The following is a 288,358-nucleotide window of genomic DNA, read 5'->3' as shown; positions in this document are numbered from 1 at the left end:
ATTGTTTTTGTAAAGTGTGTGCAGAATATTGTTTTGGGTTTTCATGTTTCTTCATGCTCCATTTTATTTGGATTGGTTATATGTGGAATAAGATTTAGTTTCTTAGAGGCTTGCCAAAGGCAGAATATTTTTTTCTAGTTTAAAAACTGGGAATAATCTAAAAATAACTGACACGAAGAAAAGGTTTAGTTTGTTTTCAACAAATATTTACATGCTATAATATTGCCAAGGCGATATCAAATGAAAATTGAAGAGGAAAAGAAATACATCAAAATAATAAAAATATTTAAGATTTAAAAACATGTTAATTATTTTAATAAGCTTAAGAAGAAATATGTTTCTTACCTGCTGTTGCAGAAGTGCCTGGATGGAATTACTTGGTAGAGATGTGTTGCTGTATATCATCAGTATATTGATGATGTTTGTCAGTGTATTAAGAATGTATTAAGCTCACCCAGTGTTTTCATGAAGATGTCAAATAAAAGCAGCAGAGAGGGAGTAGAACCCTGTAGGACCCCAAAGTGCAGTACTTTATGGCCATGCCTCCTTCCCCAGAAATACAGGTGTTAAATGTATCTGTGTTGGAGCTTTCAGAAGCTGCCCTATTGAAAGTCAGATCATAAGGTGAAAACGGGTTCTGTAGATATCTTGACCTAAGCAATGTAAGGTTTTGTACTGTATAGTGAATACTTTAAATTGGGTGTGGTATGTAGCTTGCAACCAGGCTACTGCACAAAATACATTGTCTGAGATACTAAATAAATCTTATATATCTGAGAGCAAGCTATATACACCAATTTATATCAAATTTCTCTCCCAATATTTTCTATTGTTTCAATTTGTATTGATTTAACAATTTGAAAGAACAATACGAAGATTTTGAAAGAGCCAATATAACCTCTGTAAGATCATCTTTTAGTTTCTAATGTCCTCTGCATTGTTCTTATGTCTGATTTGTTACCATATCCAATTCAGTGCCAGTTTTGAAAGCTGAAAAATGTGCAGTTTTGATTCTTTTATCTAATATTTAACTCTTTTTGACAAATTCTTTGATAAGGCAATTATACGCTTTTGGCTGAATTACACTGCTTCAAAATTCATTTTTAATAATTATTTTGAATATGCAAGTTCACCACTCCTGCTAGAAATGAGTGAATGACTAAATTAACTCTGTGCATTTGTGCCTTATTATGTAACATTTCTGTCATCCACTTTTTTACCCAAAAAAGATTTAACTGCTTTCAATCCCAGCAGGTTTTATTCTGTGCACTTTCTTAGTTAAATTTCTGATTTCAACACACATTCAAATAATATGTGAGGAGAATCACTTATATGGTCCTGATTTTCACACAAAAGCCAGAGAAATATACATGTATTGTAGATAGCTAGATAAGATTTGACAGAAATAAATCAGTTGTGTTATATATCGTTATGGAGGCTTGTTTTTAATGCACTTTGTTAAGTGGAAATCTCAAGTTACAAATAAATGAAAAGTTTTCTGACTTCGTAACCCTGAGAGAATAATCCCTAATTATTACAGTTGCCTCAGAAATACTGCATATAGACTTTGGACAGGGTTAGTAAAGGCTAGCTCTGTACATTCTGTTCAGAAGAAGTCAAGTCCAATGCCAGAAGCACTGAAATCAGTGGCAAAGCATTGAACTACAATTTATGGAATTATGTTGTGCCATAAATCTTCTGTTGAATAATACGGAATGTACAAACACTATTTGTTTTTGTGTCTAAAATAAGGTGTAATATTACAAAAACCAAATCCTAAAATGTTAAACTTTAATTCTAATCTACAATTGCATATTAACCATATTTGATTTTGAAAATATGTAAAACAATTTTAAACTGTTATATATAAAATATGTTGTTGCAGTCTACAGAATAACAGTGAGATAAAAAAAATAGTAATATGTAACATTTTACACAGTATGTGGTTTATACTTTAGTAATCCATACAACCAACTAAGAAAGATTGGGTTGATTTTAATTGAAATTATACCATCATAGAGACAAAAAGTAAAAAATATTTCCAACAGTATAGGGAAAATGTATTTTATTTCCAAATTTAAAATATTTACTTATAAATTTCAGAAAAGCAGCTGTGACATAATTGTACAAGAAAAATGTTTGAAGAAGGAAAAATTAATCAGATCATTTTATGGAGAAATTGTGGCAGAGATTTTGGTACTACTCAATTCTCTGTAAATGGTAATAGTATGGCAGTGGTTTGTCATTCCCTTATAGAACTTTAAAAAAGCAACCTGCAGTCTTGCTTAAAGCCCAGCAATTTTCTGGTGGTCTCACATGCAGGCCTTTAGTTTCTGAGCTGATATAAGCTTAAATTTGTGCTATTATCTGCTGAATCCAATTGCATGAGTAACTCTAGTATGTGAGTGTATTAAAAATTATATAGTCTAGTCTAATTAGTCTAGTTTTGTCTAGAATCTATTTTGTTTCTAAAATCCACCATATTTTCTATCACTGTTCAATTCTACCATTGGGTGCCTCAGATTAAAACTCCCACATCTTGATTTCTTTTTCTTCTTGCTGATTATGGAATCAGAATATATAAGCAATACACAGAACTAGTGCCAAAAATTAATGTTTTAGTGTTACTATGTCAAATATACATATTACTTAAAGGGAAATACTGAAAGAAGCAGGTAACAGGAGAACTGGAATTCCAGTCAGAAAATGACATTCTGTTTATAGTTGTGGTCAGCAGAAGTCCATAAGAAATATGCACTAGGAAGGAGCTATTTCTGTTAGAAAAGCTTTATTTTGTTGACATAAAGACTTTGTGCCAGCATACAAAGAAAACATGGAAAGAATCCAAATTCGGTTCAGTTTAGAAATATTTACTTTTTTACAGTTACAACTTGTTCTTAGAACTTGGAAATATTCTTGCAAACATTATAATCTGTCTAATAATTGGCTGATATTGTCGGTTCTTGCTATTAGAAATTATGATCTAGGCAAGGTATTTAATATTTAGAAGCCAGTGTACACCACATGGAACAAATCTCTTCCTTATCTAAGCGTTAAGGGCAAGAATTTTCTCATGCAAGAAAAATAAAGCTCACAAGATTGATCTTTATGCTGCTTCACATTTGGATATGTTTTCTGAAGTGAATAGTTCATAGCAAGGTAGGAATTTTTTGTATTGTGATAGTCATATCATAAAAGGCAGAATACAAAGACATGTGCATGCATAGAAAGATACTTCTAGACAAAATATAAATGAATAGCAAAATCAGTAAAATCATATTTTAACATATGTATTCATATGTTTGTTTTTCATACAGTCTATTTATTTGAGTCCTGGTAAGGAATGCTTGTTCTCACAACTCATGTAATTTTATTTAATATAATTGTGTAATGGAATGGTTATTTAACGTGACTGTTACTTTCTTATGTTAAAGATTCTGTTAGTATACTACTATAAAATAGCCTCCCTGAAGCTTCTGCAGTGTCTGTTTCTTGTATTTGGCCTATCTTGAAGGGCTGAGAAGATGTGCAATTGAATGGAGAGGAAGAAAAGAATGGGGGAAGCAGAGACAAAATGTGTGGGTTTCATGTGTTGACATGTTCGCTGATCTCAGCTTATTATTCACTCCTGACTTTATTTTATTTTTTTAATCATATAAAAAAACTAATTTAGAAATAGAGTTAATATGGAACAAAACATCCTTTTGGCATTTTCCCCAGCTATTACAACATTCATTCTCACAACAACATTAAAAAAAACCTTACAACTTAAACCATTTACAGCAACAAGAAAATAAGACAAAGAAATAGTTGGATATGAGAGATTCTATAGAAGACAGTGAAGTTGTCACATGTGGGAGTTTCTCCACTTTAAGCTGGCCAACCTTGTCTAGGATTGGAAGTTAACAGTGTCAGTTCTAGATGGTACCTAGATGGAGAACTGCTTGAGAATTCCAGAGATATGGACTAGTGAAGGGTGTCAAACTCGATTGTGTCATCACATGATATATTGCAATGTTTTTATACTTTCTGGAGCCGGAGTGGGCGTGGCCTATGCATGATGTGATCCCGGGACTTAGGCCATGACAAAACACTTCTGTACTGTCGCCAAAAACAGATCTATCCACTAGGAGTTAAGCTTGATTCAAAGGAAATCAGCAGTATTACAAAACCTTTTTTTAAAATTTGGTGATTTATAACAGGCCAGAAAACTGCAAATATGCTTTGTCTACTTCCTATTGATATGAAATAGAGTTCTAGACATCATTCGAACATAAATTGACAAGATTTCTTTGTTCTAATGAAAAGAATCCTGCAGGGCAACTGCATATGTAGAATAAGCTCCTTCTTCAGATTAACACCAGTTGTGTATTATCTGTCTGTCTATGTGGCAGACATAACAGGCAGACTTAGTTTTCATTATTAAATGTTTGCTGACATAGTTGGAAGATATCAGGCAAAAAATTGTTACCTTTCAGTGGGAATATCATTTAGAATCTATGCAGTAGACTTTAATGTCCATGTTTTCATCATTTTTTGAAGGCTGCTAAAGAGGTACGGATGCGGTGGCTCAGTGGCTAAGACGCTGAGCTTGTCAATAAGAAATCCGTAGTGCTGTGTAACAGAGTGAGTTCCCCTTATTTGTTCCAGCTTCTGTCAATCTAGCAGTTCAAAAGCACGTTAAAAAAATGCAAGTAGAAAAATAGGGACCACTTTGGTGGGAAGGTAACAGCGTTCCATGTGCCTTTGGCATTTAGTCATGCCGGCACATCACCACAGAGACAACTTTGGACAGCGCTGGCTCTTCAACTTTGAAACAGAGATGAGCACCACCCCTTAGAGTCGGGAACGACTAACACATACTGTATCTGTGAGGTAAACCTTTACCTTTACCTTAAAGAAGTAGGAGTGGGGGTCCATATAAAACTCTATCAGGGTACTCTTCAAGAGGGCTAATTCCACAATAGAGAAAGCCTTCTTCCTGGGGCCCTGTTAGATGGCATTGCTTCATTGACAGGACACAGAGTGAGCTAACTGTATGTAACATATTGTATAGAAATGATAGGAGACAAATGGGCCCTCAAGTACCTAAGCTTAAGATCACGTAGGGTTTTAATGGACAATGAGCAAGTACAGATAGTCCTTAATTTACAACCACAATTGAGCCCAAAATTACTGTTGTTAAGTGAGATATTTGTTAAGTGAGTTTTGCTCCATTTTATGATATTTCTTGACACAGTTGTTAAGTGAATCACTGCAGTGGATAAGTTGCACAGTGGTTAAGTGAGTCTGGCTTCCTCATTGACTTTGCTTGTCAAAAGTTTGCAAAAGCTGATCACATGACCTTGGGACTCAGCAAGGGTCATAAGCATGAACCAGTTGCTAAACATCTGAATTTTGATTACATGATCATGGGGTTGGTACAAAGGTTGAAAGGGTGAAAAAGGTCATAAGTCACTTTTTTCAGTATTGTAAATGAACTGTTGTAAATCGAGGACTACCTATAAAGTAATTGACTGAGGCTATCATCAAGAATTAATCTGTCAAACAGATGGATTCAGCAAAATTTGGTTTACTCTAGAGGGAAGTCTGATAGGTACTCATCTTACTTATAATCCTAAAATATAGGAGATATGTAAAAGCAAGATTTGAGGTACTCCCATCTATAGTGTTACCTGCCTCAGAGCCTTTTTTCGCTGGGGTGTTACTTGGAACCCTGACAGCTAGTTTGTGTTAGCTCCTATGAATCAGGATCAATGAACATTAAGCATATCTTATACTATACCTTTCATAGCAAGTCCCATGCTAAGTATTATTTATACATCTTTCCCTGCAATTCCCAGATCACTTGGAGCAACTCTACACCTTTTTATTCCTGTCAAATGAGAAACATTACACATAATATCGCAATTTTTTCAGTGATCACATGTAAAGGTTGATAGGAGGTAATGTCTAGATTACTTATATGTCTTCTGGTGTCTCCCAGAAGAATATGCATAATTTTTAGCTTGTTTTTATAATGTTCTGAATATATAATGTATCATTGTTGCTAGGCTGTTCATTAATATTTGTCTTCCTGACTCCTGGCTTCAGTAATAAAGTTTTAATTGAACTGAATTAAATTAACACGTTCTAAATTTTAGATTACAGCTTACTTAGGTTTAATTATATATCTTACCATCACAGAAATTTTGTAGAAAACATATTTTATGCATTCTTTAAGGATTTTACTTTGATTTGATTTTATATGCATCTTGTATATAAAAGGAGAGAAGCAACTTAGAACTGAGGAGAAATTTCCTTACAGTTAGAACAATTAATCAGTGGAACAGCTTGCCTCCAGAAATTGTGAAAGCCCCAACACTGGAAGTCTTTAAGAAGATGTTGGATAGCTGTTTCTCTGAAACGGTATAGGGTTCCTGCCTAGGCTGGGAGTTGGACTAGAAGACCTCCAAGGTCCCTTCCAACTCTGCTATTATATTGTATTGTAATTACTATTATTTAGTATTTATAGAATATTTGATACTATATTAATATTTGATATTTTGCAAAAGAACAAAATAAAATTGATGATAGACTACTTTTCATATATAATACCTCTTGACTTTACTTATGCATTTCAGTATATGTTATGTTAAAAAAGGACTGTATATATGTGTTATAGCTATCAGAATATTAACATATAGGAATATAGACTTCTGTTATAGTGCCCCATTTCAAATTCTTCTTCCTCTTATTTTTAATAATCATCATCATATTATGTATTATAGTATAATATAAGTTTCTTGTTACTATTGATAGAGATGATTGGTAAGAAAGGGAGAATTTGAAATTCATAAACCTCTTGAAAATACATATAACTTTGAAGCTGCAGTCCTGTGCATATGTACAAGGGAGTAAGACTTATGCAACACAATATCACTTATATCTAAGTAAATATGCATATAGTATGCATTGTAGAACTCTTGAACTTATTGAATGTTTAACTTTTCCCCCCTTCATTTTCAAGCAATTCTTATGAAAGAGTAAGGAAGTTATTTGCACCTGGGCAGTTCTTTTGGCACCTGGCAAGCAAGCCTTACCTGGTTTTTAAATTTGTTTTCTAGGCTCAATTTTAAAAGAAAATTAGAAGCAGCAAATTGGTGGAAATGTACTTGTAGCCATAATGAATATACAGGTTTATTTACATTCAGTAAATAAACTGCTTGACTAATCATTAATACATCTGATAACACCATATTCCACAATACTGTGGAATTGTATTTGTATTTGTATTTATGTTTATTTGTATGCCGCCCTTTTCCCTGGGGGGACTCAGGGCGGCTCACAATCCAAAGGAGGGGGGAAAACAGACTTTTACATATAAGACAGTACATGATTAAAACGCAACATTCATACCATTCGGGCGGGTTACAATCTTAGCCCCAGGCCTGACGGGATAGCCAGATTCTAAGGGCTGTGCGGAAGGTCTGGAGGGTGGTGAGGGTACGAAGCTCCACGGGGAGATCGTTCCATTGGGTCGGGGCTACCACCGAAAAGGCTCTCCTCCGCGTGGTGGCCAGTCGGCATTGGCCAGCGGATGGAACTCGGAGGAGGCCTAGACGATGAGATCTAATGGGTCGTGTGGAGGTGATCGGCAGTAGGCGGTCTCTCATGAATTTCCTCCATGTAGGCTAAATCCAGTAATATTTTGGGGACAGATGCTAAAACCTCCCCATAGGATTTTGTTTACTGATGTACCAAGTCACACTGGTCCTGTAAATGTAAGGCGTCCTGACCGTGCAGCCATGTAATTATATATATATATAGGCACCCTCTAATGTTCTTCTCAAAATCTTATCTATTTCTCACCTCCAAAGTGATGATTTGGCACCAACGTCTGTATTTAACAGTTGAAAAGAAAATGAGAACAGGTTCATAATATTCTGCAATGAAATAATACAATGCTCTAATGTCAAGTCTTAGCATCCCCATAGAAAAATTAGTATTATAAACTAGATTAATATGACATTCCACTTTCAAGAGACAGCAGGAAATTTCTATATTCAAATGAGGATTTGCCTTCATAATTTTTATATAAGATATTGGAATATGATTTTTAAATACTTGTGGTGTACAATCGTTTTCCTGATTCATTTTTTTTCTGTACAGTCATTACCCACCATCCTCCTAATAATAGTTTTTATTCTTTCTTAGCTGGTCTCATCTATCTATCGTTTCAAGCGGTTGGAAGATGATAGATAGATAGATAGATAGATAGATAGATAGATAGATAGATAGATAGATATGCACACACATACATACATACACATACATACACATACATACATACATACATACATACATACATACTAGAATATTTGTGTTCACTCATTGTAATAAGCTTGTTTAAACCATAGTTTGTAAAATAAACCAAATATACTAAACCAAATAAATCACATTATGGATTGCCATGCATTTAATTACTTAATTTAATTTAAATGCCCCTCTCCCTTGGAAAATCTGACTTTATTTTGTAGGCTTTAGGTTATTGTTACTCAATTCCCCTTTCTGAAATGTAACTGATAACTTGATATGCATTGTAGCGGTAATACAAAACTCAACTTTATGTCTGTTTTCATTCATTCCAGGTTTGTGTGACTCTGTATATTACATACATGAATTTAAACTGGTGAGGGATAAAAGTACAATTTCCACAAGTGGAAAGCCCTGTGGAAGCTATTGGAATATAACTTATAATAAGCAGTAGCCTCTTAACAGTATTAGTGGCCTTTTGCTTTTCCCAAAGTTATTTACAGGAATTCTTATTAAGTCCCTATTCCTGATAGGGGAGAAACCACTCTATTTCTATGTTTCCCCTTTTTCACTTTAGACATATAGATCTGACACTAATAATAGTTATTTCTCCATTTTGTAATATATTGTATCCTGTATGTACCTACAAATTTATATACCACAGGGTTTTTCTGGAAGAGTTTTGATATAATTGATAGTGAGATGGACAGCATATCCTGTCAACAATATGTTGTACTCTTTTATCTCTTTGTTATTTAGTAGAAACATAACTACTCATAGGCAAGATAGTTTAAATTTTTATTTTCATAAATAATATATGAAGAATAATAAGTTATGATATACACTTAGAGAAATTTTGTTTTTCAAAATTCTTAATTCAGTAGGAAATTTATTAATGGTATGTATTCTGTGAGACCATCACACTTTGTCAGTCAACAGCCATGGTCACATGTCATTTAAGCCACAACAGTGGTTGTTATAAACATGTTCTAAATAATCAAATTGTAGTTATCTCCTGCCTCAATCACACAGTTTCAAAATCTTGTGCATCAGGTGTAGTAAGTGTGTTATATGCTAATTATAGAAATAAGACAGGAGTAGGGAAAACCAGTCAATTTAGATCAAGTGTCTTCTAAAGCCTTTAAAGAACTTTTAAACTTTTAAGTTAAAGAACTTTTTGAGTAAGAAAAACAGGAGAAAAAAAATCTAGAATTTAAATAATGGAACATGAACCTATATGTAGAATTTAACTTTAGCTTCACTCTTGTCTAGAGTAAAAAAGACTAATCTTGCTGAGTCATATCCATAAGCCTTCTGATGAGTAAACCAATTCCTGAATAAAGGATTAAGTGTCCAGATAGCCAGGTTTTCCACTATGACTAGTGTGAAGCCATATCTAGCAAAGCAGAATTAGAGGCAGTTGGATGCAAGCAGTGCATTTATGACACATTCACACTTACTGCATGGCTTGGCTTGATATCCAAATGAAGTATTTTGTAGTTCATATAGCTAAAGTAAATACAAGCTTAGTTTATTTTATTTTGGAATTAATTTTTGTTGACTGCCTTGAATACTCACTGTTTGTAACTATTTCAGAAAACTTCAGCATGAATTATAGACAGGGAAATAACAAAGCTAGGCTTTGCACACACAATATTTCAAGTTCAGCATTTAGGACCCCAACTGAAAGGTTAAGAAGTGTTTACAGTGCTATAAAATACTCTGCTGTAAGGTCTACAAATCTCTTGTCTGAGTCACCCTCATCCCTCCAGCTTTGATTCCAGATGATAAACCTACAAATCCCATCCTTGCCTGACAGCAGCTTTGCTTATAAAGTAGCTCATGGTTTGTAGGTGAATGTTCCATGCAGAAGTCATTATTATATGGTATGTACAATTCTGCTTGAGAGAGATTCCCTAAGTTCAATTATGTTCCATAAGAATTTCCTTCAAAATTTATTTTATTTATTTATAACATTTATTGGCTGCCCTTCTTACCACATAACTCTGAGTGGCTTAACAATAGTAAGTTAAGCCACCAAAACTTTAACCTTAGACTGTCTATTGTCGACCCCACCCCATTCCTAAAAAGTCTTTAAGGGGTGTGCATAATCACACCAACGTCCCTACCTCCTCTGTCCTAATATTCCCTTGTATTCGTATTCATTTCAATCATGTCTATACTTATATCTGTTATCTAATTCATGCTTGATGAAATAAATACAATAAAATAAATATACTAAAAACACAAATAAGTTAATACAAGCCAAAGGCTACAATCCAATTAAAGATGGGGAAGGTGGGACCAGGGTGGGAGGGAGGTGGAAAATATTATTAATTAAGTTATTGGGAAATAAGGAAATATCAGAAGGGCAGATTTAGAACTTTATAGAATAATCCTCTTTTTTTCTTCCATTATCACATTTTTCTCAGCTCGACCTTACCAAACGGATAGAAGATCAGGGCCCATTAGATGTGATCATACATAAACTGACAGATGTCCTAATTGAAGCTGACCAAAATGACAGCCAGTCATTGGAGTTGGTTCTTAGGTTCCAGGTAAGTAGTATTTATTATATGCAATTATCAGCTACATTATCTTTCCAATCCATCTTCAAACAATTCTTTTAGGTCACAGTTGAGAATTGCCTAAAAATATTTTATGTAAAGAAAGAATATGGAACGTGTTCTTAACCTTAATGGTGAAGAAGCTATCACAACTGAATCTTCCTCTCCTGAAAAACTTAATGTTGCCATAGATTTAAAAACACCTCTTTCAAAAACAATGAAAAAGTGGGGCATGAATAAATAAAACAAACATGCAAATCACACATTAAAAACTACTGCATTACTGACTGCAATATAATTTTGTATATGGTAGTACCTGGGGTTGGTGCTGCCGGTCTTACTACCAGTTCGCAACACCACCACCTTCCCCCGCGTACGCTGTTCAATGGAAATTGTTCTGAACCCATGCTTAGAACAATTTACAGGGAACTGCGCACGTGCAATCACTAAAATTCAACATGGCAGCAACAGCAGCAGCAGCAAGAGAACTAGTTCAGGGGCGTGTCAGGCCTGGGTCGCTGCCACTTCTGTGACCCAGGCCCGAATTCCACTACCGGTTCAGGTGAACTGGACCGAACTGGCAGCAGCCCACCTTTGGGTAGCACTGTTGTATAGAGGCAATGCCTTGGTCAAACAATTTTGTTCCAAGTTTCAGATGGGGCGAATGTATTCTCTGCAAGCAAAAATAAATATTAAGTTCAACAAAAGCATACTACCAAAAACCACTTACCTCTGTAAGTTATAATATTATGCTATTAATATCCCTGGCTTAATATCTGGCAATATGCATAATCTAAAGGACATCTCAATGTAAGGAAAATGTTGATGTCTGAAGAGGCACAATGTTGGCAGTGGCCAGGAGAGCCTTTTGTCAGTTCTGGTATGTTCATCATCAGCCAAAATTGATCTTAGTTAATCTAGACACTTTAAAGATGTCACTTTAAAGTGACCCGGTTGTCAAACTCGATCATGTCACATGACATATTGTGACTTTTTTTGCCTTTGTGGAGCTGGAGTTGGGGTGACCTGTGCCTGACACATCCAGGCCGTCAGTTTGACACCTATGACCATGTTTAAGGAGTTAGAGACTCTCAATACATTATCAAACACAAATTTACATCAGTTGAATTGGTTATCAATTCAAATTGTTTATGTTAGTCTTAAATCTCTAAAGAGTTTGCAACCTATTACCTTAATAGCCACATTTATTTATATGACATTGCAAATACATTAATTTCTTTTTCAGGATCTGCTAATAAAATCTATTACACAAAGAACAAAATTGTCTTGATCCAATATTTATGGAATTCAATTGCAGTTGATTTAACTCCTTATTTAAGCAACTTTAAAAAGGTCTTCAACATTTCTTACTTCATTGCTGTCTTTTCTTAAGGGTTTATATGACATGTGTTAGTCATAGAATTTTTATCTCATAATTTCTGATATATCCAACATATCTTATCTCATTCTTCTTGCATGGACTTTAGTCCTTGGCTCAGAAATGTTAAAGTGATATTGTGAGAGCTTGGCTGTAAAACTGTCTTGAATAAATAAGATATAAAACGAGTAGTTCTTCCCTTAAGACTAAGAGTAATAATCATGAAATTATACTGTCTAAGCAAAAGAAAAATTAACTAGGCCAGGCAATTAAAAACTTAAGTTACTTATCTTTAAAAGGCAAAATGAACGTATGACTAGTTTCTTGTATTCCTTTTAAGAGGCACAGTTTGTACAAATAATATATGACCTAGATTGAATGTTTTGACAAATTTTGTTCTTTTCTTCTCTTTTTCTTTTTTCTTTTTGGCCCATATTGTAGAGGCACACCTCAAGGTGAAATGTACTTAAATGAAGAACTATTCAAAATAATATCCACAATTGTGTAATATTTTAGGAATAAAGTCAGTAAAATTATTATTCATAGATATTATTCTGCTTAGATTTTCAAAGTAGATTTCTCTGTGGCATTGTGTGACATATTTGGATAGGCCTTGGGCTCATTATTAATAAATCAAATTATATTTTGATTATGTCACACGGATTAATAAAACAGTGGCCTCATCCTATTTTTAAGAGTTAGTACCTTCATTGTTCTAAAGCTTACCACTGGAATTAGGGAGCCCCCCAAAAATGAGGAGCCTGTTAAATGTATGTAGTTAGACTGTAGTCTCCCATCTTTTTATTATAGTATTAATTTTTTTAAATTTGTTTTTAATTATATTAATTGATTTTAATGGTAGAAGGCTATAGCGTTATGGCAGTGATGGGTAAAGGTAAAGGAAAATATGGGAGAAGGAGTTGGCCACTCTTGGGCAACACAGGACTGTTGTCTTGTGACAGTTTTGTATTCCAGTTCCTTGGTCTCAACTCTGGTACCTTTTCAACAGACATTCAATGGCCCTGGCTTTCAGCTGCTGCTTCTAAATTCTAGGTCATTTTGTAATAAGCCTCCTTCATTAGTGATTTAATGGAGAAGGTCAGCTTGTCATGTATCACCATTTCTGAAAAGTGATTGCTCTTTTGGAGATATGCCCAGCTGGGTTTCAGATATGTCATCAGCCAGGTAACATTATCACTGTTGTCATCCAGGAATCTCTTACAGCTTTCTGGAATGCTGCATCACAGGTCCCCAGATGTGAAATCCTGTTCATTAAGTTGGTTTCTAAAGATCAGTTGGAATTTTTGATGTTGTACAATCCTCTCTGCTGCATAACAACTTCTCTTTCTGAACTCCATTTCTCAGTTGGTAGTGAAGTTCCCCAAACTTGGTTCTGGGAGACTTTAATCTTCCTTCTCAGGGAATGGGGTCTGAAATGTTTTGAGAGTTCATGGCCACCATGATCACCATGGGCCTATCCCAGATCATCCAGAGCCCAACATGGGACAGGGAGCTCACAGCAGATCTGTTGTTCCTTCCAGAGCAGTGGCTATGTGATCTGAAGGGGAGTGAGTTCTTGGTGTCTCTCTTGTCATGGTCATATCATGCCCTGATTTCTATGGGATTCTGTAATGCAAGTACCCACTGCATAGAGGCTGGATTCATTAGATAAATCCAGCCCTGGTGACTGATGGACCTGGATGGGTTTCAGAAGGAATTGGAGGTTGTTCTTGCTAATCTGCTGTATGGTTGTAATGGAATGTGTGGATAACCTTGGAGGATGAGGGACGGGATACTGTCTAGGAAACATTCAGATAAGAAGAGGGGAAAGCCTCAAGAAAATCAAATGTTGGAGGAAGAAAGTTAGGAAATATCCATCCTAATTGAATAGGCTGATAAATGTAATGACAGGATGGTTGTCCCAAAGGTGATTTTTTTTTAAAGGCAACTTGGATTTTGTTTTTTCTTGAAGATGTTTTGCTTCTCATCCAAGAAGTTTTTTCAGTTCTGTGAATGGTGTAGGATAGAAGGACTTATATTCTTTGCAGTCATATGTTCGTTAGCATACTTTCTGAGAGTCATTGAGGCCACTTGGAGGTGTATTTGTACCATCAGGGTCACCTGAATAGTGCAAATGGGTGTGAAACCTTCTTGGAACTCCTGAAAGGACTGTGTTGTAAACAGGAGATAGGTGATGTCGTTCCTACTCCTCCTCACTGTCCAGAATGTGGACATTGCTGTCTTCAAAAGAGTGACCTTTGTCTTTCAAATGCAAATAGACTGCAGAATCTTGCTTTAATGGATTTGTTCTCCTATGTTGTACCATTTGATTGTGAAGTGGTTTTTTGTTTCTCCAATGTACAGATCTACACACATCTCACTGCATATATCACATTACTCAGTTTGTGTTTGGGTATTTTATCCGTGGGGTGGACAAGTCTCTGCCTTAGTGTAATTTGGGGTTTAAAGTGCACGTATATAGTCAGTTGATTGAAAATCCTCCTGAGCTTTTCTGATATTCCTGCAAAGTATGAAATGACAAAGTTGCTTCTGTTGTGAAAAAAACTCCTACTGGGTCTTTTTTTGGATTTGATGAAGGCCCAGTTGAGAATAGCCATAAGTTCTGAAGGTTTCCTTGACGTATTTTAGTTCTTTTTCTTTTCCATCTTTGTGATAGGCAATCTTTTAGCCCGGTGGTGTAGGATTCTGATCACTCCCATTTTGTGTTCCAGTGGGTGGTGAGAATCAAAATATAAATATTGATCTGCGGGTGCAGGCTTTCTGTTAATTTCAGTAGTAGGGCTTCTGTCTTCCTTAAAGTATACTGCACAATCCAGAAAGGCCAGACTATTTTTCTTAACGTCTTTCCAAGTAACTTAATCTGTCCACAGAGTTGATGTGTTTGGTGAAGGCTTCCAATTCCTATGTTTTAATCTTGACCCAAGTATCATCCCAGGCTCCACTTTTGGCTGTGACAGCTTCTGCAGCCCTCTGCCAGCAAAAATGAAACTCAGGGAGCCGCACGGGGCCCCTAGAGCTCCATTTTTGTTGGCAGATGGCTGCAGGAGGCAATCATGGCTGAAAACAGGACCCAGGGTACCGTACACAACCCCCCCCCACCTTCATTTTCACTGGCTGCAGAAGGCCATCACAGCCAAAAACAGAGCTCAGGAGCCAATTGTGATGTCAAGCTGGCCATGCGCCCCAAGGTCAAACACAACACTGATGTGGCCTTCAATGAAATTGAGTTGTCTTTTTTCACCCTCCCCAGGCTCCAGAGACTTTCCTGCCCCCCCCCCCCCCGGAGGCCCTCTGGAGGCTTCCTCAGCCTCCCTGCCCTTCCTGGAGGCCCTCTGGAGGCTTCAGGAGCTTCCCTGAAGCCTCTGGAGCGTGAAAAATCGGCAAACCAAAAGTTCAGGAATGGACTTCCAGTTTGCTCATAGGGCCAGTTTTAGCCTCTAGGAGGCTTCCCTGAAGGCAACCTGGAAGTCTATTCTTGAACTTCTGGTTTGCCCGTAGGGCTGGTTTTTCGTGCTCCGGAGGCTTCAGGGAAACTCCTGAAGCCTCCGGAGGGCGGAAAATGGCCTCAAAAGAAGGCTAAAGTGAGCTGCCAGTGCGCGCATGCGCACTGGCCAGCTAATAGGGCAAGCCTCTATGCCCTGACAAATGGCTCTGCGTGCCATAGTTTCGCCATCATGGTTATAGAGGATTCTTTTACAAATTCTGCTTAATTCACATAGAGATTTTTATGAAAGACATACATTTTAAGTAATTTTAATTTACTTTAACTTCTTACTTCTTCATCCTTGTTTCTTCAGTTCATTGGACATTATCCAACAATTTTCAAAAAGCTGTAAAAAAATTAAGATAGGTAATGAATTTCCTTGGATTATTTTTCTTCCAGAATAAAAGGCTTAAGACAAGAAAGATGAGTTCATCAGTGAATGTTCTCTTTAGATCTGCTTTTATCTCCTCTCCATTAGCAAATAGACATTAGTTGCTGTTGTTTTAATTTAGATGCTGCATGTTTGTATGGCAGCCAATCCGTTTCATTACGCAATGTATACCATATTCTTCGATATTCCATAGAATACACTCTGTGTAGTCTGTAGAATGCTTTTAGTTCAATGACCAGTTCTTTAAGCATTATTGATTTTGCCATTGCTTCAAATGTACGTTGCCCGGAGCTACAGCTACCTGTTCACTTGCTGCTCGGATCATATATTTGTGCTCTGTGTTCCTTTTGCTCAAATGCTTTAACATAATTGCTTTGCGTTTAATTTGTTCTGAAGATTATTGATCTTATTGAATGGAAAAGTACTAGAAAGGGCTTGAAAGTAGTTGTAACAACAATGTTATATTTATTTTATTTGAGCAAGTAAAATAAGACTGAGATATACTAATGAGTCTTTTCCTGTGTAAATATTTTAAAAATATACTCATTTGTTTCAAATGCAAAGAATTGGTGTTTTTCTTAGGCTTTCTTTTAAACAAAGTATTGATAATCACTACACTCTGTATGTTATGATAAAAATAATTTAGATATACAATTTTTCCTGAGAGAGTTCATAAATTTGTACAATTAATATTTAGAAGTGAAGTTTTGTGTTGATTATAAAACATTGTGTGAATAAATAGTTCCTGGAGGAGTACATCAATAATTTCTTTGAGCTAGTAGTCTTCCTCTGTGGCACATTACTGCAGGAGAGGTTTGAATACATTCTTGGACATCATCCAACTTATGCAAAGCTTCATCAAATATCACCCCTCTCCCCCAAAACAAGAGGGAATTAAGTATATACCCTAGAGCACCTTATAAAAACTTTTCAAGTATTTAAGGTTTATTTTGAAAAATATAACTTAAAGACCATCTTCTTAGATTGGCACTGAAAGCTGAAAAAGAACTCATGTTGAATGAAGTGTAATTGACTTTTTACATTCACTCCAATATAATTGTCCGCCCTCAAAATTAGTAAAAAATTAGATATTGAAATGTGGACAACGCAGTCCATTGTTAGGTACTGAATCTCTCCATAGATCATCATCTGAGCTTGAGGTCAAATGCACCAACAAAGAGTACATAGTTTGTGAAGATTATGCAGATCAGAAATGGGAAACTGACAGGAGTGCAGATCTAGGAATTGGCTCCTGGAAATAAAAGAAAAAATGTTACAGAAGGGCCTGTTGAGTAAAAAAATGGTAATACTTGGAAGGGAAGATCTAAATCACCAACATATAAATTATGAATATGATAATATCATTCGTGTTTTGATTCTTGCCATTTCTTGTAGTACATGCAGATGATTGCACATATACTTTCACCAATGTGTTGTCAAGCTCCTTATCACAATATACGCCAGGAAGTAAATTGTTAATCAGGCATAATGCAAAAAAGGGGGATTAGATAATACATTGGAAACCAAATATGAAAATTCATTTATTAGAGAATATATTAAAATGGGGTCTATGGGGACTGCTTGACTTTTTCCCTCACCTATTCTGTAACTGGTGGACTGAAGCCTTATTAAGAGATAACATTAAAATACCCATCCATTCCTCATCTGCCATGTTTGGATCAATTCCCTTTTCTTTTTCAGATTTGGAGAATACCATTGCATATCCTTCTGCAAACAGAAGCGCTCTGTGCCCCTTACACAACCTCCAAAGTTAAATTTTGTGGTATTGAGAGCCCTCCCCTGACAACACTATTGAATTTTGGTGACTTGGTTGCTAAAAAAAGGTGCCATTTTGAGGTAGAAAAATAGCACACAACTATATAAGCCCCAAAGTAGACAACATAGTATTTTTTAAAAATGCTCAAAAAATTAGATCAATCCAGTCATGTTTGGATGGAATGAAACATCCCTCTCTTCACCTTCCCCATTGCATCCCTCTGGCCACTTAAATAGTGCTAAGTGCAGCTCCTAGTCACCAAAAAGTAGCTCATTTATACAAAAAAAACAGGAAGAAAATACATATTTCCGGTTATTTTGTCCTGCTGATAACTATAACTATATACTAGTCTAGGGAACCTGCCTAGAATTCTGTTTTTGGAAAACTAATTTGGAAACTCTGAATCTATATTTTCTTTCTACAGTATTGCTTATTCTTTGTAGATGAACTAGTAATTAGTTTCTTGTTCACCAAATGGGATTAGAGTGTGGAATATAGCCTTTGCTATAAATCTTTGCCCTAAAAAATGATCCTCCATCAGGATTAAGATTACTATTCCTCTATAATTTTTTTCCCCATGTGAAAATAACTAAGCTGGTCTCCCAAGAGACATAGCCATTAACAAACTGCCTAAGGTAATAGGTATTCCTCATCAGCTTTACTCTTTGGGCCTAACTAAAATAGAGATACAGATGGAGAAATCCAGGGTCAGGCTAAAAATATGCAATGCCTTAATATAGCCATTTTATTTTGCTGTTGCTCAAGGGGGCATTTTCCTCGCTTGCATTTTAAAAGTTGCATATTTCCGTTGATGACATGGTCACACAACTGTTCATTTATTGCCAAAGCCTGGAAAAATACTGTGTCTAGCTGTATTTCCTTCTCCTTCTCCCGGATATGTAGAAAATTAAAAGCAAGCTTGTTCCTAATAGAACAATGGCATTGAAATTATTTTTGCCTTGTAGTTAAAACAGGATTTGTACAGCCTTATTCTTTGGAATTGACTTTCTGCCCTCTCAGACTCAATATGATAACTCAAAGTGGCAGGCAGGTAATTTTTAACTGTTTCTAAAGTATTACATGTTTCTCCTTAATTTCTTCACATTATCTCTTTCAAATTTAAACGAACGCATTTCTGCAGTTAGGAATTGATCCTGTTTACTTCCAAACTGTTTCAGCCCACTCTTTTAAGGGAAAGAATTACTGAGCAACTCTTCTCAGAATTAAAAGGCATCCAATTTTATGTTATCAATGCTACGTACCAGTTTATGCTCCCATAAACTGAAATGATTAGCCTTCACTCAATTTGAATCTTCCATGTATTTTCAATTCCCATGATTCCAAATTTGGGAAAGATAAACTGGACTAATAATGTCTAGTCAGGAATGTTTTTACATATTAGTTTAAACTAGCAATGAGTAATGTTTTATGGGCAGAAGCCACACCTGAGTTTCTTAACATATTAGAGGGTCACAAGTCTTCTGCTGATACAGTGATACAGTGATTTCCAGCCTCTTTTTTATATATAATTTCTGAGTTTAGAGGGAAGAGAAAGAGTAAGGATGGGAATGTTTCCTCTATAAAAACTCTTGTATTATCTTTCCTATCTTTAGTTCTGTCTTAGGTGGTTATTGAAAATCACCACGCCTAATTTTGGTGGTTAAAAATTTATGTCTATTGGGGAGCTCCATGTAGACTTGAGGCAGCTTACCCCATCATTAAATTATAAGCAGTTCATCTACAGCATATGCATGCAGACTCCTGTTTTGTGGCATGTTTTAATGCAAGCAAAGAGCCTCTTTTTAAAATGGTAACAGTTGCCTTTCCTTGTCTGCGCAGGCAGAGACCATACTTCCATTAGGGCTGTCATCACACACATATTGTACAGTCGGTCACCTGGTGGCCACAAAGTGACCCCACCTGCCTTGCAAAGAATACTTTAACATTTCAGGGACTAATGTTCCACTAACACGTTTTTCAAAGCTCCTCTTTCAAATGTTCTTTATAGTCTTGCTTACATGCATTCATTGTCAGTCCATCACAAAAAGAATTAATGAGTTTAATCAGTAAAAAAAATTGTTGCTTATATGCATATAGGCAATACATCTATACAAATATATGTTATGCTGTTTACTTTCAAAGTAAGAGCAAAGTTATGAAGAATGCAGAAATGAAGGGGGTGGTGGAAATAAGGTGACATAATAAAAGCATGAGATAAACAGAAAAAGAAACATAGCTAAATGTAGCTTATACAATAATCATTCACTATATTTCTTAATGGCTTACTATCTTTATTAATCATTCTTGCTTTTGTTACGTCCTTACTCTGCTTCATACATTACCTTTTGTTCTTTACAATTCTCACTTGCCTCTTTTCTGAGTGTCACATCAGCAACCTGTTGATCTTCCTCTTTCACTCCACCCATTCATTCCTTTATATATTTATTTTGTGATTCGATCCTCATTTGTTCTCCTATGACCAAGCCACCTTGCTGTATTTCTTTCACATTGGTCATTCATTTTTTTTTAATCCAATCCAAATTCATCCAGGGTCTTTTCATTCCTATCCATATCTTTTCTTGCTTTAAAATACACATTTCCTAATTACCCTATATTCCTGCTGCATCCAGATCATTTTTATTCTTTTACTAACATACCCAACTTTAACTTATGTAAAACAAACTGGGAAGACTCTCTGGGAGTCAGACAGCATATACATTTAATAAATTATTATGGATGGTTGCACAGTCAGAGATTTAGACTGAATTTGTCACTTTTGTCCACCTATTGAGTCCTTCCCAAGGACCTGGAATAGACAGATGTTGCTGTTTAAAGATATTAAAAGTATCATCACAAGATGTAAGCTGTTCCAAGCAAAGCTACCTTTTGCAATTGACTGGTGGTGATTTTGTCAATGCTGATGGTGTTCAACGTGCTCAGTTGTTTTGGAATTGCACCTGAGGCATTTATTACTATCAGTACTATCTTTTTGTTTGCCACAATCGTTCTACTTCTTTGTTTGGTCTTTGTGATTCTCAACAGAGAAGGGACAGACCTTCTCTGTCATTTTCCCACTTCTCTGGAACAGCATATCTCTAGAACAGGGGTGTCAAAGTCAAGGCCCGGGGATGGATTCGGCTGCGGGGTGCTTAGATCTGGCCCGTGGGGTGCCCGGGAAACATCAAATGACTGGCCCACAATGCCTCTGCCAGAGAAAAGGCAGCTTGGGTGGGTTGCATGCGGCCCTCGTGAGCTTTGTTTTCGTTGGCAGAGGGTTGCAAGAGGCAGCCGAAAATGGATCTTGCAAGGGCCACGGGCAGCACTCCCAAGCTCCATTTTTGCTGGCAGAGGGTTGCAGGAGGCCATCACAGCCAAAATAGAGCTTGGGAGCCCATTTTGCTGGCAGAGTGCTCGGTCCACCACAGGCGTCCCCAATATGAGTGATGTTGAGTTGGCCACCATGGCCACGCCCTCCCTGACTGCCCAAGGTCAAACACAATCTTAATGCGGCCCTCACTGAAATCGATACCCCTGCTATAGAACATCCCCAATTCTGATATAATTTCAGAATGGAATTACAACTTGGCTCTTTGAGAGGACCTTTTAAAGATATGGACTGGTCAATCCTGAAGAATGCTAGTAGCAATGGTTGTAGGTTTGTTATATCTTTGTTATAATTTGTAATGTTTCATTCTATTTGTTATTGTCATTTTAAAAAATCTTTATAGCAGATATGGAATTACAAGTTATTCAGAGTATTTTTTAATTGGAGCAGCATATATTATTAAATAATGAAGAATCATGAGTCTGGATTCCTACTTTCATACGCACTTACAGTTTAGATGACATCAGAATATTTTTATTAAAAATATTTGTCCTTCAGGTTTTAGTAAGATTTCCACAAAAAAGACTTGAAGATAAACAGTTTGACATATAGGTCACATTTTTAAAAGTAGAGATATAAATTGTTCTTTCCCTTTTGCAGCACATGTTTTAAAAGCAAAATTATGGAAGCCCACCTCTTCACTAAGTTTACTGTCGCTGTTCTTTGGCAAGCAGTTCTGATGATTCACAAATGAAGGAATTACTTGTTGATTTTCTGTGAGCTTTTTAAGATATCTTAATAAATATCTGTCCTGAAATCCAAGCAAAGGTTCATTTTCCCAAATATCTTTATTTCTTGTTGTTTAGATTATATAGTATTAAAAATGTAATAGAAGGAGTACGCACACAGTATTCAGACTAAATTGATCCTACTGCCCTTTAAGTGTTTAACATGGCATTGCATATAAATAGAATCTATATCCTTGCTATTCTGGCATAAATAGCACTAAACAGATTAAAGACAGAAATAAAACAGTTGAAGGTTTGGAATTGATTTGCATTTTGGAGTCAGGAGATTATTAGTGGGCTTTTTAATTATTGAAGAGTTTTTAAAAGATTTTTGAATTTGCTTTTTAGAATATAGATCTAGATTAATCAGATTAAAGATGTGACATATTGGTAACTCTGCTGAATTTGAGATATTGCATAAGTGACTACATTTTACATACAGTCTTAAGTCTTTAGGCATAAGGTTAGCAGAATTACATACATACATACATACATACATACATACATACATACATACATATATTTAAAGTCACAACCCCTGGTATGCCCCAATTATGGGAGGAAGCTAACTGCTTCCATTCTCTGTCAATTGGCTCGTCACAAGAGTCCATCACGACAGAAACCCAATATTTTTACTGTTGCCTTTGTTATATTTGTGTTTTTTATTTGTGCTGATAAATAAATAAAGGGAGACTAGTATAGCTCTATTTCAAGCTATTTAGCTCTCATCAGCTAGCCATACCCTTACTGGGATTCGAGCCTGGCCTATATTACATATTAGGCAGACGTCTTAGCCATTAGGCCACAGGCTCTGATCCATTATCAGCTGAGCCATGGAGAAAGGTATATATTTAAAGTCACAACCCCTGGTATGCCCCAATTATGGGAGGAAGCTAACTGCTTCCATTCTCTGTCAATCGGCTCGTCACAAGAGTCCATCACGACAGAAACCCAATATAACAAAGGCAACAGTAAAAATATTGGGTTTCTGTCGTGATGGACTCTTGTGATGAGCCGATTGACAGATAATGGAAGCTGTTAACTTCCTCCCATAATTGGGGCTTACCAGGGGTTGTGACACTATATATATATATATATATATATATATATATATATATATATATATATATATATATATGTATGTATGTATGTATGTATGTATGTATGTATGTATATGTGTGTGTGTGTGTGTGTGTATATGTGTGTGTGTGTATATATATATATATATATATATATATATATATATATATATTTTTATTTGTGCTGATAAATAAATATGTGACTTTAAGTGTGTGTATATATATATATATATATATATGTATGTATATTTATGTGTGTGTGTGTGTGTGTGTGTGTGTGTGTGTATTTTCAAGCATGTATTTTCAAGCAAGTATTTTCAAGCATGAGTCTAACTTCATCAGCTGTTAATGGTTCCATTGCTATCAAGATTTCATAGTTGTATGAATTGGCAATTTAAGAAGATTTAGATTGTCCAGTATTCTGTTCTCACAGTCATGTACTTATGGGGAACTCACAATCACAATGTAAATCCATCACTTACGGCTCCAATACCTGATATTCAGTATTTGACTGTCTAGCTTGGGAAGTGTTATGGTTATCCATCATGATTAGTAACTATAGAAAAAAAAATTAAACTATTTTAAATTTACAGTAGCTATAACAAATTGTTTTAATTTCTGCTATTACTAGGTTAGTGTTTGTTGCAGTGAAAGTATCATCAATGTTAAAATAAGACTTTTTAGCATATTTATTGTAAATAAAATTTTGTATACAAACATAGGAGGAATGAGAGGAATTATAAATCAACTGTCCTAGCCTGCTGTCTTCCAATTGTTTGGAACTGCAATTGCATACCATTTTTAGTGGGAATTTCAGGAGTTGTCATCCAACATGTTATCAGATACTATATATTCACCATATTCTGTGTTACTTTAATTTTGGGATATGGCTGAGAATCATACCATCTATTACTTAAATGATTGCTACTTGAAATCCAATTATTGTTAATTGAAGATATGCTGTACTGGAAGTATCTTTCTATCATATACAAAGTTTCCAACAGTAATTCTTCTCTGAAGAATATCACATGCCATTTCTTCATTTCCCTAGGAATATATTGATGCTCATCCTGAAACTATAATTCTGGATCCTCTTCCTGCTATCAGGACATTACTGGACCGATCAAAGTCTTACGAACTTATTAGACAGATAGAACTGTATATGAAAGGTAAGCCTCTAAACTTTTTATTGGGAGACTAAAAGCTAGTGGTGGGTTGGTAAAACTTATGTATTTTACATTTTTGTTTGCATATGGAGAAATACATTCCTACTAAAAGGAAATAGTTTATACCTGCAAGAAATACCACAATTGCTAGGACTATAAAATAGATAAAGCATATCCAGTAGTAGATTTTTTTGCATACATACGTTCATACATGTATGCATACATACCAGAAAAAACTTAGTATAATAATATATAAAGATAAATAATAACATAGATAATAACATAAAATAAATTCCATCTAAAATGGCATCACTGCTCAACACTGTCCAAATATAAAGTAAGATATTTGGACTGGACAAACATGGCACCCTTGCTATAAACGGAGGTATAATACTGAAAACTGAAGGAATCAAAATGTTCTGTGGAAATAACATCAAGAGTCTGAATGAAGAAGATAATTACAAATACCTGAGTCTCTTTCAGGTTGGCAACAAAGTCAAGAAGAACATTAGTAGTTAATACAACAGAAGAGTGAAGATCTTAAAATCCAAAGTCAGTGGCAGAAATGTTATTCAATTCCAGTCATTAGATAACAGCTGGAAAGTGGACTGGACTCGAGCAGAACTAAAAGCTCTGGATAACAAGACCAGAAAAATAATGACAATGAATCATGCCTTTCATCCATGCAGAGATGTTGACAGAGACTATTTACCAAGAAGCATAGGCAGATATGGAGTGTTGCAAATACATCCATCAGTTGAAGAAGAAAAAGGGTTAGAAAAAGAATATCTGAAGAAGATACTGAAGAAAACATCCTGAAGCCAGTATACCAGAAGGGGTTACTGAGTAGTGGGAAGACCAAATGCCTACAAGAAATAGCCAAACAGCGATTAGAAATAGCATTTACTTATATACCGCTTCATAGTGCTTTACAGCCATCTCTAAGCGGTTTACAGAGTCAGCCTATTGTCCCCAACAATCTGGCCCCTAATTTTATTGACCTCAGAAGGATGGAAGGCTCAGTCAACCTTGAGCTGGTCAGGATCAAAGGAATTGAACACCTGGCAATGTGAGCAGAGTTAGCCTGCAGTACTGCATTCTAACCACTTTGCCACCACTGCTCTTACAGAATAGGAAAGTGTCATGGCAACAAAAATTATTACATGACTAGTACATAAAAAACTAGCAGACAAAGGCAGATAACAAGACCTGCCAATGGCTAAGAGCGGGAAAGTTTAAGAAAGAGACAGAGAGGCTAATTCTGGATGCGTGAGACCAAGCCTTAAGAATAAATGAGTATAAAGCTAGAATTGAGAAAACAGAAACGGTGGACCACCTGGTTAACTGCTGGAAGAAAATCACATAGACAGATTACAAATAGTAGCATCACAAAGTAGCAACAACTGATGACACCCCAAAATAGCCACAGACAAGTGTCTGTCATATAACACTCCAGACTTTTTTAATCAGAAAGAGTATGGATAGTGGACATTGCAATACCTAGGGACAGCAGGAAAAAAAAATAGAACTGGACAAAATCACAAAATATAAAGGCCTGCAAATAGAAGTAGAACAATTATGGCAAAAGAAAGTAAAGATAGCACCTATAATAATAGGTGCTTTGGGTGCAATTCCAAAACAACTGGAGCACCCTCTGAACACAATCAGCATTGACAAAATCACCATCAGTCAATTGCAAAAGGTAGTTTTATTTGGAACCAGTTACATCCTGTGATGATAATTTTAGTATTATTAAATAATATCTGCCTATCCAAGCAGCATGGTGGCCTAGTGGTGACTGTGAGTTCAATCCTAGGCAGTGGCAGATGTTTCTTCCTCGGAGTGCAGAGAGAAAATATCTGCTGTGAGTGCCACATGTGCATCAGTAAGGGCATCCGGCCAGTAAATGCTCAGCTCCATTCAGTTGCCCTGGCTCCACCCCGATGCAAGGGGTTACAGAGTTGTGTGTACACACACACACACACACACACCTATCCCAGGGCCTTGGAAAGATTCAATTGGTAGATAAAAATGCCAAATCCAGTTTAAATATCTGGCTGACTGTGCGACCAAGAGGATTATTTGTTCAAAGTTGTAAGGTCAGATACAGTAAAATATCCAATAGTAGACCTATTCGGTATATACATACACATAAACACACACACAGAAAACAGAAAAATAATTATTACAAAATAAAGATGAATAATAAAAGTAGTATTATAAAACCCCTAATACAACATTTTCCAACTTGGTCTGTTGAGTTTACAATTCTCAGAGTACCTTTTCAGGATGGTTTTAGACAGCCCTAATATAGTAGATATTTTAAAAAATTGAAAACTTCTGTGATTAAATATATAATTAATTTACTTAATGAATTAATCTTGCATATTTATTTTATGAGTAAATTTACTCAGCTAATTTTAGAAGTATGCTCACAATGTTAATAATTAGAATTAGTTTTTAATTTCTTTAGAAAGAATTAAAGAACAGGTATGCTGGCAGTCTGGTGTTCTGTCCATTCACAAATCAGAGGATGAATGAAATGAAGGGAAAGCAGTACAATGAGTTTATTTAAAAATTTTAAAGTCTTCTAAGATGAGTTTAATAAGAACAGACCGCCGTATCAAATTCCTGTGTATTTCATTACTAGAAGTCAACAGAACAATCTACATCAGTTTTCATATGTGTTCAGTTTCAAGATGTTATCATTCTGTTTTCATTTTAAGAAATAATGAAAAATTATTTTTTGCATACATTTTCCAATCTATGTATTTATTACTGAAAATATGTGTACTATTATGTATTTTTAATGCTAAACTATATTGAAAGATGCCATCTCAAATACACTCTGTCCTCTAGTGTAAGAATGAGGAACATGTGACCCTCATGAGGTTACTGCACTACAGCACAGTATTTCTTACGGTACATAAGTGATCACTATGCTGGCTGGGGCTGATGAAAATTGTAATTCAGTAATCCTCGGAGAAATAAGTTTCCCTTGTCTGCTCTACTGCAATTCTGGATTTCTCAGAACCTAGGTTCTTTGGATGTAATGAAATATTGCTCTAGAACATTTGTGAGTTCCTGAAAGTGTTATGTCTATATTTCATTTAAAATTTAAACTGCAGATAATAGGTGATCTGTGAAGAAGATGAGTGAATGAATCCCTTAAAGTCAACTTAGGGCAGCAGTCCCAAGCATTTTTGGCACCAGGGATCGGTTTCATGGAAGACAATATTTCCTTGGACCGGGACTGGGGGAGGGGGAATGGTTTCAGTTTGGCTTGCTCGCCCACTGCAACCCAGTTCCTAACAGGCCACGGACTGATACTGATTCATGGCCCAATGGGGGACGACCCCTGGCTGAGGATATTGTCTCCTGGTCCTAAGTGATTTTACTTAGTCACTTCGTTAAATCTCTGGAGCATATGCAGAGTTTAATGGATTGAATCAGAATCAGAAAGAATTGATACAGAAGGATCTTGACAAACTTGAACATTGGGCGCGATCTAATAAAATGAAATTCAATGGTGAAAAGAGTAAGGTTCTACATTTAGGCAACCAAAATGAAATGCACAGGTACAGTATAGGTGGTACCTTGCTCAACAGTAGTAACTGGAAAAGGGATCTTGGAGTCCTAGTGGACAACCATTTAAATATGAGCCAGCAGTGTGCAGCAGCTGCCAAAAAAGCCAACACAGTTCTAGGCTGTATAAACATAGGGATAGAATCAAGATCACATGAAGTGTTAATACCACTTTATAATGCCTTGGTAAGGCCACACTTGGAATACTGCATTCAGTTTTGGTCACCATGATGTAGAAAAGATGTGGAGACTCTAGAAAGAGTGCAGAGAAGAGCAACAAAGATGATTAGGGGACTGGAGACTAAAACACATGAAGAACGGTTGCAGGAACTCGGTATGTCTAGTTTAATAGAAAGAAAGACTAGGGGAGACATGATAGCAGTGTTCCAATATCTCAGGGGTTGCCACAAAGAAGAGGGAGTCAAACTATTCTCCAAGGCACCTGAGGATAGAACAAGAAGCAATGGGCGGAAACTAATCAAGGAGAAAAGCAACTTAGAACTGAGGAGAAATTTCCTGACAGTTAGAACAATTAATCAGTGGAACAGCTTGCCTCCAGAAGTTGTGAATGTCCCAACACTGGAAGTCTTTAAGAAGATGTTGAATAGCCATCTGTCTGAAATAGTATAGGGTTTCCTGCCTAGGCAGGGAGTTGGACTAGATGACCTCCAAGGTCCCTTCCAACTCTGCTATTGTATTGTAATTGTATTGTATTGTATTGTATTGTATCAGTTGATGATAGTGTATCATTTTGCCTTTCTTTATTTTTTTAACTATTTTCTGAGATTTTAATATGTAATATGGATACAGCGTGTAAATATGTGCTTTTCTTGACTTTTTATCGGATTTTTTTTTAATGCAAGCTGCTCTCTCTTTAATTTTGTATTTTATGACATATGCTCTTTTTTACTTGCTAATCACTGGCTTTCTGAAACAGTCTTTTAAAAAGTTTCACACTATCTTTCCTATGTCTCTTTCTTAAATATACTGGAAACACATTGAGTATTATCAGCTAGTTCCTATTACTATATACTTCCCCAACTATCAACCTGTTTGTATTTTTTCCAAGCAATTTGAAATCAGAATAAATGTTTGTAGAAAATATGTATTTTTACATAGTTGTTACTTTGCAGGGGAATTTGTGATAAGTTGAGCATTGAAAGCACATGGATGTATATTAAAATATATTTTCCTCCTCAAATTTATAATTGGTGTTTTGCAAATATATGCAAACATCTTCTGTTGCTTAAAATAAGTAACAGATAACTGGGGTGGGGGGGCACCTTAAAAATGTTTGTATTTTATGAAAGCGGAGTATGTTGAAATCTATGCTACAGTCAAAATACTTCTGATTATGTTGAAGATTATATTCTTTGGAATGTGGCTACTGTAGAAACAAGCTGTCACAAGAATTCTTTTCCACCTGCCAAAACACAATCTTAAAAATTGTACTGCATGATTAAAGAGCTAAAGCCTCTAACTGCAGGGTATTATTGGGTTCTTTTATATCATAATCTCTGGTTCAATTCAACATTTTTTCCTGCCATTTCAAAAACACATGCACACACACACATACACACATCCCTTTGCCAAGTAATGATTAAATGCATCCACCAAAAGGTAATTAACTTGTAACAGCTGAATGCAAAGTTAGCATTAGATGTTTTAAGTCTCGACATTGCTAATTTTTGTGGTATGATAGCTGCTTATGGTAGGTTGTTGTCATTGAGTAATTCATGCACATAATACCTAAACTAATCTAAGGCAACAGAAGGCTCTTCAGTCAAGTTATCCAGCCTTACAGAACTGGAAAAGACAAATCACTGCTCAAAGACAGAAAAAGAAATAAGAAAATATGATTGGTTGAAATCATGGGTAGACCCCTTTTTGGTCATTGTGGACCATATTTAATGTCCTCAGGAGACAGACAGACTGGGGAAAAGTAGCAATGAAAAGTGGGTGAGTAAGTATGTGAGTCTCAGGAGGGGGTTGCTGTGTTAGTTTCAAGTTCTAACTTGTTCAGATCTGTTTTTGGTTTTCCATTTTATCTCTAAGGAAGATACTTTCAGTTCCTTCATTGTCTAGGTCTTTGATAAACCAAGGAGCCACTTGCAGAAATACTCTCTTGGCAAGAGCAGATTTTACAAGAGCAATCTTTTCTCTCTCTCTAGCCATCTCTGAATTCCAGAAATGACCTTGGCATGAGACGTACTGTACACCAAATTCTCACGAACATTCTCAAGCATTCGCTAGAACAGGGTTCCTCAACTCCTGGGCTGTGGCCTACTACTGGGCCTTGGCCCATTCGGAATCATGTTACAGATGCAGCAGCAGGCAGGTGCACGCATGTGTGCTGCTCCACTTGCGAAAACAGTGGGTGAGTGCACACCCAGTTCTATTTATGTGAGAGGCAGATGCATATGCCTGCCATTCATGCAAATGGACCTGTGCACACATAACCATTCCCTCTCTCCCCCCTGCTGGTCCGCAAAGCCAGAAAGGTTGGGGAATGCTGCTCTAGAAACTCTCTGGAACTACATGACTGATCATTTTAAAGAGTCCACACAAAGGTCCAGGGTGTCTATGATCCAGTGTCTGATAAGGAAATGGTTTGACTTACGACAAAGAACAAATGTCAGTGTCTGCAGATCCTGTCTCATCTGCTCTGAAATAAAGATCTGGCCCAGTCACCTGTATTGGCATTACAATTATTTGTGATAAACGCTAACATTAATATACCAATTTTATCTGTGATCTTTTACATTCAAATGTTTCTGAGCTATACTCTTCTTTGTCCATTTGTAAAGTATAAAATTAGAATTAACTTGACTATTCAAATGCCAGCATCAGATTTCCAGAGACCAACTCCCCAGTGTTGAGGTATTCTGTCCTCTTGCTTTGATAACCATTTTTAAAATAAATCTATTGTAAATGTGTGTTAATTACAAGTTTGTGTATGTTTGCTATATTATCCTAGTTCCTACATCTTACTACTATTCCTTTTCCACTTCGTGTGCACCATTAATAAAGGCTTCTTATTTGAATGTTAAATTTGAAAATCTATTAACAGAGAATTATTTAATTCAGTCTTTTCATACTGGCTAAGAAATCTTACTAGTCAGCGTTTATGAAAATGCTTGCCTGGCTGTCTAGAGTTCAACCTGATTAGATCTAGAATTAACTCTTAATCTCAGTTTATGATATGGCACTATTCTTTCATTCTTTATCACATAATTTATCCAGTCATTATCTTCTAAGAAGAAATTACACTTTTGTTATACACTTTAAATGGGAGCATAACTATTTTGTGGTTCTCTCTTTAATAACATAGTGTTGAAATGACAGGGCCCAGTTCAGTAATGTTTACATTTCCTATTCTTCCACACTGATTTGGTTAGGAGTTTATGTTTCAGAAGGCTGTTATAATGCTAAACACAGGATGACAAATTTGTGTTTACACATTACCTTCAAAGATACTTAACGGTGGAAAGAACATTTGTAGAAATTTTGTAAATATCTATACAATTGTTCTTTACAATGCAATAGCTGCTGTTAGTTGCTTATTTTGTAGTTGATGCCAGCTAGTTTGCTTCTATGTACTGAACAGCTAAATGCCAGAAGATCATAGGATTTGCATTCAGTTGTATCCTTTTCTTCTGTTGTTGAGTTGTTTCTTTGATCAGGTTATGAATTGAGTACATTCTTAGATAATCCTGTCATTGGTTTGAGTTGTGATTAGATGGCATTCGGATGTTAGGATAAAAAGAAAAAACAGACTGAATGGAATTATCAGAATGCTATATTTTACCTATAACTGTTTCATCAACATTTTAAAGTTTTTGAAAATCTCTGAGAAAGGATTACTGCTTTGTGATGCAGAGGAATAATATAGAAAATAATGGTTGCCTCTGCAATTAATACCTTACTCTAATTTGTATATTTCCCTTATTTATACACACTCTCTTAAATCATATAAATATATTGTAATAATTTTTAAAGCATTATTATTATTTTTTAAAACCCTCCCTAATTATATTAATGTTGGTCCCATTCTTCTTCCTGCTGTGATGAACACATTAATGAATTTGTACACTTTAAGTTAAGTTAGCTTTTATCTTAATACAGGTAATCGTAGACATACAATAGTTCATTTAATGACTGTTAAAGTTACAACAGCATTGAAAAAAGTGACTTATGACCATTTTTCACATTTACTACCATTGCAGCATCTCCATGCTCACTTGATCAAAATTCAGATGTTTGGCAACTGACTCATATTTATGTCAGTTACAGTATCCCAGCGTCATCACCTTTTGTAATCTTCTGGCAAGCAAAGTCAATAGGAAAACTGGATTCATTTAACTACTGTATTACTAACTTAATAACTGCAGCTGCTCCCTTAACAACTGTGGCAAGAAAAGTCATAAAAGGGCAAAACTCACTTAACAAATGTCTCACTTAGCAGCAGAAATTTTGGGCTCAATTGTGGTTGCAAGTCTCTTAACCTCCCACCAGGTTTTTCAGTTCAAGTCATGTTAAAGATACCATCAAATATCGTACCTCTTGATGGCTACACAAGTGCTTTTATATATTTTATCTCAGCAACAGCGGTTTGCATTTGCCTTCCTCTGAGACATTTCTTCATCTTCCCGCTGTATCCTATAATCCTCACATTTCCTTGGGTTCTAAGTATACAAGTAATAACTGGGTCTGACCCTTCTTAGCTATTTTGAGATCAGCCAAATTCAGAGAAGTGCTGCCACCTGCTGCGGCTGACCGAGTTTTCTTTTTTAAAAAAACCCTACTTTTATTCCTTGTTAGCAAGTTCTGATTGCCTATAAATAAGCTATAAAAGCAGTTGTTTTCTGGGCCAGGACTCCATTTTGAACCTTAAGTACTAGCGACTACAGTCCAAAAAGTAGATGTTATTACAGGAAAAATTGATTTCACTTATTTTAACTTAATTATGATGTACAATAATTAATCCCACACATATTCAACATTAATTTCTATCATACTAAAAGTTATGATGTGGAGACAACTTTTGGAAGGGACCTGCAGGCCACATGTCAGTATTCGGGCAGTTGTGTTGAAACCTGGCCTTTAAATTTTACAGCTTTGATAAGAATTATTCCCATCAGAATAATAGAACTGAAAGTAAATTGTGTCACAGGAATATTTTGAGAAATATTGTTCCATGTAGAGAAACATTTTATCCGCGGGTTACAGCTTCCAATGCCACATTTTCTAATAAATATTCAGTATAATTTTGGAAAAACTCCCATATAATATTAACCATTTGATGACGATGCACTTTGAAGGTAAGGGCCAAGTATTCTCTTGAAATGTTTATTGTGATCTGTCTATGTTTCAGATTGGAATAAGATACCTATAACATTGGAATACAGGACATTGCTGTATATAGTTGCATTTTTCTTGAGCTACTATGGCCCTAGAGGCATTTTTAGAGAAAGAGTAGGAGAAATAGCTGAAATACTATTTTGCTTTATGGGTCATTCCTGCCACCAATGCTTTTCCACTAAAATGGGTCCCTGCTGTTGATTGCAGATTAAATGCTTTTCTAAGCTCTTGACTAATAGGAGAAAGAGCTGGTAAGTAGGAGACACTTGGAGGGACAGCTATGTCCCAGAGAAAGATCAGGGGACATTGCAGCATGACCTTGAAAATGCACATGGAGGAGAAGTGCGGGACTACAGAGGAGAGATCTGATGGGAGTGGGATATAAAAGCAAGCAGGTCAGAGACTAGTCCAGAGGGATTATGTGTACTTTCCCTATTTGCAACAAAGAAAAGAAGCATGACATATGTTTGTGGTTGTGTAATGCATGGAAGGAGAGGACCAGTTTAGTATCGTGATTAAGGTATCAAGCTGAGAGAGCAGGAGTCTCCAAGTTGTAGTCCTACCTTAGGCAGAAAGCCACTGGATGACTGGGCCAGTCACTCTCAGCCCAAGCAAGGAGACATTGGCAAACCACTCCCAAAAAACCTTCCTGAGAAAACTGCAGTGCTGCTCCACTCCAGGAGTCAACATTGATTTAAAGGCACTCTTCTCACCTCCCTCCCAAAACAGCATGGAAATCAGGGGAAAACACTTAAATTTGGATAATCCCATTAATATGGAAGAATGAACATGGTAATACAGAAAGGTTTGGGAAGAAATTACTTCAGTTATCTTTTGATGAAAAGGGCAGTCTGCTAAGCAGCAAAGTAAGTGTTATATGTTGAGTAGGGGAAAGCTAAATATAGGCAACAGAAAGGGAGATGTTCGCTTCAGTAATTTCAGCAGATATTAAATTGGTCACTTACAGCAATCACTTTGTGGCTAACTGTCCCTCACTGGTAGTCCTCACTTAACAATCATTAGTTCAGCAACCGTTTGAAATCATGACGGCAATGAACAAAGGGACTTAATGACTCATGCTTGAAGTTATAGCCACTGAAAAAAAACCATGGTTCTGTGATTGTGATCTGGGCGCTTGGCATTCATGTGATTACCATTTGCAATCTTCCTTGCTGGCTTAATGGTGAAGCCAGCAGAGAAGGTCATAAACCTCTGCCACCTGGCAAGAGGACTCCCTCTGGTTTCTGGGGACTGGGTAAAAATATTCATCTTCAAAGATAAGAAGGATTTTGGCATGAAACATTTACAGCACGTGGCATTTGCAGCCAGTCCTCAGAGATAAGAGGACTCCCTCTGGTTTTGGTGGGTTGGCTGCAAAAGCTCATGCTTCAAATGCTTTTGTGCCAAAATCCTGCTTGGATTTCAGGACGAAGTTTTTTTCATACGAGTTTTGATTTAGCCATCCACAAGTGAGTTAGCCTGCAGAAAAGGGCCAGCCAATAAAGATATGCAATGCTATTTGTTTATAGGCATCTGCTTATTGCCTAAGCCTGACACTTTCCTGGGAACACATCTAGAGAGTGACAGTTGAAGAAAGCTGTTTTGTTTATTTTATTTTTTGGCAATCTGAAGCTCAGTGTTCTCAATCAAAGTGTGTGTGAATCGCGGGGGAGGGGGGATTCTATGAGATCTAGTTGTAGTTGTGCTCCTACTTTCATCCCAAAAGTCGTATTTTCTCTCTCTACCAATGCTGATTTTGATTTTCACTACTTTCAAGCAGTAAGTCACTGTATACCTTTGGAAGATGAACAATGATCTAAATGTGTATGTTTTCCCCATAGAAACACCCATATCTAACATACAGATTTGCAGAGTAATCCAAGTCCCCCTTTTGATTTCATGAAATGTTTTTTGGCCTGACTAATATCTGGAAGAGAGTAAAAAGCAAACTATAAATTGTGGCTTTCTGGAATTTGCTTGTCTGTCAACAGTTGGCGTTATAACTCCTGTGCATGGCTGTTTGGGAAACACTGAATATCATAGGGCTGAAACAGATCTTGGAGTTATTGGGTCCCTCCCTTCCTTCCTTCCTTCCTTCCTTCCTTCCTTCCTTCCTTCCTTCCTTCCTTCTTACCTACCTACCTCAGAGTCTGAGACCAGAATTTATCACAAAACATAATTTATTCATCTTTCTTAATTGTAAATCTCTTAATTACTGTATTTCAAAATTTATGGGGCTAGATATTTATTGACTCAACTGTCCCAGAAAGGTCATGCCTGTTTCCAAAACAAGAAGAGTTGTTTTTAGTTTTGCTACTTATTCCTGATTTATTTACTAACTCCAAAAGTTTCCATATGCACACAGTTTTTGTAGATGGATTGACTAGATAATGTCAAGGCAGTTGTTTTCTCTATATTTATGGCCTTTCTTTTTTAAACTTTGTTTCTTTACTTCCTCCCCCTAAGTTATCCTGTAATTATTTATAACACAGAATCCAAAAACATTCTTATCCCAGGTTTTTCAGTAAATTTTCATATGCTCCTGAAATAATACATAGATTAAAAAATGGAAATTTTTTAAAAATGGAATGAGCTACCCCCAGAGATCCGGGCCTTACCCACTCTCATGACCTTCAGGAAAGCTGTTAAGACCTGGCTATTCCGGCAGGCCTGGGGCTGTTGACCTCACTGTTGAGGTCCAGCTCCGATTAGAACGAATGCATGTGTTGTGTTTTTAAATCTGTCTTTTTTTATAATTTCTTTCTTTCTCTTCTTTTTGTAAACCGCCCGGAGTCCTTCGGGATTGGGCGGCATATAAATTCTATTAATAAATAAATAAATAAATAAATAAATAAATAAATAAATATATAAATATATAAATATATAAATATATAAATATATAAATATATAAATATATAAATATATAAATATATAAATATATAAATATATAAATATATAAATATATAAATATATAAATATATAAATATATAAATATATAAATACATAAATAAATAATTGATATAAAGTGTGTGTAGATGTGCTACAACGATTGATGTGCTCATTAAAAACTGTAAAGAGTTTAATTTCTTAAATTGTTCTCTTGGTACCATTGTTATTGTTCAATTACATTTATTATTGTGTAATGCCAATTTTCTTATTTAACTTTAACTAAAAGTGGGATACCATAGTCCTTTTTTTAGTTCTTTTTGAAATACTAAAATTTTGAAGACTACCTCACTCTCCCTTTGATTTTGCAACTTTTCAGTATTCAATTGTTTTGCAATGTCTTTTATTTTCTTTATAAAAATGCAAAATACGGATTTTTGAAGGATTCAAACTATGGTTTAGTTTGACTCAAGGCACTATATGATTGGCCACAATTATGGCAAGTTTTGTCCCATCAATAAAAGAAATGTCTTTTAGATTTCCCAAATGCAGTAATGACACATCAGTGTTCCTGTTTCTTACCCAAATAAAATGCCCTGCAAACAGAAGGTGGAAGGAAAAAAACAGTGCTTATGGCATCGTAAGTTTTATACAGAGATACATGAGAAATAGAACACTCACACCAACAATTTTGCAAAATGTTGAAAGAGCCTCTCCTTTGGTCCAAAATATTATCAATCCGTGCCATTTTGGAGAATGGGCTTTGTTTGTTTGTATTTTGGCTTGTGCTGAGAGTAATGAAATGTATCTTGGAAGTTTGACTAGATCAGTATCAAGATGAAAGCAATGCAAACTGGAAACCAGTTTGTCCTCCTTGGCCATGACCCATAACAAAAAAGATGCAGTTTTCTAGTTCAAACCATTCTTTATCAGCCTGATGTCCTTCTGATTTGCTGGACTACAAATTCTAGAATTCACTATCATGGCCCATGCTCTTATTTCTTTGATGTGACTGGAAATGGCTCCGGTGTCTAATTGCAGAAAATTATCTGCTTTGTTTTTCCATCTAGGTTCAGGGTTTTTAATTGGGTGGTTCTTTATTTAAGAATATCTAAACCGACATGTTATATGGATATCACAAAGTCTAGGCTATATTTGAACTTTCATCATCTATTCAACTTTCTTCTTTGAAAAAGTTTTTTATGACATAAATTGCCACTGAAGTCAAAGAACGACCACTTTTTATTGCAGGTTAGGAGGGAGCTTGCACCATTCATATACATATTTCCATAGCCGTTTCACATTCTAGCTTTTGTGTTTCATATCTATTTAATATTGTTTCTTTGTTTTAGATATATTTTTTATTGTTTACATATAAATATATTGAATACAGTGTAATTGTCCTGGCATTCCACTTACCATAAAACAAAATAAAAACAGAATAACATATATACTATTTTAAACAGTGCTAGTGTTGTACAGTAGTTTCTGACCATCATATTCTAGTATGTCATCTATCATTCTAATACCTACATTCTAATTCATACATAATATCTCTTTCCATGTCCACCACCTAACCTGATTCTTTCGCATTCCAACTTCTACCTTGTGTTTCTAACGATAGAATCTATTCCATGTTGAATAGTATTCTGTATCTCCTTTATCTTTTATTTTTAGCATTACTCTGTCCATTTCCTCAGACTAGTATCTTCCTTATCATCTTCTCTGTAGGGGTATTTTCATTCTTCCACTGCTGTGCACATACAATTCTTGCTGCAGTCAAGATGTGTAATATTAGAACCCATTTAATATTGTTTTAATTAACACCCAGGTAGTTACCAACATTCATTAAGTGACTGAAGTTACAACAGCACTGAAAAAGGTGACTTATGACCATTTTTTCACATGACTGTTGCAGCATCCCCATGATCACATGATCAAAATCTGGGCTTTGCAACTGGTATGTACTTTTGACTTTTGCAGTGTCCTGGGGTCATGACATCACCTTTTGCGACCTTTGACAAGCAAAGTCAATGGGGAAGCCAGATTCACATAACACTTGAGTGATTCACTTAAGAACATGGCAAGAAAGGTCGTAAAATGGGGCAAAACTCACTTAACAAATGTCTCACTTAGTAACAGAAATTTCAATTGTGCTTGAACGTCAAGAAATATACATACATACATACATACATACATACATACATACATACATACATACATACATACATACAGAAATTTATGCAAATAGTCTTTCCTAACTGTGATCCCCTAGGTGGGGGAATTGGGGAGCATTGGTTGAGGAAAGTTGATACAAAGAATGTTATACCTTATTGTCTTGTTTGACATGAGCTGGGGCTGAAATCTTGCACTAAAAACCTTTCCCAATGGTAGGCTTTATGTTTCTTATGCCTTTTTTAATCAATAGGAACCTAAAGGGTTCGAGAAAATTAAACCCAATATTTTTTTTAAAGACTCTCCAGTTCCAAAGATTCTCCCTCCTCATCAAAGAAGACAGGGTAAATCTTGGCAGTTTTACCTGTTCATTGTGTTAGATTACAGTTGTGCTACAAGGGAAAAAGGGAAACATGAGTATAGATTTTTGGAAATGAAAGAAGGTAATGCCGCTTTCATTGGGTATTGGCTGAAAAACTTTGTATATTTTGGTATGAAAGGAATATATTTCTCCATTTTTAAAGAAAATAAAATCAAATGATCATTGTGTTAAAAAGAAGAGAGAGAGAGACATCTATAAGCATGTTTATTGAAAGATGTTCTTTGCAATGAATTAATAGCCATGGTGATCAAGGAAACAGGTGCAGGGAACCGGATATTCTTTCAATGACAACAAAATAATTACTTAGAAATAAATTCATCCTATTATATAAGTGAGGATTAGCAGGGAAGGCAAGGTAGATTCCTTTATTTCCAAAGACATAAGTATATCATTTGCTTAAAACCATATGCTAAATAACCTACAATTTCTGTGAGGATTAAATCTTTATATTTGCATGTTAGTAGATAATTCTGAAGGTTTAAAAAAAAAAAATATTTGTGTTAATAGTGGACTTCCATGTGTTCAGGAGCCATAAATGAGTAACAGCCATACTAGTTCAGTTTCTCTCGAGGTGATACAAGAGCCCTTTGGATGAGATCCTTGGCGAGATGCTGCGTATTATAATAGACAGTACTGGGATAGATAGATTAATTGAACAATATTCCATATTGTGGCTAGATCCATTTTAGAAAAGTATTCTGTCCTACGTATTGAAGTAGACTATTCCACTTTTTTTGTTAGAGGTTCAATAATTCAGTAGGAGTAGAAGGTTTTTCAGTCGTTTCATTGGTTATATCTTTCCAATTGATTGAGCCATTTGGATAGATTTAATATGATCTTCCTCAGTTTATTGCATCCACAGATATTGAATTTTTATCAAGATTATTTTAATAGATACAAGAGTATGGGATTTAATTTAATCCAACCAGTTTAAAATAATCAAGTAAACACTGCAGTTATGATATTAGAACACTTTGTGCAAATCATAGCTGCTGAATAAGAAACAATATCTTAATTATACCTTACTTGAAAATACATAATATTTTCTTTATAACCAGTCCTAAATTGCTGATTTTCTATTGTAGTAATATTCATGTAGTAGTGCTTATGCAATACATCAGTGCATGTTATAATTTTTAATTTGTGCATGGGTTTGCTTATAAATTAGGAACATTTATTTTGCTATTATTTTACTGTTTATAATCCTAATCAGATTATATTATAATTTTACTTTTAAGACAAATATTTTATTGTTAAGTGGCACACACTAGTTAAAAATAAAGGTTTAAAAACTAAGTATACAGGGGAGAAATGAGCAGGGAAGGGAAAAGAGAGAAAAAAGTACCAATATACAATGGTGTTGTAAAGAAACATGCCTATCTAGTGGGGCTAAGCTGATCATTGCTTGCTGGTAGCCTTTCTTTGACAGAGATTTTGCAGTGACCTTTTTTCCTGGCTGGTGGCAGAGGCTGAAGTCCCAGGACAATGGGCGTGAATGGAGCAAAATGTTTGTTCTTGGCAAGGAGAGGTTAAATAGCTCCTTGCAGCTGCTTGTTCTCTGGCCAGTGAATGAAGCCTGGTTAGTTTTCTTATTGCTGTTACTAAAACCCTGGGATTTTACAACTATCAAATGGCGCTCCCTCCCTCTCTCTCTCTCTCTCCCTCCCTCCCTCCCCCTCTCTCTGTCTGAATTTATTTTATGCCTTGTTTATTGGAACAATGGTGAGGGACAAACAGTAAATCGTGATTCAATTAAGATTATCCCAATAACTTTTATTAATTAATTAATGAGTCAATCCCCACATTCAGCATCACACTGCACATGTCAGCTTCTAACAGAATACAGGTAGAGTATCTGATAAATGAATGTTACCTGGTAAGAAATAAATTTAAATCCCATACAAAAAGTATAGCCTATTTTCTGTTTGGCAATATAATTATGGTAGGGTTTTTTTTTCCAATGAGATGTGTGTAGTGAGTGACCTCTTATTTGCAATTCAAAACAGAACAATCTCCAAATATATCGCTCAGTAAGATTTGGTCTTTTCTAAAAGCTGGATGTTTAAAAATATTTCTAGTACTTTGCCAAATCAACCAAACCATCTACAGTTTGACCCAGAAATGCCAAACCTTTGCTGTTACATGATTTAAAATGTGTAATGCGTTTCCTTGGTTTCAGTCCAGTGTTAGATCATAGTATTCATTTATCTTTCATGTTATAATCTAATGACAATATTTTGACTCCTTTATCCCTTATAAATTAAGATTGTTCTGGTATTCTAATTTTAAAAATGCAAGAGATTTTAGTAATGTGTACAGAAATACAGACATTAGCTCATTTGCTCGTCCCCCCCCCCCTGGAATGATTATGTTGAGAGACATCTTTGATTTTATCCAACTATAATTGGAGGGGGAGCAGTAGAGCAGATTTAGCAATAGCAATAGCAGTTAGACTTATATACCGCTTCGTAGGGCTTTCAGCCCTCTCTAAGCGGGTTACAGAGTCAGCATATTGCCCCCAATAACAATCCGGGTCCGCATTTTACCCACCTCGGAAGGCTGGAAGGCTGAGTCAACCCTGAGCCGGTGAGATTTGAATAGCCGAACTGCAGAACTGCAGTCAGCTGAAGTAGCCTGCAGTGCTGCATTTAACCACTGCACCACCTCGGCTCTTATGGAAACAGTTCAAAAGGAAAATAAATTGGAGTGTAGAGAATGATATTAAATAACTCAGACAGAAAGGAGATAGATTGTCTAATAAATCAAATCCTACTTTACACAAACCCATATTGGACCATGGTAAGAAGTATTCTGTTTGTTGAATTTAGCTGTGTTTCTTTGAAAAAGAGCCAGCATTTTCTCTTTTGTTACAAAATAATATATTTCAGATTCTCTGTTAGGCAGCATAAATCTAGATGAAGAAAATTCTTTTGCAGTTTTGTGGTAGATTTCTGGTTACAGCAATACAAAATTTTTCCCACTCAATACCTTGAGGCATCTAAATATGTAAATAGTCAAATTAAACTCCATACATAGAGATTCTCGTGATCATTGAGTTGATGGGATTGTTTATAATGTTTGGTAACAAGATTTTTTGTTTTTACCTATTCACATTGAAGTTTACAAAGAAATATCTATCTTTGTATAAAACACTTCAGATAGCCAAACACATACTGAATCATGGCTAATAGTCATTTGTGATTCAGGGCAATTATTATTGCCTCACTGGTAGCCAAGAACCATTGGGGCACTCACACTAATGATATTCTGGAAGTTGGTAAAAATTTAGCTTTTTCTAAGATCACTTGGAGCTTGGGCAGCTTGGGTTTGTCTTTCTTTGTTTTAGTATTTAATTTCATTGACTGCCCAGTTGTAGTGGACTCTATTTAGTGATTTGTTGGTGATTATTTATTACTGGATTTTATATGTTTTTTAATGTTGGTAATTTCAGCAGTATCAACAACTAATAAGTAAACATCTCACTTGGGGAAAATGTCAAGTTAGGTCAACAGCAATCTCATTGTTACATGGCCTTAATGAAAGATTGGCCCTCAGAATGCTACTCTAAAAGGGCACAAGGGATTTGGAACAGTGGTGGGTTCCAGGAGGTACAACCTGGTATGGGCATACTGGTAGTAGCTGGGAGCAGCGGCCACTTTACTGGAACAGTGACTCGTTTGGCCCGCCCACCCGTCCCCGTTCCTTACCGCTTTTTGATGCAAATGGGCCAATTGCGCACATGCGTACAGCGTGTGGTGCCTGCGTGACCTCTGCCAAGCAGCTGAGTGTCACTGGGCGGTGGCGTGTGCCTGCGTGTGCAGTGTGCATGCCCAACAAGGACGTGACGGCATCCGGAACATACTTCTAGTTTGGAACATTCACTCACCAAGCCATGGGGCCCAGAAGCCTCTTAAAACCTAGTAGTACCATTCTTTAAATGAACTCCGTTAACACTAATTCAGTGGTGGACAATCTGTTTCAGATGTTAAAGGTTTTTCAGTTTCAATTGCTTATCTCATTAAGAATGTGGAGATCTGTCAGTCAGAATTGACAGTATTGGGTTGACGGGCTAATAGTCTGAACTGGTTAAAAGCAACTTCCTATGCTCTTACAATTTTCCAGTCATAAATCAACTCATAAAGCATACAGTGCATTTATCAAGGCTTTATATCAGCCATGGCACTTAAGAGTTTCTTCCTGTTCTGCTTTCCTAAAGCAAACTCAAGAAGGTTACATCAGTAGATTTATTATACAGAATTAAGAAATCATACGTACAAGTTTTCTTCTAACAACATATACTAATCTTACCCTCCATATTAGCCCCAAAGTTTCAATCCCTCCTGCCATTTTAAAACTGTAGCTTTCAGGCTACACATTTCCTGGACTGAAGGTTATTGCCACAGCGCCTTATTTACAAAATGGCTTTCTCTGATGTGCATTGAGAATTGGAGGGTCCTGCCTCACCAGCTTCAATCCCCTTGAACTTAATTGAGTCTCATTAAATGTTAAATAGTTCCAAAAGAAAGGGCCAAAAGATGCTGCTATTCTCCCCCCCTCCCCCCCAAAAAACCCTTTCCATTGCTGGCTCTTCTATGAGCATTTCATTTGAATACTAACAGCTAGCTATGCCACACTAGAAGTAACAATAGCCTTGCTTCAGTTAGTGTGTGTGTGTGTGTGCGCACGCACACCTGCCTGTGCTACAGGTATTGTACATTCCTCAGAGTTCATACCAAAATGAGGTGGTAGTTGAAAAGGGCTTTGTTAACCACTTTTCATGAAAGGATTGTTTGTTTCCTTTCAGTGAACTTGCAACAGCCTGTCTTCCTGGCTGACCTATCTCAACTGCTCTGATCTGATGGGAAATGCTGATTCCCAAAGGCATCATATGCAAAGCAGATATAAAATACACCTACTCTACGAAGATCAGTGTTGCAAAAGCCATTGGTTAATCATAGAGTTGGTTTAATCCCCTTTCCCATAGCTCTGACCATTTTCAAGCTGTCTCAGGTGGAAGCCGCCTACTAGTTCGTTGAAGGTATTGGTACGTTTTAAAATACATTAACTCTCACACAAACCTTTATGAGTATAAGTGACATATATATTTGCAGCATTCTTGATAAAATCTGATCTTTGACATCTACTGTCACCCTCAGCCACTAGAACTCTGCCACCTAACACAGAGTATTAAATATGCCTTTGTGTAAATGGTCATTGTGAAAAGGATTGCCAACATTTAAAGTAAAAGGTGAAGAATAAGTCTGTGAGGTCCCTGGAGGTCATCCATACAAGCCCTGACATATACAATTGTTTCCGTTGAACTCTAATCTGGTCTACAATCTGTCTCCCTGCTTCAGATCTGTCAGAAGGGTCTAATACTAGAGAAAAGCCAAGTTGCTTGGCTGGAGTATTGTGGAAGGAGAAAATGAGTGGGGAAATTCATATTCAGGTTTCCATGATTGGGCATCTGGAAGCTTTTTCTATGAGCCAGGAGTACATATATGATATGAAAACTGAAATGAGAGGAAAAATTGTGCCCATTTGACTTGCCAGGGTGTGAGAGATTGTTTTTTTCTGCAGAACTTCCAAATTCCACAGGTTTCTATAGATAACTGTATAGGGTAGGCCTGTGCTTCGTGCCTCGATAACTGCAAGCATTTTTTTGTTTTAGATTTTTTTTTCATATACAACTCAAATCAGTGAACATAGCAATACTCCTTCCTCCTATTTCCCCCATAACATCCTGTGAGATTTGCTGGTCTGAGAAAGTGACTGTCCCAGCTGGTTTTTCATGCGCAAGGCAGCACTAGAACTCAGTTTCCTGGTTTCTAGACCAACATTTTAACTATTGCACAAAACTAGTTCACTAATGTATTATATAATTATATCAATAGTATCATAGTTCCATATCTTATAGAAGCAGCTTAGGCCTGAAAGTTGCAATTCAATTAGATCTGCAGTTCATTTTTAATTATTTTAATAGATTAAAATAGAAATAAGCAAAGCTTATTATAAGCAAATAAGCAAAGAAATGTTCTGCATCCTTTACATTTCTATGTAGTTATGAACTGTAGTTTTCAGGATCCATTTGAATTCCTTTAGTAGATATTCTATGTTCAAAAGTGTTGGATTGGGGAAGATCAAATGCAGAGTGCAATATTTGACTCAGATATTGAACTCCACAGTAAAACCATAAAATGATCTCTCTTCTTTCTACTTACATTCAGACAATGAATGTAATCTACAGTGACCTTGTCCTTGGATTTCCACCTGTCCCGGCACCCTGATCACAATCTGAGTGATTGGCAACCCGTTCACACTTATGACTGGTTTTCAAGCATTCCATGATCATGTGTTTGCCATTTGCAATCTTCCCTGCTAGCTTCCCCAGAAAGTCATTTGGGAAGTGGGCAAGGAAGGTCATAAGTCACTTAGGTATGTCTCCCCCATTCTTGGCGCTCGTGCCATGCCATTGCACATCCTCAGGCCCCCTCCATGACACTCCCCATGCCTTCTTTACACATCCTCCCCAACATGCGCTGCACCTTCATGCGCACCAACCCCCACAGCACTTCTTGTGCACATCCTCACGCCCTCTCCAGTGTGCATTGCCTCTGGCACACACCTTTATGCATCCTCCTCAATCCATGCGATACTTCTCATGCAGTCCCTTGCCTCCCCAACATCTGCAGTGCCTCTCATGCATTCCCTTTCACCCTTGTGCACCCTATCTTACCCTCACTGATACACTGATGCTGCACCTCTGGTGCATCCTCCATAGCGTAGCCCCGCTGCACCTCTAATGAACCCTCACCAACACTCTGCCGTCTGGATTCACCTGCCTACAGACCTGAAACTTGTAATACATTTAGATCTGCAGTTCATTTTTAATGATTTTAATAGTGTAAAAGCATTGACTTATTCGCTGGCAACTAGGACTGCAGGAATTGCCATCAGTGAGCAATGCAATTGTGCTTCATGACCATATTGCTTAGCAACAGAAATTCTGGTCCCAATTGCCCTTGTAAATTGTGGACTATCTGTATAGGCCAGATCAGGAAACAGACTCCACAGAATGACTGGTACTTTATTTTTACAGGTTAGAATTACCAAATCTTGAAAGCCTTAACAGCATCTTTCCTCCCTCCCTTCTCTTACTCAGGCAGAACTGATCTGAATTTCCTTCTAATATTTTCTTCCTGTCCTGGATTTAAATCATGTTTTTTCAACTGCAGTCACATAGTTTTTCCAAGATTATATCTGTGATTCTCTACAATTTCTGAAGGAAGAATGATACCTAAAACTTCCTGGTCCAATTGGCTGTGCTTGGGTTTATTATTATATTTTAAATATATACAGAGTGTACCAAGGTCCCATAGACCAATCACAATATTTTATTTATTAATATTGTTAGTGCACTAAGAATGTTCAAATGTGATTCATCAAAGCAGTATGCTAGAATAAAGTGGCAAGCAACTCAAATATTTAATGTAATATAGTATATATAATAATTTAATTTCTTTTGGGCCTGGCTTTTAGCATAACCTGTATATATTTAAGCTATTGAATCAGATGATCCAACTACTTTTATAAGTACTTTTTTATTTCCATTCTAATTAATGGATTTGTTGTTTAAACTTATCACTGGTATCCACAAGGAGGCAAATGATAATGTGTGTGATGACATTATACAAATGCTAGGACTTATGTAAATTTGGATGCAAATAAATGTATTGTATGATGATGTCATTGTATATCTGTCATCAGTTTGGCATCAGTTTGCTGTAGATTCTCCTGAAAAAAAATATTGCATTTGGGAAATGATATATTAAGCATTTTTCTTGTATGTAAAATATTTGGAATAAATATTGTTACGAGATAAAATTGATATGACTTAAACATTTGTTTTAGAGATAATTTTGACTAATTTTTGTCACTTTGCTTGGATAGAGTTTTCAGTTAGATTTGTATACACAACCATTGCACTATGTGTGAGCAAGGACATGAGCAACAATGTTTTGTTGGAAGGACTAACAGAATTGAAGCTTTCATGAACCACAGGCACAAAATATCTTTCTCAAATGGAAGTATTATAGAAAATGCTGAAAGAAGCAGAGTAAAATTGAGGAGTATTTAAAGTACAGAAAGCAAGAACTGGGATAAATTGAAAACACCTATAAACTGTTTGGACTGTTTTTTCCATCTCTTTTCTCAGATGACAGAATCTGTTCTCCGCCATTTATGGAATTAACAAATGCATGTGGAGAAGACACCTTGAAGCAAATAGAAAAAAATGGAATTGCATTCCCATTCAGTATGTGAACAGTTTTTATATTTTACTTAATAGTAAAGTTGTAAAGCATTTCCTCCACTACCGCAATTTAGCTAAGTACCCTTGGGTGAGGGAGAGGACTTGCACAGGAAATAGTTTGTGGCTGGAGTATAAAATTATATGCTTTCATTCTATTAAAATTATTAAAAATAATCTGTGGATCTAACTATACCCTGTTTTAGTTCTTTTATCTTTGAATATACAGTATTTTCTCATAGTGACAATGAAAGATATCTTATTCATATGTTAAGAGTCTTGCAAGATTAAGTCAGTGTTTCATCTGATCCATTATCCATCATACCTAGAGGCCAAGCAAACACTTTCCTCAATCTTTAAACAGAAGATGAGGACAATACAGTTTTCTGTAACAATCAGAATTCAAACACTAATGTTTTCTTCTGTGAGTTTGTTTGATCTGTCTTTAAAAATATGTAAAGGCTATGTGTGCATATCGTGCATAAAGTCTTTCTGTAATATAGTATATTATTTTCTCTTCTTTATTTTCTCTGTCTCTGCTATTTTGCAGGTGAATTATCAGAGTTATTTTGGAAGTGTCTGCCTTTATTTCAATATGTATAATGTTGGTTTTGGTTTACTAGAAAAAGGCCCTAATGCCCATTTAAAACTACAGAGAAATGTTTTGGCACATCTTGAATTATTTTTTGCATTTTTAACTATGCTATACTAACATGAATCTTAGATGTACTATTATCTTATGGTTATATTACTTAGTTGTTTTTATGTATACCAAGAGCTTATGCACCGGAGACAAATTCCTTGTGTGTCCAATCACACTTGGCCAATAAACTATTCTATCCTATTCCTATCCCTATCCAATCCTATTATAGTATATCTATTATAGCCGTGATGATGAACCTATGGCACGTGTGCCACAGGTGGCACACGGAACATTTGTCAGGGCACGCAAGGCGTTGCCCTGTCAACACATGCATGCTGAACAGCTGACTTTGGCATTCTTTTGAGGCTGTTTTTCGCCCTTCCCTGAAGCCTCCAAAGCGCAAAAAAACGGCCCTATGGGCAAACCAGAAATTCAAGAACGGACTTCTAGTTTGCTCGTAGGACCAGTTTTTGTCCTCCTGAGCCTTCAGGAGACCCTCCTGAAGTCCCCGGAAGGCTTCAGAGATCAAAAATCAGCCCTACGGGGAACCCAGAAATCACTTCCAGTTTGCTCGTAGGGCCAGTTTTTGCCCTCCAGAGCCTTCAGGGAAGCTGAAAACGCCAGATAAAAGAATGCTTATTTCAAGGGAAGGGCAGCAATAGTGCTAATATCATTCAGTTGGGTGGATTCACTAAATCAATAGTTAGTTAGAAATGGTACTGAAGTGCTCTGTGTATATTCTTTTGTACTGACTCACAATTTATTTATTTTTTATTATTGAAGTTTGTAAGACAAGAGTCGCCCATGGGACCAACTCTCATGAGGTAAGTATTTGCACAGGGTTTCATATACTATGTACTTAGAAAAACTGCTTTGGCTGAGAATTAAGAGAACTAGTCCATCTATGAGTTTGATTCATAAACTTCAAGGAAAAGTAAGGAGGTTTTATTCTTGTTGTCTCTCATGAATACATAAAAGTCATTCTTCATAGTCTTATGGCTTCATTAATATTGCAAATCTGTTTTTCTCTCATTTTGAAGGCCAGGTTATACATACTTATACACATCTGTCCATCATTTGTTTATTTATTTGCAATTTTATAACCCATCCTAATGTACAGGTTTGAGGCAACATTTGTCAAAATAGAACATAAAAGAGAAAGACATAGACTGAATAAATACTCTTAAGATGATTGCCATTAAATAACAATGACTTGGGTAAGAAAAAAGTGGAATAGGATATTGACAGCTTTACAAAATGCCGAGGGGAGAGGGTTACAAAAGCCCATGAAGAGAAGGCATTTGAAAATATGGGAACTATAACAGAAAAGTCCTGTCACTTAGTCTTCTTAAAACAGGTGGAGGGGCGGGGGGGGGAGGTAGTCTCAAGGACCTTCTCACAATGTTTCTACTTCATGAATGGGTTTAAGCCTAGCAAAGAAATGCCTTCTGTAACATAATGCAACACTACATAGGACTTTATAGTTTATGATCAGCACTTTGAGTTGAGACCAAAAGCCTACTGGCAACTAGTGGGAAGACTTTGACAATGGTGCCAACCTGCAATGATGAGTTACCCCGTCATTGGTTCAGCTGTCACTTATGAACTGGCTGCAACTTCTGGGTCATCTTCAAAGGTATCTCATCTCAATTTGGTAGATGATCTCAGTAGTTTCACAGACATGTTAAATAACATATTTAGCACCAAACCCTGTGAGATTTGCATTGGAGAAACCATAGAATTGTCATCTTCCTTGCCCCAGTGATCCAAACTGGATACAGATAGTCCTCGACTTACAACCGTTTGAAGTTACAACAGCACTGAAAAAAGTTACTTATGACCATCTTTCACACATGACCATTGCAGCATCCCCACAATTATGTAATTTACATTTGATGTTTGACAACTGACTCATATTTATGACAATTACAATGTGACGGAATCATGTGATCCTCTTTTGCAACCTTCGGAAAATCTAAGTCAATGGGGAAGCCAGATTCACTTAACAACTATGTTACTAATTTAGCAACTACAGGGATTAACTTAACAACTGTGGCAAAACTCACTTAAACAGATGCCTCATTTACAACATAAATTCTGGGCTCAATTGTGGTTGTAAGTCAAGGACTAACCTGTATTCTCACTGAGAGCACCGAAGTGGAGTACATCCAACTGTAGGTGACCCTACAGATACCAATATTTCTGTACCAATGAACAATGTTTCTAAATGCTGCTAAAAGATCTCGCAAGAACAAGAGAAATATCCTGACCTAATAAAGGATCTATGAAGGTCAGGTAGAATGACTGTTACCATTTTCATCCCATTACATAATTGCTTTACTCTGTATTTTATTGTATATTTTATTGTAAACCATTTTGAAATGATTTGGCATAACGAAGCAGTAGATAAGCATAATTAAATTTGGGGGAAAGTCTAAATAAGAAATCAGATGTAAATTGGAAAGACAGATTGCCAAGTTTTTCCAACTGGATAGCACAGTTCTGCATCTTCTCTCCCCCACCCCAGTTTATTTGAATACTTGGCTTTTTTGCAACTGCACCAAGCCAGTATCTCAAACACTTCAACATTATGTGTTTTACAATGATTAATCAACTGCATTCAAGAAGCTCACAACAAAAAGAAAGGAAGGCAATAATGATCTTCCATTCCTGCTCCCTCTTAGCTTGTATTTAAGTTTTGCTATCTCAAATCAAGAATAATAAACACTAATAACCCAATCTTCCATCAATTTGTCCAATCCCTTTTAAAACCATCTGAATGGATACTAATGCCACCGACAGCAGCAGCTATACGTATGCATGCATGCTATGCATACTGCTATTGGAACCACCAAATCCAATGCTTGTTTATGTGAAACATGTATTTTTCATCTGTACGACTGTAATTGCAAGTCATATCTTTATTTTTCAGATGGCTATCATATTCAACCGGGACGGCCTGAAAGCCATCCAACCTCCATGTGTGATTCAAAGTTTCATCAACCACAATGCTGTCCTGTACAAAGTCTTTGTGGTTGGGGAGTCATATACGGTGGTGAAGAGGCCCTCCGTGAAGAACTTCTCAGCAGGCACTTCTGGTAAGCTTTGGGAGTAGTAATTTAACATGATCTACTAGTGGGAAAATCTGAAGAACACCATTTTCCATTTTGGTGAATCCTAATACAAAACATGTAGAGGACATCAAGTTGAAGAAGACTGAACCCAGTGTTTCCCTGACTGTTTGGATTTTTTTGATATTTTTTTAAAATTTCTCCCTTATCCTCCCAAACCCTTGTAGCACTAATTTCTTTGGGAGATAGCAACTGTTTTTGCCAACAGCTGCCATGTACATTCAGATTTATGTACCAAAGTACTAATCTAAAACTGGAGAAAAAGGGGAGGACATCACAGACGTCTTCCTAAAACAAGCAAGTCAAGATGGAAGCAGAAGAGATTGTTATGACTAGGAACTCCTACATGTTTTTAATTCTGTCTAGCTTCCATGGAGGTTTTGAGATTATGGCATCATAAATCTTTTGCTAGATGCAGTTGGTTTCAAGTTTTATTTGGTATTTGACCCTGACCATCTCCACTAAACTCTTTCTCTTTAAGAAATTTGGAAAACTCTTCCCTGCATGATATGTACATTCTACCTGAACTTTATTGTTAAGAGCCCAGAGTCACATTTTTTGAAAAGGGCAGTTATATAAATGATTGGTTGATTAATTGATTGATTGACCATATTATGAACTTTTGTGAAGGCTTTGATATTTTATTCACCTGCTATTTGCTTGAAATAATACTAATAAAATTCTTACATTAGTTTATAATATCTAGATGGTCTGATTATGATATATCATTCAAGAAAAAATGCACTGAGTTAAAATGTACTGAGATTTCATTTATTTATTTTCTTTACTTCCTATGAACAAAACATTTTTGGAAACTGTTAATAGGTCTGGTTTTTAGTTAACTATTTATATTGAATCACTGTGTTGATTTATAAATATTTTATCCAAAGTCGTATGCAAAATAATAAGGTGAAATATTTTTAAAAAGATATTTGCCAAAGTCACAAACTCTAAAAATCAATACACATGATAACAAACCATAATATAAAAATGATTAAAATTGATACGAAAAGTTTAATTTGGGTTCAGTTCAATTCCTAGTGTACATGCTATTAAGGTATGTCACTGGATTCTTTAGGGTTTTTTTTTAAATGTTATCATATATGCTACAGCTGTGGTCATTCCTAGTAGTCTCTTGTTCAAACAATTAATAAAATTATTCCCACATTCCTTCAGTACCTTCAAAAAGTTCCATTCAAAATAGATATGATTCTAGATTTTAGCAACATGAATATTTATTTTAGATATTTTTTTTCTTTATACAATGCATAGTCAATTTTTTGACTTCTGCTTTCTATATTGTAGCAATACCCATTAATATCAGTGACTTTTAAAGAATCTTACCCAAATTCAGAAATAACAAGGCTGTCAGGTGCCCTGAATTGGGATGTTTTGTATTTCCTATAATTTTGGGAATAATTCCAGAAAATATAATTTAATAAGATTGATACTTTTTTACGTATATGCTGACAATAGCAACAATGACAATACAAGATTGGGGCAGCAATAACAAAACTGACAATATATATTCACAATAAAAATTTAATCAAATTTAAGCAGGAAAGGCTCCCTTATATACAGTGCATTTCCCAGCAAGGCATATTCAGACATTTAGAATATGGCTTTTAGAAAAAGAGTCTAATTTAAAACAAACAAAATTACAAACAGACATAAGCAAAAATCTCAAATGTTTAATATTAAGTAATAAAACCATAGCATAAATATTGAAATTGTGTATAATGATTGGGAAAGAGAATGGAATGGAAGAGTGATTATGCTACCAAAATTACCTTTTACGATGTTGTTACTTATGATCTACTTTTCCTCTTGCCTTTTGTATCTTTATGCTTTGCTTTTTTGTATTCTTTTAGCTTATGCAATGTAATAGAAAACATTGGAAGTAGTTTCATATTGTTAATCAACAAATATCTATTTAGGGTGTTAAAGCCTATAACCTTTGTTAAAGCCTATAACTTTATCCAAGTTTTCAGTTTAGATACATATTCTTGCATAAGTTTTAGTGCCAATGTACACTTTGCTTTAGCCAAAAATTGCATCTTTATTTTTTAATGTTTCATTTGACACCTGAAATGAAAACTTGGGACCATGAATTCAATGGATAGAAAATGATTCATCTTCTGCTTATTTCTAACGAATCAATGAATACGTCTTCATTCTTTTGGGAGTACTTCAGATATGACTAATTATTTACATTGGCAAATAGGCTACAGTATCAGAAACTCTTGATTTCTTGATTTGCCTATGTGATTGATCTACCACTTGAAATCTAACAGACTCTAGATGGCTTACAGGATCTCTTGTATAAACCCCGTGCAAAATTAATATTAAAATCAATTATATAATAAAACTCATAATCTAATTCTCAAAATTAGGGTTCTTACATAATAACTACAAATTAATTTGACAATTGGTTTGGCGTCACTGACTATAATCCCTCGAGGTCTTCTGGAAGAGCTGTGTGGTCACCTGCTTCTGGAAAACCATAAGGATGGGTACACCCTTGTTTCAAGGAGCAATCAATTCCAAAGGAGGTGTTCTGCAGAGAACATCTCTTGTCAGGTCACCTCCCACTGTATTTCATGGTACACAGGGATCCTTAGGTGCTCCCTAGTTCAGATGGAACAGTCTAAAATCATGGGGGGGAATGGTCTCTACAGTATGACCCAGAGGATACAGCTTTACAGTGACTGGCCCTTTGAGTTGCACTCACAAACCACCTAGTAACCAGTGCAGAGCTGTCATATGCCAATATTGTAACTGGCCTCTGGTATATGTGTTGTAATACATACATTCTTGATCATCCAAAATTTCTGGGTGGTTTCCCTATGTAGAATGAATTACAGTAACCTAATTTAGAAATGACTGGGACATGAGTGCACAGCGAAGCAAAACCCCCATCAAGTCAAAGATGGAGAAGTTGGCTTCTGGAGCAACAGCCACTCCATCTGGTTTGGGTTAAGTCTGAGCCTGTTTTTCCCCATCCAGACCCTGACAGCCTCCAGACACCGAGTCATTTCTTCCACCGCATCTCCCAATGGGCTTGGAGTGGAGATATATACCAGGAGAATAGGACAAATTGTAAGTCACAGACCAAGAGATGGAAGTCAAAGAGGGGAGTGTTAATCAGAGTTCTAGGCAAATATATTGGCAAAGTGGCAGCAGAAAGATAGCTTTACCAAAATTAGCCCAAACAGTAGGCTGCTGAATTATCTTACAGACATCCCTGACCAAGTAGATGAACAAGATGTTCTTCGCTGATCACAAACAACCTGTCTACACTGACTGGGCATAAGCAGCACAAACTCTTAAAAGGCAATGCTTCTTCTTATTTCATTGTTGAATTATTATTATTATTATTATTTTGAAGCAAGCAAGCATCGACACAGGTATCTTTTCCCTTCTCCAGCAATTCCTGCCGTTTCCTCCATTTTTTAAATTTGTTATTCTTTCAAATAAATAAATAGAAAACCCGATAAAAGCTCTGCTCCTTTATACAACAAAACTCATTTCCTTGTCAATTATTGAAGCCAGGACATTGCGTTATGGCAATTGATTATAGAGCTCAGTACAAATAGGAATGGTTTAAATATCAAGGATTTTATTTGTTGAAAATATGGATAAAATTGCTGGATTATAGCGCCCTCTAGTGCTTGTAGATTCAAATATTTTTAAGACTTAAGTAGTGATTTTGAATGTAACTTTTAAGAACAATTTTTGGGTACTTGCATGTAATTTTTTTTAGTTCTATAGATTTGTTTGTAACTTATATATTTTTTTTCTTTACTTTCCAATCTACAGATAGAGAGTCAATATTTTTCAACAGCCACAATGTATCAAAACCAGAATCCTCTTCCATCTTAACAGCAGTAAGTATTCCAGACTTCTTTCTCCAAACACTGATTCTACCAATAGACTCCTCACAATTTAACTCTGTTCTTCTCAAGTTTATTTTTAGGAATTATTGCAGGAAAACGGAAGCTCAGAATCATCCAAAATCTTTCACAAACATACAGTATCTGAAAATGTTTTTCTTTCCTTGAAACATAGGAATTATAATACTTGGTTAAGAACCATTCATTCAGCAACCAATGAAAATTACAGTCTCTAGGTGAATGGCCCTTATGCCCGGTCCCCAAAGTTGGATCTCTTGCAGCTCACCTGCACTTATGGCCGCAGGGAGGCCTTCAGCTCTCCCACCAACCCACCCACTTCTCTGCCCCTCTGCATCACTGTCCTTTTGGCTGCCCTGCAGTCCACTGCCTCTGTTAGCCCTGCCACTTTAAAGCTGACATTTTGTCCCCAGAGTTATGGGATGTTGTCCTTCTGGCAAGATTTCAGACATTTTAAAATATTGATCTGTGATACCTGCAGATGTTGTGTTTCATGTCTGGAGGAAATGCAAGGATACCTGCTTTTTTCTTTAGTATCCCTCTACAATTTCATTCTGTCTTTCTTTTGCAGCTTGATAAAATAGAAGGGGTGTTTGAGAGACCAAATGACGACGTTATCCGATCAATCTCGAAGACACTAAGGCAGACTTTGGGAATTTCTCTCTTTGGCATTGACATTATAATTAATAATCAGACTGGTCAGCATGCAGTCATTGATATCAATGCATTTCCAGGTGAGAGCAAACTGTTATATACAATACACCAAAATACAAATATCATACTTCCAAGTTAACATTCATTTCAAGCAAGAGTGGAGAATTTTTGTTCAGACAAAGCACCAGAGTTGTCCTTTCAATGGTATACCAAGAATTCAACTTCGAAAAATCAGTAAGGTCAAGACAAAGTGGCTGAGCCCAGGATAAAAAAATAAATATATAAATTTTATGTAAATTAGATTAAATCAAATCAGATTAAATACAAATAATAGAATTCCTTCCACTTCTATCATAATAAAAAAGTATTTTTGAAATACCCTGAGGATTCCAAACTCTGGCTTCTCCCTTTAAAATTTTTAAAATATGCTCACTCTAAAGGCTTAGATGAAGAAAATAGCAGAGCCATGTTTTTGGATCTAGATTCAGCATCAAAACGTCAGTCAGAATTTTATTCTTGCCTTAGCAAGTTCAAGAGCAGACAGGTAATCTGCATGAGTAAGATCCTCCATTGAGTTAGAAGCTCAAAGTATGCAATGGACCCCTTACAATTCTAAGTATAGATAGTCCTCGACTTACAACAGTTCATTCAGTGACCATTCAAGGTTCTAGCAGCACTGAAAAAAGTGACTTATGACCATTTCCCACACTTATGATCTTTGCAGCATCCTCATGGTCACACGGTTAAAATTTTGATTCGCATGTATGACAATTGCAGTGTGACCTTCTGATAAGCAAAGTAAATGGGGAAGCCAAATTCACTTAAAACTGTGTACCAACCTAACAACTGCAGTGATTCACTTAACAACTGTTGCAAGGAAGGTCATAAAATGGGGCAAAACTCACTTAACAAATGTACCATTTAGCAACAAAAATTTTGGGCTCAATTGTTGTAAGTTGAAGACTACTTGTACATATAAAGTAACACATACACTGCAGGCAAATTGTGTTTTTTTAATGTTTTGGACTGCAATTCTGTGGTGTCTTGTTTTTGATCATGCTAAGGCTAACATTGGAAAGTTAAATAAGGTAATAGTAACTTGGTAAAACACATATTCAGATGTTATCATGAATTGTCTAACTTTCTTCAACATGGGTGCCTAATGGTGTGGATCTCAACTTTCATAATGCTGCACTAGCATGGTTGTCAATAAGGACACCTGTGTCCATCTATGTATTTGAGGCACACTTAAGATGTGGGAAGATTGCATAAAGTGTATTTATGAAACTGTAAATTAATGCAGAAAGCAGACTTTGCTTTTATTCACTGCTTCAGTATATTTTTATTGTCTTCAACTCTGTAGCTGATTTCATTAGTAATGTAATTAACAACAGCCTTTTACCTCTTTTCAGCTGACTGGCTGCCTCTAGATATGATCAATCACCATCCAATTTAGATCCATTTGGTTTCTCTAGTAGCATTAAGTATTTCCAGCCACTTGAGTACTCCCAGATCTTGGGCGACTTCCCATCAGTCAAAAACCAACTACTTTTCTATAGATTTCCTTTGGTCTTCAAATAAGTTGGTACTCTAGGGAATATAGGCTGCAAAGCTATTTATTTATTTAATTAATTAATTTATCACATTTAAAAACTGAATCATACCAAACTATGAATGGAAGCAAAAGAAATGCTAGGTTTTTAAAAACGTATATTTTTAAAAAGTATACATTGAAATTCAAGAACATTTCAGAAGAACTCTGTTGTTAGTCTGTTTAAGATATGAACAAGAATGTTAGATTCTTGAGATGTATTTCACAAAAACAAACCCACCCTATTCTCCCAATTCGGCATGGTTTCAGTTTGATATTAGTGCCAGTAGAAATTAGATGTACTATTTGGTCTTGGGCGTCCAAGCTGTTCTTTCCTATTTTTACTGAGTGTTCTCTCAAAATTCTGCAGAGCAAATTCATTCTAATTTTCTTCAGAAAATTAAATCATAAATTTTCTTATAGGAGACATCTGCTACTACTATAATTTTCCTTGCTTTTAAAAAGGAATGAGGAATAATTCAGCTTCTGAGACCATTAAGTCTAAACCCTGGTGGCCTCTTGCATACAAAAATATTTCTGCCCCAAAGCTAAGTGGTCCTTCCAATGAAAATGGCTTCATAAGACACTTAAAATGACTTCTGTTGCATTGCAGCATCCCAATAAATCCCAAATGATCGCATTGCACTGTGCATAAAGAGATCATGTAAACCTTTACAACAGCAAATGTATTTCTGACAAGCATGATGCAATAAGATTTTCATTACATTAAATGATTTTATAAGGAGCACTTATGTACCACAAATTTCATTTTACATACAATGCACTTACTCCTGAGTGGAGCTGCTCCTGAGAACAAGAGGTGGAATGGGACACTATATAATGCTAAATTGAAGAGCAGCATAATCCTTTGATTGAAAATGGAGAGTTAGTTCTTTGAATTAAACTCTTTAACTAACAAAAGAAAAAGTTCAGGATACTTCTCTCCTGTGTTTAGATTAACATTTATTGCCATTTTGTCTAAAAATGTCCATAGTATGTTTATCCTACTGTGTCAAGAGGAATTATCATTTCTCTGGAAAAAATAAGAATATCTCCTAAAAGTATTGCAGGAATCTGGCAATGTGTTTTATATCACTATATTGTAGCATCACTATTGGAGAAGCAAGGTTTTTAATCCCCCAGTGAATCTTTCCATCTAATCTGAGTCCTATGCCTATCTCAGTAGCAGTCATGCACCAATTAATATCAATGACATTGGTCAGGAGAAAGGAAACAGTCTCTTAGAGTTTCCTTTGTTTAGAGATGCCTGCAAAACTTTTGTACTTTTAAAAAGAGCACTTAACAGTTTTGGGGGCCATAGAAATAAAACATGGGAGATGTTTTAAAGACATTTTTAAAAGGAAAAAAAAGTGATATTTCCAGGAGATAAAGCACACAACTTGATGAATTGTCGCTACGGGTGATGTGCCATCTTCTTGCATGCGAAGGGGGAAGAGAACTTTAACAAGATTTTAAAATCCCAATTTTTAAAAGGATAATATATTGGTAATATTTGCATACAGGTAGCCATAGCTAATGTTTTATCGCCTGACTTCTTCATTACTTTCAGGATATGAAGGTGTCTCAGAGTTTTTCACTGACCTCCTGAACCACATAGCCACCACTCTGCAGGAGCAAACTCCAGAGTTGTCCCAGCTGAACCGTAACAAATTCCTGGCAGAGCAGAGCAGCAGCCTCGTGGGGGAGCGGACATGCTGTGCTAACACTGGCTGCCGGAGCATGGCAAGCCAAGACCCCTGGATTGTGGAGAACGAGACCAACAGCTCAGTCAAGCTGCAGCACCAGAGGCTGGGCTGTAACTCATCCATGTCACCAAGCTTTCAGCAGCATTGTGTGGCCACGTTGGCCACAAAAGCTTCCTCTCAGTGATCTCTATCTCTGCCACAGACTGAAAAAGAAAGCAGTCAGCCCCTGGGCTGTGAATTCAGTGTAATTTTTTGAAAGAAAGTGAAATTAGTGATATGGGTCCACTTTAACAGATTCCTCTTATAGTTCTATAGTGAGTTTATCCATCCATGTATGGGTGCCTGTTGTGTGCATGTATCTTAAACACTATATCTTAATGTGGGAGGATGGATTTGTGTTTTTTCCCCCATGCCTTTTTCTTTTCTTTGTAATCATCGACCAGAGTTGGGTGATGAATCGTCCTGGATTGATAAGAATTTGTGTTGAAAATTTGCACACTTGGATTTAACCCTCTTCCATATTTTTTCCAGCCCATTCCAAAGAGTAAAACATGCATTGATCGGACACCTAAATCCAGAGGAAACTTGCATACCCAGGATCAGCATTTTGCTTCTTTGTGGAAAATTTTGAAGTTAGAAAGTTCTTCAGATAGTTTCCCATTTCCCTAAAGAAGAAGAATGCCTGGGTATTTGCTTGCTATTGTGAAAAACTATATGTTGATGCCCTTAATCTCATTTGGGGGCAGAGGACTTCCTAATTGTTGGAGGATTACCACATCTAGCATAAGAACAAGCTAGGGAGTTTGGCTTTTTCTGCTGCTTTACTGATCCTGAGACTAAAGGACATCTCTTTCACATATTTATTAACTGATAGGGTGGGTTATTTTTAGCTTTGTGTGATGCACAGATCCATTCACTGTGATTTATAAATCAGGTTTCTTTGTTAGGGTGGGCTTGTGCATCATATTAAACAAGAAATTCAAATTGTGGATTAGCATAACATGTGATTTAGGGGCCTGTTTGTAAGCACTACTATGCACAAGACTTTTTCCTTAGTGGTGGGTAGAAATTTGTTGAAGTAAATCAGCAGCAATTTGTCTCCCTTTCTGGTCTATCATTTGTGGGATTGAACATTTGAGATACAGTATAAGGGTAATATTTATCTAACCTGTAATTCAGTCTGGTTATATTTTAAGAACAAGTAACAAAACAACAGTGATTTTAACTCTGTTTCTTTCAACACAACATCATCTTTGTGCAGCTTTGAACTGGTCATGAATTTGAAAAGGTACTGAATGAGTTTTGGGACTCTTAATTTGAGAGAATTTTTAAATTGTCTCAAGAAACATTGTTAAAGTATTTTACACATTTAGATATATTTGGAAAAATTGATCATCATGAATTAGAGATCTATGGACTAATTCACACTCAGGTAGTAGTGTGAATGTATATGACATACATGCTACAAGTTGTACACATGAATCCCAATTTTTAAAAGGATAATATATTGCTAATATTTGTGTTTTTGTTGGATTAAAGAAAGTTTTGAATTCTCTCAGTTCCTATAAAGATGACCCATTTCTTAATATGTATGAACTGATATTAATATATTTTCCTCCGCTGATGGCAGCTTTTTATTTGTTTCTTTGTTTTTAGAGTAAGGGAAAAAATGGAAATATCTGATGAAATATGAAAGGGAGTTTAAAAAGGGAGGACCAGAAATGATTCCAAATTATGGTGTAAGTGCAGGAAACTGTTCAAGAATTAATAGGAAGGAGAATTGCTATGTTCCTTTGTGGTATTGTTTCTAAAGTTATTCATAATTCTGCAATAGGTATAGCTGAAGAGAAGACAATATTTGTAGAACGGTTTCTTATATGAGACCATACAGTCATTTTGTTTATTTCTAATTCAAATTTGAGTCATATGATTATCCTGAATTATTGTCTATCTCAATAACAGTTGCTGCAATTTCCCAATAAATTATTGATATTTGTCCATGCATATTTTAAATGCCTTTGATGGGAGTGAAAAATAGGTCAGACATATTTTCATAAAACTTATTTTCAAAATAGCAACACTATTAAAAGTTATTGATATTTTTAAAAAATGATTGGATTTTAACATTACACACACTCACACAATTCAAGCTAAAATTGAAAGGCACCTTTGAACATACCTGAGTCTGTCCCTCCCCTGTAACTTTAATTAAGGCAAGAGTATTTCATTGCTGGACTGAACATTACCACACTCCTTGACTGCTGCGTGCATGGATCAAGAAACTTAACAATTTGCAACAGGATTCAAACCATTTTATTCTTTTATACAGCTTGTGGGAGAGCCAAGGGAAGAGGCATAATGGGTTAGTTTTTCTGGCATGTCTTCAGGGAACATTATTATCTAATTAAGAGGGTTATTATGATTATTTTTAATTTTAAGGAAAAAAAACCCACATCATCATTTATACAATAAATTTCAGTTCTTAGGTGAGCAAGCTGGAGAAAAGAATGTTCCATCTGGTTTAGTTAGAAGACATTTCAAAATTGTTGATCAGCCTGGACTATTTGATCCAGTTTAAATATATTTCTGCTATTTCCTATTTTTAGTAATGAGGAAGAATTTCTTTTAATGGCTGCCTTCTAAATTTTGGTTAGCCTATTTTGCACTGTTTTATTTCTCCAAAATAAACTACTGATACATAATTGTACATTTTATATTTATTTACAAATGATATATTTCGTAAATTCTCCAAAGTCTTAATACAAAGTATATCTGATAAAAGTGCAGTTCATATCTTGACTTTAACTAGAATCTAATTTAATTCTGTAGCCAAATAGGTTGTCAGCTTCGTTCACCCCTTGATGTAACAGCTGCTTATTTAAACAAAGACAAAGTTGTTCACATCTTGCATTTAGTTTAATAAGATAGCATTGCAAGTGGGCTGGCCAGCCGACAGTTTGTAATCCTTTCTGTGGTTTTTTTTTTCTATCAGACTATTTTGGGTGGAATAAAATATGAATAATATTGTCAGGTTCCAGAGAGAGCACAGTGTGCTATTGCATTGCAGAGCGCTGAGCATATGGTACTAAAAACTGAGTGCAAAATCAATTATTTCATCTCTGTTTTGTTGCAGCAAATTTCTTGAACTCTTTTTCAATCTAGATACACTGCCATGTGTTCCTCCCAAAAGGCAATTTTATGTGAGAACTGAAATGCACTGAACAGCCTCGCGTTTCTCATAGAGATTGAAGAGAAATGTGTCTGTCCTTTTTCTTCTGGAAAGCCCTGGGAGAGGAGGGTTGTAGTTTGGTTGTATGATTCCAATTTTTGTTTCAACTCAAAAGACCAACCTCTACTTTTGAGGGTCTGTTGAGTAATAGCAAAAATGTTGCCAATGCATGTAGGCCAATGCATGTTGTTGAAGGATAATTAAAGTAGACAGACTTAAATGTACACAAATAGCATCCATGTTTAGTTTGTTTAAGGAAGCATAACTATCCATAACTGCATCTCCACTCGTGACAGGAAAATAAGAAGCAACTTTTAAAGCATTTTTTCCACTTTGTTGAAGGAAGCATAACTATCCATAACTGCATCTCCACTCGTGGCAGGAAAATAAGAAGCAACTTTTAAAGCATTTTTTCCACTTTCCAGTATATACATTACAAATAATCTTTTGTGACTCTCATTAGAATGTTTCTTTGTGTAAAATATATTTTCAGTAATATACTTTAAACTTCTACCAGAAATCAGTCCATCTTCCTTATTATAGAAATAAGTGTTTGGATGTAAAAATCTTAATGTGATTAAAAAGAGCTAAAATGTAAAACCTCAGTAGATCTGAGTTAATCACATTCTATTCAAAATCTGAGGAAGATTATATGTTAGAGGTATGTGAGTGAATAATATCTGCTCCATTGCTAGATTATCCAAGCTATAAAATGAGAAATAGTTGGTACTGAAAATGGTTAAACTTACAAATTTTTATTCTGCAACAATTATACTTTTTATATTAAAAATCTAAAGATCATATTAAAAAAGAATCTAAACCTCTTTTCAGGTTAATTTCAAAATATGGTAATTGACATTTTATATATGCTGTTGTTCCTTTGCTTTATATAATCAGTTATAAATCATAATTCATTTAATAAATACTGGAAATCTACTTTTTTAATGAACTTAAGCTAAGAAATGATTAACTAGAATTATTAATTACATGAACAAAACATGTGCTTTGTCTGAGTAACATAATTATTTTTTAGACATGTAGTATAAAATTCTCCACTCTTAGATAACTCTATCTTGGGCTTTTTCTTTCATTTGCACCTGGATAAGCAGATCAAGATTTTTCTAAATCAGCCAGCCTCTTATCATCAGCAAGGGATCTACTAGTTGGCAGCTTCCCTTCCATGCCTGATAACTCAAAAGTGCAGATTACTGTAGGTTGTTCTGAGCATTTTATAAGATCTTTTCGCATAATGTTTTATACCATGCTCAGTTCTACTGCTAGCCTGTTCTCCTTTTACACCATTGTGTGAGCTGGCAAGAGCAGACAGGTACGTGATGTGTCAGACACCTGTGGATTGAGTTTGGTCTCCCAAACATATTAAAGAATAAAAATAATGCTGTTTTCAGAAGCGCCAGGTTGGTGTTTTGACATCAATTAAATCCCTTTTTTTTTCTAGAAAAGTGTCTTGAGCCATTACACTGGGAATATAATGCAGTAACTATTGGTGTCCCAGTGGTATTCAAAGGAAATAGACATTCCTTACTTTTTATTCTCAAAATATGCTATGGTAGCCTGTCTTAAGAAAATTATTCATGGCACTGAGCTATACATAATGAAGAAAGAATGTTGGACATACCTACAATACCAGGATACTGATTTTTTTGTTTTTGCTGACTTCATATAACTGTTTACTCCCTTCTATTCTTAGTTTCTCCCTCGTGTTTCCACCCATATAAATATGAATGAGTTACTTAATTTGTTGTCTACAGACTGTTTTCCTTTTGAACCCATCATATGTAAAGTTGGTGGTGTTCAAGAAGAAATACACTTCCTTTACAAAAGCACTTCTTCTTTTGAGACAGTGTAATCTTCCATTTTTATAAGTACTGGTTTTTTTTAAAGTGTATCAAAATTTAATTTTTCCTGGTGTAATTTGCGAGTAATATTTAAGTCTGTCAGAATATGTAATTGACCATTGATTCAGTTCAATCTTACTACTATAATATAAAAAAATCAAATTTCCTGATAAATGTGGTCCTTATGAGGGCAAGAATTACCTATGATTGTGTTGAAGAAACCGAGTGCTAACTTTTTCAGAGGCTCTTTACATTTCTTTACTAAATATTGTCTTTTTTAATTTTTGAATTATGTTTCAAAATGACAAATCAGTATAAACCAATTCAGTTTTCAATAACAAAGAGAGCACTCCTTCCTCAGTATCTCAATAAAGTTAGCTAACACATCTTATTTAAGAATAGCTTTATAAAAATATTACTCTGTTTGCAGTTGGGACTAAGAATAGACAAGAAGAGGAGGAAGTTGTTTCTGGATTGTGGAATACTAAATTCAGTTTCCATTAAATTCAAATTTTCATAATTATATTGCAGTATAATTATAGTGAAAAATTCAATTAGTACAAACTTACTGCAGTCTGAATTAGTATGGTCAAGGAACATATTTATTTGCTAGATTCAAAGGACCAACCGGTATTTTGTAATACAAGTTTCCTTTAGTCAAACCCAATGTTTTAAATAACATCTATTTTCCTTGTGAGCTATTGTTTTGTTTATTCTTATTTTACCAATACATAATCCAACAATTTGTTTTTAATGAAAAATTGAGACATAAATTCTCAATGCGCTGTTAGATTTTACTTTAGAAGACACTACCAAAATACATGTCGTAATGTTAAGGATATTGGATGTAGAAGGAGACTTGTTTGTGAGTAGTTTATGGCCCATTGGCACTTGTATCTTTCACCATTTGCACAGCAACACCTTAGTGTATTGTTTAGTATGTGAAAGGACTCATATTTATAAAATGCAAATATGTAAGTATAAAAATAGTGACATATATATTTCAGATTGTGTACACTCTTAATTAATAGAGATAATCTTTATCACTTTTATGAAAAAAGTGCAGTAAAAGTATGGGATGTATTTTTTTCCAGTTCTTTAGATTTCTTCCTTGGTGTTTTCATATAGTTCATATGTCTCCTCCTGTGTTCAATTCCAGTCAATGTCCCACTGAATTGGACTCATCTCTATGTTGATATGGATTGTACATCTCTTTCTTTTTATCCCTTCTCTTCTTCCCTTCTCCGTTTTATTTTTTTTTGATGGGACAAAATTTGTGGAATGTTTTACAAAAACTTAAGGTGTGCTTAAGCATTTTATCAGTTCAAAGTTGAAGTTATCTTGGACCATTTCTTTATTATGTCCCATTTGAATTAAGGATATCAGTGCTGTCTTCTGCTATTTTAGATAGTTATAGCAAGTGTGAGTGTTGTGAGTGTTTGGCCCTGTTCACAAAATTACTTTCATAAAATTAATTTTTTTTTGTATTTAGAGAGTCTGTGTGTACACACTGATACACACATGCATATTTATACATGCATATAAATATATATGATTTCATTTTTTTAAAAATAGCCCTATATAAAACCAAAAATATTAGTACCTTGGCTGTTTACTTGTAGTGCATGACTGACGTCCTTCTCAATAATCACATGGTGCTTCTCTTGCTTAAATCATTGATTTCCATAATTTTTTTCTTCATTTCATCCTTATTTGCCAAACACTTGTGACAAATATTTTAGTATTTTAACTATAGAGTTAAAATGCACTTAAATCTCCTCTGTTATTTCAATGTCTGCTTCAGGGAGAAAACTCCATTTTCCAAAAACATGATTAAAATAAATGCCTTATACAAAACCTCATTCTGTGTTCTGGTTAATGACTGAAATATTATATATCTGGATTTGTTGATGCACCTTTGAATACCTAAATTATGTATAGTGTGAGAGATTGTAACATGGTGTGAATTTATTCAACTTCGTCACCAAGCATTTATTTTCATTTCAGAGAGATTTGGCATACCCAGGTCCTGTTGATAAAATGTCAAGCAATGGGACCTTGGAACTCTGTTTTCTCTGGCAAGATGCCACCCTCAAAAAGCTCTCAAAACTTGGTTTTTCTCCCAGGATTTCAATTAGCTTTATGGGTGGGGCCTTCAAGTGTATTCATGTCGTCGTGGAGGTATACCAAGGCATTTTTGATCATTTTCATTTATTTTTAACATGGTTCATTGTCCAGAGCTGATTTGAATTGGGCCTCCCTACAAATCTAATAAATTACATTGTCACGCAAAAAAGTTGGAGGCTGCATTCCTGGTACCCCTGATAAAAATAAACTAGCAGATGAGGAAGACAACTTTTCTGATGTAAGATTTCAGGAGTGCATAAAGTGGGGACTGTAGGGTTAAAAAGCCTGTTCCATCAGATCAGCTGGAAAAGATTAACACTGGGAGCTAATCCTTCAAGTAGTTAAGGGTTTAAAAGTAATAACCAGCTCCTTGAATTATACTTGAAAGCCTTTTGTTAACCCCAGTACATCTCCTAAATCAAAGATGTTAGCTGGATATACTGAAGCATATCAGTGACTGCCCAAATTGCTGCAATCTGAATCAGCTGCAACTTCTGAGGTATTCAAGATCTGAGGTATAAAAGCATGTTACAATAGTCCATATGTGAAGTGACCAAAGCATCTCTGGCCAAACAGAGTACAATCAGGGTAAAGGTAGATCTACGTAAATGCCTTTTCGATCAGAGCTATCACCTGCTTTTCAAGCAGAAGTTGCACATTTAAAAGCCCCTCAAATTGCTCACTAGGCCCTAAGTGAGGTAATACATCCCTCCCTGGGTGTTGGTTATGTTTTTTAATTGTATTTGGAAGTTATGAACTGCTCCAGAAACTATCTGAAGGGGCAACTCCCATTCACCAATTCTAGGAGGCCCAAATATCCATAGCCATTTACTGTTATTACCCCATCCAGACCCTCATGGCCTCCAGGCACTGGGACAGCTGATTGACAGTACTATCAAAATGACCTATCCAGCTGATGAATACTGTTGCTTTATACTCCTTCACTTGGCTGGCAGAGTTGATTTGTGGATGGCAAAAATAGTTCATTAAAAAGAGTTACATTTTAGGAATGAACATTCCTAAATTTTGATCTCTGTCTTTCTGTTTCTTCTTCTCAATTCAGTAGACTGCTAATAAAGCTTCACTTTCTATTTGAAGAGGCTATTTGAAAAGTTATTGATGCTTATTGAAGTTATTAAGCCAATGGCTGCAAATTGTCCATCCTTGTACAACTTTCCTTGTCACCCTGCATACAGGCCAGGTTTATTCACTACTTTTTAAAAACTTATGTTAAAAATATTAAATTTATTCAACAAACCAGGGGAATTGTGTGTGAAGCTATATCTATACACAGAATCCAGAATCGGCACTTTAATCATTGCACTGTCTTGAGCCTTTGCAAAAATGTTACCTAAAAGTACATTAGATTGCAGCTGAATTAGGCAAAGAAGGGAGACCAAGATTGTGTCTTTATTTTTCTCCTTAGTTTTTATATAGAATATATTGCAGTCAAGAGTGCTATCTTTAAATCAGAAGGTTAACAAGTTATTGCAAGTAATTTTATCCAGGAAATCTAATGGGAGAAATAATTCTAGAAAGCTGATAAGGAAAAAGAGGAGGGGGAAAGAAATAACAGGAGAGGAAATTATAAATCAATTTTTTTTTTTTTGCAATAGAGAATACGTGAGTTAAGTGATACTGCTTGTTATGCAGTAATCCAAACATTACAAAATAAAATAATTACTTAAGCAAGCAGAAAGTAAATAAGCAAATTATGACAAAAAGCAAGAAAGCATCACAACTAGAAAAAAAAGAAATTGCTGGGTTTTTTTGTTGCAATACAGGCTTTTGCAAAAAAAAAATCACCTCCTCCATTATTACTTTATTGTTTTAAAATAAAATGCAGTGTTTAAAACAGTGATCCAACATTTCTGGTGTCTTGCTCCCATGTTATGGTGCATTAACCTCTTCTCAGGGCATGGAGCTTGCGAGCAACTTTCTCCAGTTCCGCTTCAATTGCAGCCAAGCTTTCCAGTTCTTGCTCCTAAAAGAAAAAAATAATAATGATGCAAATCATTAAAGCAGAATGTTGTATTCGCTTTAACTGTTGATCTCTATCCATGTACTGACCAATGGATTCAAAACTGCTTAACTTGGGGGAATTTAGCCAATGTTGGCTAGGTGCATTTATAAAGTTGATTTCTATCAAGTTGGAGTAAGGATCTATCTTCCTCCAATCTAGCACTCTTCAGGTGTTTTGGAATATAATTTTCATAACTCAACAGTCAAATTCACTTCCTATATTCATTAGCCTGTATCAAATGCCAGCAGAGACATTATATCTGATACAGGTTCTAGTTTAAGGAAGAGTGGTCTGTACTATTTGGCAATGGTTCTACAAATTCCCATCTATCAGCCTAACCTAAAATAGCCAAGGACTGAACCTCAACTTTCAGTGTCTACTACTGTGATTCTTCTCTGGGTTCATTCTTAGGATATTCTACCATTCTGGATATTGGAAGGGCACAGCCTGCAGCACAAAGTGATTCCATGGAGGCAAGCACAAGAATATTCACAAGATCCTGTCTGCTGAATTCAGTCCATAAGATAAAACTCTTAAGAAAAAGCCAATTTAGATTTTTCTGATGCCAAAAAGAATTTATGGTTGTGAAATACAATGGTTGTAAAATACAATACTTTATGAATAATTACAACTGACAATTACTATCTTTAGTAGCCTAACCATTGTTCTTTCATGAATGGATGTACATGTCTAAATGGATGTGCCCCTGTCATATTTCTTTTTCCTCTCATCCATACAGTCAAGAGTATTCAAAGAAGCATGGAGCAATGAGACAAAAAAAAATCCCCCTCTTCCTTTTTCTCCTTGTACTCAGCTGATGGCAAAGAGTTTTCTTCTCCTACTGGTACCTGAGCAACTGTTGTCAAGGTTATCTTGTTGATTCCCTGATGCATTGTTATTGCAATTCCATGAAAACCTATGCTAGAAAGGTGAAAGCAAGCCAAAATAGTTAGATTAGAAGAAAAGAAATAATCACCTGGTTTTGTGATTCATTAAGTGGGCTTATTTTGTTTTCGGTACAAAGCTTTGCAAATACAGAGCACCAGAGGAGAAAAGGGAGGAGCAATCCTTTATATATTGTCTTCAGCAAAATTGACTCTATTGTGCGGCCAAATGAAATAACTGCCTTGGACTGTCACCTGTTTCCTTCCCACCTCTAAGTAACAGCATGATGGTGATGCTGCTTCATTACTGACTAAAGCAAGCTGGATATCTTACCTAATAATTTTCACTAAATTATATAATAGGTGGAATCACCTGAAGAGTCTCTTGATCAAGAGGTGGAGATAAAAGTAGATAGATAGATAGATAGATAGATAGATAGATAGATAGATAGATAGATAGATAGATAGATAGATAGATAGATAGATAGATAGATGATAGATAGATGATAGATAGATGATAGATAGATAGATAGATAGATAGATAGATAGATAGATAGATAGATAGATAGATAGATAGATAGATAGATGATTGATAGATAGACAGACAGACAGACAGGTTTACACACACATACACACACAAAGCCACTGTTCAGCTCATTCAATGCACATCAGTCCTCCTACACTAGTATTTGTGTCAAGGAACTGGTAGTAAAAGAACTGAATAAAGAGTGGAAGGTACTAGAGAGATAGAACAATCAAAGACGGAGATGCGTATTCTGCTATAAACTACTTAATTGGCCTACTGCTATTAAGTTGGATCCCCACCTCCAGTCCGTGGATCAGCATTGGTCCGTTGTATGCCAGCAACCAGATTGCAGGCAGCATGCAAAACCACGCCCTCTCCAGTTCACAGAAAAACCTGTCTCCACAGAATTGATCCCTGGTGCCAAAAAGGTTGGGGGCCACTGCATTAAGTGACATAATGCCCAGTTTTGCAGTAAGAATCAATTGCTAATTTTGTTGGCTTCTATGTAATAAAAGGGGAAGAACGAGCAAGCATCTCCTGCTTTCTTTTAAAGCAGCAAGCTACTTTGGGTCAATATGCAGAGAATAGTATTTCAGCCGGTGACTTGTCAACAGGGATGAGTAATTCTAGTTCACTCCCTAAAAAGGGGCCATAACAATGTTTCCAAATGTTTAGGATATTATTTATTTCAGTCCTTGGGTTGAAGCTGTAATCAAAATGCGAAGGGCTATCAAGCACTGGGAAAACCAGGAGATTCAGGCAGTTCAAATGAGTATAAAGATTTATTGCAAGCTTAACGCTCTACAAGAATCTGGCCAAGTGACCCTTAAGGGAATGTGCAGGAGTTAAGCAAGGAATTCAAGGCGGGCTGGCTTAGATCTCTTGCAGGTGGACAGGGACTCATGATTTATGATACGTTTGACCCAGTGGTGGGTTTCAAATTTTTTTAGAACCTCTTCTGTAGGTGTGGCCTGCTTTGTGGGAGTGGCTTGCTGGCCATGTGACTAGGTGGGAGTGGCTTGCCAGCCATGTGACCGAGTGGAAGTGTCTTGCCAGTCATGTGACTGTGTGGGCATGGCCAACTTGTAAAATGTGGTGAAACTCACTTAACAACGCTCTTGCTTAGCAACCAAAATGTTGGCTCAGAAACTCTGGCATTTGAAGCATGCAAGTCTTAAAGCTGTCAAGTTACAAGACCCTTCCACCCCAACACTTTAGAAAAAAAAATCCCAGGGGTGTTCAAACTTGACAGCTTTAAGACTTGTGGACTTCAACTCCCAGAATTCCTCCTTTCGCTCTCTATCTTGATGATGTACGGACTGGCGGGGGGAGGGAGCTGGAACCGGATCTAAATGGCACTAGATTTGTGAAACCTCTTCTATAGAAGAGGTTAGAACTGGCAGTAACACACCCCTGGCATGACCAACTCAATGTCACTCACGTTGATAGGCGCTTCGCCTTAGCTGTTACAATGTAAGAAGGGTTAACCGGAGAGGCAGTTTCTGTAAGCAAGGCAATAAATATTAGGCTAGAAATAACACCAGAATGTTTCCTTCCTGCCTTCCTTACAGGATTAGCCTTGTAAAGTGGGAAAAACCAAAAGGAGATTCCTTCCAACAACCGGTTCTCCGAACTGCTTAGAAAGTTAACAACCGGTTCTCCCGACTAGGTGTGAACTGGCTGAATCCCACCACTGGTTTGACCTCTCCCTCAAGCTCAGTCTGGTCATCATCCAGAAGGGTTTTGGAAATATATTTAAAGATTATTCAGATTCAGAGCATTTTAATAGAATGATTTCTAGCTTTTGAATCTGGATCTTTGACCAGAGCAGCTTTTGTAATATCCCATGTAATTACTGAAATTTAGGACATATACGTTACAGTATAAGGACTACATGCTGGGGCAATTTTTATTACAACTTTCCTTGTCTCCTTTATTACAGGCATGTTATTACAGGCTTGAACTATTATAAGAACTGTGAACTTGAATCCAGAGATCATCGAGTCACATTACAGTCACTCTCTAGGCATAATAGAACCCACTTAAAACATTCAGGATATTTCATACAAAAGAATTATATTAGCAATAGCAGTAGACTTATATAGCAATAGCAGTAGACTTATATACCGCTTCATAGGCCTATCAGGCCTCTCTAAGCGGTTTACAGAGAGTCAGCATATTGCCCCCAACAATCTGGGTCCTCATTTTACCCACCTCGGAAGGATGGAAGGCTGAGTCAACCCTGAGCCGGTGAGATTTGAACCGCTGACCTGCTGATCTAGCAGTAGCCTGCAGTGCTGCATTTTAACCACTGCGCCACCTTGGCTCATAGATATCATTTACCTCTAAAGATACAATAAAAAGACTCTCTGCTACATCCATCTCAGCTCACATAATGAGCTGAGTAGCAATCACAAGATGACAATTGTATGCATGTATAAATGGGGTTATCATGGGACAACCACCATCTTTCCTATTTTGCCTATCCGCCTCCAGTGGACATCACTGTAGAAAGTTTATAAAACACAACCTTACAATTTGGAAAAAGACAGAAGAAAAGAGGGAACCCTGAAATAGCTCGAAATAGTGCAGAAAAGTTACCCTGTACTTTCCAGTATCAATTCTCCCTTGATTTGGTTTACAATTTCAGAGGAGAAATAAATTCCTGTGAATTTCTTTGGAAGGGGTAGAGTATTCTTGCCCTAATTTACTTAAGATGTGGTCAAGTGTGGTATGTGGATGGCCAGTCTTTTGCTGTCAGCATTTCTGCAGAAGCCTGCAACCTCTCTGGTTTTCCCATCTTCTATTATCTGACTAGAAAATAAGCTCAAAATTTACACCAAGAGAAATTCTCAAGCATTCTTCTGGCTTTTAACACTTCATTCAAAACATGGTTTCTACAAGAATTTGTCAACCTACCTCTGTCCTCCTGTTTGCACTTCCTTCTTCATCCTTCTTTTCTTCAGGGATGGGAAGAAGTGGAAAACCTTGTTCGCTGTCCTCTTTTGAATGATGCTTCTGCAGCCGCCTTGCTTCATCTTCTGGAGAGCTATGGAGGTCACGTGTGTCGTGGGATTTGACAGCCATTTTCATGGATCTATCTGGATCTTCATCACTTTCATTCTCCTCTGCACGCTTTGTAGTAGTCAGTTGTTTGGCCAGTTCATCCATCTTGTTCCATCTCTTAGCATCTTCTACATCTTGGAAAGGTTTTTTTTCCATCTCTTCACTTTTGGAATTGCTGTCAGGGGGGGAGTCATCATCCTGTCTTGTTCCATCTAGAAAATGATGCCCTGTACTTTTCACACTATGATACTTATCTGTTGTATCTTCTGAGATATTTTTGTCATCATCTTGATTATCTATAAGGAAAATAGAATTAGATATAAATCATCTGTTTTCTTTTCCTTCAGAAGTTAGATTTTGGTGCTATCACTAAGAGGAAGAAAGCTGATTTAAAGCCTTGTCAAATGGCCATCTAAAACAGTGTTTTTCAACCACTGTGCCACGGCACACTAGTGTGCCGTGACATAGTGTAAGGTGTGCCGTGGGAAAATTACTTTATATATAGTCAATATAGGCACAGAGTTAATTTTTTTTAACATTTTCTAATGGTGGTGTGCCTCGTGATTTTTTTCATGAAAAAAGTGTGCCTTTGCACAAAAAGGTTGAAAAACACTGATCTAAAATACAAGGCATTGGAGTGTATTAGGATGTGAAATCACCTTTGCAGGGTACGTGGAATGGTGCTATATCATAAAATTGATCAATCATCTGGTGCTGTGTAAAAAGATAAGCCATTTTTGAGATTTGGTGCACTCACCCCAGTTTACCAAATTAATTCTTTTTCAGTGGGACAGAAAATGATGCTGAATCCTAACCATCTTCTGTGTGACTTGCTTTGTTATACATAGTTGATATAAAATCTATTAGGAGCTCAGAGTATGCACAGGTGGGTATTTCAATTGTCATCATAATAGGAATAGCATTTAGACTTATATATCACTTCACAATGCTAAGTGGTTTACAGAGTCAGTATATTGCCCCCAACAATCCAGGTCCTCATTTTTCCAAGTTCAGGATAGAAGGCTGAATCAAAGTTGAGCCGGTGAAAATTGAACTGCTGGCACTTGGCAGAATTAGCCTGCAATACAGCATTCTAACCATTGCACCATCACAATACTTTATCTAAGGATTGCATAGTTTCCATGTGGCAACTGCCCCCAATCATATATATTTGAATACCCTGGACTACAACTCTCAATCAATGTGAACAATTGCTATAGCTCTGTGAGCCTCCTATCAGCTTTGAATTGTTTCATTTGTTTGCCCAGGATTGCAGATTTAACACTGTAATTTAGACTTTAGGATATTACAGAAACAACTACAGTATTAGAATATCTACTTCATGCTTAGAAATGTAATTGATACAACATATTTTAATACAATTTTACTCCATATGTGATATGTTGCAACCACTGGTTGTCAATTAATTGCCGATACTAACTTTTAAATTCCTAATGAGACCTATTTAACACAAGAAACTATTTCCATTCCTTTGACGCCTGTTCCTGTCATTTACTATTAAGAGCTTACATATAAGAAACAAGATGATCTTGGTTGTCACCCCAGTACTTAGGAAAGCTGTTTGCTGCAGGGCTCAAATATGCATCTCAAATAAGAACATGTGTCTTCTCCAATTTATTTCCTGCAGAAATGCTGGATTGTAATTCTTATAATTTCCCAGTTTTCATATCCATTTGCTGGAAATTGAAATCCTACACAACTGGAGGCACTATGTTATGAAAGGCTGAATTATTATTTGGAGAAGATTGGGGAATATCTAAGGTGACAATCTTATTTGCTGAAGCTAGAAATAAATGTATGTAGGGAGCATGTTTGTTTGTTTTTACAAAATTCACTAAAATTGATGTCCAACATATTCATGCAATCAGTCAAAATTCATTTATGGTCCAAGGCAGTGGTGGGTTCCTACCAGTTCAGTCCGGTTCGGCCAAACTTGTAGTAGTTTGGTGGCCTGGGTCGCTGGAACCGGCAGCGACCCAGGCCTGTCACACCCTCAAAGCGGTTCTCGGGGCGGCACCGTAGGCACCGCCATCTTGGTTTTTGTTTCTGCACATGTGCATCAAGTACACACATGAAATGCCCATGAGTGAACCAGCAGTAGTGACTGCCAGAACCCACCCCTGATCCAAGGCCAAATGCAAGAAAAAAGACTAACAATCTATAAAAAGGAATAAAAATTATGAGATAAATGCTGAAATAATTAACAGTTGCTATAGCATGAGGGAGGAACCAGATGGTTTGCAATAACCAGGGCTATTTATTAAAATGTTGCAATCTTTTCTGAGGTTTCTCAAGACTCATCACCCAGAAGAAAAGTAATGGCTTCCAGGTTGCAACAAAAATTAGAGTTGTGTACACGTATTAAGTCCAATAATCATTGACTGTAAAGTAGACATTTTAATAGCATATGTGAGACAGATTCTAGCTCCAAATTTGCCCAAAAACAAGTTCAGTTTTCATATAGGAGACTTAAATATTTATTTTTATGCATGTTATTTATCAAATTTATACACCATCCATTTCACCTAAGTGGCTCTAGTTGGTTTATAAATAAAAGTCATCCAGCCATATAAAAATATAGATAAAAACAAAGTTAAAAATGGGGCATAACTACTGTACGTTTAAAACTTTAAAAGGCAGAAGGAGCACCCTCAAGCCAACAATCAACCCCAGGGATTTATGTGGTAATAACAATAGCATTTAAGCTTATATACTGCCCCATAGTGCTTTACAGCATTTTCTGGGTAGTTTATAATGCAAAAACATTATTTGGCTATTACCCCCAACAATCTGGGTCCTCATTTTACCAACTTTAGAAAGATGGAAGGTTGAGTCAACCTTAAGCTAGTCAGGATCAAACTCCAGGCTGTGGGTAGAGTTTGTCTGCAATACTACACCAGGGCTCAGATGTTGTCTTAATAGGTAGTGCCTCAATATGGGCCAAAGAAAACAGTTTACCGTGAGGACTGTATAAAAATATACTTAGGAACAGTCCTGGGAGAAGGGGAAATTATGCTGTAAAAGCTATGGGGAACGTTGGCTCTATCATTTTGGATATCTATATCCAGATCCTCTGCTTTAGTTAATCCCAAAGCTACTAGCGCTGACAGGATAAGATTGCAAAATGTGAAGTAATCATTAATCTGTCATCTTAGCAATAAGGAGAAGCTATCTAGCAAGTAAGTTCCCCAATAGACTTGCTTCAGCCAAAATCTAAAAGGTGGCAAATATGGGTCGACCCCACATATTAAAAGTTGAGTTTGAGCCCAAACTAATAGACATACCATCTTCCCTTTGATCATCCACATTATCTGAAGTGGTAGGATGTTCCTCTTCAGAAGCATTCCTCTCTTTCTCTTCTTCTTCATCCTTTTCTTCTTCCTCCTCCTCCTCCTCTTCTTCCTTCTCAATTTGCTCTCTGATCTTGTCAACTTCTTCTTCCTTCCTTTCCTCTTGACTCTCTTTGAAAACATGCTCCTTCTCATCCTCAGATTCCTCTGTCCCTGCAACTTCTTCAACTTCCTGCTGTGTCTGCTTAAGTACATCATCTTCTCTGATGTCACTGATGTGATTGTCCATTGTATCACTCCAAGGCAATCCTTCCATTTCATCAACTTCATTGCCCTCAAATCCTGCTATGTTCTCCTTTTCATCATCAGGATCAACATCTTGACTCCTTGGCTCTCTCTCTTCCAAGCTATTCCTCTCCTCCTCTTTCAAAACATCCTGTTTACTCTGAAAAGACTTTTCTGCTTCCAGCTCGGCCAAAGAGGCCGTTGGCTTCTCATTGTGGGTGTCCTCTGATGGATCTGAAGGTCAAAAATAGGACAAGCAAACCGAAGATGGATTGAAAGCCATATTAAAATAGAATTGCAAACTGAAAGCAAATCAATTTCACATGTCCTTTTGGACAACATTATATATTTCTTACCTGCATTTATTTAACTAGAGAGCAGCACATTTTTTCCCCCCAATCTACTATTTCAAGATTGAATTTCATGCTTTAAAGGTAGATCAGACTATTCTATTTCTAATTCTATTCCACTAACATATGAGTTTATTATCCCTAATATCCTAGCTATAAATTGGAGTAAATTGATACTCGATATCACTGGGCTTTAGCCATAATTTTAAAAAGTATAAGATCTGGATTAAGTTATACTCTTTGTTTTATCTTGGTTAAGGATTCCCAAGAAGATTTTTTTAATGCATACATTAAAAATTATTCCTTGTTCTGATGCAAACAAAAGAATGCCTAGATAGAATTCTTTTTAGAATATGGGATAAGATAAATATAACTGAAATGCATTCTTAAAGTTTTCCAAAAATTTTCACTTTGAGTCTGCCAAAAGGTATCCTGGGACTCTGGATTTTTTGCCATCACAGACTAACTTGGCTCTGCTCCTACATTTTTTAAAAATAAAGTGATTAGTTTGCTACAAATGTAACACTAGATTAATTTCCCACAACCCTAGAAATCTTCATGTACATTGACACATCAGAGAATTTGCTGTTCAGTCGCTAAGTTTTGTCTGACTCTTTGCAACCCCATGGACCATAGCACGCCCAACACCCCCCCTCCATCCTCTGCTAATTCCTGGAGTTTGCCCAAAATTATGTTCATTGAATCGATGACACTATCTAACCAATCAGAGGAAGTACTGTTTGAAATGTAACTCAGGAAGGTAAAAAAGCTCAGGTATTTGTACTTCCTTTTTCTAACAGAATAGAATAACAGAGTTGGAAGAGACCTTGGAAGCCTTCTAGTCCAATCCCCTGCTCAGGAAGCCGATCCTATACCAGTGATGGTGAACCTTTTAAACACCAAATGTCCAAACTGTGTGTTCGTGCAGGCCCAAACTGAAAGGTGCACGCACGAGTGTGCGCATGTGCAAACATGCGTGCAGGGACATGCATGCACAGACATCCTCATGCATGCACAGCAGAGACCCAATAACCAGCTGGCCGGCGGGGCATCCCAACACCGGCAGTGTGGCAAGTGGAAAGATCTTTTTCTTTCGTGAACTTCTGTTTTGTCGTTTGCAGAGAAACAGAAGCTCACAAAAAACTGTCATGGAGATCTGACCTGGGGTGAAAGCGCGCGTGCCAGCAGAGAGGGGTCTGTGTGCCACCTCTAGCACACCTGCCATAGGTTCACCATCATGGCCTTCTACCGTTTCAGACAAGTGGCTGTCCAGTCTGTTCTTAAAAGCTTCCAGTGATGGAGGACCCAGTGCCACATTCTGAAGGCAGCCCGTTCCACTGATTAATTGTTCTCATTGTTAGGAAATTTCTCCTTAATTCTAGGTTGCTTCTCTCTCTGATTAGTTTCCATCCATTGCTTCTTGTCCTGATTTCTGTTGCTTTAGAAAATAGGTTGAGCCCTTCTTTTTGTGGCAGCTCCTCAAATATTGGAACATTGCTAGGTACACCCATGTTACATCTATCCTCCACGAGCTGCACTGGCTTCCCATCAGTCTCCGAATGCGCTTCAAGGTGCTGGTCATTACCTTTAAAGCCCTACATGGCTTGGGACCTGGATACCTACGGGACCGCCTCCTGCCACATACCTCCCAACGACCTATAAGATCGCACAGATTGGGCCTCCTTCAGGTACCATCGATCGGGCAATGCCGGTTGGCGACTACTCGGGGGAGGTTTTTCTCTGTAGCTGCCCCGGCCCTGTGGAATGATCTTCCCGCAGATATCCGGACCGTTCCCACTCTCTCGGCCTTCCGTAAAGCCACTAAAACTTGGCTGTTCTGGCAGGCCTGGGGCTGTTGACCCCAAAATATGGTCCAGCCCCACTCAGAAATGGGGTGCATGGCGTGTTTTTTAAATCTTTCTTTTCTTTTCTTCTCTCTCTTTTTTTTTTTTTTTTTTGATTTATTGTATTGTCAGCCGCCCAGAGTCCTACGGGATTGGGCAGCATATAAATGTTATTAAACTTCTAAACTTCTATCATGTCACCCCTAGTCCTTCTCTGCACTAGACTAGCCATGCCCAGTTCCTATAATCATTCTTGGTATGTTTTAGCCTCCAGCCCCCTAACCATCTTTGTTGCTCTTCTCTGCACTCTTTTCAGAATCTCAACATCTTTTTTTTATACTTTGGTGACCAAAACTGGATCCAGTATTTGAAATGTGGTCTTACTAAAGCATAAAAAAGTGGTACTAAGACTTCACATGATTGTGATTCTATCCTTCTGTTAAGGCAGCCTAGGATTACATTAGCTTGTTTGACTGCTGCACTCCTGGTTATATTTTATCACATTTCTCTGTTTTTGTTGGCATTAACAGTAATTTTTAAATGATTGCTGTATTATATTGAATATGTTGTTGGTTATATATATCCAGTAATGTGGGGAGCTGGCTTATACCACTTTGAAAAAGTCAGTTGTTAAATTTCTTTTTTTTTCTATTTCCCTTTTTTCCTATTTTCCAAAGCATTAGAAGGCAAGACAAGAAACAATGGATGGAAACTAATTAAGGAGAGAATCAACCTGGAATTAAGGAGAAACTTCCTAACAGTGAAAACAATTAAGTAATGGAACAGCTTTGCCTTCAGAGGTTGTGGCTGCTTCATTACTGGAGGTTTTTAAGAAGAGACTGGACAGCCACTTGTCTGAAATGGTATAAAGTCTCCTGCTTGAGCAGAGGGTTGGACTAGAAGACCTCCAAAAATTTTAAGCTATATGGTGTTTGTAGCTGTTTGTAGCTGTTTATAACATAATTTTCCTTATTGGTTAAGATCAGCACTACAGAAGATTAGATGCTATCAAAATTTGTCCTTGCTGTGAACCAAGCAGTGCGGAGATGACCTGGTCACAGTTGTCACAGAAACCAGTTTGGCTGTGAGGCAGGTCTGTGTCCCAAGGCCATTTGAAATAACATCCACATTTACATTGCTTGGAAAGGATTATGTAGAGGTTATGCTGACATCAACCTCTTTCTGTGTTCCCATTGCCTTGGCTTTCAAGGACTTCAGAAAGCTCATCTTCAAAGCCACTGTTTTTCTTCTGCTGCTCTGTTCTTTCACTTGCTCCTGTTTCAGAAATGGAAAAGAAGAATATAAACATGTTTTCAGCACTTCTTTAGTTGTTGTTGTCGTCATCAATATGTGTCCCCTCACCATTACAAATGCATAGTATACCAAAAGTCAAATCTAAGGGTTCCAATATCCAATATTCCAAATTCTAAGAGGCAGCTACAAAGAAGAGGGAGTCAGGCGGTTCTCCAAAACACCTGAAGGCAGAACAAGAAGTAATGAATGAAAACTAATCCTAGAACTAAGGAAAAATGTCCTGACGTTTAGAACAATTAATCAGTGGAACAACTTTCCTCCAGAAGTTGTGGGTGCTTCAAAACTGGAAGTTTTTAAGAAGAGATTGGACAACCATTTGTTTGAAATGGTGTAGGGTTTCCTGCCTGAGCAGAGGACCTCCAAGGTCTCTTCCAACTCTGCAGTTTTCTGTTATTCTGTTAAATCTTTCCTATTTAGTAATAGAGGAGCAGGAGAAAGAATAATTACAACTGGAATAATTATGACTATGATGTATACTACTATAAAAACATGTGCACAGAATGTCACACGGTCAGCTAACTTAACTATGACTTCAACTACAGTTACAATCAATACCAGCTGTGGTGTTAATTCATACTTCTTTCATTAACAATTCTGCTTTCATCATGATGAAGATAGCAGTGCAATTTCTGATCAAGCTTCCTGGGAGTATGTTCCCTTAAAGTCAATGGATATACAGGTTGTCCTCACTTAACATTGATAGTTGGGACTGGAGTTTCTGTTGTTAAATGATTTGGTCATAAAATGCAATGTCATGTGATTGCTTAGCGATGGCAATCCAGATAGTTCCAACTGTTGTTGTTGTTACGCAAGGATCACAGGTTGATAGGGAAGAAGCTACTTGCCAGTTTCTGACAGATTCCAACAGGAACTCAATGGGGAAGTCAACGGGAAGTTGCAAGTCCCAGTCACAGCAAATCTTTTCTTAGATAGCTTGCAAGTAGGGCGGTGGACAGGTAAATGCTATCAAGTGCAGGAGGGCAAGTGGGGAATAGGTGCTGTGGCACAGTGCAAGTGTGGGTGGATTGGAGGTGGGAACTGCAGCCTGACATGAATGCAACTGGGCAGATGAGTGTTACTGAGTGCAGATGGAGGGGTGCTGCATGCAGATGGGTACTATAAAATACAAGATCACCAGAATCTTGTATTGTGTAGCATGGCTTCTCCATACAAAAAGTGGCAGGAATGGGAGAGCATTACAGAGGAACTTGCAACTTCCTGCTGGCTTCCCAAATGACTGGTTTTTGAGGCAGCTGTTATCCATACCCATGACGTCCAGCTCATAGTTATCAGTATTTACTTATTTATTTATGTCGGACAGCATTTCAAAATGTACTATCAAATGTTTTCCTGAAATCAAAGTATATTATGTCTACAGCCTTCCCAACATCCATTAAAGTAGTTCTCTGAGTTCTCTGACCTGAGGTTGGTCTGACAAGATTTATTCTTAACAAATCCATGCTGACCCGTTAATTACTATATTTTCTTGAAGCATTTACAATCTCCTTGTGATCTGCCCTACAATTTTATCAGGCATTGATGCCAACTTGATTGGTCTGTCATTTGCTGCATTTTCTATTTCTCCCTTTTGGAAACCAGGGAAAATATTATGTGGCATTCTCACATTATGTATAGACATAATCCTATCTGTATTACATTTTTAAAAATTCCCATAATAGTAGATAGCTCCCATACACAAAAGGCACAACATTCCAACAGAACTGTACCTTGAAATGCAATCTCTTGAAGCTCCCTTAGTAAGTTTTGATGGCGAAGGATGGAGCGAATTCTTTCATCTGAAAGAACAGAAGGGTTTATTATTTTAGTAGCAACAAATTGAGGTGGCATGCAATGGTTTTGCTCATCATAGTTTTATTGGCAAACCAGTTACTTGAGTTCAACTTTTTTTAAAAAAAAATTAAAAATGGTTTTTGACATACATGTTCTTAAAACTTTAACATTCAATCTTGTTAACTTCTAAATAGTTTAAAAGAAAATTGGAAAGCAAATGTACCTCCTTGGAGAGTTTCTAGGCATTCTTGGCTGATTGAAAGTGGTTTTGGCTTCGCTACTGTATTAGAAATAACCTCGGCAATGCATGTCATCACCTAGAAAAAGACAATATATTTATATGGACTTTAGATTTAAATTTTCCTTCATGGTGTTTTGTTTTATATGTGAAACTCTCCCTGCACCACTCCTGTTCTGTTTTATCCTTGCAACAATCTTGTGAAATAGCACAGATTGGAAGCCACCTGGCTTTGGTTAGCCATAAAGCTTAAAAGCTAAGAAGGTTTTGAACCTGGTATTCCTTTCTGCCATGCTGAATTCTAATCCAACATTAACATAATATTGTCCCATTAGAATGAAAAATCTGTTTGTGATTTCAATTAAATGCAGTGCAAACTTCTCAGCATCATTTTTGCTATTTTCTCATAGTTGGAATTACTATCCTTGGCACTAAAATTGTGTTTTGTTTCTTTTTCCATTATGCTCAGGGGTGGGTTCCTGCCAGTTCTAACCTTTTCTATAGAAGAGGTTCCACAAATCTACAGCACCATTCATAACCGGTTCCAGCTCTCCCCCCCGCCCGTCCACATATCATCAAGACGAAGAGCGAGAGGAGGAATTCTGGGAGTTGAAGTCCACAAGTCATAAAGCTGTCAAGTTTGAACACCCCTGGGGTTTTTTTCTAAAGGATTAGGGGTGCAAGGGTCTTGTAATTTGACAGCTTTAAGACTTGCGTGCTTCAAATGCCAGAGTTTCTGAGCCAACATTTTAGTTGCTAAGCAAGAGTGTTGTTAAGTGAGTTTCACCACATTTTACAAGTTGACCATGCCCACCCAGTCACATGGCTGGCAAGCCACTCCCACCCAGTCACATGGCTGGAAAGCCACTCCCACCCAGTCACATGGCTGGAAAGCCACTCCCACAAAGCAGGCCACACCTACAGAAGAGGTTCTAAAAAATTTGAAACCCACCACTGATTATGCTGTTCTTTTTCATGTTCCTTTTTGCTTCCTATATTCTTCCCATATACTTTAGTTTGTATCAAATTTGAATTGAGCAGGCTTTTAATAAAGGATATCATCCAACAGAAAGTTATGATAGAGAACTCTTTAGAGAGAACTAATCTTTGTAAAGCCCATCTATTGTTTTTTTAAATGACGAATATATTATTGGTATAATCTAGGTCAGGTCACTGTATAAACAAGTCTGGGTCACCAGCCAGCAAATGATATCTGTGGGATTAGAAATTAGATAAATGCACACGCAGAGTTGTAAAATGATATTCGTCTGCTTTTTAAAATCTCTCTTATTGTGGATTTAAGGCTTTATTTTAAATACACTGAATAAAAAGACCTATGAAATTTATATCTATATTGTAAGACTTTTTTAGTAGAAACTTTCACTTGGTTTTCAATTGGAGAAAAGTAGTATTCTTGATTTTCATGTACCTCGCATCTGCACCAAGAAAAATTGGATCTGTTTCTTGAATTACTGGGTTTTTTTCTATGTACAACATCTCCATCTTGTGTGGAATGATTCAATTTATTTGCTTTTATCCATCAAAAGCTCTTTCTAAAAGTGTCAGCCCTTTGAAGCTGTCCAGATCAGGATACAGATTTCACAAAAAGATTAGAACTAAATTCTATATTAGAATCTTGCAAGTCTAATTGTTTTTTCCTCTTCTCTTTCTCTTATACTTGAGTGAGTCAAAGAGAAGCCATCCTGAGTTTCTTCCTAATAATGTCTCCCTTCCCAGGCCTTAAAGAATGCTTTTTTATTTTTGTAACAGCTTCTGAATATTTCCCTCAAAGCCACCTCCATGGCTCACTACGAAAACTCATTATAGACTACCTGGGGGTTATAAACAGAAAAGACAAATATAGATAGATATTTTTATCCTATAATTAACATCAAATTCAAACTTCTGAACAATCCACTCAACAATTACAACTACTACATCTCCCTACTTATCAAACTCATTTTAGAAAGGCACTCTTGGATATTATTGGTTGATATCCTTGAAAATTACTAATCCCTCATCTGAAACTTTTTTGGCAAGTTTCACATTAATATTTTGAAGGTGTTCTAATGTCATCCAACCATATTGTGCAAATAACGAGGGAAACTTTCTTTCTCTTGCCAAAGCTATATCTACTTCTGTCTTTCACTATGCTGGAGATTTAGACATTTTGTTCTTATTTGGGAACTGGCAAGCCTTTCATTGCTAAGCATGTGTTAAAACTTCATCAAAGAATTGCACATAACAACAGACTGCACATGTGTGGGAGAGAAAATATGAAGGTTTTGATTGTCTTTCGAAGACTGCATCAAATTAAAGGAACAAATGAATATCTGAAGAAGTGGGTGTTTAAACAATTGATTATTCAGATGAACTGTCTTTCTATTATTATGCATAGATAGATATTGAATGCATGTGGAACACACAACGGTAGAATTGACCTAAAATATTAAAATAGAAAGCACCAAGAAATGCTAATTCATATTATATAAGCAAAAAAATATCTATTTTTAGAAATTAACCTCCATTCCATCAAATAAACATGAATGTCAGGATTTCAAAAACCTTCATTTCAAGTAAACAGTGTGCAGTCATAAGAAAAGAACAAAAGGAATCAGAAAGGTATCGAGTGGGGAATTTTTGTGTAGCAAACAGCAAAATTAGAATTATTGCCCTAAATTTGTCTTGTAGTTTGAACACCAACAAAAAGAAGTGAGAATCTTTCATATTATTCTAACAATAACCAATGTGATATAAAAGCAAAGTGCCAAATTCAGGGGGACCAGCTTTGAACTTTTTCCTGTTTTCAGAAATAGTTCATTTGTGTCTTTTGCTTATTTTCTTATTTGATTTGAAGGTTAGTTAAGGATAATAAAATTTTATTTTAGAAACACTGAGTAAATAACTCCTTATTCTCTCTCTCTCTCTCTCTCTTATATCTATCTATCTATCTATCTATCCATCCATCCATCCATCCATCCATCCATCCATCCATCCATCCATCCATTGAACAGGCATGTCTAACCCATGTTCTGTAGCCCTGAACAGTTAATAATGCAGCCTCACAAAATATAATAAAATATATTTTAAAGGACATTTGTTATTTATATACGTTAACTATATTATATTTTATGTGTGGCCCAAGATAATTGCTCTTCATTCAGTATAGCCCAGCCAAACCAAAAGGCTGGATACCCATGCCATAGAAACTTCATTTGTGGAGCTGCACTTTGCTGTATTACTTGAGAACTTAGTGAGGATGATGCTGGTAATTTATTGCTGTGGAAGTAGGGTGAATGTATAATCATATATTTGACCTTCTTACATTGTCAGCTATGCTACATGAGTCTCAGTTGCTGGAAGGGCTGCTTACAGAAGTCAACTTTAGATTAGAATTTGGCTATGTGTCTCAGCAAGAGACAGCATATGGCTGACCTTGGCTGGATTTAGAACCTAAGCTGGATGGGGCCTGTTTAATGTGATCACCAAGGACTTCCAAGCAGAGACTGCAAAACATCCTAGGTGGCAAATAATTTCTCTCTGTGTGGATGTGGCCACACACTCAAAGAAGTAGAACTCAACTCGGGGGAATTTTTTCGTTTGTGTTTACAAGGGAACCCACTGATTTTCAAGCGCTTTTAAATGAGAAATAGTGTTATTGGAAAACATCTTGTGGTACAGTAAATGAGCCGAGTGTTTACCAATGGTACTGAACTATAACTATTTGTTGCTGTGAGCTTCAATAGGACTTTCCCCCATGTAACAATCTATTGGTTTCAGATTCCCAGCATTTTCACGTAATAGTCTATTACATTCTCATTACCATATAGTTCATTGGATTTCTTGGATAATATTGTATTTAATTGTTTTTAGATTATATTTGGACATTGCAGAAAAATATCCAATAGATTGTTTAAGTATTAATTGTATATAAAATAGTGGAATCATAGGGTGGGAAGGTCGTTTGGAAGTCTTCCAGTCCAGCTCCTTGCCCAAGGCAGGAAGTCTTATGCTATTCTGGACAAATTGTTGTCCAAACTTTTCTTGAAAACCTCATCCACAATTCCAGTTTTTCCATTAATTGTTCTCATTGTCAGAAAATTTTTCCTTATTTCCAGGTTCTATCTCTTAAAATAAATCTCTTTATTTTAATAAGTTTTCTGGCTCATGTACTATTTTCGTCTTTGTGTTGTAGATTTGTATCCAAAATATATACAGCTGTAATAAAATCCATTTTTCTACCAGCAAGAAGAGTTTTCTTTTTCTGTGTGTACCTTATGCTATTCTTCTCTCTCAATTTTTTGCTTTTTCAGATCATTTCCATTTGACTGAACCTATACAAGATTGTGCAACAATCTATTTCTAGTGCTCTCCTTTTATGAGGCAAAGAGTCACTTATATTTGGCCCACAATCCAGCAAAAACCTGCTTAAACCCATTTATATCTAGTCCACATATAGTATATCTGACATTATATGTCATATCATATAGTGAACTTTTATACAAATATTATTCAGGTGCCATATTCTTTTATCTTTGACAACAATATGCTGCTCTGTGCTTTTTCTAGTATTTTTCTATTTTCTGTTACTGAATTCTATAGCATAGCATATCTTTTTATAGTGCAACACATGAATTCAACCCATGGACAAGAGTTACGGTGCAGATGGCATCATTAAAATGAAAGAAAATGCAGCACAGATTCAATTGCATATTGAAGCATCTACTGTATATATAGAAAGAGGGGAATTTATGGGCATTTTAGGAAACTCATAAATGGCATAATAACAGCAAATCATTAGGCAATCTGCATAATACAGTGCCATTAAAAGCACTGATGTACTCCTAATGAAAGAATATGTAACATTTTGGGCTTCCAAATAAGACAGCAATCAAGATGTTTGAAATCTTCCCAAAACTGCTAGTTGGATATGCTGACTTCTAAACCACACAGCTCCTCAGGCACCCGGCTGGCAGAAACTGGATAGAGTTGCAGAGTGCAGAGTTTTAACAGTATTGGAAATTATAGTCTGTTTGTAGAGATTAAGGATAATTAATACAGCAAAGAAGCTGGGAAAAGTTTCCTGGTTGTTTTTTTCCATCAAGGGAAAATTGAGAAATCCCTTGCCATTAATTACATTAAAAATGAGGAAAATAACTACATTTTCTATTTAGGAAAATTAGAAGAGGGCAGCAATTTTGAAAATCCAGCATATTAAACAAAATAATTGACTATTCTGACTGTAAACTCAGAATATAAACTGTTTGTTTCTGGAAGCCACACACATAGACAAGCCCCAAGTAGATATCAGACCCAGCATTGGAAGCTTTGGTAGCCTTTACAAGTCTCAGGATTTTTGGTCAACTTTAGCCTTATGTGGAAGGTGTTAACCTGGGAAGAATATTCATAGAGCCAGGCATGTGCTTATCAACTTGCCCCTGTATCCATTCAATAAAAATCAGCCAATGTTCAAATCAAGCATTGGCAACCTGTAATTAGAAATGTATGAATTCATTTTCATGAATGGATTTACTTGTTAATATGCAGTCTGTGAAATAGCCTATGTATTCATATCTCAATCTCATAACTGATAGAAGTATATCGTTCATCCAATTTGCCACACAGTGGAAAAAATATTCCAGATTCTAATTGTATATATGTTATAGTAAGGGAAAAGTTCCCCTCGCACATATGTGCTAGTCATTCCTGACTCTAGGGAGCGGTTCTCAGCTCCGTTTCAAAGGCAGAGCGCTGTCCAAAGACGTCTCTGTGCTCATGTGGCCAGCAAGACTAAACAGCAAAGGAGCATGGAATGCTGTTACCTTCCTACCAAAGGTGGTTCCTATTTTTCTACTTACATTTTTACATGCTTTTGAACTGCTAGATTGGCAGAAGCTGGGACAAGTAACAGGAGCTCACGCCATTACGCAGCGTGAGGGGTTCAAACCACCGAACTGCCAACCTTTCTGATTGACAAGCTCAGTGTCTTAGCCACTGAGCCACAGCGTCCCTTTTACGTTACACAGTAGATATATATATATATACCACTGTAGATGAGGTCACACATTGTGTTAAGATATAAAACATGGCTTACACAAAATACAGCATCTGGGTTCATCATGGTAAGCTATACCACCCATCACATTATAGTTTCATGCAATCTCTGAACCCAACCCATCTGTCCAGAAAGTTTAAAAGCATGAAAGGGAACATCTAGTTCACACCCAAACCAAACCAAAAAGCAAAACCCTCCACTCCATTGGCACCATGTCGTTCAATTCACACAGGTCTGATATACTTTATGCGTATCACATACATAATACACAGTTTTCTCAATCAAAGGTATCTTGATATGTGCTCCAGAAAACTGCACCAAGATGAAATGTTATGGATAACTTGGCAAGAAGAATAAATACATTCCAAAGATGTCAGTACCAACTGGAGTTCAGAGGCAAAAAATATCATTCATGCAAATAATTCTTCAAATCCAGATTCGGTAATTATGTCTCATCGCCACTATGCATATACCATGTATGCTTTCAGTTATCAGTAGTTTACTGTTCCTTTAGGCCACCTGAATAATATAAATATGTATATTCTTCCTTTGGCTCTTCCTTTTGATTTATATTGCCTCCTCTGTATCTAGTGACTTGTAATGACCATTTTCAATATGCTGTCAGCAACTCTTGAGTTTTTAAAAAGCAACAGGTAAAGTCTAGCTGACAATGAACTTACACAGGATATATATGAAAAGCTGATCCATTAAATTTTCATACTTTTAAGAAAAGCATTTATAACTGTTTCTGAAAGCTAAACAAATTTCCCCATTGTATTATTTGCCATGCATGTTAACAGGACCCAAAAAATTATAACAAATAAAAATTCTCTGTAGTTTCATTTCAGACACTCTATCAGTTATAAAATCAGCACAAAACTGATTTTATAACTGTATATTTGCACACATTCTTTATTTCTTCATGGATGCACTTGCAATTATATACGGAGTTTAAAATATTTATTGCAATTACTTTTCATAATTAGATCTACAAAACTTCTATGTACACTTGAAAATTTAATGTGTGAAAAGACTTAGCAATCCCATTATTTCAAGAAGGTGTAAAAATGATAGATCATACATTTATAGATTTGTACATACCTACCAATAATACATAACAATATTCCTGCTTCAAATCTTTTTTCCCCCCAACTCACCTTGGTGTCATCTTGAGTTGTTGGATTTATTACTGGAAGTGAAATGACTAAGAAAGAGAGAAAAGGAAGAATGACTTTAATATTTCATTGTCTATGACAGTTCCAATCAGAATGTTTAATAGATTTGTGGTGTGAAGAAAATCAGTAGAGAGGTACACAGGAGACTGTAAACCAGACCACTAGTATATAAAACAAGCATCAGAAATTTGCTCACCTTTTGCATTTAAAAAAATAGTTGCTACTAAAAAAAAGAATGGATGAACTGAGCGGATGAGTTTATGGAGGACTCAATCTGCAATCAGTTGAGTCTGACTAGTGAATGGAACCATGGTCCGTAAATGCACTACATGGCATTCAAAGACACAAGTAGAGCAGTAACTGAGAAGCATGGACATTTCATAAGACTGAAGATTAGAATTGCAATTTCTTTTGGTTTTTAAAATAAAACTCTTTGCCAACTTTGCTTTGCTGTTTTGGAACTTTAAAAAGTTTGAGTAAAAAGGAGATTCTATGGAGATTCTCAGTCATCCAGGTCATGGTTGTCCCAAAGGTGCTTTTTCAAGAGGCAACTGGTCTTTCTGTTTTTTTTTTCTTTGTAGACATTTAGCTTCTCATCCAAGAAGCTTCTTCAGCTCTAAAGAAGCAGCTTCAGGATGAGAAGCTAAATGTCTTCAAAGAAAAACCAGAAAGTCCAAGTTGCCTCTTGAAAAAGCACATTTGGGTCTAGTAAAAGGGAACTTGACATTCAAGGATGATTTTGTTGTCACTGGCAATAGTCTAATGAAGTGTCACTAGATTTCCTACCGCTGACTTCCTCATCATCATCATCGCAAAGCAGGCCTTCTTGTTCGAATAGGCACCGAACACTACCACATAACGCCGGCCAGTACATTGGCTATTCGGGCAATGGCCGCGGCGGCTCTGTCCTTGGTGCTGAAAAGGGCAGCCTAAAGAGGACAGCGCCTCGGAACAAGTTCTCCCACCTGCCTCTTGAGCTTACCTGGGGCTACCAGGAGGAAGGCTGCGAAAAACGCCGCGCGAGTCATTCCGCTGGCCGAAGGGACTGCGGGGTGAAGGGTGGGGCCGTCCGGCTGCGCTTCTTGGCTTTGTCGGCGGGGCAAAAAGATGGGAGTGGGGCTTGGCTTGTCAGAAGCGATAGGCGCTGACCTTGACCGAGCGCCGAGTCGCGAAATAGATTATCCGCTGTCCTTGCCCGTCCCAAGATCCTCTGCCTTCTCGAAAGCGGCTGCCGACAATCTCCGACCGAGCACTGCAGCAGCAACCTGGCTTATATATTCGGCCCCCTCTCCTCCGGAAACGGCGTCAGGAGGAAGCTCACTCCCCCTCCCAGGAAGGCCCCGTCCAATCGCTTCTCTGCGGGGATTGCAGAGCCAGGGTGAGGTGAAACTGACCCTTCGCCTGATCACCTAACGAAGCAAAGGAGGAAGGCGGGGCCGGCAGCTAGCAGCGCCTCGCATCTGGAAGAAAGAGACAACCAACAGCAAGTTCGACCGCTCTCTTTCCAAGCTGTAAAAAGTGCGCGGGTGTTGGACCGTCTCTGGTGCTGGATAAGCTGGGAGATGAAAGCTCAGCCCATCACACTGAGAAACAGAGAAGACAGGATGTCTTCTGAAGCATCTTTAGGATCCTGTGCTTGATACCTTTTAGGACTACATTTTAGTGTAGTGAACGGCCAACCCGGGAGTGGGAGAGATTGTCTTCCCAAGCTGTGAAGGAAGCGCCTTCTCATCTAAATATACAGTAGTGGCCAAAATTGTAGAAATCTTTTGGGGAAAGTGTACAGCATTTTTGAGGTTTGATGGCTAATAACTTTTTTGGAGTAGTACCATAACGTTATATATCAGTGGAAAGATAATTTAATCAAGAATGTAATGCAATAACGTTTATGAAGGATTTGCTATTAGAATAGCAGTTATAAAGAATAAAAGTGAAACACGTAGAAAAAAACAAGATATACAAAAATTATCACCATGTCAGTTAATACTTAGTTGGGTAACCTTTAGCATGAATTACAATGTCTTCCCATGAAGCTTTTATAATGTGAAACCAAGATTGAATGATTGCGTCTATTAACTGGGTTTTATTGCTGGCTATGTTTGGCTATAACTTTTCACAGAATACATATAATTGAACAAACTTTGTTGCATTGCATTCTTGATTAAATTTCCTTTCCATTGATATATAATTTTATGGTACTACTCCAAAACAAGTGGTGTTATTGGCCATCAAGCCTCAAAAATACACTTTTCCAAAAGGTTTTCACAATTTTGACCAGTACCGTATGGGAGCTTTTGATCATTAGGTGCTAATTATGCCAATCATTTATAGAAATAATCAGTTCAAATGTAATTACTAATCCAATTGACATTTTATCTTGACTCGTTCAGGAAGCAATAGTCTGAAACTAAATTTGGGCTCTTGTTTCTTGTAAAATTGCTTCTTCTGAACTCCATAAAGTCTCTCCTCAAAGAACATTTAATTGAAGCATCATTATTGCCCAGGTTTAATTTAGTTTATCATTACTTAGATAATGCGATAATATCAGTCACTTAGCAAAGGAGACCCCGAACTTTAATTCTGCACAATTCTGCCATTACAGCTACAAAATAGGAAAGACTTGTTTCCACCAACAGAACATGGAAGATATCCATTGGAGCAGCATCTTGCTGAAGAATAGTTCAGACAAGTATGCTTATTGGGTTATTCTTGATTTGTTTTCAACCATTATGCACTCCGTTTCCCTTCCCCCTTCAAATCAATGTCTGATATGATAACAATCTTAACAATCAAGGAACAATAACAATAATAACAATCAGTATTTTGATTTTGTCCCTGATCAAATTCACCTTTTTTCCTACCCAATGTCCAGCTTCTAAGAGCATTTTCAGTCTTGAAATTGTTCTCTTGCTGCTCTCTGTCCTGTCTTGTCCATTAATGTGATAAGTCTTATTTTTGATCCCTTATTCAATTTCACGTATACATATTTGAACAGTACAGGGCCCAGAAAAGAGGTTTACATTGTAAACCATTGTCACCCTACCAGGTGGACCAGACCACTTTGTCACTGTGGTAATGTCTTTATTCTATCTCTTCTTTTTCTTTTTCCTTCTTTTCTACTTTTCTACTGGTTTTTTTGTCTTTCTCTTAACTCAAAATTTGTATCTCTTTACTCTGTGGACAAACTAATAAAAATTACATATAAACCATCTGGCTCATCTCTATCAGGGCCCTCTTCCTTTCCTTTTACAAGCCCTCATCACATCTTTCCAACTTAAGGCACAACCAATGTATACCCGTTGGATTCAATGGTCCAATTAGCTCTGTATCCATTTAATGATAACATAATTCAGCCCATACTATACTACCTTCTCTATTAGTTTCATGTGAAACTTTGTTGATTGCTTTGCTGAAGTAATACTGTCACTATAGTACTTCTATGGTCAATTAAACCGTTCATTCTATCAAAATGGGAGATCAAGTATGGAAAGTTAGGAAGATAACCTTCAGAGAAATATGTCAAGAACTGTTACCGAGATAAAAGACAATCAGGCATTTTTAAAGTCCAGAGCAACAATATAATATTCGGATGTGGCTTAGATAAATGCCTCCCTATTTCTCTGGGGTATAAGAAGAGGGAAGTGGTACAGCATAATTGGACTCCTAATATTCTATTAAAAGGACACAGTGGCTCAGTGGCTAAGATGCTGAGCTTGTTGATCAGAAAGATTGGCAGTTTGGCGGTTCTAATCCATAGTGCTGCATAACAGAGTGAGCTCCCATTACTTGTACCTGCTTCTGCCAACCTAGCAGTTCAAAACCACGTAAAAATGCAAGTATAAAAATAGGAACCTTTGGTAGGAAGGTAACAGCATTCTGTGTGCCTTCGGCATTTAGTCATGCCAACCACATGACCACGGAGGCATCTTCGGACAGTGCTGGCTCTTTGGCTTTGAAACGGAGATGTGCCCCCTAGAGTTCAGAACGACTAGCACATATGTGCAAGGGGAACCTTAATCTTTACCTTTAATATTCTATTATTATAATTAAACTCAATAAAACTAAGTTAGTTCTGTAGAGTTGATTTTCCTGCTTTGCTCTATTTTGATACAAGGCTACTTTGGCATGACAAATAAACTATTCCAGAGTTTTGCCTGGTATCGGTCAAACTAATGAGTGTGTCATTACCCAGTCATTTCTTTCTTCCTTTTCAAGATAGGAACTTTTCTTTTTCTCAAATATCATGCCCATTGTCCATCTATTTTCAGAGAACACAGAAAAAAGCTGTAAGACAATATCTGCAAGCTACCTCAAGACTTTTGGATATCACTGATTTGGTCCTAAAGACTGAAATTAATTCATAGTAACCAGTTGCTTCATAACCATATATTTTCTTATCTTAGATTGTCAATCTCTCCTTATGGCAATTCTTCTTCTTAATTCTACTTGATTATAGTTCCCTTCTGGGGATAAGACTAAAGAAATTGAAGAACATATCAGCAGCTGGAATAAAGCACAAGCAGAAAATATCAAGGAGTCATCCATAGGGCATGTATACAGTAGTCCAAAGGGCAACTGTTGGTTCCACTTACCATTTGGCAAGGACATGTTACAATATAGAGCCTCTATTTCATAGGCAGCAAATGGTAAGATTGCATTGAGATGTATAAGCTATGTAGGATCGCCCAAATGCTTAGGTGGCTTTTAAAATCTTACTAAGCATCCAATATGCATTATGATTTTCATAACTAATTGTGTAAAGAAACACTTTTTAGTTCAGGTCTATGACTGACAGATCTTTCAACTTCACTCTCAATTTCCAAATTTTCACAGGTGTTGCAAGAAGAGTTGTACTGGATTGAATGAGATAGGCAATGGTTTCCTCAATCAGTCAAATATTGTACCTGATGGATATATTGTAAAATCTAGGAGTTTTGTTAAATCACCAACTGAACGATCTTTTTTTAAATATTTTTTTCATTTTCAGGCAAACACAAACACACAACACAATATAACATAAAAGTCTCTTCAACTACACACAGTGTGTCGATTGGTTACAAGGTCTTTCTGTGTCCTTTCCATAGTCATCACTTGAATTCTATCAAAATTCACCTATTGACAATCAAGATATCTTTGTATACATTGTTGTTATGCTTCCTCCTATTCTAAGCCATTCTATTATTTTAGCATAGATAACATTGTCTAATAATGTTCAATTCCATGTTTTCCCCACATTATTAGTATCATCAATCTAATATACATGTATACAAATTGTTATAATTATTAAACATCCATTAAGCCTAGCTATTATTACATCCTTTCAACATAAGGCATATTAAATTATGAAATAAATTTATATTATGACATTTTATTACATCATCCTGAAATCATCCAATGATATTACATCTTTATATTCTATTCTATATAGAATTGTTTATCTTTTATAAAAAGGCTTTTCAACATCATCTCCATGATCCTCACTTACAGTTTGTATAAGATTTCATATTATCAATCTAGTATATATAAATGCTTACCAACTGAACGATCTTTAACAATACTTAAACAAACCAATTACAGTATTCTCCCAACTGGCTATGGTGATCAACTACTATTACTGTTCTGTTAATTTTATTAAGTAGGAGTCCATTTTAACTAACCTGAAAAGTGATCTGTTGTTCAAACAATCATGGCTGGGATATCTTGTTCCCACATATACAGTATTTAATGTGCTTATCTTTGCACAGTACTGTTGGAAACTCAGGTGTGTGAAATCTGGTGTTGCTGCAACAGCTGTCATGCTGTATTGTTCTTGATCTGTAAGCAAACAAAACCTGAGGTTTTTAATTAAAATAAGTGTTCCTTACAATTCAATCAAGGGCTAGTCAATGGGCTAGTAAATTAAGGTAGATTACTTATTTAAAATGTGAATATGATTTTTTTTTAAATTGAAGTATTATACAGTAAAGCTAGGGTGGTTGACATAAATTGTAACTCTGGAGAAAACATATGTTCTAACAGCTATAGATGTCTTAAGCACATTTAAACAACTTTACTTATTGCTATAGTATAAACCTGGAGGTTTTTCCTCCCACATATTGATGATCTCAATCTTGGTCACCACCTACCAGAGATCTGTCAAGCCAACCATGTGATGTATCTCCACTGAAAAACTGTCCCTTTCATATGCAGTAGTGTAGAATAAGTTTGTCAAACCACAAGTTGACCCCACCTCATTGATCTTTTGGCAATGAGTCCTGAAATGTGTGCCTTGTATTCTTAAAAATGGCCTAGGAGAAAACTTGCAGGCAGATTGGAATGAGCACCTAAGTACAGCAGTCTCTGCAATAAATCTTAGCATTTGAAATCATGCCCAAAATAGAGCAACACTGTTAAATGATGGTGAGCAGTAACCTTGTTTGTCCTTGTAAGAGAGGCCCTCAGTTCACTTTAATTACAGTAAGTGTTGATGTAATGGTTAAGGAAGATATTCAAGGCATATAATATCCATGCTCAGAAGAAATAACATTCAGCAGTCAATCTAATAAGACTGTTATCTTTTATCCAGCCGAGGATGAGGAAGAATATTTATATCTCTTTGTTAAATAAACAAATAAAAAAGGACCGTGAGAGGTTTTATATCCTTTGATGCATGATAAAATCAGTATTAAAAATGCCAGATGCCCTACAATTTAATTTATCAAAGTGGTTTAGAGGATATGTTTGGATGAATGGAGATGTGTTTGTTTGATAGGAAAAGGTTTTGTAGCTTCTGTGATAAAGTTTGCACGCCACTCTCAAACCTGATTGCACAACATGAGCAAATGTTTATTCTTAACCATAGTTTCAGGACATGATTGATTTTTTGGCCAAAATGAAGCCCAATTTGCGTTGGCCAAATAGAACAGAATATATAATATATTCCATGGAGAATATGGAAGAAAACAACATCCCCACCACAATGAAATAATACTGACATGATACTTGTCAGGGTACTACAAGATCCTGTATGTAAAACGGGGCAAACCCCACTCTCTTCTAAACTGAAGGTATTACTAAACTGAAGATAATATCAGTTAAGATATTACTTAACCTGATAACAAACTACCTGTAAGAAAACCACTAAGCTCAGAGAGCATCAAGCACTCCATAAAGCCCACTTAGCTAGATTTCATTTTTCCAAGGACTACGATCATGAGCAGAGAGAGTGGTAAACAGAAAGTTTTTAGAATGCCCTGCCAGATTTTATTGGCCTTTAACTCCATAATCCCCATATTGGCTATTTATTTATTTATACAATGGATTGGCCATCCACCTTACCATGGGGTAACTCTGGGCAGCTTACAATCATAATTGCAGATGGAAACTGGAATCCATCCATATCTGGAGAGTCACAACTTTTCCTACCTTGGTTTTAAAGGCAAAAATATTAATACTGCTAAGGGAATTGCCTCACATGTTTCCATTCCTCAGGGCCTCAGGAGAAGAGATAGTCCATTATTTTTCTCCAATCCTCTTGTTCCAACCTTACCTGTACTATAGACATCTTGATTTGGGGGGGAAAAAAGAGAAGAAAGTGTAGTCTATAAAGAAAGAAGAGGCAAATGTTGCTATATATCAGGGCAGGGAAGAGTTGAAAGATCATGCAGATAGGGAGGCATCTGCAAAGGGTGTGTGGATAAACGACCAAGAAAGTCATTTTGCTTCTTTTTTACATTGGAATGGGACAACTTTCTACAGCCAACTAATGACACCATGACTAATTCACCATGACCAACTCATCACAGGGCAACTTGCTGCAGAACAACTCACTGCGGGACAATTCAACAATTCAATTTAATTATTTAAAACAGTTTTTAAAATATTTTAATTTTTGTCATTCAAATTTCATTTTGCCCCTCCTTTGGCCTTCTTTCTTTAGTGATTCTATTCTACTATTTCTTCAACATTAGTGTAACTCTTGTTCCGTGGTGAGTTGGCCATGGCAAGTTAGCTGTGACCATTTTTACACATGTTGCATATGAGAGATTTAAGAAACGGGTGGGACTTCCTTGGTGGAGAAACTAATTAAAGGATCAAAATGGAGGATAAGAAATTTCTGCATCTTCCTTCCAGATATGATCTATGCAAAATCCAGCTTTTCCTCCCATCAGACTCAGAAAGCCCCCAAGCCAAAAAAAAAGAAGATGCCTCCTTCTCCCCCTCATGCTGTAGTGTAACCTGTAAATAAAGAAATTGCAAGATAGCAGCCAAGCAAAACCTGCTGGTATCCTACTCCCAGCCAAGAACATGCACTTGAGTATTTCCACTTCCCACCTCTTTAGCAACTGACTTTATTTTTTGCTAATTTACATGGAACATTGGGACAAGAACGTGTCTGCTGTTTCCCAACAGCTGCAAGTGAATCAGAGCCCTTAGACTTTCTGGCTCACAATCTATGCTTTCTTTATTCAGGGTTACTCTTTTTAATGAAGCTGGGACCCATCTATCTTTGAATAAATGTTTGTATGCCACACCCGCTGGAGTGGGGTGGAAAGTCAGGGGAGACTTTTGCAGTCACAGGCTTGTAATCGTTGTATTTTATCCAGCTGAATATAGGAAAGCCAACTCCAGATCAATCCTATTAGCATAAATTTCCCCAGGCTTGTTTGCACTAGCAATGATAGCCTCATCTTGTTGGTAAAAATCCTGCATAATTATCCAATTTCAGAAATAAAGCACTACAAGAAATCCTGAAAATCAGTCTTAATCTGTACTCACTTTATATTTTATTAGGACATGAATTTGTTATGTAAAGTATTTATATTCCACTTGCCAGTTAGAATTCCCAAGGTACCTAATAATGCAAAAATATGAAAGAATTGAAACCAAATAAATATGTCGAGGAAGGAAAATGTAGCAGCACTTTGCTTGACATAGAAAAATTCATTTGAAGTACAGAACAAGGCAATTTGGTAGCACTGAAGACCAAGTTTAGGGAGTTAAGAATGAAGAAATGAAATTATATTATTGGACAGGACAGTGATGTAACTTGCTAATCATGCGTCCAATTCTCCTGTGTATGATCCTAATTGATGAAGACTAAGTGAAAGTACAAGGATTAGAAAATTCAGAAGATTATTCAGAAGAGAAGAATATAACACTCTACCTTGGAACTATCTTATCCCCCCTCCCGTGCCCCATTGTACCTAGGCACCTTCTCTGCCTGTGTTATAAAGATATATTCCAATGGGAGGATGAAGCAGAATCTAATAATACATTTATCCATTCTGAAACCCTTCCATCCTCCTCTGAGTCTAATTAATTGGATCCATTTTCTTTGGAGACCTTATAAATGGGATGCTTCTTTCAGCTACCACTACATTAGTACCATTAAACAGTCATTATATAAAAAAAACACTTCCGCTCTAGGCCTATTTTAGAAAGATTGCTACTGCTTTTGAAATTTTAAAACGAGGGAGCTGTAAGCCAGAGGTGGTATTCAGCAGATTCTGACCAGTTCTGGAGAACCGGTAGCAGAAATTTTGAGTAGTTTGGAGAACTGGTAAATACCACCTCTGACTGGTCCCACCCCATCTATTCTCTGCCTCCCAAGTTCCAGCTGATCGGGAGTGGTGGGATTTTACAGTATCCTTCCCTTGCCATGCCTACCAAGCCACACCCACCAAGCTACACCATGCCCACCAAGCCACACTGGTAGTAAAAAAATTTGAATCCCAGCACTGCTGCAAGGGCTTACGTCCCCTGACCATAAAACAGTCGTACTCACAGTTTTTTGTAGTATAAAAAAGTAGCAAAAGGTTATAGCTGAGAATTATTATTTTTTGTTTCCAAGGAGGATGGTGATTCTACTATTCATCTAATTTACCAGCTGTTCTCATGCATGATAAATATTTTAAACAGTCTGTCTAATGCTAACTATTGTGACTACAAACTGTTGATGGTCACATTTCACATAGACTTGACCAAAGGAAATGGATGTCTCTTTTTCATGCAAATGTGTGCAATTTGTAGGCTCATTTGTAAATATCAGTGGAGGCAAAATGACTGAATATGCAGAGATCTTTGCTAAATGTTGCTAAAAAGAGTTATGATGCAAGTCAGTTTTCATGGTTACTCAAAAGGAAAAGAAATATATAAATAAATGACAATTCATATAAACAATTTTAGTAACTTATTGCCTTCTCTTAAAATCAATAAATAATCTCTTCTTCCCATATCTCATCTCTTATTTATAAACAAATCCTTAAAATCTCATCATTTCAGTCCTCATCAGCAAAAGTCCACTAAGGATTATCAGAGACAACAATCAATCCATTTTAACTTTAATCAAATAAACCCACTTTAAATTCTGTACTTTTAACAATCTTGATCTTTAGTCTCTTCAAAGAAAAAGAACTTGATTTCTTTTCATTTTTTTCTTTATCCCTTTTCATAAAATTCTTCAAATTTTAACAAGCTTCTTTTGTAAATCCAATATAGGGAAATTATCTAGATTACTGTTTTGGTTTGTTGTTTGAATATCCATTCAAATCCAATGTCTTTATTACAGTCTTTCACTAGCTTTTACAGTAAAAACAGAAACAGTTTAATGTAATTCATCATTTGGAAATGAAAAGAATAGAACAATAAAATATCTAATTCTTCATCAGAATACTGTCCCCAAAAGCAAATTGACTGACAATTGTCTGAAGCATTTTTTTCATAGATTTTGAATATTATAACTCAGTTTCCAAGGAACAACCTGTACAAATTGATGAAACTTGAATTTAAGATTGAAGGAAACTCAGTCATTGCTGTAAAACCTGTTGATCTAAAGCAAGGGTGTCAAATTGGTGGCCCGCAGGTTGGATGTGCCATGCGCAGGCCATGCCCTAGCTCCACAAAAGGAAAAAAAGTCATGATACATCAGCAATTAAACAATTTCCAAAAGTGATCATGAAAGGAAGGATGCAAACCCTTTATACTTTTGAAGGCACCAACTGTGGCTTAGGCAAGAGGCAAAATGCTGACTCTGTAAACCATTTAGAGAGGGCTGCAAAGCACTGTGAAAAGGGCATATAAGTCTAAGTGCTATTGCTATTACTATCTCCCAGAGCTTTAAACCCACCAGAGGGTGTTGTCTTGTGGTCTCCTTGCAAGAAGCAACTATATGGAGCACTGTTGAGGGAATATCAAGTCCTCTTCTTGTCCAGAGAGCAGTGGTGGGTTCCAGATCCTGTTCCAATCTATATGTTTGGAATGGGCCCGGAGATGTGCACATGGACGTGTGCAGCACGCACATGCATCTTAGCGCCTCCACGAATCTCCGTGACACTCCAGCTGCTCAGTGGAGCATCGTATAGGTGCTGTACATACTGTGCGCGGAACCACAGAAAATGTAAAAGACCAGTAAGGAACTTGGGGGGGGGGGAGGAGGGCCTCCAGAGCATCGTACTGGAATGGTATCTGGTGCTCCAGGCTGGCTCTGGTATGCCTGTACTGGGGCGTACCGCCTGCAACCCACCACTGCCAGAGAGGAATTATGAACTATTTGCTAGCTTTTCATTTTGCTAGAGTTGTCAGTTTTTCCTTTTAGCAGAACCATCTTCAGTTGGCCATTTCTTCCCCAAAAACCCATTTTGGTACTAGCTCTTGTGATCTCTTACCATTGCCTGAAGTGATATGGGATGCAGTAGATATTTTGAATAAAGTTTTTGTTCTGAAGAGCCACATAGTTTCTTTTAAGTAATATGTCTGATAAATCATACATGCCTGATGTCATTAGATATATTGGCTAGCCTTGCCAAAACCAAGCCGAATGAGTGATGTTGGGGGGGGGGGAATCGGTGTTACTGAGAGATGACATTAGCACAAATGAAAATTGACAAACCAATGACAGTAGAGAAGCCAAATACATATTTTTAAAAGCATCCTGGCATCTTAACATGAATAAAATATCAGGAATGTTTAGTTGGGAAAGAAAAAGAGCAGAATGAAGGTAACTGTAAAAGCTGCTTCTTTGAGGCTCTCTAGAAAAAAACAGTGCAAAGAAGAGACCATAGTTAATACTCCCCATAAACCCAACAGGGTCATTTCAGTGGAGGATGCTCTGTACATCCCAAATCAACCTGAGTGTTAGGTAAGAAGCAGACTAAGAAACCAATATCACATAGGGCAAGTATATGCAACTCTAAGTGTCGACTCTAGTAATATAGCCTTTATTGTCATTGTAAATCATGTACTCTGAAGTGAACCTGGCTGAAGCCATCTTGTGCTGCCTCATAGTTGCCACGAAGCCTGAGAGAGGGAAGTAGATAGAGTTGGTAACCAGATTTAGAGTTGGTTTTCACTGGCTATGCCAATATGATGTATCCAATAAGCCTGTTATTTGAGGAATCTACCTGCCTTGGAGTTCTGCTTTCAATGAGTGTGTGAAACTGAGTTTCTTCTTAATGTTTTCTTTGTGTCTGTTGTAGCTGATTGATGATTGTATAGAGAGAAAGGGTGTAGTTTCTCTAAAGCCATTTCTGTGACTCTCTACACCTGAAGCAGCTGCATGACTTACCAATTAACTCTTGAATCAACTTCAAGCTTTTGTCCAAGTGCACAAAAAGTTTGTGATGAGACTACTTGATGCTTTGCCTTTGCTGTTACAAACTTGGTAGCATCTAAGGCAATCAGAAAAAGTATGGTTTTTTTGTGTTGTACGTAGATGCCAGAAGTTGTGAATGGTCCAACACTGGAAGTTTTTAAGATGTTGTTGGATAACCATTTGTCTGAAGTGGTGTAGGGTTTTCTGCCTAAGCAGGGAGTTGGACTAGAAGACCTCTAAGGTCCCTTCCAACTATTCTATTCTATTCTATTCTATTCTATTCTATTCTATTCTATTCATCTTGTGGTTGGGCACAGACAGACCTGTACTCTAGAAAACTCTCCTCCCTGAACTTTGTAAAGTGCCCACTGATGCATCTTCTAGGCATCTGTTAGAACCAGATTGTCCTTTCAGATTTTCCATGAATGAAGTCCTGGTTTTCCCTGTCCCATCTTTTCTGTATATTTCATTACAATCTGGAACCTAGGACTGCAACATATTGTTGATTAAATATGTTAATTAAAATGGTTTTTAAATATGTCCTAGTTAACTAAACCAGTGGTCCCCAACCCCCGGTCCGCGGACCGGTGCCGGGCCGTGGAGTACCTGGCACCGGGCCGCACAGCGGCCGGGGGCCATGATCGCTGCAGCGGCCGGGGGCCATGCAACGGCCGACTCTTCACTCATGCAGCGCCGTCGCCGGAGGGGGGGAGCTGCGCGGAAGCACAGGAGCAAGTGAGGCGAGGAGGAAGAATCCCCCGCTACTACACCACCTCCGCCCCCTCCCCGAGTCAGCCGTCCCCTCAGTGAACGCCTCCGCCTCTTTCTCCTTTCTCGCCTCAGTCGGCTCGCCTGGAAGCGAGGCGAGGAGGGGGCGGACCATGCGCTGGAAGCGGAGCCCTTGGAGGCCCTGGCGGCTTCCCCGCCCGGCCTTGGCTTGTGAGAAGGAATGGCGGGAGAGGTAGAGAGAGAGAGAGAGAGAGAACGTCGGGCAGCCAAGGGCGGGGGGTCTTTTGAGGGGAGATGGGGGGCAGCGCACAGTGGAAAAGCGGCGGTCTTGCCCACCCCTTCCCTGCCTCCCGCCCGCTCCAGTTGCCGCAGCCAGGGGTGGGGGCTCGGTGCCTGAAGTCTCTTGCCTGTCTTCCAAAATTTCGCCAACGGGCATGGTGAAGCGCGCTCTTTCTCTTCCTCACAAAACACGTTTCCTTTTCCCCCACGCGTAGTTATTGGCGATATGGACTCTTGGAGGGTATGGGCTCCCGGGTCGCGTTTCCTTTTTGCAGCCCACGAGAATGCCTGGTTCTGAGCCTCAAAAAACGAGAGTTCTCTTAAGGCTGCAAAAAAGGAATATACTTTGGTCCTTGAAGCGCTTTTCCTGTTATTTGGACATTATATATATACGTACGTACATACGTACGGTATGTATATATGCATGTATGTATATATATGTCTGTAGTCCATAATATAGTGATGATTTTAAAAAAAATTAGTTGAGCACATGGAATCTTTTTTCTTTTAGTATATTTTGGAGGTGGGGGCCCACTTTGTTATTTAAGATAGTATCTCCTTTTATATATGGTAGTGAAGATACCTAATACTCCTACCCCCTATTTCCCCCACGACAATCAATGTGTCGTCGCGAACAACGCCCTCCCACCCCTGCGCGCGCTCAGCGGGCCACGGTAAAATTATCAAAGGCTGACTGGTCCGCGGCGATAAAAAGGTTGGGGACCACTGAACTAAACAACATATAGTTTTAAAAAACTATTATTTTAAACTTATAGGATTGGAAGGTTGGAATTTTTCTAGTCCAACCTTCTGCCTAGGGCAAGATTCTCCATTGTTGGCTTCCCAGACAAATGGCTGTCCAATCTTTCATTCAACACTTAGCCGATGGAGCATCAGGCTGTTGAGGAATCTGAATGTGGATGGGTCCTTTGACTAATATAACAAATTATTATTTTTAGTAAATTTAAGATGTGTAGACTTCAACTCTCAGAACTCAGGAATTGAATTTCATGCATGTAATTTTCTTCAGAAGTTGAAATCCACGCATCTTAATGTTGCCAAGGTATACTATACTGGCGTGAGTCCAGTGCTGAAATTCTTCAGATGTGGATCATCCCAATTCAGTGTTCTATAGTAATTTACAATATAGTGTTCTAGGTAAACATACATGGAATAAAACTACGCAATATGGTTTAAATGATAAGCAATTATCACTTTGCTTACTAGATTTATATCTTGTTTTTCATATTTTCTACCATGCAATTGCTCATGGAATATATTGGATTCCTAAATAGTGTCACTTCCATGCATCACAAAGGTACCTTTAGCAAGGCACCACATTATACGCCTTAAGGCACCATTTCCAGTATCTTGCCTTTCAAGCAACTTGAGGGCAACTCAAGCATATAATTCTCATTTTAAATAAACATGAATAGGTGTTTTTTGAACTCTGTTCTTTCCATGACAGATTTTAAATTATTTTTGTTCATATCGCTTTTGTTTCTGTTAATCAAAAGTTTTAATTCCCTTCTTATTATATTTTAAAGGAGTTGTGCAACAGTGGATATTCCTTAATGGGTATTTTTTATTATTTCCTGGATCATGAAGTGAGATTCTTGTCAGCAATGCATCTGTTTTTAATATCCTGGCACAGCATATAAATGAGATATGATGACTAAACAAAGGGAACATCCAATTAAATTGCCATTGCTTCTTGCTTTATAAACATGCATGAAATTAATTGATTTATGTGAAAAATAACACGAGGACTATGAGTTTTAATAAGTTGGCAAAGTAACCTTAGCTGTTTGAACTGAGGTTTTAATCAAGAGAGGTTTACCAAGTAAGCCTATCCAGAAAAATATGATATATGTTGTAAGGATATGCTCTAGTTTGTAGTGAGCACAATCCAGGAAAAAATATGGACAGACACACTATTAACAAAATGGGCAGGAGGCATCTTTCAGCATTAAATTTGATGCATGTGACATTAACCAAAATTTCTATGAGGCTTCCTGAGGGAGGTTTGATCATCTCTGGATCATAACAAATTATTCCTTCTAAATCAGTGGTTCTCAACCTTCCTAATGCCACGACCCTTTAATACAGTTCTTCATGTTGTGGTGACCCCCAACCATAAAATTATTTTCATTGCTACTATGTAACACCGGGAGCCACATAACCTTGGTGGGTGTGGCCAACTCAACATCACTCCCACCCAGTCACATGACATCCCTCCGCCCGCAGAGATGCCTACCAAGGTTTCATGGCTCAGAGTTTTCTGTGAGAAAAGGGTTTCTCTCTCTTCTCTCCCCCTCCTGTTTTTATTTTTCCTCTCCCTCTTCTTCCTTTCTTCCTTCTTTCCTTCCCTCTTTCTTTTTCTTTCTTTCTCATTGAATACGATAGCAAATCCAAAATAAAGTTATTAATTGTAGGAAATTGCTTCTCTGTAATCTTTTCATAGTGAACTCTAAGTTGATAGAAGCTGGGAAGATTGTACTAACAGCAATAGGATATATATTTTGATTTCTTTTGGGTTTGACAATATAATACGTTATCCAAAATTATAAATAATCTTATTTTCAGATACATTTTTTGCCATCTCTGTTATTATTTTTAAATCAGACTTGCTTCCAATTTGTGCTTTTTGGCAAACTGCAGTTTTCTTGGCAAGAGATCTAGCTTGCCATTGCTTTCGTCATAGGTCTGAGAAAGTTTCTTTCTTTCTTTCTTTCTTTCTTTCTTTCTTTCTTTCTTTCTTTCTTTCTTTCTTTTTTCTTTTTTTCTTTCTTTTTTCTTTCTTTTCTCTTCATTTCTTTACCCCTGATTTGTTTCCCTGTCTTTTCCCTCTCTCTCATTCTCTCCCTTCAGCTCTCTTTCATTTCTTTCTCCCTCTCCCTTTTCTCCCTCTAATTTGTTTCCCTCTATTTTCCCTCCCACCCATTCTCTCCTTCCAGTTCTCTTTCATTTCTCTCTATCTCTCTCTCTTTCTCCCCTTTTCTCTTTCATCTCTTTCTTGCACGTGCAAGGAAAATACCCTCCTGGGCCAGGATCACTGCCACCACTGAGAAGTGAGTAGCTGGCTGCGCTGCACAAGAGACTACTCAGCGCCAGACTCAAGTCGGTCCTCTTCGTGTTAGCTCAGGAAAGAGCCAGAGCAGCTGTCTCTGGATGCAGAGAGGGAAGAGTTGCAGAGCCCTGCGCAGCGCAGAAGAACTGGAACTCTTCCCTCCCTGTACCCAACCAGCTGCTGCTGCTGTTGCCCATTCTCCTCCTTCCTGAGCCAAAACGAAGGGGACTGCGGCTCGCGCTGACATGAGTCTGGGGTTGAGGAGTCTCCTGCGCTGCTTACTCAGTTACTCACCTCACTGCACAGTGGCAACAGCGGGAGGAGAGTCGTTGTCCCCTCCACCTTTATCCTGGCCCAGGAGGGCATTTTGCTTGCGCACACGTGCACAAGAGATGAGCATGAGAAAAGGGCTGAAGCTCTGAGTTGCCTATGAAGAATCCGGAATCACAAAAGCAGGCGAGAAGCTCGTGCCTTCTCGGGGCGGAGAGCAGATTGTGCGATTGGGTCAGCAGGGAACCGCAGGACAGGGGCCAAAGCCTATTAAGACTGTTACCCATGCTAAGCATGGGTAACAGTCTTAATAGGGAATTTCAGCGTACACGCATCCCACATTCCTTTATTTTATTTTCCCCGCCTTGTTTTACGCCTCAGAAATGGTACCTCTTGGCTTCCATAGCTCTGCCCATCAACCTCCATCACTCGGAGCGAGCTGCTTTCCCAGCATCTTCTGTGCTGTGTGAGTCTCTCTTTTCCCCCTCCTCGCCTCCATTCTGGCTCCTACTTCACCCCCCCTCCTCCCCCCACACCTCTCCTTCCGCTGCCCGGGGAACCCAAGCCGCTCCTTCCCTTCTGTATCTTTCCAGTAATAGTACAGTCTTATATCACTTGCCATTTGTAGCATTAATGTTCTAGTTACTTTCTTAATAAATCTTATATAAACTTCTCTTGGCAACATGTTATTCCTTTCATATCTCATAAAAGTTTGAACCCAACATCTGTTCTTTCCATCAGCTTATCTTTGGTTATTGCTAGTGCTTCTGTCAAGATTTCTCTCCTTAGTTCTGTCAATTTTTCTCTCTTTTCTTCTTCTATGCTTTGAAGTCTGGGGTAGAGTTCCAATACATCTATCTCCCCTTTCCATATTTCATTCTTGCCATTACCAACCACACTCACTCTGTTGTCAGTATCCACAGTGTTCTTATCTCTTTGCTCATTTTTTTCTTGCATCTTTTGAACTCTGTCTTCCACTTTCTTCATTTGATAAACATCCTCAGTTTCTCCATCAGATTTTTCTGTTTTGTATTCCATATTCTCCAATCTCTTTTCAATTCTCCGTCATGACTAATAGATTTTGAATTTCAAACATAATCATTTGCAATGTTACAGTTTCTTTTTCCTGCTGAGCCATTCTTTCAATTTTGCAGACACTACCACTATAGGGTTCAAGGCTATTTTAATAAACTCCAAACAGGTTCATTTATTATCTTTCAAGTCAAAATGTTGTCTTCCCTCCAATAGCTAGCGCTAGAACTTCCAAATGGCACCTGTATAAACAACTTGTGCTCTTCCTACTATCGCTGTCAGTAAACAAACTGAAAGAATTTTGAATCTCAAGTAATCAAAGAGAAATAAGAAAAAACAATGTATCCAGCCTCCAGCCTCTGTGGCAGTGTAACTGCTTTTCCGTCTGTTGTTACAACCGTCTTTATAATCCTTCTTATCTTCTTTATATTCAAAGCTTAAAAAAGAAAAAACCCTTAAATGGAGATTTTAAAAAAATCCAATCAATCAAATCAAGCATTATGAAAAAAGGAGAATTTTAATCCATAGGTATAAGCAAAAGTGAAAAAAGAAGAAGAAAGAATTAATCCATTCAGTTTAAAAAATAGGGAGACCCTGCAAAAGTTCCATCTGTGAAAAAAAAATTAGAAACTGGATAACACACTAAGTTCAATGCAGATCAATCTCGCTGCCTACAATCTTCTGTTTTCAATCTTAACTTAATTTTAAAAAAATTTCTTGGGTAGTCTCTTCCTCTAATAATAAAATTTCCTCACCAGTTTGACACACTTTCTCTTTCCACTTTCTTTCTGTTCCGGAGCTGTCCCAACTTCAGCAGCTTCATTAACTGCATTCCTGTCACCAAAAAAAGGGCTATTCCTGGATCTTTCAGGGATTTTGCGGTGTCCCTGAGATCAGCAGGATGTGCCCTTCTCAATCACCGTCTCTGCGGGATGGTTCAGGTCCAAATGGACCATCCAGTGGCAGAAATTCGAATGCGATCTCGGAGCACCAAGATTGCACATCGTCCCATCGCGACGTCAGCTCTCCTCTGGAAGAGAACACATTTCTAATGACCAAGAGTGACCAATTGAACTCTGCCTAGAAGTATTTATCATGCACTTTGAATTCCAGGGTCTCAAACAATATCTATTCAGTTAAATGAGTCTCTATCCATTTCTATGACAATGAACATGGGAAGGGTCCAGACTCCAGAGGAACATAATGGGCCAGCCACAATCCCACTGGGCCAGCATGCTGGTTATCCTCCTTGAATGACACCTAATTGGTTGTAATATGTAGAGATTGTATGGATGTGAGAGTCTCAAAGAAAACATATGTATTGAATAAGAACTTGGTGCTGATTCTAATAGGTTTTGCTTAGCAAAATGCAGCTTCTGCATTAGAATAACCCAGGAGTGTCAAACTTGCGTCATCATGGTGGTGTCATGTGACGTATCAGGACTCCCCCCCCCTTGCTAAACTAGGCATGGGCATGGAGGCCATGGCATCCCTGGAATAGCCCGCAGGCCACAAATTTGACAGCTCTGGAATAACCCTTTTCCTATATTTGAGTCAGTGAATTAAATCTGATGATTTTCCAATTGTCTTTATGATTTCTACCCGTTTGAGTAGAAGTAAACTTATCATATGTCGTCCCCCCTCCCGCTTTCCTTCATGCTTCGGATTTTGTTCGTCTTTGTAGTTCAGTGTTTCTTATTTTATTATTATACACTGTTGGTTCCTCACCAAATGTCTTGCCAGAGCCTTGAATAATATTGTTTATATTATTTTATTACAAGTCTCCCTTGTCAGATGATAATATTTTTTTACACTTTGGTTGTAATGATCAGTGAAATAATGCATTTTTCTCTACTAAAATATATGTCCACCACTTAATTTTTTTAAAGGAGCTTAAAGCAGTTCAAATGTATCTCTTATTATTATTTTCTGTGAAGTCGGTTAGATTGAAACCAGCTTTCCGCAGGCATAGTCTAACATGCCAACACACAATATAATTTCTTTGAATAAGCTAGGCAAAATGTTAAGCCCATAATTATCACCATTATACTGTACAACTTAAAAAGTAGACTGCCTGTTTTTTTTTGCTAATTAGCCTGCAGAAGAATTGAATGTTCTGAAACCAGTTTAGTTTAACCTGTTTCTTTAAATATATTGATATTTTCCCCCTTTTTAAAAAGATTAATCCCCAGCCCCCTGCCAACGATCATTCGACGGCACGGGATCAAATACCATCAATATGCGGTTGATACTCAGCTGTATCTGTCCGCCCCGTGCCAACTCAGTGAGGCGGTTGACATGATGTGCCAGTGCCTGGAGGCTGTCAGGGTCTGGATGGGGGTTAACAAGCTTGTACTCAATCCAGACAAGACCGAGTGGCTGTTGTGTTTTCTTCCCAAGAATTTGGCCAGTATTCCATCACTCAGGCTGGGGGGTGAAAATTTACGCCCCTCAGACAGGGTGCGCAACTTGGGAGTCCTCCTGGATCCACAGCTGACTTTCGAACATCACCTGTCAGCTGTGACCAGGGGGACATTTGCCCAGGTTCGCATGGTGCACCAGTTGCGCCCCTACCTGAACCGGGAGGCACTCGCAACAGTCACTCATGCCCTCGTGACCTCAAGACTGGACTACTGCAATGCGCTCTACATGGGGCAGCCTTTGAAGAGTATTCGGAGACTTCAACTTGTCCAGAATGCAGCCGTGCGAGCGATTGTGGGTGCACCTCGGTACACCCACGTTACACCTATCCTCCGCGAGCTGCACTGGCTACCGATCGGTCTCCGGATAGTGCTAGTCGTAACTTATAAAGCCCTTCATGGTATTGGACCTGGGTACTTGAGAGACCGCCTGCTGCCAATTACCTCCCAAAGACCCGTCAGATCTCACAGAGTTGGCCTTCTCCGGGTTCCGTCCACCAGCCAATGCCATCTGGCTACTACCCGGGGGAGGGCCTTCTCTGTAGCAGCTCTGGCCCTTTGGAATGAACTCCCAGCAGAGATCCAGACCCTCACCTCTCTCCAGGCCTTCTGGAAAGCCATCAAAACCTGGCTGTGCCGGCAGGCTTGGGGTTGATGAGTTCCCCTCCCCTCTCGACTGGTATGGCTGTGTGATTTTCGTGTATTTTAATTATGTATACTGTTGTTTATGTTCCCTTTCCCCTTTGAGTTGTTCGCCGCCCTGAGTCCCTCCTGGAGAAGGGCGGCATACAAATAAACCAAAACTAAACTAAACTAAACTTTTGGATACTCAAGTGTTGAACAAATTATCTCCAGTTATCCAAAAAGCCTCCTAATCAGGAAAAGTTCTATAAACCTGGGAATTATTTTTGAAGAATAAACAAAGTCTTTTAAACTGATCTCAACTCTCAATAATTTACTCAGCAATAATATGGAAGTGGTTTGCCAATGCCTTCTGGGATGTTTTTGTTTTTAATTTACCAATCTAGCCTACAGCTATGGATTAGTCTCCCATCCAAATACTAACTGAGTCAAACTCTGCTTAGCCATTTCAAGATCAACCATGGTTAGCTTACATATTGCCATGTTCTGTGAAGGATACAGAATGTCACCGCTGAAAACTTATTTTTTTAATATATATAAATTTAATTGCAAATTCTAATTATACAAATATAGTCCAATACAATAAGATTTTAAAAAGGGAACAGAAAAGAGTAAAATGTACAAGAAAAAAAGAGAAAGAAAAAAGAAAAAGAAGAATAAAGAATAAAGAAAAAGAAATATTTAAAGAAGTAACATCTAACATTTATCAGAGGTATAAAAAAATTAGTGACCCTTCACCTCCTGCATGATTACAAACATTTATCTTTTCATTGCATACCCCATCTCTTAACTATAAACAAATCCACAAAACGTCATCTTTTCAGTTCTAGTGCCAGCAGAATTATTATTATAATGCTTTGCAATATTTTTACAAGCTTGCAAATATGTTCTCTAAAATCTTTAGTCCCCTATTGCAGGGGTGTCAAACCTGATTTCATTGAGAGCCGCATCAAGGTTGTGTTTGACCTTGGGGGGCTGGGGTGGGTGTGGCCAGGTGGGTGTGGCCAGCTCAACATCACTCAGGTCGGGGAGGGGGGTGTCTGTGATGGCCTGAAGGGTCCGACAGAAAAAATGGGCTCCCAAGCTCTGTTTCAGCTGCGATGGCCTCCTGCAACCCTCTGCCAGCAAAAATGGAGCTGGGGACAGCCACCCGCGGCCCTCGCAAACTCCATTTTCAACTGCAATGGCCTCCTGCAACCCTTTGCCAGTGAAAATGGGCTAGCTCTGTTTTTGCTGGCAGAGGCACTGGTCCTTGCTGTTTCCAGGGCAGCCCCACAGGCCAGATCTTAGCACCCATGGGGCCGGATCTGGCCCCAGGGCCTTGAGTTTGACATCTCTGCCCTATAGTGTCCAGTTTCTGAAATAATAAAATGTTCCCGTTAATTCCTTTTTATTCCCAGAGATCCTGCATCACTATGTTCACTACCTAATATTGGAAAGTTGCACAGGCAAAATGCAGCCTTCTAGGTACTAAATTTCTTGGCTCTTCTTTTTGGAAATATAGAAATAAAATCAATACTTTCCTTCCAAAAAATGTGAACTGTTGCTTTTTAAACAGTTATTGTGCTGCAGGCACCTTTTTACTTCTACCATTTTAAACACCTATTTTTTATATTTTAATTTAATCCCATTTTGTATAACAGTTAAGGCAATCAATGACTAAAAAAAATCAGAATGATGAGATGTTGCTAGATCGGATCAATAAATCAATTGTTCCCACTTGGCTGCTTCTACAAAACTTACTGAAGCAGAAAATAATGTCTGAATCAAATTCTCACTTTTCTAACCATTTGAAACCTAAAAGCCAGTATTGGTTTGAATAAAATTATTCTCCTCCCCGCTCTCTCCATATTCTTCTAAGTTCGTGATTAATTCAGATGCATATTTCTGCTTGCAGAAGTATCAAATGGGAACAATTGATAACCTGTAGTAGCATGAATAATAAAACCTGACAAATTCTAGCTCAGCATTTTGATACAAATTTAATTATAGACCCGTGATGGCGAACCTATGGCACGCGTGCCACACGTGGCACGCAGAACCCTCTCTGCGGGCATGCCAGCTGTCACCCCAGCCCAGCTCCACTGCGTATGTGGGCACACCTCTCACTGGCCAGCTGATCTTCGGGTCTCTGCTGTGCATGTGCGGGGGGCAGGGTGCATGTGGGGAATGCGTGTGTGGTGGTGGTGGTGCTCACATTGCATTTTGGGGTTCATGCGCATGAACACCCCCCTCCCCCCCGTTTTGGGCCTGGAAAGGCTCCTGCACCCAACTGGAAGCCAAAACTGGGTGTGGGAGCGCCGTGGGAGCCCCCAGTGCCCCATTTTGGGCCTGGAAGGACTCCTGCAGCAACCTGGAAGCCAAAAATGGACAAGGGAGGGCTGGAGATGCATGCACAGGGGGGCGCTCACATTGCATTTTGGGGTTTCGGGCATGCGCTTTGGGAACTCGGCACCAAAAAAGTTAACCATCACTGTTATAGACAGACTGGGGGTCCCGGATTGATATTCTGAAAAGATAAGCAGTTGGGGATTTGGATCAGGAATGCTCAAAGTTTAGTCTCCCTTTGGCCATGGAGAAAGTAAGGGCTGATTGCAGCAGTGGTGGGTTCTGGGCAGTATGGCCCGGTACGGCTGTACCAGTAGTAGCCAGGAGTAGTGGCCACTGTACAGGTACGGAGGCTCGTTTGGCCCACCCACCTGCATTCCAGAGCTGTATCTGAAGTAACCAGGCCAATTGCACATGCACGCACAGCGTGCCACCCCTGTGTGACTTCCACTGAGCAGCTGAGTGCCACAGGACAGTGGCATGCGCATGCATGTACAGTGCGGATGCCCGACTAGGATGCCCGGCCCTGTGCGCAGCGTACCAGTTGGACGGGATCCAGAACCGACCACTGGATTGCAGGCCAGTTCCTTGTTTCAACTGAGCTTCTCTCTTAGGGATAAGAAGAGTTTTAAAGTAGTATTATGAGAATTATCTACAAGCCAATATAAAGAACTTATTTTAAAGCAGTAAAACTGCTTTACTGTTTACTGCTTTAAAAGAAAAGTTTAATTATACCTGGAACTTGGTTCTAACCAAATGCCAGTCTAGAGAAGTGACTCTCTTGCAGTCATTGTGTATTGTGTGTATCTTTTTGATCTGGCTTCTTTAGAAGCATTAGGTTTTTTTATCCCCATCCCCCTGTACTGCCTTTATTTGCTGAATTCTTTACTTGAAGCCAATGATATCTGTGAAAAAGTCTGTGGACTTTTCATACATGTGTAAACCATCAAAACATTTTTTTACCTGCTTTTAAAATTAGAAGTTCATCAGCCATTTCCCCCTTCTCTTTAGTGTAGGAATGCAAATGGCTGCTTGGCTACTGCTTAGATACATCTAGCAAAGAGGAATCCATCATCGCTCCAGGGAATTGCTCCAAAATCAAACTACTCTTATTATTATTATTTTCAAAAATAATTCTCTAACATGCAACTGAAAATTGTTTCCTGTAATCTAAATCAGGGGTGTCAAACTCAATGCCCACAGGCCAGATCTGGCCCATGGGGTACTTAACTCTGGTCCATGGGGCCGGCCTAGAAATAGCAAAGGACTGGCCCATGTTGCCTTTGGCAGCCAAAATGGGGTGTGTGTCCCCCACGTGTGTCCCCCCTGTTTTGGTCAGCAGAGTGCTGCAGGAGCCATCCGTCCTATCTCCCCCCCCCCCCGCGGCAGGCCTACGGAGAACTACATTGCTAATCCAGCCCTTGAACAGATCCAGTTTGACACCCCTGATCGAAATCATTTATCTAAATCCCCTTCTCTGCCTTATGACAAAGATGCCTTGACCTTTTCAGATATTTGAAGATTGTTGTCATATACTCTTATCTTTTTCCTTCTCAACTAAGCATATCCACGTCAACTAAGAATATCCACGTTCTTTGTTCCCTATGGTTTCCTGTCTTCTAACCATTCACATAGCCATTCTCTGAAACACTTTCAGATTTGCAGAAAGAGCATTGTGCTACTTTCAACAACATTTATTTTCTAATATAGCTAATGGCAGTAAAAGAGAATGCTTCTTTCTCGCTTTGGGGGGAAATATATATATCTGAATCCAAAATTAAGGGCCTTAATTAATTAATTAATCAATTAAGGGCTCTAAAAAAAATTACCCCAAAACTTTAGCTAAAGTCATATTTTAGTCCAAGGGAGAAAAATAAGGAAGCTAAGTTAAAAATAAAGAGAAAGATCTCATTATATTTGCCCACTCAGTAAAAGTAAAACTTGCGTGTCCTTTGCGTTCACAGAATTTTTCTAGCTGCCTTTCCTCTTTGTATATTTAACAGTTTTTCTAATGAAAGATAATAATAGATAATTTCAGCCCCCAGTATATTAACAGTGTTAATAATCATAAAACAAGATATTAGTTTGAAAAGATGGTGTCCGTTTCCTTATTATTTTTCCTGCCCTGATTGCTAGCAAATAGAAGACTTTCATAAAGACCTGTTTGTTTTGCCACATGGCCCTATTGATAGGGTACAAAGGCAAAAAAGCTATATCACCAGAATAAATATAGTTGATACAATGAGAAAAGAGAAAAACACTTACCTGGTGGCCAGTTACATCACACAGAACAGGCCTAAAATAACCAGGTTCCACCTACAGTACTTCAGCATGACTGACAATGTTCCCTCACCTTAAGTGTACTTTTCCAGTTATTGATCTATGCCAGTGTTTCTCAACCTTGGCAACTTGAAGATGTCTGGACTTCAACTCCCAGAATTCCCCAGCCAGCGAATGCTCTATTCAAATTATGGCTCAATATTAGAAATAATACAAGGAATCTCCTCTATATTTACCAGATAGGAACAAAATTCCTGCTCCCCCATTTGTGAACTGAGGGTTTGTTGAGAAGAAAATGAAACACACCAAAACACACATACAAACAAGTAAATGGGTGGAGTGCAAATGGCTGCATACATTCTCCGGTGAAAAATGTGGACGCCTTTCAAACTTAGATATCACTTGGGAGAAGTTGCTTGCCTGGTGAACATAGGCATTCTTGAAATAAAAATTACTCCAAGGTATAAAATATTCTCAGAGCCACAGAGAGGAAAGGCAAAGGCTATTCAGGCCGTGTGCATTTTTTTACGTCAATGTTCCTGAATCTACATAAGAAAACATAGAACAAAACCAAAGTATATGGGAAATTACCAAGGAGGAAGTCGTTTCGGAGCCTTCCTTCTTTCCTTCCTCCTACCTACCTGTACCTTCCTTTTCACAGAATGCTTCTTAGTAAGCAAAAGAAACATCAGATTAGATAGCTATGCCACATGAAGACTCCCTACTTACAATAAACACAGCACACTCTCTTTTTGCATATTTTGACCAGTATGCCACAAACAGAACCATCCACTGCGAACAGATTCACATTATTCTATGCAAACCACGTTCTCAGCTGTAAAGATGAGCCTAAAAGGTAACTGGCATATATGAAACTACTGACATATAAAATGATTAGACTGAATAGAAAAGAAAATCTATGAGGTCATAGAAAACCCTACATTCTAGAACAGTGTGGTAAATCCAGTAAACATGTGAAAACACCATAGGAAGCTCTTTCCAGCATAGTTAGGACTCTGTGTTTTGGTATATATTCCATAATTTCTATTTCCCCTCTGGATTATTCTGTGATTATGCAACATCCCTACAAATGGATTTCAGATGGGAAGAAGGGGAGGAAAGAACTTTTATGGGAATAAAATAAGAAGACAAGTATTTCTCAAGTATTCTTGACTGATAGTTTTCAGAAGACAACCAACAAGTAGGGATACATTCAGCAAAAAAAAAAAAAAAAGATGGAAAATACAGAGGATGCAAACAACGAAACAAATGAAGAAATTAAGGACATTTCAGAAAATGCCGAACAAAGTCCGGAAGTAGTAAGTATCTTTCAAGGAATAAATGATGAACACCCAAAGGAACAACATGATCAGCATTTTATTTCCAGCAGTGACATGCAAAAAATGACAGACGAGTGCCATCACGGCAATAATAAAACTTCAAGCCAGCCAAAAAGTCATACTTCTGTTGGTCAGTACACCCTTCACAGTAACACAGCATCGATAAAACATGTAAAAGAAATAGATGGTGAGTTTAGTCCACCATTGGTAAGCCGAAGAACTGGCAAACCACTTTGCAACAGTTTTAACCAGACAAGTCTCGTTTGGGAAAGAAAGCCCCTTGCAGAAATTCTTCGTCCTAAAACACCTGCAATAAGTGGAGATACTGAAAAACGTACCGATGCTGAAGATCAAGTACCACCTTCGGCTGGGGACACAGAAAATAAGCAGGCTTCCTTTGAGCTCTCCCAAACTCTGGAGGGAGAGAAATCTAAAAATGATGATCTGCTGTCAAAAGAAGAGGAATTGACACTTAGCAATCGGTTTAGAGAAGCAAAGCTATCCCAGGACAGTACTATAAGTATCCCGACACCAGGAGAAGCTTATTTTGGCCCAGAAAGTTCATGCCCAGAAGGACTACGGATAAGATTTGAGGAGCCGGTGGAGGAGAAAAAACCTCCCCGGTTACAGCAAATAACTCCTGAGGAAGATGGTGTTTGGGTTAACAAGAAGACAGGCAAGGAAGTTAGAAGCAATTTTAATCAAACAAGTCGCATTTGGGAAAAAAAGCCGTTAGCAGAGATCCTACAGCGTTCTTCAACAAAGAATAAAACATCAAATCCAGATGAGGCTCAGCCACCAGAGGATTAGAAAGAAATTTTGCTCAGGTTCAAAGTTCTTATGAGGCTGGTACATTAGTAGTTTTTGAGGGTGTGTTAAATACCACTCTCTAGCACTATTGAATATAAATGCTACTACTAATAATATTAAATGTTATGAAATATCAATTCATATAGCCTTACTTCACTGAACATGTACAAACAGTTGAGAAGCAATACAGGTTCATTAAAAAGCAACAAAAATACCTTCAGTAAAACTCTTTTGATCATGAATTTACTAAAATTGTTAAGATGACTTAGCCTCTATTTTAAATATTCCTATTGTTAATAGCTAACTGCAAGAAAAGTCAGTGTAGATTTGTGCTGTAACCTCCTTATTCAATGATACATCAGGTATGCTGACGGTCCCACATTTTCTGATTCAGTTGAAGATACTTAATTCGTTTAACTTAGCAAATATTCACAAGAATTTCTTTAATCCAAATTAATTAATGGATATGTAATCTGTAAAGACAGAGTTTTGCTGTGAAAACAGGGCAAATCCTTCATTTTTAGCAGATTTATGGATACTTTATATAAATCTAAAATATAAATATACACACATACTGTACATATACATGTACTTATAAAAAACAGCAATTGCAGCTCATCCAACTTGAGTTCTTAACCTTTTCAGTTTTTGAGGCATTAAGTTAAAAAAAGATATGTAAGAAGTAAGTTACGACATAGAATGGACATTTCTTTTTTTAATTTATAATTTTCTTTATACAATCATATCGTCTTTGCAGCACATTTTACATCTTTTACATATCCATAGTGTTTCCTTTATCTATACATATATATCTAGTATAGCTATATCCTTATCTATATACCTATTTTACACATCTTATTTCATACATAATATAATTTGATCCTCTCATATTTCTTATTTCATCTACAATCTATCTTGTATTTCCCCCTCTTCTTGATTCTGCGGTTTTGTATTTGATTTGTAGTTTCTTGATCTTTCTTCTTCTCTTTGTTACTATCCTATTTTTTTCTTCTTTCCTCTAGCCAATTATACTACAAGTCCCATACTAAGTAGAATTCTGCTTTCTCTTTGTCTTTTAGCTGTTTTGTGAGCTTGTCCATTTTGGCGCATTCCATTTTTTTTTTATCACATTGTCTTCTGTTGTTGTATGTTTGTTTTTCTAATTCTGTGAATATGAGATTCTTGCTGCCGTGGTTATATGTGAAATTAGATATTTGATTTTCTTCTCATACTTCTCCTTAATTATTTCTAATAAAAATAGTTCCGGTTTTAATTCTATTTGATGTGCAGTAATCTCTTCAAACCAATCTTTTATTTTTGTCCAATATTTTTTTGCGGCCTCGCACGTCCACCACATATGATAATACGTTCCGTGTAGTTGATTACACTTCTAGAAACATTTCAGAAACATTCTTGCAATTCTCGCGGTTGGTAAGTGCCATCTGTAAAACATCTTATATATGTTCTCCCTGTATGCCGTTGCCATTGTTAGTTTATAGTTTGTTTCCCAAAGATTTTCCCATTCTGCCAATTCTATTGTGTATCCAAAATTTGTTGCCCACACTATCATGGTCCCTTGCACTACTACTTCTTCCATCTTGAATCTTAGTAGATAGTGATAAATTTTTTTGATCAGTTTCTTTTCAGTTCCCTGTAGAATTTTGTCTAATTCTTGTGGCTCTTTATAGAATCCATCTGCTTCTCGATCTTCTTTATATCTCACCTGTATTTGTAAATATGGCCACCAATCTATATCTATTCCCTCATTCTTTAATTCTCGTCTTGTTTTTAGTCTTTCCTGATTGTCTAATATATCTTCCTATCTTATTATTTTATTTATAACTATATGTAGAGGTAAATTAATGCTTCCATAGTGGATAACCAAATTGGGATTTTATTGTAGTGGTTTCTTTTAATTTTTAACCATGTTTGAAGTAGGCCATTTCTAATTTGGTATCTTCGAAAGCAGCCATGAGTTTTGTCTTTCCCATTCCAGATAAAGGCATGCCAACCTAATTCTAAATCGTGCCCTTCTATTGTTAGTATTCTCTTATTCTTTAGGTTTATCCAATCCCTTATCCAGGTGAGAGCTGCTACCTGATAGTAGAGCTCCCAATCAGGGAGTACAAAACCTCCTTTCTCTCTACTGTCCTGTAATAATTTTAACTTAATTCATGGTTTTTTTCCCTAGCCAAATGAATTGTGTTACTAATTTATTTAGATCTGCAAAAAAAAGTTTCCTAAATTTATTGGTATTACCTGGAAGAAAAACAGGATTTTTGGTAAGATGTTCATTTTGACTATAGCAATTCTTCCCATTAGTGAAATTTGCAATTTTCTCAAATTTTCCAAATCTTTAATTTTCTGTATTGTTTTATCATAATTATCTTCTTTGATTGTTGAGCAATTCCCTGTCAGCAAATTCCTAAAAATTTTACTCTTTTTACTATCTGCATTCCCATTATTTCTTCTAATTCTCTCTTGTCTTTTAGTAAGATTTTTTTGTAATGAACTTTGTTTTGCTCTTGTTAATTTTATGTCCTGCTACTTTACCAAATTCCTCTATTTTTTGAATTAATTTGGTTCCTGCTTCTAATGGCTCTTCTAAAATAAATACTATGTCGTCTGCAAATGTCTGGATTTTATATTCCTCTTTTAAAATTTTTAATCCTTTTATTTCTTGTTTCTTTCTGATTTCTGTTAACCCTCTAATGTTAGGATAAATAATAAGGGTAATAATGGACATCCTTGCTTTACTTTTTTCCAAATATTAAATTATTCTGTGACATCCCCATTACTTATTACTTTTGTCGTTTGTGTCAAATATATTGTTTCAATCAAATGGACATTTCTATCACCCAAATCAGACTTTCATTTTCCGTGGAAAACGTAATGATTAAAAATGAGTTCACTGAAAATGAAATTATGAATAAAATTGATCTGGAATGAAGGAAATACTCAGAAGCATGGATTTCATCTTTATTTTTGATAAAATAACCAAATAGCTGTTCATACACAATACTGAATCATAATATGATTCCATTTTGGTTGGCATTGAGTAGCCTAGTTGCATTCTGCTTCCTTGAGGGTCGTGAACAGAATTTCATAGAAGAGTTCTAAACTGCCAGATTTAAAGTTGACAGATAAAATATAATTTTTTCAGACCACCATACTATCAGTTTGCCCAAACAGATTATTTGCCCAACCATGCACTTTGGAAATAAAATTGGAATATTCCTTTGTTGTCTTTTTCCAAGTCTATATTAATATTCAGACACTAGAGTGAATAGGTTTAACGTTTAGCCCTTGGAGAGAAAACTATGACTGTTTACAAGATGTACTGATACAAGATGGTTAAAATATTCTGTCCCTAACAATTTTTTCATTCTTTCCTTCCCTGTAAAGTAAAATCAAGTATTTTGCTAGCATTTCTTCTCTGCTTTTCTAAGTCATATATTTGTCACAGTGTATTTGTAGACATTTGTCATGTTAATTCTTTGGGGGGGAAATAGGCATCTTCAGAAAGGTTGCTGTGAGACACAATGAGGAAGATTTATTGTAATAATTATAAATTATGGATTTAAAAGCCTAGGGGGTCACCATGACAGCAAGTTGAAGAGCAGGTTATATAGTCAGCAGAAGAGCAAACTTGCATCTGAAAGTTTCAATTTGTTTTTTAAAGTATCATTTATCTTCATTAAAAAGTTTATCCTTATTTTTTATGCTGCTCTGGTTCTTTCTTCAAGAAAGGCAGAATAATATAACAGTTATAGGTTGTGTGGCCTGTAAAGTAGCATTTTTGCATTTAAAAGCCTTGTCTTTCCAAATGGCTGTGATTGCGGTGCTTGTTACTGAACATGGTAGACAGACATTTCCTGCAAGAATAGATTTACAATATATTCAGACACAAGATATTGAAGTGATTTCAGCTGCTGTACCTGCTCGAATCTCATGTTGAAACTGAGCATAGGAAAGGTGAATATGTGCCAAGGATGCCCTCCAGTGGAAAACAGCCCACCCTCATTAGGTGCAGAAGCGTTACTGAATTTTCTGCTCTGATAAGAATAGACTATTTTCCATTTACCAGTACGGGCTGCTGGTACATCGAGAATGTTTTACATATAACAGAAAACATTAATATCACTATTTTCCCACATCCGATCAAAGTTTTCCCCCATTCTCTAGCTTGGTATTTCTTGGATACAGAAACAAGTTTGAGTGCATTATTTATTACTGCAGAGAAAAAGAGTGCTACTTATATCCCACACAACTTGATAAATGCTGTAGGAAAAGGAGACATCACGCCTATATTTTATGTAGCAGTTGCATAACATATGAACAATATATAAAAGTGTATTCATAATTAAGACACCCGAATTTAGATCTGTGAGAATCTGGGGCGGGGGTGCGATTGGCAGCTAGGCTGGAGGGAGGGCTCAAGTAAGAGCTGAGCTTGGTGTTATTACATACCTGAAAACAGCTTAAGCACGACCTCCCCAGAATCCATGAAGCTTTATCTGGTCCTTCCCAAATGATCAGTTTGGTGAGATTCTTGTAACATAGGTGTTAAACAATAAAGTTTGAAATCTTATTCATGAGTGGTTTTGGTTGCTTGTCCTGATAGAATTTAACCTGATTAAGTTTCTTAGGTAATGAGGGACAGAAATTTTGAAGTTACACATTTGACACTGATACTTCGTAGGTGTCCTATGGCAATTGTAATATGTCAAAAACTCCTGAAATACAGAGTAAACTCTTAGACTGAAAATAGTAGATCTAAGAACAACCATAGAACTATAACAGCCTCTATTTCTATGATTTGTCCTTTGATATAGATTAAGGGCCTGTGGACCAGAGGTGGTATTCAGCAGGTTCTGACTAGTTCTGGAGAACCACTAGCGGAAATTTTGAATAGTTCGGAGAACCAGTAAATACCACCTCTGACTGGCCCCACCCAAATCTATTCTCCACCTTTCCTGATCTTAGCTGATCAGGTGGTGTTGTGGCCCAGCAGGAGCCATTGGAGCTGCAAACAGACTCCGACAGCGAGGGGCCTTATCAGTCGGCTCTGGAAGAGGTGGAGGGCCCTGGTCAGGGTTCCGACTCCAAGCAGGGCGCAGAGAGGCTGGTTGGCCACCAGGAGGCACCTGAGGCATGGAGCAGTGGTGAAAGCTGAAGGGAGTGTGCTCCTGACGCCAGGCCCACAGAACCGGTAGTAAAAGAAACACTGCTGGGGACTCTGTGCTGTGGAATCTTCTCCCCACTTCTGGAGGCAAGGATGGCTTCATTGCTTCTAAGCTTTTGGGGGAACTAGATATGCTGTCAAGCTTGGGGACTCCAGCAGGTGGGTGAAATGGTCAGGTGGCTCCATTACTATTATCAACCCTTTGCCTATTAATTATATTAAGTTGTTTTTATAGTTTTTTTTAACATTTCAACATTGGTTAATAATGATTTTAGATACTTTTTAGTTTTGTTGTATGCTGCCCAGGGCCACTTGTGACATCGGCAGCTCTATAAGTGAGATAAATAAATAAAAATTATAAACACTTGGCTATCAAATACATGTGCTTGTTTGACTGATGAAATGGGTTTTTAATCAGTGGGTTTTTAAAAAATTAAGATTCCAAAGTCTGGGGAGTCAGAAATGCTGAGCTGCTACTTTCTTGTCTTTTTCTGAGAATACCATTCATGTATCCTCATATTATGAATGAGACAGAAGCTCTGCTCTCAACTTTAGCATTAGTCTGAAAAGCTTTTTTAATTCCCTCCCTTTGGCTAAGCTGCTTCAACATGTTTGGCTATTGTACAGAATAAGTTTTTCAACAGGATCATCGAAACCACACCTACACGAGATCCTGCTGAAAGGATTTCATTTCAGAGCGACTTTTAAGCCAATTAACTATTAACATCGTGATGTCCTTGACGTGGGTTGTGCTTTATGCAGGCGGTCAGATGCCTACAGGCTCTGAACTTTCCTGATTGCGGTGTCCATTTACGAGGCGGTTGGGGTGGAAGGAAGGGGCCTTGGTGACGCTGCAGGAAGATCCTTTCATCTTTCTTTCTGGTGCAAAGCTAGCTCGCCCTCCTGAGGCACAACTTGGGAAGCATGCAAGCATGTACCACAACAGAGCTAGTAAATTGGCAGCCAAACTACTACTCTGCATTAGCATTGCAATCTCCTGGCTAATGTAATAATGCCATACAATACTAATACCAATAGTAGTAGTAGTAAAAAAATAATGAAATATTTAATTTGCAAATTGAAGTTGAGCAACTGTGGAGAAAGAAATCAACGGTTGAACTAATAGTAACAGGAGTCCTGGGAGCAATACCAAAAAGGGCTGTCTAGATACATGGAAATTTTGAACTGGTTAGACTTGAATATTCTGACTTTGTAAAAACTCACCTTACTTGGAACTGCCTACCTACTCACATGTTAAACAGCTCTTATGTCCTTGGTTAGGACTTGAACTGTTAAGTTTTTACCAGTCCCAGACTGTGAATCGAATTGAAGATTAAATCAATCAGCAGCATCATCTATTCTGCAGTTAATAAATACTTTATTAAGGACCTACATATTAAGATGAATGCTATGAAAATCTGAAGAAAAAATAAGTTTTAATAAGAGCTAATAACAATGTCAAAAATGCAAAGATCAAAAGGCACTGAATTGTACAATTCTTTATGTGCTCTATTGTACATGCTAATTAAAATAAGCATTAACAGGTTTTCTACGTGGAAAATAAATTTCTGATATGCTGAAGAACCATATTTTAAGGACCACATCATCTCTATTCTCTTCTTTGCATTCTGCAAAGCAGCTGTCAAATCCATAATATATGGAACACTTTACACTAATTTATAATATTTACAAAGTTAAAAGGTGCACAAAAGGCAAAAAAAAAAAAAAAGCTTCTTCTCAGTTTTTAAGTACATTTATTTTTTGGACGATAGCCCCATTTCCTGTACAATCAAAAATACATTATGTAACATATACATCTATAGTCTTAAAACCAGGCTTCTATGCATATATATTATATGCATATATTATATTTTGACATGAATGTACCACAAAAGAGGATGAAGGAAGGTGGCAGCAGCAGATCCCTTAGTAGCTTTTCCCAAAGGAGTTGCGTGTTTTTACAAGTACTAAGCTTAGATTCCCTCGTGTTAGTTAATTTTTCTCAAGCAGCTAAAGAAAAGATGTAATGGTTGTTCAAATATTGACAGAAGCTTTTCTCTTCAAAGAGTCTTTATTGGATTCTTTTTCAAATTCAGTATATCTTGCATGAAGGATCCCTTTCCAGACTGGTCTAATTCCCACTTGGATGATCATGATGCATTTCTGGTGTGTATGTAAGTAGAACAATCATGACCCAAAGATGAAGCAGGACCTGACAAAAGAAAAATAGGAATAATGAATGGCACTTTGAATCAAAATAAACCAAACAATCTGATGGGTGCACATTGGTTGCTAGGAATATGACTGGTCTAGAAAGCTAACCTTGACTGAGTTAGAGAATTAAGAGGGTCAACCACTGGCTACTACCTGAATGGAGAACTGTCTGGGAAACCCATGGCTAAAGTGCAGATTAGATTGGGAAGCCAAATAAATATTATTTTAAAAAGGCAGCGGCAAACAAAATTTCCATTTCATGTCAAGAAAACTAGATAGAAGTGTCCATGTATCACTAATTGTATTGGATTTGAGAGTAACTTTGGCTTTTTAATACAAGAACCAAATGCATCAGCTGGGATTTGTTGTTGTTGGTTGCAAAGTTGAGTCCAACCCATCGCTGGGATTAGTGGTATTCAAAAGGGTCAGATGGTAGAAGTGGCATCATGATGTAAGCTCTACTTGACAGATACCTGAAAACAGGCTCTGTTAAGTATAAAGCAAAAAAAGCTTTACATTTAGCAAGGACCTGAATATCACTATCCAAAATGCTGTCTGCTGCCTTCATTGTCATGTCCGATATCCTGCTGGGCTGTCCTATAGAAAAGCACTCACATGGGAGAGCCAGATGACCCACACATCCTGTGTGCGGAAACCACTTCCGAATAGAAGTCATCGACTTCTGAACTTTTGATTTACAAATATTCGCTGATACAAACAAACCTGTCTGAAACGCCAACCTAGAATGTTTCAGAAGGCAGAAGAAAGCAGAAAAGGGTGAATTTACAGTGTCTGCTACTGATTTTGTGGGGTTTAGTTTACAGTGTTCTTTCTTTATCTAGTGGGTAAGGTAAAAATTGTATATTTTTCATAATGGAATGAAGTGTCTCGTGGAATGGAATCTGTTTGTAAGGAGAGGGCTGCCTGTATTGCTCTTTCACAAGCAAGACTGAATATCTAAAGCAACCATGACTGCCATCAATTACACTTTGAAATTAATGAGCTCTGGTGTCTGTGGAGATTCTCAGTCATCCAGGTCATGGTTGTCCCAAAGGTGTTTTTTCAAAAGGCAACCGGACTTTCTTTTTTGGTGATGATATTTCGCTTATCCAGGAAGCTTCTTCAGAACTGAAGAAACATCTTGGATGAGAAGCAAAACGTCTTTTTGAAAAAAACACCTTTGGGATAATGAGCTACAGAATTTTAAAGACTTTATTGCTTGAAATGATAGTGACCAAAAAAAAAAAAAAAAAAAAAAAATACAAAATGTCCTTTAAAAGGCAAACTTGCATTAGTTCCATCCTGCTCAGAGATGAGATTCAGCAGGTTCTGACCGGTTCTGGAGAACCGGTAGTGGAAATTTTGAGTTATTTGGAGAACCAGTAAATACCACCTCTGAAGGCCCTGCCTCCATCTATTCTCTGCCTTCCAAGTCCCAGCTGATTGGGAGGAAATGGAGATTTTACAGTATCCTTTCCCTGCCATGCCCACAGAACTGGTAGTAAAAAAAATTGAATCCCACTACTGATCCTGCTGCACAATTACAAGAAGTAAATTGTGTAAATTCTTACAGTATTTATTTTTATTTATCTCATCCTTATTTGTACAAATAACTCCAATGGCGAACATATCCAACACACCTTCCTCCTCTTATTTCCCCCACAACAACAGCCACCCTGTGTGGTGGGTGGGACTGAGAGAGGATGGCATGCCTTGGAGAAGTCTTGCGTATTGTAATAATAGAATGAGATAGGTGATACCATAAAGACATATTATTATTAAATAGATTTATAATGATGCAATGGAATATTGGTATATATATGAATCGAATGTTTAGAATATTTTGTTTGAAATGAATAACAATTGTAGTTGAACATATGATGTACAATGATAACAATGTATCAATGTATATTTGATGGATAATCTGTGACTTTATATAAAACTGAAAGTGGTGATGCACAAGTACAAAATGTTGGAGAATTTTTTCATATTGCAAGAACAACAGAATGTGGTATTAGAAAGACATATTATTACTAAATAGACTAATAATGACGCAATGGAATGTTGGTATATAGATGAATCTAATCTCTAGAATATTTTTTTTAAATGAAGGAATAACAATTGTAAGCTGAACATATGATCTATAATAATAATAATGTACCTATGTATACTTGATGGACAATCTGTGATTTTATATATAATTGAAAGTGGTGATGCACAAATGCTTGTAAGCAAACGACATGCTATATGTATATGTAATTGATGATGGTTTTATGTTTCATGTTTTGTCTGTCCTTGTTGGTCTAAAAATAAAAAACTTTTATACAAAAAAAAAAAAAGGAGAGAGGATGACATGCCCAAAGCCACCCAACTGGCTTTCATGTTACTTAGCTTTATAGTGAACTATACTTCACCTGTTTTGTATATTTCATTCATTGCATATCAAATCAAGATGAAATAGTATATAATGAAAATGGCATATTTTGCATTATGAGTACATTAAGCAGACTCACCATGTAAATGATTACAAATACCCTCGCAATAGGATATCGACGCAGAAAGATTCCAAGTCGAATGCTGTAACCAATTACAATAAAAATATTAGAAAATAGCATATATATGGGCACCAGAGATTTTCATAAAGCCATGATTACATTACAAGTTTATTGATAATTCATTTTCTAAACATCCCAATCATTCAGATTTTTCACAGGATCCAGATATTGGTTCAACATTTTAATCAAGATAGCCACTGCAATATCAAGATTTCTTTCCAAGATCTTCTCCATGGAGCTAATTGCTTCTTCCAAGCAATCTTTCTATTCTCTGCCTTCTCCTCACCTGAACTGGTCTATAGTACTTGCAGCTTTGCGAACTTTGCCATACATTCCCGCTGCATTCACATCGAGATCACCAAAAAGGACAGGAACATTTCTCATGCGAGTGCCTAGAGGAATAATAATAATTTAAAAAGCAATTAGCAGCAGTAGAAACGATTCATAAACTACAGTAAATATTCATTACATAAGGTGTGATGATATTATGAGAAGCAAAGTAGAAGCAGACCAAATTAGATGTGTGATTTTATAATGTTTTGTATTTTATCATGACCACTTTGACAGAATGGAAATTTCAAACATATTTAAAAGGACGTTGTACGCATCTGTGAGGATTTTGCATGCATTTCAATTTTATTTTAATGAAATACTCCAAAGGTCAGGCAATCTACTTCTGTAAACATCCTCACTGCAGAACACAGGTTGCAAAGCTATTATCAAAATTATAGTAGCCTGTTAAGAATCATGTCATAGCAAAAATCTTTTGGGAAAACTCTCTCAGTACTATAAAATGAAGCCATTTGAGGTAAACTGTAATTTTTCATTGTAACCTGGAGCCCATTACTGTCTCTATTTCACAGGTTTTCAGATGTGAAATTCACTGCTTATTTTGTTTCATTTTATTTGTTAATTAAATTTTTATGCCGCCCATCTCCCCTATAAGGTGATTCTGGGTGGCTTTTCTTATGTAACAAAAATGGCTCATCTACATGCACAAGAGGAAGATACGAGATGGGGGGAAAAATCAGAAAATTTTGGGAAAGCAGAAGGGAAAAGGAAAGGAAACCACACAAAGACCGAGAATCTCAGAGGCTGTTGAAAGGAAAAAAGAGGAAACTATGAATAAAGGAATGGAACAGAGGATGGTCGATTGGAAGGACTGATTGGTTTCATGGCAGGAACATCAACATGAACGTGTTAAGCCAGTGTTTCTCAACCTTGGCAAGTTTAAGATGGGTGGACTTCAACCCCAGAATTCCCCAGTGCAGCTGGTTGGGGTTATTCTGGAAGTTGAAGTCCCCCATCTTAAACTTGCCAAGGTTGAGAAACACTGTATTAAGCTTTCCAATCTATCGGGATATACATTCTCTCACGATAAACAGTTCATTCCTCATTTTACCTTCGCTGTTGTCAATTCCTGCCATATTAATGGAGGAGCCATTGGTGGAAGCCCCCTGGACAGCCTTCAGCTGCTGCTCCAGTCGTTCCAGTTGATAGACTAAAGCATTTTTTTCTGTGCTGAGATTCTCCAGCATGGTTTGTTTCTGAATTAGTGTCTCTGTCAATTGATGCAGACGATTTTCTAACTCTGTTTGGCTACTGCTGCTCAATGTTTTGTTCGTTAGCTGCAGAGTGAACAAAGTAACATTGGAAGAGGAAACGAGTAAGCATCTTCATTGGAATGAGTGTGGACTGAACTAAATGCCTTCCCTTGCATTTTGCTCTACGTCTTGCTTTAGAATGAAGCACACAGCCCGGTGTTCTTTCCAGAGGTGGTATTTGGGCGAACCGGTAGCGGCGATTGTGGGAGGCTCTGCCCACCTGCCCGATCTAATGTGTGAGCACTGTGCATGTGCAGAAGGCAGTGCACATGCACAGATGTGAAGAGTTCGAGTGAAGCACACATTTGCACCCACATTTGCGAACCGGTAGGGAAGGTAAATGAATCCCACTGCTGGTTCTTTCCCTTGGAAAAGCTGGGAGTGGGGGAAGGATCAGGACTTGCTACCAAAGAGGCGCAAATTGCTATTAGGCAGCAGAATTTGACAGGTCTCATTCCTTCACCCATTTTTGGAAAAAGCTTGGCACAGAAAAGTGGCACTGGACTGCATAAAGGTGAGCAGATTCCACACAGCAGGCTCTACCCAGCATTTCCACCACCAACCTAAATATGAGAGGTCAGGTTTAGCAGAAAAAAGAGAAGTGAACACATTCATTTTTGTGTTAAAACGTTGTCAATCTGGGAGCATAAATCGAAATGTTGGATATATACTCCATTAGCTTTGCCTCCAAAGAATGATCTCCCTGAGATGGCATAACTTTGAAATAAAGTGATTGCCATTTAACTGTCTTTGTACCCTTTATTTTACGTTTTTTCTTTTTAATTATTTTTATCTAGAAATGATAAATATCATAATTTGAAAGAAATCCAATAGTTGAGCCAATTTCACTTCAAGGTTAGCTGGTGCGATGTTACAGGGGCATGGTTAAAAATTGTGGCTTGTTCAGAAATGTATGTTGACTGTAAAATTGTTAAGTTAATCCATTACCTGATTTCTTAGTTTCTGAATCTCCTCTTCTCTATCTGTTATTCGGCTTTGCAGAGAATTCTTTGTCCTGTACAATTCTTCCTCAGTATAGTGTAATTCCTGGAAAATAAACAGGTCCAGCAGCAATTAATATATTAAATGATAAAAGCGAAACATGATGGTACTACTATGATCTATTTGTGTTTACAACTAGAAACTTACTTTCTTTTCTGCAATTGAAAAGGCATTGCCGAAGCAGTAAAACATTATATTAAGACCATAATGAACATTTAGAAATTCCTAGATGCAGGCAACTAATTGCAAAAAGGGGTATTGCTAGCGGGGATCAGTTTCAACATTTATTTGGAATGTAAAAAGCTGACAGTTTATAGATATTCCTTGGCTTTGTTTCTATAGGTAGTCCTCGACTTACGACCACAATGGAACCCACTATTTCTGATGCTAAGCAAGACAGTTCTTGAGTGAATTTTGCTCCATTTTTGTGATCTTTCTTGCAACAGTTGTTAAGTGAATCACTGCAGTTGTTAAGTTAGTAACACGATTGTTAAGTGAATCTGACTTCCCCATTGACTTTGCTTGGAAGAAGGTCACAAAAGATGATCACATGGCCCAGGGACACTGCAACCATCGTGAGTTCAGCTGCCAAGCATCTGAATTCTGATCACGTGACCATGGGGATGCTGCAAAGGTCCCGTGAAAAATGGTCAGAAGTCCCTTTTTCCAGTGTTGTTGTAACTCTGAATGGTCACACAATGAACTCTTGTAGATTGAGGACTAACTGTATTTCTTTCAGAAAGTTGTTATATGATCTCTGTGACAATAAGGAAACCTTCAGAATTATATAGGTAGTCCTCAACTTACAATTGGTTGAATAACGATCTTTTGAATTTATGACAGATCTCCCTAGGGCTACTTAAAACCTGGATTTGGAGTTCTGATGGTGTCCCCCTGCAGTCATGTGGTTGCCTTTTGGAGGCTCAACAACCGGCTTGCATTTATTACTACCGGTATGTGCAGCGTCCCAGGTCACATAATTGCGACTTACAATGTTTTTTGCTGGAAATCAGCATTTATTTCTGCCTTCTGGGATTCATTTAACAACTATGCTGATTCCTTTAACAACCGCCACAAAAAAGGTCATTCAATGGGGAGTGTAATGAGGTGACCTACTTAACAACCAGCACCACACACAGCCATAATTGGTGAATTCCAGGGATGAGACTGTATATTATAGTGGCTTTGACTTAGCAAAGGGATAAGAGAAGTTTGGATGTTGAACTGCTACTTCCTTCATCCCAGCCAGAGTGACCGATGGTGATGGATGCTGTGAGTTCCCCAAATTTAAAACCACATTCTCAACTGACTTAAAAGACAGCACTTTTGTTTAGATAGGCCAGGAAGCATTTTTCTTTTGTCTCATTTGCTTTTCCAGAATAGAATGGAGGACACAAAGTAATTACATAGGTAAAATGAACAAAAAACCCAGTGCATCTGAGTGAGCAGAACCGCTATTTACTTACTGCAAAGCCATTTCTACATAACCACGGAAGGGGGGAAAAGCTACTCTTTTAGTATATCAATCTTTCAAAAATTAGAAATACAACCTGAATAATTGCAAAAAAACTTAAGATTTAAGGAAGAGTGATGGCAGATCTACAGTAAACAAAGGACAGTCCCATATAGCATTAATGCTGAGGACTCGGCAAATCAACCGTGATGATTTTTATAGACCAGGTGCTACAGTTCGGCTTCTTTCTACGAACCTTAAAATAAGCAAGGAGTTTTCTCAGAGACAGAATATTGTTTTTGTCTCAAACCTCTCTTGATTTTAATTTTAGCACTGTTTCAGCATGAATATATTTGTTCTTGTATCATTTATCCAACGTGTTACTTAGCTCCACTAGATGAATAAAACAAGAATACTTGAGGGAATTAGATCTAGTGCTTATATGGCAACACAAACAAAACAGATGAGATTCAGTTCAGTTCGAAGTATTTTTATCCCAGAACAAAAAAATGGGTTAAACATGAAGAGCTATAATAAAACACCGCCATATGGCTTCAAGATACAGAATTAATATTATCTTTTGAAAGCAAGCATGGATCTTTTGCTTTTTCATTAGTTCAATTCACCCCTGTCCAATTAATATGGAGTTTCTTGTGAAACAGGTAATCCTCCAAGATAAATAATCAGAAAAAGCAAATTAAACACCTTGCCTTTGATGGTTTCATCTATGGCAACTGTTTACAATAACAACAAAACCACTGAGTACAAGAAAAGAGGCCTATTTTCAATCAAATAGAATTTACAGGCATTTGTGTGGAAATCCAATTGTGACAATTTCTAGAGATCAGTTTTGTCAGATAATTTTTCATTAGCTGCACCCAAGTGAAAAAATTGTGATTTAGTTTACCCAAATAAGCAGCTATGCGTATTAGAAGCTTCATAACACGATCCTTAATAAAACAATGATAACTCATTTCTAATCTGCACATTATCCTGAGCTGATTGATACAAGGATACTTAGGGGCAACTTTTAACTAGGCATTTGCAAAAATAAATAAATTGGTGAACAGAAGAAATACTTGCGTATGAATTGCTTTTAAATCCAGTCAGCTATTGAGTTAGATACAAGTTTGTTTCAAAAAGATATAGAAAAAATTATGTTCAGAATCAGGCAATACTGCTAAACAAAAATATAAAAAAAAGCCGCATAAACAATTTTGCTTGTTCACAAGTAAGTTTCTAACCATATAGATATTTTCATTTATTTAGCATATGGTGCAGTGCCTCCCCACAGCCTGTTTTGGGTCCCTGGAGGCTGTAGGGAGGCCTGCTAGGCCCAAAACAGGGCGCGCGGGATTCACACGCATGCATGGGGGTGGGGGGGAGCGTGGGGGGAGGTCATACGTGCATGTGCATGGGGGAAGGGCGCATTGCATTATGGATGTGGACACACGAGCGTGCGCTATTGTGCGCACAATTTTGGCACACAAAAGAGAAAAAGGTTAGCCATCACTGATCTATAGCTATGCTTTTTCAAACTTGTTGACTTTAACATGTCTGGACTTCAACTCCCAGAATTGAATGAATGCTGGCTGGAGAATGACGGGAGTTAAAATCTGCACATCATACATTTGTCATGTCTGAAAAACACTAGTTGAGGCTGGAATGTTTAAAAAAGACAAACCATTTCTATACTGGTGTAAAAAAAAACCTGCACTGATGAATCTAAGTCACCAACACTGAAGATGACTTGACAGAACGTTTACCTTTATTGTTGACTTTCTAAATTGTATTGATGCTAAGAAAATTTGTCACTTAAAACAGAATCCTATATCTGTCTCCCCCTTAAGGTAAGAGGCTATTTATGCTTTCCTTTTAAAATAAATAAATAAAGCCCTGCTTTAGGAATAATCCCTTTTGGTCTAAGACATATAGCAATAGCAGTTAGACTTATATACCGCTTCATAGGGCTTTCAGCCCTCTCTAAGCGGTTTACAGAGTCAGCATATCGCCCCCACAGTCTGGGTCCTCATTTCACCCACTTCGGAAGGATGGAAGGCTGAGTCAACCTTGAGCCGGTGAGATTAGAACCGCTGAACTGCAGATAACAGCTGAAGTGGCCTGCAGTACTGCACCCTAACCACTGTGCCACCTCGGCTCTTAATTAATATTTGTCCTTTGTGTAGCACACCGCATTAAAAAAAATACAACTGGGGGTCAAAGGACGCACAGAAGCACTGATTAAGAAAAGGTACATATGATCCATCATCCAGTATTTGGTCAATAAGAATGCTAACAATGTTGATACCCATCATTACAAACATATGGCCTTTCTTTTAATTATGTACTTCCAATATATATCTTCCCCGTATATGAGCCCCCAAATATATCAATACATACAGAGAGCTCCTGAAATACCACTCAGCAACCCATTTCAACTCTTCCCAATATTTACCTGTTTCTGCCTCTCTAGTTCAGCCTCTACTTCTTGTTTGGCTGTTTTGTGCGTTGCAATTTGATCGTGCAACTCTTGAATTTGCTCTCTTGTGGACTCAGCTTCACTTATCTGCTGCGCTTCCATATCCTGCAGTTCAAGTCTCAATTGTTGCACTTGGCCCCACAGCTTCTGTACTTCTTCCTTTTGTGTGTCCCGTTCATGCCTCAGTTCCTCTAACTCCATAAAGCTTGCTGTTTGACTATCCAGACCTTCAATACCGGAGCCTTCTTTCAAACTGTTTATCAACTTTTCCTTAGACTGAGATGCAAAGGCAAAATTAAGGATACGTGAAATTGCATTACAATCCTTAGTTTGTTAACTGTAACCAAAAGGCAGAATGTAAATACAGCAATGGAACCCTATTTGTGCTCAGCATCAATTCTTTGCTTTGGAACACAAAGTTTCCATATCTAATATTAGTAATCAGTTAAGGTGAGGAATTTATGGACCTCTAACAGTAATTGGAATTTAAATCTCTCATAATTCACTACCACTGCTTGTGGAGGACAAAATTGATGGGAATTAGAGTTGATCCCCCATTTGAGTGGGACCCACGATCCCGATCTCAAATCAAATATATGGCAAATGTGAGCAAAAGTACATTGCCTGAAAACATTATTTAATAAAAATTCTGTTAAGAACTTGTCAAATTGAATACAAAATTATATCAAATTCAAAACTTCCTTAGCAAGGATTTTTTCAGTGATGAGTGGTTTCTATTAATATTTTTTTAGTCCTTTCAAAACAAACTAAAACATAAAACCTAACTAACAATTGTTTTATATTTTATTATTTTATTAACAAATTTGCATCTGTTCTTCACTTGAGCCTTCAGGACAGCCTGTCCCATTTGTTTGTTTAGAAATGTCAGGAAGACATTGTTGAACTAGATTACTGTGGTGAGTGTTACCTGGAGTATGCGTGTAGCTTTCTGCTTGTAGTCCACCAATTCTAGCTTAGCAGACTCTAAGTTAGTTTTGGCTACTTTAATTTGCTGTTGAAATTCCTCTGATTTCCGCTTCTCTTCCACATATTTCCTCTCAGATGCAGTTATGGCTTCAGCCAAGTTCTGACGTTCAGCTTCCATTTTACTCAGGCGAGTTGCAAATTCATTCTGATGGAGGAAGTTTTGTTTGGTTTTAGTACAAAAGAAATAAATAAATGCTTGTATTTGTTATTTTAATTTATTCTAGACAAACAAACATAAATAATCAAGAGAACAGTTTGGACTAGGGGTTAAGACACCAGGCTAGAAATCAGAAGACTGCGAGTTCTAATCCAACTTTGGTTATGAAAGCCAGCTGGGTGACTTTTGGGCCACTTCTTTCTCTCAACCCAATCCACCTCACAAGGTTGTTATTATGGGGAAAATAGGGGGAAGAAGGAATATTAGGTATCTTCATTACCCAGTGTTATAAAAAAATGAAAATAAAGGTGGGATATAAATAAACAACTGCCAATGTCTTCATGCATGCAAAACTATTTGATGACAATCTACCAATTAATAACTGAATAAGTTATTAAGATAAGGTAGTGCTGATCATAGAATTCTAAACCTAACATAGATGTTGTGGAGCAAGGTTGAGATGAAGAAGTTCAGTTCTCATAGCCAGTAGGCTAGCTGATGTCTCAGTTGCTTTTGATACCATCAATCATGGATGGACTGAAGGAACTACATTTGGCAGTGATTCTTTTCCTTCTTTGGGGGAGGGGATAGAGAGCCTACAATAATGCACTGACTCAAGCACCGAATGTATTGAAAGATACCTGAGCTTTCATTCTAAATGTCAGCTTGTAAAAGCATTCCAGGCCTGCTTTCGGGTTGCCATAAGAGGAGGAGGGAGAACTGACAAAGCTGCTCGGCTGCCTCAACCTAAAACCACATTCCACACATGCCTTTCTCCAGAATGTATCCCTGGTTTTCGGAGAAAGCAGGAGGGATGTGGTTTCTACAGCCTGCAAACGTATTTTGTTGGAGAATGTGATTCATGACACATCCCTGGGCTGGATAGATTCATAGTAGCCCGTAAATTACTTGAGGGCAGAGCTGACTCCTCTTGGGTAATTGCCGAAATGCTACTCCTATAAATGACTGGATTTCTTTTGAAATTTGGCTTGAGGCTCATGAATTAATTAGGGGACATAAAATACGTATTTGGCTCTGGTTGGTGGACCTTGGGAATCTGGTCAGAAACAATGTTGATCTAATAAATCTGAAGTGCCTCTGTCTCTATTATTGAGATATAGTTTTTCAATGAAAAAAAAATTAAACAGCATTCTCCAGATCTGCTATCTAACCTGCATCTGCTTGTAGTTGTCTTGTTCCCGCCTAAGAGTGGACTCCGCTTCATGCAACCGCTCCTGAAAAGTCTGAAGGGCTTGATTGTGCAGACTGTTGCCTTCGCTATTATCCTTTATTATTCTGTATAAGCAGAGGACAAAGATTTAAGGAAACATCTTTTAAGATCCATATCCATCTTTGGTGGCCTCCTGCATATATTACTTCTTTGTATTCTGCAATGCTCGCTCTCCATCCCTTCACATCCTCTTGCCATTCCCAACATCCGTGTTGGTATTGGCTTACAGCTTTTGTTTTATATATTGTTTTTATCTTTGGGTTAAAGAGATAAGGTTATAAGGATGTCCAGAGTTCGGTTGAAGTTGGCTGGCCATTTAAAAAACCCTTGCAAACTCCTTTTCAATTATTTGTAAGGATGTGACACAAAATAAGGGACCAGCCTTGCTTACCATCTCATCAGAATACAGATATCACCTGAATTTCTAAAATGCCTTTTTTCCCTTCTTTTCATGGCATGATATGTCAACATAATTTTTCCTATTTAAAGTCAGTGGTGGAGTAAACAAGAGTACAGGAAGAAATGAAAATACTTAAATCATGCCTGGGATTATATTTTAACTGAATAGTTTTGCTGCTTCTATATACTGTATATTTATCTGAACAAAGCCTACTCTCTTTTTTCAGAATGTAAGCAAAGTATCCACAAACCCTTAAGCAATAGCTTCTACCAAATGAAAAAAATATATACAATTCCTTCCCCTTTTTGCTTTTCAAGAAGAAAAGGCATAGCATAAAGAGGTACTGTATTTTTCAGCGTATAAAATGCACCAAGATTTTGAAGAGGCAAATATAAAAAAAAGGTTTTTGCACTCTGCAGACCTCCCAAATACAGCCCGTTTTCCATTGTAGAATGCTTCTGGAGGTGGGGGGGGGGATGAGCAAAAAAATGGCCCATTTTTCGCGAAAATGGGCCCATTTTTTTGTCAAAAAAAGGGGCATGCATAGCCTTTAGGAGACTTATAGAGTACTCATGGGGACGGGCGGGGGGAAACTGAGCAAAAAATGGCCTGTTTTTGCTCATTTCTGCCCTCCCCAGCCCCCAGGACCACTCTGCAAGGCTCCTAAAGGCTAGGCACAGTCATTTTGGTGAAGGGGCGGGGTTTCGGGAGGCAAAAAAATGCTGTATTCAGTGTATAAGACGACCCAGATTTTCAGCTTCTTTTTTGAGGGAAAAAGGTGCGGCTTATAATCCAAAAATAAGGTATCCTCTAATGAATCCAGTTGTCCAGATGTTAACACATACCTTTGCTATTAACGTATTATTTAAAGCAAATGTTCCTTAATAAGATTAACACACACACACAGGCACTGAGCTTAAATTAAAAAAAAAATGACATGTAAAAATAATTTTAACAAACAAGAGGGACGAATAGCCAATACCCTTAAACCTAAACAGCCTAATCTCTCCAATAAATACAGTGACATGATGGACGCTGAATACCTGGATTTTTCATTCTGTAGTGTTTCCAGAGCTTTATTACGTGAACTCAGAAGTTGATCAGCCTCCTGCAATCTCACTTTTAGGACAGCCAATTGGGAATCCTTGGCAGCAGCAGCTTCAGTCAGATCATCAATTTGAGCTTGAAGTCCCCGAACATGTCTGTCATTGCTTGAATTGTCAGCATTCCATTTTTCAACTCTTGCCCGGGCATTGGTTAATTCTATAAAGTTGACGTTAGTAAATATCAGTAAGTTTATAGTCCATATTATTATGTGTGCAGTGTGTTTCTGTCAGTGATCAGAAAAAGTTCTTGGTTCATATGCTGACCCACTAAGCCAGAGTTTTTAAAAAAATGTATTTTGTTATTTAGACTATATGTCCTGGTTCAACCATAATGCTTAAACCAGAATGTCCGGATTTACATATCCAACCAATTCAGAAACAAACTTTAATTATGGCTTAGCATAATACATAAACCCAGTCATGTTTCCAGTTATGTAACTATGGTAGGAAAACCAGTTTGGTGTGTGGTTAAAGGAATTCCAAGAATGGAAGAATGTGAGTTTTAATCCTGCCTTAGGCATTAAAATGCCTGGATGACTTTCAACCAATCACTTTCTCTTAACTCTAGGAAGAAGGCAAACCACTTTCAAAAAAAGGTTGCTATGGAAATTGCATGGAATTGGAGACAAAGATTGACTTGAATGCACAAAATATACAATATAAAACAACTACAGCTTGAAATCGTATTGGAAGCAATCATTACTCCTTTTATTCTTCCACAAACCTACATGAGTTCTTCCATTTTTCTCCTGAATTTGATCACTGGGTTTGCAATGACAGTAATCTTTGAAAATATCAATCAGCTTCAGATCCTGCTTATACAGACAATCCTGGTTGTATTAAGGCTTATGCCAATTGAAGCAAGGGTCTATAGAAAAGCAAGCAATGGAAACAAAGGAAGAATTCATGTAGAAGAGAAGTAGATGAAACATGGTGCATTTTCTATCTCAAATCCTAATTAGAAGGAATATTACATTTTAAGGCTAACATGGAATGCTCACTGCTCATGATTTACGTGCGTGAAACACTTGGCTCCCTCCTTTTGCATTTCCAGTTAAGGACAGAGAAAAAGGTTAATCTCCCTAAGAGGGGCAGAAGGGAGTAATAGCATAATCAGGGATGGGCAGCTGCTTTACCAGGTACATGGTAAAGAGCCAAGGTGGCGCAGTGGTTAAATGCAGCACTGCAGGCTACTGCTAGATCAGCAGTTCAGCGGTTCAAATCTCACCGGCTCAGGGTTGACTCAGCCTTCCATCCTTCCGAGGTGGGTAAAATGAGGACCCAGATTGTTGGGGGCAATATGCTGACTCTCTGTAAACCGCTTAGAGAGGGCTGAAAGCCCTATGAAGCGGTATATAAGTCTACTGCTATTGCTATTGCTATTGCTACATACAAAACCAGTAAGCCACTAGACAGGCAGAAGTAAATTACTAAATAAGACATATATATTTGGCTATACAGGAGAAATTGAAAAAAGCTCATCCAAAAGGTGGTGGGGGGATACTTTTATAAATCTCTTATTTAACACATTTCTATATATTCAGCCCAATAAGAAAATATAGAATGTAATTTGGTCTACTTCAAAGCCATCATTAAGCATTTAACTTTGCTATAGAACACAACGCACTTTATTTTGATGAATATCACTATTTTTTTTTTAAAAAAAAAGATGGTTCCCACTTGGATTGAACGGATTAAAAAGACTTCTTCAACTAGCAGCCCACAAAGGATCTTTTAAAATGTGCAAACCTTCACTCTACCTGTTTGGGTTTCTTTGGCTCGCTGAATTAATGATGCCATTTCTTGATTTAAAGATTGCACTTCGTTACGCAGTAGTTGATTTTCAAGGCGAAGATTGGACAGTTCATGTGATTTACCGTCATTAAGGTTAAGGTTGGGATTAATTTCTGGGGTTTGCAATGAATCCTTTTTAATATCCACATCCGTCTCCAATCCAGAACTGGAACTATCAGACGTCTCTATACAAAGAGATTCATATTTAAGAAACCTGACACTGTTCAATTTCTATGACAAACTATATAGCTATTGAAAGTGTCATTGAGGTTAACAAGATTGCTATAATAAATAATTGTACATTAGCTTATAAACAGGGAGATTAAAAAATAATTATAGCACTATTATAAACATGAAACACCCTTACTTCACATATACTATAAACAAATTAAACATCTGACATTTCAAAAATAGATCAGACATTGTTAATTTATGACCCACAAAATTAATGATGTTCAAATGCTGAATAGGTCTCCCGTCTTGCAAAATGTAGGCAAAAACTGCAGGTTACATATAAGTGCCTATAAATGCACTTGCGTGCAAAGTGGAAAGCCTCAAAACACAACTGAATGAACTGTGTTCATTTCAGTATACTGAAAGCCAAGACCCCTGCTATTGGCTGGGTCTTACATTGCCTAATAAAACCAACTTTGCAATAATAAAGGTAATGAACAAAGTACGTCTTACAACTAGAAATGGGGAAAAAGTGACACCTTCCAGATATTTTGGATTATAATTCTCACAATTCAGGAGCAATTTCCATGCTGGCTAAAGCTGATGGGGGCTGAAATCCAAAACCCTTTCAAGAGTGCCCATCTGCCTATTGCTGTCACATCATTTTTGTCAGTACACTAATAAAAAGAAAACTACGTAGTTTCACAGGTAATTAAAAGAGTTACTAAAATAAGCAACCCTGTTTGCTTCATTAGTTCAGTTCCCACAGTATTATTTATTTCATTTAGCAAAGAGTGTATTTGTGGGGATAAGCAAAAGTTCAGCATGAGGGTGAAAAACCATTTAGAAATATCATGCATACTTCTCATAAAGAAAGATGGCCACCTACACGAAATAATGAAATGTAGTAAAATGGGAGCCAGGGAAGTCTTAAAAAGCTGTGGGCCATATTAATAAACAGATACATTTGGATTGCTATTTTAAGTACCCATAACTCTGTTTGCAAGAGGCAAGTAAGGCAAATGTAAACAAGTTTCTGAAGTGCATCCTGCATTTTACAATTTGCAGCAATAATTTTAGAGAGAAAAAAAAAAACAAGCCTTTAGACAAAGCAAGACAAAGCCTTTAGAATTAATAATGCAACATTGACTTGTCTATACACACTTAGTATGGATTTGAATGATTAAATATTTAATTTATTTAAATATTTAAACTTGCATCCTCCTCCTCTCAAGGGGCAGGGACTTCTGGAAAATTATAGAAATAGTACATTCAGTGAACCTGTACCAAGGAAATAGAAAACTCTGATATTTCTACATTTGCTCCTCATGGACTAACCTCATTATTATTATATTTAGTAAGATTACATCACCTCCTTTGATCCTTGAACATCATTTACATGGAGGTTAGTCTCCATCCCTTTGTAACTTATGTGAATGCTGCTTATGAAACAAGCATTAGGAAATCAGACAATTTCTAATTTATCCAAGAAGCTTTGTATGAATGAGTAGTAATCTATACCACTGTATAGATTACAATCTGGTGTTTTTGAGTGCACTTCCCAAAATGGGAACTTGGGAGAGCTTTTGTATTAACCCATCGGGAGGGTAAGTAAACATGGCTTTTCAACAAACTATCCAGATGGATATGAGAGACATCCTAAACTGTGATCCATATGCTTATATAATCTCAGTTTAGCCAACACAATCAGAATGGCACTGAATGATCATCAATATCAGACCAGAATCCTGTCACCATTAATACCCTTCAAAAGAATCCTTAAAACATTCCTTAACATCTGTGGTTATGCTTAACTACCATTGCCTTGACTTTGAATGGAAGGGTCTTCCCCTGTTTTCATGCTGTGTGAACTTGCTGAGACAGAGCTAACACTTGAAGTCCGAGAATGATTTTGAACAGTGGCTGCTTTGCTCTTCTCCCTTTTCAGGTCCTTTTTCCCATTAGGTTCTTTTTCAGAACTATTTAGAAAGTCAAACAGGAGTTCATCGTTCGGTTCAGATTTTTTCCTTCTCACAAATTGGAAAGAGGGTCTGGACGCAGAAGCTGTTTCTGCGGATGGAGAGCCTTCCACAGGAGGCCTGGGCGCTACCTTAATATTGGCAGTTCCTGCTAAAATTGTTGCCTTCTGATGTTTAATGTTCTCCGCTGCTGATGAAATAAAACTTGATGCAGATGACGCATGATCCTCCTGCTCTCTGGTCTTATATGGATTGGGATACAAATTGACATCATCCACCTGGCTACCAACATAGGTTATACCACTTGCATTTTCTTTCTTGCTTAAAGCAGATGCAGCTCCTTGGTCCACTCTATTGAGAAGGTCCTCTGCCTTGCCAGCCAGGTCGGTAAACCAAGACATAATGGAAATCAAAGAGTATATGGAATTTTATCATCCAACATTCAACCTGGGGTGGGGGAGGGGGGAGAGAGAATACAAAGAACAGAAAAGTTACATCACACGGTCACTTAAATATCAAAAAACATTATCACAATATATCTTCTGTTCTTCAAAATGTAGTTATGCAATTAATATAGTTTGCTGTTCCCATTCTGCATTATATGCATTATTCACACATTTTTACAGACAACCCAAAATGAGATAAGATCCATCCCTGGAAACAAAAGTAGGATGTCAAAAGGAAGATGAAAAGCATAGGTTCACGCTGGTAAGAACTGCACACTTTTCTTTATATTTTAGAAGAGGACTGTTGAATAGTCAGCTATCAGATGGAAAGGTGCAATTCACATCACATTTATTTTTTGATCATAAATGAGAATCCTTTCTCTTGGATTTCTAAGAGATCGTGGCATCTCTTTAAAGCATAACTTGCTTTACACAGGAATCAGTGGTTTTAGTAGTATAAATGATTTGCTGGAGGTTGATTTGGGATACTGTAGTAGGCAACTGGTTAGTATGAGGCAATTACTAGGAGACATGCAGAACACAATCCACTCGGAATTTTTCTCTGCAATTTCCCCAAACTACACAAGAAACAAACGTGGATGTTTCTAATTTGTTAAATATAGGGAGAAGGCTGGATTCAGATGGCTCATTTCCAAACAGTTACATCAAGAAAATATGTATAAAATAATACTGGTGACCTATCTGTATCTGACAAATTCATATATCTTACCACTGGAATAAATGGCCAGAAATATGAATAGAATTCAGTCAAAAACATTAAAAAGTTCATTTGCTTTAGCTTCAAACTTAATGCAGGAAATTACGTAACATCCATTCATTTAATAAGCTATTAAAACAATTGTGATTTTCCTTTCCATTCTTATCTGCATTATTACTTAATCTACAGGTAATCTACCCATGTTACATTATTATAGTAATTAATTCTTATCAGCAAGCCCAAAATGCATACCATTTCCTAAGCATAAAATCAATCAGGTGTAAAAGATTATGTCCACATCTGAAGATTCAACTAAAACTGATTTACTGTATTCATAATACACAAAAATAGTCTCATCTAATAGTTAGCACCTGCTAGGAGTTAGATAAGGATCAAAGGAATTGGGGGGGGGGAGGTTGGTTGGTTGAACTTATGGCTATGTAGACATTCTAGGTTGATCCCTCTTTCAATTCCATCCCCTCAGGTTCTGCCAATCCTTCCTCTAAAAAATCAGAACACAATGATCTTTCTGCCAAAAACAAATAAGTTCCTTGGAGCTGTTACATTTTTCTGATTAATGTATTAGTCAAACTAAACTGCTCCTAGTTATGTTATTCCTGGGAGCCAGAGGTACATCATCTCTGAATTATTCCTAGTCAATGTCTGAGTTCAAAATACGGTATGTTTCCTTCTGTTCTACAGTCCCAGGTCATTTGGGACTCAATATGTAGTGAATGGGATTGTAGTGATCTACTTTTTCTTATTATCCTCTTGGAAGAAATTATAAATATGTGCAGCGCAGACATCCTCATATTACCTTCTGCCATCAAATAGATTACATTTTACAATTGATCACATACAGTAAATGCATATGTGGAAACAGTTGTATTTTGCATACAAAAGAAAAATGTTAGGGTATGCTAGGCTCAATATTATCGTATGCTGATACAGTATTGATGATGTTACCTATTTGGGCAATGAAACACCTGCAAAGGTAACAAGCAAACTCAGAGAGCAGCAAGGAATCCTCATTTCAACCCTGAGTTACAAATATTCTCCTTTAAAGAAAAAATATCTGAAACAGAATTTTTGGTAACCATTTAAATGTTTGGTAGCCATATACTATGTTTCCCTGAAAATAAGACAGGGTCTTATTTTCTTTTGACCCTGAAATAAGCACTTGGCCTTATTGTTGAGGTGCAGGAGGCGGTGAGCATGTTGCAATATTTTCAGCTTATTTTCGAGGTTTATTTCAGTGCATGCACTCAAAAGCCCAATTGGGCTTATTTTCCAGGGAGGTCTTATTTTCAGGGAAACGGGGTAATATTTACAAATACTGTATATTGTTCGATGCCACCCCTTACGAAACTAGGCCAAATTGGTATGAAAATGGAACAATAACACAGCATTCCAGAGAGCTGAAACAAGGACACTTGTTCATGCATTTGGTATCTTTGCCATTCGTCTACTATACTCAAATTTGCCCATTCTTTCAATTTACTCTTTAAAAAGGGCCAATTCATGCATTCAATCTTATTCTGGTTTTCTCCTTTCTACCTAACATCCTCATTTGGGGCCAGATGTCCTCCCTTGTCCTCTTAACTATCGTTAACTTTTATCTTTCTTTCTCTTTTTCTCCATGAGAAGGGACCCTATCCGTAAACACCCTGTTAAGGCTGCTTCCTCTTTTATTCGGCTGGGTCTCTCTTGTCCTCCCCAGAATCACGGCAACCTTTCAACAGGTAAAGATCTCCGCTACTTCTGACCGATGACGCTAGCAAAAACCTGCATCGGCTGAAGCTACCCTGCAATTCGTGGGGATTCCCTGCCACAACAAGAGCAGGAAGGGGGGAAAAGGGGCGAAAGAGACGACAAGAGAGCTCTAAAGAACTCTCGGGGGTCTTTATTCCTCTTCCCTCCCCTCCGATCTCCCCCATCTATTCAGACGACCCCCACCCACATTACATCCACAAACACCCACACACACACCCCTCTCCGGTCTTTTAGGCCTCTGCTTACCCCGGGTTTCTGTCGCCAGCGATTCTGCCACGATCCCTTCAATCAGGAGCCCAAAGCGGACCCGGAATACCGAGACAGGGTGAAAAGGAGGCAAAGGGGTTGCCGTCAGCCCGCAGAGGCATCCGGATCAACCTTCCGGGAGACGTGGCCACTGGCAGGCGGGCACAAGGACCCAACGGAACTTCTCTCCTAGAAGGTTTGCAAGGCGTCGGCGCGGAAAAATACCTGCCGGGAAGTGACGTAAACACGCATGCCCGATTCTGAGCACTTTCTGCAGAGAGAGAGGGAGGGAGAGGCGGAGGAAGGGGGGGCGAGAGGGAGAGGGGAGGGGGGAAGAGAGAGACGGGAAAGGAGTAGTACGAAAAGGAAGTTATTTTTTATTTTATTTAGTTTGTCACTCGTGTACAAGATAACAGGAATAAGAATAAACATGAATAAGAACTCAGTAAATGGGTACACATTTTTGATTGGAAAAGCCAAGGTGATACTGACTACACACTTAGGTGTGCTGCAATCCAGCTTCATATGTAAAACGGTGTTTTTCAACCTTGACAACTTTGAGGTATGTGTGGACTTCAATTCCCAGAATTCTGCTGCCGTCATTGGTAGTTTAGGAATTCTGGGAGTTGAAGTCCATACACTTGAACGTTCCAAGATGGGAATCGCCAGTCTAAAATGTTGCGCTATACCAATTTACGTTTAACAAAATACTTAAATTACTTTTCGGTGATTTCATGAACACGTCCGATTTTTTTCGCGTCAATGCAAAGGATTTGCTGCTGCAGTTTCCAGAATGTTTATATATTATTTATTTCACCATTCAGACTAGTTTTATTATTTCTGGTGCTCTCCCATCCAAAAACTATCTCGTTCCAACCTTGATTACCTTTCTGAGCTCAGCCAAAATTGAATGACAATAGTAGCTTTAGGAGAGTTAGTGTTATGCGTTTTCAGATAGTATTTCCAAGATATTCTTTGTTTCAAGAGGTATTTTGCTTTTATTAATAAATGTCATTAATATAAATAACAGAAGTGTGCTTTAAATATATGCAATACTCTTCTTATACAACAGCATCTCTATAGAGAATTCAGTGTAATTGTTAGGCTTGATTTATGTTTAGATATTATACACATAGGAATATAAACATCTATGTAATATACTTTACAACTATCACTGCAATTGTCTGATTATGGAAAACTTTTAAATTAGAGCGCAGGACTTTTATTCTGTATTAAAATATCTTGGGAGGTATATGGCAACATAATTTACTTTCTAGGGAGAATACTTATTTATGTTTATTCTCCATATAATCATAGTTAAAATAATAAAGATGACTAAGATAATGAAATCATCTTTGAAGTAGGAAGACATGGAGAGTTGTGAGTTTAATTAGACAATGTAATTTTTAGATTTGAATGTTAGCCTCAAGGTAATGATGGCATTTTAGTTTTCATCCAGCAGAGGACACTATCTGAAAACTTTTACTCTCTTTTAAAAATGGGTTTTGGTTGGTGAGAAAAACATATATAATAAAATGTGAAATATATTCACAGCACTGGGGTGTAACTTTTCTCTCCTAAACCATTTCATGTACTGTGTTTGAATTTTAATGTTTACTGTATAAAATTGAGTTTCCTGGTTTTTAGAGAATTTCTTCTTTCAAGAAACTACTATTTTCCCCCTAAAAAGAAGAACAGACAGCAGAAATGGGAACATTTGTTTTAATTAGGGAAGAATTGTGAGAAGACAGTGATACACACACACATTTAAGGAGTAAAAGAAAGGAGGAGGTTAAAAAAATCCTCAAATCAATGGATTATTGAACAAATCAATTGAGCATTCTCACAAATGATCAGGCTCACATCCAATTTAGGACAAATTATATAAAGTCTCTAATGCTGGGAAAGATGGAAGGAAAGCGAAAAAGAAGACAACCAAATAGCAAGACAAAATGACTTGATCACTGTGGCAATGTATGCACCATTGGAAAACCTTCAACAGGTCCCCAAACTTGGCAACTTTAATACTTGTGGAGTTCAGCTATGCTGGCTGGAGAATTCTGGGAGTTGAAGTCCACTAGTCTTAAAGTTGCCAAGTTTGGGGACTTCTGAGTTAGAGACAGATCATTACAGAGAAAGAAATCTATGTGGCTTGTAAGAATAGGCACTGACTTGATAGCACATAATCAGTGATTTTCAGAAATGACTGTAAAGGTAGATACTCCATAGGTAAAATCTGTTTAGGCCATATTCAGCTATTCATCTGGAGAAGGTAGGATGAAATATGGTTTACTAATCTATGGCTCACCTTAAAATGCAGTCATTTATCACCACTATTTTTCTAGTTTTACATGTCCTGTACTTTTTGTGTAGTTTTTGTGTTTCCCTTCCCCTCCTTGGGTTTGTGCGCCGCCCTGAGTCCCGCTGGGAATAGGGCGGCATATAAATAAAATGAAACTCGAAACTCGAACTCGTTTCTTCTTTTTCTACCAATTCCTTTGTAGGATGTCACAATGTGACACAATGTGTCACAATAGAATTTGATTCTATTTTTTAAATGAGAAAATATAGGAGTCATTGCTGCGGAAGGACAGAATGTTAGCCAGGAGCATATTCAGAAGTATTTTTTCTGCTACGGTCAATGAGGTTAAATCTCATATACGAGTGTCTGTATGAATGCGACCTTTGGGCGAGTTGTATAAAAAAAGGGAAACTCGCTCATCCGGAGAAGCCGACGGAACTCTTGAGCAAACACGCATGAGGCTGCCCAAGCGGGAATCCTGTTTGCGAGAAGCTTTCCTCCCTCTAGCCGCAGCCTCGACTACCCACATCCACGGGAGTTTATCCTCGGATTGCTATCTCGGTTCCCATCATGCAACGCTCTCTCACGCGACAGCCTCCATCCCGAGGGATTGCCATCCTGCGCACTCGGGCTTGGATGCCCTTTGCTGAGAGGCCAATGGTCGCAAAGTCCGCCAATCACGCGCCTGCCCCACCTCTTGTATTTTTTTTCTCCCCCTTCCCTCACATAAACAGCCTCCAGCAGCCGCACAACCCTCCAACGCCGCCGTTGGTTCTCTGTTTCCCGACGGAACGGAGGTGAAGAGGACGGATCGGGCGGGAGCAACCCCCACTTACACCACCACCTCGTTTCTCCTTCCAGCGTTGGTAAGAGCCCACTTGCTGAAGGTTAAATGTTGCTTGGCGGGAAGAGCACGTGGAATGGGTGGGAGGTGGGCATTAGCTTGCAAAAAGACCCCACTCGGGCAGCTTGCAACGAAATTTTATTTTAATGCATGTTGATTAGTGTACATAATGAAATTATTCCATTCTATTCTTGCTGGCGGGGACGGGACGGAATTGGGATTACATTTCCCGGACTTCATCTGCCCCCCAACTTGAAGGGACGAATGGCTCGATTAAGGTCCCAAGAATTGCTGAGCTGGATCGCGAGCTCGAAAGGATCCGGCACTTCGCCCTGCCGAGGGTCGCCAGAACGACAACAGCCATTTCCTGTTGTTGGTTTCGGGATGGACAGTTTCGCAACCAATAGTTGTGGCTGGGAATGCCCGGCTCCTTCTGCGTCAGGTGTGGAGAATCGATGGATTGATTGCTTTCGGGCTTTGATGTAAAAGCTAGTTGATCAGATTAACAGAGTTGGAAGGGACCTTATAGGTCATCTAGTCCAACACACACACACACACACACCACACACACACACCACACACCTTTGCAATGGTTTCCTTCCTCCTTTTGTCAGTATACTTAGATTTCTCAGTGTTGGTGTTGAAGCCGATGATCTGCCTTTCCAGAACTTTAAAGAAAATCTGCTTTTCCCAGAATTCAGATTTGTTTTCCTCTGGATATAAGGATTTCTTCAGGTTGCAGTTTCTCAGCCCATATTCTTGGTAGTTACTGGAAGAAATCTTATTAGAATTGGAAGTATTTAGCAGTATTTATTTATAACTGTTAGTATACTCAAAACTTTAAATGGTAGCTGGCTAAAATGTGGAGCAATACTGAATTATGTATTCAGAACTCTGTAGTTCGACCCTAGTCGTTAAAGATTAACAGAGTTGGAAGGGATCTTATGGGTCATCTAGTCCAACCCCCACCCCCCCTCAAGCAGGAGACCCCTACACCATTTCTGACAAATGGCAGGTACAGGAAGCAGATGGGTGTATTTCTTTTAGAACAGTAATTCTTAAATTGGAATGTGAAATTTAAAACAGGTTAAGATAGTGGATATGTATGGCTTCATACAGTTGCCAGGAGTCAAGCCTGAATCTATGACACTTACCTAAATTATAGTATTAGAAGATTACTATCTTGCCTACACATGTCTTGGAATCCTTTAGTGAAATTGAATGCCAAAATACAATTATCAGCAAAAATAATACAGAAGTTAAGTATTCCTTTTTTTGGCTCTTTGTTTAAAGTTCATTGAAACTGAAGGGGAAAATGTTACAAACATTTTAAAACGTAGAATGGCTGAAATAGAAGACTTCTCAGAAAATAAAGGTTAATATTTCTTTATGAACAGTAAGTTTTACAAACTACTTTTCTAAAAGCAGTTAAGGGCAGCCTTAAATTTTAAGAGCCCTGAGTTCACACAAACCACAAGCTACCTCGTTGCAGATTGTTGACACAGTGAACCACTCATAAACTACTGCTCATTGTTTTGTGGAAACCCAGGTAATGTTAATGAGTTCTGTGCAGAACTGTACATTCTGTACAGTCTAACTATTATAATATTTTAGTGCTCCAGTTTCAAAGGGTTCCTTTAGATACTTATATAACTGGTGAAAACTCAAGCATGATTTCAAGTGATATGTAGGAAGAAAGTTATATGTATTTGATTGTTTCCCATGCCAGCAGTTAATAAAGGAGGAAATGGGGAAAAAATAGTCTCTAGAGAATTCACTTATATACGAACGGCAAATGAATTTTATCATTTAACAGATTCCACTTTTATAGTCAGATGTTCATAACAACATGGGAAGTGTCCTTCCTTATCAGCAACAGACATTAAGTAAATTCTGTGTGTGTGTCTGTGTGTGGTCATGTGAGGGTATGGAAAGTGTCCCAGTGGTGGTAGGAACATTTGGGTTGAACCTTCCAGGAGGGTGGCTCCAACAGATCCAAGGAACAAAATCAGAGCTCTATGTCCAGAAGAATGTAATGCTAAGAACAGCTAAGATGTGGTACAGAACCGTCAAACTCTCTTGGCCTCTGATGGAGGACCCAAAATTAACGACTGTGGAGATTCTGATATCCATGGTGATCATGGTTCTCCCAAAGGTGCTTTTTCAAGAGGCAACTAGACTTTCTGGTTTTTCTTTGAAGATGCTTTGCTTCTTATCCGCCTTCAGAAAGTAAATAGGGATGGAGCTGACCTCACTTTGGGTGGGGGGGGGGTCGGGAGAGAGTTCCATAAGAGGGGCATCACTGTAGCGAAGATATACCTCCTCAACCTACCAAACATTATTCCCTAATAAATAGGACCTGCAGCATACATCTTCTGCCAGTGTTGATAGGATGGGCATATGTAATTGGGGCGAGGTGGTCCCTAAGATAACCTTGTCCCATGCTATGAAAAGCTTTAAAGGTTAAAACCAGCACCTTGAATTGGACCTGGAAGCAGACTGACAACCAATATAGCATGATAAGCAAAGTATAAATATACAAACTGCCTGCACTGCTGCATTTTGCACCAAGTGAAGATTCTGGATACTTCAAGGTTCTTCAAGGGCAGCCCCATGTAGAGCATATTACTGTAGTCCATTTGGGAGGTTACAAGGGTCTAGCTGAACATATGTAGGTATTTGAAATAATGTAAAATTGGGGCATTAAATTTTTGATATATTGATATAAGTTCAATGATTCATGAGAATGGACTATCTTTGGGGTTACTGTTTTTGTATTGGCTTTTATGTTTTTGTAAGCCATCTGCAGTCACTGAGAGTGAGTTGGGAGGCCATATAAATTTTCATAATAAAATTGGTGTTTTGCATTTGAAGTATTCAGTGGCTGGGTATATTATACTCTGTTGTTAGTTGCGAAGTAGTGTCTGACCCATCGCGATCCTCCTGGCCTTCCTGTTCTCTACCATCCTCTGGAGTCCATTTAAGCTCACGCCTACTGCTTCTGTGACTCCATACAGCCACCTCATTCTCTGTCATTCCATTCTTCTTTTGCTCTCAATCTTACACAGGATTAGGCTCTTCTCTAGTGAGTCCTTCCTTCTCATTAGGTGGCCAAAGTATTAGATTTTCTATTCTGTTCTAATCAAGTCTAGATAATGTCACTGTTATCACTGGTTAATGAATGAAAGAAAATGAATGTAACTTTTTGAAGTAGAAGTAGATAAATCTCCATTGATTCATTGCTGTCAGCTGACTTGCAGGAATTTTGTTTTTGTGAGATTTTGCTGATTATTGGTTTCTTTTCCTATTAAGTTTTCTTCAAATCAGGAGATCTATGGATCCCTGATAAAACATGTGGTTTTGACCCTGGCATTTTTAGGCAATGTGTCACAAGTTAATGAAGTGCTGCTGTTGATAATAGAATCGGGACAAGAACATGAAACATTGAAAAATTCCTGAAAGCTATAAGTAGGTTATGCGATACTTGGTTAAGCTGGCTCCACTTGTAATCACTCAGCCATGAGTGTAATAGTGATGTAAGAAAAACTAGCTTGAGTTTACCAGTTAAGAATTTCAACATACTGAAGAGCTACTCTTTTCAATACAGCATAAAGTCAGGGTTTGAGGAGCACTAGTGGTCTGGAAGAAGGATGAAGAGTGGTTGATAAGCTTTCCCAAGTGACAATTTGTTCTCCATTGCTTATCTTTCCCTGCCAAGCATGACAACAGGACCGGAAGGGAGTTGGGTGTGTTTGGGGTCCACCTTTAATATGAGACAGGTGTGTGTGTGACTTAACTGGCTTAGCCAGAATCCTAAGTGGGTTGAATGCATGTACCTAGAACTCTGATGCTCTCAGAGATTGTTGGTGGACAAATCAACACAACGATATTAAAATCAAGCCCTTTCCTTCTCTTAGAAATGTTAATAGATCATTGCTCGCCAGCTTGGATTGTCTTTGTCTAAAAATGATGAGGCTATTTAATAAATAACTTCCTTAATCCATCATTTTAATAGGATGGCTTTAATACTGTTTTTATTTATCAGAAAGTCTCACAAAAGCCTGCAGATTGATTTAAAAAAACCAGACATAATTAAGTTCAAAGTACAGCACACTGGGTATAATTATGTACTCAGGGAGTTCAACTGCCATATACTGGAATTTTTCATATGATTGAAAGGTTCCTATGATTTCCCAACTTCTCTGAATAAGGAGAGTCAACACCATAATACCTTGTGATTCTGTGTTGAAAGAGGCCAACTCCCTGATGTACTCATTTTAAATCAATGTCAGCCCAATAAGCTAGGCCAAACACAAGAAAATCAATCCCAGAACTGCTTCCCATAAAGTGAGAAATTTAAAAGCAAATTGCTGCAAAGTTGATGATAAAGGGCTGAATTAACACAGGAAGCTTTGGAGGAGAAAACATGCCTCTTCTTACATGATGACTTTCATAGTAACAGATAGAATAACACCATGTAGACCAGGGGTGTGAAACTCGTCTCGTCATGGTGGCGTGATGTATTGGGACTTTTTCCCCTTTCACTAAACAGGGCGTGGGCATGACCAGCTCATGACTCATTCGGCCCGCGAGCTAGGAGTTTGACAGGCCTGATCTAGGCACGTAGCAGTATCTGCACTCCAGGTTTTTTTTTTCTTTCTGTAGAGCCGGGGTATCAAACTTGTGTCATCATGTTGTCATCATGTGACGTATTATGTATGACGTATTACAACTTTTCTCCCCTTGGCATGGCCAGCCTGTGATGCATCTGGCCCGTGGGCCATAAGTTTGATACCCCTGCTCTAGCGCCTCTAAAACAGTACTTCTCAACCATCCCAATGCCGCGACCATTTAATACAGTTCCTCATGTTGTGATGACTCCCAACCATAAAATTGGTGTCTCAGTTCCTAAGACCATCGAAAATATGTGTTTTCCTATGTTCTTTGGTGACCCTGTGAAAGGGTCATTTGACCCCCAAAGGGGTCCCGACCCACAGGCTGCTCTAAAATTTATTCTACTGATATTGTGCCAAAATCACCAAATAATAGAGGTATATAATTCCAATTAAACAAGCACAAATGCCTTCTATTAAGCCTCCATTAAATTAAGTGTGCCTAATTTACTAAAAAAAAAAAGAAAGATCCTAATAATTAGGAGATTTTAGTTTTGCTTCCTTGGGTGATGTCGGCATTATGTTTTCTATAGCCAAAATTGTTGAAGCAAAAGATTTTCCTGCTTCTGACTATATTTAGATCTCCTCGCCCTTATGGTTCATGTTCTAGGATGCATCTGCTCTTTCTCACTTTAATTATTAAAAGCTAGAGAAGCACCAGGGCAACCGCTTTATATTCAATGGGTGATTTGTACAAGTGCTAAACAATTTTCAATGACTTGCAGTGCTCTTTCACCTTTTTATTGTTTTGTATAAACCAAAAGAAAAAAAAGGGGAAGTAGTCTATGGTTAGACTGTGGTGAACAGCAGATTTATGTAACAATAAATAGATCAAATTTAAAAAGTTTTTGCTGTAGCTAAATTGGGGACAAATTAAGTTGTCAGTCTGGTATAGCATGATACAGAACACTATACCAATATAGTAATGGTGGCTAAAGCATCAGCGATGGATCCAACTCTAAACAATTAAGTATAAATGCAAAATAATAACAGATCAATCTGTCAGTTAATTTCAGGCTTATATGCCTAGTTTAACTAAGTTCAACATAAGTCATATTATCCCTTACTGCACACATACTGTAAGTATATGAATCATTCATTGACTTTGTAAAATCCTTTTTTACAGGCATTTTGCTACAGCTTCGTTTTATAGCTTGTTTGTTATCTTGCCTCCCAGTTCTGGTAGGTCTTGAATAAAAAAAGAAGAGATGGCCTTGAAGGTAGCTGTACTTCTGAGCTTTGTGCTGGGAATTAGTACTCTGAACCTAGAAGACCCTGAGGATGGAGGCAAGCATTGGGTTGTCATCGTGGCTGGTTCCAATGGCTGGTATAACTACAGGCACCAGGTGAGAAGGCTTTGAGTTCCAGTTGAACAATAACTGGGTAAACTGAAGACTTTGTGCTGGATTGAATGGAATTTTTGAGGACTCCCTCTACCTAGCTAAAAATGTCAGTAGACTGCACTGAGAATTAATGTCTTGTTTGTTGAGGTTTAGCCTACTCAGTGCAGGTTTTTAAAATTAATACTATCCAGATCAGTAGTGGTTTGCAGGCGGTATGCCCTGGTATGGGCGTACCGGAGCCCGCCCGGAGCATCGGATACCGTTCCGGTACGATGCTCTGGAGGGTCCCACCCGAGCTCCTTACCGGTCTTTTAAGTCTTCGGCGCTTCCACACATGCGCACAGCGGATACAGTGCCTGCGCGATGCTCCACTGAGCAGCTGGAGTGACGCAGCGGCACTAAGATGGATGCATGCGCTGTGCGCATCTATATGGATGCTGACGGGCCCGTTCCAACCCTACCGGTTGGAACGGGATCCAGAACCCACCACTGAGCCAGATGTATAATAATAATGAAATAACCCAGAGCTAAGATGTTTAAGCCTGAGCTCCCCATCAAAGTAATAGAGAGCCATCACTGTAACCAATCTTCCATACTTCAGTTTTCAAATATTTATTTTTACAACTTGAAGAAACTCTGCATTGGTGCAATATGGTGGAAGAAAATGTTCTTGTTACTTGTCTTAACTGTCCTCTTGAGTAGGAAGGCAGGATACACATTGAATAAGTAGAATCAAAATATTACTACCATTCTGCTTGTAGCATAAGTTATTTAGATTTATTTAGACTTCCCAACCCATCCAGAATTCACCAAGTTGGCACCAAATCTTAAACTTTTAGCGAAATTTAAGACACTTAAGAGGTTCGATGTTTGTTCTTTCTTTGCTGTAGTGCAGAGATAGAACAGACATTTCTTTCTCCTCATTTAGTGGCTGCATTCTGTTCCATTGACTTGGTCATTATCACTAAGTGAATACATGAATAAGAGAGAGATGCTGCAAAGATCACTGGTTGCTACCATCTCATTCAGATAAACTTCTCTGGCACAATGTCCAACCTGTTTTTTCCCCCCTTTTGCCCCCTTCCAGGGTGGAGAGTTGCTTAAACATGCTTTCTCTTCCTGAGCTGCTCCCACCCCCCCCCCCCCAGTTCCCTAAAAAGTGCTAATGCAAGTTAACAAGCTCAGGACCCTGATCTTAATTAGTTGATTAGAACCCTGCTGCCTGAATCTGACCAAACTTTAATCAGTTTCACCATCAGAAAATTTTGTAAATGTTTACGTAGGACTGAAATGATTTTTTAATTACAGTTTTAATCTTTGTTTTTGTGCATGATTTTTGCTAATTAAAATGCTCACCAAGCAAAAAGTGCTGTAAATAAGGCCACCTGGTTACGTTTTGCAGTTCCAGTTCAGTTTTGTAAACATTAAGTACAAACCAGGTCAAAGAGAAATAGACAGAAAGATATGCATGGAAGAGGAAGCTTTAGGTAAGAAAAATTTCATAGACAATCACGTGAAGAGAAGTTGCAACAGAAAATGTAGAAACAGCAGCCCTCAGATTCTGCAGAAGGACATGTTTACCTTTTAAGAAGATGCTAAATAAAAGCAGCAGTGATTTTTATTGTGAATTCTTCCTCTTTTTTTCACCAAACCTGTTTGTCCTTATTGCAACTAGAAACTTGTTGACAGAGGATGGAAACTGTACTAAACTGCAATTGGCCAGAATAACCAGACGTTGCAGAAATGTGCAACCCTCTTAAAGAAGAGTCAGTCTGAAATTTTCACCAAAGGAAACAAAATGCCCATGGTAGAAACTTTCAGCCCAGCTCTCTAAGATGCCATCCCTCAAAGTTAAATGTTGAGTAATATCTGTTTCTTTCTAACAAGGAAATTAGAGGACTTCAGACATTGAACAGTGTCCAGCAGTAGGAACTTGGACAATTGTTCCTTTGACTTAGCTATAGGTTTAATTTCTGGTTTAAAAGAATTTTTCCAGTATTTTTCTAACCGTATAGAAACATTCACAAAATAAATAAAAAATTCTCACCACTTTTTCCTGCTCTTTATTTGGACTTACTACAATAGAGTGTCTGGAGTGAAAAATTATCTATTGTGCGCATATAGAGGTTGTTTTGAGTATGACTCGTAATTTTGCAGGTGTTGGCTTCTCCTTCCCAAGAAGTGATTCCATGCAGCAAACCACAGAAATTCGGTGAAACATGAATGCTATAAAAATGTTGTCAATGTTGGCCTTTCTGTCTTCAAAACTCTGTTGCTAGATATGCAAACATTATAAGTTGTTGCAACTGGAAAGTTCCAGAATTACACCTACAGTTTACCACATCATCAGATCTTTATTATGGTCAAAGACCATCATAAGGCGGGTGAAGTATAGTCAATCAAAAAGCATAGAAAATACCTCAGTCTAAAGAATTAGTAATTATAAAAAACCTAAAGCAGTGGTGAAATTCAAATTTTTTTACTACTGGTTCTGTAAGCGTGGTTTGGTGGGCGTGACAGGAGAAGGATGCTGCAAAATCTCCATTCCCACCCCGCTCCAGGGGAAGGATGCTGCAAAATCTCGATTCCCACTCCACAGTATATTTTAAGCAATGCAATTCTCCTGGGTTTTTCTACTGTTGGTAGGATGAAGGACTACTCCTACATACTTGAAAAAACAGACATGCTCAATCTTCTGGCCATCTATTGTCCAGGAGTAGTTTGTGTACCTTTTAGCAAATGCCATTCTTTTGGTTTTCTGATAATTGAGCTCTGTATTCTCTTCTAGAAGAGGTGTCCTGAGCACCTGGCCTTTCAGCTCCAGCGGTCCTTGGAGGAAGCTAGTTATCTTGATCCACTCCAGTCCGGCTTCAGGCCTGGTTACAGCACAGAAACCGCTTTGGTCGCATTGACCGATGACCTCTGGAGAGCCAGGGACGGAGGCCACGCCTCCATCCTGGTTCTCCTTGACCTCTCAGCAGCTTTCGATACCATCGACTATGGTATCCTTCTGCGACGACTACGGGAGGTGGGGGTGGGAGGCACTGTTTTGCGGTGGTTCTCCTCTTACCTCTCGGACAGGTCGCAGTCGGTGTTAGTTGGAGGGCAGAGATCGACCCCTAGGCCCCTAACATATGGGGTGCCGCAGGGTTCAGTCCTGCCCCCCTACTTTTCAACATCTACATGAAACCGCTGGGCGAGATCATTCGGCGGCACGGGATAAAATACCATCAGTATGCGGACGATACTCAGTTGCATCTGTCCGCCCCGTGCCAACTCAATGAAGCGGTGGACGTGATGAACCAGGGCCTTGAAGCTGTTAGGGACTGGATGAGGGCTAACAAACTCGTGCTCAACCCGGATAAGACCGAGTGGCTGTTGTGTTTCCCTCCCACTAATTCGGCAAGCATTCCATCTCTCAGGCTGGGGGGTCAAACACTACGCCCCTCAGACAGGGTCCGCAACTTGGGAGTCCTCCTGGACTCACAGCTGACTTTCGAACACCATCTGTCAGCTGTGACCAGGGGGGCATTTGCCCAGGTCCGCCTGGTGCACCAGTTGTGCCCCTACCTGAACCGGGAGGCTCTCACAACAGTCACTCGTGCCCTTGTGACCTCTAGGCTGGAGTACTGCAATGTGCTCTACATGGGGCTGCCCTTGAAGAGTATTCGGCGACTTCAGCTAGTCCAGAATGCGGCCGCGCGAGCGATTGTGGGTGCACCTCGCTTCACCCACATAACACCTATCCTCCGCGAGCTGCACTGGCTACCTGTCGATCTCCGGGTACGCTTCAAGGTGCTACTCGTCACCCATAAAGCCCTTCATGGTAGTGGATCTGGGTACTTGAGAGACCGCCTACTGCCAATCACCTCCATTCGACCAATTAGATCTCACCGATTAGGCCTCCTCCGAGTTCCATCTGCCGGTCAATGTCGACTGGTAACCACGCGGAGGAGAGCCTTCTCGGTGGCAGCTCCGACCCTATGGAACGATCTCCCCGTGGAGATTCGTACCCTCACCACCCTCCAGACCTTCCGCACAGCCCTTAAAAACTGGCTATCCCGTCAGGCCTGGGGCTAAAGATTGCAACCCGCCCGAATGGTATGAATGTTGTGTTTTAATGATGTATTGTTCTATATGTTATAAGTTTGTTCCCCCCCCCCTTTTTAAGTTGTAAGCCGCCCTGAGTCCCCCCAGGGAAAAGGGCAGCATATAAATAAACTTAAATACAAATACAAATACACCAACAAAGTAACTGTTGGGATGAGTGACCTGTTCCAAAAAGATGTGAATACCATTTTCTTCCCTATTTTGTTTTGTCTGTGTACACTTGCTGATGCCACTTACTTGTTTTATGCCTGTTTCATTAGTTATTTCCTTTAGATGGCGCTATCTTTCTGTTCCCAATGTGTCACCTAGTCTGCAATTTTCTCCATTATCCCATTGCCAGACTTTTTCACCCCAGCACTATGCCCAATATTTTTCTGCTATGGATTCTTGCATTTCCCATTTGTTTTGCATCCACATCATGCAATAGTGATCCTTCCTTCTTTCTTTCCTTTCCTCTCTCCGTCCCTCCCTCCCTCCTCATAGATGGACTTGCCATGTGTCACCCATCATCTTTTCTTTGGAATCTGCCCAGAACTACATTCATTCCATCTTTTCTATTCTTCCTGTGCTGTCTAAGGTTTCACTTTTAGGTGATGCTGCTATTTGTTCTTGGGGTGTATTGAGGACATTCTAGTCCCCTTGGCATTTCTCCCACCTACAGCATGTTTTATCTTCTCTGAATTTAGGAGTTTCTCCAAATAAAACTCTAATTTCGCAATAACCCCATTTTGGGTATTGTACAGTAGATAATCATTACGTTGACAGTTTTAAAAATAGGGATATACATGGGAAATTGAAGTTTCACAAAAACAAGAGCTGCAAAACTAAGCATAAAGAGAAATGAAACTATTAGTATCGTATAATTGTCTTCAGATTTGGCTCGGTATTCAGCAGGTGTGGCTCAGAGCCGTGTTGAATTATTCTTCTGTGAATGTTTTTTTGTGAGAGGTTCCTCTCTGATTCTCAGTGAACAACCATGTTCCAACACTATATTGTGAGAAACAATATTTTAACTTAAGCAAAATCCATATAATGTCATATTGTCTTAGTTGAAAAACAGTTGGTAAAGAAAACTATCTCATATCTTTCAGGCTGATGCATGCCATGCTTACCAAATTGTGCATCGGAATGGTATACCAGATGAACAAATTGTTGTTATGATGTATGATGACATTGCTTATAATGATGAGTAAGTAATAAACATTTAACCACAACAATGCTACAATAAAGTCACAAGGTTTTTTTTCTTATAGAGTCTCAGTTTCACAACTTCACATTTGCTTACTGTTGAGTTTCCTGTAATGCTTTCAGGCATGTCCACAATCAACTGATTTGGGCTTGTCCAACTGCCTTAACATCCTATTTTTTCTCAGGAAACAAAAACACAAGATTGCATTCCACTGGAATGATCAATATAGATAGTTCTCAACTTATGACCAATTGTTTCATGTCTGTTGACTGTCATGACAGGCTCACTATGGATACTTTACAGCCCTAAAGCACTTTCAGCCATCATAAAGTCTTGCACCGGGTCCCCTAGTCCCATAAGTGCATTTTGAGTGCTTGACAACCTATTCTCATTTACAACTAGTGTCCTGCAATTGTCTCTGCCAGCTTCCCCAAAAAGTCAATGGGGAAGCCATTAGGGAATGTTGCAAGTGAAAGGGATGATGGATTTGAGATTGTTTCCCCACTGCACCAAGGAATTTGCCCTCTCTTCTGCACTTGCACTATGCTGGAGGAATGGACCTCAAATCTGGCAAAATTGCTAGTGAATTTCAACATTCTGGAAGACTCAGAATACTGGCATTTACTAGTGTTTTCTCTCTGGAGAGGCAGAAACTAGTGAATGCCAGTGTTCAGAATCTTCCAGAATGATGCTGTTTGCAGTCATTCTCTCTGTTGATCTTACTTAAGATCCTGCTTATTAAAAAAAAAACTTGTATCTACTCCATGATACCACCTAAAAATGTGGCCAATCCATGATCTATAAACAAGGAAAGGATAATATTTTTCATAGGGTCTGAGGATAAGATAATGAAGTAATGTTAAGAATTCCCCCCCCACCAATTTTTTTTGGGGGGGTTATTACCTCAGCATACAAGATATGTATATCTAAAAGTCTGAAAATGCTGTGTGTATATTTTCTTTTCTTTCCTTTTTTTGTTAGTTGTAGACTAATATCGTCATAATAAAATTGGAGGAAAAAGGAAATTAAAGGGAGAAAGTTTAATGGATCAGAATGGGAAAATTGGCTTCCCTGAAGGAAAAAAACTAGATTTTCTCCAATGATTAGAATTCTTATTTAGCATTAGATCTGCTTTATAGAAGGTTCTCCTTTCTATAGCAGTTGATGTTGTGAAATCTCTGGAGACTGTGATATTTTATGTACGTCTGTAATATTCATACACTTTCCATTTTCAGAAATCCAACCAAAGGCATTATTATTAATCGCCCAAATGGCACAGATGTATACAAAGGAGTATTAAAGGACTACACAAACGATGTAAGTGTCTGGTTTTCTTGCATGTTTATATTGGAACAGAAGAGCTAATTGGTGATGAAACAGTGCTTGTTGCTATAAAAGCAGTATTTAAACCCAAATTTAAAAATAACCAAATAACAAGAGAATGCAAACTATGGAAAATGCTATTTCATTTTGGCTTTTATGCTCCTGGAGGCCATTTTAATCCTGGACTCCATATCTAGTTTTGTTACCAGTCAGTTGGCATGTATTTTCTCTGCTCTCATCATTCTCTCTAATAGACTTTTTCTTTAAGATAGGAGTCTTATCCCTCTGGTTGAGAAACATTGTTGTTGCTTATGCATAATGAGGTTTTATTATCTTACATATAGCAATAAGGGCAGGATATAAATACATTCATAGATATGCTGGTTGTGGGTTGCTTGCTACAGATCCAGAAGGTAGAGCTTATTTCGGTTTTCAATTTGTACCGATCTGTAGGATGTAACACCACAGACCTTCCTTGCCGTGCTGAGGGGTGATGCTGAAGCAGTAAAGAATAAAGGATCAGGAAAAGTAATACGAAGGTAATGGGAAAAAGGACAGATTAGGTTTCCAAAAGATGACTTTATTGCTAATGTAATTTTACAGAGATTGAACATAAATAAGTGACGTGTTCTTTTTTATTTTACAGCGGCCCCAAGGATCACATATTTGTTTATTTCACGGATCATGGTGCCCCTGGAATTCTGGCTTTTCCAAATGATGAAGTATGTTTTTCCACACAAAATGCCTGCCTATGTGTCTGCAAGGAAATCAAAAAGGAGAGGAAGGGAGAGAAAGCTCCTGGGTGTTTATTTCTTTGGTGCTTTATGAAAAGGAAACCAGAATATCAGTTCCTGAATTTGACATGGGATCCTTGAAAAAATAGTTTCTGAATGTTGGGGGGGAGGTCCAGATGTATGTACGAATAATAGTATGAAAGAATGCATGCATATGGTTGAGAATTGTAATGAATTTTCCAATTAGTATGTGTGTGTGTGTTTGTGTGTGTATTAGATTCACTATAAGAATTGAGTATAAATAATAATTGCTTTGATTTCTGAATATATATCTTCTTTCTCTAACGTGGATATATTGAAGTTAAATAAATTATAAGATTCATTTTACTTCCAACAATTTGATTTTACCGACACAGGGACTAAACTCAAAAATCAGCCTTCTCTTTAATCTCATATTCATGGATAATTATGCTAGTATATTCTCAAGATGTAAGAGTTTCATATAATTTTGGGAGAGGAATATGCACTGTATGTTTCTAATTTCATTTGCCTGAGAGCTAATTGTGAACAATTTGTTTTCCAGCTCAAGGTGCAACACCTGAACAAGACAATTAGGTATATGTACCATCATAAAAAATACCAAAAGGTAAAATTCTTACTCAAGATATAAAAATAATGTAGAATATTTCTTTGTAGCTTCATCTGTAATTTTTACAAGAGTTTAATGGAATGGATGACATTATAGAAAATTAGAAGTTTGTGTTACCAAGTATGAGGAATTATACTATAGCAGTAAACCTACAAGCTTTGTTATTTATTGCAATTGACTGCATGAAAAATCTTGGTTTTGAAATGCCTGGGAATCATATAGCATTCAGTTCTATACTGTGATACAATAAATTATACACTAATAAACTGCTTGGAATGTGGCCTTGTTCACAAAAATATGAGGAAAATGCAAAGGAAATTGATGTTAAATCTGGGCTCAGTTATATGAAGGCTTCTTTTTGTCAGTACTCTTGCTGTTATAACTCTGGTATGATTAATGACAAGTAAGAGTTAATTTGGGATATAAAATGTAAATAAAATAAGAGCAAATTCCACTCCTTTTTAGCACTGATGATGTTACCTATAAATCATCTGTAAGATAACCACCGAGCTCAGAGAGCATGAAGGACCCCATAGGTCAACCCTGTGCTACGAATATTTTATCACTACAATTCACTTTAAAAAAAAGTACAATGGAAAATTCAGTGCCACATAGCTAAGCTGTCATCTGTTTTCACCGTCTGAATTGAAACCCAGATGCTTATATTATTCTCTGCTTGATGTGAATGCTCATTTCCAGAGAAAAGGATAAAATAGAACCCCTTTTCTTCAATTCTATTAATCCAGAGATTCCTAAGTAGGACTTTGTTGATGTGTCCAATTTATATTCCCTTTGCAATGTCTTAGAGACTTGTATAATAAATCATCAAATTTGAAATAGAGGTTTTAAAAATAATTGTGTTTAAATGTGCCATGTTTTCATGTAAACAGTTTGGAAAGAGTTTGAAACTGCCTTTCTGTCAGCTTCTTACAAAATTTGTCTTTGCCAACATATGTGAGAACTATAACTCCCACAGGATTCCCAATCACTGGGAGTGCTGATTAAGAATTATAATCTCAATGTATCTTGAGGATTCTAGATCAGAGAGGGCTGGTTTAAAAGGCAATATACTAGAGAGAAAAAGTGAACCCACCACTGCTAAAATATGTCTAATGAAGTCTTCTGTAAATTACAGATGGTTTTTTACATTGAAGCATGTGAGTCTGGATCAATGATGGAAAATTTACCTAAAGATATTAATGGTAAGTGATTAGTCAGTGTTTTGATCTGGAAACCTATAAGTAACATTAGTAAAAACTCAGTTTAAAGGAACATTTGAAGAACAAATTCTCAATCCTTATAAATCCAAATTTATATCATAGACATTAATTTATGAAACTATAGTAATTTGTAAAGTCACATAATTGACACTTTCATATAATTTGTGCCCATTTATTTGTTGATGCAATTTGGGTGCCCACTCACTGCAGTTGACTTTGGGAAGCTCACAAAAATCAATAGCATGAAAACCACAGAATACAAAAATAACCAAAGCAAGTACAAAAATAAGTTCAGAATAAAATGGCAATCCAACAACAAAGGAAACATTTTAAAAAATCACAAAGAGAGAAGTCTCATCCATTATCCCAAAGTCTGGGAGATCAGCCAGGTGTTGAAGTCCTTCTGGGATGCTATATGGATCTCAGGGACTTTGTTCCAAAGGGGAGATACCACTACAGAGAAGGCATATGCTTCCTGGGTCCTGAAAGATGACACTCTTTAATTGAGATGTCTGGAGCATGTCCACTAGGCTGGATTGTACTGGATAGGCAGAAACCATGGGAGACAGGAAGCTCCACAGATATCCAGGCCCTATGCCATGTAGACTTTATAGATGATAACACACCTTGAATTGCACACAGAAGCACTCTGGAGCAGAGGGACATGGACATTTTGGACTAATTTAAGCTTCTGAATGATCTTCAAAGGCATATCCATGTACAGCATTTTGCAGTAGTTGAGATGTGAAGTGACATTTATCTCAGACTAAAAACAATGAACTTGACTGTTCTTAATGATTTGGTTGGCTACATCCAGTAAAATGATTATTAATCCGAGTTTTCATTGTAGTTCATTTCAGCAGATAGGACAGTATAATTGAACTACCAGTTAATTATGGTTTAACAATAGAGAACCTTGGCTAGCTTGCCACTGGCTGACATTTTACTTATTTTGTATTTATTTTTTTCAGTCTTCTAATACTTAAAACTTTACATTTTGAGAGGCATCTAATAGTATTTTGTGAATAGAACTAACTGTTTAAAAAGAACTGTTTCTTTTAGTTCTAGTTTCTTTTAGTTCTAGTTTCTTTTAGTAACTTTATGACCAGTCCTCATGTTTACCCGCTTTGCAGGCCTATAAAGCAAACAAAAGATGAAACAAGATCATAAAACACAATTGTGGTTTCACTTAGTGGCCACTTTGCTTAACCACTGAGTTGTCAATCTCAACTATGGTTGATAAACAATATCTGTAATTCTTTTCAAGTGTTCAGAATCACTGACTTTGAAATTGTTGAAGAACCATTAAGAATGTGCAAGCCACACAAATTGTTTGTGGTCAGAAAGAACTATTTGCATTATTTATGTGTATGAAAAGAGGCCGTATTCTTCAGACTTCTTCCAGGCCTAGATCAAACTTTAAACGGCCAAAATGAAGACCAAAATAAGTTATTGTTGATACATTCTTCAAAGATTTAAAATGTAAAGTTGTATTTAGTCAAAGTTCTCCTCAAATTAATGCCAGCATATTCATTAGCATTTAGGATGTGAGATCACCTAGTCCCTTATGTAGATTCTAAATATATGAATAAAATTTATGTTCAATTAAGAGCTCTAATTAAAATTGAAAAGGAAAATTAAAATCTCAGATACCATTCAAGCTGAGATGGAAGACTAACAGCTGAAAGAGTGGGAGAGTGACTCCATTGGATGTGGAGGAAACTGGGGAAGGGCAAACTCAGGCTGGGCAGAAGAGGGAAAATGTAGAACAAGGGAGAGGGAGTTCAGATGAAGACCAAGTCCCACCCCCTCCTCATCCTAGAGCACACAGGGAAGAACACAGAAGAGAGCAACGTGGGTTGCATGGCTTACAGGGAAGGAAAGGGCCCCGATTCCCTTCACAAGGCACACCTGGGGATGAAGTTTAAAGGAGAGGCAGTTGGGAGGGGCGTTTGTCAGGAACAAACACTGAATTCCTATAGTGTTGAGAGTTGTGGCTTGCATTCCTGGCATTCCTCTGGACTGTTTGAATTATTTCCGCCCTTCTGTGTGCTTATCTTGTCTTGCTGGAATTATTCTTTGCTTCTGGGACTCATCTTTCCCTGCTGGAATGATTGATTACAGTCAGTCTCCTTACAGCGTTTGAACTGGAGTATCTGCAGGTTTGTGGAAGAGCTTTTCTCCAGGTCGTAGAGTAAAAGAGATGTTGGGGGGCAAAGTTGGTGGCAATAAAGGGACTCACATTGGTTCTCTGGCTATGTTGCCTTCATGCCATGCCCCGGGTCATCACAGGACCATTTCTCCTGTGCCAGGCTGAAATTGCCAACATATCAGAAGTTTCATTACTGATTGATTACATTGTTCAGTCTGTCTTTTTTGTTTATTTCATTTGATTTAAAGCGAAAAGATTTTTAAAAGACTATTTATTGTTATTGGATCAAGTTACCTTAAAATCCCAAGTGCTTCAAATGGTACCACCGGTCAGGTTGTACAAGTATAACTGATTTTTGTCATGAGCAAGTCAACAGGGCTTATCCATTTTCTTCACAGTTTATGCCACAACAGCATCTAACCCTGAGGAATCTTCATATGCGTGTTACTATGATGAAAAGAGAGAAACATACCTGGGGGATTTGTACAGTGTCAAATGGATGGAAGATTCTGATGTGGTAAGTTGCCAAGATCTGGTATTTGCTTGTGCGAGGACCACTGTTAGGGATTACATTGTGGCAAGAGGAAACATAGATATATATTTGCTTTTATTGCATCTGCAAACAGTTAGCTGGTGGCCCCATTCCAAATGATTTATTCCTATCTGGAGGTAATCAATTGGGATGCCCTTGTGAAAAGTATTGGCATCTGGGGGATCATGTTACTTGGATTTGCTCACAGATGGACCTTGACTAGGCTGGTCCCATTAACGTGATAAAGGCACGGCCAATTATCTGGGAATAATTGGATCCTCAGAAAGGTCTTCTGTGGAAGTGGACAGGATCCTTTAGGCTGTTAGGTGAATCATCTGACATGAGGTTGAGTCTATGAGGTGTCAGCCTTCTTGAGAGAGAGAGGTTTATTCTGTTAGCCTTGAAAGAGACATCAGTATGCCTCATCTTCAAAAGGCCATTTATCCATCATCCTAGACAATTTTTGTTTGGTCTCTTTGTTGAGAAGATGGTTGGGTTACAGCTGCAATCAGCGCTGGAGGAAGTGGCTTATTTATATCCTGAATCAGTTGGATCTAGATTGTAAAGCACCAAGATGGCATGTTGGTTGCACTGGTTAGTGATTTGTGTTGCAAAAAAATAAGGATAGTGCAACCTTAATGATACAGGAGGAGCTTGGATTTGAGAAACAAGTGGCCAAATTCACAGTTAAATGACTCTGTCCATTTAATCAGGAATCACGAGTCAAATTCAGTCCACCTAACCTCACAAGACTGTATCCCAGGCAGCTCATTGGATGTGACCAATCAGAGTCCAACTCTAGTGAATCCAAATTGCTTTATCCACCAAATAGCAAGGAAGCTCTGTAACCCTGTAGGGCAGTGTTTTTCAACCACTGTGCCGCGGCACACTAGTGTGCCGTGACATAGTGTAAGGTGTGCCGTGGGAAAATTACTTTATATATAGTCAGTTTAGGCACAGAGTTAATTTTTTTTAACATTTTCTAATGGTGGTGTGCCTCATGATTTTTTTCATGAAAAAAGTGTGCCTTTGCACAAAAAAGGTTGAAAAACACTGCTGTAGGGGACCTTCCTCACTAAATGGGTCATGCAGATGTAACAAATATGGAGAAATAATGGTGTTTTGCCACACTTATTGCCATGATGTAGGCATCAATATAGGCTGTTACTCGTGTTTAGTCTGATTAGTCTTTCCCCTTCTGGTGCTTCATTTCCCAGAGTTTCTGGGAGAGATGATAAGAGAGAAGTCACATAGGAGCAGTCTGATCCATGTCCTCAGCCACCCACCTATTTGAGGCTGGTGCTAAAGCCTATAAGGTGATCCAGGGCCAGCTCTAGGCATTTTGGTGCCTTAGGTAAGGCACCAAAATGCCTTATCTATTCATGTTCTAGTACTCCATATGGTTTGGTTCATCTTCTGATTTTGTTAGGAATTTCAAAAGGACACCTATTTTTTCTCTTGTGATTTTCATCCATAGACAATTTGGGGGGGGGGGGAGATTAACCTATTTACACAGTAAGTGAAATAAGTACACATACGTGTTAGTCGTTCCGAACTCTAGGGGGGCGGTGTTCCGTTTCAAAGCCAAAAATCCGGAGCTGTCTGAAGACGTCTCCGTGGTCATGTGGCCGGCATGACTTAATGCCGAAGGCTCATGGAATACTGTTACCTTCCCATCAAAGTGGTCCCTTGCATTTTTAAGTACTTTCGAACTGCTAGGTTGGCAGAAGCTGGGATAAGTAATGGGAGTTCACTCCGATCTTTCTGATCGACAAGCTCAACGTCTTAGCCACTGAGCCACTGTGTCCCTACATTTACACAGTAGATAATGTTAATTATATAGGCACCCATTGTTGGCCTATGGTAAGAATTCTGAAAAATTTGCATAGGTTATCAAGTACACTGTTATTGCTTTTAGTTCTTTTATTGTTGTTTCTGGAAATCAGGGGGGGAGGGGAAGAAGGAGAGGGGGGGGAAGAAGTAACCTCAATGCACCTCTGGATACCCTTAGTAAAGTGTATTGCAAAAATGTCTAAAAGAGGCATATTCTTTCATTTCTTTGAATATTAATCAATGGTCCTTGCATGTTCCTCATAATTTTTTTTCAATGTAAAACAAATGATCTGTCATGAGTTTTATGGAAATTCCTTTTGAGCTTAAAACTCTATTGAATAAATTGCCACTTGGGACATTTGTCAGCATTTTTAAAAAAAAGATTCTTTTATAGAGATGCTAACCAAGAACCAAAACTTTGGAGAGAAACTGTATTTGAATATTTGTTCATAAAAGCCTTAATCGCATTGTTTCTTTTTCATTTTGCAGGAAGATTTGAAAAGAGAAACCCTCCACAGGCAGTTTGTGATAGTAAAGAATCACACCAACACGAGTCATGTGATGCAGTATGGAAACATTGTGAGTAATTAATGGTAGGGAAGTGTTGAGACAGGTTTCTGCGATAGTAGCCTTCTACCCAGAATTGAAGAAGCTTCTTGAATGAGAAGTGAAACATTTCCAAGGGAAAAACCAAGAAAGTCCCATTGCCTTTTGAAAAAAGCACCTTGGGGACAACCATGACCTGGGTGGTTGAGACTCTCCATAGATTTCCACGTCTTCTGTAAAATTCATTTTAAAAGCTACATTACAAAAGAGGAGTGGGGGGGGGGGAAACTATGGATGTTACATTATTGAGTATTTTTATTTACAGCTCCATGCAAGGAATGCAACTTTTAAACTGCCAGGCCTTTGAGTTTTGAAAGATGGAAAGAAAAAAGAAAAAAAGAGGGAGGGGGATAGAGAATCCTTTACCTTCCTGGTGTTATAGTTTCTAATTAAGATCTAACTTTCAGTAGATTAGCCCACAACAGTAGGCATGGTCCTGGCTTCTATGAGGATAAAGAATGGCCAACTGTCTTCCCTAACATAAGTTTTCCAAATTAAGTTCACACAAGGGGCAGACTCCTTCCCAGTTCTAGGATTGGGATGATGCTGGGAGTTATTTAGCATAGGGAACAGGGAATAATGGAAGCTCACAATTTTGCTGAACTACAACTCTCAGTAATCCCATCTGTAGTAGCATCTAGCTTTCCTTTGCTTGTCTTTTCTGTGCCAGCTAGACCAATAGGGACCATGTTTTACAATGATCCTTGTCACCAAGGATCTGCAGGGCTCACTTGGTCCCCAGTGAGCCTACCTGATCAGTAATTTTATAAAAGAGTCCCTTAAATGTGCTTCCAGATGCTTTTTCTTTTCTTTTCAAGTGGTTGTTTTTTTTTATTTTTCCACTTGCAGTCTATCTCTCACATGAAAGTAGTGCAGTTCCAGGGCTCAAAAGGGAATTCCAGCATCCCCATTTCATTGCCGCCAGTCGATCACTATGACCTCACACCTAGCCCTGATGTGCCCCTTGCAATTATGAAGCGAAAACTGATGGCCACCAATGACCCCTATGAAGCAAAGGCAATTGCAAAAGAGATGAAGACACATCTGGAGGTAAGAGTGAGGAGGAAATGTAACATGTGGAAAGGAACTGTCTTGTGTTTCTGTGAAAAGCATCTCTGTTAGAACAGAAATGCCCCGTTCACGTATTGGGCTAAGTTAAGACTGAGCAAGCTAAAGCCATGGGGTTTCATACCAAGCCTAAGCCTCTGGAAACCCTTTCATTGACAGTGGTAAAGAAAACAATTAGCAGCATGACTTTCTCACCTTTTACAGTGGAAAATATATAACGTTTATAATGCATGTTTTACAGAAAGGGACCTTGCCTCAAACAAGCAAAAGAATATCCTGCTTAGGGCTGTGATACACCTACCGTATTTTTCAAAGTATAAGACGCACCAGATTATAAGATGCACCAAGATTTTGAAGAGGCAAATTAAAAAAAGGTTTTGCACTCTGCAGACCTCCTCAAAACTTTTTGTCAAAAAAAGGGCATGCATAGCCTTTAGGAGGCTTGTAGAGTGTTCCTGGGAGTTGGGGGGGGGTCTGGATTGAACAAAAAGGGGCCTGTTTTTTTTGTCAAAAAAAAAAAAGGCATGCATAGCCTTTAGAGGCTTATAGAGTGCTCCTGGGGGATGGGGGGGGCAAAATTGAGCAAAAAAATGGCCCGTGTTTCGCTTATTTCTGTCCTCCCCAGCCCCTAGGAGCCCCCTGAAGGCTATGCACAACTATTTTGGTGAAGGGATTTCGGGAGGCCATTTTGGGACGGGGATTCAGGAGGCCAAAAATGCTGTATTCAGTGTATAAGACACACCCAGATTCCCCCCCCCCTTTTAAGGGAAAAATGTGCATCTTATACTCTGAAAAATACGGTACTTTGCATCTTGGCTCTGTCTACTCTGCCCACCTCCCCCATATGTGAAATGTTGCTCCTGGCAAATAATTGCCCACCTTTATATTAAACCATGCTTAATCCTGATTTATTAGTAAATTTCAATCTGTGTGGTAAATTCACGCAATGCATTAACTAAATAAACTATATCATGATTTAACATGATGCTTAATTCATGCTGCTATCTGCCCAAGGGGATTAAAATGTGCTATTAAATGAATTTCAGTATTTAGAAAATTCTGCTTCATTGTTTTATTTGAGGAGAAAACGATGCCTTTGAATTGTGGTGCTAGGAAAAAAATCAGCTGACAATAACAGTACCATATTTATTTGACTAGTAAAACCACCTATCTCAACAAGGCGCAACATAAAACAAAGGTTATTAAACAATTAAAACAGTGCAAAATAAAATATATATGACACCATGTAAAACTGTAGCTCTGAATACATCCAGAATACATGGTCCTTAACACACATGAGGCCTGTGGCCCAGGAACACAGCCAGGTCTTTACTGCAGGAAAAAAAATCACTGGAAAAAACTGTTTTTCGCTAAAACGGAGGTGTTTTCGCCTTCCCCCAGGCCCCATAAGCCTTCTGCAGGCTTCAGCAGTAACCAGCCGAGTGCAGCTTCTCGGAGCAGCACGCCTCCCTAATCATGCGCTCTGGGGATCCAAAAATAAAAAAGGCAGCAAAGAGCCCGGCCTGGCGCCCTCCCCCTTTCAAAGGTTTTCACCACTGTTTCGGTGGGAATGGCTTAGTGAGAGAGTCATGTGACTGAGTGTGCGTGAGTGACATCAAGTTGGCCATGCCCAGTCAGTCATATGCCCCGCCATCTAGCCACGCCCACCAAACCGGTAGTAAAACTTTTTGAAACCCACCCCTGAGTCCTACCTATATAGCAAGTTGCTAAACTCCACACGCTCTTGTCTTATTGTAATATCATTATACTTTTTTATTTTTATTTAGAGCTTTAAAGTCTGGGACCAGAAGCATTAAACTTGAATGTTTTATTGTATGTAGTTTGGCAGGGATGTTTTTAAGAATAGGTACTGTAAACAACCAATGAGCTAAAAATAAATAGTCTGTTTCATTTCAGCTGAGTTGACAATGCAGACTTCATTTCAGCTGCCAATGCAGACTTGAAATATCCTTTTCAAAAAATGTATTGGGTTCAGATTTAATCCAGTTTAAAAGAAAACATTGCAAACGTTGAGACCTAAATCTTAAGTATATTTTGAGTGTATTAACTTCTATTAACTTAATGGTTGTAGTCAAAGAATGAATTACTTCTTACAGAAGTGACTGGATTGTATATTGTTGCATCATAACTATGGAATTGTGACCAAAATATTTGCAACCATCTACATAATTATAACCTCTATTTTCAAGGTTTGCAGAATTGGAAAATTCCAAAAAGTTTTAAAAATGCATGAAACTTGAGCCTGAAAGAGAAGGAAGATAATACTAAGAACTTAAGTGTTATGAATGACATGGAACCATATATTTTCTTAAAATTTAACCTTGAAAAGCTATTACGATGACTCTAGGCAGGTTGTAGGTGGGAAAACATTTTATGTGCAAGTGAATACAAACAGTTCTCATTTAATGTCTGTCTTATACAGCCATTCTTTGCAGTTACACAGTGATGAAAAAAATAACTCTGCAGCCAGTCCTTTTAATTACGAAATGAAATTTTGAATTAAAATCAGAAAATTGTGATGTTTCACTTAGCAATCGCTGAGTTTCTAGTCTCACTGGTGGTTTTTAAAAGTCTATTCTTGTTTTACTTTATCCTGAAAAAAAAAGAAAGTTGATTCAGCATTCATTCATTCTTCTGGTGTTTTTGAGGAATTCTTGTTGCATTTCTAAGATCCTAAAAAAATCAATTTTTCCTGTATTTTTTTTCTCTTTTAGGCCAGACAAGTGATTCAGGAATCAATGCACAAGATTATGATTTTAATAACGGGCTCTAAAGAGCATGCAGATAAAATCTTGTCATCTAGATTGAACCTCAGAAATTATGACTGTTACGAGTCAGCAATGGATCACTTTAAAAAACATTGTTATAACTGGCACAATCCTTTGGTAAGTTAACTCAAGGTGTTAGTCAAAGTAACAGGGATTGGTACTGGCCTTACTTGGACTGTAAAATTGAAAAACTGGTCTGTTCTATTTGTATAGGAAGTAAAAGTTCAGTTTGGTTATTTGGTTGACCGGGATTGTGAATATTTGCATTTTTGTTTTTCCACTTAATCAAAAAGTAAATCTTATAATCTTAATAGAGTTGTTTGGAATTATCAAGGGCTTGTGTCAAGATACTTTGATTTTGAATAAGATAGCATTGTAGCAGCCTTGGGAAAGCAGTGTATTTTATATCCTGTTCTAAGATATGTTGGGCATAGTGTTTCTGAGCTCCATTTCTTGTATCCTTGACTGTTGGCCAAGTTGGTTTGGGGCAGCTGGAAGTTATAGCTTCTTCAAGTCTGAAAGATCAATAAAGTCTTTATTTGCTGTGAAGTGTGACTTTGTTCAACAGAAGAAAAAATTACTGAAATCGTCCATTATGGGGAAAGAATGTTGGTATGGTGTGTACCTACTTCATAGTAGAAAACTGAGTCCTCTGCTGGATCCATATATGCCCATAAATAAGTCAACCAACTGGCCTTGTGACTACGGAGCTGAACTGTTGCAATTTGCTCTATATCAATATCATTCCAAAGTGTCAGATGTGGAGGGCTCATTTGTTATGGGTGCACCAAATCAAATTCTAAAAAAAATCCTTGTACAAACACTACTAAGGAAGGTATTTTGGCTGCCAGCTAGCTTTTGGGTACTAGTGAAGGTGCTAGTTGTCACTTTGAAAGTTTCACATGGCTCAGGCATATATCAGTGGAACCATCTCCTTAGGTTGAATCTGCCCACCTGAGGCCATCAGAGGAAGACGGCTTGTTAGGGCTTCCACTTATGAGGAAATACCAGCAGAGACCCACTGTTGAGTTTTTTCAGTAATGGAACGGTGAATCCCATTATTTCGACGTCCATTCCTTATTATGCTTCTGAAGAGCTATGACAACATAGTTCTTGAGAAGAGCATTTGAAGATGAGTATTACTCTTTCTTTAAGGGATGGTGCATCAGATTGGCCTCAATTAAATAGTAACAGTTTTGCTTTGGGTTTTACTGTTGTTATGTTGGTTTGTTGTGAGTTGCTCAGAGTTTTCAGAAACTGAGCAACTTAAGAAAACAGATGCATCCATTGAATTGGATTTTAAAAATCTAGGAAAATCTGTTAAACCTGAAGATTGAGTGATGAAAAGTAATTTCTCTTCTTTGTCTTCATTTTCAGTATGAATATGCTCTGAGACAGCTGTACGCCTTGGTCAATGTTTGTGAAACAGGGTATCCCGTTGACAGGTAAAAAAAAGCACGTGTGCATTTTATCTATTGATCTGCTGAAAGGCAATATTTTATCATCAAAGGCCATAAAGAATATAGCAGTGACGTTCCTGGATGGAATTTTCCTCCTCTTCATGTGACCTTAATTTTAAAAAAAATTGCTTTCAAATTTCTATGGTGTAATCTCAGTGGGATTTCAAGAAAGAGAGGCACATATGTTATCAGACCTTGTCTACTGCTAGCTCTGGTAACTTCTACATTTTTATTGGTGTGCTGTGAAAATGTGCTTTAGTGGTTGGTACTTCATAAAATTTTGATGTATAAATATAAAACATTAATGCTGTCAAGGTTTTAATAATTTGCCATTGTTTCCTCTTGCAGAATACAGTCGGCCATGGATCAAGTGTGCCTTGGATAACTATCCATTCCAGTAAAATCTACCTCCTTTCAATCAATTAATCAATAACCACGACATTAACCAGAATAATCAACAAGGAATTAAAGCAAAATCATTTACAGGCATATGTTACAAAGCAACAAGCCCATATTATTTTTAAAACAAGTGACTGGGTCCTACACTTTAAAGTTTTCACAGTATGCGGTGTTGTGGTCCCACCCAGTCTGCGTTTTACTCCAGGAGCTGCTTCTGGATTTCCCTGGTTCTTCAGAGCCCTCCCAGTTGCCACCTGGATTTCTCTGGGTCAGCCTGTGATACTTTTATTTGTAATATTTTACGAATGGGCTGATTTGCAGAAGCTCTTCTTTTAAATTGAAATATGTTTAGTTATAATCCTTTTACAGAGGCTTTGGGTGTCTCAACCATGTACAGGTTATAGATTTCCCAAAATTCCCTTTTATGAATGTAATAATCTTGGTTTTTATAATTGTAGGTCAGTGCTTTCATGATTTGAAGGATACATTATTAATTTAAAAGTTTACATTGCATGGCTCAAGAATAAAAAGCCATCCATCTCTCCCTCCCCATTAAAGCTGGGGGGGCGGGGAACGTGCTGCAATGCTTTAACATGATTCAGCTTCATTAAGGGAACGAATCACGGTCTCTAAGCTCAGGAGTGATGGAAGCATTATTTTTCAGCTACTCCTGAAAGAGAATATACATTGTGTTTGTTTTTAAGTCTGATGTATGTTTACAAAAGTTAATAAGAGACATTGCCGTATTTAGGGCAATCTTTGAATTAAAAAGTTGATAAACCATTTGTGTGCTTCTGTAGTTTTTGTGTTTAAATGGACAATATATTATTGCATAAGAATTTCTGTCTGTAAGCTTTTACTTGACAAATCTAAACTGTTTTCTGGAATCTTTGGGGTTCCCCAGGATTTTCAGAAATGTTGCTTGAAGAGAAAATTAATAGTGCCAGGGAAGTTAGCACAAAATGAAGTTTTTCCAATAAAACTAATCTGGAAATTATTCTGATGGCTTCCTGAAGCAAACAACAAAGTTATTGTTTGCCCTTGAACCTGTACAAAGAAGTCAGTTGGGGAGAAAGTTGAACTTTATTTTAGCATTAATCACCGTGTCTTTTGTGGCGCTTGAAGATAGAGAATCCCAGCAGCCAAGAGTTTCATGTTGAAAAGTAAGGGTTCTTCATTAGCTAGCTTAGTAAGGAGGATGATTCTGAAAGTCTGAATTATTTGAGATCTGCTTTCATTAAAATATATCCTTCATTTATGCCAATCTTGTGAGTCTTGGTAAATGGCATTTACCCGAAAACCTAATATTCATACTAGTTGTTTCCTTGATCCAAGTAGTTTTTATCCTTCTACTGAAAGCATGGATTCCATCAATATGGTGGCCATGACTGATGAGGGCACTGCTTTTGTTACAACTATTTCACATGTGATCCATGTAAAAAGAGTTCCAATGGTACAGTTGTTACTATTTTGACTTTTTTTTTAACATATACATTCTGACTCACCTGAATGGATAAAATCTTAGCTGGTGGGTGGAGGTGGGAGACTATAGAAAGTGGGATATTAATCATATGACTTAGCAGAAGTAGTTGGTCTAGGATTTGGGGACTTTTATTGTTTTAGCAAGTGAAACAAGTGGTTTAAACTTTGCACAGGAACACGGTACTTATTCTGTCACTTAAAATCCCCTTTCCAGGAGACCCAAATATTATGGGAAAATCTGAGGGTGTTGGTGTTTGCCCACTACATTTTTTTAAATAAAAAGTTATATCTAGTCATGCATGTACTATACAGTTCCTAAACTTTCCCCATACTTTTATCCCAGTGTGTCTCAACTTCAAGTTTAAGACATATACAAATACAAATACATGTAGACATCTTAATTCTGGGAGTTGAAGTCCACACATCATAAACTTGCTGAAGTTGAGAGTCACTGCGTTAGTTGTGCCTTGTTCCTCATACAGTACCTTTGATGCTTCATTTCTAATGCCCTGTGAAAACATTATTTTGCATTAGTAGTTCAAACATTTCCAGAGAATATTAGAGGCTTTCTGACAAGGAGACTGGTTGTGAAAGAATATCCACAGCATGTTTTCACATTTTCCGTTTCCAGTTCAAAGAAAAGTTGTGACTTATTCTTTTTCACGACTTTCCTCCCACCCAGTCTTTTCCTCTTAAACATTTACTGGCCTGCTTGTTTGCTTTTCTGATTTCCTTTTGCTTCTAGCAAATCATTAGGCAACAAAGAATTGCTGAGCTAAGTAACATGGTTAGATCCTGTGACTTCTGTTCTCTAAAGACCTTAGTAAGCTAATAGGCTTCCTGCAGCTGTTAACTTTGTCTGAGTTTTAAATGACTTCTTCCTTAAAAAACAAGACATTGCACTTTTTCCTTCCTCTGATTATGTCTCCCATCCCTCAGCTTTCAAGGGCAGTTGGAAATTCATTGCTTAGAGTCTGAATTAATTAAATTGAAATTTAACTACTAGAATAGCACTAGTTTCCAAAGGTGGTTAACGTTTCTTGTTTTTATTCAGATTTCCAGCCCAAAATACTCACGGAAATTTCTACTGAAACATTATTGAACCAAGTGGACTTGATACTCTAACTTCCAACTCTATGATAGCTTAATGGAAACCAAACTACTCAAGGTTATAAGGGCTAATTTAGATGTTTGACCTTGTCATGGAGATCTCCAATATTTAATACGGTAAGGGGAATCCCAGTGGTACAAAATTGAGCTAGGAATAGCACAGAATTAGGAGTTTGTCTGGTGTTTGCTAGAAAAGTGCACTTGGAAGATTGTTTTCAGCTGAGTTTAGAAACTACAATGATTTCTCATTGAAGAAATGCCTTCCTGGCTTCTGAGTTCTGTGACTTTATGGGAATGGACACCTACATTGTTGTCTACTCCCAGAGAATGAATACATTCACTACACAAATCAGATACAACAACTTCTATCTACTCTCTAGCCCTGAGGTTCCCAAACTTGGCAACTTTAAGAATTGTGGACTTCAGCTCCCAGAATTCTCCAGCCAGCTATGCTATACTGGCAGGAGAATTCTGGGAGTTGAAGTCTACAAGTCTTTAAGTTGCCAAGTCTGAAGACCTCTGCTCTAACCCCAGAAATTCACTCTGCTGGCTAATACAAAGCCATTTATGAAAGCACATTTTTCTGTAGAACGGATAAATTTCTATATGTGGAATCTTGTATGTGTCTCAAATATGAATCCAGTTGGGTTCAAGGATGCTTATTCCCAGGTAAATGATAGAATTCCATTTTTAAAAATTCTTAACACCGGTAGATCATACCTGTTGAGTCAGACAGTCTTTGAAACTTTGGAACCACGTAAATACAAGACAGATGATCCTTCACTTCTACTTTCTCCCACCTCCCACTTCTGCTATTTGGCTTCCACAGGGGAAAGTTTTCCTTCAAATAGTGCTTGACTCCTGGTGACTTCACAGACACCTTCATTTAGCTGTCATGGCAGCAATACAAAAGGGGTATTGCCACAGGTTTATGATATGTAGCTCAGACTCAGTAAGATAAAAGAGGGAAAAATGTTTATTGTGGACATATACTTTCTGTCCAGGGCCCCAGAATCCTAAAGAGTCTAGAACTGTCAGTTCAACTTTTCCATAGTTGCTTGATGACACTCAGTTGAAACTCTTACTTGGGTAGAAAATTCACCCTTTCCAAATAACGTATTTTTAACATATAAAATTAGGAAATAAATGGAATGCAAAATTACTTTGCCACCTAATAGTTCATTGGTTCCAGTTCAACGTATATGAGAGCTATTCAAGCCTTATTTATTCATGTATTACCTTAACCCCGTGATGGCACAGAGAGCCCTCGCTGTGAGCACATGTGCCATCGCCAGCTGGTCTTCTGGTTTCCAGCAGGCACATGCGCTGAAAAGCCAGCTGGTTTTTGCGGGCACTGGAACGCAGGCCATTTTCCAGGCTGTGTTGGGGCCACTTTTCAGGCTGTTTTGGGCCCGAAAAAATGGCCAAAAAACAGGCATGCACACACCGGCCAGCTAGTCTTTGGGTTTCTGGCGCTCTGAAACGTGCATACAAACACATTCACGCGCGTTCCAGTTTGGGCATTCAGTGCTGAAAAGGTTCACCATTGCTTCCTTAGCCAATACTGTACACAGGGATATTACATAATGTTTGCATAACAAATCAAACCCCAATTGTTTATGTCTTTGAGTGCTTTCACAATCATCTATGTTTGCATTAGAAAGGAGTAAAATATTTTGAAAAGTAAACATACTTTCAAAACTAAACAATTTCATTGTTTCCCTGCAACACCCCTTCCCCCCCAGTTAATTTTAGTAATATACTGTATAACCATGTGACAAAATAAAATTCCATCAGCTGTTTTTCTGAAACAAGATCCATCGAACAGCAACAAAGCAGTTCTCAAAGCAGGTGGGGAAATAAGTATCTAAATGGTCACAAGCTCATTTCAAATTTCTCCCTTGATGTTTGAATTGAAAGTGAAAATCTTATACATCCTTACAGGTGCATTCCTCTAAGGCAGGGGTGTCAAACTCACGTGGTCACGGCAGTGTCGCATGACATATCCTCCTTCGCTAAACCGGGCATGGGCGTGACCAACACAGGACACATCTGGCCAGCGCGCCGGGAGTTTGACAGCCCTGCTTTTAAGTTAAAAAACAGTTTGCTAGGAACCCATCTTCTTCATCCTCTTTTCTTTGAACTAGCTAGACTTGTCACTCTCTCCTTTCATGAATCTAAGATTAAATTCATATCTTAAAAATCAAGCTGTTTTTAAAAGTACAAGTTGTGATTCATTAAACAAAATCTTGTCACGCATCAGCAAAGGGTCCTGAACAGGAAGGGCATTGGGAATCCCCATTCATAAATCAATGGCTGATTTATGCGCCTGAAATGAAAAGGGCTCTGCTTCGCTCAGTGGTGAATGGTGAAGTCTTGCTAGAACTTTTACAATGAGTTCTGAATCTTTCCTGTGAGATTCTCCCACTTCATATGTGAAAAAAAAGAAGAAACAACAGATGTTGATCCAAATTACACAAGGTGACTAATTCGGAAGGGCAGAGTTCTCAGAAGCTGAGTGAATTTTGCACCATCAGCTGATAAGTCATGTGAGTAATCTAAGTCACTGGAGGAATGTTCCACATGACAATGGCTCGTGTCAACAAAACTGCTGTTGCTGCTGCTTTAGTTCCAGACTCCTGGACAGAAGTGTGCAACTTTTTCTGTGTCAAAGGCCATACTTGTCCTTTGGATAATCCCCTGAGACCTGCTTCCAGACAGCCACAATTTTTTTTTTAAAAAAAAATTTGTATTGTTAGGTCTCGTCTTTTTTTTTATTCCCTTGTCTGTACCCCCTTCCCTGATTGAATTGTGAGCCGCCCTGAGTCCCCTTCGGGGAAAAGGGTGGCATACAAATGTAATAAATCAATCAAATCAATCAAGACAAAAATGGAATCTGACATGATTTTTTTTTATATACTGTATATTTATAGTCAGTAAGTTAAATATAGTTTACATGATTATCTTCCAGTCAAGGATATAATAGTCTTCTCTTTTTGTCTTATATAAATGTTATTTTATAAAATATTGAAACCTCCTAGAACCTCACCTAAAGCTTTTGTGGCTGCCTGAGATTGGACCTCAATTCTGATGTATGGAGGCAATCGGAATATTCATAGCCTTCTTTATTTCATAGATATCTTGAAATGCTTTAATCTTGCGTCAGAGATTTTCCGCTTATGACAACTGGTAAAAGACACAAATTCACATAAAGTTTGCGCTTGCTGATTTGTATATTTATGCATAAATCTTAAAAGTATGATAAAACTAAATAGAAAGCTATTTTTGTTGGATGTTGGGGAATGCAAAAAGAGAAGGGGACAGTATGATGGGATAGTTAGTGTCATTGACAAATGAACATGAATTTGGGCAAACTCCAGGGGACAATAGGGTGGTCGGGCATGCTGGGGACCTTGGAGTCACAAAAAGTTGGACACAACTTATGACTGAACCACAACGAAGAAAGCTAACAGATCTCAGCATAACAAGATAATGTATGCCTTCTCAGTCTATTTTCTAAATCAAGGATAAGTAATGGCCGGGTCCCAAAATGTCTTTTGTGAGGCCACTGGAACCCATCTCACCATGAGTCTTGGAAACTGAAGGCACGTTTTCTCACGATTTTAAATTAGGAAACACTGAAAAATTATACTTAAAATCTTGACATAGGTTAACAGTTAGCAAAATAAAGGAGATAAGCCTCTCTTCAATGTTTTGATCCTGGTCCTGACTAAGTTTAAATTGCACTTAGACTAAATAGACATTCAAATATATCATTTCAAATAAAACTGACACCTCTTCAAATTAATTGTCCTGTATTAGGTAGAACAAATTATCACAGCCTTCTCCTCTTGGTTAGTTGATATTTTTCCTGTTCTACAAGAATCTGTCCTGCTTATATTTCTAAGCAAAAAGAAAGAGAATTGCTATACTGTCTGAAAGCACGGAGTTGAAATTAGGAGCATTAGATCACTCAAGGTGAATTCCCCATGACCAGAAAAGATTATCTTGGCATGAGATCACCACATGAGAAAACGAGAAAGACTTGGTGTTCAGTTTCCACTCACTTCCTTGCTGAGACTCATTCAGAAAATGGACCAGATGTAAAGATTGTTTAGCCCAAACACAGTCTGATCCCAAGCAAGGAATTTGGACATGAAGCTATGGTACATGGTATAGTACATGGTATAGTACAGGGTGTCCATGCAGCTGAATACAGTCTTTGCACTGGCTCTTGGTTGCTTCTCTCCTCTGTTTAGGACTCATACCTGTGAAGTCCCAGGTTATTTTCTTTCTTTTCTTAAATCACACTTCAACTCTATGACCCAGGGATTCATAGCTTGGTAGCTCTAGGTACCAGTCACTCTGAGAATATTTCCCTTAGTATCCCACTATGCTTCTTGTCCCTAACTTGCTAAAAGAGATTCCATAAATAAATGGAAAGCTGCCATGTTATCTAGTTTGAAAATGTGCCCACCTGTCCAGAAAAATAAAAAAGAGAAAAATAATGGAGGGATCAGATCATCCTATGGGATTACAAGAATCAATCTCATTAATTTTGTCTTCTTGAAAATGAGTGTTGTCCCCGCGAACCGGTTGATCGGCGAACCCGGAAGTAAGTAACTTCCGGGAATGGCGAAGGGCCCGCCCGCCCGCGCTCCTTACCCGGTTTTGACGAGTTCTGTGTTTCCACGCATGTGCAGGACGCATACAGCGCCTGCGCGATCCTCCAGGAGCAGCTGGAGCATCGCACAGACGCTAGTACGAATGCGTGCACTGCACATGTGCACAAGGACGCCACCGGCCCCGTTCCAACCGAACCGGTTGGAACGGGGCGAGAAACCCACCCCTATATATTATACCCACCCCAAAAGTATTTTTTGGTACTAAGAGATATTTAAAGCAAATTTTAATCTTTTGAATGGGAATTTAATGACAAAGTTGACAATAATAGAAAACAAGCATATCTGGGAGGAGGAATGTCCTTAGACAACACATGATTTATATTATAAACTCACACAATAATGCAGAATTATTTGAAGAGATAGACAGTCCATACAAGTAGCCACATCACTTCTAGACCCTGAGTACAAAAGGTTAACTTGTGACCTTCTAAACTGCTTTATCAACTGATATAAGAGGACTGAAGACAGGCTATCTGGGTGACTAAAGCTTTTCCATTCCCAAGTCTTTGTTAACATGGTTTCCATTACCTTAAAATACACAGTATAAATCAAGAAAATAAATACATTTCTGAAGGTCTTCTTGGAGCACAGATCTTATGAAATGCTATGCTAAAGATGACACATTTCTCAATATCATATTTTTAAAAAATAATACATAACTGGAAGGTACACTTTTTGTGTGGCAGAAAAGGCCTCTTACACTGAGGCCACAATATATTAGTCCAGCAGAGCTACCTAACAAAACTATTGATTTCAGTCTCTGCCAGAGCAGTTTAGCATCTTAGCTGATCAATGGTAAGCCAAACAGGTGCCAAAATTAGATGCCAAACAAGATGGGCAGATAGGCAGATAAATATAGGTATTCCTTTATTAGCAACAGTAAATGGAACCGGAATTACTATAGCTAAATGTGATATCATGTGACAGCAATCCTGGTACTTCCCCATAGTTATTCTTCAGTGGGGATTGCAGCTTGCTAAACGAGTCCCAGGAGGCTCACAAGCAGACCAGCAGGCAGGTAAGTAGCTGCTGCCCGGAAGGTAAGGCCATGTAATTAGCCCACAAGGCACAGTGCAAGTGCAGGGAGGCCGCTAGGTGGGGAATGGTGAGTGTGAAGCAGATGGAAGAAGAGTGCAAATGATTGACCACAGTGACTTGCAACATTCCCTGCCAGCTTCCACATTGATTTTTCTTGTGGGAAGCCAATAAGGTAGGTTCCAAATGGAAACCGCATGGTTATGAGATGCATCATAGTGCAAACAAGCTGCCCAATGCCCAAACCACTATCAAAACTTCAAGGACCAGTTGCAAGTACAATTCATTCAGTACCATCACAACTTTGAATTATTGCTGAACAAGTAGTCCTTAAACAAGGACGTCTGTAGATAGATGATAGATGATAGAGAGAAAGATAGAAAGAAAGATAGAAAGAAAGATAGATAGATATCCTGTGTCCCTGAAATTAAGATCTCCCCAGATAATAAGCCCAATCAGGTTTTTGAGAACATGCACTAAAATAAGCCCTCCCCTGAAAATGAGCCTTCTCCAAAAATATTGTAACCCAGCAGCAGCCATAAAATGACCAACTTGCCACCTCCTGAACCTCAAAAATAATAAGACCTCCCCAAAAATAAGAACAAGCACTTATTTCGGGGGTCAAATAACAGGGTCTTATTTTCAGGGAAACACGGTAGGTAGGTAGGTAGGTAGGTAGATGATAGATAGATAGATAGATAGATAGATAGATAGATAGATAGATAGATAGATAGATAGATAGATAGATAGATAGCAATAGCAATAGCAATAGCAATAGCAATAGCAATAGCAATAGCAATAGCAATAGCAATAGCAGTTAGACTTATATACCGCTTCATAGGGCTTTCAGCCCTCTCTAAACGGTTTACAGAGTCAGCATATTGCCCCCACAGTCTGGGTCCTCATTTCACCCACCTCGGAAGGATGGAAGGCTGAGTCAACCTTGAGCCTGGTGAGATTTGAACCGCCGAACTGCAGATAACAGTCAGCTGAAGTAGCCTGCAGTACTGCACTCTACCCACTGATAGATAGATAGATAGATAGATAGATAGATAGATAGATAGATAGATAGATAGATAGATAGATAGATAGATAGATAGATGACAGACTGTATAAATCAGCATTATTGGATGCCATCACAAATTCATATGCTAAAACCATCATCCTCATGGGCTAATACACAAGGTTTGGCTTCTCATGGCCAGGTTGTGTGTCTGGCTTTGTATTGTTGTGGAGAGCTCTGGAGAGCCACATTCTGTACCCAAAGTGAAATGTTCAGAGGACAAACAATAGAAGATAACGATTCCTCAAATCAACTGTTTTTTCAAAGCCCCTATTATAACAACAATGAGGAATCGTATGACAACTTAATGACACAGATAAATGAAGTGGTCTGTGATTCGCAAAAACTTGTTATAATAATGTTCTTTTACTTTGCTCTCTCCACTCTTGTCATCTCTTCTTATGCTGCTGCTTTCCTTCTTCATCCAGGTATAAACCTTATGCAGAGTTAGAGTCTGGCACACATTGCCAGAGTCTAACTTTAACTGCCAACTGTTCTCCTTGGTTTTTAACAGGTATCTTTGTCAGTACTAGCTAGAGGATTTGGCATTCAAAAGTAAAGCTTCTACTTCTACTACATATACTTCTCCTTTCAGAAGTAAACTACTGATACAAAACTCCTTTCTGATACACTCCTAAGAATGAATTTATGAACAATAATTGGGATAGAGGAGACATGGAATGAAAACATTTCTACATTAATTTATGGCCAGACTCTTGATTGTCAATTGTATCTTCATGGCAAATTATTTTGTATCTGAAAATGTGGATTTTGAATTTTTTGTGATGACCATCCAAAACACCCTTTCTGTTATACATTGAGGAGATGATGCTACAATGTCTAACAATTTGCCAGGAGGTCCATAATTTCAAAACCATTTACTTTGTGCCAGGGAATCTGGCACTAACGCGACATCATCCATCATCCATCCATGGTTTGAGGCTCCAAACTACTATTCAAGTATGGCTTTTTTTCTCCTTCCAAGAATGAACTTCCCTTTGATATTCCATTTATGACTGCAAATGAATTCTGTCAAGTAAATGCCCCAGAGAAGGATTGCATATGCTACCCATGTCACCATCCAGAGAAGAAACTGTATTTTGGAGAGTTTCTGCTGCTGGAGGAGATGATTGGGAAGAAGAAACATCTAAATTAAGTTTGCTTCAAGAGGGTAGCCTTGCTACTACAAGTCATCTGTGTCCTTGATAACAGGAACTGGTGATTCTTCTCCACCAAGTTGTTTATAAATAAAGCAGAAAGTCAGCCTGGGCTCTTTGTTCAGGAGATGGGATTTGATCTGATGAGGGAGGGCATCTTCATCCATCTGCATAGTTTTATTATCAAGTTGGACAAACAGCCCATAGTCCTGAGGCTCTGAGACTTCAAATTTCTCAGCGCACTGTTGAATCAACTGATGAGTCGTGGAGTCGGTCCGATATGCCAGCGTCCTTGTTTTGGCATCAGCCTCCATAAAAGAAATTGCAATGAAATCCTGGGGGGAAAAGGAAGATCACTTTTGAAATAACATTAATACTCCTCCCGACTCTATTAAAATGCAACTCTATTTATGCAGAAAATTCCTGTTTGGCCTTTTCACCACCAAAAATCGGGATGCAATTAATTAAAAACTAACAAACTGCTTTTAATAAATTCTTAAAAGTTAAAACGGAAATAACACTACGGTAAAAATGTGATTTTAAAGGTTTAAAAATGTGGAAGAAAACATAAAAATGTGGGACAAGCATATAAGAGTAGATACTGCAGAAGTTCAGCAGTATCAGCTTTAGTACAAGCCTGGATTAAAATAGTTAAGTAATTGAAAGTCAGAACCAGTAGGGAAATGTGGAAGGAATTAATGATTTTTAGTTATATGATCTGAGGAAGCAGAGAGTGTGTTGCATTTCTTCAAAAAGATTAAAGATTCTCACATGTTCTAAGCTTTAATGAAACTAAGTAATCAATGCTTTCCATGCAAAAGGCCCCAGATTTAACTCCACTTCTGACAGGGCTGGGAAAACCTCTTGCCTGAAACTATGAAGCGGGGGAATTCCTTTGGAGCAGAGGTGTCAAACTCAAGGTTCAGGAGCCAGATCCAGCCCACTGGGTCCTTAGATCTGGCCCGTGGGGCCACCCTAGAAACAGCAAAGGACTGACCTCCTGCCACCCTCTGCCAGTGAAAACAGAGCTCGGGGGGGAGTGCATGTGGAGGACGCCCGTTCCCTCGCCCCGAGGGCGGCAGGAGGCTATTGTGGCTGAAAATGGAACCCAGGAGCTTGTTTTCACTGGCAGACTCCTTGGGCCCAAGCGCCACCACAGATGCCCCCAACACGAGTAACGTCAAGATGGCCACCCCCCCGGCCACACCCAACCTGGCCCCCAAAGTCAAACACAACCCTGTTGCAGCCCTTAATGAAATCGAGTTTGACACCCCTGATTTGGAGGAAAACAGCCCAAAAGTATACAGGTAGTCCTCAACTTACAACAGTTCATTTAGTGACTCTTTCAAAGTTACAATGGCACTGAAAAGGGACTTATAACCATTTTTCTTGTTTATGACTATTGCAGCATCCCCATGGTCACATGATCAAACTTCAGACATAGTTCATAACAGTTGCTGTGTCCTGATGTCATAGGATCACCTTTTGTGACCTTCTGACAAGCAAAGTCAACGAGGAAGCCAGACTCACTTAGCAACCGTTTACTAACTTAACAACTCCAGTGATTCACTTAACAAATGAGGCAAGAAAGGTCAAAAAATGGGGCAAAACTCACTTCACAATTGTCTTGCTTAGCAACAGAAATGTTGGGCTCGATTGTGGTCGCAAGTCGACCACTTACTGTATGGTCTTGTAGCTTTTTAAATATAAAGTTTTGTATATATTTGACAATTTAATATTTGTTAAAGTTCGAAGAAGAATATTTTAAGAACATTTTGGCATTTTTAGAGTGTTGATTATCAGGACTTTATCAATATTATCTGTTTAAATTTAGAGAGAGGTTGCTACGCGGTTATTTTCTCTGAACTAAAAGAAAGTTGAAGGTCATATTTGTTAGAAATTTGGCTGCTGTATTTTTTCCCCTGTCACTTTTACTTTGTATTGTTATTCCATTCTCCCTGCTCCTTTTATGTTAGATTGTATTTTAATGTTTGATCTTGAAATTTAATATTTAACATCAATGAATAAAAGGAACTGCTAATCAGGGTAGACAATGCATAGCAAGATAGGCAAACGGTCTTCGGATAAAACCATTTGTTTTTGTTTTGATCAAATTCCTGGTAGCTGGAAAAGATTTGAGATTCAGAAGGCAACTTTTGATTATAATATCTGAAGAACTATCTGCAATGTGTACAAGTAGCACAAAATCAAGATATTCCCTGGATAGGGAGTATCTTGCATGCAAAGCTTGTTATTTGAAGAAAAAATAGTATTTGCTGCCACCTTGAGGTTGAAAGGCAGGAAATCTTAAATACTAAACTGCATTAGGGCAGCTCAAAAGTTACAAATATGGTAGGTATCACTGAGTCAGGTTTCATAATAGTTGCATCATCAGATTATCACTACCGTTGTCTGTTTTTTTTTAACAACAACACATAACTATTCCAAGGACATTTGATCAATCGCCTTGACACTATTCATCAGCCTTATCCATTGTTTTTCCAGGCTGTGCAGTGCTTTGGTTTCAAAGGCAAAAAGGCAATTCAGACCATACAGTTGAAGTTCATATAAGACTGTCCTAAGCTTATTCAAAACAGGGCCATCTTTACCCAGAATTGGGTACAGCTCCTTTTCCACCTGCAGCATCGTCCCAGGAAAAGATGCATTTGATTTAAAGGGTTGATGATAGATGCTATATGTATCCACACAGACTTTAATAGAATTACAGAATGACAGAAAAAAGAAGGGACTTTGGAGTTCTTCTAGTGCAGCCCCCTGCTTGAGCAAGAGACCCTATACCAGTGGTGGGATTCAAATAATTTAAAAACCGGTTCTCTGCCTTAATGATTTCTTTCAACAACCAGTTCATCAAACTGCTCAGAAAGTTAACAACTGGTTTTCCCAAAGTGGTGTGAACTGGCTGAATCCCACCACTGCCCTATTCTATTCCAGGCAAATGGCCATCCAAACTCTTTTTAAAATTGTACTATGTTGGAGTAACCATTGTCTCTGGAGGCAAACTGTCCCAATAATTAATTGTTCTTGCTGTCTCCTTAATTCTTGGTTGGATTTTTGTTTTCATAATGTTCCACCCATTAATTCATGTCCTGCCCTCAGATGCTTTAGACTATAGGTTGACTCCCTCTTCTCTGTGGAATACTGGAAGACTGCCATCATTACAGCCCTAATCCTTCTCCTTGTTAGACTAAACATACCTAGTTTCCACAATCATTCATCGTACAGTTTCTTCTTGAGACCTCTAATCATCTTTGCTCCTTGTCTCTGCACTTTTTCTACAGTCTCAATATCTATTTGCCTTCAGATAAAAAACAACAATGGGGTCCTATTGTTCCCCTTTTATTCCTTTGATGTAGTTAACCATGATCACTTTTTTTCTAGTCTATCATCTTGCCCATTGTATACCTAAACTGGATGAATTTCTTTCTGTTGATCATTACCTCAAGGACGGCAGCTTTTATTTGACCCATGAATCATTGATTGGCTGCTTGCAGTCCATATTTTCTTAGGAACCATCTTCACCTCCATTATTCAAAAGCATCTATCCTTTTCTTTGACTATCTTTCAATGCCAGCCTTCATTGCATTTTATTTATTAAATGTATATGCTGTCCATCTCATTGTCCAAAGCAAATCTTCTATTACCATAGAATTCTTCTAATTCTTCTAACTTTCGTTCTCACTGAAGTATTCTTATTTTTCACAGTGTAATCTAAGTTTGTCATGGTCTTCCTCCAGTTTTGAAACTCCACTTATATTTTTCTAATCCTGCAATTCTTAATATATGTTAAGTATATAGGTTGAATAAATCAGGGGAGGGTATACTGTACAGTCATGTCACATTCCTTTGCCAATCTGGAACCAGTTTCTTTCAACATGTTCTGTCCATACTGTGGTTGCCTGGTCTGTATACGCGTTTATCATGAGGACAATAAATTATTCTTGATTTCCCATTTTTCTGGGCACTTTCCACAGCTTGATATAACTGACACAATCAAAGGCCTTTCTATAATCAAAGAAGCATAAAATGACTTGTTTTGGGTACTTTTTTCTCAATTATCCGGCATGCATCAGCAAAAGTGTCTTATATTCCTTGGCTTTTTCTAAAACCAGCATGAACATCTGGCGTCTCTTTTTCCACGCAGGGCTCTAATCTTCTTGGGATGATTCTAAGCATTATTTTGCTACCATGTGGAATTAAGGATATTGTACAATAGTTTGCACACTCTGTTAAGTCTCCTCTTTTTTTTGGAAATGGGATGTAGATTAACCTATCTTCCAATCCTCTGGGCACTCTGTTGTTCTTCAGATATGTTGGTATAGTTTGGTTCTTCTTTTGTTGCATGCCATTTTTCAGCTGGCATTCTATCAGCTCTCATAGTCTTCTGCTTTGGTAATGACCAGAGTGCTGATCTAACTTGATCTTCTAGTTCTAGAGGTTCTTATAAAGAAGGAATATCTTCTGAAATATCTTGGATTGTGACATCTTTACTGTACAGTGCTTCATTATACGCCTTTCATCTTCCTTTGGTCTCTTTTTGACTTGGTTACTATCGGCTCACTGACTTAGTTCAAAGTGTGCTAAACCTTTTTCTGAATTCAAAGATCTTTAGAAAGATTTTCCTTGTTTGTCAATGTCTGTTTCGATCTTCAATGTCTTTACCACTGTTTTTATAATAGCAATAGCACTTAGACTCCTTCATGGTGCTTTACAGAGCCATAGTGGCACAGTGGTTAGAATGCAGTACTGCAGGCTACTTCTGCTGACTGCCGGCTGCCCAGAAGTTTGGCAGTTCGAATCTCACCGGCTCAAGGTTGTTTCAGCCTTGCATCCTTCTAAGGCAAATAAAATGAGGCCCCAGATTGTTGGGGGTAATATGCTGACTTTGTAAATCACTTAGAGAGGGCTGTAAAGCACTGTGAAGTGGTATATGTCTAAGTGCTATTGTTACAACCCTCTCTAAGTGGTTTACAGAGTCAGCATATTGCCCCCAACAATCTGGATCCTCATTTTACTGACCTTGGAAGGATGGAAGGCTGAGTCAACCTTGAGTTGGTCAGGACTGAACCCCTGACAGTCAGCACAATTATAGCAGCAATATTGCATTCTTACCACTGCGCCATCATGACTTCTTTATGTTTATAATGTTACTTCTTTTTTCACCTCTTTGTAACTGTTTGTGAAGTTCCTTCTGAAATTTTTGTCTTTTTGGGCTTGTCTTCTTGGTAATTACCATAGTTTGTTCTATTCAGTTTGTTAATATTTTGTCTTCTTAAAATTCAACATTAACCATGATTTCTCACTGTTCATTCACCTTCTTTCTATATAAATGTTAAGGTTTATAAAGGGTTTTCACTATCATTACTACAAGTTGCTTTATTTTTATTTGCCTCTAGCAGATTCTTTTGTGGTTCTTCTGGGTTATTACTATCTTAGCTGTAACGTTTACTGTGATTTTCCTAATATTAGAAATATCTATCATTTATTTTTTCTTCTTATTGTCTTCTGTTTGTTGACTGACATTTTCTCCCTTTTTTGCTTGATGTTGGAAGCTGTCATGCTGTTATTGCTGCCCCAAACAGGTTATCTTTTGCAAAAGTTGAATGTACTGAATCTGTTCCAGACATGAAATGCTCTTACTTTTACTACCAGTTCAGGAATAAGGAGAAATTTCCTGACAGTTAGAACAATTAATCAGTGGAACAACTTGTCTCCAGAAGTTGTGGATGCTCCAACACTGGAAGTTTTAAAGATGATGTTGGGTATCCATTTGTTTGAAGAGGTGTAGGGTTTCCTGCCTTAGAAGGGGGTTGGACTAGAAGACCTAAAGAAGGGACCTAAAGTCCCTTCCAACTCTGTTATTCTATAACTATAAGCCAGTTTACTCTAGTGCAGGCATATCCAACTCATGCCCCATGGGTCACATACAGCCCTGGACAGCTAATAATGTGGGCCCACAAGAAAATAACAAATATTTAAACATAAAGAAAATTTGTTACATATAAACATTAACTATATTATATATTTAATATGCAGCCCAAGACAATCCCTCCTCACTTAACGTGGCCCAGGCAAGCCAAAAGGTTGGGCAAGCATGGTTGAGGAACCAGGATAGAAACCGGGACTCTAGTTCTAGTCCTGCCTTAGCCATAAAAGCCAGCTGGGTAACCTTAGGCCAGTCATTCACTCTCTCAGCCCAACTCACTTTACAGGGTTGTTGTTGTGGGAAAGTAGGACGATGAAGGTGTATGTTGGATATGCTCACTGACTTGAGTCATTTATAAAAATAATAAAGGCAGGATACAAATAAAAGAATAAAAAATTAGAAAATAACCTCTTCAGTTTAAAAGACTGACATTGGTGCAGTGGTGCAGTGTTAGAATGCAGTATCGCAGGATAATTCTGCTGACTGCCAGGAGTTCGATTCTGACCAGCTCAAGGTTGACTCAGGCTTCTACCTTTCCAAGGTTGGTAAAATGAGGATCTAGGTTATTGGGGATTATATGCTGACTTTATAAACCGCTTAGCGAGGGCTGTAAAGTGCCTTCTAAGTGCTATTGCTATTAAACTGATGTCAGGAGTAGTTTCTTAGACGTTTTCTAATAAAAGGAAGCTTAATCTAAAAATCAGAATAGAATAGAGCTAGAAGGGACCTTGGAAGTCTTCTAGTCCAGTGTTTTTCAACCTTTTTTGTGCAAAGGCACACTTTTTCATGAAAAAAATCACGAGGCACACCACCATTAGAAAATGTTAAAAAAATTTAACTCTGTGCCTATATTGACTATATATAAGGTGTTTTTCCCACGGCACACCTTACACTATGTCACGGCACACTAGTGTGCCGCGGCACAGTGGTTGAAAAACACTGTTCTAGTCTAATCCCCTGCTCAGACAGGAGACCCTATACCGTTTAAGGCAAGTGGCTATACAGCCTTTTCTTAAAAATGTGCAATGATGAAGCACCCACAACTTCTGAAGGCAAAACTGTTCTACTGGTCAACTGTTCTCACTGTTAGGAAGTTTCTCCTTAGTTCCAGGCTGCTTATCTCCTTGATTAGTTAGTTTCTAACTGTTATTTCTTTTCCTGTCCTCTGGTGCTTTGCAAAATAAGCTGCCCCCCTTCTTTGTGCCAGCCCCCCAAATACTGGAACACTGCTATCATGTCACCCAAGATCTTCTTTTTCTAGAATGGTTACTGGGGTGGTGATCAGAAAAAGAACCTTCTTAGTGATGGCACTCTATTGATAACTCATACTTATCCATCCAGCACAAAGTAGAAATGTTTTTATTCTCCCCAGCTTTAAAAATAGTTATAAAAATCCTGTCATTCATTGTATGTTATCTAGGTACTTGATTTGAGTCTTATTTATTTTCCAAAACTCTGCTTATTAGATCTTATGCCTTACAAAATTGTTAAGAAGAGTACTACCAACTCTTTCTGCTTTTAAACTCTACTGGAAACTTTGCCCAAGAAAAACACGCGGTTCTTTTAAAGCCAACTGAGATGATCAATGCATAAAAGGAAAGATTCATGCTTTCCTAACCTGAACAGACGATCGAGATGCCCGGGCTTTGTTAAGTGTTCTCCGTCTCTCCCAGCGGTGGATCGAATCTTGAACTTCAGTGCTTAGTTGTCGAGTGACCGCAATCTTATCGTAGCTTTTGATAAGCTCTACTGCCCCATAAGTAGTGATTAAATAATAAGAACCTAGGAAAAATGAAGAAGTATAAACATACACTGAGCAATTTTTTATTCCTTTGCACTTCATGCAGCTTCATACATTGTATATAAATGGCAAGGAGGTAGGGAGGGTTGGTAGTTTTAAATTTCTGGGCATTTATATCTCGGAGAACCTCTCATGGACTATGAATGCTAACACGCTTGCGAAGAAGGCACAGAAGAGGCTGTACTTCCTGAGAATGCTCAGGAAGATAAATCTATCTTTAGCATCTACTTCTGTCCAACTATCACAGCACCATTGAGAGTGTCCTGACATACGGCATTCTTGCACGGTATGGGAGCAGCTCTGCAGCGGACAAAAAGGCTCTACAGAGAATTGTTAAAACTGTCTAGAATATCGTCAGGCTACAGCTACCAGCCCTGGATGACATATTCACATCTCGCTGTTTGAGGAAGTTGCACAACATTCTCGGAGACTCCTCCCATCCTGCTTACAATCTTTTTGGACTGTTGCCTTCTGGCAGAAGATACAGAACAATTAAAACTCAGACTACAGGTCTTCTGAATAGTTTTTATCCCAGAGCTATAATTGCACTCAGCAAAGAACTAAAGGGCCACCATCAGTGAGCCGTTGGACAGCATTACTTGGTCTGTTGTGTGGATGCTTGGGATTGTCATCTGTGTTGGGCCTGGTCTCTGGGTGTTATGTGAATTTCGTTGTATGGGTATATTGTGTACATACGTACAATGACAATAAAGTATTCTTCTCTTATGCAGCATTTCATGCTGTCTCTCAATATGACTTATTTTAATACTATCAAAATGATACCGGTTATATAATGGCTATATAAATGTTTTAAATTAAACAAACCAACCAACAAAATTTAAATATGGAAGGGAGCATTTGTGAAAACATAGCATGGACACACCTGGGGAATCATTCTGATTGGGATAGAGAGAAACCCGGGTTTGGTTTCTAACCAATTCACTGGGTTTAAGAAAATGAAAATGGAATGGAACTGAACAACAGATGGCACTCTTACAACAGACAAGAAAGAAAAATAAGAATTGATGGGCACTGAAATATTCCTCTTTCTATCTCTTTTGGGAAGCAAGTAGCCTTATATTGTGGTTATTACAGAGATTTTTCAGTTTGTTAATTCTGATATTGTGCATATTTGCAACCTTTTGCCTTGACTGTTCTTACAAACATGCTATAAGGACAAGTTAAGAGACACTTAAGGAGGCATTAAATCCTTGTTGCATTTGTCATTTCAAATAGATCCAAGGAGCAGCATTCCCTCCCGTTTGTCTTCCCGAAACCAGCACTCTTTTTCCCCCCTTCCGAATGATTTCATTTACTACCGGAAATGCAAATATTTCCATAACATTTGGCAGACAGGTTTGGAAAGTCTCCATCCCAACTATTTCCTCATTCTTTGAACATCTCCTTCTTCTTTTCATAAATTGAGTTTGTGCACCTCCATCTGTTCATTGGAAGCACTGCCTAGCATTTTTGCAATACTGCTGAAGGGGAAGTAAAGGAGTATTTTCAGCCTTTTCCAATTTAGTATTGCACCATCTACATATTAAATTAAGTGTCCTCTTGCATGTGAAAACAACTCCCAAGTATGCAGATGTATCTGATATACTGTCTGTTTATGCAACATATCTTTGTCCATTGATGCAATACACTTATATGCCCACCAGCAACAAATATTCTACAGTTGACTAACAAGAAAGACAAAACAATATATTATAAATATGCAAAATATCACAGCAGAAAGCTAAAAAAAAACCCTCCTTCCAGCTAATAACTACAGATAGTCCCTGCTTAGAACAGTTTGTTCAGTGACCATTCAAAGTTGCAGTGGCATTGAAAAAAGTGACTTATGATCATTTTTCAGACTTATGACCATTACAGCATCTCCATGGTCATGTGATCAAAATTCAGATGCTTGGCAACTGGGATGTATTTATGACGGTGGCAGTGCCCTGGGGTCATGTAAACTGCTTTTTTGATCTCCTGACAAGCAAAGTCCATGGAGAAGCCAGATTCATTTAACAACCGTGTTACTAACTTAACAACTGCAATTATTCACTTAACAACTGTAGCTAGAAAAGTCGTACAATGGGGCAAAACTCACTCCACAAATGTTTCACTTAACAACATAAATTCTGGGCTCAATTGGGGTCGTAAATTGAGGACTACCTGTATAGCGTAAGACTAATCCACCCCCCCCCCAAAAAAAGGGTCCAAAAAATCTGTATAAGAATATTTAAAGTCTATTAATTCTTACTCATCTTTTGGCTTTTTCTCCTATTTTATCTTTTTAAAAATGTATTAATATCATTATTTTTGTGGAAGATTGTAAGGCAGTGTTTCTCAACCTTGGCGACTTTAAGTCCTGTGGACTTCAACTCCCAGAATTCCCCAGCCAGCTGGCTGGGGAATTCTGGGAGTTGAAGTCCACAGGACTTAAAGTCGCCAAGGTTGAGAAACACTGTTGTAAGGTATCTTCCATGTGGCTCTCTCTTAATTTTATTCATAGAAACAACCCCGTGAGGCATGTTGGACTAAGAGACAATGACCAGCCTCAAATCACTTAGATTGATAGGAGTGGAGGATGGGCTATTGTGATCCCAGGTTAATCTCTTAACCTTTCTCACCACTGAACTATTCCTCCCAAATTCTGGCCTTGTGGTTATCTGGGCTGTAGCTGCCCAGGTATAGTAGCAATAACTGAACTACTGCAAAGAGAAAATATCAGACATGTCTGTATTCCTGGCAGTCTGGCATGTTGTTGTTGTTGTTGTTGTTGTTGTTGTTGTTATCATTATTTTCAGAAGAAAGATCTGTTTTCACATTACTGCAGCCAAGCTGTTGGGAGAGCCACTTACAATTTCCCGAAAGGAAGCTGTATTTGTATTTTTACAGTGAAAACAACATCCTGAATAGAATATTAGAGGCTAACTGGGAATCCTGTATAAGGAAGTACAGGGAAATAAACTTTTCTAAAGTCAATGAGATTTTTTTTTTCCCGAATAGAAAAGAGCAGGATTGTTTGCTAGGAGTTTTCTTTAATGTGAAGGGCTCTGGAGTGATAAATCCACATTACTTTCATTCTTAAAGTGCCATATGATTTGTTTTTTTTCTACTTCTCTTTCATTCCCTTTTCAAGTGCACGAACTCCCTTTGAGCTGTGATTAAATATTACCTAGGCAAAAACATGTGCCTCGTGCCTCTACGGGGATTTCTGGGGCCCATGAGTAGGGGCCAAAATAATTTGTCAGTGTCATCATAAAAACATGCAGTAACAAACCTGGGCTGCAAAAATCCAAATTACTAACAGCAAAGTCATAGAAAAAAAATATCTCCCTTTGCTGCTTTCTAGTGATCTCTAGTGATATTACAGTAGACCAGATCAGGGAGGCCCAATAAGACATTTAATTTTCAAAGACATACTAAATGAGGAAGATGCGAGGTGGCGCAGTGGTTAAATGCAGCACTGCAGGCTACTTCAGCTGACTGCAGTTCTGCAGTTCGGCTGTTCAAATCTCACCGGCTCAGCCTTCCATCCTTCCGAGGTGGGTAAAATGAGGACCCGGATTGTTGTTGGGGGCAATATGCTGACTCTGTAAACCGCTTAGAGAGGGCTGAAAGCCCTATGAAGCGGTATATAAGTCTAACTGCTATTGCTATTGCTATGTATATTCTTGAAATAAAACAGATTTTATGAAGAATTATATGTTGTTTTTATGCCGCTATTTATTATTTTTATTTCATTATTTTATTTTATTTATGCAGTGTCCTGGGATCATGTGATCATATTCTGCAACCTTTTGACAACCAAAATTAATGGGGAAGCCAGATTCACTTAACAGCTTAACAGCAATGGCAAAAAAGGTAATTAAATGGGGCAAAACCCACTCAACAAATGTCTCGCTTAGCAACAGAAATTTTAGGCACAATTGAGGTAATAAGTCAAGAACTCTCTCTACAGTACTCTAAAAACAGTTATAAAAATCCAAATAATCACTCAATGGAAGTAAAAATCTAAAGAGAATTCAAACATTTGTGCTTTCCAGACAAAATCTGAAAAATGGCCCTATAAATACATAAATAAAAATAAAATGTACAAACTAGAGCCGAGGTGGCGCAGTGATTAAATGCAGCACTGCAGGCTACTTCAGCTGACTGCAGTTCTGCAGTTCGGCTGTTCAAATCTCAGGGTTGACTCAGCCTTCCATCCTTCCGAGGTGGGTAAAATGAGGACCCGGATTGTTGTTGACTCTGTAAACCGCTTAGAGACGGCTGAAAGCCCTATGAAGCGGTATATAAGTCTAACTGCTATTGCTATTGCTATAAACACTACAGAATACACAGAGAGGGAGGGGGGAGGGAGGGAGTGAGAGGGAGAGAGTATATCACAGAAGTGAGTACACCCGTTCACATTTTGTAAATATTTAAGTATAACTTTTCATGTGACAACACTGAAGGAATGACAGTTGGCTACAATATAAAGTAGTGAGTATACAGCTTGTATAACAGTGTAAATGTGCTGTCCCCTCAAAATAATGCAACACATAGCCATCAATGTCTAAACTGCTGGCAACAAAAGTGAGTACACAGCTAATTGATAATATTGGTTGGACAACTCCCTACTGTAAGGCATAGTGCTTTTTTAGTGACATCACCAAGAAATATGTGCTTGTAAATTTTTTTTTCTTTTTGGGAATGTATGGGAGGTTAATGTGGATTAAGTTTATGAATTTTTGTGCATGAATCTTGTTTTTTTTTAAAAAAAATTCCTGGAAATCTACCAAATGTTTGTATTGTCCATTAAACATGCAATGTTGATGAGATCTAGTGGGGAGTGCAAGAAAGGATCTGGATAAGCCTTAAGTGGCTACAAACTGGCTACTCCTGCATTGCATCAATACACTGGAGTTCTTTCATACCTTCACCCAGCTGCAGAGCAGGGTCCATAAGTTCCATCATATACTCTACATTGAGAATCATCTCTGTCAGGTTACTGCGGGCCAGAACATACATTAGCACTGGAAGGAAGTCATCTGCTCCATGAGGCTTCCCTAAAAAGAGAACAGAATTGATTCACTCAAAAGCATGTGGGAGACAACAATTGCTTGAACTTAAGGAAGTGTAACCTAGTTGTGCAAGCCAAATAACCTGTTCTTGAATTAACCAGGCTTTGTCCAAATCATTGTAAAGCATCCCAATTGACAAAACATGAATTAGAATAAATGCTACGGATGATATAAACATACAAACTGATTTGACTGCAATCCAGATTTCACTATCTTCATTGTCTTCACCAGACTTGGATAAATTGTCTGAGGTGTGAACCCAAGAATAACACAAGTTTGATGACTCTGAAAACCATTTCTATAAATGCCATCTAGACACTCTGAGGATTTCATAAACAGGACATGATGAGATTCATCCTCCCCTTCTTCTTAATGACGAAGTATGCCATTCCTTGCATGAAACCTAACATTTTGTTTCTATTTCCATGAATTTACTTCTTCCTTTTTAAAGCTAAATTGGTAGTCACTACCTCATTTCATGGCAGCAAATGAGGTATGCTTTGTGTCATAAAATACATTTTTGCAGAGTAAGAATGCAGCTATAACAGTGCTCCATTACAGACAATTATAGCATGAGGAAAGGAATAGAATTCTGACCAGCTGGTATATTGTGAAATATGGAAAAAGTGATTTTATAATATAAGGGGAAAAAATGAGCATCTAATTATGGAAAGAGATCTGACCAGTTGAAATGCTTACTGTGCAGAAGTTTACACAAAATATGATAGTCAAACTGAGTTCAAAAGTATACCAATATTGAAGTGACATGCTATGAGATAATCTTCTGTTTCCAGATGTTCTCACCAATCACAGTTCAAAACAGATTAAATCATGCTTTAAGCCCACCGTAATCAATAGGCTTAAGCATGCTTAAGTGGATTTTAGAACAGAGCCATTGGATTTTTAAAATATTTCCCTATACTGTATGTCAGAAAACCTCAGAATAAATTGCTTTTCAAGCTGGGATACTCAGATGCAGCCTTAAATACTCTTTTATGCAAAAACTCAAAAAATCATGAAAATAAATGATAAAAAGGAAAATCCCTAGGTTAGGTGGCAGAGTTTACAAGCATTAAGGCTTCCTTTATAAATTGAACCTTATGGTATCAATAGAATTTCATAATATTTAATCACCTTGTTTTGCAAAAACATAAAATTGGATCGCTACAGAGAAGACAGAATTCATTATTCCAATAATTTTTGGTGATTTTTTTCTTTGTACTATATTTCCATATTCTGTGATTACAGAGGAAGCTTTCTTGGGTGTGGAGAGAGAGCCAACAGAATGAAACAACAGTACTTGATATGAGGTGTTATAATGTTAGGAGACAAATAATAGAGTCATCGACTCTCCCCTCACTCCAATATTCCCGAATATTAGTTCCTGGGTTCATCCATCATATATTTGACCAGAGAACTAAAACAGAACTTTAATGTGCAATTTGTTCTCTTATGCAATAATTGTACTGATTTTGACCATTTGAGAAGAACTAGATAAATTCACTGGGAAAAGAACTATTAGTGGTGCTAATTTCTGTAATTAAAGTTTTGCTTCCAGAATTTCAGCCATGACTTAAATACCAGCGGCCAAAAACAATAATGAAAGCCAGCTGCGTGACCTTGGGCCAGTCACTTTCTCACAGCCCAACTCAAAGTAATTGTTGTGTGGGGGAAATAGGAGGAGGAAGGTGTGTTGGATATGCTCACTGTCTTGAAATATTTGTAAAAAAATAATATGATCGATTGATAGAGAGTGGGGGAATATGACAGCTTTTAAACTTATTATTTCTTTTCCTTTTCTGAGCATTTTTAGTGAACTGAGATACCTATTAGAGTTAACTATAGTTTGAAACATTGTTGGGGTTTTTTTTTGGTTAGTCTTCTTTAAGACTTCCCTACCCCATTGCTCTTTTGTAAATCATTTTGAACTTCACCCAGAGAAAGTTGCAATTAGTCACTGGACATTTCCTCACAGTCATGTTGGTATAATTCTTCCCATCCCTGATTCCATAGTTATGTATACTGGCATAAATTACATTGCACAGATGGCTGAACTATATTCTGTTTCAGTGATAAGGCTTGAAAGAGGGCAAAGGTTCGTTTTCCAAGCGGTTTCTGAACATTTGATTAGGTAACATCTTCAACGGAATTTAGGAGATGTCAGTGTCAGTGTTCCTCTGTTTATAAGGGCTTCAAGTGTGGGTGTGTCAAGTGAGGGTTGTGTGATGAGTCAGCTCTTACAAGATCCACCCACACCTGAAGCCCTTATAAACAGAGGAACAGAGACACTGACATCTCCTAAACTCCACAGAAGATGTTACCTAGCTTGGTAACAAAACGTTCAGAAACCAACCCACAAGCTCAGGGAATGAACCTTCACCCTCATCCTGCACCCGAGCTATACATATTTGCCACTATTGCACACAGCTTGAAAATAGGTTGATCCTTATAGTTTTAATATGGGATAATTTAAGAGCAATAATTGGTGGACTTCCCTGGCTGCATCTTCTCTTCAACCAGCATCACCTGTAGGCGGAAAAGGCCACTTCCAATTGCTGCTCTTAATATATAATGGGACAGACCTGTGCAATTGTGGGCAGTTTTTTGGGATGGACACTTTAGCCAGCTTTCAAGATGCCCTGCTTGATGTTGGAAAATCCACATTGTTGACCTGCTGCTCAGGCTGTTTGTGAACATTGATCTATTCTTCCAGTAGAGCATTAGATCTTTGTCTCAAAATAGCTTAGTTAACAGATCAGTGGATCAGTGAATCAGTGGATCAGAGAAAGGGGTTGGGAGACATGGGATGGAGACACACCTGCGCCGAGGTGGTGCAGTGATTAAGTGCAGCACTGCAGGCTACTTCAGCTGACTGCAGTTCTGCAGTTCGGCTGTTCAAATCTCACCAGCTCAGGGTTCACTCAGCCTTCCATCCTTCCGAGGTGAGTAAAATGAGAACCTGGATTGTTGGGGGCAATATGCTGACTCTGTAAACCGCTTAGAGTGGGCTGAAAGCCCTATGAAGCAGTATATAAGTCTAACTGCTATTGCTATTGTTTTAATAGCCTTCTGTCTCTCCACCTCAGTGACCTATCAATCAGGATGTTGAGTAGCAAAGAGCATCAGCTGATCACCCTCCCATGTCCCTCTGCCATCTCTTTGAAGTGTTGTCTTGGGACAAAATTCAAATTACCATATTGCTATGGGTTGTTATATATTTTAAGCACAAAGCATACATGGGGCCTTTTCCCGATGCAGAGCTGAAGTGTACCCATCCTTGAGTCTTCAAAAAAAAAATAAAAAATTATCATTACAAAATTAATGTCGCTGTTGACAGTCCTTCCGAGGAATATTGCTTCTGTTTCCCATTACTAGAATTACTTGATGTCCCTCCCAAATACTGTGTTACAAAACCTAAAACATTTTACACACTCTGAGGTTGTGGTCAGATGTGTTAAAGGAGGAAATGATGCTTCACCACAAGCGCAGCGAAGAATCACTTAATGTTGCCTCACTCATGGGCTGTGGACAAGATAAAGTCAATGGCATGGAAACACATTTGGAAATTTTTTAATGCTGGTAAATACATTGTGGTTAGAAGAAAGGAAGGGACCACAAGTTATCTAGAAAAAAATAGAGGTTTTATATTATCTTTCCCAGACTTGAGTGCCCAGATAAGGGGGAGTCTTGAACTAGTTCAGGCAGTTCATGGTTTTAAACTATCTGCACCAGAGGTGGTATTCAGCCAGATCTGACAGGTTCTAGAGAACTGGTAGTGAAAATTTTGAGTAGTTCGGAGAACCGGCAAATCGGCTGGCCCCGCCACTGTTGCCTCCTTGCTGATCTTCTTTTGTTGCCCTGAACAGGAGAATGGAATTGGAAAGCAGGTTAGTGGGGTGGGGAGGGAATGGGAATTTTGCAGTAACCTTCCCCCAGGAGTGGGGAGGGAATGGGGATTTTTCAGTATTCTTCCTATGCCATGTCCACAAAGCCACATCCACAAAGCCATACCATGCCCACAAAGCCACGCCCACAGAACTGGTAGTAAAAATGTTTGAATCCAGCACTGATCTGCACATAGCAGTAGCAATAGCATTTAGACATATATCGCTTTACAGTGCTTTACCGCCCTCTTTAAGCATTTTACAGAGTCAGCCTATTGCCCTCAACAACTTGGGTCCTCATTTTACCCAGGATGGAAATCTGAGTCAACCTTGAGCCTGGTTAGATTTGAACTGCCAAATTGCAGACAGCCGGTAGTCAGCAGAAGTAGTCTGCAGTACTGCATTTTAACCACTGTGCCACATATTAGAACCTCAGATGTGTCCTGCTTGTGCATGGATCAAAACAGCTTGTCCAAGCAGAGGGGAGGTGGGACCTGAAATGTGTATGACAGGAATTATGCTTTGTACACACCAGTAGGACTGTACTCTGGGCTCTCTGGAGAGCCATTTAGTTCAGGCAAAGGGGAAATGACTGAAGCTTCTACTATGGTTTAATTGTGTGCAAGCACATCTTGTTGGCACATTTTGCGAAGTGCAAATAGTGGTCCACAGCTGGTGAGTGCTAGATTGAACAATGCTAGCTTATGGAATGTGCTGGAGAGATAGGTTGTACTCTCTAGTATTTATCAAGTAAGAAAGGAAAGAGAAGAATCTGTGGAAATCTGCCTGAATTCTCGGTCTCCTGCGACCTCTCACCAAATTAGCAGCTGTAAATCTTTGAAGGGATTCTTCCAGTGACATTGGAAACAGCCTCACTTGCTCAAGGTGAAATTGCCTTATTCCAAATCCAGCTTGTCTTCTTTTTGGTTTTTGTTCAAAGAAATGAAGCATAGTTTCATAAATATCTATAAGAGGCTTAAAATAAACACTTTCCTCTTGTGCTCCAAAGCCCTGTGCTATTACCATCTCCTAGTTAAACTCTGCTGGGTCAACCATTAATTGTGATTGCGGGACTCGAAAGAAAGAGGTATTTAATAATTGAATGCAGAATTTAGAGGAATTGGAATCCTTCCCAGATGTCCATAAAGGAATGAAGAATCTTTCCTCACTTATGGGTAAACGGGAGTCTCCCTTGGTGGAACTGGACAAATCATTAATGGAGCAAATAGCTAAGGCATTGATTTCTAAATCCTTTACAAAATAGTTAATCAGACTATTCAAATATTATGCTTTTCAGGAACAATGCAACTTTTCTAAAAATAAAGGATCTTCTCTCTTATAGTACAGCAAATTCCCTATACCACCACGCTTGTAATTCTGGGCTTGGACAATGTGGAACTGCGTCTTTTGTGTACTCAGCATAGTACACAAAATTGTCTGCTACAACGTCCTACCAATGACTATGTCAGCTTCAACCACAATAATACACAGGCAAACAATTGATACAAACTCAAGGTAAACCACTTCAAATTCAATTGCAGAAAATATGACTTCAGCAACAGAGTGTCAACACCTGGAATGCTTTACCTGACTCCGTTATTACAGCCTCAAACCCTCACAGCTTCAACCTTAAACTGTCTACCATGGACCACAGCCCATTCTTAAAAGAGAGCATGCATAAGCGCACCAGTGTGCCTACCATCCCTGTCTTACATTTATCTGTATTTGTTTCCTTTGTTCATGTTCATACCTATACTTGTTATCTTATACATGCTTGACAAACAAACAAACAAACAAACAAACAACTTAAAATTACTTAAAACAATCTCAAAAGGTATTTTACTATTTTCCCATATCCTCCCATTAATTGGGAGTCCACTTTCATAAAACCAGAGCAGGAAAAAAATAAATTACATTAAATTGTGATGGGATATAGGGAGAAGAAAAAAGTGTGGTGTGGGGAAATTAAATTGAACATTCTGCTCCATATCTTCTTAATGTCCTTAAATAACCTGGGAGAATTAATGGTAAATCAAAATTATATTATCAGTAACACATTATTATAATATTGGGTTATTTTCTTTCATTTTCAAACCATGGAGATCCATAAAATTTCATATCTCTGGATCCCAGTGTCTGCTTGCATATAAATAAGCATACATACATACATACATACATACATACATACATACATACATACATGTTGTATTTTGCTGTTAAATAAATAAAGGGAGACTAGTATAGAACTATTTCAAGCTATTTAGCTCTCATCAGCTAGCCATACCCTTACTGGGATTCGAGCCTGTGCTATATTACATCGTAGGCAGATGTCTTAGCCATTAAGCCACAGGCTCTCCTCCTTATCAGCTGAAGCCAGGGAGGAAGGTATATACTTAGTGTCACAACCCCTGGTGTGCCCCAACTATGGGAGGAAGCTAACTGCTTCTATATCTGTCAATTGGCTCGTCAATCGGCTTCCTCCCAAATATATATATATATTTAAAGTCACAAAACAAGTGCAACATGTGTGTGTGTGTGTGTGTGTTGCACTTGTGCTGATAAATAATATTTGGGCATAATACCAGGGGTTGTACACAGACACACACACACACACACACACACACATAAAGTGTTCAAATACCTACATCGTCCTGTTGTATTAAGTTTTACTTTTGACAATTCTACAACATAATATTGAATTATTTTTCTTTTGGTGGACAATGTATCAACACTGAAAGTCAACGTGCAATATGCTGCAAATTATCCAAATCAAGAATAATTGAGATTTTTGAAATGCTTCCAAATTGGAAGCAGAAAATTGGCTGCCTCCAACAAAAGTTTCATGAAGTAAGACAGCCCTAAAGGTTCAGTAAGTTAGGAAATATTTTAGATTGCCAAGCAAGTATCCTATTGTTAACAGTTAGAGAGGTTTAAAATAATGTTTCTTTGACAGTCTGTGCTAGTGCAGAGGAACAGCACTAGTAAAAGTTCTAACTCTACCCAAGTGAGTGGTAAACTACTACAGATATTTCTCCCACCAGTGATTGTAAAAAAACAACAACAACACTACAAAATAGCTTGGTCTAACAGCTCACTAGAAGTAGAGAAGAATCATTTGTGAATTATTGGGAATATCCATTTTATTTTCTTAAAATAAAACAGTACTAATTCTACTATCTCAAGGACTGCCAAAAATATAGCCTAATGTGCAATCTAGGAAAAAAAATATTTCTTATGTGGCTTTTATTGCTAATAGTGCCATAATTCTTAAACTGTCCGATAATGTCTAGTGTAATTAATTACACTTTAATTCAGCTGTTTCTGTATCTGCTGAGATACTGCTCTCGTCCATGAATAAAAAGATCTGTTATAACTAGCACAAATCTACACTAATCATCATTGTCACTTTATCAGAATAGCTATTAATATTAAAAAGAATGGCTGGTTTTTTAAAAGCTTTTTTTAATAGTACCTGGGTTTCCTTGAGTCATAGAATCATAAATGAGTTTGCAAGACTTCAGTAGAATGCTGATTTTCTTTTCTGGAGAATAAGCCTTGGTCATGGTTGTGAATTTATGGAATATTCTTTCCAGCAGAGCAGATTCAGGCACACTAGTGGTGACCCCCAATTCAGTTGTAGTTGTATTTTGTATGACTTGCTGGTTTTCCTTTAGGTGTTTGAAAGATCCATCTTTGTTATGGATTTCCCGTAGATAAGTATCAATGGGCACTTTTAAAGGCTTCAATACACATTTGTGCAAAGCTGATTCTATTATCACCTCTGAAAAGGGGGAAAATAAAACATGTCAAAGGAATATATGAGAAAGCAGCAACATAATAAGACTGGCATATTCAGAATTTGGAACCCGTAGAGATTTACATCAACACAGGTAATAATGACTCTGTTGTTTTATCTGCTTTGATCCTGACCTCAATTAACTTTCACAGTAAGATGTAATTTTTGGTTCTCTCTGCCATCATTATGGGCACCTGTGCTTATTTGTACAAATTCCATTAGCCAGTTTATAATCAGATTTGAGGGACTAGGCTTTGGTGAAGTCAGAGATAGGTCTTCTCTGACTAAAGGCTATTTGTAAATAAAATAAACACCACATTTCATCAGCGCTTGAACTAAGACAGAGCTTTTGTCAAGCATCATGGAAATCAGGAGATCCAGGCAGTTCAAATAGGGAGAAAGATTTGTTACAAACTCTCTGTAAAAATCTGAACTAACGGTTAAAGCAATTTGACTGTGAATAAGAAATTCACAGTGAGTTGAACTTTGATTTCTTATGGGTGCGAAGGAACTCATGACTGATGACGCATTTGACCCCTCCCTTGGGTTCAGCATGGTCATCTCCTACAGCTTTAGTGAACAGATGCAACATGTCTTTATGTATGTATGAGTGTATGTATGTATGTATGTGTGTATGTATGTATGTATGTGTGTATGTATGTATGTATGTGTGTATGTATGTATGTATGTATGTATGTATGTATGTTTCCTCATTTAAGAAAAATGTTTTTCTGCTGGGAATACTGAAATTCTGGACTTGATTAGTACAAGTTTCAAAATACTTTAAAATCATGTTGCTTAGATTATATTAAATTAAAAAATTAGGCTAGGTTTAACATTTAATAAATGCATAAAGAATCAGTTTCGCCTACAAGTTTACACATACTTTTTAATTCTTACCAGGGCTTTTTTACAGAGATGGGGAAAAGGAAAGAATTTCCTCAAGCTATTCTCCAGGAAGGGCTCTAAACAAAGCGTTCAATGTTTGAGATAACCAGATAGATAATTCACTTAAGGAAGTATAGATAATCAATTAAAATAGAATATCAAAGAAATTGCTTTTTTAAAAAGTATTTTTAGTTTTTCCACATGTGCCTGGTTTCTGAGAATTGAATGACGTAGTCAAAACATAGTGAAGAAAACATAACATGGACATTTAAGGCGCTGAAAATTAAATTCACTTGTCTATTGGCTATGGGCTAGAAGATTTCTGTAATTTTGCATTCTTTAAGAGATGAAAAGGTATATTTGGAAAACTTTAAGTGAGATTTAGTCTGGATGTAACAAGGGAAGTAATCGCAGGGATAGCCTCAGCATTTTTTCCAAGCAGTTCCAAGTAATTTCCCAGGGAGTGGCATACTGTGAAGAACTGGAAGCTTTCTATAAAAAAATATGAGGCTCAGTTCCTGATCAGGAAGAAATAGCATGACTGTGTAAATAGATGATTCCTTAGGAAGTGGATATGTGATGGAGCAATTTTTAAAGACTTTCGTTTCCTCATCAGACTCAGCGTTGTTTTGATATCTGCAATAGAAGTATTTTGCTCACGGAATGCAATCCTAATGTTAAATGTCATAGTACATCATTTTATAGCTCTTATTCTACTGAAACTATTGCCTAAGGTTTCCAACAAATGAGCAAAGTCCCAAGTTTATTTTTGCAAAAGTTCAGCAAGTTGCAAGAGACACTGTCCTGTCTCAGCTCTAGTGTGTTAACAATCCAAATCAGTTTGTGAGATTACAGCCAAAGTACTTGATCTTCTTTGTAGCAACGGGGTAATCAATGACCTATACATACAAGATGCATCTTTTTTTAAAAGGCACTTTCATACAAATGCAGTGATGGCTTCCAAGACAAACTCCCTCGCTTCTCTCAGAACTAATCAAACCAATCTATAATTTAATTCACCAAACATTTCTGTGATACTAATTTATTAATTTACAAACTAACATTTCAGTGATACTAATTTACATGCAATCATAGCATTTATGGATTCCCAGGATTTAATCAGAGATAATTTCAATGGCTTTAGTAGTGTTAGTACCAAATTAATGGGCATGGCAAAATAGGCATTCATGATGCTCTCAAAATGCTTTGGAATGCACTCCCACAATCCCATGCCCCCTGGGGTTGATGGAAATTGAAATATGTAATATTATTAATGTAACATGTGCATAAAATTATATATTTAAGCTAAATAACTCAATAATTATAATCTGTACAATAATAAAGAGTTGTACAGTGAAAGTGAGATAGTTAATGACCTTGGAAATTTCAATTTCATAGAACTGACATTTCTACCCATTTTAAAAGCAGTCTGAAATGAGAAAATTAGTAGAATAAGCTTTCTCCATGTATTTATATCAAAAAGAGTCTCATAGGCTAGATGCCTGGATACCAAAACGTATGATAATATTATAAAAGAAATGGACAGATTTACTTCCAAATGAGCTGATGTTTTGAAACATGTTTTTTTAAAATCTGTGGATAATTCTGTGTGTGAAATTTACCATTGAATAAGGGGCATTGACCAAACTTAACAAAAGACACTTTGCATCTTCTTTTTTGTCCTAATCCTGGAAATATCCAGTGGTGGGATTCAAATAATTTAATAACTGGTTTTCTGCCCTAATGATTTATTCCAATAACCAGTTCACCAAACTGCTCAGAAAGTTAACAACCGGTTCTCCCGAAGTGGTGCAAATTGGTTGAATCCCATCACTGGAAATAACTACACAAAACTAAACTGAGGATAAAAAAATTAAAAGAAATAATCAATTCTTCAGAAACCTACTTTCTCCTTACATCCTCTGCGCACCATGCTTGTCCTTTATTGCATTCATGCTGTTAATTTACAATATGTACCCTAGTTTATCCCCATGTGAAATAAAAAGTATAAAAAGGACTATGGGAAAAAGTGCAGTCGGAAAAAGGAATCAACTTTGATCGATACCTGTCTCTACATTATCTCCATGTTCATCCTGTTAAGTTGATGATTATTTTTGTTGAGTGCATAAAATTGAAAGTGCTTTAAAATTTAGGATAACTATCAGCTGTAGCTCTATGCTGAGATGCAGGGAATGTGGTTCAGAAATAAAAACATATTCTTTAACTCAGGGCAAGTGATTTTTTTTCTCCATCCAATTTTCTAAAATACCATTCTGAAAAGGGAAGGAACAACAGAAGCATATTCTTAATGCTCTTTTGGGAACAAGATTCCATCACAGACTGGGTTGGATCTGGAGAACCACTAGGTAATAATGACTATATTACCTATTAGCCTAGTCCATATGCAATGAAACTGTATGCCATTCTTGCTTATTGATCAAAACACTCACCTAGCTTCTCATCTGTGTGAACAGTTGGGTCCATTAAAGATTTCAGCTCGGTACTTTGAATTAAGTAACTTTTCAATTGTGTCATCATTAAGCGAATCTCTTGTAGCATTTCTGTGCTGGAGATCTGCTTTGCCATCATCTCCAGACTGTAGACTTTATAGTCCTGAACCAAGTTGCCAAAGTAAGAGTCGTTATCCTGGGCCAGTTCCACAATCTTCTTCTGGAGCTTTCGGTCAGAAGAGAGAAATGCTGTGAAGACATTGCTTAGGCTGACCATGGACAGGCGACGCTTGGCCTTGCCTAAAATCATAGAATGGGTCTTCTTCACTGTAGGGAATTGACCGGTCCTCAATTCAAACTCATCTTCAGTGCTACTTGTAGAATAAGAATCTGGCTCAGAGGCAGACATTTGAGCCCCTGCATTGCCTACAGGAGAATGCAATGAATCACTTGAATGTTCACAATCTGATATGCTGACAAGTTTAAGATGAGATTTTGATTCCTCTTTGGAAATGGAATGAGTTTTTTCTACTGTTTGTTTGTTTTCTTCTTGAACTTCTGACTCTTCAATGTTCTTGTGCTCCAAAGAAAAAGTGCTGGTAGATGATGACTGTTTAAAGAACTTCTTCTTTCTTCGTGGTGGGATGGGAGGCTGCGATGGTTTCCCCAGTGATATGTTCTGCTGCTGTTCCGTAAGTGCCTTCTTATCCTCTCCATCAAGCTTCATGTTTTGAGCATTTGAGGCAGATTTCTCTGTCACTTCCACCAATATAGCTGGAGCTTTGTCACCCTGGTGATCGTTAGTCAGTGTTTCATTCTTCCTGTTCTGTTTTTCTACTTGTTTTTCTTCTGGCAGTAAACATTTCTGACTTTTATCAAAGGAAGAGTTTCCTGAAGTTTTCTCAGAGGAACATCGCCTTGGTGGAATGGATGGAGGAATCTTCTTTGAATTTGTAGATGGAAGGCTGTGAGGAAAAGGGATCTCTTGTCTGCTATCTTCCTTGTCTTTGCTAATTTCAGTTTTCATCTCCTTTTTGGTTTTCTCCAAATTATGGAATTGATCCTCTTTGGAAGGGGTCATAGAAGATGTTTTGGCTTGTTTCACAGCATGAAAGGACAATAGAGGTGGTGGTGGAGGAGGAGGAGGAGGAAGAGGAGGAGGAGGAGGAGAAAGAGAATTAGGAGGAAGAGAAGGAGGTGGAGGTGGAGGTGGAGGACGTCGAGTAGGAGATCTCTTTGGAGGTTTTGTCACAAGGTTTCTACCACCAGAAGGACTCTCCCTGAAGATATCTGAAGGAGAAACTTGTGGGGGAAATTGATAGCTGCTCTCCTCTATAAAAATAGGATTTACAAACCACAGCTTGTCACTTCCTATTGACAGCTCAGTTTCACATGAACAATTGTTCGGGCCGCTTGCAAAAGGCTGGCTGGGATTCTTTCCTTTTTTGGCTTGAGCTATGATGTAAGCAGGATCTTTCACAGAATGGAGAAGGCTGCTTCCTTGTCTTTGATGTAAAGTGGAGTCCCAGAAACCTGTGAATAAATAAGCATAACCACAATAATAGTCAACCAAAAGCAATACCGTAATGTTTTAATGCTACTTGCGCTTTTTAATGTTGCTAAAATTTTAGAATTATTCTGCTCCAACTGTACATGAATATATCACAGTGTTTCAAACTGATCCAATTAATGTAAATTAAGACAAATAGTGTCAGGATATTTTAGGAGGAAAGAAAGTAAATAGCCATGAATATATAAGGATAGAGAACATTTTTCCTAATGCAAATTTCCAGGATAAGATGAGACCCATTACTTCCAAAGCCATTTGTCACCTTAATTTTAGTGGGCATGTTGGTAGCTGTGCCTTCAAAGCCATTTGGAACATTATTACTCAATTCTATTTCAAACGGTGCCATTGGGCCAACTCATAGCATAAATTGCTTCCATTTTAATGGTAGAATGTTAATCTGCAAATGAATATGGAAATATTATGCAAGAAATATTATTTGAAGGTTTATGAGATAGGTCAAACATAGATTCACTTCTACCTGGAAGATCGTGTTCTATAAATGATTAATAAGTGGTTGGGTGTCCGTTTTTCAGGGAAGGTTTAAGAGACTTTTCTTTTCAACAACAAAGACCAGATTATTTGAATTCCCTTTCAACTATAGGATTGTTAAAAAAAATTCCTTGGACCCCAGGAAATGCACTTCAGGCTACTTTTGGAGTGCTTTTACCAGTCGTGGGTTGCTGCCGGTTCAGCCTGGATTGGCCAAACTAGTAGTAGCGGCGTTGGGAGGCTCCGTCCACCTGCCTGGATGCTTCTGCATACGAGCGCGTGTGCGAGTGCACTCAAATTGGTAGTAAAAAGATTAGCAATCCACCTCTGGCTTTTACCTATGTGTTTGAGAATATAATTAAGGAAATGCAAAGCCCAAAGCATATTTGATACAGAATAAACTTCTAGCAACTTTTTATTCATCGGATACACAAATGGAATACAAATATGAAATTAACTCTTTCAACAATTTGTATATGGCAAAATCTGATGATGGCATTACAAAGGTGTATATCCAGGGGTGGTCTGCTATAGGTTCACCCAGGTTTGGGAGAACCCATAGGTAATATTCTGTCCAGTTCAGAGAACTTCCAAATCCCACCCTGGCTGGCCCTGAGCACCCCATCTCACCCCTCCCCTCCCTGGAGTCTCCACATGGCCAGTTTTGGATGTGAGGTAATTGCAGGGTCCATGTGGAGGCTCAGGGAGGGGGAAAAATAGGCCTCCTGGAAGTTCCGGAAGCCCAGAAACGGGTCTCTTTCCAGCCTCCTGAGGGCCTCCGGAGCCTGGGGGAGGCAGTTTCACCCTCCCAGCGACTCAAAGAAAGCCTCTGGAGCCTGGGGAAGGCAAAAACAGCCCCCCTGCCATGCTGCAGTTGGCCTAGATCACGCCCACCATGGCCACACCCATTCAGCAACTGGGCAGAGAACCCGTTGTTGAAATTTTTGAAGCCCACCCCGTGTATATCCTTGGGCTCTTGACGACATCTCTGCTTGGATTTAGACGATTATACTTCCCTTTTAGCAATAGTTTAGCTGATTCTGGAGTGGAGGGTTTATTAACAGTTTAATAAATGTACACACAACTGGTTGTAAATTCATCATCTGAAAGGAGGATGGTCTATAAGAAGAGGCAAAGAAGATGAGTTAATGGGGCTAAGAATAACCATTACCACTGTATGAAACTAGGAAAGCTTTGTTGCATGGAGCCCTAGGCTTCCAAAATGTTTGCATGACTTCGCACCTGGAAGGGTTCTATGCTATCTCAAACAACATGCAACAAGCAAAAGAAATAACAAGTATAAAGGTTTCTGCATGAAGAACTCGTGGAAACAAGATTCAAGGGTCTCCTGCATAGTAGTTTATTCTAGTGGTAGAACTATGATTCTATTGGGATATTTGCAGGGATTACCTAATTGATGCAGGGAGAAGTTTCCTGAGTGACCAGCTCTATCAGCCACTTCAGCCTTGTCAGTAATCAGTAAGTTTTACAAGGATGCCCTAAAATAACGTGTAAAAAGGAAAAGGAAAGCCATTCCACCCCCGCTAAAAACCAAATCACTCTATTGTGGTGGGCAAAATAAATAGTTAAGTTAATAAACTACGTCAAGACCAAATTATGAAGAAAAACCACACCAAAGACAACTCTGTCCGTGTCAGCGTCTCAATATATGCAATACAATACACCCCGTTGTGATGTCTTTCATGTTTACAATAAGCAAGCTTACACAATGCATAGAGTGAAAAGGCTACGTTGATCACTTAAAAACAATTTAAAGTCACAATGGATTAGCTGTGCAATGGTTAGCCATGTGGCCGCAGCATTGGAGCTAGTGGTGTCAGGAGGCCTGAAGGCACCTGCAAGCATGTCTTTTGGGGCAGTACTGGCAGATTGGTGGTGACAACATTTGATTTACCAATGATGGATTTACTGTTTCAGAAAATGCCAGTGAGCCTTATGTTGTGCAAGCTTGCTTTACGTATGCCAATGCTACCACCCTAATCCTAACCTTTGAATATGGGGTTGGGATGAGGAGAGATTGCCATTTGCTATAATGGCTTGGTTTGGTCTGAAAACCCATATTACCACCTCTTTAGAAATCAAAAGTTGCTCCTAACAGAGATCATGTTGTGTAAGTTACATGTACTAATATGTTTTACATGTATGGACAATTGTATAGAATTGTGTTACATGTACAGAATAGCCTATTTCAACCCACAAGAGTTTTACGATGTCTATGAAGCAAACTGGTGATGTATTCAAAGAAGTTGCCCGAGCTTTCTAACTGAATACGGCAAAACAGAATTCCCTGTATCCAAAATGCTTTCTGCATTAGAATGGTTTTTGTAATGCTACCCATGATAGATTTCATGCTTCAGTGTCTGTTTTATTTTATACCAGAATCTGAAAATCCACTAATACAATTTTACCATCAAATAGAGGTATAGAACAACCTATGCTCAACGCAGAGGGTTGTTTAGAGAACTGAAAGTTCCTTCATTTAGAAAAAATACTAAAATAATAGTAATAAGTCACTTCACTAAACAACTGGGAGTTAGGAAAAAATATTGTGCAGACAGCTGCTAAGATTCTGACCTAGATTGAGGTCTTCTCTGTCTTAGATGAGAGATCACACTCACAGATACACAGGCAATACTGAACATTTTCAGACGGCAAAGCCAGCACATTTGATGTTGTTTCAATTTCTACATTATAACCCAACATTACACCTATCTGTTAACTGGTATAATATCTGCCAATCTGAACTTGGACAAGAAATGGGTGGCAATATTTTGCAGTGGATACAGTTTAGAACATTGTGTACAGTTACAACCATAACTTATATAAAACTATGGGCCTAGGTATCACATATAGGCCATGTGGGTTTCTGTTCCTAAATGAAACTGAGATTACTTACTTTTACTTTGTAGAGGGAACATTATTTTGGGGAATATAACTGCCTTACCTTTACAGTCATCAGAAACAGATAAATGTCCCCAAAAATAGAAAGAACAGACCTGCTTGAGGAAAATTGCCTACTGCCTACATACATGACAATGAATCTTGCAAAGGAGAAGAATTCCTAACTGAATAGGGCTCACTTCAGATCTTTTGCTCTAAATAACAGTGGTGAGAGCACAGTATTTTTTAAGTTCATTTCCTAAGTTTAGTTAGAGTATTCAACAGAATCTAAATTGAATAAGAATAATTGCACCGCGTCCTGTTGATAACTTATCTTCAACCACTTCATACTATTCAGCAGGAACGAAACAAATTAGAGTTTTAGATAACATCTTTGGTGAAATTCAGAAATGTTTGCTGCATGTAAGGTTGACTTACTAAGGTTCAAGAGCCAACACGACCTTGAGTTAAGAAATTGGACTATCACTGGGGAGACCTATGTTCAAACCCATTACAATCATGGTGTCATATAGACCAATTTTCACCTAATCACTATTGCATAGACAAAACTACTTTTTGTAGGGAAAAAATGGGGGAATGGAATTCTATATTCCACCTTGATCTGAGGTAAAGTGGAAAATAACTTTAAAATCTAAAAACCTAGTATTTGATGCTGTGAATGTTCTATCTATTCTTTTCAGAAATGTACTAAGCAAAACTTTGTTACATTTCATATTCTTCCAGGGCACATTTTTGATAATGTATTTGTTTATTTTTTGTGTTTGCTATTTTTTTTTATTTTAAACCAGATCCTACAATCATAAATTCTGTTAAAATCTAGACCCAAACTGAAAACAAAAGCCCTGTCAGTCTTATCCCAATGAGAGAGATAAAAAAAAAACAATTTAGCAATGACATTTTGATAGAAACCACATTCACTACAGAAGGAATTGGTAATACAAGTTGTGTGTAGGACGATGTATATATCAGTTTGGAAGACCAGTGCATAATGGGGAATTCCACCTCTTATGATTCCAGAGGAAGTGGAAATTGGCAATAAGTGAGTGTTTCAGATTATGAAATCTTTCCTTTTTAGGAAAGAAACTATGGCTATACTACCTATTGCTAACTCTTTATGTTGGTTAGCTTTCCTAAAAAATACGAGGGACTACAGTCCAGTTATGTCCTTATTTAGTATGACTTTTTAAAAAGGAAGGTTTAGTAAGAATTATAGCTTAATGAGACAGCGCATGCTTTGAAACAGGAAGTTCAAGGTTTAGTCCTGAGTATTTCCAGGTTCCTTCCTAAATACTAGAAAGCAACTGCTGGTCAGTCTAAACAATATTAAGCTTACCTGGCTAATATATTTGGTGCAAGGCAAATTTACTCTGTAAATGAAAAAGTATTTACAAGGGCTCATAAACTACTGTGCATATTATTTTAATAATCTAAACCAGTGGCCCCCAACCTTTTGGGCACCAGGGACCAGTTCCATGGAGGGCATTTTTTTCCATGGCCTAGGGGTGTGTGTGGGTTTTGTGCATTGCCTGGATCCCGTGCGTATGCAGACGGGGCTTTGCTTGCTTGCGCAGTGTAGTACCTGGCAGGCCATGGAGCAATGATGGTCTGTGGCCCAGGGATTCCGGGGGGGGGGGGCGCTGATCTAAATCACTTTAGCATATTCTTTACTGTGAGAAAAATGATATGTATCAGAACATATTAATCTCATATTATAGATGAGTTGATGAATCCCAGGGAATCAGACACTTGCAATTCCAGTGAAATTGCAGTTTAGGTAAAATTTGAACTCATTTATTCATACCTTTTTCTCAAATACACTGCACTTATTTTATTGAAAGTAAATAGGAATAGACTTACAAACACAAAGATAAGTATATATACTCAGAAATGAATATAGCTTTCATATGAAAGCAATATTAAAACAGTGGGATTGAGTTGGGCATACTGAATTCCTTCTAGAATTCCTTCTGGTCCTATATTTTGAATTTTTGATAGAAATTTGCATGGTTTTTACCATTGTCCCTGGCCCCCTTAGGTAGGTGATGATGTCATTGAGTTCTGTATATAACTGTGTGAAGAGAAGCAAATTGTCTGTACTCAGAGCTGAGTTGACCCCGGGACAATCTTAAAGTGTTGGCTGCTCCTCTATTTCAGAGATAAGGAATGTGAGGCCATCCAGATGTATGTTAAACTACTATTCTCAGCGTCTTTCACCAAACGTCATGCTTGTTAGTGTTAACAGAAATTGTAGAATAGCAACAGCTGGAGAACCACATGTTTCTCCATCCCTTAGGTAGAATTCTAATGTGGATTTAGTCAAGTCAGACATGTTTAGGTTTAAGGCTGTAGCTCTTCTTAGGCCCCACAAGTAATATGTATACTCTTTTTTTTAAAAAAAAAATCCTTCCTACCCATTTCTTCCCTTCAATTACACAAGTTTAAATCTGTCAAAATGTAATTAGCCAATTGACATATCCTCTGTGTGAAGCTGTGTTTGAATATAACTTGGTAAGTGCCCCCAATTAGTGACAGTAAAAAGTCAGCCTAGTCATATTATTTCCATGCTGGAGGCAAATGTCATTGGTTGCCTTATGTCTCTGAGCCCAATTCAATATATGAAAACACCAAATTAGAGTTTCCTATCTACAACAGCTTCTAGTACTTCTAGACAGCATGGCACGAGAACATTACAATACCATCAAATGTTCAAGGCATCTTGTTGAGGGATGGGTGCATTGAATAGTGTGGATCAGTATAATTCCAACTCATGCTATTCTTCCTGTACAAAAAGTATTCTGCTTCATCTGTTTTAATGATTTGAAAAACAGAAATGTCTAAAATTAGTTTTGTTCCTTCACATAAGGAGCATTTAAATCCAGCTTCTCCTAATGTACAGTATATAATTGTAAAAAGAAACCTGTTGTTTCTTTCTTTTTACGTAACTAGCAATGTTGTAAGCATCAGCCAGAAAGATTTTTTCCCCCCAGATTCATGTCTTCCCATAAATGTGTGGGGGAAGTTGGTACAGATTTCTGATTACACAAAGATGAGTCCAATGCCTTTCGATTCTGCCATTTATCCACCAACAAACAATAAAGAAAGTGAAGCAATAAAAATGACTAATGTCTACAACTTAGATTTTTTTTACATGAGCCATAAGCAAAGACACAAGCAGAATGTTGTGCTAATGCAGTGTTTCTCAGCTTTGGCTCTTTTAAGATGTGTGGACTTCAACTTCCAGAATTCCTTAATTCCACCTAAAGAATTCTGGGAGATGAGTCCAACCATTTTAAAGTTGCCAAAAAGTTGCCAAGTTGAGAAACACCATGCTAAAAACTAAACCAACCCACAAGCTCAGAGAACAACACACCTTCACCAGAGGTTTGGCCTGGATCGGGCGAACCGATAGTAGCGGCGATGGAAGGCTCTGCCCACCTGCCTGGACGCTTCTGCGCATGTGCAGAAGCATCGCAAGCGTGCATGGGAGCACGCCCAAACCGGTAGTAGAAAATTGGCAATCCACCCTCAACAGTTTAAAATGTTCCTTAACCATTATCAGAAAACAAAAGAAAATAGAACTCAGGTTTGCAATCAAGTATACTAATGCCCCTGAGTATAATAGCAGAAATAAATGATTTTCACACACCCCCATCTCCTGTCCAATTACTGACAGTTGATTAAACCTTCAAGGCTCCTGTTATGTCCTTTAATGGTTCTTTAAATCAGAGTTGAATTAGATAATGTGTCAAAGAACAGGATCCCTTCAATAGCAATAGAATTGCATAGCACTAGCACTTAGACATCCACTTAGGATGGAAGGCTGAGTCAACCTTGAGCCTGTCAAGGTTGAACTGTCCAACTGCTGGCAGCTGACAGTCAGCAGAAGTAGCCTGCAGTACTGCACTCTAACCACTGTACCACCAAGGCTCTTCAAATGGAAGATAATCCTTAACAGCCTTTCACACATTTCTATAAAGCAATTCCACAATGGGGAGAAGGAACAGGTCACAGCAATCTGGAATGTATTTTTCTTGCAGAAATCTGTAGCATCATATAACAAAATCAAACCAAAATCAAAAATAAGAGGTTTGTATTCGTAGGTATATTGTATCAGTTTTCAACACAACTTACCTGTCCCCAAATCAGAGATGGTTTCTAATTCCGTGGCACTATTGGCTTCCAATATTGCTTGTGGCAATCTTAATGTGTAGGGAAGCAAATCTCTAGAGAATAAAAAAAGGAGAGAGGGGGAGAGAGAGAATATGAGAAAGCAATACAATGTTTGCTGTGTGTGTCAGTATATTTTCTGTATCTCTGAGTTATTGTTTTTTTTTTGTTCATTCAGTTTGATGCTGCCTGATTCCAAACATTTTTGGGTTGTTGAGTTGTGAGCAATAATATATTACTGTAATTTGCAAGGTGGTCTCTAGATATGATCCTTGACATAGAACTAGGCTTTAATTTGCTTGTGTTTTTTTTTAGAGATTTCTATGAATTATAACAATATATTATCAGCATTGATGATGTTACCTAGTTTGGGTAATGAAACATCTACAAGACAACAAGCAAGCTCAGAGAGCACCAAGGCCTCCCTCATTTTAACCCTGAGCTACAAATATTCTCTGTTAGCTTAATATATGATCATTAGAGCAGAATTGAGACAAATGCTATTAGTGTTAGTAAGGAAATGATGAAAAGAAGGTTGAAGCATTGAAAAAGAATAAGCTTCAGATATAGAAAATGTACCAAGAGAAATGTGAAAATGTGAGAGTCCTTTGCTGATGCAATGGCTGTCTGACCTGTTTAACATGCACCAAGTTTGCATCAGAATGTAATGATTGGAAGAAAGCTATTTTTCAAAGGGAAAGGTGACAAAATTGAATGGAAGAACTACATGGGGATTAGTTTCTTAAATGTGTTTATCAAGGCATTTTGCAGGTTTCTGAGTGAAAGGGTATAAAAGGCAGACAAGGAGACAATTGCCAAATTTTGAAAGTATATTGCAATTTTAATGGATACGCAGACCAGATTTTGGCACTTTAGCGGTCATTTAGAAATGAGTTTGGGAAAGAAAATGTGCTGTATTTCTGTTCATTTAGAGGATGCATATGATGCAGTGATCAGACTTAAATTTTTGGGGAAATGTTTTGCATGAACATGGTACTATTGCTTGTTTGTTGAATTTGATAATGTCATTCCCCCCTTCCTAGTTTATGTGAGCCGCCCTGAGTCCCCTCAGGGAAAAGGGCGGCCTACAAATTCCAATAAACTATAAACTATAAACTATGATGGAAATAAAACCTGCATGAAAATCATTGGAATGCTTAGGGAATTGTTTCTGTGAGTAACATGTAGGAGGGAGTCAAAAAAGAATGTGTTGAGTTGGCTTGTATGTTCAATGTATTTGTGGATAAATGTGCTTACACATGATGATTTAAGAGGATGAGGGTGTTATATTCAGAAGTTGCCTTTTATAGTAACTTTTGTCAAAAGAAGTGAAAAAAGATGGAATGGGTATGATTCTGCTCATTTCCTTTTCTTATGAGGAAGTGAGAGTTCAATGTGTTGGGAGAAATATAAAAATTAGCTGAGTGCAATAGGAATAATGAAGTGTAGGTGGCTATAGGGATTGGATCACAAATGACTGAGCATTAAATCAAAGTGGGTGGAAAACAAAACTTAGAGACCAAAAAAAAAAGCACAGTGATTTGTATAACAAAATAACAGAGTTGAAAGGGTCCTTAGAGATTTTCTAGTCCAATCAAACAAATGGTTGTCCAATCTCTTCCTAAAACTTTCCAGTGATGGAGCATCCACAACTTCTGGAGGCAAGTCCTTCCATTGATTAATTGTTCTAGCCAGTGGTGGGATTCAAATAATTTAACAACCGGTTCTCTCCCCTAATGACCAGCTGGATAAGCATGGTTCAATGGTCATGTGACTGGCTGGGTGTGTCTAACTCAACATCACTCAGGTCGATGGGCGCTTTGCTTTAGCTGTTGCAATGTAATAAGGGTTAACCGGAGAGGCAGTTTCTGTAAGCAGGGCAATAAAGATTAAGCTAGAAACAACACCAGAATGTTTCCTTCCTGCCTTCCTTGCAGGATTAGCCCTGTAAAGTGTAAAAAACAAAATTAGATTTCTTCCAACAACCGGTTCTTCTAACTGTTTAGAAAGTTAACAACCGGTTCTCCCGAATAGGTGCGAACTGGCTGAATCCCACCACTGGTTCTAACGGTCATACAGTTATTTGGTTACACAGAGACAATACATGAGGGACGAATTATAACCTGCACAAATGAAGGAAGAGTAAAAGGGTCAATAGGAAGGGGGCATATGATAAAAACCATGATAAAATGGGAAAGAAAAAAGAAGAAAAGAGGAAGAAAAGAGGAAAAGGCAGCAAATCAATTTGTAGGCAAATTTTGTCAGGACAAGAAGAATGTGAAGAGGTGTAGTGGATACTCTTGGGATAAAGGAATTTTACTTCTTTCTTTACTTTTCTCTTTCCTACTGCCCTTAACTTCTCTCTGCATTACTATTACTTATTTCTTTTCTATGCACCACATGGTATTGTTTATACCAAAAAAGGAACAGTGTGGCAGCTGTGTGTGTATGAACATAGAAATAAGACCATGGGTGGTCCCGTAAAAACTTTTTTTTATTAATTACTTTTTTTGTTATAAACATAGCACTAAGAGGTGGCCAGCTATGGCATCTTTACAATCTGCAGACACAATTCCCAGAATTCCTGAGTTAAAATGTCTGACTCAGGAATTCAGGGAGTTGAAATCGTCAAGATGCCCTAATTGTTCACCCCTGTCTCAGAGTCTTTCTATAATGCTCTGTTGCAGCCCCAAGATGGCATAAAAATTCCAATCCCATTGCTGTCACCTCTCACCTCTCTTCTCAGTCACTACCAGTCTTTGATTCACTTTAAGGCAATGCATGGCAAAATTTGCACATTTGTGTATCCTTTTTTTTTTTTTTTTTTTTTTTTTTTTAAATGTTTTATTCATTTTCATTTTCAATTTTGTACATTCACTTATATACTGGATATTGGTATTATAATCGTAAGAAAAACAAAAAACAAACAAACAAACAAACAAACAAACAAAAAAAAACACCCCCAACCGAAAACCCCACCTATCACTTTCACACATCCCTTCTTCTCCCCCTCCAACTTTCCTTTCTCCCTCCAGCAATCACCCCTCCTACTTCCCTTTCCCCTCCTATCTTCCTTTCTCGCCTTTCTCACCCTCCTTCCCCTCTCATCCTCCTTACATTCCCCTCTTCCTCCCTCCCTACTTCTCCCTCTTCTTTTCCTCTACTTCTCACTGTGGTGCATTTCTCTATTCCTTACACCCAGAAAAAAAAAAAGGAAAAGAAAAAAGCAATAAGAAAAAAAAAAGAGAAAATTGAAAAGAAAAGATAAGGAACAGCAGTATACAAGTGTATTCTTCTATATATTGAAGCTATATCTCCACCCACCCACCCACCCCCAATAAACCCCCCTCCCTAACCCCCTCCGACTTCCCAGGTCACACGCCCGGCACAGTTCAGTACCATTCACCTTCAAAGTATCTTATTAACAATAATAATGAAAATAAAATAAAAAGAACACTCCGAAAAAGAAAACAAAAACAAAAAAGTAAATAAAGTAAAATTAAAAAACTCTTTTGCATTATGCTCAGCCTCCCATTATTCTTCAAATTTTAAACAGTATAAATCATTCCATTTATATTTTGTCCTCGTCCCTTAGTTCTTTGATATTTACCCCGATCTTCCTATAGAGTCTCCAGATAGTCTTTCTTAAGCTTATATTCAAATATTAGTTTATACAAAAATCAATTTGTCTTCATATTTTCGCTGCTCATCTTCCTATCCTTCGTTTCACGTCTCTATTCCTCCCTAGCCCAGATTGCATAAGATTATACTTCAGACTTGTAGATTCATAAAACATATGCCCAAAATTCATACCAGTTCGTTCAATCCCAAGATTCCTTCATCAATATCCCAATCCACCTTCCTTTCTGTTCCACACTCCATTCACCCCAAACCGCGATTCAAATAAATCTTAGTCCCCGCTATCCTCACAGAAAACACTTCGTGCGCAGTTCGGATTTAAACTCAAATAAATCTTGTAAAAGTCCCGTATCAGTACACAGCTTTACCATTTCATACCAAACAGAAATCCTAAAGTTTTAATCAGTCCAAAAGCTTAGAAAGTATTTTAAAAACATCACTGGGTCTGTATTCTTTACTCTTCTGTCCTTCCGGGAAGAAAAGGCAACCCTCTGCCTTATAACCACATGTCCCGCTGCTTTGAAGATATAACTGAATGCTCAGTTTCCGCTCTTCTGCCTCTCCAGTAGGGGGAGAGTAACTCCCTCCTTCTTGTAGTCAAATGAGTTGCTGCTTGTCTTTCCTTCACCTTGTTCTTCCGCATTTCCGGGTGAGTCAGAAAGCCCCGCCTTCAGAGTTTTATAATAAAAGTCCCAAGCTTCCGAAACAGAATTAATACGAAATCTTTGCTTTTCAAATGTAACTGTAATTCCAACTGGAGCCTCCCATTTATACTTTATTTGACGTTTTCTGAGTTCTTGGGTTAAAAAAGTATAACTTCTCCTTGCGTGGAGCATCTGAAGCGGAATATCTTTAAAGACGAGCAAATCGTGGTTCTCAATTCGGAGCCTGGTTTTATAAAACTTTTGTAAAATCGCATTTCTGGATTCTCTTGTGAAAAAATATATAATTATGTCTCTTGGAAGCTGTCGTTGCTCCGCCACATGGGAATTCTGGCGATAGATTTTTCGAATATTCCAATCAAAATTAAGTCCTGGGCCTCCCACCAGTTGGCTGAAAGCTTCTACAAAAGTCTGTTTCAAACTCTCTCCTTTCCTTTCAGGCAATCCTCTTACACGTATTGCAAACGCCTTTGTATTATAATTTATCATTGTAAGTTGTGTTTGATTATTAATAATCTCTTGTTGTAAAGCTTGAATATTAGAAGACAAATCAAGATTAGCCCTCTCCAAAGATTCCAATTTCGTCTCCATTACTTCAACATAATCTGTTAAAGTAGACGCGACTTCATACACATTCGCATTCATCTGGGCAATTTTGGCATGTATTTTATCGCATAAATCCAACACAAATTCTTGAATTTCTTTTCTAAAGCCATTAATTATCTGGGAGAGAAGCTCCTGTGTCAAGAAATCTCCAGTAGATGGCGTAGGAGACAAAGGCAGCGATTTAGGCACAAGGGGGGAGGGTTTTTTTGCCTGTTTAGACTTGGGAGGCATTATAGATAAAATCTGAGAATAGACAGATAAACAGTGTCTTCAGCTGGCCAGTTCTCAATAAATTATTTGTGGACTTTGCTCATTAATGAGTAACGGTCTCCGGGGAAATAAAGCCAGTTAATTACGTCATCAATCACCAACACAGTAAAAACGCCATTTTGTGTCCCAATTGCGCAGAGAAGTTCAAAAGAAAAACAAGGCTGGTATTTAGATAGTTAAAAAAAACACACACACACATCACAGAGGTGTGACCCGCTCGTATTATCTTGAAAGCAATTTGTCATAGTCCTGAGTGCGGGGGAGGCTGTCTAGTGCTGCAAAAAGGCAGCTGTAAAGAAATGGTTGGAGGAAAGCTCAGCTACGCTGGATCCATTCTCTGTTCGCAGCCCAAAAAAAAAAAGAAGAGGGCTATGAACTACGAATGAATCCTAACACCTGAGCTTCTGCCTGTCCCTTTCTGCCAGAAAGGGATGATATCTATTGATCTTAATTAGATATACAAACCAGATCTTTAAGAGGGGCTTCGTTGAGCTCCTCGTCGACAGGCTCCTCCCACAGGAAGCCCACATTTGTGTATCCTGAAGCTGTCCTTAGACAGAATCAGAATAATAGGAAAACAACTTCAATGCAGGCATAATTAAGAACAACTTCTTTCTCATACCTTTCTCAGGCTGTCAATGAATTGAAGGCAACATAATGGAAACTGAGCAGAAAAACAGATGTTGCCAGGGTATATTCCTGCCATAATTAGTTACCACTTTGGAAGGGTCCTTATTCAAAATCCCCACTTGTGATAACTGCCATTTCCTTATTAGGGATTTATAACAGTTTATAGCATCATCCTACAACTGCTGGGCCAATCAAGCATGAAAAAGGTGTAATATAAACACAAGAATGGTTGGTGATACTGAAAGAATATAAATCAGGAATGATGAAATAGTCATAATGTCTTCTAGAGTTATCCACCCACTATTATGCTGATATAATAGTAATGGGAACAGGCTCTGGATGGTTGAGGAATACTATAAAGGCATTAATGGGGAAGACTTCTGAAGTACATGCTCTTCATAAGACGTCATTGACTGCAGTTAATCACCAACCGGTTCTCATTCAATATAGCTAAAGAGTATATATTGACTGTTGCTATTTTAAAACAATAAATAAATTGATTAACTGACTAGTGCTATCATTGATCACCAATCTATATCCACAAAGAGGGTGTCCAGCTTATTCAGCAACCTGCTATTCATGCTAGAAAGTTATCTCACTTAAAATGTCACAAGATGCAGCCATAGAGCTGTTAGCCACCATATGAATAGTACAACAGGCATATGTATAATATGCTTCTTGGGACATATCATATTCCCAAATTGTGTGGAATTCTGGACAGGATCTCGGTGTTCCAACCTATTAGTGCCTATATGTCCTTTCAGGAGATTAGGGATACAAGTTAGATTTAGCTATTATAAAGGGCCAGGCAGCAAAATATTCTGAAACCACTGATGAAGATTCTTTGTTCTTATTCCCAGACTGAGGTCATTCTTTAAAAAAAAAACAGCTTGGAACAGCAAGTTTCATTAATATATGCTAATAGAGCTTGGCTGAAGCTTCTCTATATTAAAGGAAGTCGTTTTTGTCACACAATTGGACAAGAGTTAAACAAACTGCTTGCCTTGGCAAATCCTAAAAAAGGGTAAGAGATGAACTCACCAGTGCCATCCACCCACCCACTCGATTTTGCTGATACTTGTTTTACATTAGTCCAAATCCTCCACATTAAATTTTATTTAGCAAGTGATCCTATCCAAGGCAATCTCACTTACCACAAACTTTCACAGGACTATTTAGGATAATTGCACTACTTACATCCAGCAGTCACTTAATTATACTCATTGTTTTAAAAAAATTATAAAAGATTTATAATTTAATTATTATAATTTTTATATAACCCTCCTACTAAGTGGATATATAAAATAAAATTGTTAGGTAACAACCATTTTGGGGTTCCCAAAATAAAAGAGATTCTTTCTGCTATGCAAAAATGGACAGTTTTTAGGACCAGGGTCAGCGACAGTCATATTCATGCTTAATCATGTTTAATGAAAAGAAGGATTAGGGGTGATATAACAGTAGTGTTCCAATATCTCAGGGGCTGCCACAAAGAAGAGAGAGTCAAGCTATTCTCCAAAGCACCTGAAGGCAGTATAAGAAGCAATGGATGGAAACTAATCAAGGATAGAACCAACCTACAACTAAGGAGAAATTTCCTGACAGTGAGAACAATTAATCAGTGGAACGACTTGCCTCCAGAAGTTGTAAGTGCTCCAACACTGGAGGTTTTTAAGAAGAGATTGGACAAACATTTGTTTAAATTGCGTATGGTTTCCTGCTTGAGTAGAGGGTTGGACTAGAAGATTTCCAAGGTCCCTCCAACTCTGTTATTTTGTTATTCTGTTTTTCGAATATCTCCATGAACAAATCAAGCGAGTTCCATCTAAATGATTTATAGTATTATGAGGAACTTGTTCATGCTCCCTCCTATTTGATTTACAAAAGTGAAGTTGATATTCAAATAATTAGTTCTTCAGTAACATGTGAATTTCTAGAACATCACCAGAACATCTGAAGGAGGCAGGTCTTTTCTCCTATAACTTTAATGCTACCTCTCAGTCTTTTGCTTGAGGTGACCATCTTTATTCAAAAAAATTTACTACTGGTTCTGTGGGCATGGCTTTATGGCTGTGGATTTGTGGGCATGGCAGGGGAAGGTTACTGGAAAATTCCCATTCCCTCCTGATCAGCTGGGACTCGGGAGGCAGAGAATAGATGGGCGTGGGGCCAGTCATAGGTGGTATTTACTGGTTCACCAGAACTGGCCAGAACCTGCTGCATGCCACCTCTGATCTTGTCTCTTTTGCTCACACAATAATTGTTTTGGCTTTGCGGTCTCAAAATATCTTTTGCTTATGTTTTTCTAATAATGATGGGTGGGGAAAAATGAGACATAATAATTTTATAACAAGACTGTCTCAAAGCATAAGATAACTTTGGATACAAACTATTTTTCCCCTCTGATTTTTTGTAGCACTTCATATATTTAAGATGTATGTAATTATAATGCAAAGCAGGTGATGGGGAGAAACAAGGAAGGTACAAAGGGACTTTTTACAAAGAAAGATCTGTTCTGCATACAGAATTGCTCTGAGTGGGTGGAATATAATGGGCAGGATTCACACTATTGATTGCAGATAGGGGATGCCCATTATGAATGCTCCTTCAGATAAAATACTTCTTATGAATAGAAAGATATCATCCCAAATTTGTCTGATCTGCTTGGCTAGGCTTTTTAAACATTAAGTTAACAAAGAAAGCATTACTAAATGCAATTTCTATACTGCCCATCCATAGCTTGAAATAACATTTTACAAATTGAATTTTCTTATTCTGTTTTCCTGTGCAAATTATGCCAGCTGCAATGTTATAGACTACTCGACAATTTATGTCCTATTGGGCCATCGTTTCAGAGATATTTCCTTATCTAAAGAGAGAAAAAGAATGACCAAAGTTAAAGAAAAAATGTTGTATGTTAGCTCTCTCCTTGACTGGTTTCCATCCATTGTTTCTTGTCCTGTCTTCAAGTGCTTTGGAGAATAGGTTGAGGTCCCCCATTTTTTTGTGGCAGCCCCTCAAATACTGGGATAAGCAATGGGAGTGTGAGTGAATTCTGACTCCTTGCTTGGCTTCCCTGTTGAGCTTCTTTGTGAGAGTTTGGCAAGGAACACTGGAAATCAATCCTTCCTTCCTTCCTTCCTTCCTTCCTTCCTTCCTTCCTTCCTTCCTTCCTTCCTTCTTTCCGTCCTTTCTTCCGTCCTTCCTTCCTCTCTCCCTACCACCCACCCTCCCCTTTCTAGTAGGTAGGTAAGTGAGGGATTGTGAGACTGGCTGGAAAACTGTCGTAGAATATTGGAAAGGAAGATCATGTAACCGGACCAGAGCTAGTAGCACAGAAACAACCACAAATTCCCCCTTAGGAGTCACGAGTCCTGGATTTTGGATAAATTCTGTAAGTTAGCCCATTTGAAGTATCTTGATTCAAAAGTGGTTGCCATATAATGCCCTGTTTTACCCAGTTAAAAGTCATAACAAGGATTTTAGTAGATAGATAGATAGATAGATAGATAGATAGATAGATAGATAGATATTGATAGATGATGATGATAGATGATAGATAATAGACAGATAGACAGACATTATCTTTATACTCTGAGAATGGGGTTCCTTTTACCTAGGCATTATGTTGGCAGCCCCAGGGAACAAGGAATTCCATTCAGGTGGACAAAGTAGGGTTTTCTCCATCACTCTTCCCTCCTTTGTGGGTTGAGGGAGAGTGCTCTCCATTCCACCTCAACCAGCCTCTTGAAGACTTTTTTTTCTTGCAGGCTAGTCATTTCTACGAACAAATTTGTAAGGTCACATGGAACCATGACTGGAAAATATCTATCCAACTTACCTACTGACACAGTAGAATGCCACCAGTTTGAAGATGTCTTCAAACACAAGAAGAGATCCTTCCAGGTGCAGTACTGATGAGAAATAAGAAAAGTATTCAGGGATTGGTCTCACTATATCAGAGAGATTGATGCATGATGGTCTCGTTCTGAAATGGCCACTTCACAGCAGGAGAAATGGCAAAAATTGGTGATGTGTCCCATTTCATTGGTGCTGTTCAAAAAATAAAATATACAGTGACAGATAACAATTTGACATTTGCCACAAATATTTTGCTGTGAAGTTGAAATGAAACTTATGAGCCAGAATCAAAATAGCTTACACTGTGCTGTTCTACTTCCTATCAATTTGTTTAAAACCTCCTCCTCAGAGCAAGGATTTTATCCCATTGCTCAAATCTCATTTCACTCAGAGACAGAGCTACAAATCCTGCACACTGATTATGCCTCAGCAACCTCTGATACGATTAAACAGAACAAAGCATTCTGCAATGAAAAGAAAGAGAATAGCTTAGCAAAAATAGTCCAGTAATTGGCAGAAAGCACAACATTATTTGGTCTGGAAAACAAGTACTGTGACTTCTCCTATGTCTATTTGAAAAGAACAACTAGGAACTTCTCTAGAGCAAAGAGATAATGTAGTTATGGAATGACTGGGAATGACAAGTTAAAAATTAGAAGACACCTAAATGGGGAAAATACGTAAAGCAAGGTATCCCTTGAATGAAGACTTGCTATGTGGACAGTCTATTGGTTGTTTTTTTTGCAACAGTATAGACATGTTTTGCTGTAACCTATTTTTTTGTTTTTAAATTGCCCAGTCCAGTCTAAACCCTGGAACTTTTGGGAGGTTTGCTGAGCCCAACTGCTGACGTTGTGCAGTGGCTCCAATTTGAAGGGAGAAATATGATTCAGGTACTTGTGTGTATGCATGTAACAATTGTCAGCACCTCCTCAAATTAATCTTCTTCTTGAAATTCTGTACAAGACCAGAAAGGATGTCATTGTTTACGGACTTGCTACAAGGTACTATGGGTATGCCCACACATACTGTAAATTACTTTTTCCTTAGCCATTCCAAAGAGGGTTGATTCAGCTTTTGGCCAAATAGAGTTATAACAGGAGTATCTGGAGGAAGGGAAGGAAAGGAAAGGGAGGAAGGAAGGGAGGAAGGGAAGGCGGGATTTCCTTGTTAAACTTGATTTAAAAATTTAACTCAGATGTCTGCAGGAGGGAAGAGGGGCAGGTCAAAAATTCAAGATGGTGCCACAATTACACAAGTGACAGATCTGCCCTATTATTTTTTTTTATATGACATGACAAATCATCTCATCACATTTAACTCACTCTCCCAAATTGGTTGGGTTTTGTTTGTGGATGGCCCTTAAATTCCATCCTGAGCACTGGTGGGATTTTCTTACCTTCCCTACCAGTTCACAAATGTGAGCTTGTGCACCGCCTTCTGTGCATGCGCAGAAGGTCAGGCATTACGTCGGGGGGGGAAGTCTCCCGCAGCCGCTGCTACCGGTTCGCCCGAACCGGAGAGGATCAGCTGAATACCATCTCTGATCCTGAGCATGTGTTCTTGTAAGCTTGCTCACTGTTATGTGACAATTAAGACTCGGCTTCACTAAAGCTCCTGCATAACCTTTGTTTTCACATTTAGTCTGACAAATATGTATACTAAAACACCCACACACTCTGGAGATAAGACAAATAAAGTGCCTTATTCCAAAAAAAATACAGAAGAGAAAAGAGGAAATGGTGACCCTTTGCTAGAAGCAGGCTTTTTCAAGGAGCTCAGCTGAACAGGAAGAGGATTTAGCTTCATAATGGAATTTTTTTAATGCATGCCGGCTCTCTCTAGCTGTGCCTCAAATCGGCAGGGTGGAGCTAACATCAACTCTATTATACCTTTAATCAGTAACCAACTTTTACCAGGGCGTGGAAATGACCTTGATTCAGGAAGTCCGGTCACCCTGTCAATAGCAAATTAATAATTGGAGAAACCTGACTCAGGGCTGTTTCCTCCCCTACCCTCCACTCTATGCCATTTTGTGTTTTCATTTGTATTTTCACTGTCCTTAGCAAAGTGAAAAAAACAAATAGATTGCAACCTGAATAGTTAAACTCAAGAGTGACCAGCACCATCTGCTGAAAAGTTTATCCAGCACAGAAGACAGGCTCTGCCTAATCAGTGCTGGCCAAAAAAAACCTCATTTTCTGACACCAGCTACTCCTAAAAGGCATTCCCCCTACTTCTATGAATTTCAAACCTTAAAAAAAACTCACTGTACCACTAAGCCTTATTATTTTCATCAGCCCTCCCTCTGAAATAACACAATGCATAGTGTTACTAGAGATGTGTCTGCTCACTGGGCTGTTTAGATCTATTCCTACCATGTAGAACAAAAATAGGTGGTTAAAACCAAATCACCCAGTGATCTTCATGGTGGAGAAGGGATTTTAAGTCCAAAGACTCCAAATCAATGTTCATTTCCTGAGTTAGAATTTTGGCTCCAACAGCATGATGTGAGTCCAAATTGTGACAAATATTCGCAGGAATGTTTCTCTGGTACTGTGCTTCATTCTTGGTTGCATAATTCTTTAATCTGCTTTTTATATTAGCCTAACTTTAATACTTCTATTTGTAAAAGTCAAGCAATCTAAACTGAATCACAGTTCACCTCAATAATATCCCTTTGCCTTTCACATTTAATCTACTTATAGTGCTTTCTGAAAACTGCTAAAGCAATAAAACTATTAAAGCCATGCTAATCTTTCAAAAAATGACTTAAGAAATCTATTAGACTGTCAGGCAGGTCTTTGCTTCCCTCAGAACATATAAATAAGATAACATTTATTTTTTAATTACTAGAACTCGCTAATAGATGGGCAACTTACCCAAAATATGGAAAGACACCAGAGGCACGACCCTGAGCTTACTCCTCCAATGTGCTGTGGTCACGGTTACTAAATATGGATAACTGACACAGCTATCTTTGGCACATTGCTGGAGCTAAAAATAAAACCAGTGACCATGATTGGAAAGCAACATCTCCAAGGCTCCACTTTGTTTATCTGTGAGACAATGTCTTGGCATTTTAAAGGATCAAATTTGAAAGCCTGCAGTCGTTGTTGTTATGCTACTTCTAGAGCTGTTTGATTCTCTGCTGTTGTTGGGAAAAAACGTTCTGCCCTTTGGTCATACCAACTTCAGAGGGAGTAGTGATTGGACAAGCAGAAGGTAGGTTCCTTTGTCTCCAAGCTGCCATCCCCTAAAAGGTACCTTGGCACCAGCAGTGGGATTTCCTACCTTCCCTACCAGTTCGCAAATGTGAGTGCATGCACCATGTCTGTACATGCACACCACCTTCTACGCATGTGCAGTGATTGCACATTATGTTGGGGTGGGTGGGCGGAGCCTCCTGCAGCCGCCACTACCAGTTCGCCTGAACCGGAGAGAACTGGCTGGATATCACTTCTTCCTGGCACTCATTCTGAGAACAGACTAGGAAGAAATCTCATGTCCTGTAGGCCAGTGTACTACCCATGTTATAAAAAAGTAAATATAAAAGCAATATTAACATATTTTTTTAAAATCAGAAAACAGAATTAAAACATTCTTAGGGAACAGTACAACAGAGCTATAGTAATCGCTAAAAAGTATAAAATCATAGTAAAGAATCACGAAAACAGTTACCTTCTAACACCAAAATGGTTCCTAAAATACCTGAGAAATAAAGACAAAGATTTGATTTGTTGCCCCAAAGTTCATAACTTTAGCATCAAATGAGCTTTTGGGGGGAGGTTGCACTTCCTCAAACAGGGCCCTTTTTCTGACAGACACTAACATTTCCTCATTATTAAGGGACAGCTGGAGAAGAAGCTCAGATGAAGTTTTTATATACCTAGAAGTTAAATATAGCAGCAGTCATACCAGTTGTGAGACTTCTTGACAGAAAACTTGCAGTAGACATCATTACTGTGCCAGAGTCCTTTATGCTATAAATGATTAAGCATTTTAACACCAATGCCTTAGGAATGAGGGAGGTCCAGTGCTGCTTAGGTTTCCATGTCCCAGATTATGTCAATCCCTAGTCATATATTGGTGATTAGCAGTTTAAATCAGGACAAATGGCGTGTGGATCTGAAAATGGGAGACATTACTATTAGTTTTTGGCCATGATCAGATTGATTACTTTCCGGTCAAGCTACACATTACTGTTGCCTACAACTGTTGTCCCACCACTGTAGAAGTGGCAGGCGGAAATGTATCTCAATGGCTTCCTGTAAGCACTTGGGAATTTTCCGAAACCTCTGGAAGGCATCACCACTCTGTACCTAGTTGCCTACTGGAATATATATGAGATACCAGAGGGCTCCTTCTCATTGCTCTTTAATGACTACATGAACATCCTGGGAGGGGACATTTGTTTTGGGGTGTGTGTGTGTGTGTGTGTGTGTGTGTGTGTTGTGTAAGGGAGGGAGGGAGAGGGAGAGGGGGAGAGAGAGAGAGAACATTACTGATATTAAATTGTACATTGCCATCCCAAACCAGAGATGCTATATAAGTCCTAGTTCTTGAAGGTGTGAGAAACTGCATGAGTAGAAATAACCTAAGCCTCAGTCCTAGCAAGAGGGAGTGATTGTCTTATCTGGAACTATTCGAGTTCCATGACTGTTCCAACATTAGTTCTGGACAGATTTGTTCTCCCCATAAGAAAAATAGATGTTGTGGCCAGGGACTCTTTGCTCAGTTGAGACTGGTGAATCAGTTTTGGGCTACTTGGACTAAGACATACTGGCAACTGGGATCCATGACTTTATACTCATCTTTAACATGCTTTATATGAAGATGACACATGGGTAGATTGCAATGAGGCTTGGAAAACTGTTTCCCCCAGATTGTGAGCTTCCGTGCTTTTCTCTTGCAAGGATAAGTACAATGGGGGCAGGGTCCAGTTGATGGGCAGTGTCCATTGTCACCATTCATATGCTTGAGACTTGTTTTATTTTAGTCAGAGAAAAGAGCAAAAATCAATCTGTGTATGTGTTTTCCCCCCCAGCATAATTCTAGAATGCCTCCAGCAATTTCAAGCAAATTGGGTACACAGATGATTTACTCTCTGGAAAAAATACTGTGGGGGTAAGACACCCCTAACACCCCTCGGTGTGTGTGTTCTGTTAAGATTCAGCCTGTTGTGACATAAAATGGCTTCTACTGCTGTAAAATGGATTCTACTGTACACTGCAGTGGAGTTGCCATGATAACGGCTTCACAGTACTCTACAAGGGGGCTCCCTCTGGTAAGGGGGAAAATCCAACATTAGAAATTATGTTTGGTCCGGACATTTCCCCCCTTATAAATAAATACCCAGGCAATGTTGGGTTATCAGCCAGTATAAGATATGACTGAGATATATCACCAGGAAGGTCTTAAGCCATATATTCCAGGCTGTTCTCCAAAAGATTTATCCCTAGCCCTCTCATGGCAGGGTTGTCTGCAGTTTGATCCACAGAGTTACACGAGGCCCCAGATGTGGGAGATTACAGATTTAAACACAGATGAGTAAATTTCAAGGATTACCTCTGATACTTGGGCAGGAATGTGCCTTGACTTCAGATATTTTTACCACCTACAACTGTAGATGGCTTGGCTCCACCAGATTAGAATCTTGGGTGTATATGATCTTTATTTATTGTCTGGACCATTTATTGTCTTCCAACCATTCCCAGTATCCTGGTCCTGCTGGCTCTCCTGCTCCAATCAGTCCTCTTTCTAAGAATCTATTGTTCGTTCTGAACTGTGTCTGATGGAGAATGTTCTGAAGTCCATACTGGAAGATAACTGGAATGCTTCCATCAGTCATTACTTCTCCTCCTTATGTAATATGCAAAACTGCAATCGAGAATCTACACTCCAGGAGCTTACAACTTGTAGGAAGTACACTGCAAAAGTAATCAAAGGAAGGACAATAGGATCTGGAACAAACTAGAGAGAACAGATCTCAAGAAGTGCCTGGGATCTGTTAAAGTGATGGACACTCTCATTAGATAAAATTCTCAAAAAATAGCATGTGCCCAATATTTGTTGGGAGACTACCTGGAAGACAGCCATCCGTTAGCTTGTTTCACTCCACCTCTCTTCTCATTCAATTTGGCCTCATCTAGAACTAGCAATGAGATCTGATTGGAACCAACAAATATTTGATTTCTTTGGACCCAGAGCTGCATTTGGCTACATCAATTTTCCCAGCTGCAGCAAAAGGAGGTCTTCAGTCATCCTGGCTGAGATCACTACCATTTGGCTCCAGCCTCCTAGAATGATTTCATACGCAGGCTGCATAATGACTGATCCTAAATAGAAAGATTCAACAATAGGAAAAAGGTAACCTCAAGGGGCATTGCTGATCCATGTTGCAATTAGTTTAGACATTTTTCATGAACTATGTTAAAATATGCTCCGCTGTATTTGGAGGATTCATGGTGTTTTGCAAGGGATACTGAATTACAATCCATTTCCAGATAAATACAGAAACAAGCTGAAGCTAAATTGAAAGAATAAAGCTGTCTTTTCTAAGCCTCTGTCTTGTTCTTCTCTTTCCATTTACTCATTAGTTTCCATATGAATAGTGCAGAAATGCAGCAGTGATGTCATACCTCTGTGATTGTTCAAGCTAATTTAATTCTCTCTGAATCACAATACAAGTTGTATGCCATAGAACTCATGAATATTCTCCAAGTATTTCCATAGTTTTAGGCACAGATGCATGTCAGTGCAAACTATTTGGAGAAATGTTTGCACTTTTTTTTTACTTCTTTCCAAAAGTAGCCGCTTGACAAACATGGAGTTGTGCAATGCTGCTTATCAGAAAATGAGATCAAATGTGCTGAGGAATCAAAGTCTTTTACACAGTTTTTTTTCCAAGAACAGGACACTGTGAAGTTCAAATTGCTGAATGCTTTGAAAGTATGTGTAGATATACCTTAACCCATCCACCCACCCACCCACACACTTTTAAAATATTTGGCTTCTTTGACACAATTCATTACACTTGAGAATGTGGCTTCTGAGAATAGCTAGGACAAAAGAATTAATCTGCAAGAGGCCACTGTGGGCCAAGTCACAGAGAGCAGCATTCTAAATGTTTTAGTACTCTGGAATAGCCATTAGCATTTGCATTCACTTAATAACCTTATTACCAGGAATAAGGAACAGCAATGAAATGAAAAGTAACCTGGAAAATTGCCAGAGAGATGTGGTGATTAAGGAGGGACACACAACCCATTTCAAAACTCAAGGAAGGAAAATGTCATCTCCCTTTATGAGCAACTAGGTAAAATTAATGTAGCATAGTGTGTAACACAGGTTCACCCTTTTTCATGAATTGTTATATTCTGAACATCAGTCTTATTCAGAAATACAATGCTTTTGTGGAATTCCCTATCAACAGCCATTCACCAGTGTAGAGGACGTTACAAAAGGAACAGGTAAAATTACATAGATTTTCTAAACTCCATGATAGGAAAATTGGAAATTTCATGAACTGTAATATACAGCATGATATTAACTGTTGATCCAAACTAAAATGGCCTAATGTCCAAATTTGTCTGCATTTTATTTTAACGGCCATGCAGTCTTAGTTGATTAAAGATTAAAAACTGGGAGCTCCATAGAGTTCGATATAAGATGGAAAGCTATGGAAAAAAAAGAGAGAGCAACATTCTTGAAAACTACCCCTCAGTGTTAACTACAGGACGAGAAATTGAGTAGGTACAACTGCCTATCTAGCCATAATCTTGTGCATTATGACAAAAGGATCAAAAGCCATTTGATCACAATCTCTCTCAGATGGTGAAATGTACTGTTTTTCCATTTCAATCATAATAACTCTGCAGTTCCATTTTTATTCATCTTCTTTTTTTTGCTGATGGATAAACTTCCACCCAATCACTTCTGATAGTGCTATTGTCTCTGAATTTATTTAATATAATTTTAAAATCACCTTGCTAAAAAACATAAAGGAAGAATCTCTTCCTCTCTCAAAGGACAGCACTCCTGAGAAGATATACCTCAGTCCTACATTTCAGAGACAGAGGAAAAAGAGAATTACAGTGTTGGAAGGGGTCTTGGTGGTCTATTAGTCCAACCAGCTACTCAAGCAGCAGACCCTATACCATTCCAGACAAGTGACTGTCCAGTCTCTTCTTAAAACCCTCCAGTGATGGAGCATCACAGCAACTTCTGAAGACAATGAGTTCCACTGGTAAATTGTTTTTACTGTTAGGAAATTTCTCCTTAGTTCTAGGTTGCTTCTTTCCTTGATGAATTTCCAACCATATAGCTTCTTGTCTTGCTTTCTGGTGCTTTGGAGAATAGCTTGACTCCTGCTTCTTTGTGGCAGCCCCTCAAATATTGGAACTATGCTATCACGCCACCCCTAGTTCTTCTTTTCACTAGACTAAATAAACCCAATTCCTGCAACCTTTCAAGCCCAGAATCTGAAGTTCCTCGCCATTGTATATGCAGTCAAATATACTGTAAATATATGTACTGAAACAGATCACAAGGGGTATAATGTGCATAAATATTGGAATGTGTTTCAAGAAGGGAGATAAACTTACAAGATTTTTCTTCTTTTATCTTGTATTCTAGAATGTCACACCCCTCTTTCTGGGCTGGAAAATGAACTAACAGGAATAGATTTTTCAGGGTCTCATCTTTCCGAACCATAAATATCTAAACAGAAGAAAAAGGGTAAATGAGAATATATGAGAATATAAAATATTTTTTGTCATTTAACAATATCAGATCTGAACTGTAAAGTGAACTCATAATTTTATTACGTCCTTATCAAAATTACAGTTTGACATATTGTTCTTATGATCAGTTTAATACTGAAAGAAATTTTTTGGATTGTTTTTAAATAAAAGTTTGGTGTGTAGTTTTAACATTTAAAGCATAACCTGTACCCCCATGAATTCCTTACTTTCTTCCTCCTTGAAGAAGGTTGAAGAAGAAAAGCTGATGTGCTTTTACTGGGAACATATAACATTATTACAGGTTCTTATCATTTTGAATCAGATAAACTGAATGCATAAATGTGCAGATATGCATGGTAAGGAGACAGAAGTGAATTTCTGTATTCTTGGTATTGTATTCTGATTATGTCAATCACTGCTTAGAGTCATTATAAATTTGGGTGCCTTGTAAAAGAAACACTCCTAGTTGATGGGATATAGGCAGCAGTGTCTTATAGGCATATAACTAAAGTTCCTCATTTGCATATCATAACATAAGCATGCTTGGAATAGAATTCAGTTTTGATTGCGCTTATGGATTTTAGGCTCCGGCCAAATGTGACCAGTTCTGTGATCAGGTGTAGCACAGAATGCTGCATGTGGGGTCACTATAACTAGTAACTTAGTCTATTTCTTCTCCGACTTATAAAAAATCTTTATCTGAAAGCTTTAGTTGAAGAAATCCATAAAGTCAGATAGAGGTCAACATACATGGGCCAATCTGGTGACGATATCCAAGATTGCAATTTGGTATTTAAGAAGAGTAAATGGTAAATAATATGACTTAATAAATGAAGTGAAATAAAGGTACTGCATGGGCTAAAGCCAAGAAGGTTGGAATCAATGATTCTCAGACAAAGCCATTGTGTAAATGTGAAGCAGATGTTTCTGATTCTGAAGGCTAGAAGAAAAAATGACCCAAAGTCAATTGATTCAAAAAGTCTAGGAATTAAACCCTTGAAATGAAACTTGCATGAGAATAAATAAAATGGTTATCAAAAGGTCCAGCATTGTAGAATGAAGCAAGAGAAGCAGTGATGGGATTCAAATAATTTAACAACTGGGTCTCTGCCCTAATGACCAGCTGGGTAGGCATGTCTGGGTGGTCATGTGACTGTGTGGGTGTGGCCAACTTGACATCATTCACATCGAGAGGCACTTCTCCTCACCTGGCCTCTCGTGACCGTGAGGATGCTGCAACGGTCGTAAGTGTGAAAAATGGACATGTCACTTTTTTCAGTGCCATTGTAACTTTGAATGGTCACTAAATGAACTGTTGTTAGTCAAGGATTATTTGTACAAAAATACAAAAAGAGAAGAGAAGCACCAAAACATGTTGTAACCAGTTGATATACTTCTTATTTTTTCATAATAGACACCTGTGTTTTGTTTTGTTTTTCTGATTGTTGTTTTTGTCTTTTTCTGTATTATCTGTAATTGATTGATATATTAAGAAAGATGTTGTACCAGTTTTAAACTAAAACTAAAAAAACATTTAATTAAAAAAAAAATACAAAAAGCTTCTTTGCTTGCAAAAAGCTGCCCTAAATACCAATCATTAGATTAGAAATACCTGCAAACCAGAGTTACAAATCAGGCAGGGTGCCAGAGCACCTTGAGGAATTAAAATAGTTAAAATGCAATGATTTCTTCCAACAACTGGTTCTCCAAGCTACTTAGAAAGTTAAAAACCGGTTCTAGCAAATAGGTGCGAACCAGTTGAATCCCACCACTAAAGACAAGTGTTTCTTTAGAGTTGTTAAGAAATGTATGAAGTGATGTAAAAGGTGTCCTGGTTGGAGATATGATATGAATGACATGTACTTCTCTTTGTAGATGAGGTCATGCTGTTTGCAAGGATCCAAATTATTTAGTGCTAATGCTAGATAGAATGATAAAACAAGAAATATGGATATGAAAATTAATAAAAATCAAGGTAGCTCCATTTGACAGGTTAACTGGAGAGAATTATAGAAAGTTACACAGAAGTAATGAAAAACAAGAACAAGTAGATGAATTTATGATATTTGAAAAATTGTTTACTAAAGATGAGAAATCAGATACAGAAATTTGAAGATGCACAAATACTTTTGGAAAGGCAAAGCATACCATACTTTTTTTTAACGAGGAATGAAACATTGTTTAAAAACAAAAAAAATTATTCTCTCTCTCTCTCTCTTTGTGTGTGTGCGTGTGTGTGTGTGTGTATGCAGGATATATCCACATGGAAGTCTGAGTATATCAAAAGAAATAGCTGAATGAAAGTTGGAATATAAATGTAAGTTGAATCAATGTGTGATAATACAATAAGAGATTGGGTGAATGGATTCTAAATGGATGGATTCTGAATGAACATGGATTGAACACTAATGTTAGGGACAAATAGGGAAGAAGGATGTTCAGGTGGCTTTCACACATAGAATGAATAAGGATAGAATTGCCAAAACAGGGAATAAGGAGTGAATGGGCTGAGAAGAACAGAGAAGTCAAGGGAATTGTGGTTGTATAAAGTTAATGAAATGAAAAAGATGAGAATGTTGAAGAACAAAAGGCAATGGATATAAACTTATTGAACGTGGGATAAGCAAAGTGCTTTGCCAGGATTGCTCTGTTTCTTCACTTCGCAAAACTTTCCCTAAAAAGAGGCAGTATAATGAGCATGCATTTAACTGAGGGCTTGGTTGTTGAATTTATAGCCGCACCAGTGGTGGGTTCCTAACTGGTTTACTACTAGTTCGCTGAGCGTGTGCTTCACATGCATAATTGAACGTGCACAATTGAATGCAATTGAACGTGCACAATTGAATGAAAATTTCTAAGAAAAAAAGGAAAACAGTTGAGGAGCGGCATGTCAATTTGCCGCCCCAGATCAGCTGGCCTTCGGAAGCTGGAATAAAGATAAGCATAACCCAGGGATGGGTTGGTGGCCCCACTTAAAAAAAAACACAGAGAACTGGTTCGCTCTCTGTTTGAGGGCAGCACTATCAGTAGGAACTCACCACTGAGGCACACATTCCTTATGTATATGCATTCCTTAAGCACTAGAAACGTTGGTCACTGTATAGCTAACTATACTACACTGATTCAGTAAAATGAGTACAGATTCTCAGCTTCTGCCATAGATTAAGTTTAACTGGAAATTCATTTAGCCTCACAACAATCTGCAACCCACTCTGGATTCTAACATGGAAGGTGAATTTAGCTGAGAGGAAAATGTGGGGAAGTAATTGTAGGAGAAAATATAAGCTTCAGGAAAGGTGGGAAGAACAAATGTCAAGGACCTACAAAAATGCCTCCTCCTAATGGTTTCTTCATGCCAAATGGATCAGAAACCATCCCTCTATGGGAGCTCGGTTTTCCTCTAGGTCCTCTCTCTTAATGAATATCAGAACTGTTACATAGATGAATGATCTCACTTTGTTCTCACAGTTCTGTATTAATCCATTTTGTGGGAGATTCTTAATGGATTCGAGATCTCCAACTTCTTAATGGAGATGGAAAAGAGGATCTACTCCTTTCTTCATTTCCTGTATGATAGCTCGAAGAGTCTATTGCTTTTCAGTCATTGATTAAGGTGCTTTGACATGGAAATAATATTGTCCAAAATGTGATCACAAATAGGAAACAGGAAAAGTTTTGAAGTATTGAAAGCTGCTTTGCTTTCTACACAAATTTCAAGTTTATTCATTTATTGCTAATTTTGCTCAGGACTCCTGGAAAATGAGTTATGAATTAACATAAACAAACAAACAAACATTTTTAAAAAAAATAATATGCCTTTTCTTGGAAATTTAATTTCCCTAACAAGGAATTGAATGCTTCTTTTACTGTCCCTATATTTCCTACAACCCTAACCCGTCACTAATTTTTTTGATAAGGTTTGCTTAAGTAATAGATAATAACCACTTTGACCCTTTCTATAGGTATCTAATTAGACCCTGAGCTCTAATTATGACAAACTATGTTAGCTTGTCCTTAAAATAGAAAATGAAATCCTTATTTATTTATTGTTTCCCACATTTATTAGTTATCGTTATTATTTATTATTTTTATAGATGACTCAAGGTGGCAAGCATACCTAATACCCCTTCCTCTTCCTATCTGACCCACAACAACAATAACCCTCTGATTTTGGATTGGACTGAGAAAGAGTAACTGACCCATAGTCACCCAGATGGCTTGTATGCTTAAGGTGGGATGAGAAGACTTATAGCTGACATTTTGCCTTGGGCCAAATAGAATGTCAAGAGCTTTAAAAATGGACTAATTATAGACTAATTAGAGACTGCTGCTCTTATTACAAAAATGGGAAAGGTAAAGCTAGCAATGCTAATGATGCAGTGATGTGCAACAGCATGTAATAAGTAATAGCAAAAAATAATTTACTGATAAAAGGAAATGAAAGCTGGCAAGGTGGCAAGGCGGAATTATCACCTACTGAGGTATTTTCATGGAAGTAAATTTTCACACATTTCTGACTCTATTGAAATCAAACCTACAGGTTTCCAGAGAACAATGTTCCCACTCTATCCACTCATTATAACAATAAGAAAAACTTCCATATAATTATAACTATGGACTTATCCAAGAGGTGGATTCCTCCCCGTACGCACTGGTATGGTCATACCGTTAGTGGAAATCGGCCGTACATTTGAGGACCGGTAGTATGGCGGCCTGGCCACACCCCCATACTGGTACGGTCCCTGCCCCTGCTTGCTCCACCTGCCCACCCAGTAGCCACTCGCTCGCTCGCTCTCTTGGCTTGCCTGTCTGCACCATGCTTACCCTGCCCACCCACTCCACAGCTAAAGTAAGATTCTTTGTCGTGTTAATGAATGGACAGATCAGTGATTTCCTGACATTATTGTTCTTAAAACATGCTTCATTATTGTTATCATGCTGTGTCAAGAGATGTTGTCTTCAGTCCTGCACCAAGTTTAATTTCTGAAGCATAGCACAGCACTATCAGATAAAGCAAGGGACAAAACCTAAGTTTCTGTGGATACACCTGTTTGCTCCAATGCCAAGATCATAAAACAGCTTTAGAAAGCTTTTTATCTTGCTTTCTCAAAAAGCGCCATGTGAAACCTCAGCCACATCATATTTTCAGCAAAGGCACCTGCAGGATTTATCACTTCATCAAAACAACTAAGGCAGCACACAAACCCTGCCCCTTTTTACATGGAAGTGACGTGGTACACTTACACAGGAAGATGCACTTACAAATGAAGAGCTGCAATCAGTTTTCATCTGCTCTCCAGTTCCTATCAACCCCTCCTGTGAATGTCACTGCCTTCAACACGATTCTGAAGAAGAGCAATAGATTCTTAAGGCATACCTCTTAAGACCTAGGTGCTAGGGGAAATACAGAATGCTCCAGCACCAGGAAACTATATCTTCGATCACAAAGAAAGCCATGTCATGGATTTGCATCTTTTCCCCCCATCAATCCCTAGCCTACAGTTTAATTTTTGTTTTACCCTACCGATGGTTTCAATCAGGTGTCCAACAAGTTCCCAACATTTATTTCAGGGGAACTGAAAGTCTATTCAAAATACATTACTTAATATATGGAATCTTCCTCGTGTAACCTACAGTTCCTTCTAGAATTTTGTAAAAAAAAAAAAATACAGTACGTGCCTTGCATTTTGTTACTAGCATCTGAAAATTAGACTACTTTCCTATTCCCTGTCATCCAGTTCATTTGAGACTAGCATAAATAACTTGGTTGAGATGCAAAAGCTGCTTCCATTGTGATTATCCATTCTGCTTTTAGGCCTTTCATATTCTCTACCAAGGCCTGTCTTTTGTAAAGAGCTGTCTCTAGAGTGGGGAGAAGATTTTTTGGAAGTTAGAATGACACAAAAAAGGAAGCAGAAGTGTGCTGGAGGGAATGGCTGCTAAGGACAGAGCCACTGGGGCTAAGCAGCAACACAAATGCAAATGGAGTTGAGTTTAGAACAAAACAGAGATGAGATATGTAAAGGAATAAGGATATGAAAGGCTCTCCCCAATCTGTTGGCCTCCAGATAGCAAAGTTGGGAATTCTGGGACAACTGAATCGGGAAGGCTGATAAGCACCAAATAAGAATATATGTGTTAGCAATCTGCTGTGGTATTTGTTTCCTTTATTCAAAGATAGCAGCTGGTACTACAAAGGAATAATAAAAGACGAGAGATTTGGTAAATGGGAGTTGAAGTGTAATTTTGTATTGCAGATTTGAGTTATTTACAAGCAACACATGTCGAATATTAATGAGCAGCAGCCTTTATGTTTTTTTTTCAACCATGTAACAGTTATAAAGCATTTTATGGTCAACACAATTGCTACAAAAAGTTACTGTGGAAATAAATCTAAGGTGCATTTCTTTTTTCATCTCTGAAAGCTGAAGCAGAGCAAAAGATAGAACAAAATCTCCCAACAGATCTCAGTAAAATTTCACTAGATTTCCATACATGCATATGCATCACGCAATACTTTTTTTAGATAAGCTACATTATATAAAGCAAAGGAAAAGTGAGGCATAGTAAACCAGAGAAATTAAAGTTAGGAGAGGGTCAGTCATTGACATCTCATTCATGACCAAAGCACCCCAACATATTTTTGTACTCAACTTTTGTATTCAATCCACATTCATTCATCCAAGTGCAATCCTTTTATTATCAATAATTAAAAGCTCCCCCTCCCTGGACAAAATATGATTGTTATAATGAGAAAAAGTCAATTCTTTTGTGCCAAATAGAAGAAATTCTTGGGCTAAGCATGTATTCAGAAGCGGATGCTAGTTTCTGAAATGTTTTGCACACTCTCCTGGGGAAAAAAAAGTTTGCTTGGAAAAAGCTGTGTATGAATTTTTAAACAAATAAAATGAATAAATCATATGCTGTATCTGGCTCGGAACAGCCCACCTGGAGAGGCTAGTAAACAACAACAACCTGTCATTCCTGGCTCCTGCCACTTCCATGCTATCCTGCATTTTCTAACTTGATGCTTCTGATGAAGGACAGATTAGATGCTTCTGATGATTAAGGTTGGCCTGTACTACTTATGCCTGCAGTGCTACCTTACAATCAGTCCTATGAACATTTGAGGAAGTGACAGCTCTATAGCGGGGAAACAAAGCCATCGATCAAATGCAGATTAGCTGATTCAGGATCAGATCAAGGTTTGAGAAAGAATATCTAGTCCCTGAAGAACTGGGTTATTTGAAGAAGCATAACTGTACCCCCAATGGTTCCTTGCAGAGTATGTCAGAAGCCTTTTCCAGACTGATGCCAAACTGGAGCCAAACCGGGCAGGTTTTGATGAGTTTCTCAAGAATGCTGTTCCTCTGCAGGTGAAAACAATTCCTCAGAGCAATAGGCTGACTTGATGAACCTTTCTCTTCCTCCTCCTCTCCAGTCTCCGTAGCAGGCCTGGAGAAATAAAACAAACCCCAATCAGATTGATAACGGCAGTTTGCCTTTAATAAAAATGTTATATGTTTCGCTGTGTGAGTGTTTTACGCAGATGATGAGAACTTGCAGTGATTCAGCTGGGATTAACTTCAAATACTCGGAATTTATGTTCCTTAAGTACATAACTGAATCAGTGCAGAAGTTAATGGCTGTAGGATTAGTATAATTTAAATCTACATTATTCTCGAAAGGAAGGTACACATTGAAATGCAAGCGTGTGTGATCATGGAGGAGAAAATGTTTTAAAAGTGAAAATAGTATAAAACATTCACAAATTATTCTGGAGAGCTTGGTGAGGTGTGTTTTCTAGGACTTTGCAAAATGTATATATCTTCTATTTCAGTGGTCCCCAACCTTTCCGGCTTTGTGGACTGGCAACGTTGATGGTGAGTGGGGGGGGGGGGGAGAGGGGATGGTTCCACATAAGCAGTGGGTGAGCACATTCATGTGTGCAGCTCCATTTGCACAAGCAGTGGAGGGAGAGTGAACACCCACCGCTCATGCAAGTGGAATTTTGCTCGCTTGCCCGCTGCTTGTGTGGCCTGGTTCTGAACAGGCCGCAGCCCAGGAATTGGAGACACCTGTTCTATGTTACCTCAAGATCAGAGGTGGTATTCAGCCAGTTCTGACAGGTTCTGGAGAACCAGTAGCAGAAATTTTGAGTAGTTGAGAACAGTGGTCTCCAACCTTGGCAACTTTAAGACTTGTGGACTTCAACTCCCAGAGTTCCTCAGCCAGCTGGCTGAGGAACTCTGGGAGTTGAAGTCCACAGATCTTAAAGTTGCCAAGGTTGGAGACCACTGGTTTAGAGAACCAGCAAATAGGCTGGCCCCACCCTCCCCTGCATCCCAGCTGATATTCTTTTGTTGCCCTGAACAGGAGAAAGGAGCTGGAAAGCAGGTGAGTGGGGTGGGGAGGGAATGGGGATTTTGCAGTATAATTCCCCTGCCATGCCCACCAAACCACGGCCACCAAGCCACATCACACCCACCAAGCCATGCCCACAGAGCCGGTAGTAAAAAAATTGAATCCCATTACTGCTCCAGATCAATCAAAATCATTAACAACAACATATCTAAAAATAACCCACTACTTCTAAATCAGAAGTATAGAGCACATTCCCACCAGAACTCTCCAAATCTTGTTGTATTACAAGTTTGTCAGGTATCTGTTTTGTTTACACAAACACCCATTGGTTTGTTGCAATAGTTTCTTTGCTGCAAGCAAAGCAGTTTGCTGCTTCCACTTTCACGTCAAATTGCATTTTAAGATGATTATCACAGAGGGCAGGTTACAGCAGGCCAGAACTTAAGCAAATGAAAGTGTTAGTGAATCCCCATAGTGACTGTGCAAGAGGATCATTAGCAAGTTAAAAATACTTAAGATTATTTTCTATCTAAAGTTAGATTTGTTCACAGATGCAGAGCAGGTGGAACGGCATTTGCAGAGAGTGATATTTTAAACTCCCCCTATTATTGCAAGAAAAGCCACATTGTGGTACCAGTAAACCATGATGCCAAACCTATTGGAGGAAAGAAGAGATTTGGAGCTGAAAGATAATGAGGGAGGACCATGATCAGCATTCTGCTTTATGATGGATAGTCTAGTATTTCAAGAACCAAACTAGATGACATAATTTAACACTGGCTGATCTCAACGCAGCTAAGAATATTTGGAGTTGGTCAGTACCTGCACAGGAAGCTATTCTATTTGTGCCCAAGGAACCTACAGTGATATGGCCAACAGAAATCAAGCTTGACTCAAATAAGCTGTTTTACAAATTGTAAGGAGACCATCTATAGGGCTCAGTGGCTAAGACGCTGAGCTTGTCGATCAGAAAGGTCGGCAGTTTGGCGGTTCAAATCCCTAGTGCCGTGTAACAGAGTGAGCTTCCATTACTTGTCCCAGCTTCGGCCAACCTAGCAGTTCGAAGGCATGTAAAAATGCAAGTAGAAAAATAGGAACCACCTTTGGTGGGAAGGTAACAGTGATCCATGTGCCTTTGGTGTTTAGTCATGCCGGCCACATGACCTCAAAGAATATCTTCGGACAGCACTGGCTCTTCGGCTTTGAAATGGAGATGAGCACCGCCCCCTAGAGTCAGGAAGGACTAGTACATATGTATGAAGGTAACCTTTACCTTTACATTTAATGAATAAATCAAATAAATAGATCTTCATTTAAAGGACTTTTCAGTGTATGACTGGCTCAGGTAAGTTTTCTGAGCATCATCACTGGCCTTACTGATTCTCATCCAGTGCTTGTGTCCATTTCCAGCATCTATTTCCAACATGAAGGAAGGTTATAATTTTTTTCTAAAAATCCACATTACCATGCTTTTATTCTCTTTTGGTGATGCTTCTGTAACCAGCAGGAATGGTTAATTTTAAATAGGAGGGGTTTCCTATCACCTCTGTTTCCTTTTTCTGTCAGTCAAAACACTCCATTTCAATATGCAGTAAAATGTCCTCTCCTCAACACTTCCTCTCCTCAACACATGAAGCTTTTAATATAACAGTGTTGTTTACAGCATCCTTAAGCTACCCCACTCCAATTTCACAACTTGCTGCCATGAAGACTGACAGCCACTAGAAAAGGCTCTTGAATGCTCCCAGTGTTAAATGGGAAGAAGCTTTGATTGCATGATTGAGGTGGCCATCTTGACTTTTTGACTCTCCATCCTCCACAAGTACACTTGCAGCAATAAGAAACTCAGATTCTGTTAATATACCCTTGATATACCAGTAATGGCTGTACTTCTGTTGTGAATGGCTTTTCATTGTGCTAAGTTAAACAAAACATGTGCCTTCTCCTTCTTAGCAAGATTGGGAGTGGGTGAGGGATAGAAGGCCAGCCCTGCTTAGCATCTAAGCCAGAATAAATAATACCAATATATACTATCAATTTGCTCTTGAGCTGGAGCAGTTTGTGTTTGTGACGTAAAGCAAAAACTGGAACCAAACTTGCAATAAATTTGGAACTGACTTTTCAAATTTAAATACAGTAATTAGGTTTGGAGCATATTAAGTAGTAATTAAACTTGCATGCTGAATTTAATTCAGAATATACGTGTAAGAATAATTTAGGTAATGATATGGTCCTATTTCAAGATAAGAGGATTGCAGACTGGATCAGGCATTTATTTAATCAGGCTTTGGGAATCGCCTGGGTTCAAAATGTTGGCATATTTGTTTGCTTGATCATTTCACTTGCCATTTGCTGCTGTGGGCACTGTCAAGAAAGTGATGGGTCTCTTCCCAATTGAAGTGAATGACGTAAATGAATGAAGATTTTTAGCAGGAGTGTTGAGGTGTTAATAAAGCCAAGATGGTAACTTGATGGTAAATTTTACATGGATAGTAGGAAATACATTCAAATATATATACATATAGTAAAGTAAATGTGAAAAAGAAAAATACAGATAGATTTTTAATTTTCTTTTTCTAACTATCTATCTATTATCTATCTAATCTCTATCTATCTATCTATCCATCCATCCATCCATCCAGTGGTGGGATTCAAATTTTTTTACTACTGGTTCTGGGGCATGGCTTGTTGGGTGTGGCACAGCTTGGTGGGCATGGCTTGCAGTAGACAAAAAAGCTCTAGAGAGAATCATTAAAACTGCCCAGAATATCATTGGGCTCTAGCTACCAGCCCTGGATAACATCTTTGCTCTCGCTGTTTGAGAAGTTGCACAACATTCTCAGAGACTCCTCCCATCCTGCTTAAAATCTTTTTGGACTGTTGCCTTCTGGCAGAAGATACAGAATGATTAAAACTTGGACCACATGTCTTCTGAATAGTTTTTATCCCAGAGCTATAATTGCACTCAACAATGAACTAAAAGGTCACCATCAGTGAGCTGTTGGGCAACATTACTTGGTCTGTTATGTGGATCCTTAGGTGGTTTAGGGGCAGGGAAATTTTGGTGTGTGTGTGTGTGTGTGTGTGTGTGTGTGTGTGTGTGTGTGTGTGTATTGTCATGTGTATTGGGCCTGGTCTCTGGGTGTTATGTGAATTTCGTTATATGGGTATACTGTGCATATATGTACAATGACAATAAAGTATTCTTATTCTTGGTGGGTGTGGCAGGGGAAGGATACTGCAAAGTCCCCATTTCCTCCCAATCAGCTGGGATTTGGGAGGCAGTGAGTAGATGGGGGCGAGGCTAGTCAGAGTGGTATCAACCAGTTCTTTGAAGTACTCAAAATTTCCACTACTGGTTCTCCAGAAGTGGTCAGAACCTGCTGAATACCATCTATCTATCTATCTATCTATCTATCTATCTATCTATCTATCTATCTATCTATCTATCTATCTATCTATCATCTATCTATCTCCCACTCCCTATTCCTCTTCCTCTTGGCAGTTATATATACAATTCTAATCAAACCTTTCTCCTCAAGATTTGACTATAATTCCCTTCTTTGTATAACCTATTGTTTTCCTTATTTACATTTTATACGCATTGTATGTGCAACACATGTGGAAAAGGAGAAGAGCTTCAATCATGGAACCATGGCCAACATCTTGACTATAACAGCATATAGCCTCTCTCAAGAATAATGGACATTTAAAAAGTGGCATATTTCCTCCTCCCCCTTCCTTTCATGTGTCTTTCTTCTGCATCTGATTCTCCCGAAAATACAAAGTGGGTGTAATGTGTTCATGAGAGCTCCTAACATTCATATCCATGAACATCCAAATCACGTTTTGTCCTTTGAATCTTGATCTACGTACTGTACAGCCCTAATATATATCGTACAGCCTTCTCCCTCTTCACTCCAAATGACGAAATTAATAAAAAATATTTTTTGCTATTTGCTAACAGTGATCCCTGTAAAGTGAAGTATCAATGGCAAACTGAGCTGTAGAATCCCTTGATTCACGTCAGAGTGGCTAAAAGTGAGGTCCCTTCAGTTTTAAAAAAGATTGTTGCACTTCTGTTGGATTATGTTCTGCTTATTCTTAAACCGTTTTACTTTGAGGTGGTTTTCTGCCCTATGCTCTAGTCTAGACTTTGAAAGATGCTTTGCACATTTGCAAAATAATTGTGGTAATATTAAAAATTAATAAGGAAACAAATAAATAAGCACTAGTAGTTCACTCTACCTTTTTCCTGTATGTATGTACACTGTAGCATTAAATCAAATTTTTCAAGTAAATAAAACACAAGATTACTTCCAACATCAGTTAAGCAGATTTCAGCTCAAGGAATAAGATAGCTTACTATTCTCCTGCTTGGCATTTCCCTGTGTGCATTCCCTAGTCTGCTCTGGAAGATCTCCAATGTTTTGAACAAATTTGGGAATTTATGAGCATGAGATTTGGATTCTGTTTACTGGCAGAACAGTTGCTAGACTTGAAGTAACATTATGAGTTACAAACTCTCTTTTCAAAGTTTATTAATTCTCTTGAGCCACCTAGTTAAAGAGTCTAATTCTATAGTTGCTGCAAAAACACAATTCTAAGTTTGTTGTTTGTTTGTTTGTTATTTGTCCACCCACCCAACAGCAATGATTCTGGGAGTTATGCAAAATTAAAACAGTGCTTCCACAGTCCAAACCGCAATGTCTGAGGTTAAAACAATAAACTCAATTGATCAAAAAAACAATTTCAACTAAAGTAGAATTGGGAATCCCCGGTGGATCTTTTTCCCTTTGCTGAGTGCCCTAGTCTTGAGTCATGTTGGTTAATGCAGCCTGTGGAAGCAGCATTGGGCCTCTGCTTTGCTCTCAGTAGGTCAAGTGTACAGAGGCCAAGCTGTGAAACAGCTTAATCAGCTGTTTGATCTGGCTGCACTGCAAGCATTCGCAGGTAACCACAGAACAAAAAGAAAAGTAGAAAATAGGTTAGCTTTGGAGTTCTGATGTCTTTGCCAAGTTTCAAGATTAGGATCAAGAAGCAGATCATTTCTATTTTGCTTTGCATGCATTCTATTTTGCACATTGCTTTGATAGCACTGCAGGTTGACAGCAGGCAGTGTTTCCCTCCTTATCAAACAGACTTCCCCCCACCAAAAAAACCTTTTTTAAAAAGACAGATTTCTAGTGATCACAGAAGTAGAGCCAAATCTATATGTAGGGGCAGAAGTGACAGGAAGGAGAGCTACAACTGTGCAAACCTGGTCCTCTAATTTCCTCCCCCTCCCCCCCAAAAATTCTTTTCCTGGATGTTCAGTTTTCTTCTGAAATTAAAAATACAGGAAACAATAGCAGAATTGGAAGGTACTTTGGAGGTCAACTAGTCCAACCCAGTGGTGGGTTGCAAATATTTTTACTACCAGTTCAGACGCGCTCCCCCGCTTCTGCACATGCACAAAGCGTCCGGACAGGTGGGCAGGGCCTCCTCCCGCCGTTACTGCTGAACCGGGAGCAACCCACCACTGGTCAAACCTCCTGCTAATAGACTGCAGCCGAACTGCTCAGTAAGCCAAGTCCCATATAAATTGATGTAAACTTTCAGAAATTCCTTCACATCAATGTTGAATATTTACTACTGAGCATGACCAGTACTCCATTCAAGTATCCGCAAATAGTAGAGGGTAGGAGAAATTTAGTAGATGCAACCGCAAATTTAGAAACACATTAAGAACAATAACTAGACCACGTTAAACACACGTACACAGGCTTTTACTCTCTCATCACATTAGTATACTCCTTGAACTCCAGATGTATAGAAGTATAAGAGGTTTATGGTGAATTTTAATGAATTTATAGCAGCAAATAGATTCTTTGCTACCAGCAGATACATAGTCTGGCTAGCTATCATGTATTTCCAATCATCTTTTATCAATTTTTCCAAAATTCCTACTCTGTTGTGAAAATATTTGCGAGGTCCAGTGGTTTGACTTTTTCTCTCTTCTCGTAGCAAAAAATCTACATCTGCTCACAGCAGGAAGAGGCTTTTGGGAGAGGCCGTTCCTCTTCTGTGGCACTTCATGAAAAGGCCATATGATTTTGCACACAACCTCTGCTGAGAAAATTGCACTGCTCTGAACACAGAGTTCATTTTTCCTGAGGAAAGGGGAAAAAATCAGTTTCCATAACTAAGTAACTAATCGCCACTCTGTAAACAAGGCAGTGAATTTATATCCAGGGTTCCTATTAAAATTCTGGATATATTAAAGTATTAGAGCACAAATCTGTCCTGCAAAGCCGGAAATAAAACAGACCAGAATTTCCAACTCTATTTCATAAATACCCTTACATATCTTCCCGCTAAAAAGAACTTTTTATATACAGTAATCCATCTGCTGGACATTTGGCTTGTAGAAAGAACTCAAAAGAGTTGCATAAAAGTGTCATTACTGCCATCTAGCTGACATACAGATTTTTACACACCAGATCTGGTAGCCCACATAAAGTTGTGTTTCTGGAATGGAAGCGTTGGAAGAAATGTCCATCTGGGTTCAGTTCCAAGTGGGGGAAAAGACACTGAAAACATGGAGGCTGTGTGGAAAGATGGTTTAATAGTGGACAGGATCACATGTCTTGGAGTTCCTGGGTGAAAGGGGAAGAGATGCTGAGAGTGCCTGTATTTTATGCCCTCTCTGGGCTTTTGAATTTGAGCTTGTATTGTGATTGGTTGTCTCAGACTCCTCTGGGGCCATGCAGGGGTAACTCAGTAGGCTGTAGTTCCAAGCTTGGTTGAGTCTTGCTGTAGTGAAATGGCTTTGGGCAATTCCTACTATGGCTCTGCCTGAAGGAGAGATCTTTGTTATGTAGAATAGACTGGCTCAGGCCTTAATGGCCCATTGACAAAGGTACGGGAGGCTGAATTTCTGCCTCCCTTTTAGGGGAAATATTCTATCCTTTTAATATTTCCTAAAATATGTCATTTTCCAAGGAGAGGGGTGGGTGGAATTGTTAAATTATTCATTTAATTGTGATGGATCCATTTGTTGATCTTGGCATTACTATCTGCATTATTTTAAATACACTACAGAAGAAAACAGTTTTCAAATGTGGTTGACTAATGGGCACCATCCTATCCATGAAACAAGTAGCAATAGCAATAGCAATAGCAGTTAGACTTATATACCGCTTCATAGGGCTTTCAGCCCTCTCTAAGCAGTTTACAGAGTCAGCATATTGCCCCCAACAACAATCCGGGTCCTCATTTTACCCACCTTGGAAGGATGGAAGGCTGAGTCAACCCTGAGCCAGTGAGATTTGAACAGCCAAACTGCAGAACTGCAGTCAGCTGAAGTAGCCTGCAGTGCTGCATTTAACCACTGCGCCACCTCGTAATATGTCCTTCCAATCACTCTGTCAGGATTCCAAGTAACATCCCCTTTCCAAGTCTGACACACCCATAGCAAAATATACCTTGCTACAAACCTACAGATCAAAGAGCCCAAGGTCCCATTCACAAAGAGCCTTTTCCTGGCCGTCACATTTTTCAGAGATGCCTGGTATTAGCAGAATAATTGGTGATATGGCGCAATTAATTGCATAGTAAATCACATGGAAAAGTGCTGTAATTTATATGACATGAGTTACAAAGTGGCTCAGCTGGAAGCAAAAAGATCTGGCATAATCATTTACCTTTGGGATCTTGTAGTATCAATGCAATTAGTCAAATCAATGTACCTTAACTGACTTCCTTAGGAGTAAGCAGCTAAATTGCATGTTGATTTACACCCTGTAGAACCCCCTTAGTCCCCTAGAGTCACTCAGTGTTGTATACCAGGAAGTAAAACCTTTTCCCTGAATTGTGCTACGATAGTAAATGTTATTCACAGGCAAGTTAACAACCTGTAGTAACATGCTTCAGAAGGAATAGATTCACAATCTACATATAGGACAGAAATCTTAAATGTTTAAAACTGCCCACAAACTATGGTGTAAAGGAGAGGTGTCAAACTCGTGACCTACGGGCCAGGTGCGTCACGTGCTGGCCATGCCCACTCCCAGTTTAGTGAAGGGGGGAAAAGTTGTGATATGTCACATGACAACGTGTCATCATGAGTTTGACACCTCTGGTGTCAAGCAACTATAGTCCTTTTTCTTTTCTTTCTCTTTATCCTTAAACATCAAAAGACACACCTGTTAATTTTTGAAAACAAATGAGAAAGTTGGTAACCTTTTCCTCTTTGCTTTTATGTCCCTTAATTTCTCCATCCATAGAGAAAAATAAATCAAAAGCATATATGAACAGGATTTGATTTTGATTTTATTTGTTTACTTATGAAACTTAGTAGATTGTCACCTACAAAAAATTGGCAGCTTCCAATAATTTGAAGGTGTTTGGGTACAAAAGTTACAAATGTCAATATAATTCCTAATCCTACACCATGTCAAGAGTGGCAAATGACATATACTGTATGTATGAAAAAAAAATCATACGGTAGTCTTCATGTTATCAATATTAAAACAGAAAACACTGTCATCTTTTCTTAGATCTTAAGCTTTAAAATGTATCCTTTTTTGCAGGTCAAAATTATTAATTGAAATTATTGTATATTTTTAAAGCAGTGGGCAGAGAGAAATATATGTTATTGTGGGGAAAATTGTAAGGAAATTAAAATAAAAAATGACAAGTACAACAACAATTAGTAAAATGAATAGAAAGGCAGCATCCAATCCAACATCAGCAACATTTTCACCCTCAAATCAGCGCACAATTAGCAATAGCAGTTAGACTTATATACCGCTTCATAGGGCTTTCAGCCCTCTCTAAGCGGTTTACAGAGTCAGCATATTGCCCCCAACAACAATCCGGGTCCTCATTTTACCCACCTCGGAAGGATGGAAGGCTGAGTCAACCCTGAGCCGGTGAGATTTGAACAGCCAAACTGCAGAACTGCAGTCAGATGAAGTAGCCTGCAGTGCTGCATTTAACAGCTGCGCCACCTCGGCTCTTTGTTGAATTGAGAGCACACTGGGTATAGAGAAAGTGAGCTCAACAATGAACCTTCAGTGTATGTAAGATGCGTTAGCAATGATGCAAGAAAGAATGCTGAAAACACGAGAAACAATTACAAAAACACAAGAAACAATTACAAAAACACAAGAAACAATTACAAAAAATCACGAAGAAATTAGGAGAAATCATGAAGAAATTAAACTAGAAATGGGAGAAATGAAGAGTGAGATAAGAAGAATAGATGATAGAATAGTGAAAATACAAAGTGAAATAACAAAAAATGAACCAAAAATTCAAAAAGTAGAAACAAAGGTAGAAAAAATGGAGAAGAGAATAGAGATGGTAGATGAGAAGCTGACTACACTAAACAGACAATTAGGGGAAAATAGTGTTTTTGGAACTCGAAAAAGCTGGCTTCTTTCTGCGCTTTCAAAATATAGTAGAAGAAAAGGAGGAGGATTTAGGTGAAACAATCACAGAGATTGTTGTGAACATATTACAAAAAAAACAAACAAGAAACAAGAAGGGACATAGATGAGGTGTTTCGAATCCACACAAATTACGCCAGGAGACACAGGCTCCCAAAAGAAATCAGCGTACACTTTACTAGAAAATCGGTAAGAGATGAAGTATATAAGAAAGTGAGAGAAGAACAAATAACATATAAAGGAAGAAAGATGCAAATCCTGAGACAAATCCCCAAAATAGTGAGAGACCAGAGAAGGCAATATCAGTTCCTTACACAACAACTAATAAGGTACAATGTAATGTTCAAATGGCTCACACCAGAGGGAGTGATGATTACCTGGCAGGATAAAAGATATAAAATAGACACAGTCGAGAAAGCACATGAGTTCTTTGAACATTATTTCACCACTGAAGAAGAACAAGAAAGTAAAGAGAGTAGAAGTCAAGAAGAACAGTCAGTTGAAAACAGGGAGGAAGTAAGAGAACAAAGAAGAAGACAGGAAAGAGAACAAATAGAACAAGAAGGTAGTAAAATAGGAATAGAGACAAAAAACACAAGGAAGAGGGAACAAGGGAATAGATATTGGCTGGTGAAGAAAAATTGGTTTTAAAAATATCACTACTTATTAAAACTTAAAATGGAAGAAGAAACTGTGAAAGAAATGATGATAACATGGACGATAAACTTTGGGTATAGAATAAAATTGGCAGAATGGGAAAAAAATTGGAAATAAACTATAAATTAATGATGGCAATGACTTATAGAGAGAACATGTACAAGATGTTCTACAGATGGCACCTTCCACAAGCGAGAATTGCAAAAATGTTCCCAGAGTGTTCACCTATCTGCTGGAAATGCAACAAAAAACATGGAACATACTACCATATGTGGTGGACATGCACAGCTGCGAAAAAGTATTGAAAAAGATTGGCTAGAGGAGATTACTGCACATCAAATTGCACTAAAACCTGAATTATTTTTGTTAGGGATTATAAAAGGAAATTATGAAAAAAGTACTAGATACTTAATTTTATACATCGTTACGGCAGCTAGAATTATATTCTCACAAAATTATATCCCAACAAAATTATTATCTCACAATAATTATATACCAACAGAAGAAAATGTAATTAAAAAAATATTGGAATGTGCAGAGATGGATAGGCTCACGAAAGAACTAAAAGAGAAAGATGAATCTGAATAACTATTCCGTATGGGATTTATTGTACAATTGGCTAGAGGAAAGGAGGGGAAAAGCAGGAAAGCAAAAAAGAAAGGAAGGAAGATTAACAAAACAATAGACAACTACAAAACCGGAAAAGGATTAAAAGATTGAAATATGAGATAGACTATAGCAAATAAATATTACACAAAATAACATAAATGTAGTAAAAACTGTTACACATAGACTATATAGAATATTACATATAGAATGAAAAAATGTATGAAATAATGTAAATGCACAAATATATAAAGTCATAGTTATAAAAGATTTAATATATTATATAGTATACAAAATGACTTAAATGTAGTAAAAACTGCTATACATACTGGATCAATTTTTCAGCAATTTCCCACGCTTAAATACCATGCATTCAATTAAAAATGTATTTTTTTAATTTATATTTTTTTGCTGTAACTAACCTGGCAAATTACAAAAGTAATTACTTCAGAGCTGTGTAGGCACAATAGTTAGAATGCAGTATTGCTGGCTAACTCTGCTTACTGCCAGCAGTTCGATTCTTACAGGCTCAAAGTTGATTCAGCCTTCCATCCTTCCAAAGTCGGTAAACGAAGGCTCAGATTGTTGGGGACAATATTCTGACTCTGTAAACAGTTTAGAGAGGGCTCTAAGCCCTCTCTAAGCTGAAGTGGTATATAAGTGGTATATTTTTTGTAGTTTTTTTTTGTAGTTTTATTATTATTTATAGGCCGCCCTTTTCCCTGAGGGGACTCAGGGCGGCTTACAAAATATAGGGAAGGGGGAACAGAACAATAAACATAAAACAATACATGAGTAAAAATAGTACACAACATTCACTCATCATTCGGGTGGGGACAGATTACGATCTTTATCCCCAGGCCTGACGGGATAGCCAGGACTTGAGGGCTGTGTGGAAGGTCTGGAGGGTGGTGAGGGTACGAATCTTCACGGGGAGATCGTTCCAAAGGGTCGGAGCTGCTACTGAAAAGGCTCTCCTCCGTGTGGTTGCCAGTCGACACTGACTGGCAGATGGAACTCGGAGGAGGCCTAATCTATGCGATCTAATAGGTCGCAGGGAGGTAATTGGCAGGAGGCGGTCTCTCAAGTATGCAGATCCACTACCATGAAGGGCTTTATGGGTGGTAAGTAGCACCTTGAAGCGCACCCGGAGATCAACAGGTAGCCAGCGCAGCTCGCGGAGGATAGGTGTTATGTGGGCAAACCAAGGTGCACCCACAATCACTCGCGCGGCCGCATTCTGGACTAACTGAAGTCGCCGGATGCTCTTCAAGGGCAGCCCCATGTAGAGCACATTGCAGTATTCCAGCCTAGAGGTCACAAGGGCCCGAGTGACTGTTGTGAGGGCCTCCCGGTTCAGGTAGGGTCGCAACTGGCGCACCAGGCGAACCTGGGCAAATGCCCCCCTGGTCACAGCCTTCAGATGATGGTCGAAGGTCAACTGTCGATCCAGGAGGACTCCCAAGTTGTGAACCCTGTCTGAGGGGTGTAGAATTTGACCCCCCAGCCTGAGTGTTGGAATACTAGCCGAATTATTGGGAGGGAAACACAACAGCCACTCGGTCTTTTCCGGGTTGAGTACAAGCTTGTTAGCCCTCATCCAGTCCCTGATGGCTTCAAGACCCCGGTTCATCACATCCACCGCTTCATTGAGTTGGCACGGGGCGGACAGATACAGCTGCGTATCGTCCGCATATTGGTGGAATCTTATCCCGTGCCTCCGAATGATCTCGCCCAACGGTTTCATGTAGATGTTGAATAGCAGGGGGGATAAGACCGAACCCTGCGGCACCCCATATGTTAGGGGCCTAGGGGTCGATCTCTGCCCCCCAACTAACACCGACTGCGACCTGTCCGAGAGGTAGGAGGAGAACCACTGCAAGACAGTGCCTCCCACCCCCACCTCCCGCAGTCGTCGCAGAAGGATACCATGGTCGATGGTATCGAAAGCCGCCGAGAGGTCAAGGAGAACCAGGATGGAGGCATGGCCTCCATCCCTGGTTCTCCAGAGATCATCAGTCAATGCGACCAGAGCGGTTTCTGTGCTGTAACCAGGTCTGAAGCCCGACTGGAAGGGGTCAAGGTAACTTGCTTCCTCCAAGGACCGTTGAAGCTGGAAGGCCACCACCTTCTCAACAACCTTCCCTACAAAGGGGAGGTTGGAGACTGGACGATAATTATTAAGAACAGCTGGATCCAAAGATGGCTTCTTCAGGAGGGGTCTCACCACTGCCGCTTTAAGTGCGGCGGGGAAGTGCCCCTTCCGAAGAGAGGCGGTGACAACCGCCTGGATCCAGCCTCGTGTCACCTCACTGCTGTTGGCAACCAGCCAGGAGGGACACGGGTCCAGTACACAGGTGGAGGCACTCACAGCTCTCATGGCCTTGTCCACATCCCCAGGGGCAACATCCTGAAACTCAACCCAGTGGTGGTCAACCAATTCATCCTCTTGTGCCTCGGCTGGATCTGCAGAGGTGGAGTCCAAGTCCGACCGAAACCGAGCAACTTTGTCCGCTAAGAATTGGACATAATCCTCAGCCCTACCCTGCAAGGGTTCCCCCGTATCCCTCCTATTTAGGAGGGAACGGGTTATCCTAAACAGGGCGGCTGGGCGGGACTCAGCGGACGCAACCAAGGTGGCAATATAAGATCTTTTAGCTGCCCTAAGTGCCCTGATGTATTCCTTGGTGCAATATACTGGCATGAAGTGGTATATAAGTCTAAGTGCTGTTCCTATTGCTATCAATTTCTTACATTGCTTCCATTTATGAAAAATCATTGACAAATCAATAGCAGGAATCATTGTGACCATCTGATCTAATAATTTTTCCAGTTATGGCACAGCCACAAAGTTGGTACACAAAAAATATGTGCTAATCTGTTTGTAATTTCATAAAGCTGGTCTACAAAACATATAATTAGTATGGTATATTTTTAGCCAATTTGGTGTAGTGGATAAAGGCACCAGTTTAGAAACTGGGAGGCTACATGCTAGTGATACCTTAGGCACAATACCAACTGGGTGATTTTGGACCAGTCACTCTCTCTCAGCCCATTGGAAGAAGGCAATGGCAAGCCATTTCTGAAAAACCTTGCCAAGAAAACTACAGAAACTGAATACAGTTTGTCAGCAGAAGCCTACACTGACTCAAAAGTAAATACCCCCACCCCAAAAGATGCATCTGCAGAGAATTATTTGTGCATTATTTTGATGTTTATTTTTTTCTGATGATATTCTGAAATGAATATAAAAGAAACTCTGTGTCTACAGCTACATTTGCTTCCTATTATATTTTTTAAAAAACAAAGTTTGCTATGAAAAATTCTGAATGATTCTTATATAGATATTGCATGTGGTATAAGCAGGTCATTTCAAAGGTAGATTAGGTTGGCATTAAATTCAAATATATGCTTTCGAGAGGTGTGACATCAGCAAGTTTATGATAATGAAGAAAATTTATGGAATAACTCAGTACAAAAAATAATGTCAAATCTTCACCCTGACCTTTGGAATAAATACAATTACACTTTTCAGTTCCTAAATATTTTAGCACTTTACATTTTTATGAGTTTTAGGCAGAATATAATTTAGTCTATTTTTAAATTAAGATCAGTACGAGATATTTCTGGATATATTAAACCTTTACTCACAGGTTAAAATCTGAAAATTATAGTGGAAACAGGCAGGTTTTTAACTATAGCTATAAAACCAAGCTCTTAGCTAATAAAGTTTATATATACACACCTACATGTTTATAATATTCAGGTTCATAGAGGGATGCCCATAGGGAATGTCAAAAACTCAGCAGCTGTGATTATGTAATTGAAGCTTTCACTCTCCACCTTAACATTTTAGACATTCACATACACACACACACACACACACACACACAACCCTTGGACACACAATTGTTGCCCTTGCATCCATGAAGTTCTACTATGGTTAAATTGTTTGTCTTACAACACTACTTGTTCATATACTGCTATTATTTATGTGCAATAAACTTTAACATTAGTGGTTAATTTAGTGACTTTAGAATTTACTGGCTTGCTTATTATGTCGTTATTCTCAAGATAATGTCTAATCATTTCTTGATTTGAAATGCAGATAATGTTTAATAAAGTCACACATACCCAGAGAAATATATTTTGTTGAGGTTTAAGTGCTGCAGCATCTATCAAACGCTGGGCCATAACTTGCAGCGCTGCAGTTGCCAATCTGTATTTCATCAAAGACAGCAATAGCAAGTGCCAGCAGCAACTCAGAAGACAATGATAAGATTCAGCTTTAGACTCAAAGCACCAAGCAAATATCTTCTAAAGAACCAAAAGTGTCTTTGTCTTAAAGATCCTTAGATCTAAACTAGAGATCATGCCTCGAGGGATCAAAATTATGTCTCCAGTAAAATAACAGGGAATTTGAGTGGACAGAGGTAAGAGTTCAGGGTTGACCTTAAGTCATTGATATAAGAGCATCAATATTCCGTCACTTTTATTATATCCACAGGGGCTTGCTCAGTAGTTAACTCTATTAGGGAAGGATAGTTGGAAGAGTATACTCTATTCAAGATATCTAGAAAATATTTTTGCACAGATCTGCTTGGAGTTAAATATATGCAGGGGTGGACTGCTGGGGGTTCGCACGGGTTCGGGTGATCCTCTAGCTAGTATTCTGCCCAGTTTGGCACCCCCCCCCCCCCCAATGACTGGTCCTGCCTACCCTGCCCTGCCCACCCCTACCCTCCTAGGAGTCTCCATACAGCCCGTTCATCTTGCCAGATACGTGCGGGGCCCGCGTGGAGGCTTGGGAAGGGGGAAAACTGGCCTACTGGAGGTTCCAGAAACAGGCCTTTTTCCGGCCTCCAGAGGGTCTCCGGAGCCTGGGGGAAGCAGTTTTTGCCCTCCTGGAGGCTCGAGAAAAGCCTCTGGAGCCTGGGGAGGGTGAGAAACAGGCCTACTTCTGGAAGTCCAGAAACAGGCCTGTTTCTGGCCTCTGGAGGGTCTCCGTAGCCTGAGGGAAGCAATTTTTGCCCTCCCAGAAGCGCAAGGAAAGCGTCAGGAGCAGTGGTGGGTTTCTGCCGGTCCGCACCGCCTCAGGAGAACTGGTTGGTGAAATTTACTAATCCGGTGAGAGGAGGTTCGACCAGTAGACCCGGAAGTAACTTCTGGAACACCTGCCCCGGCCCTGTCGCTCGCTCGCTCGCTCACCCCTGCCCATCCGGAAGCCGTGTGATAGCTTTCTACTGGATTCCCTCTGTCCTGCCTCCTCCGATCTCCCAAAGTTCTTTCTTCAACATGTGATAGCTTTCTACTGGATTCCTCTCTGTCCCGCCTTCTCCGATCTTCCTAATTTCAGCCCTTAATCCTCCAGTTGTCTGTTTCTGGGAAGTTTTCCCCTCTCTTCCCTCCCCACCTTCATAGGAGTCCCAAAATTTTTTGCCACATGGCTTGGGGTTTGTCTGATCATGTGACTGAGTGATGTCAAGTTGGCCATACCCGCCCGATCACATGACTGCCAAGTCACGCCCACACTGCTCTGGAGCCTGGAAAGGGTGGAAAATGCCCCTCCTGCCATGGTGCAGGAAGCCAACTAGGCCACACCCACCATGGCCACGCCTACCCAGCAACGAGGCAGTTTTTTTAAGCCCATCCCTGAATAAATGTTCCTTGGATCAACCCTGGCTTCTGGTATTATGAGCAGGGAAGACAAGATATTCTTCAAGCACACCCAGAAAACAACCAGGATTCATTAGCTGACTGGATTAGACCCCTTTAACGGATCCTGAATCATCACAGAGTCTTGTAGCTGCTACCAGTCTAAAACTGACCACATATTGATCTGTACTGAAAGCAAAGTTACAGAAAGCTTTTCTATTTTAAAGTAACCCACCCAGACTGAACAAGTAAAAAACTAGTATGGGGTCTGCTTGCAGGCACAGTTCTGGATATAATTGGGATAAATCCATCATGCTGATGGTGGACTTTAGATCCTGAGCCATTTCTGACTGGCTGACCTCAACCTGGACATTCCTCAAGGCAGAAATACAGTTGTTATTGCATAGAAGCTGTGGGATATTTCTTTACTCATCTCTATTTTGTGTACTTTTATAGACTCCAATCCTGCAACTCAAACTCACTTTTGGAGAAGTTTATAAGGTAAAGGTTCCCCTCACACATATGTGGTAGTCATTCCTGACTCTAGGGAGCGGTGCTCATCTCTGTTTCAAAGCCGAAGAGCCAGCACTATCCGAAGACGTCTCCGTGGTCATGTGGCCTGCATGACTAAATGCTGAAGATGCACAGAACACTGTAACCAAAGATGGTTCCTATTTTTCTACTTGCAGTTTTACATGCTTTAGAACTGCTAGGTTAGCAGAAGCTGGGAGAAGTAACAGGAGCTCACTCCATTATGTGGCACTAGGAATTTCAAACCGCCAAACTGCCAACCTTTCTGATCGACAATCTCAGCATCTTATCACTGAGCCACCGCATTCATAAAACTTAATAATAATAAAGTTATTGTGCGCAGGCTGACCATCTTAAAGAAAACAAGGGAATTGTAAAGGAATTGGGAGGCAGAAGAAAGTTGATATTTTAAAAAAATACCTTAACAAATTTTCAGATATCTACTGGGTTAATAGATTTTGCTGCACTGTAATGTGATTTATTTCCTGCTTTTACATATCTTATAGCAATATAGTTTATAAAAGGGCCTGTGATTTTTGCTTAACAATAGAAACAGCATATTTATTGTAATTAAATATATAAGCTTCCACCTAGGACTGGGCAGCAATTCAGATTTGAAGTAAAAAGGTGATTTGTTCTGCATTGTGACCCGACAAAAGCGCGAACGTCAAAAGCGCGCCGACAACAGCGCGCCGACAGAAGTGCGATTTAAGTTAAGGTTAGGTTTAGGGTTAGGTTTAGGGTTAGGTTTAGGGTTAGGTTTAGGGTTAGGTTTAGGGTTAGGTTTAGGGTTAGGTTTAGGGTTAGGTTTAGGGTTAGGTTTAGGGTTAGGTTTAGGGTTAGGTTTAGGGTTAGGTTTAGGGTTATTTTTAGGGTTAGGTTACAGCGCGCTTCTGTCGGTGCGCTGTTGTCGGCATGCTTCAGCGCTCATTCGTCGGCGCGGTTTTGTCGGCATGGTTTTGTCACCGCGGTTTAGTCAGGCACGCTTTTGTCGTTCGCACATCTGTGGTGGAACCGTTCTGCATTTGGGTGCATACATCACTCCTACCAGCATCTTCTTAAATCAAAGTATCTTTTGCTGAAATCATAGCACACCCATGAAAATGTTCAGCTTCTTTCCATGAAGTGTGATGCATATGCCCACACAAGCTCTGAATCACCTGTTTTCCATTCAAATTTGAATTGTTGCGCAGCTTTACTGCTCCAATTGTTTGTCTGTAGTAGCGAGCTTCATGCTTTAAATAACTGCTGCTTCTGTTCCTTTTGTGCTCTTCTTTGCTTTGTAAGATATTGGGCAGTTCATCTTTCTCCAATTCACTGAAAGGATCCTATTTCACTACAGAGTGTAGGAATGTGCGAAAATGGAAAAAGGGATTTTGCTCCAAGTACAGAACAAAAGCATTGTGCCTTTGAACTTCACCCAAACTATTCCAGCCACATAATGATCCTGCCAAAAGCAAAGCTCAGATAATTTAGATTGATTTGAGGTTTTGGTTGAGCCAAAATCTTAAAGGGCGAGTAGAGTAAGTCTGGTGCACGCTATCACTCTCTGCTTTGCTCCACTTGGTCTGTGCATCAGCATCCCAGCTCCTTTCTCCCCTGTGTCTTCTATTACACTTTCCATTACACTTTCTTCCAAGCCCTTCCCCACTCTTTCTTTTCCCTTTCTTCCCTTCTGTTGTTGTCTAGCACCTACTTGATGGACCTGCCTATCTTTCTATTGCCATGGACTTTGCACCCACTCAGCACATCTGCTCTATTTCTCCACTGAAGCGTGCACTGACGTTCTTTTTCTCATCCATCTGCCCACTCGGATGGGGCATGTGGAACTGACAGATATCTTTGGAGATAGATGATCCCCACAAGTAGCCTGACCTCCAGCCATGTAGGGCTTTAAAGGTGATAACTAACCCTTTGAATTCCACTGGAAAACATACAGGCAGCCCATACAGCTTGTGTAGTATGGTGTGTTATATAGATGAGCTTTAAAGTATCCAAGACTGCACATAATCCTGCATTCATAGATGAAACTTCCAAATAGTCATCAAGGACAGCCCCAAGCAGACCACATTGCACTAATCTATCCAGGAAGTGAATAACTGAACAAAGCTTCCTAGTCCAGGAACATACACAACTTACACACAAGATGAACCCATGCAAAGCTCCCCACTCCTGGCTGTGGCTGCCACCAGCCCTTTGGGGACTTCACTTTGGAGAATGGGTCTATGGGAATGCCAACATTATAAGAGTTAAATTGGCCTGGTGTGTGTGTGAGAGAGAGGAGACTAAAGCCATTTGGTATTGCCAGGGTTGTGCTGCAACCTGCAACAGATCCTGTGATATTCCTTGATTTATACAAAGAATGAGTTGCACATCATTCCTGCAGTAACTACTGTGTTTCCCCGAAAATAAGACAGGGTCTTATTTTGTTTTGCCCCCCCCCCCCAAATAAGCACTTGGCCTTATTTTGGGGGAGGTCTTATTATTTTTAAGGTGCAGGAGACAGCAAGCGTGGCCACCTCATAGCTGCTGCTGTGATGCAATATTTTCGGGGAGGGCTTATTTTTGGGGAAACAGGGTAACTACTTTTGGTAAGCTTGGCTTTACTCAAGGGTGATTTCAGAGCAGCATCCTAGATGTAAACACAATCTGATTTAATAGAAATCAATTTTTTTCTTGAATCAAAGAAGAGAAACTCATACCATTCTCCCATTGATAGCAAGGATGCTTAAACTCCCATAGACAATTCTCTGTCCTTGAGGATATGCAAATAGATTGCATCATGTCTTTTTTCTCTCCATCTGTTTTCTTCTTTTCTTTCTTTGTCTACTGCAATTGCTTATACAGGTAGTCCTTAACTTATGGCCACAATTGAGTCCAAAATTTCTTTTGCTAAATGAAACATTGTTAACGTGTGTTTTGCCCTATATTAGCAAAACTCTTAGCAAAATTTCCTAATTATAGAATCCATGGTAGAAAAAACAAACTCTAACTCTATGACTTTTCTTGCTACAGTTGTTAAGTGAATCACTGCAGTTGTTAAGTTAGCAACACATTTGTATAGTGAATGGTTGAAAAGTGAATCTGCCCTTCCCATTGACTTTGCTTGTCAAAAAGTCACAAAAAGTGAACACATGACCCTGGGACACTGCAACCGTCATAAATATAATTGTCAGACCTGTAAACCATCTTTTCTTGTTGGATTTCAGGCGTGCTTTACTTTCTATTGCGGGAAACTGGAAGGGGGGATTATGTGGAATTGGACGATGTGTAGCCATAATGACATTCTTCTCTGAAAGTCAAGGTCAACTTTGTCTCTGCACCTGGTCGGATCTGGATGGGAGGAATCTTTCTTCGTGGCAGTGAAAAATTGGACCATGTGATGAACTTGTGGGTGTTGGGACAGGATCTTCAAAAGGGAGGGAAAACCTGGAAGCTTTCAGATTCATGTTTTCCCAGATGTGCCAACATGGCTCTTTTAATAAATTGGAACCTTGAGTAATATCTTGCCTCGAATTCTTATTTTATTTTGGATGCTATTTGGAACTCTGACATATAACGATCAAGTGTCTGAATTTTGATCATGTGACCATGGGGATGCCGCAAAGACAGTAAGTGTGAACAATGTTCATAAGTCACTTTTTTCCAGTGCCATTGTAACTTCGAAGGGTCACAAAATGAATTGTTGTAAGTCAAGGACTACCTGTACTCTTAGCAAAATTTCCTAATTATAGAATCCATGGTAGAAAAACCAAACTCTAACTTTTTTTCTAAGTACTGGACAAAACTTTAGTCACTGATGGTATTTCCTTGGAGAGTAGTTTGAGTGTTATTCCTTATGACAACGAACAAACCATCAGTTGTCAAATGGCAACACAAATTGTTTGTCAGCCTAAGGACTGGCAGCACGAGGCAATTAATAAATTGGGGTATAAAGGCGAAGTGAGAAATGCATAGGTATTGCAGCTACCCAAATTGCAGAGATATAATTCCTAATGTCTTTTTGGAGGGAAGTTTCAAGGTGACTCTTGTTCACTTGCAGAGTTCTTGTAAAGTGTATTTCCCACAAGACAGTTGCTAGGCAAAATTTTAAGAGCAGCTCAAGCCCAACCAACTTTCCATCTGTGAAATAAATACAATGCGGAGAGTTATTTCTGTTTCCCTTTAACAAGGACTTTGTGTGGAATCATCCCAAAAGAATGTGTCCCTCACACTCAAGGAAAACAGAAACTGTTCACCACATTAGATTGTGCTTGAACAGATGGTAAATTGTTAGGATTTATTATTGCTAACTAATGGAGTGGGGGGCGGGAGGGCGGGTGGGGGCTGGGTCCCCGAGTTAACCCCACACTTGCAATATAATGAAGTGATACGATGAAGGCAGCATGATGCTTTAATGAAGATTAGTAGACATTTCTGAGCTGGAACGGTAATAGTTTGGTTCCTCACTCCAGTCTCAAGTTTTTTTAAACTTTTGCTACAGCTGTCCAATTTATAAGAGACAGTCTTGACTGTCTGTCTCCAAAAGTCTGTAATTATTTTTTATTTTTTTTACAAATTGGGCCTTTGGGATAAATTAGCCGGATGCCTTTTCAACACGTGGTTAACCTGATATTTTAGCTCCCTCCTTTAAATTTCTATTACCTAACTAGGAATGCTTAGATCAGTAGACCTGACCTAGCTGGAGAGAACCAAATTAGAAAATGCAGCCCAAGAGATAAATTGTTCAGCAGATGCATCTTCTCTTTAGTGCACAGGCATTCCAGATAAGTTAGTGGCTACTAAAGCATGTCTGAAGTGAAGGAATCCCAGAAGAGATTTCTATGGAAAATACTATGGGGGCGCCAGAATGATGTAGTGCAGGGGTGTCAAACTTGATTTCATTGAGGGCTCCATCAAGATTGTATTTGACCTCAGCGGGAGGCAATGTGGGTGTGGCCAGGTTGAGTGCCAGTTCAACACCACTCGTGTTGCAGGCACCAGTGGTGGCCTGGGCGGGGCTGGGGGGGGGCATTCTCCTGCAGCCCTCTGTCAGTGAAAACTGACCTTGGGAGGGCCGAATGTGGCTCTGCTGAGCTCCATTTTCACTGGCAGAGGGGTGCAGGAGCCCATCACGGCTGAAAATGGAGCTCAGGGGAGCCACAGGAGGCCCTGTCGAGCTCCATTTTTGCTGGCAGAGGCACTGCAGGCTGGTCCTTCGCTGTTTCCAGGGAGGCCCCGTGTGCCAGATCTAAGTACCTCGCAGGCAGGAATCAGCCTGCAGGCCTTGAGTTTGACACTCCTGATGTAGTGGTTAAGTCATCAAGCTAGAGATCAGGAGACCGTGAATTCTAGTTTTGCCTTAGGCACAAAGCCACCTGGGTAATCTTGGGCCAGTCACTATTTCTCAGCCCTAGGAAGAAGACAATGGTAAACCATCCCTGGAAAACCTTGCTAAAAAACTACGGGTCTTGTCCAGGCAGCTGCCAGGAATCAAGACTCCTCAAAGGCACACAAAATGAAACACAGTAATATGATGAAGAATAGAATTGAACCAAATGCTACAAACACTCATACTCAAGGGATAAAAAGAATGAAAAAAAAAACAAATGCTGTGAGAATATGGAAAAAAGGGTAAGATAGAGGTACAGATGATAGAAATGGCAAATCTTAAACTATGCATGTGGATTGCTTGTGGAATGGCTAAACATCTTCTTTAATGTGTGGGTGAGGGTGACATCTGTGTGTAGCAATTGGAAAAAAATGCTGTTATTGTTCTCACATGAGAACAATTGAAAGGTAGCAAGAGGGAATGAAAATCTACAGGGAAATTAAATTGCCCAGAAAGGTCTTTGACAGAATTCTGATTAAAAGGTTATGAGAAGTGACAATGAGCAACATTTGGGAAGTGAAGTCATTTTTATGCTTAGCTGGGGCTGTGCAGACTGAATATTTGTTCTTTAGAAAATCTTTGAGCAGTGCATGAGTGTGAGAAATAAAGTTTACAGTATTTTGTAGATTTAAAGAAAGCGTAAATAAAGTGAATAGGATTGAATTACTGCGTGTTTTGAACAATGCTGAAATTGAAAGCTACTTGTGAATGCAGTAAGAGTGGTATATGCTGGAAGTAAAAGATGTGAGAATAACTAGAATGCTTAGTGAATGATTTAACACTGATCAGAGAATAAGACAAGAAAGCATGATGTACCACTGGTTGTTTAAGGCATTTATGATTGTATGTAAAAATACACATATAAGGGATACTTACATTTCAGGTGGTGGGGAATGCCAACATATGCAGTTGATCTTGTTTTTGAAATGCGAATCCAAATGATTTGCAGTAAATGTGCATTTGCAAGTTATATATACAGTACATAATAAAAATCATAGCAAGAAGATCATGGTGACCAGAATTGAATACCAAAAAGATGTAAAGACTCTAGGAAGAGAGCAGAAAAGAGCAGCAAAGATGATAAAGGTCTGGAAGCTAAACCATATGATGAACAATTGAGGGAACTAGGTATGTCTAGTTTAATGAAGAGAAGGACCGGGGCTGACATGCTAGCAGTCTTTCAGTACTTGAGGACCTGTTATGAAGAAGAAGCAACTTATTCTCCAAAGCACCCAAGGGCAAGAAGTAGTGGATTGAAGATCATTTAAAGAGAGAACTAAGGATAAATTTCCTAATAGTGAGAACAATTAATCAATTTGCTCTGAAAGTTGTGGGTGCTCCATCACTGGAGGTTTTCAAGAAGAGACTAGAAAACAAACTGGACCACAAGACCTCCAAAGTGCCTTCCAAACCTATTATTCTGTGTTCTATGATGAATGTATGTATCTTGGTGTAATGTTTATCGTTACAGATAAAATGAATGGAGGAATTTTAAGATGTGAAAATGCTGGTGGAATGATATGTTTACCAGGAATGAATGTTGAGATGAAGGAATGGGATTGTGAAAATGTCAAACTTTGCAGAAATGGCAAGAAATTTCAGAGAAAAAACCAAAATGTTTCTGAAAGAAAAGGAAACTTTACATGGACTTTTTGCTGGAAGTGTAAAGAAATTAAATGATAATTTATGGATTTGAAGATTAAGACAGACTTGGATTACATGAGGGGCTGAAGAGATTTAGCATCTAAGAGGGAGCAGGAACAATGAGATTATAATTATCTCTTGAAAAGGTTAAAAGTCACATATATATTTAATCTTTCTTTCTCTCTGTCTTGTCTCTTATTCTATGCAAAAATCCTTAATCAATATTTTTAAAAACAGAATGAATATTGAGATACGCAATTGTGTCTATACACAAGAACACTCCTCTGCCCATTTTGTTATATGAAAGTGAGAATTGTTTATGTATTATGAGAAAAATCAAGCAAGCCAAGTGTAGTAGGAATGGGTCCCAAAAGTGTTTTTCAAAAAGGCAACTGGATTTTTGCAGAATTTGTAATTCTTCTAAGGTGACCAGAAATAAAAGAAAGCAGGATAGTGTCTTCTTACAAGCTCAGTTTGTAGCATGCAGTCCATGGTGCTCTCTAAGCATGGTTGTTTTCTTGCAGGTGACAAGGCAATACCATTATCATCATTCTAGCACTGATGATGTTACCTAGTTGGGTAATGTAATGTCTGCAAGAAAACAATCAAGCTCAGACAGCTCCTGAGCTACAAATATTCTTTCCATTGGTGTCAGTTTGTACCTTTCAGAGATTCAAAGATTAAGTGTGAGTTGGAGCTGATGAATTAAAATGTAATTACTCTGGTTGCTCCTCAGATAGTATAATAGTGTTGCATTTAAATTTCTATAGTCCTGACCAAAGGAAGACAAAACAACTATGTGATCACTGTAAAATCAGCAGCGAGGCAGAGAAGCAGGGAAAGAAAGCTTGTGGCAAACATTTAAAAGTCAGGTCATCCGTTTTGTCTGACCACAGCAGTTTCCATGTTGCCTGGCGAGATACTTACATGATACATTTTATTTCACAGTAGAAACAAACTTGTGTTTAAAAAAATGGCTGTTTGTAATAGGTTGGGTTCTCTGTCTGCAGCAAAGTCCTCAGGGAGGATTTCTCTTGCATAATGTTGGCCCTGTAGACTATTAAAAGCATAATTGATTAAGATGGCTAATTATTGCTGATTCTTAATAAACAATAGACATCGCAGAGCATTTGCTCTGGCTCAATTTAACAAACCCTCACCCCGTGCACACACACACTGCGCATGCACCCACCCCACCCCCACCATGTGCATGTACCCTGCTCCATGCATGTGCCCCCCATGCATGTGCATGCACCCCTGCACACCCACGCCCCCTGTGCGTATGCAGCAGAGAATCAAAGACCACTGGCCAGCAAGAGGCGTGCACCCACACGTGGTGGAGCTGAACTGGGGCAATGGCTTGCATGATGGCGCTGCATGCCATCACAGCCATAGGGCAATGGTCCCCAAACTTTCTGGCACTAGGGACCAATATCAGGGGGGAAATGGTCTTCCATGGACAGGGGGGATGTTTCACATGCAAACTAGATCCGGCACATGCACAGATGAAGCTTCACTTGGATCATGGATCAGGACCAATCTGTGGGCTGAGGGTTGGGGACCCTTGCCATAGAGGGTGTTCAACATGTCCAGTCCATTTCTAATTGAGTCTGCCTGAAATATTAATTCTGCCTCTCTCATAACGGAATTCCCAGGGGCGCAACCAACAATGAATGGTACGTCTCCTATCTTTTAGCAGACCATAAAACACTGTCACTCATAAAGTAGCCAAATTCTGCTAGTAGAGTGAGGCAATAAATATTGTTAGGTAAGTTCCCCGTTGGGAGAGCGAGTACATTCAGAGAAGCGTTGTGAGAGTAGTGTTGGAGAACACACAAAACAGCATAAAGAGACACTGCAGTTTAAATAGGCTTTTACTTTCATGGAAATAGAGGTATCAGAGTCCATCAAACAGTCCAAGTCATACACAGATAAGACAGTCAGTCATCAATGTCTGTCAGTTAAGGGATAATCCAAATAACATAGTCCATAATCATACAAACAGTCCGGTACTCAAAGTTTGCTAGCAGTTGCAAAACTTACAATAGCTCACGGCACTTTCTAACAGCCAGCTTCCCAAAAACTCAGATCAGATCAGCCCAGCATCTAACAAACAGAGAGCTAACAGTCATTCTGGCTCCCTCTTATGGCCTATTGGGGAAACAGCAACCAATCACATTTTACAGTATGATTTAAAGAAACAGGTATAGCATTGTTACATGATTTATATATTGCAAACCCAACCATTAGATTATATTCCTAACAAATATTGTCCATAAAAAGGCATTTCTTTGATACCTTCACTTTTGTCTCCTCTCCTCTTTTCTTTCCTTCCTTTCTTCCTCACTAACTTATTTAACTTTTTAATTAGTTTTTTTAAATGTATATTTTACAAATTTTATGTGTATACACACACACACACACACACACACACACAAAGATTACAATAAATGTTATTATATCATACCATTCCAAGAAATCAAGTCTTTTTGCTAACATTTGAGGGTTGTAGTGGTCTTTCAGTACAAGCCAAAGACACCTAACAGATTCTGGATGAAAACATGACCAAAAATACAGGATGTTGGGGGAAGGGGTTTCCTTCTTTTTCTCTCTCTTTAACTGTTGTGTCATTAACAGTTTGCCACTGTCAAAATGATTCCTTTAATACAGGGATGTCAACCTCAAGGCTCGGGGGCTGGATCAGATTCGTGGGGTGCTTAGATCTGGCCCATGGGGCTGCCCTGGAAATAGCAAAAGACCGGCCAATAGTGCCTATGCCAGTGAAAAAGGATCTCGGGAGGGTGGTGGGTGGCCCTCCCAAGCTCCATTTTCACTGGCAGAGAGTTGCAGGAGGCCATCACAGCCAAAAATGGAACATGAGAGGGTTGTAGGCAGTCCAGCTGGTGTTCATGCACATGATAGCGCCAGAAACCAAAAGAGCAGCTCCCTGCCACGCATGCACATGCCGGGAAGCTGAGCTTCTGGTTTCTGGCATGTGCATGCATGCTGGACAGCTAGTCTTTGCGCGTGCATATGCATGCTGGGGAGCTGCTGTTCCGGTGCATGCACAGACACACTTCTATTTCAGCACTCGGTGCCAAAAAGATTCGCCAACACTGCTATAAGCCATGAACCAATGATCTAGATCAGAACACCACCACCAGTTATTTTAGGCATGTCTGGGGAGGAATACTTAGCATAATTTTCTTCCCTTTTCACTTAGATTGCAAAGCAGATTTTCCACTTCCATGCAACTATTTGGGGGGAGTGAGGTTCAAGTGAGCTACATGACTCTCTCCCAAATATTTCTGAAATGTTTTTGATGGCCACATCTAATCAAAGGAGAGGACATTGTGGTATTTTGGATGTTGCTGATATACAGCTGCAAGCAATCTATGTCTGGCCTAGAAAGTGTACGTTGTTGGTGTGACTACAACAGACACAGAAGCACCTAAGTTGACAGTTCCTATTGTTGGTAATCAAGGAAACAACTGAGAATGCCTGCAGTAGCTGTCACTGTTGCCGTTAATGAAAATAGCTTTTCCGGCTGTAAAATATGATTCACATAAAGCCAACAGAGATGAAAATTGGTGGAACATTCATAGAGTTTCCTACAAATTTCACACCTTTGTCATTTGGGGCTTCCTGAGCATTTGACTAATGGGAGTTTATGTATGAAAGTCACAGTGGAGAAGAGTTGCAGGTAGAGATCTAACAAAATAGTATTCAGCTGCTCCAATGTTAACAATGATAGCGATATAAATTCTGATGATTTAAGTTGTACTTCCTAAATTTAGAAAACTGCCTATGTTTGTATTTGCCTTGATTAGGATGGGATCCATAAATCGTCGTACTTGAAAAATTGACACACCCTATAATACTTTACATGCATTAGTGGAAAAATAAACTCTGGCCAGGTAATTTTAAATAAAAGGACTCATATTTCAACTCTGCTTGGACAGAGGTCATGGGACAGAAAGAAATGCATGTGAGTAGTGTAGGATTCCAAAATATTGTCTCAGAGTTCTTGAAAAAAAAACTTCTGGAGACATTTCTGGTTTAGAGAAGACCATGCATTTCTATAGATGCAATTCTCTATGCAAAATTGTATTCATTTTTCTATTCTGGCACTGCTTTGATTTAGCTGTTTTTTGTAGTTTGCAGTGGATAATGTTAAAGTATAAAACAAAAAGATATTGAAGTGGCCCTTAGACAAATATGTTTGTTTCTCTAACCATTGAATAGCCTTCACATGAAAAGTATTAGGGGGAATAACTACTGATCAGAAGGGAAAGATTTCCTAATGATAATTCCCTCACCCTGCCACATTTGTGTACCCCACAAGGTTTTCTCTTCCCGTCTTTTGCATCCTTAAAGGAGAGGGGCAAAGCAAAGTCAAATATCATTTACCCCAATATATAAAATTATCTCGTTATCACTTATGGTCAGACTTGGAAAACTAATATGAATGGGCAAAAAAGAAACCATGGGATAGACTTACCGACTCTGACAAAATATATTCCTGTGTTTGCTGCCAAAGTAATTCTCTGTGAGACATTGCAAAATTGTTCATAGATAATACTTAAACTGATATTCAACATGTTGCATGCTTGATATGTACCCTAACCTAAAACCTTCCAGAGGTGGCCAAACTCCTCAATCAAGAGAGAGCTGACATGTATACATCTGGAGGGCCACTGCAGGGTTGTGGAAGTCAACTGTACTCTAAGACTACTCTGAAGTTGGCACATGATAAAATTACCTAATCTTTTACTCTTTTAATTACTTTAATCTTTAATCATTAGCCAAATCTTGGCAGGATCGATGCTTAACTAATAATTTCCTAAAAATATTCAAATTTGTTCAGAAGCAGGAATTAAAATTAAAACATAATTATGCATACTTTGCAGCAACTCTCCTGGCTCCAATTATGCTGTGCATGGTCTTGTTTGCTTTTTATTTCCTTCTCTTTATTTCCTTCCATCATCCTGTTATTGTCCTCAGAGGAGATAAAACTGCCGAGCCCAGAGGCACAGGGCTGGGGGAGGTCCAAAAAAGTCAAAGCAACACTATTGTAAATAAGGGGTAGGGTTGCTCAGTGCCATGGGTGCCATCTTTTTTTTTCTTTATTCCCTTGTGGAGACCCTTAGTTGAGAACAGCTGGATTTCCAAACTCATTGAAAGAGCTATAACTCCATGATGGATTACAATCTCACGATGGAACATAGACACCGGCCTTCAAAAAGGCAGAGTGGAGAAAAAATGTCACAAAGGCCAGTCTGGAGAAAAAATGAATACTAGGTTAAAATCTCTTCAGAAATACTGGCTGGGGAGTAGGTGGTGTGCTTCTGAGTCAGATGTCGTGATGATAGGAGAAAAGGTTCATATAGACTAAACCTTGGCACCAGATTGCAATTTATATCACAGTTGATAAAACATACTTATTAAAAAGCAATTCCCAGTGAGGGCCTAATTTTTTTGTGGGGGAGAGGGAGAGATGTGCTTAGAAAATGCTACTTATAGCCTAAATATTATTCTTTGGTTGTACCAAAAAAAAGGTAGTTTGATTTGAGTAATTTACATTGCTAGGATAATTCTATCCAAAATAAGAAAACAATTACTGGTATATATACAATATGTATGATAACATAATGTATATAATTTATAAATACATTGTATGATGATAGGCAGGCAGGCAGATATGTGATGCAACTTCATCTTGACAATTATGCCATTTTGCCCACTCCCTGTAAAATTGTGTCCCCCTAATTCTGCTTTATGATAAAGATTGAATTGCCAGATGTAGCTGAGAGCAGCCATTGAAATATTTCAAATATGCATGTGCTCCCAATCTTTCTATGTCAGTTCAGATCTATCTCTTATGTACTTTGTTATGCTCTCTGGAAATATTTGTATAGAAAATAGCTTTTAAGAGTATGTAAAACATATATTTGTAGTGGCTGGTACTCTATACTGTTCTACAAAGTGCACTTATAAATAGTGATGTCATCTTCTTGGGGATTGTTTTTACTGTACTATATTAGAAAATAATATTACATTTGAGTTTCACTCTCAGATGCATTGACTACATTAAGCATAGAGATTGAAAGTTTTCCATTTCCATATGTAATTCTCCCATATAAAGAATCCTAAATTTGCTGGGCATCCTGTCCTTCTTTGCAAATTATTTATATAAATACTCTCCCAATTGTACTTTACTTCCCTGAAGTCATTCTACAGTCTAATCTAAATTCATGAGCTTAAAATCACACAACTGCATACAATATTATGGTTTTAACTACCAAGGAATTTTGAGATGATGACTCTGCCAGAACATTTGGGATTTATTTTACTGTTGTTGTTTTTTTTCTCTTTATCAGTTCAGTTTTGCTCACCAAAGCTATAGTTTCTTGAGCTGTTTGTGGACTTAATTACTTCATAGAATCCAGTTGCCATGTGGATTTCACATTTCAATTTATTGTAAACACATCTCTGAGAAGTTGGAAAATCTGCCTTATAAATTCAAGAGAGATTGTGGTCTGCTCACTTACAGCTTCCATTCTTCTACCAGCAAGTCCTCTCTTCTTTTCAGAAGCTGCTATACAATATATTTGCACAGCAATAAGAAACATTGCATTTGCTAGTAATTAGCAATCAATTAACAATCAATTAACAATCAATTAGCCTGTGCATAAAGCAATGTAGAAAGAAATATAAGTAATGTGATTTTGCCTACATATAAGCTAATTTTGTTTATGCTGTTTTTCTAAGGTATTGTTATTCTAAGGCAGTGTTTCCCAAACTTTTGACATATGTGTACCCCTTCTATAATTTTCGTAACGCTGAGTACCCCTCATAAAAAACGCTGAGTACCCCTCATAACTACATAAAAAAATGTAGTTAATGATTTTCATGCTTTCATCCAGAACTTTCTGTAGATCAGCGGGCATCTTACATGTTGCCAAAGCCTCTCTGTGTATGCAACAATGTGTGGATATGACATTTGGAGCAACATTTTGAATTCTTGCAACAAGTCCTTTATTAATTCCGACCATACTTTTTGCTGCATCTGTGCTTATTCCAACACATCTATTCCAATCAATTTTGTTCTCTTGCATACATGTATTCATAACATTAAAGATATCTTCTCCTGTTGTGATATTCCCACGTGATCCCCACCAAACTCCAGTGCAACGCGTACCCCCACCAAACTCTTCCCGTACCCCTGGGGGTACGCGTACCACACTTTGGGAAACACTGTTCTAAGGTGTTGGAGCCTTAGGATTTCTGACTTTGAATATACAGGCAGAGAAGGAACAAGCAATATAGGGCTCATAAGCAGCAATACATCCACTAACTTTTCACTTTGCATCTATTAAACTTTCTGATGCCAATTGTTAGATGGGGTGAATGGATGAGGCAGACTCAGGCTAACAGTAACAACAGCTCTTTATTAGTCAACACTATGTACAATCCAGCAAAGACTCTGTCTGGTAGCAGCCCTTTTATAGGGAGCTGACAGATGTCTTAACCAATCACCTTTGAGTATTTTCCCATCGGATCAGAGGACCTTGGTGGAAACTACCATACTGTTTATCAGTATGTAACACCAATTATCTACATCTTTTAAAACAATCTTTAACTAAAAAATGAATGGCAAGCTGAAAGATTTCAGGCATTAATAGGAAATGAAGATATGGTTTGTTTCAAATGAACCCACCTGCCAAGAGAAAGAAGGAATGCATTCAATGCTCAGGGGCATCTTTGAAGTTTGGCATCTGTTTTGTGACTGGCCATGCCCAGCATTGACAAAACTTTGTGAAGCCCACCCAGTCACGGCTGCCAACAATATGCTCTCCATGTTCTAAATGTGTCCAAACATTAAGTATTTCAGATGCAGACAGTAGCTTCTAGTACTGTTGGCTTGCCAAAACTAGAATTTCATGGACTCACAGAAAGTAAAGAGAATTGAAATAAGTCTGCAACTAAGTCCAATTCATTGCTAGAATGCCTATCTATTTTCTGTTCAGAAACGTACAGAGGAGAAGTCCATAACTTGATCCTAATGACTTTCATCATCTCAAAGTTCTTTTTCATATTCAGACTAAATATCCTTTGTTTTATGGTTAATATTGTAGGAAACGCCTTTCCACTGGGGATAACCTTCTAATAAGCACATAAACCAAGTTGTGTTATAAGGAACGTATATATCAGTTGAATAATTTCCCTGAGACCGCCCCCCAAAAGCTGAATCATCTGCTTGAACCCCTTTCCTCCAAACAATCAGTATTAATACACTAACCCCAAGGAGCACAGGAGGCAAAAGTTATATCTGTATTTTAGAACAGTCATACTATTGGTTTTTTTACTTAAATCAACTTTTCCAACTAGCGCTGGAAAGTATACATATGTTGCACAAATTTTTTGTTTTACCCATTCCATTTTATTGATTTGTATATACATTCAGCTTAGTAAAAAGACTCTCATAGACATTTAGGAACATTTGTAAAAAACAGGCTAGTGATTAGTGCTTTTATTAGGGTTAGCTGATAAGCTTGAGATTATGAGCATCATTTCTCCATTCAACCTGAATCCCTCTCCCAATACTTAACATCCCTGGTTTCTCCAAAGCTTACCACATTAAGTGGAACCATGTGTTTATTTATATATGTCCAATTTAGAAACTGCCCATCTCCTTCACAAAGCAATTCTGGGTGGGGTACAAATAAAATCAAGAGCATTTGTTTCCAAAGTCAAAAATTTGCCATAGCTTTATTTGTCTTCACCCTAGACCACACCAATGGGATATGTAATATTTGTCCACAGTCTTAAAGTCTGCATATTCAGTGGTAAGCTATTTAGACCATATTTTTGGTAATGCTTCTTTATTCGGTCCAAGTAATAGCAGCTTGGGGTGCAGAAAAGTTTTTCTCACAATGCAGGGCCAAAATAATGGGAAAACGTCATTTGGATCCCAAGCAGAGGTTGGCTACAGATTGGCACCAAGTTACAGACAAAAGTGTCATTTTTCAGCCGCTTCTGGTGAAATGATGGGAAAAATAAAGCTTGTATTCCCCCCCCCCCCTTTTCTGGATTCACGAGTATGTTTTGCTTTAATTCCAGACATCAACCATGAGGGTATAAAAATAACTCCTTCACCTCCCTTCGCCTTCATTTCCTCCCCATTGTAATTCTCCACACACCCTTCTCTCCCCGCAACTGCAGTTATGTTAAATCGGCACTCCGACGAAGAAAAGCCTGTGAATGTTATCTTGGAAGTTGCACTTCTGGCGTCTCTACATAAAACCAGCCAGCGCTCATTCAAGAGAGACAAATTCTTGAACAGGCAGCCTGAGGCCGAGGGGAGGGTTAGGGAGGGGAGACAGAAGCACCTTTCCTTTGGAGGGGTGGTGGTGTAAAGAAAGTATCGCTATTAAAGTTTCAGGACTCACCCGCTTCCCTGGTTTCCCATCGATGTTTTCATCATCGCAGCCAGAATCTGAAACTTCTCCTTTCAGAATCCTTGTAAGTTTTCCTTGTGGAGAAAGTTATACCTTGGCATTTCCGTCAAAACTTTCACGCCTCTTGACCGCCCCCGCTCTCCCCCCACCCCAACCCCGGATTAAAAAAGAAGAAGAATTGCAGATGATGGATTCGGCACAATAGAAAGGGAAGCTTTTCCTCGCCGCTCTTTCAATTGACTCCCAAACGCTCTGAAAAAGAGCATGATCTTTCTTTTCTACTTCCTGTATTTATATGAACAGGGGCCGTCAGGAAGAGGCAGTCCTTGGTGGTCAAGGGTGATTTGTTTTCTTTCCTCTACTTTTTTTTTAAACAGGCCCATTTTTAGTCATAAACTTTAACCCTGATGGTTAAAGGCAAAAGGCCTGTGATGATTAGTCACCAGCTCTGTCTGTACCTGCAGAGGAATCCATGAGTTCATCTGGCTTGCAGGTACATTATTGGAAGAGAGGCACTGATTAGCTACAGTTAGTCCCGTAAAGGTTTTTCTACAGCAGAGCAATATCCATCTGCAAATTCCTGACCGTGTATGCAAGGGTGTAACTGGAACCAGATGGAGTCTGGAAACCTTCATGTTTACGTAGGACCTATGAGAATGGAGCTCTTAATTCTGGGATGCCACTTTTCCAATGACGTTACATCAAAATATCTGGGCTTGCTATTGCATGATGAACTAGTATATCATTAGCAAAAGTCCTGATCGGCAGCCAACTAATGTTTTTCTTTGGAATTGCTCTGAAAGTGTTACACCACCTGGATGGCAGAGAAGGATGACCCAGTCTCATGTGCCAAAGCCACTTGCTCCTCCCCATCTCTATAAAGCTTTTTGAAGTCAAGTGTGATCATCTTCATGACCACTGACCTTGAAATATTATTCAGTGGAGCAGTAGAAAGGAGCAAAGAACAGCATTCACCAGTGGTGGGATTCAGAAATTTTTACTACAGGTTCTGTGGGCGTGGTTGGTGGGTGTGGCTTGGCTTGGTCGGTGTGGCAGTGGAAGGATACTGTAAAATATCCATTCCCACCCCACTCCTAGGGAAAAGTTACTGCAAAATCCCCATTCCCTCCTGATCAGCTGGGACTCGAGAGGCAAAGAAGAGATGGAGGTGGGGTCAATCGGAGATGGTATTTACCAGTTCTCTACAACTGGTCAGAACCCGCTGAATACCACCTCTGGCATTCACCTATTCCCATCCTGAACCACAGCCAGTCCCAATATCTCATTCCCCAACTCACATAAAAAAGAAAGCAATATATTCTTATGAGTTAATACTATTGGATTCTCACTGAGGGCCTGGTGCTCTTCTTTAGTTGCAATTTAGCTGGAGCCTTGCTCTCATAAAGGCTTGTTTGCGATGCTGGCAATTAAAGTAGTGGCTGAAATTGGCCTCTTGAGATGGTTCTTAGTAATCTTAGTAGATAATTCCAAGAACTATTCTCAAACATGCATTATTATGGCTTGCCAATCCAATATTTGATGATGTCAAAGACTGAAAGAGTCATCCTAGAGATTAAGCTGCAGGTCCTTGGCCTGAAACTACAGAACAATAGGAACAAAGTTCCTTATTAGAAATACAGGCTAAATGTTGAATCTTACTAATTATTTTTGTACTTTTGTCATTTAAATTGCACTTAAATGAGATTTTTCATTAGCCAAAGTCAACATTGCTGGCAGTAAGAACCCTGTTTGGAAGATGAGACCAAGCAAAAATTCCCACCAATTGATCAGCACCCTACCCCACCCCTAAGCTCTCTGGAGTTTCAGAATTTCAAACATAAAGATACCCCGCAACCGTACCAGAAATAAATTGAATTAGATAAAGGTGGAGGATCACACAAATATAATGATAAGGCTGTGAGGAAGAAAAAACTCTGTGAAGAAGTAACTCTAGACTTTCTTTCACATGATAATTTGATTCCCATAACCATCATCTTGCTATAGCTGTCTCTCAATCAAATGTAAAATGAAATATCTTTTCTCTCTCTTGTTCCTCCTAAGTATCTCCATCTATTGCCCCCAACTTGATTAGATTTATAGAGCATGCTAAGGCTAAAAGGTGGTTTGCTAGTTTGTGTTTCACTGGATCCTTGAACCCAATCAACTTTTAGTTGATTGCTGACTGCACTTAAGTGTGTACTTTGGGAATTCAGTAAAACAGTATAACCAAGATTTAGCATGTTGTATTAAGAGAATCACTATCTGATATGAATATTCTAGAGGGGAAAATACTTCCTGATCCCAACAGGACTTTACAAACAACAATTAAACCAGTTAAATGGGTTACTTTGGGGAGAACTGCCTGAGAAAAAGACCCACCTGCAATTATGCAGTTTGTGGATGGCTATCAGTTCAGGAGGATCAACACAATAAATTCTCTAAATCCATCTCTCCATTCTTTGCTGCACAAATACATTTGCATGTAACACCTTCCAGGTTAGCTAAGAACAGGTCAGTGAAAACCAGCTGTAGTCAAGGACAATCTGAAAACATGCAAGTAAATAAAATAAACCACAAATCATGCCACATCTTTCCCTGTGGTTCCCTTATTGTATCTTGTAACAACATCCTCATTCTGGAAGGCTCACAAGGGCAGAGTTTAATCTTCTGCTAAATGATTCAGAGCACAGTTGAACCAAATGTAGAGACCCATATCTCCATGAAATCTACCACTTTTCACTGTTAACACTTGCAGGACAAATTTCATAATATACTTGATCAAGCCAGTTTTTCCAGTTCTTTCAACACACTTTGTGCAGTGAGACAAGTTCGGTGATTCTTCATCTCCTCCACAGCTGAGGAAATTACTCATCTCTAGCTGTTCCTGTTTTTTAGTTGTCCAGAAAAATGTTCCCCTCTTCTTGTGACACAAGTTTGGCCTTGGATTCAATACAATATTCTTCATCATTGTGGTTACCATTGCAGTTAGGGGCAGGATCTGTTGCCCATTTTAGGTTGGCAGTTTCTTACTTGGGATTATCATTCTAGAGTGGTGGTCCTATTTAAAAACAAAATTAATGCTTTTTTGAACGTGCACTAGTGCTGTGCTATACATAACCCAGTTTAAACCAGGAAAGAGAACCAGGTTTTGAAAACTATTTATTGATTGAATAGTGCTTCTGTCACTATTGGGGGGGGGGTTTATAGGTTTTCCAATGCTTCTACCATTGTGTGTGTGTGTTTCACATACCCATCACCTGGTGTTTTTTTGTTATTGCATTTGTATTTGTATTTTTCCTACCCTCAGTTAGAGCAGCAAATTCAGGACAGCATTCTGCCAGTTTAAAGATTTAAGAGATGCACTTTAATGAGGGTACTGGTTCTGTACTGCAGAGGTTCCCAACCCCCTGGTCCATGGACCGATACTGGGCTCCAGCATGCCAGCAACCAGGCTGCACAAATAAGTGAAGCCCCATCTATGGGTTGCAGGTAGCACGTGAAACTATGCCTCCTCGGGTCCACAGAAAAATCTTTCTCCATGGAACCGGTCTTTGATGCCCAAAAGGTTGGGGGCTGACAGTATCAACACAGAGCGTCTCAGATTTTAATTCAAAGTCCCAAGCAATATTCAGATAAACAATTTGATAGCCTATTCTGCAAATGTTATTAAACTATATACTGTATTTGTTTGTTTGGGGCTTCGTACAACGACCACCTTTTCTTTAATTTGTTCTTTAAATGTTATTGGTGATCTACTCTAGAGCCTCTTCTTCAGCATAACAGAGTTCCAGAGCATCATGGAATTCCTTCTAATATTCACCCGATTTTCCTTTCTGTTATTTTCAGCTTCCTTTGGTTTTGACAAAGAGCAGGTTCTCCCATGTCACTTCTTCTCAGAGAAGCTTTATCTGACTCTTGGAAGGTAAAGAACAGCAACTAGCAGTTAAGGATGGACAGAGACATGCAGAGGAACTGTCTTTGTGGTGCTGCCCTCCCAATTCTGTGCCAGGCTCAGTTGCCTATCCAGAACCCATTGGTTCACAATGATGAGTGGAAGATGCTGTGTGTGTGTGTTTGCGTATAGCCCTCTCTGATATACTTGCACTGTAATGGGTAATGAGTGAGGATTCCTTCTTATCTGCCATAAAAATTCTAATCCAAATGGGCCATAAATCTTTGCCAAGTCCAGGCAAGAAGCCTGAACTAAGACTTCTATGTCTGGAGATTGGTGATTTTCTGCCAAGCCCAGAAGTGAACTGACAAAGGAAGATGGGGGGGGGTTGATTGGCAGGGCTACCTTTTATTTAATGTAGCTCTGTGCTAGCCAGTGAGTTGGATCAAGGAGGATATATCAGGAAGGTACACTCACAGGCTAGCACAGATAAATCAGGCCAAAGGGGCCATTCTCCAAATCAGCATTTTACTGCAGGGCAAGTTTTGCAGTGTTCTGCTAGATACATTTTTTAGCTCAGATTCTGTAACTTCTGAATAACTTTTAAGATCTCATAACTTTAAGATCTCATTTTGCAGGCATTCATTTACAGTATTAATCTAAAATGGTGGTGTGGCCTCTCTTAATTCTGGTAATGCATTTACCTTAAAGCAGTCTTGACTCTACCAAAGTAAAGGCTATCCCAAGTAGCAAGAGTTCCAATTGGTCCTGCCTACAGTATAAAGATTCCTCTTGGATTTGCACTCATGGTTGCCCTGAAAGCCTTTTCCAGGCTGAGGCCATTTAGAACAGGTAGGCCATACTTCTGATAATTCCTAGCTATGAGGATGATGACGATGATGTAGCTAGGCGATGAAATTAATGTTCTCCTTGAAATAATGTCAGCTTGTGAAAAAATAATGAGTCACATTGCTTCTGAATATAGGACACTAAACAATTCATTTTCCAAATATCTGAGTATACTTTTCAAAAAAAATGACAACACTTTCCTATTGTTTTTATACATTTTATTAACGGCGTACGTAAGTATGTATTTATCTTTTTTTCTTTCTCCTGGCAATACTGACTGCTAGGTTTATTATTTTAAATATAAATCTTCTGTTTACAGTAACTACTGGGTTCTGTCCCTGCTTTTCACAATAAAAATAATATTCATGCCAATATTGTCTAATAAATGATCACATTTCAATTTTTCAGTATGACATATAGATCTGTACAAAGAACCCCATATCACAAAAGCATTCACAGTGCATAAGGTCACAGTCATTGAAAAAATAAATAATAATTATATCTCTCTGTAATTCAATTTACAAAGTTACCCTTTCTATTCTCCCGGCAGCACTAGAAAAAGCGCCTCATTGTTTTTTTCGGGAGAAGTAGGATTATCATCCCCCCCCCCCCCCAAACTGGGATGAACGGGCTACAAATGCTCATTTGAGAGTGAGATGGGTGGAATCCAAATTTGATAAATAAATCAAAATAAAACCTCTCTGAATCAGGAATCATTCTGTGCTCGTGAAGGTCTTCAGTTTCTCTCCCCTAACAAAGAGAGACTTTTATGGAGAAGCTTCTAGGAAGAAAACTCTTGTCTTCTGATGAACTGCACTTTTTTTTACAATTTCACACACATTTGATAAATACGAATTATATTCCTGCTGTAAATAACAATAAGAGCAGCAATACATTTCCTAAAAGACCCTGATCTTCTTTGGAGGATATGGCTCTACTAATATTTTTAGGTTTCACCACAATTCTAGGCTACTAATATTGGGTTAAGAGAATTTAAGAGAGCAATATGCTTTGGGGGGAAATTAGACTCTCCCCAGGGACAAAAGGAGACCAGCAATTACTATTGTTTGCTTAAAATGCTCTGAATTTCAGGACAGCAGTGGCTGGGGGAGGAAGGAATATGTCATGCATCACAAAGACAATGTAAAGCACAAAAAATAATCATCTGCAGTATAGTTAAACCCCAAAGACCTTGCTTCCATTTACTAGCGCTTGGGGCTTGAGGAAAATGACAAAAGCAGTGTTGTGTGGTTGTCACGCAAGTTCTGCCCCTCTTCCACATATGTTGGAAAGCTACACACTCTTATGAAAAGGCTGGCGCATTGTCTCCCAACGGTGCAATGCTGCCTTTGTTTCTTTGATGGAAACCTTCAGTCCTGTGATAACTTTGTTCTCGGGTTGTGGTTTTTAAACAATCTTCCACAAAAGCAAGGATTCATTTGATGTCAGTTTCAGAAGAGCAAATTAAAAGATTGGAAAGAATATACAGTGCAAGCTTCCCTGAGAAATGTTGGATCTCTTATTACCAATCTATTTTCCAGCCAATGTGCAGCTGCAGGAAAATTAGGGTATCCTTCATGTTGGAGGTTCTCAAGAAATGTGTTAAAATTATTCTTCTAACAATGATGGTCTTAGAATTGCAACTTATCCACAATTTCCATTTAGGTTTGCAGAAAGGTTTTTGTTTAGATGAGAATATATGTAAATAATTCCCCTCCTGATTTTCTGATGACAGAAACTGGGCTTGTTCAATCCTAAAGCCCGAACTGGGACAGAATATTTAATTATCCTTAAAATATCTCACTTAAAGGGGGTCTTTCTTAGTACCTGCCATTTGCAAACAGCTATTCAAAATGCGGAGAATATATTTTCCTCAATAGAGAATAAATCTACTATGACAACTAGTGATTTTTCAAATAACTTGGGGTAAGTTTAAGATTTATTACTTTATTATTTAACACTCTTTGTTCACAGCATATTAGGGTCCTTCTCACACTCTCCGATTCCCTTCTCCCATCCGCCATCCTTCTCCTCCCAATTCCAGATATCTGAAAATGTGTTGAGATTCATTGCTGGATTTGTTAATATATTAAGGATCCTCTGATAGCATGAAGTTCATACATGCTATTTAGAAGTTCTGAAGGTGGTAATAGAGACTACATGGAACTACCTAAATAGGGCATTTTTAGGACAACCGAGCTGCATATATTATTCTTTTGCTAGATTTTTCTAGATCAGTAGTTTAGATCTTGTCCCCCACCCCCCTCTTTTTTTGGGTCGGTTGAGGTTAAGTGGCACAAACAACAAAGTTGAAACAACTTAGCTTTTATATTGTGAGTTATTATCCAGATTTAAATTTAAAACAGATATAACAATTGAATTCGAAATAGCTAACTCTGTGGATTATGAGAGCCTAAGATGACTTATAGTATGTCTGTATACAATCCACTGTTTTACTAAGGTTCAGGCTGCACAAACTACCATCTTTAAATATGGCAATCATACAGTTTGAGACAGTGTGGAAATGAAGTAGCAAAGGAAGCCCTCTGCAATTTAAATTTTAAGGTGCTGTAATTTTAATAGGGTAGGTCTTTGGTTCACATGGGTACAAACATTCATCTTCTGCTTAAAAGTATTTCTTGCATTAATATAAACAAGACAGTATTTATAATTAAATACTAATCCAAAGGTGTACAGAAATCTAATATCTTCATTTTGTTGAAAAATGACAGGTAACTGAACATTAAAAAGAAGCAGCAAAGACAAGTGCCAATTGTAATATTCACAATTGGTGGATTTTGATAAAATAAATACAACTTTCAGAAGCACAGTCAGTATCAAAATGATTTTTAAAAATATATATATGGAAATCTTCTTTCCATAATTTTGTTTTTTAAAATCTACTGAACAAGGACACACATCTTTCCCCCCAAACGTGTGTGTGTGTGTGTGTGTGTGTGTGTGTATGTGTATATATATATATATGTATGTATGTATGTATGTTTTTTACATTTCATTAACCACTGAATTGTTCTTCAAGTAGCAAAGCAGAACGCAAATCATACATAAAATCAAGATTAAGTTGTTGCTTGGATGTTATAATGAATATTAGAAATAATATAAAAAGAAACTTGGTATGACAACATATGATAAAGAAGTGGTGAAAACTGAGCAAATGATAAGTGGACCAACTCTCTTCCAAGATGACTTGCAATCCACGATTAGAAGGCAAATCATCACAAGTCAGAAAAAGAAACACAACCGTAAAAGCAAAGCCTGGTCTTGCCGTGCTTGTCCAAATATGATGTTCTTAGAATGTGAGGACAATTTCCACCCAAAAGATTAGAGTCAGGCCTCTAGCAGCAATTTTCAACAAAAAAATAACAGCACAAAACATTCCGATTTGCTGATTATTTTGAGATAGCTGAAAGTGAAAACATACTGATAGGTGAGGTATTTTAGAGACAAAATTGAAGTGGCTCGAGAGACAAACTTTCCCTTCCTTAGTGCACAGATTTTTATTTTGTCCAATTTTGATCCTGTTCAAATTGCTTCTTAATGTGTCTATTCATACACTCTTATAACTGCCTTGAAACTAATATGAAAAGATATAAAGTTCTGAAAGAAAATTATGGAAAGAAAAAACAAACAAACAACACTCTATTTACTGGAGACAATAACAACAGGAATATATACAGTAAGCACAAGCATATCTGTTTTCTTAGAAAACTGTCCACAAGGATGACAGGAATAAAAATATCTTAAATCTGTGCTATTGTAGAAGGGCTATAATTTAATTAATAATATGGTGAAATGAATGTGGCTTCATTGAATAGTGAGCTTTTTGTAAGAAGTTCATCTAGTGATGAGTGTCCTTATTGCAAGTAAAACAAATTCTTTCTGGTTTGTGAGAGAAAGTGCAGCAAAATTATTGGTATTACATTTTGCTGAAAGAAAAATAATGTCAATATATATTATATTTCATTTTTAGATCACTAAAAATTGCATAAAAAATGCAAAGCAAAAATTTGAGACCAACTTGACAAATTATTTTAAAAATACGGGTATGCTTGGTGTTTCCAAAAACTCACAATGGTCTTAATTGTATGGATTGTTTGTAATCACATAATTTATTCTGAGAACTAAAAAAGAAAATTATCATATGTTCTTTTCTTCACTATCATATATATTTTCAATTTGGCAAATCATATGCATGTGTGAAGGAGGAATAAAATGTATTGCGGGGGCTATTGAGAATGAAAGTAGTTTGGCAACTGAATTGATTATTTAGAAGGCTGGTGAGCTCTAAGTTGCTGGAGATCTTGAAGCAGAGCCTGAACGCCTACCTCCTGGATGTAATTTAGTTCAAGAATAATTAACCAGTGGAATAGCTTGCCTTCGGAAGTTGTGGGTGCTTCATCACTGAGTCTTTTAAGGAGACATTGGACAGCCATTTGTCTGAAATGGTATAGGGCCATGATGGTGAACCTATGGCATGCGTGCTGGAAGTGGCATGCAGAGTCATCTCTCCGGGCATGTGAGCCATCACTCTTGCTCTTCTGAGTTCTGGACTTTGTGTCTGCGGGAGTGCCGGAAACTGGAAGAGCAGCTCTTTGGTGCACATGCGTGCATCAGGGAGTTGAGCTTCCGGTTTCCAGGTGTGCATGTGTGCTGGGCAGCAGAAACCGGAACACCAGGTGACTAGCATGCATGTGTTTGCCAGAAACCAGAAGCTCAGCTTCCCGGTGCATGCATGCACAGTGGAGAACTGCTCTTCCACATTCCGGCACTCCCGTGCATGCACACCAGGGAACTGCTCTTCCGGTTTCTGTGCTCCTTCATGCACACTCCCATTTTGGCACTCAATGCCAAAAAGGCTTTCCAACACAGTGTCTCCTGTTTGAACAGGGGACTGGCCTAGAAGACCTCCAAGGTCCATTCTGTTATTCTGTAAACTAAGATTTCTTAAAGTGCAATTTCTGTGTCATTTTGCCACAACTAGTTAGATTTATGCCTAGAATTTGTAGCTTGCTAGAGTATTATTGGGCTATGAAGTTGAAGAAGAAAGAAACAGGCAAGCCTCCCCCCCCATCTTTTGTTTTCTAAAATGAGAGGACTGAGCAAGAATATTACACATCTTGTTTTCACTTATGTCTTTCACAGAAAACATGAAACAGAAAGTCAGTTACTCAAGGTTAAATATTGTTTAGAAGTTTCCTCCGATCCTATTATGCAAAACCTCAGTTTTGCGAATAAGGAATATTTGGGGCATTACATACAGTGTTTATAATAATTTATCCAAATGAAAGAAAGAGACAGAGGTATTGTAGTCTGATCTATTACTTCATATATAGTGCAATATAAGTATCCAAATGCTTATACATTCTATTCAGGAAGACTGCTGTCCCCTTGTGTAAAATGCTGAAAATACCAGGTTAAAGTGCCAATAATGAAAAATGGTCAACAATGCTTTTCCTTGTATAAGGAATTATATTTACAGATATTTTTTTTAAAAGGAGTTGCTTACTTCGTGTCAGACATAGTTGTATTTACTTAAACCAGATGTAAATGGTAATTTATTGGTTTTTAGGGGGGAGGGAAATCCTTGCCTGTTATTTTTCCAGACATAAAGGGCAAAGTATGTCATTTCTACCTTGCTTGTGCCAACCCTAGGAAGAAGGAAATTCTTCAGACACCTATTACTATACTAAAGCTAATTTATGGGTTTCAGTTGCTATCTCTATCAATACTGATATTAATTATAGAGAGTAAAATAAGATTCAGAATTTCTCCCTTTGTATCCTATTCAGAATGTGGGGTCTTATCAACTGAAAGCATTTTTTTGAAAAATAATCTTATTTACGCAACATTTGTTTTTAATATCATAAATGTTGTGTGAATAATTTTATTTTGTAAATGAACTATGATTCTCGGTAATTTGAATGCATAACGTCTATAGAAGAATGGGAAGAAATAACTCAAATGATATGAATGACCAAAAACAATGCCTTTGAACCTCTCTCCCAATACTTGTACAGATAGGTAAATGCCTCTGGTCTGCTTCAGACATACATGCAGAAATTTTAATTATAAAGCATCTCACCATTTTGAAATGAAATTTTGAGCAATTTCACATTGTGCATTGTTAGGTTTACCTTAAGCATGTGACCATGATAGCCAGATATATAGAAATATTATCAGAGGCTGAAGCTATGCATATGTAAACATGATCTTCACACATTTCACCTTATGGAAGACTGGGTTTTTTGCTACTTCTGCAAGCATGTCACGTTATGTGAAATAACCCTGAGATTGGGCTCCCTTGAGAATTCTTGTGTTTGAGGTTAAATCAATCGTATCGCATGGCTCATTTATGCTGAGTGCATCAGACAACAGACTAAGGGTGATAATCAGTGGTAGGCTTCAGATTTTTTTAGAACCTCTTCTGTAGGTGTGGCTTGCTTTGTGGGAGTGGCTTGCCGGCCATGTGACTGGGTGGGGGTGGCTTGCCGGCCATGTGACTGAGTGAGAGTGGCTTGGCAGTCATGATGGGGTGGGTGTGGCCAACTTGTAAAATGTTAAACTCACTTAACAACGCTCTTGCTTAGCAACCAAAATGTTGGCTCAGAAATTCTGGCATTTGAAGCATGCAAGTCAAAGTTGTCAAGTTACAAGACCCTTGCACCCCTAAACCCTTTAGAAAAAAACCCTGGGGTGTTCAAACTTGACAGCTTTAAGACTTGTGGACTTCAACTCCCAGAATTCCTCCTCTCGCTCCTCATCTTGATGATGTGCAGA

The 288,358-nt window shown here is 38.2% G+C and overlaps 5 protein-coding genes across 7 annotated transcripts in view; 2 read left to right on the top strand and 3 right to left on the bottom strand.

The window, feature by feature from the left end:
- ITPK1 (inositol-tetrakisphosphate 1-kinase) overlaps positions 1-60,761 on the top strand; it is a 121,289-nt gene extending 60,528 nt beyond the window's left edge. The window contains exons 3-11 of one of the 2 annotated variants that reach the window (XM_087725712.1): positions 10,728-10,853; positions 24,157-24,274; positions 46,876-46,974; positions 48,395-48,435; positions 50,544-50,709; positions 53,749-53,841; positions 54,562-54,629; positions 55,225-55,387; positions 58,469-60,761. In XM_087725712.1, the coding sequence (XP_087581838.1) occupies positions 10,728-10,853; positions 24,157-24,274; positions 46,876-46,974; positions 48,395-48,435; positions 50,544-50,709; positions 53,749-53,841; positions 54,562-54,629; positions 55,225-55,387; positions 58,469-58,788 (1,194 nt within the window). In that variant the 3' untranslated portion in view covers positions 58,789-60,761. The remainder of the gene's footprint in view (positions 1-10,727; positions 10,854-24,156; positions 24,275-46,875; positions 46,975-48,394; positions 48,436-50,543; positions 50,710-53,748; positions 53,842-54,561; positions 54,630-55,224; positions 55,388-58,468) is intronic. The other variant, XM_087725713.1, reaches the window with a different exon arrangement.
- Positions 60,762-67,206: 6,445 nt separating this feature from the next.
- Positions 67,207-89,982, bottom strand: CHGA (chromogranin A). Of its 2 annotated transcripts, XM_014067107.2 has the most exons (8): positions 89,661-89,977; positions 88,661-88,707; positions 81,434-81,527; positions 81,147-81,215; positions 79,282-79,380; positions 75,621-76,145; positions 72,169-72,611; positions 67,207-67,800 (listed from the first exon to the last, which is right to left on the bottom strand). In XM_014067107.2, exons 1-8 carry the CDS (start codon positions 89,704-89,706, stop codon positions 67,717-67,719), a joined length of 1,407 nt encoding a protein of 468 aa, XP_013922582.2. In that variant the 5' UTR covers positions 89,707-89,977; the 3' UTR covers positions 67,207-67,716. The 2 variants fall into 2 exon arrangements, with proteins under 2 accessions (XP_013922582.2, XP_013922583.2); XM_014067108.2 differs by lacking the exon at positions 79,282-79,380 and having other exon boundaries at positions 89,661-89,982.
- Positions 89,983-122,990: 33,008 nt separating this feature from the next.
- GOLGA5 (golgin A5) lies at positions 122,991-144,120 on the bottom strand. The gene is made up of 12 exons (XM_087725699.1): positions 143,953-144,120; positions 140,609-141,216; positions 138,583-138,801; positions 136,760-136,979; positions 135,258-135,381; positions 133,870-134,073; positions 132,918-133,217; positions 128,956-129,054; positions 127,806-128,031; positions 126,690-126,795; positions 126,362-126,425; positions 122,991-123,846 (listed from the first exon to the last, which is right to left on the bottom strand). The coding sequence occupies exons 2-12, from the start codon at positions 141,168-141,170 to the stop codon at positions 123,766-123,768; spliced, it is 2,205 nt and encodes a 734-aa protein (XP_087581825.1). The 5' UTR covers positions 141,171-141,216; positions 143,953-144,120; the 3' UTR covers positions 122,991-123,765.
- A 2,840-nt stretch (positions 144,121-146,960) lies between these two features.
- LGMN (legumain) lies at positions 146,961-172,828 on the top strand. Its single transcript, XM_087725693.1, has 13 exons — positions 146,961-147,120; positions 152,949-153,117; positions 158,316-158,413; positions 159,649-159,730; positions 160,190-160,275; positions 160,383-160,458; positions 161,054-161,116; positions 162,255-162,321; positions 164,890-165,008; positions 167,346-167,435; positions 168,312-168,512; positions 171,266-171,436; positions 172,697-172,828. Exons 2-13 carry the CDS (start codon positions 152,980-152,982, stop codon positions 172,766-172,768), a joined length of 1,263 nt encoding a protein of 420 aa, XP_087581819.1. The 5' UTR covers positions 146,961-147,120; positions 152,949-152,979; the 3' UTR covers positions 172,769-172,828.
- A 10,157-nt stretch (positions 172,829-182,985) lies between these two features.
- RIN3 (Ras and Rab interactor 3) lies at positions 182,986-276,950 on the bottom strand. Its single transcript, XM_087725689.1, has 10 exons — positions 276,811-276,950; positions 242,362-242,551; positions 234,959-235,073; positions 226,333-226,405; positions 216,649-216,740; positions 207,537-209,069; positions 203,875-204,183; positions 196,372-196,503; positions 191,273-191,436; positions 182,986-184,045 (listed from the first exon to the last, which is right to left on the bottom strand). Exons 1-10 carry the CDS (start codon positions 276,843-276,845, stop codon positions 183,737-183,739), a joined length of 2,952 nt encoding a protein of 983 aa, XP_087581815.1. The 5' UTR covers positions 276,846-276,950; the 3' UTR covers positions 182,986-183,736.
- Positions 276,951-288,358: the final 11,408 nt, after the last annotated feature.

This window comes from Thamnophis sirtalis, unplaced genomic scaffold, assembly GCF_051295495.1.
Source record: "Thamnophis sirtalis isolate CommonGarterSnake01/CBP01778 unplaced genomic scaffold, rThaSir2_p1.2 scaffold_1, whole genome shotgun sequence".
Lineage (NCBI taxonomy): Eukaryota > Metazoa > Chordata > Lepidosauria > Squamata > Natricidae > Thamnophis > Thamnophis sirtalis.
The sequence above is the reverse complement of the archived record's forward strand: the minus strand, read 5'-3'. Positions and strand labels throughout refer to the sequence as shown.

What these genes read in the sequence shown, in the direction of transcription:
- LGMN (XM_087725693.1), top strand. Translation starts at nt 152,980, where the DNA reads ATGGCCTTGAAGGTAGCTGTACTTCTGAGCTTTGTGCTGGGAATTAGT. An exon ending in GGTATAACTACAGGCACCAG is followed by an intron (nt 153,118 to 158,315) that starts GTGAGAAGGCTT and finishes CATATCTTTCAG; the next exon opens with GCTGATGCATGCCATGCTTA. An exon ending in GACATTGCTTATAATGATGA is followed by an intron (nt 158,414 to 159,648) that starts GTAAGTAATAAA and finishes TTCCATTTTCAG; the next exon opens with AAATCCAACCAAAGGCATTA.
- RIN3 (XM_087725689.1), bottom strand. Translation starts at nt 276,845, where the DNA reads ATGATGAAAACATCGATGGGAAACCAGGGAAGCGG. An exon ending in TGCTCTGCAGCTGGGTGAAG is followed by an intron (nt 191,437 to 196,371) that starts GTATGAAAGAAC and finishes CATTTTTCCTAG; the next exon opens with GTTCTTATTATTTAATCACT. An exon ending in CATCTCGATCGTCTGTTCAG is followed by an intron (nt 184,046 to 191,272) that starts GTTAGGAAAGCA and finishes TTTTCCCCCCAG; the next exon opens with GATTTCATTGCAATTTCTTT.
- GOLGA5 (XM_087725699.1), bottom strand. Translation starts at nt 141,170, where the DNA reads ATGTCTTGGTTTACCGACCTGGCTGGCAAGGCAGAGGACCTTCTCAAT. An exon ending in CATTCAAAGTCAAGGCAATG is followed by an intron (nt 138,802 to 140,608) that starts GTAGTTAAGCAT and finishes CTCTTTGTATAG; the next exon opens with AGACGTCTGATAGTTCCAGT. An exon ending in AGCCAAAGAAACCCAAACAG is followed by an intron (nt 136,980 to 138,582) that starts GTAGAGTGAAGG and finishes TCAACTTTATAG; the next exon opens with AATTAACCAATGCCCGGGCA.
- CHGA (XM_014067107.2), bottom strand. Translation starts at nt 89,706, where the DNA reads ATGACTCGCGCGGCGTTTTTCGCAGCCTTCCTCCTGGTAGCCCCAG. An exon ending in CAACTCAAGATGACACCAAG is followed by an intron (nt 81,528 to 88,660) that starts GTGAGTTGGGGG and finishes GTCTTTTTCTAG; the next exon opens with GTGATGACATGCATTGCCGA. An exon ending in GGATGATCAAAGGGAAGATG is followed by an intron (nt 72,612 to 75,620) that starts GTATGTCTATTA and finishes TTTTCCTTATAG; the next exon opens with ATAATCAAGATGATGACAAA.